General features: G+C 41.1%; 8 protein-coding genes and 1 pseudogene across 18 annotated transcripts in view; 2 read left to right on the forward strand and 7 right to left on the reverse strand.

Moving 5' to 3' along the window:
- Positions 1-5,146: 5,146 nt before the first annotated feature.
- On the forward strand, positions 5,147-7,366 carry LOC122190189 (annotated as a pseudogene).
- Positions 7,367-11,112: 3,746 nt separating this feature from the next.
- On the reverse strand, positions 11,113-26,361 carry A4GALT (alpha 1,4-galactosyltransferase (P blood group)). Of its 4 annotated transcripts, XM_042890264.1 has the most exons (3): positions 26,284-26,316; positions 25,712-26,111; positions 11,113-15,547 (listed from the first exon to the last, which is right to left on the reverse strand). In XM_042890264.1, the coding sequence occupies exon 3, from the start codon at positions 15,512-15,514 to the stop codon at positions 14,423-14,425; it is 1,092 nt and encodes a 363-aa protein (XP_042746198.1). In that variant the 5' UTR covers positions 15,515-15,547; positions 25,712-26,111; positions 26,284-26,316; the 3' UTR covers positions 11,113-14,422. The 4 variants fall into 4 exon arrangements, with proteins under 4 accessions (XP_042746198.1, XP_042746196.1, XP_042746195.1 ...); XM_042890262.1 differs by lacking the exon at positions 25,712-26,111 and having other exon boundaries at positions 26,284-26,361; XM_042890261.1 differs by lacking the exons at positions 25,712-26,111; positions 26,284-26,316 and adding an exon at positions 25,539-25,693.
- A 20,289-nt stretch (positions 26,362-46,650) lies between these two features.
- On the reverse strand, positions 46,651-80,171 carry ARFGAP3 (ADP ribosylation factor GTPase activating protein 3). 2 transcript variants are annotated; one of them, XM_042890366.1, is made up of 16 exons: positions 80,043-80,171; positions 75,201-75,319; positions 74,050-74,122; positions 71,422-71,553; positions 69,409-69,492; positions 67,644-67,725; positions 67,191-67,250; positions 65,454-65,500; positions 63,313-63,458; positions 60,122-60,247; positions 59,431-59,556; positions 54,072-54,209; positions 52,787-52,910; positions 51,338-51,428; positions 48,359-48,480; positions 46,651-47,763 (listed from the first exon to the last, which is right to left on the reverse strand). In XM_042890366.1, exons 1-16 carry the CDS (start codon positions 80,109-80,111, stop codon positions 47,746-47,748), a joined length of 1,557 nt encoding a protein of 518 aa, XP_042746300.1. In that variant the 5' UTR covers positions 80,112-80,171; the 3' UTR covers positions 46,651-47,745. The 2 variants fall into 2 exon arrangements, with proteins under 2 accessions (XP_042746300.1, XP_042746301.1); XM_042890367.1 differs by lacking the exon at positions 80,043-80,171 and adding an exon at positions 79,768-79,902.
- A 7,028-nt stretch (positions 80,172-87,199) lies between these two features.
- On the reverse strand, positions 87,200-140,581 carry PACSIN2 (protein kinase C and casein kinase substrate in neurons 2). 6 transcript variants are annotated; one of them, XM_042889648.1, is made up of 12 exons: positions 140,471-140,581; positions 119,169-119,262; positions 109,346-109,456; positions 101,729-101,885; positions 100,696-100,931; positions 99,888-100,043; positions 98,717-98,892; positions 96,808-96,928; positions 94,684-94,808; positions 94,000-94,113; positions 92,848-93,044; positions 87,200-88,222 (listed from the first exon to the last, which is right to left on the reverse strand). In XM_042889648.1, exons 3-12 carry the CDS (start codon positions 109,403-109,405, stop codon positions 88,110-88,112), a joined length of 1,455 nt encoding a protein of 484 aa, XP_042745582.1. In that variant the 5' UTR covers positions 109,406-109,456; positions 119,169-119,262; positions 140,471-140,581; the 3' UTR covers positions 87,200-88,109. The 6 variants fall into 6 exon arrangements, with proteins under 6 accessions (XP_042745582.1, XP_042745578.1, XP_042745581.1 ...); XM_042889644.1 differs by having other exon boundaries at positions 94,000-94,116; positions 140,471-140,580; XM_042889647.1 differs by lacking the exon at positions 140,471-140,581 and adding an exon at positions 140,218-140,242 and having other exon boundaries at positions 94,000-94,116.
- Positions 140,582-148,099: 7,518 nt separating this feature from the next.
- TTLL1 (tubulin tyrosine ligase like 1) lies at positions 148,100-169,199 on the reverse strand. Its single transcript, XM_042890110.1, has 10 exons — positions 169,150-169,199; positions 165,429-165,553; positions 161,086-161,294; positions 158,963-159,143; positions 157,800-157,934; positions 157,524-157,632; positions 154,677-154,820; positions 152,841-152,927; positions 151,641-151,804; positions 148,100-150,212 (listed from the first exon to the last, which is right to left on the reverse strand). Exons 2-10 carry the CDS (start codon positions 165,539-165,541, stop codon positions 150,083-150,085), a joined length of 1,272 nt encoding a protein of 423 aa, XP_042746044.1. The 5' UTR covers positions 165,542-165,553; positions 169,150-169,199; the 3' UTR covers positions 148,100-150,082.
- Positions 169,200-186,864: 17,665 nt separating this feature from the next.
- On the reverse strand, positions 186,865-189,944 carry MCAT (malonyl-CoA-acyl carrier protein transacylase). The gene is made up of 4 exons (XM_042890011.1): positions 189,489-189,944; positions 189,274-189,361; positions 188,279-188,496; positions 186,865-187,542 (listed from the first exon to the last, which is right to left on the reverse strand). Exons 1-4 carry the CDS (start codon positions 189,942-189,944, stop codon positions 187,120-187,122), a joined length of 1,185 nt encoding a protein of 394 aa, XP_042745945.1. The 3' UTR covers positions 186,865-187,119.
- A 120-nt stretch (positions 189,945-190,064) lies between these two features.
- On the forward strand, positions 190,065-200,259 carry TSPO (translocator protein). 2 transcript variants are annotated; one of them, XM_042889643.1, is made up of 4 exons: positions 190,065-190,099; positions 195,940-196,138; positions 198,545-198,683; positions 199,549-200,259. In XM_042889643.1, exons 2-4 carry the CDS (start codon positions 195,951-195,953, stop codon positions 199,720-199,722), a joined length of 501 nt encoding a protein of 166 aa, XP_042745577.1. In that variant the 5' UTR covers positions 190,065-190,099; positions 195,940-195,950; the 3' UTR covers positions 199,723-200,259. The 2 variants fall into 2 exon arrangements, with proteins under 2 accessions (XP_042745577.1, XP_042745576.1); XM_042889642.1 differs by lacking the exon at positions 190,065-190,099 and adding an exon at positions 192,602-192,668.
- A 1,182-nt stretch (positions 200,260-201,441) lies between these two features.
- On the reverse strand, positions 201,442-220,876 carry TTLL12 (tubulin tyrosine ligase like 12). Its single transcript, XM_042889641.1, has 14 exons — positions 220,707-220,876; positions 216,342-216,517; positions 214,334-214,532; positions 213,070-213,229; positions 212,285-212,418; positions 209,392-209,468; positions 208,085-208,201; positions 207,779-207,973; positions 206,755-206,866; positions 205,796-205,947; positions 205,626-205,707; positions 205,104-205,172; positions 202,841-202,979; positions 201,442-201,952 (listed from the first exon to the last, which is right to left on the reverse strand). Exons 1-14 carry the CDS (start codon positions 220,824-220,826, stop codon positions 201,801-201,803), a joined length of 1,884 nt encoding a protein of 627 aa, XP_042745575.1. The 5' UTR covers positions 220,827-220,876; the 3' UTR covers positions 201,442-201,800.
- Positions 220,877-231,179: 10,303 nt separating this feature from the next.
- SCUBE1 (signal peptide, CUB domain and EGF like domain containing 1) overlaps positions 231,180-288,358 on the reverse strand; it is a 201,347-nt gene continuing 144,168 nt past the window's right edge. The window contains exons 9-23 of the mRNA XM_042890068.1: positions 278,130-278,252; positions 256,361-256,477; positions 254,369-254,491; positions 251,047-251,166; positions 249,338-249,430; positions 247,836-247,952; positions 246,227-246,385; positions 244,882-245,085; positions 243,496-243,657; positions 240,219-240,386; positions 239,193-239,354; positions 237,590-237,787; positions 233,491-233,643; positions 232,499-232,578; positions 231,180-231,332 (exon numbers count right to left, since the gene is read on the reverse strand). Coding sequence (XP_042746002.1) covers positions 231,180-231,332; positions 232,499-232,578; positions 233,491-233,643; positions 237,590-237,787; positions 239,193-239,354; positions 240,219-240,386; positions 243,496-243,657; positions 244,882-245,085; positions 246,227-246,385; positions 247,836-247,952; positions 249,338-249,430; positions 251,047-251,166; positions 254,369-254,491; positions 256,361-256,477; positions 278,130-278,252 — 2,132 coding nt within the window. The remainder of the gene's footprint in view (positions 231,333-232,498; positions 232,579-233,490; positions 233,644-237,589; positions 237,788-239,192; positions 239,355-240,218; positions 240,387-243,495; positions 243,658-244,881; positions 245,086-246,226; positions 246,386-247,835; positions 247,953-249,337; positions 249,431-251,046; positions 251,167-254,368; positions 254,492-256,360; positions 256,478-278,129; positions 278,253-288,358) is intronic.

Genomic DNA, 288,358 nt, shown 5'->3' on the forward strand with positions numbered 1-288,358 from the left:
GTGCTCTTTGTATCAGTTGTAGTTTCCATGGAAATAAATAGGAGGCATTACTTTTTGGAGCAACCTTTGCAGCCCAAGACAATTCGTATTCATTCAACTTGGCCCAGGCAAGCCAAAAACTCAAACACCCATGTATTCAAAAGTATCCAAAAGCTAGATTGATGATACATCGAATAAAAACACAGCAAAATAGAATCATAGCACTATAGAATCATTAAAGATAGAAAAGATCTTTAAGATTACACATCTACACTTTTCTTGAACACCTCCAGGGATGGCGACCCCACCACCTCACCACCTCCCTGGGCAGCCTGTTCCAACATCTGATCACTCTGAGAAGAATTTTTTCCTAATATCCAACGACAACCTCCCCTGGCACAACTTGAGGCCATTTCCTCTTGTCTTATCACTACTTAGACTGAAAAAGAGGCTGACCCCAACCTCACCCCAACCTCCTTTCAGAGAGTTTCAGCAATGGGTGTGCACTTTAGGTTGGGCCAGGCTTGTCAGTGGGGCAAGCACAGTGTGAGCTGCGTCAGGATGCATGTAGCCTGTGGGCTGCAGGTTGGGCTTGCCTGCCATACAGGGAGTGTTTGCTGGTGTGTTTGTTCAGTCGGCACTGCCCTGCTCTTCTACTGCCAACAGACTGCTTAGTTACTCCCTGGATTTGTCATTACCAAATCTTACCTCTTACAGCTTTGTTGGTAATATAAAACCAGAGAAAACATTTGTCGCTTCCCCTACTTTGTATTCCAACCCGTGCTGCTGAGATAGCATGGGATCATAGGGTGACAAGGCCCGATCAGCCCCTTCTAGATGTAAGCCCAGGGCACAGGCAGGGATACCCCTTAGCAACTCCAAGTGCTTAAGCTGGAGGGCACCAGCAGCAAAATCACACCAGCTGCCTTTCCTTGGCTGCCTGAGGGCACTGACCAGGACACACCGCCTCCCGCTGTGACCAACACACCCCTGGTTCCTCAAATTGTTCTGTGAAAAAAGCACAAGGCCTCAGGATGCACGCAACAACGCCCAAAGCCAAGTTAAATCTAGAGCAGCTTTTGCTGTTTCTGCCTTGCCTTCACCTTAGCCTGCTCCAAAAGCAGTTATTTCAGGCCTGCAAGCTGTTTGTGCAAGAGAACTCAAGAATCTTTGTAGCTTTGTTACTCTCTGCTGGTTAGGCCTCTTGAATAGTTAAACAAATGCAGAGAGCATTGTTATGAGGAACTGACCTGAGGGGAGTGTATTCACAGAGATGTTTCTTTTTCTTGCCTGGAAGTCGATGTGCTGTCAGTGTGCAGCCAGCACAAGTGGGGCTGGTAGGGTTAAGAGGCAGTCTACCACCAGTGTACTGCCACCAGGCCCTCAGGATATAGGGAGGGCTATGTCACGTTTTGCACTGAGCTGCTGAAAATACAGTATAGGTTTAAATCCCCCATTAAGCAAAGGCCTTGCAAAAGTGTTCTCATGAACCTACCCCAGCATGTGCTGTGTGTTTCTAGCAGGTTCTCCAAAGGAAGTCCAGCACTTGTAAGCAAATCTTTCAGGAGCCTGTATATGCCTTGAGCTACAGCTGCTGCCTTGTTTCTGAAAACGCAGGACAACAGCAATGCAAACGAGATGCAGAAATGAAGCACCTGGGCCATCTCATTATATTTTGATAGAGGCACTTTCACTTTGTCAGCATATGGGGTTCTGAAAGCAAGAGGGGATAATGTGATGCTTTAACAATCTTTGAAATTAAGCAAGTTCCCTGGTGAATTTCTTAAGAAGATAATTAGAAAGGATAACTTTACTGTAAATGAGAAAAACACAAGGAAACAAAATATGAAAACATACTTGACAGCATTTTGTAAGAGTAGAAAATAATAAAGGAGGAAATGCCAAAATCAGATGGCACTTGTTCTAAGCTTTCTCATAGGGTGCCCAGTGAGCACCTAAGCTATAGGCCATTTCTCTCCTAACCCAGGCCTGAAGCCAGAAACCTAAGAATGCCTTACTGCCTACAGAAGCTGTAGCCAGATGATCTCCCACTCTACAAAGGACAGTGAATGTATAGAGAGCAAGAAAAAAGTTTTCCTAAAATGCCTTCCATATAGGGTAGTGAGACATCAATCTCCAGTAACAGCTTTGTAACTCGGTTTATGTTCATTGCATGACTTAATGGTACGAGAAACAGAGCATATAGTTAGTGTAAATCAGTTGATGAGCCTTAGTTGGAACTTGATTTGACCTCTGCTGCCTTTTGTCTTTACACATCTCAGCCAAACACAAGCATGCAAGGCGCACAGCACAGCTACGCTCCTTTGGCTTCTGTCACATTTGTTGCTCTTTCTTGAACCTGAAACCAAAATGACTTAGTACAGGCAATATCCATTCAAGAAACAATAACAAAATAGTGATGGTCCCACCAAAATTTGTCACAGAGGAATTATCAGCTTGGTATACTTATTGATATAATTTCAAAGAATCCATTTCAACTACAACATTACACTAGGACTGCCTCTCCCTTCTTGCAGGCATTTGCATTTCTACTAGGCCTAATAATGAAAGCATTAGATTTTAAAACTTAAGAGCTATTGTGCCTTTATCTTGATGAGGTGTGGCAAGAAAAAATTCAGAGAAGAAAGGCACAGGCTTGCTCTGTTTACATTCACCATGCGAACATTCATGTGCTATTGTTAGTCCTACAGAACTGCCAGCTCCATTGCGGAGCTGAGTTAGGACAAGTGCAGTGGGATTTCTACATAGTGAAGAAACAGCAAGTACAGAGTAATGTCAGAGAAACTCAGACATACATCAGAGGATCATCCCATTAGTAGTTGATCCTTTTTCAGAACCATACTGAGTTACTGTATATAGATGTTGATATTCAGTATACAGCCTTAAATAAGAATTACAAGACATGGGTGCTAAGTTGTACTTTTGAGCATCCTTTTTTTTTTTTTTTTTTTTTAAAGCCTGGTCTTTCACAGACAGCTTAACATTTGATGGAGATACTTCTATGGAAGAATTCTTCTAAGTAAAGCAAATACATACGGCTAAGAAAAGCTAGACAGACACACTCCTGACACAAAGGACATGACCATTTATCTGAATTTAAATACAGGTACCTGAGAGATTTAGTCATATGATGCATGTTTCTAGACATGTGGAAAAGTGTGTGTGTAAATTTGAGTTTGCTGGTAGAAGTAGTGCTCTGAGCAACTTGTGGTTTTTTTTGTTTTTTTTGTTTGTTTTTTTTTCTGAAGGAGACTAGAAAAGCCACCTTATTGCTGTGGAATGTAAAAGCAATAGAAAAGATGAAAAGATTGTTTGAAATAAAGTGCCTATGGCAAGCAAGAGCTGAGTAGAGATTAAAATACCTGCAGTTTCTTAAATATTTTTATTTTCCCTTTTATTTTATTTATATCCCAAAACTTCATCAGCCATAATTACTTTTACTGCCTGGAAATCTGGCCCTAAGCTTCTCTAAAATACGCCCTACAGCACCGGCTGAAATGATTTATTTACATACTTTACAATGTTACACAGAGCAAGTCAAGAGTTTCTACAGCTGTTGAAACCAACTCTGTTGATTTCAATATTCAGTTAAAAGCATTCAGTTTATTTCAGGTTTGGGAGCTTCCCAGAAACCCAGAGCAGTCAGATCTCATTACAGGATTTCATTGCTCCTCAGAATATTTCTTCATATTTTCATGCATGGCAGCGCAGAAGTGAAAGTACAGCTGAGCCAGCAAAGCCTGTGGTGTAATCTCTAGTCTTGTCCCTTCACTCTTCTTTTTCCATTATGCGCACCACACAAGTGTTCCTAAGGATTTCTTGAAGCTCCAAAGAGATGAACACTTGAAATTCCACTGCTGCTCTCCTTTTCTGATAGATTTCTCCACTGCCCCTACCTACCAGAAGGCATGTTCATGTGTTCATAAAATGCCCCCTTTGCTCATAAAGGCAGTAAGTTTTAGGTTTACTGTAGTTTCTACTCAATTGCCTGCAACACATACTAATGATCCTCCATAGCTCCCCAGACCAACTCTCCCCTCCCCAGATCTTCCAAATCCTTCAAAGCACTGCAGAACCACAGACTGATTCTTAAGATGTCAATGCTGGGAAAGCTATTTGGAAACCATCTTGAGGCAGGGTCCATCTAGTCACGGAATAACAGAAAGGCTGGAGATTATCTAATCCGAATACCCTGCAGAAAGCGGAGTTATCTAGAGCAGATTGCTTGGGGCAGCATTGCCTTGACCAAATCTTGAGACTCCACAACCTATCTGGACAACCTATTCCAGTGTTTCAGTGCTCAACCACTGTTTGGTTTCAGTCATACATCCTGTGTTTCAGTTTGTGCCCATTGTCCCTCATTCTATCAGTGGATTCTACAGAGAAGAATCTAGTTCTCCTTAAATAAATAAATAAATAAATCAGAATGATACTTTTCCTTAGCACTTAATCCTGTACAGAGGAGTGTGATTTTAAATACTCAGAGAACATTCCTGATTTTGTTGGCTTGCCTTCTCTATCTGTAAAATACCAAAATAAAAGGAAATAAACCATGGAGGTGTTGCACACTTCCAGTTTACACCATCAGCAAAGTGCATTTAGTATCTTTGTTCAAGTTGGGCCTACAAAGCAGCCTCTGCGCCACTGCTGACATTGCAGAGCATCACCTGGGCACACAGCTACTCCCTTGGACAAGCTCTGCTATGGAAATCACTCAGCATTGGCAAGAGATGGCCACAAACTGGGAAGAGGCTGCCATTGTCTTCTGTTACTAGTGCTTGGGAAACTGATTTCCAGCCCATCTCCAGAAGCAGAGGGACCCAGGAGGCCAGCAGGGAGCTACTCACAGGAGCACACAGGAAAGGGGAAGCAAGGCCTCGGTGAGGGATGATCTCCTTACAACACAGCTTTATTTCCCTCTCAAGTTCAAACAGCCATAGCTCAGGGCAGAACCAGCAACAAGTGCTACTCAGTGACATCAGCTCAGGCAGCTCCAACCAGTCCAGCCTTGGGCAGCACACGCTGGTGTCACTGTGATGACACAAGGCACCAAAGCGATATCTGAGCATCTCCCACCGGAACACCCAGGCAGTGCTGGTGGATTTCCCTTGCCAGCAGGCAGGGAGAATACTGGCTCATTGCACAAATGGCTGCAGGTGCAAGCTTTGGACAAAGTGAGACAGGAGATACTGAAACGGAGTTGTCTGCAGCAGAAACAGCTTCTGCTGCTGATCCTGAGGAGCTGATCAAGACTCCTGTAGGCTCCATTTTTACTGACCCTACAGGACACAACTAAGCAGCAGCTGGCCATGCTGCTGGAACATCAATACAGGAAGAACAGGACTCACCAGTGCTTCCAGAAGAGGAAACCAAAGGTTTACCTCGCAGTCCATCTGAAGAAAGCATTGGCCTAGCCAGGGTTTTCTCATCCCTCAGCTTCCCACAGAAACTCTGGGTACTGGTGGGAAGTGACCAAGTGAAGAGCATTCAGTGGGGTCACGGAGGAAACTGCACTGTAATCCAGAAAGAAATGTTCAAGTTGGAAGTTCTGGCAAGGGAAGCACCTGCGAGAGCCTTTGAGAGTACCTGCATGAAGAGCTTTGTTTGCCAGCTTAACCTGTATGGCTTCACCAAAGTGCCACAGCACTTGGAAAGATCTTTCCTTCCTTAATTTCTGGCCGAGGAAGAAGCATTTGCTGCCCATAGGACGGTAAGTACCTAAATTGTTCCCCATACTAACCAGCTCTTGCAGAACTCAGAGAGAAGGAGGTTCCATTAAAATCAGCTTAGGTCATAGAGGAGGTGAGGATGACAACAGTCTCATCTTAATTTCTTTCTCTACATGTTTCAGGTATTTTAGAAGTAGCACTGCTGAGTAGTACTAGTAGAAATAAAACATATTTGGGCTATACCCAAATTTGAACCAATGGAATGGAAAAGTAAATAAATCAGAATGTGACAAACTCACTTATTTCTGTGCATTTGCAAAATTTCTTCTCTTAGTCAGCCTAAGCCGTAGGATTAAATTGATTTATTGGTGTGGTTATGCCCTGCAGATGGCTCAGCACCACACAGTCCTTCACTCAGTTTCCCCCTTCCTGGTGGTTTACTCGTGGGTTGAGATAAAACTATTAAGATAAAGGAAAATAATAAAAGATGTGTCTATATGTATGTATATATATATACATACGAATAATATACGTAACAAGAGGTGAATGAGAAATTGCTCACTAGCCCACAACTGAGGCTTAGCACCTTCTTCAGAAGTTCTTCTGTATGATGTCATATGGCATGGAATATCCCTTTGGTTAATTTACATCAACTGTCCTAATCTGTTCCCTCCCAGTTCCTTGGGCCCTTTGCTCAGAATGGCCTTGGCTCTGTCCAGCACTGCTTAGCAGCAACTGCAGACATTGGTGTGCTGTCAACATTGTTTTATTCCCTGAACCAAACCATAGCATCATACCAGCGCTCTGAAGAATACAGTTCCATCCCAGCTGAAACTGAGACACCCATCAGCCTTGTTAATACCTATATTTGTCCTGTGCCATTAGAAGTCCTATTTTCTGTATCATGCTATCCTTCAGCTGCACGCTGACAGCACCTAACTCTTCTCCCTTATATTTTTCAGTTACTCCTGTACTCCAGCCCACACTTCAGAAGAGATTACCCGCAGCTGCTGGGACACTGCAAACGAAGAGTAGCCCACAAGAGAAGAGACATGGCTGCCCCTACCCCTGCCCTACAGGAGGCTCTGAATGAGAGCCCCCAGAGGAGCAGGCCAGATGCCTAACCCATGCAGGGAGTGGCTGCTGGGCCAGAGAGGAGCCTGCAGGCAGCAGAGCCAGAATGCACGCAGGCAGCAGCACCCATGGGGCCCTTGCCAGCCAAGCGCTCTAAGAATGACACCCGTCAAGCCTGAGGAAGTGCTGCTCACATCCTGCCAGGCTCTGCTGCAGCACCAGCACTGGAACAGTGCCAAGCTCTGTCCTGCTCCATGCTGCCCCTGAGCAGCATCCAGATGCTGGGTGCCACTTGTGTTCCTCCACTACAGGGCACTCAGCCATTCCTGCTCCCCTCTTTCACACCTGGCTGTTCTCAGCAGGAGCTCCTGCAGCCCCCAGAAAAACCACAGTGGCAGGTTCCCTGGGCTGCCTTAAATTTCCTTGGCTCCTGCTTTGCAATAGCCATTGTGCCAGCAGCCATGATGATGCCACCGGACTGGCAGCCCTGTGCAGCCCCGCACTACCCAATGTGCACCTGCAGCCAGCACCGGGCAGATGCACTATGGGGCCATCCCATGGCCTGCGAGACCCACTGCAGACAGTGGGACAGAAGCCCCTACTTACATGTCCCTAAGCTGTAGCTCATAGGTGATTAGTTGCAGGAATAGCACCTATCAGAGATTAACCTTTTTAGTTCTCATACCTCTTTGTTTGCATATTTAACTACTTATTCACTCCATTCTTCTGGAAATAAAATGATTCAATAATAAACCTTTTCAGTTGTCATGTCATGTAAAGTCATTGGCTCATTTCATGCTGAAATCTCAGATCGAGTTTGTTTCATCTCTCAACAGGCATTGAATGCTTTTCTCTAAACACTACACTCTAGATTCTTTGCTGTACAGTAAAGGATTGGGTAACATTTGTACAACATTTATATCCCAGCACAAGAAAGATGTGGAACTCTTGGAGCTGGTCCAGAGGAGGGCAACTAAGACGATCAGAGGGCTGGAGCACCTCTCCTATGAAGAAAGGTTCTGGGAACTGGGATTGTTTAGCCTGGGGAAGAAAAGACTCCAGAGAGACCTCAATGTGGCCTTCCAGTACATGAAGGGAGTGTATAATCAGGAGAGGGTACAACTGTTTACGAGGGTGGATAGTGATAGGTCAAGGGGAATGGTTTTAAACTAAGAAAGGGGAGGTTTAGGTCAGATATTAGGAGGAAGTTTTTCACACAGAGGGTGGTAATGTACTGGAACAGGTTACCCAAGGAGGTTATGGATGCCCTATCCCTGGAGGTGTTCAAGGCCAGGCTGGATGTGGCTCTGGTCTAGTTGTTGGTGACCCTGCACGTAGAAGGGGTTGAAACTAGATGATCATTATGGTCCTTTTCAACCCAAGCCATTCTGTGATTCTATACATCTCAGACACTGGAAATATCCTCCTAATCACAGAACCATGGAACAGCTTGGGTTGGGAGAGACCTCTAGGATCATCAAGTTTCAAACCCCCTACCACTGGCAGGGTTGCCAACCATTAGAGCAAGTACATTATTGAACATTAGATCAAATTGCCCAGGGCCCCATCCAACCTGGCCCTAAATACCTTCAGGGCTGGAGCATCCACGGCTTCTCTGGGCAACCTGATCCTGCACCTCACCACTCTCGCAGTAGCAAAGATCCCCCTGACATCTAATCTTAATCTCCTCCCTAATTAAAAACCATCCTCCCTTGTATTACCACTGTCTACTCTCATAAAAAGTTGATTTCTCTCCTGCTTATAATCGCCCTTTAGAAGTTGGAAGGCTGCAATGAGATCACCCTACAGTCTTCTTCAGACTGAACAAGCTGTATAATCAAAGAATATTAGGATGTTATAATCACAAAACAAACAAGAGAGTTAGGCAAAGCAGACTATGATAACAAAAGAGAATAAATAGAAGGTTTACCCCTATCCTGAGCTCACAAACCACCAGCAGAGGGAACCTCCAGAAAAGATCCTTCCCCACTGGTAGCCAGCTCTTAAATAGGTCTAGGAGGGATGGAGCCAGGCTCCACCCCTTCCGGCAGCACAGGTGAATTGCCTTCACCTGTGCTCCTCTGGCTGACTCATGGCTCGCCTCAGGTGATCAATCAGAGGTTCAGGCCGTGACTCAGCAGTTCCCATACAACAAGCCCTCTCCCTTCAGCCTTTTTCACAGGAGATGTGCTCCAGCCCTTGGATAATCTTTGTAGCCCATCTCCGGATTCTCTCCAGAAGATCCACATCTTTTCCATGCTGGGGGCCCCAGGCTTAGATGCAGTACTCCAGCAGGGGCCATCTGAGGGCAGAAAAGTGTAGGCAACTCCCTCCCTTGCCCTGCTGGCCACCCCTCTTCTGATGGAACCCAGGATACCACTGGCCTTTTGGGCTGCAAGCACACACTACTGACTTATGTTGAAATTTTCATCAACCAGGACCCCAAAGTTCTCAGCAGTTCTTCTCTCAGTTTCCATATTTATCTGGAATTACTTTGACCCAAAGGCTTGCTTGGTTGAATCATAGAATGGTTTGGGTTGGAAGGGAGCTTTAAGACCATCTAATTTCAACCCTCTGCTATAGGCAGAGGCACCTCTCTCTAGACCACGTTGCTTAAAGCCCCATTCAGCCTGGCTTTCAATGCTTCCAGGGAGGAAGCGTTCACAACCTTGCTGGACAACCTGTTCCAGTGTCTCCCCACCATCACTGTAAATAATTTCTTCCTAATATATAGTCTAAAACTTTCTGGATAGGCTTCTTTTGTAGAAATGTTTCCAAAGAGAAATAGAGGTGCTCAAGAAAGAAGCCTGGACTAAATGGATTTTCTTTTTGTCATGAGTTGGCCAGAAGAGCATAATTACTGGCTCACTGATCTCTACAAAACTGTTGTATTCCTTTAAGTAAGCAGGTCTGAAAGCATAAAAGATTAAAAAATAGGAATTCTGTAAATTAATACAACTGTTTTGTGAACTCAAGGCTTTAAAATTATAGGATTACAGATCATCAGGAATAGCAATTAGTCTAAGCTAGAACCTCTACCATGCTAGCTTTAATGTATTTGCCTTTAATTCATCCATAAAATAGACATTTTTCGTGTTTCATAGAACCATAGAATGGTTTAGGTTGGAAAGAACCTTTGAGATCATCTAGTTCCAACTTCCCTGTTGGGGGCAACCTGTTCCAGTGTCTCACCAGCTCCACAGTAAAGAATTTCTTCCTGATATCTAGTCTAAGTTTACCCTTCCAGTTTTAAAGCCATTCTCTCTTGTCCTGTTGCTACGTGCCTTTACAAAAAGCCCCTCCCCAGCTTTCCTGTAGGCCCTTCAGGTACCAGAAGGCCGCTATCAGGTCTCCTCAGGGTCTTCTCTTTTCCAGGCTGAAGAGCCCCTGCTCCCAGCCTGTCCTCACTGGGGAGGTGCTCCAGCCCTCTGATTATCTTTGTGGCCCTCCTCTGGACCAGCTCCAACAAGCCCATGTCTTTCTTACCTTGAGGGCTCCAGAACTGGACACAGTACTCCAGGTGGGGTCTCACAAGAGCAGAGTGAAGGGGCAGAATCCCCTCCCTCGACCTGCTAGTCGCACTTCTCTTAATGCAACTCAGGATACAGTTGGGCTTCTGGGTTGCAAGCGCACATTGCCAGCTCATGTTGAGTCTTTCATCAACTGACATTCCCAAATCCACAGGGCTGCTCTCAAGCTATTCTCCAGCCAAGCTGTATCTGTGCTTCTTAACCTCCATCTTCAAACAGGTATTTATAAACAGTGAAAAGGTCTGACCACCAAGCCTGATCTTCTCCAGGAAAAATGATCTGTGTTCTCTCATATGCCTTTCCTCATATGCCAGTGTTTCAGTCACTTGTTCATCTGTACTGGGTCTGGCTGGGATAGAGCTGATTTTTCTCACAGCATCTCCTATGGAGCCATGCTTTAGATTTGCGACCAAAACAATGCCATTAACATGCTAATGTTTTAGCTGTTGCTGATCAGCACTTGCATAACATCAAGGCCTTCTCTATTTCCCTCTTTGCTCCCCCAGTAAACACACTAGGGGTGTTTATCTAAGAGGTTAGGAGGGGACAAAACCAGGCAGATGACACAAACACAAACTGGTCAAAGAGATTCCAACTTGGTTCAATCAGGAACAGTACCACACTTTTCTCTGCACCCTCCCTTCAAGTCCCAAAGACAATACTGTAGTTGTGGTCCCCAGAGCCTCCATTCCCCATGTAATTATAATCAACTTACCTCACTCTCATTCCACTCTCTTAATTTTATTGAGCCATTTCTGGACATGACTTTAAAATACTTTTCTGCATAGTAACGAACAGATTGTTCAGACCTGCCACCAACGCATCACAGAACAAAATGGTAGAGAGAAGAAATAATAAAACTGTATTTATTTTGCTTTCACAAGATGGAGGGCCAAAGACTCTGCTTATAACCTTGGAACATTGACTCTACAGGGAAAAAAACCACACACACACATACACACACACACAAAAACAAAACACAAGAACAACAAAAACATTTCACTTATGCAGAAAGGCACTTCCTTAGAGTAAGCAGTAGTACACCAAGTCAAATATTTAGTAGGTCCCAAATATGTCCGTAATCAGTCCCTGATATTGCCACAGTAGAGATTCTGTTAAGGCTTTACAATCATGAAACACCATTTTACCTTCCCTGGTTCCTGGCTCACTGCGGTTTTTGTTGCTTAGCATAAAGAGCCCAAATCAGAAACAATCATTAGAAGGAGAAACCATGTTCCTCTGGCCATAGACTAGGCCAGAGTTGATGATTCTGTGGCTGCTTCTAAAGAAAGCAGTGTGTGGGAGGGGAAATGAATAGGTATAGATAGAGCATGATGTGAAAATATCATCCACTTATATCTCTTTTTGTGGTTAAGACCACTTAAGCAGTCATGAAGGTCTGCTGCTCTCCACAAAGCTGTTGTTCTTAAAGATGTTCAGTGTTTGGAGATTCAGAATCCTGAATGTCTTCCAGCACATGCCCTAAAGCTAAGCAGAACAAAGGGGCAGCACGCGGTGGTTTTGCACTGATGGCTGGTTGAATTCCACCACACTGCTCTCTCACTCCCCTGTCTCAAAGGAACAGGAGGAGAAAATAGAATCAGAAAAAAAAAAAAAAAAGCTCACAAGTTAAGATAAAGACAATTAAATTGAAGGGGAAAATAGAGAAAAACAAACAAAGGCAGTGCAGAAGCAAAGAGAGAGAGAACAATTTTTCTCTACTCTCCATTAACAAGCGATGTTTGGACATATCTTGGGAAGCAGGGCCTCAATATATGACACAGTTGTTCAGAAGGATAGACATCATAACAAGAGCCCCTCTATCTCTGTCTTCCTTCCACATCTTATTGCTGAGTGTGACGTCATGCAGCATGGAATGCCCCTTCAGTCAGTTTAGATCAGCTGTCCTGGCAATGTCCCATCCCAATCTCTTGCTTGCCCCCCAGCCTGCTACCCTTGGGGGAGTGGAGAGAGTTTTCTTAGCATAAGAGCACAGACAAAACATTGGTGCAATATCAGTGCTGTTCCAGCTAGATATGGAGAGCATAGCACTATATGGGCTGCTAAAGGGAAGAACTCCACCCCAGCCAAAACCATGACACAGCATTACATATATATGTACACATTAGGAGACACCCAGTGGAAGGGTGTTTCCAACACCTTCTTCATCCCAGAGCATCTGCTTGTGCACAGAGCTCCTGCCTTACCCAACTGGTAGCAGGTAGCTTTCGTTGCAGAGCAGCAGCAGCAGCTTCCAGTCAGACAGCTCAGCATGCAAATAAACAAAAGGTGCACAACCTGCTGAGCTCCCAAAGCCATGTTCCCCAGGGGACAGGGAACTGTTGTGGAAAAGTGATAGGCAATTTGGCTTTCTTGTTTTTATCCTCCAAAAAAGAGAAATAAACCCAAGACAACCTGAGAAATGTTGTCATTGCGTGCACAGTCTTTTACTTTTGACTAAGTTGAACCAACCTCACCTTGCTTCTGTTTGACATGGGAAACAGAAGAGGCTTCAGAAAACTGCAAACCTAGCAATTATCTACATCACCCTCAAAGGACTTGCAGGTAGCACTCCTTTTAAGAGCTCTTGCTATGAGGCTTCATGACACTGGAAATCTCACTGACTCATGGCCACCAGAAGGGAGTACCCCACTGCTGTTCCTGGGGGTAAGAAAATCCCCACACTAAAGGCAGAAAAGATTTTACAATGAGATCAGTGTAGGAGAGGGGATGGCCAATAATTTGTTCACCTCTGTCAACTCCACTGTAGTGTCAGCTCACGTGTCTCAGAAAAACTCTTTAGGTTGTGGCGAGGAACAGATACAAGGAAGCTTATGGTTTCTACCTTACTTTTGCTTCCTGCTGCTCTTTCTCTGATGTTTTTATATAATGAACTGTAAGAGCACATCCTTTTGGCTATCAAAGCAAAGGACAATTTTTTTTTGCCATCGCGTGTCCAACAAATTTGCCTCTGTGGTGGAACCATCAAAGACACAACTGCACCGTAAGAGTGATACATTAGCGTTCTCCATCATAATTCAGTCACATGCTCAGAGGAGAAGAGTAAATCTTTTCACTGCACTTCTCCAGACCTCCCAGGAGAGATTTACACTCCTGCACAATGAATAGTGAACTGCAGGAGGGCTGGAGCTACCTGGAGGCTACCTGAAGAAGTCCATCATAAATGACTCAGTTCCTGAACTTGAATTTAGACAGTAAAGGTTTCCACCACACTCTCTGTAACTTTGGGAATACTTGGAAGTATCACTTCTTTCCCTTTTGGATCAGTTTAAGCGCTGAAAGATCATAGATGCAGTTAGGAAAATTTGGTCACACTTACAAGCCCAGTGTAAAAGACATATCGGCTCTTCCTGTGTTACATGCAATTTAAGATGTGATTTGGGAGAGCTCTCCTGCTCATTACAGGAGAGTTAATTTGCTATTGCTATACCACAAATCACTGCTGTGCAAGAACTCTTTTTAAATGATGAACTAGACTCAGATCCTCTCATCCTGATTCACACCAAATTTCAAAGCAAATCTTTAGACCCACAACACTAAAGAGACTCCAATGTCCTATTCTCTCCTTGGACAAGTACCATGAGAAAGTCTCTTCCATCAAAGTCTTCAGAAGAAAAAGGAATGAAAAGAAAAACATCACTTTAGCCGTTTCACCTTTCATCTCTGTTTTCCTTCACATTTTTTCTTAAGACACCTCTTCAAGCACACCCTTAAGCTCTTCAGTTCCTGTTCTTTGCTCTCCCATCCTTTTGTTGCTTTGAGGCAGTAACAGAGGATGAGATACATGTTTCTACAAGGCCCCTTCCAGATCTGCAGCTACAGAAAGGAGTCTTAATCTTCAAGAGGTTTATGGAGGCTGCCACAAGTGGCCCAGCACTCACTCCTCATCCTGAGATTCCTCCACCTAACTGAGGAGAGCAGAAGGTGGGTCCTGCAGAGAATCAAAATATTGTTAAAGTCAAGACAAAGAGCTGCACAGATGGGCTGAAAATACAGGCTCCATCTAAACCCCACAGATGGCTTTTATCCTCAACTCCCACCACCTTCACTTCAAAAAAAGTTTATGTGAAATGAAACAGTTGAATGGTCGGGAGGTCCCAGGCAATATCTGTTAGCTGATCCTTGGTGTCAGTGCCATTTAAAGTCCATCTTCAAGACATCATATGTGGCAGGGCAAAAATGAGAATGCAGCTGAGCCAGCAAAGCCTGCGATGTGATCTCTAGCCTTGTCCCTTGGCTCTTCTTGTTCCATACATGCACAGCATAGGTGTTCTTCAGCAGTTCATTCAGCTCAGTGGAGCTGACTGCTTCAAAGTATTTCTTCCAGTCCTGCCACCGAATGGGATAAAAAGCCTCTCGGGGCAGAGCACTCACCCCTTTGCAGCTCTTACTGCTCCGAAGACTCCTGATGGAACACCACTTCTTAAAGACACGCGTTAGGAGCTGTGGGCCTTGATGCCCCCAGATCCAGCTGTTGTAGTTCTCCACAAAGTCCTGCATACAAAGCTCTATGAACTTGTGTTTGGGTGTAAAGGACAGAAAGGCTCCATTTAGTACATACTTGGACTGGGTGCCAAGCACATTGGTGAGGTTCTTTAAGTTCTTAAGCACAATGAAGTCTGTGTCCAGGTAGATGCCCCCAAACTTCCACATGATGGCAATTCTGCAGGCGTCAGACAGGATGGGTAGGAAATAAGGTTCCCAGCGCTGCTGAGCCTGCAAGTACCACTTTGCTAGAGGTGTCCCAGAGAATAGCTCCGACAAATCCAAGGGACGGATTTCCACATTGGGGAAGCAGCTTAGCAATGAGAAGCCCCAGTGGTTGGGTAATGAGGCATTTCTGTTTGCCAGGCCTTTCATGAGCACCACGACCCTCGTCCCTGGATGCGTCCGGGCAGCTGACTCCACAGAGCACATGAATAGGTAATTTGGGTTGGTTCGTTCAGAGGTCTCCACAAAAAACACATCTCCTGGGGGAGGAGGAGGTTCACCAGCAACAGCACAGGGAGGAGAGGGAACAGAGTGAGCACAGCGGATCTGAACAGGCAAGTAGACTTGGTCCCTGTCCTTAGAGTCCTCCGTGATCCTCCAGTACAACACGATGGAGACAAAGGACATGAACTTAAAGGCAAGGATGAAGAGAGTTCTGAGCTTGTGGCCAAGCACCACCCGGGTCAGCTTTAGCAGGCAGTTGGGCATCCTGAGCATTCTTGTTCCCATCAGAGCTTGCTCTTCCAGAAGAAATGTTGTGATCTGGAGGGGAAGAAAGCAGAAAAAGAGACAAGCAGTCAGCAGACCACAAGCCACAATATATCACCATGGCAGAGCTGCATATGAACTCTCCTGTATGCCAGCATGCTAAATTATGTCTTAAGGATGTTTCTAAAGAAGCGTCCTGGCTTCTCCATTCTGCAGCAGTGCCCACAGGTCTGCATCAGAAACCACAGTCCCTATATAGATTGTTAGAATGCATGGTAAAACACACTTGCACACCTACAAAGAAGCTCAAGGGGTTGGTGGCAGAAGGGGAGCTCAAGAAACAACCCTCTGGGCTCTTCCCAGAACCATCACAGGGACCACAGCCCATCAGAGGCCCATCTGCACAAGTTCTGTGGAGTGTAGGAGCACAGAAGTGCAGAATCATCATATCACAGAATCACAGAATGGCTGAGGTGGGAAAGTGACCTCTGTACATCTTCTAGTCCAAACCCCTGCTCCAGCAGGGCCACTCAGAGCAAGGTGCCCAGGCCCACATCCAGGTGGCTTTTGGAGATCTTCAGCATAGAAGACTCTCTTCTATTTATCACAAACCAAGATTTACCCTCAATTCCCTAGATACATGCCGTGCTTGCCTACATGCTTGCCACTTGTCAAGAAATACAGTCTTTATTCCATTTTATCTTCATGAGTCAGTCATTTTCAAATCAAATGTGTTTCAAATCAGAATTGCCTTCACCCATGCTCCCTGTGCTTCACTCGTTGCTCGCCTCAGGTGATCAATCAGAGGTTCAGGCCGTGATTCAGCAGTTCCCATAGAAAGGGAGATATGCATAATTTAGAATAAATAAAGTCAATACAGTCCATCAGCAAAAGCAGGAGCTTTATATCACAAACTAAAAAGTGCAAAATGTAACAAAGAACTCAATCAGCCTGCTACAGATAGCTACAGGTCAGCTTAATAACAGAACAGAACCTTCCACTTTAGATCATTTATACTTCAGTTGAAAAAAAAGAAAAGAAAAATCTCAGCTGAGATTCATCTCAGTTCAGTTTTTCCTCCATTTGAAGGAGAGTTCAACACCCTGTGATTTTGCAGCATGTCTCAAGTCCCTCAGTTTGCACACATCATCTGGCTGGCAGCACTGCGCTCTGTCGGGCTTGGGAGCTGCCATGTCACAGCAAGCAGCCCTTTCTTCCGTCCTCTTTCCTTGAGACTTGAAGAGGACAATGAACACTTTCTTCCCATACAGCTACAAGAAATGGCAAGGCCATGTCATCTGCCCCAACTCTCTTCTCTCCCTCTTCTCTCTATGACCCACTTCAGTTCAGAAGGAAAAAGAGCACACGAGCATGGGAGACCTTTCTACTGTATGGCTTTTGCCTCCACCACTTGTTCCAAGATGACTGCTCATAAACACTTGCAGCTGGCCAGTGCTGGCTCTTCTCTAAAGCGCTGTAAACAGGAAAACACCAAAGTGCCAACACAGCAATGCAAGTATATGCCAGTCTCGTGTATGGAAGAGGAAATGCTACCCAAGTGACATGTACATGGGCTTTGTATGGTTTGCCATGTGATCTGTAAGCAGTTTGCATCCCAGCACAGTGAGCATACTGTTGCAGTCTTGACTTCAGAAATTCAATATCATGTGATTTATTACCAACTACCTTTTTCTAAATTTATTAGCAATCAACCTCTCCTCCTCGCCCTCCCTTCACTCTGGAGACATTTCTTTGTGCATGTCCTCACACCTCCTTTTGCATGCCCTCCAGTGTTTCCTCTCAGGTCTCCTCTGCCTCCTCACATCTTTGCTCATGTCTCCTTTTGCTTGTCCTCATGCAGGTCTTTACCTTCCTCCTGCCCCTTGTCACCTTTTCAAGTCCCATTCTGTGATTCCTCACATCACCTCACGCCTACCCCCTGTGACTTTTGTTCATAGCAGCTGTCTCTGTTTCTTAAACACACTTGGGCAGAGGTGCCACGAGGAGCTGACTAGTTGCAGTTTTGGTGTGCAATGAGTTGTTATGCTCATGGCCTCCTCCCACTCAGCCCACCCCCTGCAGCTCCAGTTCCCCAGAGCCTGCCAGTTAAGTTCCTCATTGTTTGGGTTTTTTTTTCCTCTGCAAGGGAAATACGCATTTGGATTTTGGCTTACCACCTGTCGAGCAGTTCTGCACCACTGGTGCAAACAAAAGAAGTCATACTATTGGCGGTGAAGGTCACTGCCCCTCGAGAGGCTCATGTATTTGTGTCCCTTTGTGGCAACATCTGCTTCCCAATGTTCCCTTTACAATGGAAAGTCTTTAAACAAATAAAGTACATGAGAGACCTGTAAGTTCACATTTACATTTACCTACTTGTAGTACAAAGGGCTTGCCAGTTAAACCAATCTAAGATCAAATTTCCACAAAAAAGGGGGATTCGTTCAAGCGTTTAAGGCAGAAAATTCAGCCTACGAAGTCCTCCGATAGTTTAGCTTCCAGAAAACAGCTTGACTGAAGAATAAATCTTGGGAAAAGGTAATCAAGAGAGCACTACTGCTCCCCCAACACCTCTCCTATAAGCAGTGGGGAAATAGCAATGTCCCAAAAATAGCAATGCTTTCTCTTTAAGCTACTCAGCAGCCCAAGGGAAGAGAAGGATCTCTGGCAGTAAATAATAGCAGCAAATGACAACAGCTGTTCCAGCAACAGCAGTGAAGCACCAGGGAAAGCACAAGCACTCATCCTATAACTCCCTTTGCTTCAAGTGACAGCCAGCCAAGCATGGCTGGAGCAGCGTGCTGTGCACTGAGCAAGGCACAGAGAACGGCAGTCAGAACCTGCCACGAGGCAGATGGGGCTGCACTTCACTGTAGGTGGCAGAAGAGAACCCCAGAGCACATCTCTGTGGGTCAGGCAAGGTGCTGCTTTTAAATGATGTGTTTCATATGCTGCCTAACGCTGAGCCCAGGATGTTTTCCCAAGTGAATATTGCAAGAGACCTGGAGTGTTTTGCTGCTGCTTAATGGAGGATGTCTTATCCATAATCAATTCCTCTGTTTACATGTTTCAGCTGTTGCCTTGGTTTTCCCCGGAAAGCGGTGACAAGTGTTCTAGGGGTAGCACCTGTACCTTTTCTCTAAAAGCCATTAGAAACACTTCACAACGAAATACAAAAAAAATTCCCAAAACCTCAATCAAAGGAAAAATGACCAAGTAAACTTTTGAATAACCTTTGTTACACCAAAATTAAGTAAATTAAACACGAACCTAGAGCTCAGAGAATTTAGAATAACTAGTGGGTGTAATTTGCATCAAAATCATCCACCACCACATGTGGTGGTAAGGCCAGAGAAGAAGCTGCTGAAAGTTTGCATAAATCAGCTTTCGGTTGATGTGTTTCAGAGCTACAGAAATGCATTTCCTTTCTTTCAAGAACAATGGAAAATCAAAGCTGGAAAAGCTTTCATCACAAACAAGTTAGGAAAAAGGCAGACCTACAGATTATGCACATCGTCAAAGCAAAGCTTGTGACATTTTTCAGCTCAAAGACCATGCACAACACTGCTCTGCTCTGTTCCTTCAGCTTTTACCCCTTTGATAGTTCAAGTTCAGCACTTTTACAAACCCAGTACACAGGAAGTGATGCAGTGATTTGCTACAATGTGCTGGGTAGAGTTATGGTCAAGATTGGTCTTTAGGAATACTTGGTATGAGGCATTCTGCAGCAGAGCGGTGGAGGTGGGACTGGTGTTTGAAGCTATGCTTTTTGGTCCTGCCCCCAGGCCACAACAGCAAACACAAATCAGAGGCATGAAGCCACTCGTGATCTCAGCCTCAGAGAGAAGTGGTCTTTCAAAAGTCTACTCAGGTGCTGTAGTTAACATGTTTAAAATGCCTTGACTTTGTCCACAAACTGTATCTAAGTCAAAGCATTTTGCTTATTAATGCTTTCCCCAGTACTATCACTGTCCATTGGGTTAACTCATGATGTAACCACGTCAACTCTTGCAACATGCAAATGCACCACATTCGTGATCTAGGTGAGGCCCTGTCTTTCCCCATTTGCACCGTGAAAGTAATTCATGACAGAAGTGGGGTTCTGTGAAATCCACGAGTCATGGATGCTTGGAAGGAGGGTGTACAGAAACAGTGAAAATGGCTAAAAGAGATGGAAAACGGCTAGGTGGGATTGGAGTAGGGTAGCTAACAGTTGTTTTAATTGGGAAATCCTGCAAGAAGAATTTCAGAGGTGGCAGTCACAAACGTGAAAGAACAGAGGAAAAGGAACTTTTCACTGGTCTCCACACAGAGGTACCAGATGCTGGAAGCATTTTGCTTAGAACTGCAAAACAAAGAGTAGAAACCTGAGTACAGGCATTAAAAACCAGCTCACAAGCCACTTTACATCAAGCTAAGGATGCCTAAGCACGAGCAGCTGCCCTTGAGTCTCACAGTCACAACAAAAGCCAATTATTTCAAGAATTAAGAACTAACATCATTTCTCTGGTTTTACAACTGCTCAAGCAGAAATGCACATGCCCGACCTCAGTGAAATCCCTGGAAGAAAATACACACTGACATTTGGCATTGTGAAGGATGACTCTGAGGCTGAACTTTCTGCCACCACACAGTTGTCCAAACCTAAGCAGGAAAACACAGCCTCTCTGCACCCTATTACTAAAAATTTCATGGTGCAACTTCTACTGCCAATGGAGGTGCTCCTCCACTGCCTTGGGTCACCACAACCTCTATCAATTGTATTGCAGATCAGTTTGGGCAAATATCCATAAAATATTCCAAATATTCAGAGGAGAACTGGTTTGGATGAGTGTGATGATGCTGCACACCTTGAGATCAGGATGAAGTCAGACAGATATTCCTGGAAAACAGAATAGTTCTTCAAAGTTCCAGCAGAGGTGCAGTTGAAAACACCTTCTCTTTATTAAATTCAGTGTGACATGGTATAATGCAAATGTGTAGAAGATGAGCATATAATCTTCCTCCCTCCCTGGGATACTTTTGAATGCTTCTCTGAGTGGACTGGCTGCCCAGAATATCCTTAATGCACAAGATGCAATACCCTGGGACATCAGTGATAGCAACAGATACAGGGAAAGCAAGTTTAGCCTTAATGTTGCATAGGGAGACTCAGACTTGGAGTAGAAGGACTTCAAAACTGGATATCCTTCAGAAATAGTACCCCTATCTTGACCAACCACTGGGAAGGAAATGTTATGGTTGCACAATGGTCAATAAGCCATGACACAAAAGCTATATGGAAAACTGAGAATGAGCAAGCTGAAGGTTTAGAATAAGAAAATAGAAAGTTGAAAGGTGAATTAAAAGGGAAGAATTAGAATTAAGTATGACAAAAGGCTTGTCATAGTGACTGTGACAGAAATATTTGGGACAACCCAGGTGAATCTGATGGCAAGGTAACTGATTCTATAACCTCTTTATGAAACAAGAAATCATTGCTGTTGACTCACAGGGGAATAATCCACAGAGGTGGGATTCTACTATAGTTTGAGATTTTAATGTGGATGCCGTGTACCAAAAACAGCCTAGGTAGTCAATCATTAAATGGTGATGCCTCCTCTGGCATGGCAAAGCAGCAAGAGTATCTCTGCACTAGTGGCAGATTTGGCTTTAGGTCCCGGAATTCCCACCCTCAGAGGGAATGTACTCAAACCCTATGAACCTTCGCTATTGGGTGGATCCACTACCAAGACTGTGGCTGGGAATGTCTTATCACTTGACAAGCTCCAGATTAATTTCAGGAAGCATTATTACTAGCAACTCCTATAACCTTATTACACTGAGCTGAAGCCCCAGGTGAAACAGCTAGTGCATGGCTCATTCCTGCTATGTCCCCTGACTTGAGGTCTGTTGAAAAAGGACAGGGAAATGAGCATGACATGCTTCAATGGCAAGGCCCTACCCCATTCACCATATGGGATGAATCATACTGATGAACTGCTGGTTTGGCATGAAATGAAACACTGTGAGAAACCTTCCTCTTAAAATTGTTGTTTTATGTACACCATGATTGGATCACACTCAGTGGTTACAGTAGTGCCTGTTCCAGCATCCCTGGGGATGTATCAGCAATCATGATGTTGAGTTTGCGAACAACATATCTCAGGTGAGTGATGAATCAGATTGCTGATCTGGCACCCTCCAACACTGGATACTGAATTCTGATTGTTAGCAGAACCAATCCACAGTGCATTTTGGAACCAACCTAATTTGGCAAACTTACTTCCCAGCACTGAATAATCCGAATCATCAAAAACTCAAGAACTGCTACTTCCATGGCAAGCCCACTTAGAGCTTTACAGTATGCCACTGTGTACAAATGAAGAGCAGGTGGGAAAAACATGCAGTTATACCTTTTTTACAATCATGCCCAAGCACAGTTTCTGTTTAAATGTAACAGCACACAAGCTTGTCCTGATGCTGATCAGGGCCTGTGATAATGGCTCAGCAATTACAAACAAATGTGCATTTAATGGCTTGAAATTCCAGAATCTCACATGCAATGCTAATAACAAATTCTCAAAAATGCTGCAATTTCACTGGCCCTAATTCTACATGACATAGTCTGCCGAGTAATGGTCAGCTGAGTAATAACAATAGCTGGAATACAGTTTGCCCAGACAACATGTCTGGCTGTACAAATGGAAACCTATTTTGCAAAATCTGGTTGAGCCAAACATGCAACTTAATTGTTCTCCTGACCCACAGTGCTCATTCTGCAAACATCAAAACAACTCCAGATACTGTTTAAACAGTTGGATGGCTGTGGTTTTTTGGCATTGGTATGTATAAAAGTATACCACCACAGTGGGTTGCTACTTAATCACATAACTACAGATTCATAATCACAGAATGACTTGGGTTAGAAGGGGCCCTAGAGCCCACCCAGTTCCAACCCTCTGCCATGGACAGGGTTACTGCTCACTGAAGCTGCCCAGGGCCCCATCCAACCGGGCTCTGAACACCTCAAGGGATGGGCCAGCACAACTTCTCTCAGCAGCCTATGCTACTGCTTCACTATCCTCGGAATAAAGAATTTCTTTCTAATATAGAATCTAAATCTGCCCTTTTTTTAGTTTAAAACCACTCTCCCTAGATATATCACTAGCAGACTATGTAAAAAGTCCTGTTCATAAGCTCCCTTTAGGTACTGGAAGGCCATAATGATGTCTCACTGAAGCTTTCTCTTTTCCAGGATTAACAAGCTCAGCTCCCTCAGTCTTCCATTGTATAAGAGGTGCTCCAGTTCTCTGAGCATCTTTGTGGCCCTCCTCTGGACCTGCTCCAGCAGCTCCACATCTTTCTTGTGCTGAGGACCCCAGACTTGGACATAATACTCCAGGTGAAGAGAGGGACAATCACCTCCCTAGCTCTGTTGACCTCTTTTGATGCAGCCCAGAATACAGCCTTCTGGACTGCAACTGTTGGCTCATGTCCAGCTTTTCATCCACCAGAACCTCCAAGTCCTTTTCCACCAGGTTGCTCTCAATGAATACTTCCAGTGTGCACACATATCTGGGGATGCCCCGACCCAAGTGCAAAACACTGTACTTGGCCTTGTTGAATCTCATTAGGTTCACACAAGCCCACTTTTCAAGCTTGTCCAGGTCCCTTTCGATGGCACAATACCATAACACACCTCAAGCCTTATGCACTTCAATCTAAATAACTGTCACTTATTTTTCCAAATACCTGATACCCAGTTTATCATAAGCACAGAATATTCAAACCCTTAGCAACAAGATCAACTGCATTTCATAAGGCTGTATGCTTACTGCTTCTAAACTTGGGTGCTTCTGAACCGAAATGAGCTATTGATAACACCTCTGCTGTACTCAAAATTACCCAAAATACAACGATAGATGCTTTAACAAACCCACAGATGGAGCTCACTTTCACAATTTGCAATTTGAAATCATGAGGCCTTAGGCCATCTTTTAGCTTCACAATGAGGAGTTTCTGCATTCATGTGATTTGTTGCTTTTTAAGAGGTTGGATATGGTGTGAATGCTATTCAGCAGCACATCCTTATTTGTCACCAAACTGTGCAAGGACAACCCTTGCTCAAAGGTCTGTCCATCAATTGGGCCAGACCTCAGTGTGTAGGGATGGCATGCCTTACCAATAGTAGCTTTTATTTTAATTGCAGGCTCTATTCTTTTCTGTATTCTTTAATGTATCTTGTACCACTTTACTGTGTGTTTCCCTCCTTTCTAAATCAATATGATTCATGTGTGCTTTACCTTCCAAACCACCCCAGAAGCTCCAGCATTGCTCTCACATGGCCATAAGACTCCTCCACCTCAGGCACTAGGTGGCAAGAAAGACAAAGCAAGTATAGCGTAGTCTCACTCCTAACAAGTCAGAACTGGCTGCAGGCCAGGGGCATGGGTGGTTCGTGTCCTTACGCTGGTAGGTTGAACTCCGTAAAGACAGCCCCTACCAGTGGCCTGAATGGTGGTTCTCTCCACCCAGCTTCAGTAATACAAAACAGGCCTGGCTTTTGCCCAAGATGGATGCGCTAAATGTTCTCCTCTATTTCTCCTGTTCCTTTTACTCCCTTAGCAGATGAAGCTTTGTTGGGACAGTGGTGGACTTGTGACATGATGACATTAACTCCAGAACCCTGCAAAACACCACAGCCCTGATACAGATCTGCTTTGAGGTGACACTCTGTCCCATCACTTTTGCTTTGTGACAGTCGCTGACATTACACCTGTTTCCAGGTGAAGTCACCACCCAAAATAAGATCTGTGGATCTGTTCTGGAAACTGAGTTACCAACAAAGTAAGGGATTTAATATGTTTGTTTGGGCAGGAGTGGCTGAGAAAGACAACCCCAGATAAGTGCAGAGAAAAGGATCTGAAAGAAGACGCAGCAAGCAGAAGACTTTCACATGCATGGGAAGTACATGCCGTGAGGAGCTAAATGATAGTGTATGAGGACAGGAAGAGCTTGAACAGTGTTCCCAACCTCTCCTGACATCACATGCTAGACCATGATGCAAACCCCAACAGTATAAATGGCAAGATTACTCCATGCTGTACTCTACTGATGCGGTCTCATTCCCACATGGAAAAAGTACATTTGCGTGGTTTTATGTGCTAGCTGCAACTGGCAGGCAGCACCTTACCTCTGTGGTTATGACCAAATAAAAAAATTAGATGGATAAAGAATTACACATAAGAACTTGCCAAAGTATGGGTTGATATCAAAAGAAAAGCAAACCAGCAGCTAATTGAGCTAATTGCAGCTGAATCCACTCCCTTCCTCCTCGGGCTTTTCTTTCACACTCCTTTGCCCCTGCCATGCCCAGCCCTGAAAAGCTTGAGCACCATAAAGTGAATTCTTACTTGTTTGGCTTCCAGAACTGGTTTTGCTCCACTGCAGAGTGAGACACAAACAATGGCATAAAGAGATGCTGCAAGAAGCAGCATTCAGGTGGCTGCACTATTACAGCTGCACAACACTTAGCTCAGTGGCATCATCAAATTGCATCCCGAGGCTTCACAGTCCCCAGCTGCTAAATCTGGCCCTGTGAGACTGCTGGCTTCTTTGGAGACACTGTCTGCTGGAAGCTGTTAATGCCTTGAGAGCCAGTGGGAAACCAGTGAGAAGGGAAATGTGGGTAACAGCCATGAGCTGCACACCTGCAATCAACTCAGGGCAGGCAGGTTGCTATTCACCTGATATCTGACCCTCAAGGAAGAGTACTGCTTTTACGCTGACAGATGATGAGCATGAGAAAAGAAGGGCGTTCATGTTGACTTCCCAGTCATCGGTTCTCCCCACAAAACCAGTGCCTGGAGACACAGCTGGATTTGTGCTTCTGGCTTTCATGATAACAAAAATAGTCATAGTGCAAAGCTGGCAGCGCTTGGCAGAAGCTGGGGTGGGATGCAGGCAGGATGCAGAAACATCCGGCCTGTGCAGAGCAGCCCCTCATGCATTGGGAAACAACGCACTGGTTTAGATCACTCTTAGCCAATACTGTGGGACTCACCATCTTTCAACTTCCCAGCTTTTAGGTCACTAAGTACAGGAGTTACTCATTTCTTCACAACTGCTTTGCCAGGGCTCTCTCCCCCTATTACCACAGCAAGCATTCCCACAGCCCTCTCGTGAGGCTCAGTCCTTCTTCTCCAGCCCTCCCTCCAGCCTTAGCCCTGCTCAAACCCCAGCGCTTTCCAGGTCAGCTCCGTCAGTTCACGAAGGCCGTCCGAGCTCCGCCGTCACCAGCTCTGTTGCTTCTCCCCCTGGGTCCGGGTCAGCCGCACCCCGCCCGAGCCTTCCTTTGCACCTCATCTTCTCACCGCACCGCTGCCCGGCGGCGGACCCGGCTGTCGATTCGTCCTTCTCGGGTTGCACGGCGCCTTTCAGCCCGCACGACATGCGGGCACCGTGCGTGCAGCCCCTTCGGAAAGCGATGCCCGCTTGTAGCACGGACGGATGGCAGAGGACTCAGCGCAGCGGTAGGAGGCAGACCTCTTCGCCCGGGCTCTCCGCAGCACTACGAGCGGGCAGACTGCGAGCTCCAAGCAGAGCGGCTCCAGCTCCCGGGAAGCTGAGGGCAAAGCTGCGACGAAGACGGACGCGCTGCGCCCATGGAAAAAATCCGCCGCGGAAAAAAAATAAAAAAATAAAAAAAATTCTCCAATTCCCCCCGTCGCGCCGGGCGGGTCGGGGCCGCCGACCCCGGTGGCAGCCCCACGCCCCGTCCCCCTGCGATCGCCCCGCGCTCCGCTCACCTCCGCGCCCTCCGGCAGCGCCTAGGAGCCGGACTGGGATCGGGCCCGCACTCGGACCCGGGCCGGGTACCCCAGCCACCGGCCCGGCAGCGCCGCCCCCGCCCCGCCCGCAGGCCGGGGCCGCCTCCTGAAGGCACCGTCATGGAAGGATCGCGGCCGATTTGTTCCTCTCCGTGTTGGGATGTCGGCCTGCGGGGCCGGCCGGCTGCGGTGAAAAGGACCGGGATGCAGAGGCGCGGCCCCGCGTTGCGGGGAGAGAGCAACAGGAGTCATAGAAGCATTAAGGTTGGAAAAGACCTCTAAGATTGTCTAGTCCAACCGTCTGCCTACCACCAATACTGCCCACTATGTCCCTGAGTACTACATTTACCTTTTCCTTAAACACCTCCTCGGGCAGCCCGTTCCAGTGCCTGACCACTCTTTCAGAGAAGAAATTTTTCCTAATATCCAATCTGAACCTTTCCTGGTGCAACTTGAGGCCGTTTCCTCTCGCCGTTACCCAGGAGAAGAAGCTGATGCCCACATCACCATTACCTCACTCCAGGAAGTTGGAGAGAGCAATGTGGTCTCCCCTGAGTCTCATCCAGACTGAACAAGCCCTCTTCCCTCAGCCACTCCCCATAAGATTTGTGCTCCGAACCCCTCACCAGCTTTACTGCTCTTCTCTGGACACACTTCAGGGCCTCAATGTCTTTCTTAAAATGAGGGCCCAAAACTGAACACAGTACTCAAGGAAGGACAGGATCACACCAGCCCCTCTGCTGCGAAGGGCAGGGGTCACAAAGCAGCACAGCCAACCACATGTGAGGCTATAAAATCAATTAAAAAAAAAAAGGGGGGAAAGGAGAAAAGGAAAAAAAGAGAGAATGGCAGCTTACCTGATGAGTGTTTTGCATATTGCAAAACAAGAGATACCTGCCCTGAGGTGGGAGGAAATTCTGCCTGAATCATTCTTGGCAAATGACTGCTCCACAGGTTCTCAATGAGCACGGATAAAGGGAAGAGTGGCCTTTGTTTGGAACAGCACCACCGGTACAGCCATGGGGGGACATCACTGGTGATTTTTGGATGCAGGTTGGCCAATAAAAGGAGCGATGCAGGCAGAGCTGACCTACCTAGAACTCAGCCCCAAGCCTGTTAGCCATGCCCCAGCACCGCTGTTGGTGGCTAGCCTGTCATAGCGTGTTGCTGTGTGTTACAGAACACCTGTAAGAAACATTTTCATGAAAGCAATTTTGACATTCCTTAAACAAAACAAAACCAAAAATATTTTCCCGGGAGTGAAGCAATCTAAAACCACTTTTTTTTTTTTTTTTTTATTTCTTTTTCCAGGAATAACATTAAATTGCTTCTTTCCTAACACCAGGCCTGAATCCAGTTCGAAGTTAAAGTGGATTTCAAGTTATTTTTCACTGCCAGAGCCACCACCAACTCTCTGCCTCCCTTGGCTGCCCCAAGGCCAACACTCAGAGGACAGGGACACGGTACACTCATGGGGACCCCTACGGTGCTGGCCCTGTGCATGTAGCAGAATGAGAGTGGGGCCACTTGTGGGAAGCTCACAGGCAGAACTCACCTGCGTGAGCGCATGGGACTGTAGGTTGCCACCCTCAGTAGGTCCCTTTGACCCTACAAAGGGCCTGTGGCTCGCTTAGCCAGATCTCCAGGCAAAGGAAGGAATGGGCTGTCTCTGCTAGCAGGCGCTCACCCCTCAAAGTGGAGCTGCTGGAACAAACAGTGCTGGCAGATACGGAAAATCCCTTTTAGAAGCATTAGCGCGGTGCTCTCAGGGCGGTATCGCTTTTATCGATGGGAACTTGCCAAATCGATGTTGCCAATTGAGTCAGCTGCGGTTACAAGCAGTGTGTCCAGCAGATGGGTTAGAAATGAAAACATGATAAGAGAAGAGCGGGAACAGCACGGTGCCTCCAGGAGAAGACAGAACCTCTGCTGCCCTAATCTTAAGCCAAGGGGAGCTCTGCTGCTGTGAGAATATAGCCTCCAGCTGGAGTAAGGGCCAGAACCCTCTGGCTGGCTGAAAAATGGTCCAAACACATCTCTGCTTCATGCTTCCCTCCTGAGGCTCGCACAGGCCAGCAATAAACATGAACAACTGCACCATGGCTGTGCCTGGCTGCAGGGAGCTGCAGGAGGAGCGCTGGGCTGTGTGCAATGCGTGGATGCTTTCCTTTCCAGAATTTCCAGGGAAATTCTGCAGCTGGTAGCAATGGTCCAGAGCCCCACAACCACTGTGCATCCACCAGGACCAGCAGGAACTGTGCATCCCACTGCTGATGCCAGCACCCAGCACTCCCCTACGCCTGCTCATGTCCATCACCCACTGGGCATCTCTGTCTCCATATCAGGAGAGCAGCTGCACGCAGTAAAACATCCATGTGTCTCACAGCTCAAACTATAGTGGGATTGAGATGGAATTAATGTGTCATATAAGGGGGGCAGCACCTCACAGTAGGTCATGCTCCTACTCTTACAGGAACAAAGGCCAACGATAAGCCTTTTGTTTGATATGGTCTTTAAGGATATTTGTGGATTTAAATATTACACTCAAAATATAAATTGCTCTTTAGTCTGAGGCTATTAAGGAATAAAACACATTTGGGACACTGTATGTACGTGGTTGCAAAAGGTCCATTTTCAACAGTCAGGCCAGCTTATCACTGATCTGCTGCTGCTGCAGGTCCCAATGCACCTTCCAGAAAGAGGATGGTCAGTTGCACATGCTGGGGCTTTAGTGCACCATTGCCACCATCATTAACATCAAGTTTCTCGTTGATGTTGATGCAACATGAAAAGAATATTTGCCATGCTGAACACCACAGGATATCTGTCACTTGTCAGGATTAATTCCTAATGAGCTGCCTCCTTTTCCCACTGGCAGCATCACTGCTCTGGCTATGCTGATCACAGAATCACAGAATTGTAGGGGCTAGAAGAGGCTTCTGGAGAACATTGAGCCCAACCCCTGCTAAAGCAAGTTTCCTGCAGTAGATTACATAGGAAAGCATCCAGGAGGGTTTTGAATATCTTCAGAGAAGGAGACTCTACAGCCTTACTGGGCAGCCTGTTTCAGTGCTCCATCACCCTCACACTAAAGAAGCTCTTCCTTGATGCCCAGCCTTTCCAAGCACAGGTTTGGGGCCTCAGTCCTAAAGACCATTGGGCACTGAAGGAGTGACCCTGCCATGTGCTAGCAGTGCCACGTGAGCCAGAGCACCACACTGTCTGCACCAGGCAGAACTGACCTGCTCCAGTGTCAGCATGACTGAAAGACCCACCGAAATGCCAGGGAGAGCACTGTTAAGGAAGACTGTCACGGTTAGGCCTGGTTTCCTCCCGCTGAGGCAACCAATGCCAACAAAGAGCGCTTATCAAGTTTAAGGTAAGCATTTAACTAGGCAAACAGAGTCCTTTTGTTCCTACACAGAACTGGTCACCTTGATGGAGGTTTCCCTGGTATCCAGCAGGCTATGGAGAGGTGCTTGGGATTAGGGACCATTTGCTGCTGCTCATCCTCCCCTAGAGGTTTAGTGTGCTGGAGGAAGCCGAATGGTCCCTCCAGCCCACTCCTGCCTCTGGCTTGCTTGTCTCCCCGAGCCTTGCCTGGGGCCTGGCCACCAGCAAGCACTGCTGGTTGGGTTTTCCATGCCTTCAGAGCAGGTGAAGTTCAAAGCAGATTTCCCACGTCACAATTTCCATTTCCCAGCTCCCTCATTTTGGGCACAGAGCATTGCTGCTTCTGAGTGCTGGATGCCAGCAGAACATCCATATCCTGGCCAGAAGCCATGGGGGGGCTTCAGCCACCTGCGGAGACCTGCCCCAGAAATGGCCCCAAACCATTGCAGGCAGCAGCTCACCACTGCCAGGAGCTTCATGGCCCTGGGGTGATCGCATGTGCCATCAGAGTGGGCAGGTGGCCAAGATCAGTGGCTGTCACACTGGATTGGGCAGGACATTTTTCCTTCCAAGGGCCACAAAAAAACATGGGATGCTTTGAGGCGTGACGGGAGCTCTAAATGCCTTCCTTCTGTAGACCTGTTTTCTTGCAGCAAGTTTAAAAGCTGAAAAATACCGTCATCAGGAACAGTAGCAGTTTTCAGCTTTTCATCCTTCTCCCCCGCACCCTCACAAATCCTCTCCACACCCGTAAGGAAGAGCAGTTTTCTGAATTAAAATGAGGACTTCAGGTCCTTACTATTTATTTCTTTGCTTATTTATTTTTTCCTTTATTAATGCAGCACGGTTCTGTGGTATGTGGGCTTCAGGGGCTGTTGAGCTTCAGCTGGGGGATTGTGACATTCACGGGAAGTGGAGACCCATCTCTTTCTGAAGCAGGGATCAGCGCAAAGTGGCTCTGAAACCACTTGTAAAATGCTGTGTAGGTCCGCAGGCCACATTTTCTTTCCTTTCCCTGTAATGCCAGGGGAGTATCTTGCCAATGAGCCTGAGGCTGTCTGGAAAATGTCATCCAGCACATTATTTCCCTTGCCAGAGGGATATTTATAGACAGCATAAATCATGTTGTCACGATCAAAACCTGTCAGGGAGGGCCTGCGGGAGCAAAGCATCTCCCCCAGCTCAGCAGGATTAGCAGAAACGGGAACACCAATGACAGCAATTTCCCACCCACCAACTGGGTTTTCCTGCTTCTCCAGGACCCCATCTCACTGCACTGCCCAAATTCACTATGCTTTACTTTTTTTTCACGAGCTGGGATGACCAACACTTTGTATTTGGACAATAACTTATAATTATATGAATAATTTCAACTGGGTTTCTCGCAGAAAGTGAGCCCCTTCCCCTCATCTGAGCAATTCAACACTTTAAACATTTGAACATAACAGACATAATGAAACAACGCCTTCATCTTCTGGGAAGCACAATTCTTTGAGTTCTGGCCAGCTTTCGTCACAGGCTGCCTGAATTTATTCATAGAAAAATAAACATGCATTTTTGATAAGCAGACATCTAAATCACCAAAATGGCATCAGTCCCCTGTGACACTCATCAATAGCACTCACTGCAGCCCAGAATGCGATGCTATGGCCATGGCAACAATCTGAAGAACACACCTCTAACCCATGACAGCCAGCATCTCCCCAAATGCCCATGGCTTGGTTATGTGAAGGTCACTGGGTGGCTGTTTTACCACGTGTGTCCATTCCATTGAGGTCTTATCATTTCAATGAGTGTAGGACATTAAGCCTTGGTGTGAATCCTCATGGGAGATGAAGAAGATTAGAAGGGACATTCAACTCTTCTGGAAGATGGACAGACCAGCTGACCAGCTGAGCTGGGTACCACCAGCACCTACTGTTCCACAAGGCCGCATTTTTTAGAGCCATCTTTAGAGCCACCTTTGCTTGGTGAGGCCACAGTGAGCCAAAGTTGGCAGCTGTAGGGCTGGCGATTACCAAGATGTGGTCAACATAGACCTCGATGGGGAACCCAGGGAAGTGGGAGGAGAGCAGGCAGGAAGTAGCATCCCCTGAGGACGAGGTACAGCGGAGGATCACACCAGTGGGCAGTCATCTGGAGCTTGTTGCAGGAAGTGTGACTGCTAAACCCAATGGTCAAGATGTGCCACTATCACCAGCCCAGAGGACAGGGAGAGAGGCCAAGTAGACTCAGGCTAGCAGAGCCGAGGAAAATGAGAGTGAGCAACCGGAACCATTGATCTCTTCTCCCTGCTCAGCAGTGGGTAAAATCAGAAGCAAGATCAAAGCCTGGAGAACCCAGCCCTCCTTTCGGCCCAGGTGAATGCTGGTGGTGCACAGTGAGGCTTTGTACTTGGTGCAGAGAGGGAGTGAGGTTGACAGTGAACGTGGTGCTAGGAAAGTGAGCTATAAAACTTCAGCAAGAGTAGAAGTTCCAGAGCTGCAGAGCTGAGGCAGAACAATACTGCAGTGCAGCCACCTCCCACCTTCCAAACAACTCAGCTGCTTCTGAAGGCAGTTAATGGAGAGGGTCACCCCAGGCCAGGTCACCTTCAGCTCCCAGTCTGTACAAGAAACTATTGCAAATTGCGTCTGGTGCCAATGTCAGCTGTCCCACACATGGGACAGGGATGGAAAGTAGGAGTAGGAGATGGAGGGAGGGGGGAAAATCAACTCACTGAGATAAGGAGGGCAAAGAAACTAAGGAGTGGCCCAATGAAACAGGGCTTACGCTGGAAAGGTCAACTGGCCAAGATGAAACGCAGGCACACTTGTACAAACTGAAAGTCTTCTTTCTAAGACACAGAAAGCAGGAATGCCTGATTTTACCTCAAAATGTTGACATGACATTTTGAATTTTTGGTGAAGAAAAGATGGTTGGTGGGACACGATCACAGTCAGTGGGACTTCTAGCACAGAGGAACAGCAATGAAGACCCTGTGTAGCTGAGTCTACAATAGATTAAGGAAAGTCTTGGGTCAACACAAGTGAAGGCAGGCTGCCAGCAGCTAATGTTTTCAGAAGCTACAAATAAAGTAGCAATTATCAGCAGAAAGCACACTTTCTTCACTTCTAACAAACTGATCCTGCTGAGTTTTGGTCATCTCTGTGGCCATATTTCACACATGCTTTCTGTGCAAAGTTACAGCGGTTTCAGTTATCAAGAGACAGAAATAGAAAGCTGCAGGAACAGGCACTGAAGAAGTGTCTTAAAATCTCAACAAAGCAAATAAAACAGAAAACCATTTTAGCCAAGGCACCACAGTGCTGCTGTACATGTTCCATGCAGACTTGCCATCAACCCACTGTGCACACGCGCCTTCTCAAAAACTCTCCAGAAATAAAAAAGAGTGAAACCCACTTAGGCAGGGCCTGACTATCATTAACCCCCTGCTTTTTGGGGCTCCAGCACAACCTCTTCATCCCACACAGCTTTTGTCTGGAGCTGCTCACAACCCATGTCCCACCACCGATGTTTCCATTCTGTAGCTTCATTGCCTTCCCTTACTTTGGGAGCATGCATTTTCTACCAGAAGATGATGCCTTGGAAGCCATTGGATGGAGCTGCCTGTTTGGGCCAGGGCTAGGCTGGTATTACTAAGGAGTATTAATGCCATTAGACAACAGGAGAAATCAAAGCACCATAAATACTCACAGGGTCCTAAAGATTTGACTTCATAATGTTGAAAATAATTCTGAGAAAGAAGAAGCCAGAGAGATTTAAGTGATAGAAGTGCTAAGGAACATGGGCTAGGACATAGAAAACAACAATATTTCATAACTGGAAAAAACAATTGCTTTGAGAATACTGCAGATAGAATATAGGGATACAGAATATAGGATATCCCTAGCTAGAAGAGATCCACAAGGATCATTGAGTCCAACTTCTGGCTCTATGCAGGACCCCCCAAAAGATTGAGGCAGGAAAAGAATGGAGTTGGGGAGAGGAAGAGAGCCTGATGAGAATGGACGTGACAGAAGGCAAAGATTTCGGAAGGATACAGCCCACGGTTGTCATAGCCCTGCTGAGAAGAAAAAAGAGATTTTAAAGACAAGGGAGTGAACGGGGACGTTTCTATAAGCCAACTTTGCCCATGACGTGGTTTCTGAGTCTGCGGCCCCAGAGCTGAGTGCTTCACACCACAGACCTGCATCTGCTACTTTCGTTCTCTCTTGGCTACCCCTGTCCTCCCCCCTCACCTGGTGCAGTCCTGTTCCCTCCCCCTGCCAGCAGCTGCACAAATGCTTCCAATTCTGTTTCCTAGGCCAGGACCGGTGAGCACTTACCTTGCCTTAGCTCTGCACTGTTCCCAGGCACAGTCTGGGGGCACCTCCAGCCCTGGATGGAAAGCAAACAGAAACTGAAAAGCTGTCGACCAGCGCAAACAAAGGCAGGATTGGGTGCACCGGAACATGCAGGCAGGTGTGCACAGGGTGTGGGCTCCCATACAAGAGTTTTGGAGCAGAATGGAGGTTTCTGGTGGCAGTATTTTCCAGCCATCATCAGCGTTTGTATGTGGGGATGCAGGGGGGTCATGGCCTCGCTTCTAGCCCACGCGTGGCAAACTTGTGTAGGGCCATGGCTGCCAATGCAGAGGACTGGGGCTGCTTTCTCCGAGCAAGCAGTGCTTTGCTATGGTTAAACCTCACTTGCCCCTGACTGGGGAGGGAATCTGCAAGGACACAAGGAGAAGGGCTGTAATGTGTCCTGTGCATGCAGTGAGGGATGGGCAGGGGGAAACATAACCCAAAAAAGAAATTAAAAAAAAAAAAAAAAAAATCAGAGTATGAATTTTCCATCGCAAAGTACAGATCCACAAAACATTTTGTTTGTGCCAATATACAAATGAGAAAATAAAAGGAAAGAATCTGAGAAAATGCAACTTATTCTGATCAGCCTTTCTGGTTTTCATCTAACTGTATTTAAAATGTTCCTCAGCTGAAAAGTCCTGGACAAGGAAGGGAAGAAAAGAAAGAAAAAGGAAAGCAAACATTGCCTCTTAGACTGAGCAAAGTATTTAGCTAGATTCAAAATGTGTTTTCTCCTTGTTTTTCCACCTGGTATTTTTTAATTGCTTTGAGTCATAGCAAAACTTTTCTCCTTTATTTTTTCTAAGCTAATTAAAAAGGGAAATTGTTCATACTGGCTCCATGTAGGCTGCACTACACCCAGCTTGATGGACCCAAGAGTCTCCATAAGAGCCTGCATTCACTCACAGTCATCAGCATCTGCATCACAACTTTGATGCTTCCCCAAAATTATGCTCTGGTTTACTGGAAATCCTGTAAGATTTCAGAAACATCCTTCTGTTACTCAGTATTTCTGGTATTAGATCTCCATCAGAAAGGCTGCAGCTGGAGGTAGATAAGCACAGGCATCCTCTCGCAACACTGGGACCTGTTACTGTGCATTGCCTCCACCAACATCACTGTCAGCTGCAGCTCCTCTTGTCCTCATGGCATCCCCCTGACTCTGAAATCAGCAGGGTCATTTGCTCTCCTGTCAGCGAGAATGATGTGCCTAGGGGATGAGTCAGAGCAGCCATCATTTTCCCCACTTCCCAACATACCTTTGGGAAGGAGGAGGGCAATGACTGAGATGAAGGAAAAAATACTGTAAAAAACACACTATTAATTTCTGTCAGTTGCCTTTATCAGAACAACAGTTTAATACTGGCTAAAAGGTTTGCACATGCATTACTTAATATTTCTTCCAAAACTATGTTTTTCTCAAACCTCTTCCATGCCTTGGGGGTACATGCTTGCTCCTTTGGACCACATGTCTTGCACATCTCATGTGCTCTTCAACTCTGTAGAGTGACTTAGCAACTGCCTACAGAAAGTCCTGCTGTTGCCCACCAAAGCAGTGGGAAGTTGATGCTCTGGCAATGCAGCTCCTTCCCCAGCTGCTTGGCCAAGAAGGCTCTCACATTGGACTCTATGGCCTAATTCCCACGTAGTGCAGCAGTGGTACAGGAAAGCTCAGAAGGCCTCAGGAAGAAGCATGCTCCAGGGTGTGTGCTGTATAAGCAAGAGCCAGTAGGGTATGAAAACACAGGCAAGAGATAGTGGGAGATAATGACAGAAGGAGTGCAGTGAGCAGCAGGTTAGGAGGCTGTGGGACGCTCCAGGGACCCGTGCTCAGTCTCACCACAGCTAAAAACAAGTTAGTGCCAGGCACCCTGTACAATTGTATTCCTGATTGCTCACGGAAACATCCGCTGTTCAAAGCCACAAAAGATAACGGCTGTGGGAAAAATGCTACGCGAGCTTCTAGAAGTGTCATGGCAAAACATCTCTGAAGAGGCAGCTAATTGAGGATAAGGAAGAGCTGAAATGGCACCTCAGTGGGATAACCACTGGGTTCAGCCCGGAAAGCAGTTAAAAACCCCCAAGTCTTCACAGTAAAACCCCTCCCCACACGAGGAGGCCATGAAGGCCCTGCCTCAGGCACACGTGTGGGCTCCGCACTGGGACTGTGGGAAGTTTCCAGAAGCCAAATTTTGCGTGCAATTCTTCACTTGACAGACCCACATCTGCTACTCCCATCCTCTCTGGGCCATCCCTGCTCTTCCCCTCTCCTGGTGCAGTCCTACTCCTTTCCCCTGCCAGCAGCTGCTGCCACAAATGCTTCCAAGTCAGTGCCCACCCCAGCAGTATTGCCAGTTTCCTAGGCCAGGACCAGTAAGCATCTCCATGTTCTGTCCTCTGTGTTCTCAGGCACATTCTGAGGGCACCTTCAAGCCTGGCTGGGCAAGCAAAGGCACGTTTGGGTGGCACCAGTACATGCAGGCAGGTGTGCACATGATGTGCTGTGACAGAAGGCCCTAGGCATGGAGTTTGGAGGATGTAAGGCCAGGCTGTGCCCACGAGGCTGCCAGAAGACTGCAAACAACCACTGTCTCCAAGAACGAGCCATCCACAAAGATAGAAGGACTCCAGAATCCAGTCATGCCATCGCACACACCTTCACTCAAGCATTTCTTACGCTCCATCTTGGCCAGCCAAACTGCCTGCCAGTCAGATGGGGAAATGCCAGCTGTGTGAAAGGCACAGGAATGTGCAGATCATGGGAAAAAATGCTTTTGTTTACTTTAAATTTCCTCCAGTTTCACTAATAGCCTTGCAAGTAATCAAACAAAAGAAATATTTTAGTAATTTGCATCCTGTTGATATATTTTGTCTCATTTTTCAGTTGGCTCACTCATCATAACAGTACTTTCAATTTTCGGTTTCTGTGAATTAGCACAGTTAGTATCTTTAACAAATCCGAACTCTGTTAAGATAAAATGAGTGTCAGCCCGTTGCTCAGACACAGCCACACAGGTCTGTAAGGCTTTAACGTCATTATGCCACAAACTGAACTTCGGGGGGAAAGAGGAACCACCAAAGAGTTTCTGCTAGAAAACTTCCTATTTTATTTTTTCTTTGTTTCTTTTTTTTGCCGGGTCTGAAGAATTTAATATTCGATAAAAGGAAAAAATCATTTCAAATGTTATTCTACACAAAAGTAGCCAAACCCTTTTTCTTTCCCCTATATTTCCCTATTTCCCCTTCAGATATGACTTTCTTTATTTCAGAAGAGCAACGTTTTCAGTATAAACTCACAGATACATTTTTCTTCCCAACAGCAGGATGTTTGATTTCATTTAGCATCGTGCTACATCCCTCATTTATGCCCAATCAGATGAAAAAAAAACAGGGTGCTTTCGCATTTCAAAGAGATTTAAGGTCATTTTGGGTTTTGGCAACAGTGTAATGGTCTGGATAGGTTCTTCATAAGTCCTTCATAAACCAAGTAATGATGGCAGTGCTTACCTTCAGCACCAGTCTTCAGAGATAAACTGGAGCTCCCAGTGAACCTCAGGAGAGACTGCTCTCTGTGCAGAGAAATCCTACCTTCAGCTGCATTTATAGAAGCAGGACAGCAATGTCCAGGTTTCCTTACATCTCTGGACAACTGAGTGCTGCTGCTGAGTACCAGTGATGCAGTCAGCCCTAATGAAGAGTAGATCTGGCAGGTTGAGACTCTGAAAGCTGTCTTCAAATGTGACTGCAGCATTTTCCTGGAGGGAGGGCCCCTATAGACCTGATTATTGCATTCATTACTGATGAATGCAGATGCTGGTGGTCTTTTCTCCTCACTGAACCTAGCAAAGGGTTTCAGAGAGCAAAAAAGTCCGAAGGAAAAAACATCAGCTTGTTTTTAAAATTAAGAGTACTTTGAGTGAGACATAAGCAGAGAAAAGTAAATTGTTCATTTCTCAGTGCAGCCCGACAGGGAAAGGGCTTTTCCCTCAGCACACCCAGCAGCGATGACATCTCCCTGTGGCTGAAGACAGGTTGCTGTGACCACCTGCTTTCTCTTCACAAAGGATCAAGCCCCAGAACAAACCAAACCCCACAACTGGTTTGCCTGTTTGGTGTTCCTTACCCATCTTGTTGTAAATCTGAGGGCCAAGAAGGCAAGAAAAGAAGGTGACACTTTCCCCAGGGCAGGAAAGTGTCACATACCTGGTTTGAAGCCAACAAAGACCACTTCCAAATCCATCATCAGAGAGCTATTACACAAGCAGCAGCACCTGTCTTATCTTAGTAGAGCTTTTGGTTTGATGCCAGTTAGTCACTGTGGCACTCCTTGATGGATGTTTGGTCCAATTAAGATACTAGCTAGAAAAAATCACCTGTAGCCTTATGTTTCCTTCATTTTCTGATGTCAGAATACACCAGAGACGGAGTGGCATTTATTACTATATAGCAGTCAACGGGCTATTATACATCAGAAATGCAGTTCTAAGTCAGCATTTCAGTGTGATTACTATGCAGAGTAGTAAGTGTTATCTCAAACCCAAGTCTTGTAAGCGTAATGGGCTGCTTATTGACAGAGCTCCCTGATCAGTTAGACACTGTAGAATTAGGGGATAAAAATGTCTGGATAACAAACTAAAGGCATGAAAACACTGGCAATCTCTGTTTCCTTCTCTTTTTTTTGTTTTCACTAATAGATCCTGGTCTTTCCCTGCTATGGTCATGTTTTGTCAGGCAGCTGGTCTTTACAGATGGTGAAAAAGGAGCTTCTCCTAGCAACATCACTGTGTCAACACCTTCTCCTTTTGTGCACAAAATCTTTGATGCACAGAGAGGATATTTTCAGTGCAATGGGATAGCAACACATTCATCAATATTCATCGTTCTAGTATACACAGTGTTTCTGACCAAGCTGTTCTGTGAGTAACCCTCCAAGCACTGTACCACGTTCATCTCCCTAAGGATTTTGTCCCCATAAAAATGACAGATACAGAAACCAAAATAAAGCAACATGAGTGTTATAATATAAACATATAAATATATATATAAATACATAAATAAATAAATGCTGTGTTGTATCAACTCACTTGTAAGTTGATGAACCAGTGAAGAATGTGGTATACAAACTTCAGACTGCAGCGTCCTCTATTCTCATGCGATAGGATCCTGCAGTGTAGGATCTCCATGTTCCCATCACCAAATTTGCCTCCTGCTTACCCACCCTCCTGTGTCAGCACCTTACAGACGCTCTTGCTGTATGTCTTCTCAAACCAGCCTGGCAACAACATAATTATTTTCCCCATTCTTCATCATGGAAAACCACTCTTCCACACCAATCTCCCTGTTAAAATATCCTTTTGTAAACATATGGGGTGTCAGTCCATAAGTGGTGGGGAGTAGATATCTGTATCATTTGAGGTGAAGTTGCTCCATGGGGCCCAGTCCAGATGCCCACTTGTAGATACTTCCAGTGCCCTTGTGCTTGTGATTGCTGACACAGCACTGCAGGACACCTCCCCCTTTTAGTGCTCATCACAGTAAACAGGCAGAGGAATGCGTCTCAAAGAGCAAGGTGCTTGTGAGTAGGTAACTGATGGGAAAGTGGTAGCTAAGGTACAGACATAGCTACTTTTAAGATCAGAACATGCTCTTAGACTAATGACGTGCAAAAAAAGCTGCAAATGAAGAAGTGCTGCAGAGCTTCAGTACTGAGCTGAAAGCCAACCTAAGGTGAAGGGAATTTCCAAATACTGCTCCTTTCCTTCCTTCCTCTTTAAAAGCAGAGAGGCTCCTAAAGAAGTCTTGCAAAGCAGGGGCATAACTGCTCTTGTCTGGTTTGCAGACAGGATACAAAGCACTCTAGTAGCCACTGAGCATCACACGGCCTCCCCAGGGCAACGCTTCTCTATTTTCACATCTTCTAGGTAAGAAAGCAACAACACTTACCAACACTTAAAGCAATGAGCGTCCAACCTTTTGGCTTGCCTGGCCCTCACTGAGTGAAAACAAATTCTCTTGGGCCGCATATTAAATATACAATATAGTTAATGTATATAACTAACAAAACTTTTATATATTTTTTTGTTTAAACACTAAAAAAAAAAAGAGGGCAACAAAACCTCAGAACTAGTGGGATATTTGACCTTGTTTTTGGGAAACTAATGCACTAATATCTGATTTGATGGCAGTGGTTGCAATTCTTAGTGAGTTCTCAAGGTGCTCACCAGATATTTTTGATAAAATTTTACTCCTCTTGTGCTTAATCCTTGATAGCAGTTGATCACAAGTGTACATGCTGCCAAAAAGCGATGGCATGAATAAGGCATGATTGTGAAGCAAGGGATATTTTTCTCTGGCAAGATAGGTTTTGCCAAAGGACGGGGTCAGCACAAAGTACTCAGACACCAAGTTAAAGAAGTGAGTTTATCTTTACTTACATTTTAAGAAATAAAATAGTAAGTGAAATAGTACAGCCAGAATAAAACAGGACAAGATAATGCATCTAATCAGTACTGCACAAGATTAACAACAGTGATTATGAAAGATTCATCACCAATTGCCCTAATACCTTACTATCATCCAGATCTGCAACCTCTGGTGAGCCCTGGTTGCAGCAGGGATTTGGAGAACCTTTCTCAGCAACTGGGAGGTCCTATGCAGTGTGTCCACTCATAGGTGAAGTCTCTGAATTTGCTGCAAGAGGGTTCTGTTTTTATATTGTTGAATAAACAAGCTCATGTAACTTGAAGTGCAGAAACATCTGGTGTCATTCTCCTGTTGGGTTCCACTCAAAGCCTGGCCTGGGCTTGAGGAGGAACCAGTGGAGTTTCTTATCTGTTTGGGCTTTAACCACATATTTCTCAAAAAGGTCAGATGTCTGGTCTCACTGTTCTCAAGATGTCCTAAATAAAGAAAAATCCCCTATTAGGTAGTGCCACACAATAAGGGCACTGATCTTTACAAATTGGCCTCAAAATATATATTCATATTAAAGCAGCAAAACAGATAAATATTGCACTGCACATGTGGCATAGCGTTTGGTTGTGAGGTTCATCTAGAGGCCAACTTTGATTCAGGGCCTATTGTTCAGGCCTAAATACTTCGATGACTTACAAAAGTCTGGTAGAGACAGGATCGATTTTTTCCTTGAGTTAAATGTCTGATAGCAACTCTATACATTCCATTTGAAAATTCACAGGTAGCGTATTTATGTAGACTGAAATTGGAGTTGCAAGTATACTGAAAAAAAAGATCATTTTTTCCAACATCTTGAAATCTATTCTTAAATTGCACCCATAGTGGGCAGAGTAGCAGAAACACTAATCAAATACGTATCACAAAACTAATTTAAAAAATATTCTCAGAAGTCGAAGTCAAAAAGGAACCAGGAGATCCCCTTTCTTTCTATGAGAGACCTCCTTGCCACACTTCCTTTGAAGGTTTTAAAAAAGAGATGCAATGTGCAAATTTAAATTGAATTTAATGAGCAAATTTAAACAAGTTTAAACTTCAAAATTGGAAGCAACATCCCCTGACAGTTGTAGCTAACCATGCAAGAAGATGAGGGCAGTGCTGTTTTTTGTCTTGGAAGCTGTGAAAAGTACGACAGAGGAAAACAGAGTTTTTTTCCACTTTGCACCACCTCAGCCACTTCCTGGTATGTGGGACGCTGGTTTGGCTATTACTCATTCAAGAGAATCCAGCCTCATACACATAACCTATATATGCAAATCGAGTTAATTTGTGTAGAAGCCCTCAAAAATCAACATCAGGCACATTCACTCTTTTGTATGGCCCACAGCTTCACCCTATATCCACAAGAATAGCTTAAGCATGACTCAAGACAGGATGTTAAACTGTTTGCAGCTAAAGTAATGTTTACATACTCCTATGCTATGGAGTCACTTGGCCCGTTCTTACACCACAAAATCTTTCTAAAACAAAAAGCTGAAATTGGCATCAAAATAGTTCTAGTATTGCTGCTCTCAGCAGTGGAACAAACTGATGCCAGGCAGACCAAAATGACAGCATTAAGGTGACACAGAAAAACAAACGTGGCTTTACTTAGAGCAAGTTCTGCCTGACTAACCTGTGGCCTTCTACAGGAGAAGAGAAGGCTCAGCAGAGACCTGAAAGCAGCTTTTCAGTATCAAAAGGGGAGCTATAAGAAGGGGACAGACTCTTTAGCAGGGTCTGTCGTGACAGGACAAGGGGAAATGGTTTCAAACTAAAAGAGGGGAGATTTAGATTAGATATAATGAAGAAGTTTTCAGTGTGGGTGGTGAGGCACTGGAGCACTTTGCCCAAAGAGGTGGTGGATGCCCCATCCCTGAAGATGTTCAAGGTCAGGCTGGATGGGGCTCTCAGCAATTGACGTTGACTTGTAGATGTCCCTGTTCATTGCAGGGGAGTTGGACTAGATGATCTTTAAATGTACTTCCAACTCAAACCATTCTATGGTTCTATGACTTCCCATTTTGCAAAGAGAAGCAAGAGAAAGAGATAGTACCAAGATTCCCCCCCTCTTTACTGTTTACTCAGGGAAGGACAGCACACTCTGTATCAAACAGTACCAAGCATCGAGTTTATGCTTGTGCTGGCGTTTTTGCAATTATATTTAAACATTTTTCCAACCTTTGCAATTTAATATATAAACTCAGCAATGTAAGGTATTAAATAATCCCTTCTCCCTTCTCATTATATGCAGAGTTCCTACAGAACTTTTGAGAGAAGAGAAACTTTAAGGAGGAACTTTCAAGAAGAAACCTTCAGGAGAAGAGAAACTTCAATGGTTCAGAATTGCTGTTGTTCAGCTCCAGCTTTGCAAAAGCAAGAAGTGCACTGGGATTAAGAAAGGCTTAAAGGAAGGGAATGCAAAATTTCGCTTGCAGGAAAACCAGGCCCATTAGATAGTTTTCCTATTATAAAATCTGTGAAGCTTGTAGCAGCAGCATCCCCTATGATCAGAGGCTGACAGATGTGTTTGAAAGTGAACAAAAAGAAAAAAAGAAAGCAAGAATACAAACTTAGTTCTGTTTAGATACTTGATCCAGTCCAATCAAATTCTGTAGGATCAGATGTTCCATGGTATTCCAAAGTCCCACAAAGCTCCTCAAACAAGGTGACATAGCCAATAATCTAGACGAAGTTCCTCCACTCTAATGCATGCAGCACAGGAAATATGCAAGAGGAGTCGGAAGCCATGGTGCAATTAGGAAATTCTATAATTGAAATTGCTATAATGGAAATGCGGTGGGACGAATTGCACAAGTGGAACACTGCATGGGCTACAAGCTTGTCAGAAGAGACAGGCAGGGAAGCAGGGGCAGAGGAGTTGCCTGTTATGTTAGGAAGTGTATAGAATGAGAAGTGCTGCCTCTGAGAAAAATGTGGTAGTTGGGGTCTGCTGCAGACTGCCTTCCCAAGAGGAGACTGTTGATGAGGCTTTCTCGCTTCATCTACAAGAAGCATCGTGCCTGCAGGCTCTCATCCTGATGGTGGATTTCAACCACCTGATATCTACTGGGGAACAACACTGGAAGTCTGCAAGCAAACCAGGAGACTCCTGGAATGCACTGAGGACAACTTCCTGGTCCAGCATAAGATACCGGGCAGAGACTGGCATGGCTGAACAAGGACCTGCTTGTCAAACTGAAGGAAAAGAGGGACAGGTACAGGCAGTGAAGTAAGGTTGTGAGCCCTGGGAAGAATATAGTAGTGCTGTCTGGATGTGTAGAGATGAGATCAAGAAAGCCAAAGTGCAGATGGAAGAGAATCTGGTGAGGGATGTGAAAGATATCAAGGGATTCTATGGGTACATTGGTCAGAACAGACAGGCCAAGGAGAACGTACTCCTCTGATAAATGAGAAGGGAGAACTGGCAATAACAGACAAGCAGAAGGCTGAGGTACTCAGTGAGTTCTCTGCCTCATTCTTCACTGGCAGTCACATTTCCCACATCTCTCACATCCCTGAACCACTAGGCAGATGTTGAGAGAGTGAAACTCCTCCTGCTGTAAGAGAAGTTTGAGACCACCTGATGAGACTGAAAGAGAACTTCTATGGCTCAATAATATGAATCCCAGTGTCCTGAAGGAACTGCATGATGTAGTTGCCAAGCCAATCTCCATGATATTAGAAGAATCATGGCTGACAGGTGAAGTCCCTACTGACAGGAAAAAGGGAAGCATCACTCCCATTTTTAAGAAGGGCAGAAAGGAAGACTTCAGGAACTACACATTCAGCCTCACCTCTGTGCCTGGGAAGATCATGGAACAGATCCTCCTGGAAGCTATACTATAGCATATACAAGATGAGGTGATCTGAAACAGCCAGCATGCCTTCACCTAGAGCAATCACACCTGACCTATCTGGCGACCTTCTGTGACAGTATCAGCTTTAGTGGACAAAAAGGAAGAGAAACTGATGTTATCTACCCAGACTTGTGCAAGGCCTTTGGCATGGTTCCACACCACATCCTTATCTGTAAATTGGAGAGATACAGATTTGAAGGCTGGACTATTGGATGGATAAAGAACTGGTTGGATGGTCACAGCCAGAGCATTGTGGTTAATGACTCTATGTCCAAGTGGAGGCTAGTAATGAGTGATGTCCCCCAGGGGTCCATTCTGGGACCAGTGCTCTTTAGCATCTTTATCAATGATACAGTGAGACTGAAGGCATCCTCAGCAAGTTTGCTGATGACACCAAGGTGAATGGAGTACTTAATCCAGTAGAAGAGAGGGATGCCATAAAAGGCACCTTGACAGGATTGAAAAGTGGGCCAACATGAACCTAATGAGATTCAACAAGGCAGAGTGCAAGGTTTCGCACTTGGGTCATGGCGATCCCAGGTATATGTACAGACTGGGAGAAGAACTCATTGAGAACAGCCCTGCACAGAAGGACTGAGGGTCTTGGTACACAAAAAGATTAACATGAGTCAGCAGCTTGTGCTAGCAGTCCACAAGGCCAAACGTAGCGTGGGCTCTATCAAAACAGGGGTGCCCAGCAGAGGGAGGGAGGTGATCATTCCTTTCTGTTCTGCCCTCAAGAGTGCTCATCTGGAGTACTGGAGGTCTAAGGTCTCCAGCACAGGAAAGATATGGAGTTGTTGGAGCAGGTCCAGAGGAGAGCCACAAAGATGATCAGAGGGCTGGAGCACCTCTCCTCTGAAGACACACTGAGGGATTTGGGCTGACTTTTTACACAGTCTAACAGCGATGGAATAAGGAAGAATGCTTTTAAAATATAAAAAAGAGATGTTAGATATTTGAAGGAAATTCTTTACTGAGAGGGCAGTGTGGCACAGGCACAGCTGCCCAGAGAAGCTGCGGATGCTCCATCCCTGAAGGCATTCAAGGCCAGGTTGGATGGAACCCTGAGCAGCCAGAACTAGTGGGGGGCAGCCCTGCCCATGGAAGGGAGTTGGAACTGGATAGTCTTCACTGCCCCTTTCAAGCCAAGCCATTCTATGATGCTATTCAACTTGAGGAGTTAAAGTTGGCTCTTCCAGTGTACATGGCAATCCTCCCCACCTCCACTTGATGAAACAGTGACACCTCAGCGGTTTATTAATGACAAAAAGAGGTGCGTTAGAGGTTAAGAGCTACACATCCAGTCACTACGTCAAGAGAAGGAATTAGTGGTAATGGGTTGCCATAGAGAACCTGCAACAATAAATGAAGGCATAAATCCAAATGACGTTAAACTAGACAGTATTTCTGAAAATACTGAATTGTTCAACACTTTGCATTCCCCAGATTGCAGCACAAGGGAAGAAGTTTATACAATTACACAGAAGTTTATACAAAGTTACGCTTGCTTTGTGGCACATAAGGTAACTCCGCAATTGTTTCCTCCAGTAATTTGTTATTTTGTACTGAAAGCACCATTTTTTTTCCACATTTTTCCATCTGTAAGTGGTTTGCTGTATTACAATGATTACAAAAACCCAAACATGTAGGTGATCTCATTTACATGTTTAAAATACGAGAAACCAAAAGAGAGGATGGGACAGGATGGAGGTGGGGGCAAGGATAGAACTACATTTTATTATACTTCACTGCCTGAAGTAAGGCAACTCTATCCACACACAAATGTCTAAACCTGCAGATTAGTTTTCAGAAGAGCAGCTCTTCTTCAAGTCACTGGGTGCAGCTGACTGCTAATCTGAAAATAAGACCATTTTTTATGTGTAATAAAGCATTTTCTCTTTACATTAGGCAAAATCATCTTACAGAGTGGGAAAGGAAAAAAAGTGTAAAAGCTCTACAACTGAGCAGGACAAATACTTCTATTCTCAGAAAAGAATCATCATTTTTAGCTTAAATCTGAACAGCTGTGAGAGAAGAAGTCAGAGGAAGTGAGAGTTAAATACAAGAGGCACTGAGAAACAGAAAAACAAGTACATCCACATAATGTGAACTATACTTCACCACGTTTGAATACAGAAACTTTCTTTTCCATCCCACTTGTTGCTTTGGTTTCTATTGCTATAGCAATTTAATAAGAAAGTTAGTTTCACTAACTGAAATGGAAGGTTAATTTTACCAGATCATTATATGGAATACAGATGGGAGTATTCAAAAGCTGGAGACTGGCGTCTGCATATATGAATTTAATTAAAAAAAAAAATCAGTTTATACCAATTTTCTTTTTTTATTAGATATCAGCAGTTTACAAATTTGAATTAAGAATCAAAGGTACAGAACAGAATTAGCTTGAGCTCATTGTTGGTTGTGAGGTTTTTCCGTTAAGTTCTGATCATTTTTATACAAGATGTCATCAACAAAAAAATCCAAACTGTCTAAAACACAGTTCTACTATATTTCCTCATCCAAAATGTCATTATTTATCAAAAAAATTGTGATTGTTCTGAAAATTTTAACAAGTATTTTACTAACTACTCTATTAAGCCCCTTATATACTTAAAGTTTTTTCAGTTTGTACACAATACAGATTGTTTTTAAAGCACTTAAGGATTCCATATTGCAATTTTTTTATGACTTTCAAAACCAGGAATAAATAGATTGTTCTCGTAAATGGATGAAATCTATTATTCAAAATACCAGGTGCCTCATGTCCCTTATACCTCACATTAAGTATAACATTTTCTTGCACAAATGTCATTTAAAAACATTAATCCCCCATCACTTCAATGCACATCAATTTACTGCAAGAGCTTTTACTTCCTGTTAAACGCAGGTTTAACTTCATTCTATGTTTTGCTACAGACCACTAAATACAATCTCAGCATAAGCTTACTTTCTTCTCCACAGCTTGTAAGACAGCCAGAAGATACGTTATGTCTGGCAACTGAGGATACAGCTGCACAGAGGTTTCTGTTGGGAAAGCTCATTTCCAATGTACGTGCTCATCCTTTCTTGCCTCACAGACAAAAGCAGTAATAATACAAAGCTCCCAACATCTAACATCAAGGTCACTAAGAGAAACACAAGACTGTCAAGGAAAAGGAAAATAAAAGCATATGCAATGTAACAAGTTGCTACATAATTTCTGCTCTGTGAAGACAAAATAGCAATAAAAAGACGCTGCGCCAGAAAGCTGCACAAAAATAGGCTGGAACAATTAGAGACATTAACAGTCTTAAGGCAACCTTTATTCAAATCAGCAGTGTGATTACTTGTGCACCTGAAGAGAAACTCTTCTTTAGTGTACTTAATTGATATGCAAGTTGTTAAGAACCATATCGATCCTAGAAAGCAAACAAACAAAAAAACCAGGCATGAGCATGTTTTCCACTGAAAGAAATCAGTTTCACTTACGTTAGTGAAATAAATTGTAGTTGAATTCTTAAAATCTTTCTTTAAGAAAATTGGGCACTGTTTTGAAGAACTGGAGCTTGCAGCTAAACTGAGAAATAATTAGCCTGATTTTCAAATACAAAATAGCTCCCATCGCCCTCATATAGGAAGCACAAACTGCAGGAAAGCTTTACATGATGGAGGATAAGATGCCTTAATTTTGTGCATAGATCTAAGGTACTACTGTCAAACCAGGAGCAATACCAGAGTTAGGAACTATAACAGCAAGACAACAGCAAACAAATGGAATTTTTGTTTAGGTTTTAAGAAAAAACACTCTCTGCAAGGAAAGAAACAAAAAGAAGATGTGCAGTAAGCTACAGATTTCCCTCTAAGATTATAAAGAACTACTGTCAATCCTGGCAGGTCTATGAAGTTCAAAACTGAGTCCATTCTTTCCTTCCCAAAAATAATTCACAGCAGGATCTATGACATTAGATGCCTACAAGACAACTTTAACTGAAGTGTAAGATATTTTTTGCTAACCTGTATAGATGTCATGACTCCATTAGCGAGTACAGAAAGCTTTCCAGCCACTGATTTCACTCCTTGTTTAAACTGGGTAATATCAGGAGCAGAAGGCAAGACGTTTGTAATGTTGTAGCTTCCTGAAGGGGCAAACACACAGACAAAAATAGAACAATTCTGTATAAAAAGCAGACTTTTTTCCCATAAGAAGTACAAAATGCTACTAAGTGGACTAAAGGTGAACATCTGATAACCACTACAGAAAACAGTAGGTCGAAATCTTAAATTTCTTAAATCCATCTTGCTTTTTATTTTTTCATTAGCTCCTATTTCCACCCAGTCTGTCATCTTCTACACTTTGCATTCCCAGTTAAGCAGTATATGTTTGGATGAAACATGATTTATCCTGTGCTTCCAACCTGCTGCAGTGGTATGTCTTGCATCCTGAACAGCTGTGCTTACGTTGCAATTTGGAGATGAATGAGAAGTAAGGAACCTTATTTGTGTGCATGCATGGGCATGCTTTGCTTGCTGTTCTGCATTACTGTATCCACAGACTGAACATTCTCTGGAATTACAGCAATGGTCATTTGCATAGCAGGTTTTCACAGTCCCCAACAAAGCTGGCAATCCAACCTTTCTTAGAAACGGTGTTACCTCTACTGCTGTTATGAGAAATACAGGTCTAAAGACAGCAGAAAGCAAAGGTGTTTCAAAACTAATGGCATGGTAAGTATTAACATACAATTACAGTCAAATGCTCATCAGGGAGAAGAACTACTGTCATGCTAAATTCTGCAAAGTATTTTGAAGTCTTCCAAGCCTCTGGTGCTGTAAAGGACAAACACATCAGTGAAAGAGCTCTTGCAGAACTAAGATCTCGTGAATAAATGAGGTTCCTGAGAGGAAGCACATTTTCAAAATAAAGACTGGTCCGTAGCCCTAACTCAGGCATGCAGCCAATCAGTACCTCTGGTCAGTCAGAGCACGGCTGGTAAGTTGTGTGCAGTTACCAACCTGCACAGAAGTTCATCCAGCTGCAGACACCACGTCCTTCAGAACTGTAACTCCTTTCAACAACATTTCCACACACTGGCTTTCAACAGTATTTCTATATACTGGCTGCTTTTTTTTTTTTTTCCCCCTGGAGAGAACCTGCAGCTCCTCTTTTCACATTCATCAAGCCTCCCTTCCCCCAAGACCTTCCTATGGCACATGGGCACATCGCCTATTGCTCCTTTTCAAAAAAATCACTATTCAAAAATTCACTATCACTGAGATATCTCTACTTCTGAACTGTAACTTTACCCATTCCATTTAACACGTGCTTCAGCTTTTTTTTCTCCTATTAAAGCCAAAACAATGGGAATAAAAATCACATACATGAATAAAGGGAATGAAGCTCTACTCTCTTCTCAATCGAATGATTTTTCTCCTGCTTTTCTAGTTTACAAGACTCCCAGACAATTGCACAAAATGACAGAGGTAGATAACTCCTCGTTTTCTAACTTCTTTCAAAATCATCATTTGCAAGTCAATGACCTGACATGCCATCTTTCAAAAGTAACAGGTATTAAAAAAAATACAAACTAAAAACTCCATTTTGCAGCCTTATCTTTTTGGTAACAGTGTTCTGAAAAAAGACAGGTATCCTGAAACTTGGTGACGTAAAACCTCAGCGGTGTTCATGAAAACAACTTTAGTTTCAAGACTCTATATTGGCAAGGACCCCAGAATTACAGAAGTGCATTTGTTGCCAACCTCCGGTCTTCTGATTGCATTTATTTTACGGAACGGATCAGGACCTTGGCATTAATCCAACAACAGACAATCTATGAGTGCAGTAAAATATCTCAAATGGTCACCATCTAAAATAACCTTTGAGAAGGGGATTGTAAAAATCAAGAAAAGATCAAAAATCAAGAAAAACAAGCAGGAAAGACAGATCCTAGAGCCTGAACATAATGTGAATTTAAAATACACAAACTAACAATTCTTGGTGTATTATTTCTTCACTTTTATTGCTCAGAAGTGTAGTAACTACACAGGAAATTGAGCCACTTTGTAATGAAACTTCAAAGTCACGGTTGAATTACATAGCAAGGATGCCAGTTGCAGTGAGTAACTAACCATGAAATGCAGGAAAGTATTTTGCATTCTTTTATTAGAAATCTCTATACTCCACACGCCCTAAGAGACTTTCCCAGTACTGAGTAATGAATAAACATGTGCACAGTTCCTATACACGTAACAAACTTTGTATTTATGCTTATGAGTATCCTTATGTAGAGTACGATGAGAATTTTATCATGTATACACCTAGTGTATAAGTGAGCAGAATCCTCAAACATCATATTCTGAGAAAGGACAGAGCCCATTTTGAAACAACACTATGTTGTTGAATTATTAGCAGCATGCTAAAAAACAATGACATTTTCAACAGCCTAAACACTACTTTTCCGTCTATCTAATACTTAATTTCTAATCTGATGATATGTACTCTCCAGCCTAAAGTACTCCAACAAACCTTCTCAACAGACAAATAACTTGCAACATTTCCTTAACAATTTGGCAAGACCAGTGTTCAAAGTAGATTCAATACTATTATTACAATGTGTGGCATGCATGTGGCATGTGGTAACTCATCAAAAGATTACCTGAATTTAGGTGTCATCTCCTTTGTTTTTAAGATATTACTATACGGTTTCAGGTCTTCTTTGTTTTCATACACAAAAAAAGCAATATGTCACAAAAATTATACTAAAATACTGAAGTCACTGGACTGAAAACACGGAACTTTTTATCTAATAAATGAACATTCTGAAAAAATGACTACAGCTGTCTTGCTTGCTTGATCTATTAGCAATATTAATGCATACTGCACTTTGCATACTTTATGCAGAATACAGCAACAGCTTTCTAACACCATGACTAGAAGCAGAGTACTGGAATGCATCCCACAGCACTCTACAGTTTCTCACCCAGTTAAGTATGTACCTGCCGGCTGCTTTTTCTGATCTTCAAACAAGTCTGCTGAACTTATAGAGGAGCTTCCAGAAAGTCTTTCCAGTCGAGCCCTAGCTTCATACTACAAAAGAATTGAGAAGAAAAAGTATTTTAACAGCGTGCTGGCATTTTGAGAGCTGATGTAAAATAATGAGATTATAAAAAGTAAAAACCCATCTGAAGTTGACCATTCTGAAAGCTACTGTCATATTACATGTAGCTTATATAGCATGAGCTTGTCCTCCCCTCAACTCTTTTCTTAATAGATCAAAGACTGACATCTTCCTCTGCAACACTGAAAGGCCAGTTCACTATTAGCTCCCCTAAAAAAAGTTTATATTGCTGACCAGGCAGAGGGCAGTGCGCTATTCAATCATTAAAAATCACAACAAAAAATATGAAATAGTGGGTAGGTATGAAAAACACTCCAGTTAGCATCATTTTGGCATCACAGCATGTTTGTATCATAGAATCATACAATGGTTTGGGTGGAAGTGATCTTAAAGCCCACCCAATACCAACTCCACCCTGCTGCTAGTAGGGCTGCCACCCAGCAGCTCAGGCTGCCCAGGGCCCCATCCAACCTGGCCTTGAGTGGCTCCAGGGATGGGTCATCCACAGCTTATCTGGGCAGCCTGTTCCATGCTTCACCATTTTCTGAGTGAAGAATTTTCCTCCTATCACCTCATACCTCCCTTCATTTAGTTTAAAACACTACCTCCTTTTCCTATTACTATGAGATCATGAGTCACCCTCCTGTGTACAGAAGGGTCACAATGAGGTCTTCCTGAAGCCTTATCCCTGCTCAATGATGATTTTAATTAAACTTTTCCCAGTTCTAAGTCCTTGGGAATGGTGATAAAATGACTACATCATTTTACATCACTGTTTACACTGTTATTTTTTCTTTAAAAGAACTTTTTTTTAAAGTGATTGCTTGTCTACAAAACTAACTAATATTAATGCTTTTGTTTTATTACTATTTGTAGGCTGATCCAATTATATGCTATTTGCTGAATAATTTATAAGCTTACCTAGCCTTACAATTATAAGGAGACTGCCCTTTTCATCAACAATTCGTTAGCATCAGATTTTTTGTTTGCAATGAAAGAAGCTGGACTTCATCCAGCATCAGGCTGATTCTTTCTAAATCAAAGACTGCTGAATGACTATCTATCACCCCTACCAGAAAAGAATGATAGTGGGGGCAAAGCTCCTCCTAGCATTTTCAGCTCCTTGAGAAGAAATACTAAACCATCAGTTAATGGAGACTTGTCTATTTCTATCAAACAAATTTTCAAACAAATACAACTCTACAAAAGTAACAATTTTACAGATTGTTAAGTATTTATTGCCTGCTCTTTATATGCAACAACACCTTGTTCTACAGCCAAACAATATTTTCACATTCAGCAAGGTTTATCACTGTTTCCAGCTTACATCTGCATGATCTTGCCTTCCGAAATACATGTCTGATGAAATTGCTTTTACATTGCCAAATTTTTTTTGTGCCTCATCAGTGCTTGAAGACGGCTCATATTCAGGCTTACGACGAGATGCAGGCCTAGAAAAAAAACCAGAACGCATTAGCAGTGTTACATTTATATCATGGCAGAATGCTAAATCAAATAAGAAGCACTACCATCTTCATTTTTTTGAAGTCCAGCAGCATAATAGTGATTTATAAAATAGCAGCACGTAGAAATTAAATCAGCATAAATCCAGGACTGTATAACTAGTCTGATATAGCAGCAAATAAAATTTCAGTGACAGTTTTACAAGACAATGAACTTATAGTATCTGAAATTCATGAATCCTGCCATCTTTATTTTAAGAGCTCACTGAAAAAGTAAGCCAAAATTACATCAACAAAAACAGGATATTTCTACAAAACCCCAAAAGAAAAACAAACCCACTTAAAAGCACAACATCAGTGAAATTCACATTTAAGCCAAACAGTATGAAAAGATCCGGCCTTTTATCTCAGCAAACATGCATATACTTATAACTTTTTTTAAAGAAAAAAAGAAGCTTAAATAACAAACTAACAGCGTTATGAACAATATCAGTGCCTATTTTGTGCAGAATGCGTGGTCCAGTCTTTAAGAAAGAAGAGACTATGTTTGTCTTAAAAAAAAAAAAGTTACATTAAGCATACAGATAAATGAAAAATTGTTTTAAATAAGAACAGAAGCAAATACAGCTGGCAATCACACAAAAGCCCACATTCTTGCATTTTCCATTTTATTGAAAAGATGAAAACACAGCTGTCACAAGAAGAAATATATTCATCTCTTATCAAAGAGACAAGAGACCTAATTGTGATGATATCTTGATCCCAAGAGCTTAGTTTCACTCCTTTGGTAACTGGGTTCTACTTGGTTCATAAGACAATACACAAAGGAAGTAAAACAAGCACGTACTCAAAACACTCAAATATGAGTCATTCTCTATTTTGCCTACCACTCTTTTGCTGCAAATACTTTGGAAACTACCTCCAGTAGATACACTGCAAATCAAAACAGACAATAAGTTTTAAAAATACTGATCACGAAATTCAGCTTACTAAGAAAACTCAGCCAGGAGGTTCCCTGCCTGATAATCAAAGCTGTGACCAAATTCTCCCTCTAGTCAGAAAAAAATTGCACTACTATAATCAGGATTCAAATTGTATTAACATGCTTGGACTTTCTGTTCAAAAATCAGTTAGTATTTCTTGGCATACCTCTCTGAAAAGCCTGTATTTTTCGGAGTTAATATTACATCAACATCTCTGCTATTACTTTCCTTCTTCCAAAAAGGATCTGAATTGTCATCCCATTTAGAGAAAGTGCTGCTTCTCAAATCTGAAGAATCATAGTACCTAAATAAAAGAAAAAAAAAAAAAAGAAATAGTGAAAAAGCAGAATCTTACACTTAACTGAGTGGAAAGTTCATCTTCCCTTTAGGCTGGATGTGGCCACAAATATACGGTGTGGACTTCCAGAGAGATCTGTTCCCATCAAAGACAGCAGAACAAAGATTTTGTTAATTTAAGTATTCCATCTGTTTTAGGGTCTGGCAAAGCACTTGAAAAAAAACACTGTCGAGACACCTACTTGACATAAGAGAAATCCTTCAGAACAAGCCCTCTGTGCAATGGTTTTGCATCATGACAACCCTACAAGCCAGCCTGTTCATAAACACTTGGTGCTCTTCACACTCCATAGTAATATACCAAAACAAAGCCACCACCACTTTCAAGGCACTTTTAGAGATCCAAATGTACCTAACCCCTGCCTCATGATGGTGCTGTGGGTCCACATGCGGGAAATTTTTTCTAATCAGAGCTGACAGTGGCTGATCTCACAGTTACATACAAATCTATGGCTGATCTCACAGTTACGTACAAATCTATCTCCAGCAAGAGAGTCTGCTCCCATTTTCTGCAGCATTAACAAACAAAATTCAAAGCTGTATGGAAAGCCCTTACCTCAGGTTCTGTACATTTTTGTATGCAAATATTACCATGAAACTTCTGAGCTTTGTAACATGTTTTATTAAACAATGATAAAGAACATACTTCTTGAAAATCAGTCTCATTTGAACAACTGAGAATCTTTTAGCATATCAAAACTGCAGAGAACACAAAAACAGAAAGAAAAGGAAAAAAAACTGAAGCACGTTTGACAGGGTATCTTATCTTGAGCATTTCCCCTTATATATGATTATCTACGTATGTTTAAAGACACCTGGCTAACAGGTGGGGGGAAAAAACGTATCTAAATGCTAAACACTGAGTGTTTCTCTTTGTGGCTAAATTTAAATCCTAACTTTGGATATGACTAGGATAGGGGTAAGACGACCAAAACAAAAGGAGGCATTAAAGCCAGAACCCACATTTCATGAAAAGAGCCATTTGAAAAACATGCTCTGTTTGTGTTATAAATACTCAGGACACTGTTTTTGCTGTTGATGGGAAATGTGACACCTTCAGTGAAGTCTCCCACCACTGTACATGTAAAAGAGCAAGGACAGATCTGTGATTAACTTCTGCAGAAATCTCTCCCTTTCTCTCCCAATAGACACCAAGAAATGAGACTCACTGAGATGCAATCTTCATTTTCACAACTTTATCTCACAGAGTGAATGTTACACGCAATGTATTTTTGAGGGCATTTTTTCCTGCTAAAAGCACTATTTTAATCTCTCCACTATATGGATACAGCTGGAAAATCCACAGGAAGTCATCAATATAAACTGAAATGAAAGGAGAAATATCACTCTTTGGGGTACATCACTATATTAATTCAATCTTTTCCTGTTACTGTGATTCTAGCTTGTTTTCAGTGGAACACCTCATAGAATAAAAGGAAGGCAGAAACTCCCAGACAGAAGTGGCAGAGCATCAGAGGGAAGATTGTCTTCCAAACTGCCTCACTCAGCTGCTGATCTCGCTCTCAACAGCTCAGAAATATGGCAAGGTGCTATATGCTTTCCTACAACCATTTTCCTTTGGCCTTTCAGCTCACTTTGTGTCAAATGTTCCTGTGGCAGCGGGATGTAGAAGAGGAGTATGAAAAACACATGTGGAATCTACGAGATGCTCACCTAGAGAGTGATGCTCATCTTCCAAAGTTCTATAGGAATGCATAATAACAAGTGGGGGTATGAGGACAGAGAGGTGAAGCAATCTAATCCCTCAAAGAACATCAAAACAACAGGATTGGAAAGGGATTACTCATGAGCTACTTTAAATAAAATGACTTATTTCTTCACCTTTCCCTTTCAGATTTTCCTAACTTTACAAAATATTTCTTCAGTAATCAGAGAGGGAAAAAACCCACACATATAAAAAAAAAACCTACGTTATTATGTTAATAAACATTTTTTAAATGTAGGAAAAAACAAAACAAAACTAATCCAAGAATTTTGAGAGGCTTTAATTACATAATAAAATCTTAAGGTATTTATCTTGCTTGATTTACAGATATGCACCAGCACGGCACTAACATCCAGCATGATTATTCTGCTTTTTGCTACATACTGAGATGACAGTAAAGTTACTCTGCCTCTATTTCAAAGTCACAACTTGCAATAAATAAAAACCCTACCAAGTCCAACAATCTGACACTTTCTCTAAAAAGAATGAATTTGTTTATCAACTCCAATTAGGATTCTACTACTGCTACAGCATGCACAAGAGTCAAAAGCAGCTAAGTCACAATTTACCTTCTAATTATTGAACCAAAACACATTAAAAAGCCTCTTCCATAATTCATAATTTCTCTGCTAGTAGACTTATAAATAATTTGAGAGCAGTAACAGCTCCTTTTCAAGGTACAAATAAACAGAGGAGCACTGAGATGATACATGTCTCATTTTAGAAGACTGCTGCCAGTTTGCTTGGTATCATATTTGCAATTCTGTTGCTAGTGATTACACAACAAAGTAATGACATAAAAGCCTCTGCACTTCTATTTACCTACCTACAAGTAATTAGGTACCATTTTCCATGTTACTTTGGCAGCAATTCAATAAAGTTTACAGAAGGACCGCTTGTTTCTATCAGTCCAGCTGTTTGAATGCAATTAATGCCTGTCAAGCACTTTGCTGTCTCCTTCCCAGCAAAATTTGCAGTGCATTTGTGCTCTGACCCAAACTTTTTTGTCTCGGATTTTTCTTAATTTTATGTTTAAAGACAAAGACTTGTATTATAAGACTGCAGACATCTGCCTAATTCATCTAGCACACAATATATCAAGGTTTACTTTTTGTAAGCATTTGGCATGCTTTTAGGTAAAAGATTCCAACAGCAGTCAACCTTGTACCAGAATTTGATATTTATTTAATTCTCAACTGAGCACTGAAGATACACTAAAGTTCCACAAAACAAACAAATATGAACTAAGATTCTGCATATGGTCAATGAAAGGTTGTACAGCAACTCTTCACAAATAAAGACTGGACAGGACTGGACAACCAGTGAGACAAAACTTATAAGTACCACAGAATTCAGACTACTTCTCAGAAAAAAAGTAGCTTCTTTTCATTACGTTGAAGGGCAGGAATGCTCTGCAGAGGGATCTTAAAAGGCTTGAAATAGGGGCCTATGCACGCTTCATGAAATTCAACAAGGCCAAGAATAAGGTCATGCAGCGGGGCAATTCCAAACATGAATAAAGGCTGGGCAATGAGTGGATAGAGAGCAGTCCTACACAGAATAACTTGAGGGTATTGGTGAACAAACAACTGAGTAAGAGCAGATCCTCCTGAGATCTACATTACGGCACATGCCAAGACAGAGATGATAAGAGACAGCCAGCTCAGCTTCACCAAGGACAGATCACATCTGAACAGTCAGGTGGCCATCTATGACAGTAACAGCATCAGTGGACAAAGGAAGGGCAACTGATGTCATCTACCTGGTCTTGTGCAAAGCCTTTGATATGGTCCCCATCACATCCTTGTCTCTAAGTTAGAGAAATATGGATTTGAAGGCTGGCCTACAGGATGGATAAAGAAATGGCGGGATGGCCACAGTCAGAGGGCTGCTGTCAGTGGTCTTATAACCTGGTAGAGGCCAGTGGTTAGTAGTGTCCTCCACGGGTCTGTCTTGGGAGCTGTGCTTTTCAGCATTGTTATCAGTGACAAAGACAGTGAGATTGAGTGCATCCCCAGAAGTTTGCTGATGACACCAAGCTGCATGGTGCAGCTGACAGAAGAGAAGGAAGGGATGCCACAAAAGGTATCTAGACAGGTTTGAAAAATGGGCCCATGTTAACCAAATGAGGTTCCAGAAGGCAAAGCGCAAGCTTTTTTTGTTTGTACTTGAGCTGGAGCCATCCCATATTTGCACTGACAAGGAGAACTCATTGAGGAGAGCCCTGCCCAGAAAGACTTGGCGCAATGAATGAACAACTTGACATGAGCCACCACTGAGCACTTGCAGCCCAGAAGGCCAACTGTATCCTGGGCTGCATGAAAAGAGAGGTAGCCAGCAGGGCAAAGGGAGGCCTTTGTTCTGCCCTCACGAGGGTATGCAGACCTGGGGCCCCCAGCACAAGAAAGACATGGAGCTGCTGGAGCAGGTCCAAAGGAGGGCCACAGAGATGATCAGAAGGCTGGAGTACCTCTCTCATGAAGACAGGTTGAGGAAACTGGGCTTGTTCAGCCTTGAAGAACAGAATGTTCCGGGGAGGCCTCATTGTGGCCTTCAAGTACCTAAAAGGAACTTAAGAATAGGTGGGAGACTGACTTTTTATGCAATTTGATAGCAATGAAACAAGGGGAATACTTCTAAAGTAAAAGAAAGAGGTAAAATACTTCTAAAGTAAAAGAAGTATGCCCAACCCATGGTCTGTATGTGGACCAACAAAGCTAACAATGCAGCCACCCTCTGCCCTGTACCATTGTGGTGGTGGCTCTGACCCACTCTGGCCCAAGTGCACAACTGTCACTCAGCACCAACCGAACATCAGTGAGCGATTATCCCTATCTGGTCTGAAACGAGGGCATGAGGTGGGCACAGTGCAGTGCTGACTCAAGTTATGGCAAATAAGTTTACGGATTTTTGATACGTTAACTGTCAACATAAATACATTAGCTGTGACTTTGGAAATGGAACATAGTTTCCCTACAGTAAGGAAAAAATCCCACTAATTCCACACTTTTGTTGCTCTTCTTTATATGCTTTAATATAAAAATATCAAAAATTAAAATAAGTTTTGTTATTTATATATATTAACTATATTCTATATTTACAAAGGCTACTAAGAAAGTAATGCCTCGTATTTTATGACTTTGGCTCATGATGTCAGAGGTGGCTGTTGGTGGAATGGCAGTAGAGGCTGGACCTTCCCACAGATATTCCATTGCATTTTGTTGCTGTGTGACAGATGGCAGCAGAGGGGCAGTCTGACAACATGGTGCCTGACATGGAAGTGGGTATGAAGCAAAGCTGTGTTATTAAATTCCTCCATATGGAAAAAGGGCACCTACTGACATTCATGAACACTTTGTGAACATTTACCTTGTTTCAAATATACTGCATACACTGAAATACATAACTTGCATACACTCAAAACATAAAGCCAATACATTACCTTGAACTAGAAGAAGAGAAATAGGAGTCTTCTGCATCATCTATGTACTTTTTCTTTGGTTTTGCAACTGTTGGTGTTTCTTGTTCTATTGTCTGCATATCTGAGATGACAGAGTGAGAAATGCCACTGTGGAAAGTGAAAAAAATAATAATAATAATAATGTGAAGAGATGACAAAGCCTACACCCTAAAATAAATAAATAAATAATGAAAGCCCTTGTGCAGTCTCTGAAGCCTGCTGTCATTGCAAAATCTCTATAAGCATTTAAGAAGAAATGGGGAATTTAAAAAGTAAAGAAGCCTTTGAAAGCTCAGCTATAGATCTCTGAAGTAGTGACAAGACTTTTGAATATACAAAGCATTCCAACAGCTGTAAAAGAGCCATATGATTTTTCAGAATTTTGGCATGTATTGGGTAGACTATGCTTAGGTTTGTAGTGTTCAAGAAGACATTCCCGCTACCCTCATCACAGACAGCTAAATAACTCAAAAATCCTACAGACCATCTACAATTTAAGTTAGCATCTGTCTGGAAAATTAGAACTCCTACCCCTTTCTCTGACAAATACTCCATTCTTTGACAATTGCATTTCCTTAACACTTCAGTATATTTTTTCATTTCAAAAGTAAAATCAAGACTATTTGCATAAAATCACAGTCTATTTAAACACAGGGTACAGAACCTTACATACCTTCTGTTGCTGCCAAATCCCATGCCAAGCCTCTCTAGTTCATTTTTCTTCTTACCAGATAGATTTAACTTTTCTTCTTTTGTTTTAATATCAAGATCTCTGTAGGCCAATCGTAAAGATGATACACTAGAACAAAACATACAGTTAAATGTTAATGTAAAATCATTTTAAAACAGCAATATTGATAGAAAACAGGTAACGCGTATTATACAATTGTATCTTGTTTTCTGTGTTTACTGAAAATATTCATTATTAACAAGATCACATTCCAACTATAAGAATGGGAAAAATGTGGTAGAGAATACTGTTTAAACAGTACTCTGAGTATGGTTGGGTTTTTTGTTGTTGGGTTTTTTTTTTCCTCCTTCAAAAGATATGTAAAAATTTCTACTGATAAAGTTCAGGGTACTGTTTTGCTCTACCATCAAGTCAACCACTGTCATAGTGGTACCTGCTTCCCAATAATTACCAAAATCACCCAACTCTGATACATTACAGTATCCTCAATACAACACTAGTAATGTGCTCCCCAAGAGCACTCCTTGGCCCTGCTATATCTTCCTACATGCTCCTAATGGTTTTAACACCTGCTATATATACTTGAGGAACTTTTAGTAGAGGTAAACCACACTTCCCCTCTGTTGATGCTGCTCTTCTCTGTCCCAGAAAAAGAATCTCAGAAGAGAGAAGAGAATCTTTGTAGCTGCAACATCAAATATATTCTCTAGTATGGGATCTCTGGAGCATCCAAAACGTATTTACTCCATGACAAGCAACATATTTTGTCACCTGAAACATCCTTGTAATTCAAATACAGTAAGAGCTGAGATGCCATCGGCCTTTCTAAACTTCAAAACAGTATTAATTATTTCCCAGCAGTATCAATGTAGGAGGTAGAGTTTTTAAATCATGATTACAGAACTGTAGGAACACTGCTTAAATCTAATTTGTTAGTTTAAAAGGGATGCAAAGAGTAATTTTAATGAGGAACACAACAATATCTAATTCATAGGTTGTGTCTGTCATAAAGTACAAATGAACACTATCAGAAGAAAAGCAAATGGGAATTAGATGTTACTTGTAGATACCTGTAGACTTCCTGTTGCAAGTAGAAGGGAAATATCTAAGTTGAAAACAATACATTTTCCTTCTAACTTTCCATCCATTTTATACGGAAGCAGGAATGAAAAGAAAAGCCACTTGATTACTGAAACGGGCTCTTCTGGTCTTGCTCTTCATCAGGCCCCATGTGCCCTTACTTAGTTTTAAACAGGAGTACAAGATGCCTCTAACAAAGGTCATATCTTGCTGGACAGTGCAGACTACTGCAAGACAGAGGTTGTGCACCTGAACTTAGGATGACTGGATATCCTTTGATTGGCCCTTCAGAAGGCCTTAATTCAGAACTAAAATGCATTATGTGTTACGTTCAGATGCTGGCAACAATAAATGTCAGTCATCTGTTGAATGATTTTTGAAATCAGTAAAATCTGAAAAACTTATTATCAAACTACAGAATGTATCCAGGAAAGTTTTTAATCAATTCTTACTATTTAGAACCAACCGTTATAGAGAAAATGGGAAATGTTTTCTAAAGTTCAGCTTAATACTGATACTGAAAGAAGTCTACTCAGCACTTCACTTAAATAAAAAGATAGCAGTCTGTTTCATGAAATCTATTTAATGAACATAAAAAACCTCTTGTTTTCTGCAGATTAAAAATCACCATTATACCTATTAGTTTTATAGTAACTCTAGCAGTCTATTATTTTGTTACTGTACAGCAGAAAATGAAGAAACTGTGTACCAATTATAAAATTACTTTTTAAGTTTCAAATCTTAGGTCTCTTTCTAAAAAGAAAGCATCAAAAGTATAATTTCCAAACATGTAACAAAGTCACAATTAAATAATTTACTAAAGCTCATTACTCACTCATTAGGTACTAGATTTTAAAACAAAAACCACACAAATTAGCTGGAGGCATGCACAACTTTAGAAGCATTCATTCTTCTTTAATTTTGATATACACTGCCATCTACAGTTAAAAACCCAAAAAGTTAATCTGTAGTGAACGTTACCTTGCCCCTACTGAGATTGGATACATAAACTGAGGTCTATGTGCATCCCTTGCATTTACAGACACTCCTAGAGGGTTCTAGCTAGCCCAGAAATATTGCAGTGCACCTATACACATCAGGCACCGACAAATGTTTCTGACACAAAAACAGAATCACTAACGTGAGTTTCTTCCAAACTGCATAATATCATTTAAAAGATTATCATTAAAGAATACTAATAATTAATAATGAACAATCATTTTTCGTTTTTATTTAGCAATACATTCCTGCAATTCAGTTTACTGGCAATTTCTGGCAATCGATGAAGGATGTGATTTTTGTCAGAATACTCAGAATACTCAGAAAAAAAACAAACGATCCCCTTGTGATTAATACTTTTGATGCACACAAAACATCCATTTTTGCAGAGGCCATGTAACATGTATGCAAAAATACCATGAAGCAGATTGTAGGCCCAAAAGCTTGGTATCGTGAATTCCAAGTGATCTTCTCATTTTGCAATTGCAATTATACACAGAAAATTCCTCAACAGTTTATTAAAGTGAGGCAACCTAGTTCTTATCAGATGTAATGCTAAGAATAAAAGCTGCAGCCTATTTACTGAGGATGGACCAACAGAGTTGGGGCCTCTGACAAAAAACAAGTTCTTATGAAAATGAAGGCAGCTTCTGTATAAAACAGCTTAAACTTAAGCAGGCAATTCTAGCCATACTTAACCAACCTGCTGCTTTTGACAGTGAAACTTTTACCCAACACATACACAAATAAGACAGAGCACCTGTATGATTCCTAAGCAATCAGTGAGTCTGTTACAATGTTTATACACTTCATTACACCAAGCCAAAATGAATTACATAACTACCAAAACGAACTACCGTAACAAGTACTGAATAAAGAAAGTTCAAGAGGTGAGAGTCTCATCTGGTAACACGGCCAATGGAACAATTACTTTTTGACACGTCTCACTCACATTTGGGGATCTTCATTGAATTAAGAACTAAAGCTTTATTTGCAAAAGTAGTGCTTTGGCAGCATTTAAAATGCTGACAGTTAATTCATTAACAACAAATCAGGCGCTGCATTTTACCATTGTATATACAACTCATACTTACAGTGGCTCTTCCATCTCTATTTTCTTACTGCTATGAAGATCCTCTTGTTCCTTCATTTTATCTACAGCTTGTGCTTGTTTTTCAATCTCATTAAAGTTTTGGCTGCTGACTTTTTGTGCTCCCAAACTGCCTTTTTTGGCACCAAGCTTGATGCATTAAAAAAAATTAAAAATAAAAAAGACCCATGATTACAACTGAGAAAATATTGAAGAATCAATTTTGAAAGCAACAACAAATACTACACTCTGTTAGGGAATATACAGTGCAACATCAATAATGATTATGCTGCATAACAATAATATGATAAACTTTGTTGCACCTGAACCATTTGATGCTCATTCACTTAATTCATAATTACAGAAGTTATAGAAGTGACTAAGATTTTTGAAATAGTTCTTACTGGCCAGTCTTAGTAGTAAGGACTGATTTATTCATATTTTTAATAAATGTGTACATAAGAAATTAACCATAAGATAGGAATACACAAGTTTTGCATATAAGTGTATGCAACATTATATGCAAATTATATGCAAAAGTCATATGCACAATTAGTATTTGCATATAACAAAGCACAGCAAGTTTTTGTTTTTATTAAGATAGACACGTCAGTTAAAGAGGTCACAGTTTTGTGATTTTTTTTTTTTTTAAATAAATCTATTTCTAGCTCATTACTTTAAAACATGAATACAAATCCTTTCATTCTGCTCATCAGTTATTTAAAAAACACTGACTACTACCAATTTGAATAGACAAAATCATGTAGATTCAGAAACAACAAAACACTCAAACTGCTGCTCTCAGTCTCCCATGTGTTCAACTCTTCATCTGCAACACTACAGCAGTATTAATTTTCCCAATATACCTATCTTAACATCATGAAGTCCTCATCTAAGAGCTCTGGTCTATGTACACACAGAATTGTACAGTTTTAGGCTCTGACAATGCACGTGCACCTGTGAACCCAATTACATTCTTTTATCTCTAAGAGAACATAGCTGCATCAGCCACTTGGAATAAACAGGAAATTCCTCTTGTATACTGAAGCCCTCTAGTGGGAGCAATGAATAGTATGTTTCAATCTTTTCAATCGTTTGACCCAATGGATGTAATGTACGGAGAAGTACATTAGCCAAACCTAAATGTAGTGACTCCCTGTAACATGACGTCCTTGTAGCCTATTATTAGGGATATTTTACTGGGAATTGTGAGCTATACTCCCAAAACTTAGCTTTCCCTGAATACACTGAGTCAACTCTGAAATATCTGGCTCAGTTTTCAGTTCCTTGAACAATCACTCAGCTCCTCACGTCTTCTGTACAAAGGCCAGATGCCTAAGAAAGAGTTGGGATCCAATCCATAAACAACTCTCTAAAGTATCCTGAAACTACTTTCAACTGAATGCAGCTGCAAGTTATCTATAAATACAACAAAGCGCCATACTGCGGTGTGATGCTAGATGAGAGCTGCTACACAAATAAAAACCTGAATGTCTCAAGTTTACCCTATACTGACACATTAAGCCATGCATGCATATTTAGCCACTTAAAAGAGCTATTGGAAATGCCTCTGTTTTCAGGATTTGCTACAGAAAGAACTCAAATGTCAACTAATATAGCTGAAAGACTAAAGAAGTGAATCCAAAGTCAACATATCTGACAAGAAAGAAGAAAGGTTACAGGGCACATTAAAGGATGAAGTTGCAGGCACAATGGTTGTGAATGAAGCCTATGTATCAATACAGGCTTTGACACTTTTATTTTACTTATTTTTTAAAAGACAGCAGGTGTAAAAGTCTAGGCAGTGCCATAAGCTGCAAGTACGCAAATGCACTCAGAATTTATCTGAAATCAGAAACCTCCTCACGCATCTGAAGTACTCTGCTACAGAACAACAGCAATCAGTCAGACAAATTCATCTTAACAATCAGAAAATCATTTGAGTTGGAAGGGACCTATTCATTTTGCAATGGATCATTAGTTGTTTTGATGTAGGTCTTCTATTGCATTTTAGTTTCATAAATTGCTACTGATATATGTACTGTTTAGTATTAACTCACATAATACATTTCCAAATTGTAATTTACTACTTCCACAGGTCTATAATGCAGAGGAGAAATAAAAATGTTAATTATATAGACTTACCCCTTTCTTAACCTGATTCGGCTTCTTTTTTATGAACGAGGTGCTCTCTGCAATGATGAAATGTACATTACTCAACATACACTTTTACTAATTTCAGAACTGCAAAAGATAATTTCTACAATTTCAGTCTCAAGATGTGTTTTCAAATTTACTATCATAAAGTATTACAGTTTCTTCAAGAAGAGATTCAGAAACTAAATTGAGTAACAGTGAACTGAGTGGTAACTATTACCAAGAAAATGTGAGAAAGAGCCTCTGATTGAGGATATGGTACCTCTCGCCTATTCTTAAGAAGAATAAAATTACAGTTCAGTTTTTGGTTGTGGATACCTACTAGTACACAGACTTGCCATTCTGAATCATGTTAGAGGTTTACCTGATCCCAAACCACTTCCAGGACAAATTTTCACTAGATAGAAAGGCACTATCTATGTTTAAAACAACCAGTGATAAAATAAATCAGTATCATCATAACTGCACCAACAAAATCACAAACATCACCAGAGGTGACAACATACTTTACCACTGAACTGAAGAGTTTTGCTCAATTGCCTACATATACTACTAGGAGACTAAATTTACATATAAAGTTTGCAGGTTCCAGACTTAATGCTTTGTATTAGACTTTGAAACATACAAAATAAACGTATTTACATCCTGCTCTTCATGAAGTCTGAAGCAACTTCTGATCCTGGTACTTTCATGAGGCCATTAGCAGTTGAATTAACTTCAGTTTCCAAACAACTCCTACTAAATGCTTACACATATAGGAGAAACTCGAGTTGAAATTTAGTCAGAAATAGACTAAACAAGAATACACAGAACAGAGATTCTTCGTGTAAGATAGAACTTGCCTTGTCCAAAACAAGTAAGAAAAGCACTTGTTCTGTGAAAACCTGTGTTATAGATAAAAATCAGAAAAAACAGGTAGCACATGTAGATTACTCTTTCTCCTACTCTCTAGTCTCCATCTCATTAAAAAAAAGCGAACTCAAAAACAGCAATGAAGATCATGCCATCTTGAAGCACTAAGCTAGACCAAGCAATACTTCTCTACTAACACTGTGCTGCTGAAAAAAAAAAAAAAAAAAAAAAAAAATCAATACTCCTGGCTCCTGCAGGGTGATCCTAAAAAAGATACGCCACCTATGTATTTAATTCTATTCTGATTTCCTCAACTTCTTAAGTTATACAAAGACATATTCCTTACTGTTATGCAAATTAAGATTCTAGACACTGAAGATCTTAAATTACAAATACAAGATTTTTCCTGCCTAATTATGTTTTGTTTTCTGAAAAGGAAGCAAACCTACATCTAGGTAGAAAAAGGGACCTACAACTTGTAGTCTTGCTTTACATAAAGTTCTTGCTTAAACAAATAAACAAAAAAAGCAGGCCATTATTCACAGCAAAGTGCTCTACCTGTGTACAGATGCAGAACTAGAAGGCAGCTAACACACTCAAAGCATTATTGGTCAACATTACTCGGTGCATTTAAACTCACCAAGTCAGCAAGGATAACATAGATAAAACCAGAACACTGTTGACTAAACCTGATTTCTTTAGTGGAATACAGCATTTAAGAGAAGTCGTAAAACAAATTCTGATTTTTCAAAGTAACTCATGTACAGAATATTGAAGTAAGACTTCCACATCCTTCCCCAGTCACACATTCTGAGTAAAAACACATAGAGAGGTACACTGTACTGGTTGCTGTCTTCTGCTTATGCTCATTACCTAATGTGGCTTTTGGTGATGTACTAAGGCAATCAACACTTGGTCCATGTTCTGGTCCACCTGAAAATATAATGTACAGCAAGGGTAAGAATACCAGAAGGTTCATCATAATGTTTAAATACCAAAACACAACTCACCATCCTCAGAGTTAGATATAGACAGCATAATGTGTTATTTCTGTTACAGCTTTACCAGCTACTAACAGTCACCCAAAGATTCATCTGAAATCTTCTGAATCAGACTTTAAGTTGGATTTCTACTAAACATTATTAAAGGAACATGCAACACCACACATTCTAGCACAACCCTTCTAGAAACACAATCCTTCCCAAAATTCTGAAGTTATTAGCAAGGTTAGATGATTTAACTATTGAAGCAAGGTAAAGAGAGCCTAAACAAAGAAACTGTCAGAAAATGCACAAAATTTTTTTGTTAACAAAGAACCAATCATACCTTCATAGCTTTCCAGGATGTTTTCTGAAGCTTTCTGTTGTAGAGGAACTGGCTCTGGCTCTGATAATACCCATTCTGTATTCTTCATATTGAATTAAAAAAAATAAAAATAAAAATCAGAATTGCACACAAAATGGAATCCATCAAATAAATACGAGCACTGTACTCAAGAACCACTGATGAGTTAGTATTGAATTCTTATGACTATAGCTTCTAGTTTTAAAACCTATTAAAAGAAATGTCTACCTTTATTAAAAAGTGACCTGCTTTCAAAGCACTGCTGAGCATCTGAGTCCACCTTTCAGGAAATTTCAGTGTTTACCATCCAAAACAACAACATGCATTTTAATTACATTCTAGATTTCATCGCTGCATGCTGGCCATTCTCTTTTATTTATTTTTTTACTCTTAACATTTATACAGTACATGAGATCTGATTTCTAATTTATTTACATATAGTAACCAACTCTTCTCCCCACGCTAGGCTCTCATACTTCTTATTTTCTAACATTTACTTTTTGACTACAAGCAGTACTCCAAAGTCTTTGAGTCCTTTCATTTAGCTCAGACAAATCCTTCTCACCAGGCAAGCCTGAGGCCTGGACACAATAATACCTGCTTAATATTACCTTTTTTCCTCTACAAGCCCTTTGCCAGTTCATGCTTGCTTTTCTTTAAAACCTCAACCTCAAAGCTTCCTGTAATTTCCCTCTCAAAATACCACACTCAAGGAATCTCTTGCCCTGAGGCACACAAACTAATTGTCTCTGAACTCCTATCTTCTCAGCTATTCAAAAACTTTGCTCTGAAAATCTATTGTACCTGACCCATAAATTCTCCCAAAAGGGTTTGCATCAAGTTCCTACTTCTTGTCCTCAGCCTAAAAATATTTACAGCAGTTCTCTGCTTAACCCTCCTTCTCCCTAGCTTGCTTCAGCTTATGCTTTTCCTTGCAAGTGTTATTCCATGTTCCTTTTGGAAATAAAAATACACTAATTATTTTTCTACTGTCAGAACAGATCATCTTCTGGTGAAACCCTAGATTATAACAAAAAGCTTTAGGTGTTCACAGACAGCATATGTACTAGAAAACACTACTGCCAGAACATTCAATATTGTTGCAATATTTAGGAGTATTAGTGTAGCAGTAACTTAATTATTGGAGGTTTAAGGTCTAAATTGCTTTCATGGGTATTTTTCAAATATCAGAGTCAAGAGAGTCTCTGAAACACTGCTCTCCAAAATATACACAGCACCTATCACCAAAAGGCACTGGGAAAGCAGAGCAGAGCTAAGATCAAACACATAAAAACCAACAGCAGCAACAGCCTGCAGAAAATTATTTTAATTTTTTTCCAAAGAGGATGTAATTCTGCAGGGAGGAAAGAAAAAGCACCTGCTTCACCAATGTTTTAGGAACTATTACATTTTATTGATTATAAACTGAAGTTTTCACTTAGTGAATTTAGATCAGGGCACTCTCAAGCCAAATGGCTCAGTCATGAGTCCAAGTGAAATTATGTGCCTAAGAAAAACAGTTTCATTCCAGATTTAGCTACTATTTGGGTAATTCTGAATTATCATCTTAGAAAATCATTCACATTCAGGAAGAATTTTGAGACTCACAGAAGGATGAGAAGATGAATGAGTTTAATTCAACAACCTACTGCCTAAGATTTTCTTTCAGGGTTTAACCTTCATAACAGAACACACAGTTATCCTAATATGTTCAGAAAGCAAAGAATTAAGTAGAGCCAACCTATACCTTGGAAGAAGCATGGGACGCAAAAAAGTCCTCTTCTTTGTGCTGAGGTGATGCAGGTGGCATTCCACATCCATCTATCCACAGCTACAAGTGTTCACAGAGAGGATCAAGGTAAAGAAGGAGGAGGAGATTATTAATTTTACAAGACAATTGCATTAAAGTATTCTGAAAAATGCACTTATCTTAAAACTACATTTTTATCAGGTTAAAAATTTAGCGATTTTCTTTTCCTAAGTACTTCACCCTTGCCAATTTATTTGAGTATATGACATTCCTTGTTTAGATTCCATGGCTGTGATATCTTCCTTCGCAGTAACCATTTCCTTCCTAACCAAATACTCAGTATAAGCTCTGCTGCAGTAATATTATCAATATTCAGTATCACTAGAGTTTTAGAATCAAGTTTTTTCATATACTCATGTAAGAATAAAAAAAACACTAAGAAAATACCATGGTCTGGTACTTTGATGAATTGTCCCACTCGGTCTAGAGCTCCAAAACCTCTACTACACCTGCAGAAAGCTGTAGCAAGATGCTAACAGTTCTCAGGGTAAGCTGCAGAGCCCTAAGTGCCTCAGGTCATTCCCAGAACCCTGCAAGACAATACCTGAACTTGTGATCTACATTCTAAGTTTAGAAGGTTCTTACTAATACACGCAAAAGACATCATGCTGAAAATAGTGACCATATTCAAAAAGGTTATGAAATATGCAACATGCTTACCTCATCATTAAATAATCAAACGAACCAGTAAATTAGAGGGTTTTTTTTAAATGAGACCAGTATGAAGACTAATTACTGAACGAAACTTCAATATAGATAGCACATCACCACTCAGGCTTGCAGTGTATTCAGAAATATATTTACTATTTTTTTAAATGTAAGAAATAAATTATTAATACCAAATTTTTGGATGAAATCTATAACTGAAGATAACCACAGCTCTTTAAAGTGTCATTTGGGGAACTTCATGCCAACTTATACGCAAATAGTATATTAAGTTTACTTAAATTTGTTTCATATCTAAAGCTATTAAGTAAAAAAATTATCTGAAATTAGTGATGTAAACCATGCTAAATACAATATCCATAACATAGAATTATTGTAACTCACTAAATTTCATGCTGTATCATATATAGACTAGAAGAAAAAAAAAGCAAGAAAACTGTATTGTGTTTTGTTCCATTTCTTTTTTTCTTTTTTTTTTTTTGTTTGTTTAATTCCCACTCATCTGATCAACTTCAAATGAATTAGACACGGACTTGAACACACTGAATTAAACAATCAAAGCATTCATTCTGCATACGCAAAACAGAAGTGTTGTGTCAAACTTACTTAACGCCTCAGCAAACTCATATGCTGCATAGTTCAGTAACAACTTCTTCCTGTCAGCAATCTCACTTCTAGGCTTTGACAGCATGCCTGAACTGCATCAGCACTTTTAACAGAACAGTATGCTCAAGACACAGAATTTGTGAATTTTTCAAGTATATTTTCTGTAGAAAAATGTACCTACTCAAATCAAAACACTGTAAAAATCACAACTATCTTATAGACAGCTATTGGAACTTCTATGTTTTTACTATGCTGTACTTCTAAGTAATAATTCAGTTGCAGAAAAGCAAATCTAATCACAATACATAATTCATGGAGAAGAGCTGGCATATTCATTGTGCAACAGCACAAATACAATTTTGCAATACATCTGTGAAACAAAGTAGTTCCCATTTTGAAGAATACCTGAAGTTTCCACCTACAATTCCTGTAAGTTACTCCAAATGATACAATTAATGTTTTGAGTAACCCAGAAGTGATTCTGAAACATCAGGTTCATCTCTACCCTCGGTATCTGCTGCAAATTATTTACTCCACTTCTTGCCTCCTCAAAGCAATATGTAGCAGTACCTCCAAAATAATTATCTTTCACATTGTAGATTAGAAACTTTCAATGACTCCAGTGGTAAATGGGAAATGTTTCAGAAATCTGAATGACAAAAGACATACATGACTTACATCAGTACCATGTTTTCTTGTTGCTTGTGTCGCAAGAGATTTAATCTTCTCCTTGTAAAGCTGAGCAGCTCGACTGTTATACTTTGCATTGGTGTCATTTGTTGTGCATCCATGTTGATGGAAAAAAGCAGACTATGAAGCAAAATATATAAAATGCTATAAGAAACAAATTTCAAAACAAATGGCACTTAACATTAGTATACTCTGCAACGCAGCAAAAGACTCTGCTCCTGTCTTTAATTGTAAACTATGAAGTCTATGTAGATCTCCAAAATAAGAAGAAAACTCCATTATGGCAACATATGAACACATAAAACAACAAAACCCAAAAACATCAGTGGAATGTTCTAGAATTATACACAATTCCCATCATATAGAATGATTCCTACCTCCAAATCTAACAGCTGAAGAAAGGAAGAGGTAACTGACTGCTAACAGCTGTGCTTCAAAAGATGTTTCTAATATTCTAAAAGGCATTGCTTGGCTTCATGTCAAACATGCCAGGGAGAATAATGTATGTTCAACAGACTTTTTACATGGGCAGACAAGGGGGACTGGCTTTAAACTAAAAGGGGAGATTTAGGTGAGATGTTAGGAGGAAATTCTTTACTCAGAGGGCAGTGAGGCCCTGGCACAGCTGCCTGGAGAAGCTGTGCTGCCCCATCCCTGGAGGCATTCAGGGCCAGGTGGGGTGGGGGCCTGGGCAGCCTGAGCTGGTGGGGGGCAGCCCTGCCTGCAACAGGGGGCTGGAACTGGATGAGCATTTCTTCCAACCCAAGTCATTCCATGATGCTGTAATTCAACAGCATCAAAATGAATATAAAGAAATGGTCTTCCTTAAAAAAAAAACAAAACAAAACAACAACAAAAAAACCCAAACCCCCCAAATTTCTGTGTATGTACGTATAGATACACACACTCTTTTTACGTGCTTATTTACATACAAATTTTGTTTGCAAGATCAAAACATGGAAAAACTAGGTATGTTTTTTAATACCTAGAACTAAGTAGCAAATTACATCATACGTTCTTGCACAAAAGAACGTATCAGACCATTACAGCAAAACACACTAAACAAGTTTCTGATAGAGTCAACAAATCCAGGTAACTGAAGGTTGTAATGTCAAATGTAAAACCAGTACACAAATACCACACTCTGTAAAAAATTAAGCCAGTCAACTGCTGTAACTACAATAAAACAGTTGTAAATGTCACCCTGCCACAAAGATTGTGTATATCTGCTTATAAAAACATTTACATTTATGAAGTTGACTTTCAGAGCTTTTCTTTGTAGGCCCCAATTGCCATCACTGCAGATATTTATTCTGAAGACAAAAGGAACTTGCAACACCACATTTCCTAGCAACCTTCAAGAGAGCTAGGAAATAGTTAGGAAGTTCACAACTGCTGTTATCCAAGATTCAATGTCATCAGGCAATTATAAAATACAAATAGCAAATGTTAATCTGGCAGTACATCTAAGCAACAGTTAGTAAAAATAGAATTTAACTGAACTGGAACAAAAAACCAAACTGTTTTTAAATTAAATTAAAGGCAAAATGTCAACTTTACTTTTTAAATGTTCAGGTACTTTACTAAACTGGTCTTTAAATTTTCAGCCATTTATCTTCATTTCTCAGGAACTCCAAAACAGATCATTATGAATTTGAGGTATACAAGGAGTGAGTGTGCTTATATTTGACCTCTTGGCAATGCGTTATAGGAAACAGTGACATCCAAGCAGAATGTAAAAGAAACCACACAAACTTAAAAGATGTTTACTGTTAATCCTCTGGGAATATGCTTTCTGAAAGTAACTGTGGTTCTTTTTCAAACTCTGCAGCCTCTTCTTTCCAATTGTCTTAAAACCTTTGGCTAAAAAAAAAAAAAAACCCTCTTCTGATTAGTTAGAACTATGGTGTTTATGTACCAGGTGGTAAGAAACTTGACAATTAAATTCATATAACTGCAGCTTAAAAAAAGAATATAACTTAAGAAAGGAGAGAAAGAGTAAAGGAGGGTGAAAACATCACTTTATTTCAGAGGAAGCTGCACAGCTGTTCAGATCTGCACACCAGAAACAGTCCCTTGCCAAGTACCAAATCTAAAGAATTCAAAGACTGCAAAATGCAGAAGTGTAAGATAAATTATAATGATCCTCAATTCACCGTTCTCTGCATGGAAATAGATAAATAACTAGAACTTTCTTTTTGAGAAAGGTGCAGCACTGGCATAACTTTAACTTACAAAAATACTGTGAAATAAACTTATTTCTAAGTACATATGAAAAACGAAACCAAAAGTAACAGCAAATACGAATTGGCCAAAACAAAAACACTGCTACTTCCTCTCTGACAGCATCATGTGCCTTATCCGGATTTCAATGGGTACCAAAGTCATACCTTGACTTATGAGAGACTTCCAACACTGACATGCTCTTTGGCATGGCATCATTGTAAGCCCCATAAGGAAACACAGCCTCAGGAAAACACATGTTAACTAGGTTTACAAGCAGAAGGAAAGCCATCTTTCAGCAGTTACCAATGTTTCACTGTTAAATTAGATGTATTGACAATGTATCAACAGTAGTTTCCAAGCCTAACAAGCTTCAAGGCGCAGGATACATACAGCGTTTGCATTTCCTCCAACTTGCATGCACCTCAGTTGAAACCAAGACCAATTGGAATCCAGTTCTGTAGATCTAAAGAGAGGGAAACATGCTTAGTGTTATCTCCATAGCCATTCAAAATCTACCTTTTTCTGTGCAAAGAGTCTCTCACACAAATTATTTTGGGGAAGTGTGAGGCAGTGACATGATTTAGCAGAGGGTTGTTAGAGTTAGGATAGTGTGGTTAGGTTGTGGTTGGACTTGATCTTTAAGGTCTTTTCCAACCTAAGCAATTCTGTGATTCTGTAATTTTATTAGAAGAATTCTAATCATTATAATACTATGATCATCAGGAATGGATTCTTGAAAGACCTTTTGTAACATTCTTATACACAGTGACAAAGCAACAGAGGAAGAATATTGATTTTAGCTGATGGAAAACATTTGCTTTTAAGTGCAATCTATTCTTAAATGCATTGCTCTCATATACTTCAAACAGTATCTTCCATTTCAAATATTTCAAATGCCTACCAGATGTAACTCAGGTGAGGGTAACTCACCTGAAATCAGAGAACCTCAGTAAAACAGCAACAACTGGCTGAGCCACCAAAGAGGGTAGCACTTTATATAAAAACTCTCTCCTCCTACCCCTAGTACAAGCACTACAGCAACGTAATGAACTACTTCAGGAAGCAAAGCAGGCAAAAAAAGGCTACGTGGGTCTCTTAACTGGCTTGCAAGCGCATCAGATTATCATTATGATCAACACACTGTCACACTGTTAGATAACAAAGATAACAAAGTGCTATCTGCCTCGGTCTTGATTCAGAGAAAATGATGAAGCGCTTCAAAGTGCTTACTCCCTTCTTTGTTTTCATCATCTTCAGTGCAGAAACAAATCTGTCAACAAAGGCGTGCTACTGACACAATAAGCAGGTAATGGAAAAGGGTGCACGGCATAAGTGCTATTGAACCCTACCTATTTACCTAGTTCCCAAGTAGCCATCAGATAAAACAAAGCCAATACAAACATTAAAAACGTTTGAAGGAGAAGAAAAGAATGGGCTTCTCTCTCTGATCAGGCATCCAAAGAAAATAAAACAACAACAAACATTAGAAGCCAGAATATAAATCTTTCTACTGCTGTTGTAGGAAGATACCAACCACTTACCGAATGAAACTCAAGTGCACGCCAAGCGATCGGTGCGTCCCTGAACAGTCAATACAAAGAAAGACTCCATATGTTATGCTTGCCCAGCTAGGGTTTTTCGATCCACAGTCAAAACATACCTTAAAGAAAACAAAGATCATTAACTTGACTTATGCACAATCTCTTCTCGTAGCTGTATTATGGGTCATTCTAACACCCTTGCAGTGATAGGAATTTAATTCAACCTTAACGCATGTGTCAACACAATTTCATACAACCCTGATTTTATAAAGAGAAGCTGCACAACCTGCCTGAGCTTGAAGAAAGCATCCACTCTGCGTAACACTAGGCCTAAGACTCTGCCAGATGTTCCCATTTGTACTATGCATTACCTGCGTGCTGCTGAACCAACCATTTGGCTGTCCACAACAAGACTGGTTAAATAGCTGACGTGTCCAAAATCACATCATAGCCAAAGCTAAGACTTTCCCACCACATAAGATTCCTAACACTCAGCCGAAGCTACAAGAGATATCTGCCTCTACACCTCATATACCTTGTGCTTTCTGTACAGTCCACAGCCCTCAAGTCCTACTTTGGTTATTCTGACATCTGTGCCTCTTTGGTCAAGGAAAGAGAGAACAAAACAAATTATCTGGTATTTTCAAATGCAAGGAAGAATGCAAATTTAAACAGAAACAGTTATACAGTTATTCCTATTTAATGTTACATGCATAACATATAGAAATGTTCCCATACAGAAATACTTCTCTAGTTGATCAATGCTTTTTCAGTGGAGTTATAAAGGCTGCAAAGGACTAATTCCACAGTAAAAGCACCCACTTACTGGGCATCCTGAGCAGCATCTATTAAAAAATGAACTCCACAGGGGCAAGTTTTTTCACCTAAACTGATGGATTTTCATTCTGCAACCTTATTCTTCAAAACCAAGGTGAGGGGAAAAAAACAAACCAAACCAACAACTCTTCCTGCTAGGGTCTCCACTAATGTGACTAAATAGAGCATTTTTCTTACATACCCTGCCAAACTACAGGAGAGGAAGGAGCGCAGGAAGCATATTTGTATCCCACAATTGCATGTGGAAATGGGGTCATTCAGTGACATAAGCAGAAAGAAGACATGAGAGAAAAGCTGTAGAAAATGAGTGTTAAAAGGAGGAGCAGGAGAGAGTCCCTGAAGTGAGCAGCACATGGGGAAGAATGATATACAGGAAGTTGGGGGAAAAAAAAAAAAAGAAGAATGAGTCCTTTAAAAAAAAAGCTAGCTTCACCTTCATTTTAAATAGGCTGTTTTCAAGCTGTTCCTTCCCAGGGCAAAAGGAAGGAGATGACTGAATTAGAAGTGGTTTCTGATGGAGACCAAAGCTAGCACAACAGCCCCAGTCCTGCTTCTATCACAGGAGAGCAAGGCAGACCCTGAGCAGTGGTCTGGGCAGAAATTCCCCAGAGCAGAAATGGGAAAAGAGAATCCTGAGCATTGGCAAGTGATTGAAAAATAATCCCATGGTTAGAAAAGTTCTGTTGGTGACGTCCCTAAAGATTCCTCAGTACAATGATAAGCTCTTCTTAATTTTAGCGTCTGAAAACAGTTATTGCATCACTGTGGAAGGCAGCTGTCACAGAACAGGACAGCTCACTGTCTTCACTGGCCCAGGTCTCTGTCAGCTCTGTTCCAGACAGCCGTGAAAATGACTCACAGAGATAAAGCCATATCTTTAAGGATTGCGATGCAAGTAGGAATAACACCTAGTTCCTTTAAGAACTGTCAGTTCCATCACGTTGTGCAACAGACAGTTACATTTCAGTAAGCTACCTGATGAAGGAGTGTACTTAACTCACACTCATGTTGCTGAGCTACCTCAATTTCTGAAGTGCTTCCCAACACATAAATTCTAAGAACTGAGAATAAAGTAAGAGATTTCAGAACCAGCCTTTGAAATTGTCTCTGTTTTAAAACCAGAGACAGTGTGTTTCTTGTACTGACTGAGGTACAACTAAGGTCTCAAAGTCATTATAAAAATCAGGTTGAAGATTACACTTCAGTAATCTGTTGCTTTTTAAGTACACTTTCAATATTTTTGTCTATTTTGTTTTCGGCCATTTTGGGACAGTCCAGATTCAGTAACAATCACTTAAAGCAAAAGCCATAACCAGGCTGTTTGTACCAAAACAAACACAGATTTAGGGATAACCCATAGCAAGAAGTCATTATATTGTACAGCATCCACCTTGCACAGAGGTGGAAGTTAGCAAACCCCTTACCTATGGTGGTGAACAAATTCACAGTGCCCACTACCATTGGAAACTTACAGACAGACACAAGGCCTGCAGAAATGCTAGGTTTGTCATCCAGGAGGGCTGGCTCAGCACCCAGCCTAAGGCCAGGGCTATGAAGGCATGTGTCAGCTGTGCAAGGCCCCAGCACTGAGCCATGCAGGAGGAGTTTGTCATTGGGCAAAGGTGAGCTGCGTGCCACAGCTGCTCTTACTCACCCACTGCAGCATTCAGATATGCTCCCTTTTCTTGCATCAGCAATAATAACTGCGCTTGTTGATGGGACTGGAGAGCAACGCTACAAACTGGCTCAGAGCAAAGGTAGGTCCAACTCGCATTGCAGCCACATCAGCAGCAATGCTGAGGTAAGGTAGGGAGCAGGAACATTTGCCAACAGAACAGCACCAGGCTGCCGTATGGGGAGAGTGGGAGCCTTAATAATGACATAAGGGACAGCCACATACACAAAATGTAATAACAGAACTGAAAAACTGAGAAACCACCACCACAATGCACCTTCTTGGTTTGCAGCCAGTTCACATTCTTGAGTTGGGCCTCTAAGTGGTGCCATGGATGTTATTCTCACTAGGGGAAGGGACAGAGCCAGAAAAGGGAACAGAAATGCATCTACTGCAGGGAGACAGACTTGTGGCAGAACAAGAGTCTATATACAACAGCACCAGGACAAGTCCTCCAACCAGGCAAGCTCTGCAAACATCTAAACCAACCATACCAATCAACCAGAAGGTTGGTTGTTAGAGCTAGAGTAGTACGGTTAAGTCGTGGTTAGACTCAATGATTTTGAAGGTCTTTTCCAATCTGAATGATTCTATGATTCTATGAGTCATACTGTGCAGCTTCTGTGTCTGAAAATAATTTAGTATGTTCAAAATACATCCTATGTGACAACTGTAACATGTTTGTTAAATGCTGCCAGCCAACTCTGTATTATGCAGTGCATAAAAAACAAAACAACTCCAATAAGCTATTTCTCATGCCATACAAAGTAAAAGAAACCAGAGACCGAGCTACAAGTTCACAAGATCACTAGATACAAGATCACTATTCAAATTCCAATCAAAACATGCTATAATATTTAAACTAAAACTGCACATGTTCTTAAATGAGAATTATTTTGCCCAGGCCAGCATGTGCTTGGAAGCCTCGCAGAGCACCCAGCAGTGTGCACACACACACACACACACCTTCCCACAGGAGGCAGTCAGGGCCCCACAGCTGCATGGAAAGCACCTGTGCTTCCCAAACTCACCCAAACATACACAAAACAGCTAAAGCATACTACTAAAATTTTAAGAGGAAATGTTTCCAATATTCCAAAGCACTTATTTTTCAGGTGCTGCAGGAAAGCCCTACAAAGGGGCAGACTAAGAACAGAACAAGAAAAGATCAAAGCAGCATGCAGTCAAACACGAGGAGCTGTGGCTCTGGGCAGCCTGGTCTGGTGGTTGGCGACCCTGCACATAGCAGGGGTGTTGAAACTAGATGATCATTGTAGTCCTCTTCAACTCAGGCCATTCTGATTCTATGAGGTGAGCTGGTGGCAACAGCACCTTTTGCTCAAGAAAGCTCTTCTTACCTGGGCATGGGAAAGCTGCGAGATGTGAGCTACTGAAGCTCCTCATAAGCCTTTCCTTCCTACCTGAGTTACTGTCCAGAGTAGGTAACTGAGTTACCTACCGCAGCTACTGTCATCCGACTGCACACAAATGACAGCTTTCAAGCAAACCTGGTCGGAACGAGAGCAAACGTTGCCCCAGTCCAACTCTGCCAGCACTGTACTGAATCCCTTCGAGGTATCACAGCAGCACAGCCAGGTGAGGCCGACACGCCTGAGCGGCCCCGGGCACCACCGCCCAGGCTCGGCAGGAGGCAGAGGGCTCTGCACGGAGCTGTGCGCCCTGCCGGCAACAGGCAGCAGCGGGCCTGCGTGGCTCCAGCAACGGCGTGATGGGAGCGTTGCAACACTGCTCCATCTCTTGGGCACGGAGCTCAGGAACTGGAACTAGGAAAGCGGCTCAGGAGCTGGAACTAAGAAAGCAGAAGGGGGGACCTGAAGGACGGGGATCTTTCCTCGCTTTAGAAACTAGCTCAACTGCCGACTGTCTCTTTTCTTTAGTCTCCGTGCTCTGCGGAAGCAAGCAAAGCCCCACTGCCTGTACCCTGCACAAGAGCCGGCCGGCCCCGACACTCTCACGGCCGCACGTCCCACGCAATACCACGGCCGCTACACCGCAGGTCAAGTCCTCACTGGCTGACCTAAAGGCAACACCTACGTTTGTCACCAAGGAAGGGATCGTGTGTGTTCGATGGAGAAACACCCGCCATGCCTTGGCTATCTCGGGGCGCGCTGCTGCCCCCCGGTCGTTCCAATCACCGAAAGCGCCGGGTCCCCGCCGTGCAGCCCGGCCGCAGCCGTGCCATGTATCCGGACAGCCGCCCCGCGCGGCCCAGTCCCGCCGAGACACGCGCCCCGCCCCGCCCCCCGCCAGTGCGACGTGTCACAGCGGCGGAGCGCGGCCCCTACCGCGCCGAGTCCCGGCGCCCTCACCTTGTTGGTGGGCACGGAGCGGAGCCGCTTGAAGATGGCGCCGATGTCCTGCTTGCTGGGCTCGCACATGGCGGCAGGCGGGGGAGAGGCGCGAGGGTCGCCAAGCGAAGCCGCCGCCGCCGCCCGCTTCGCTGTCCGGGCCGCGCCGCCGCCGAACGCTCCGCCCCTCCCGCCGAGCGGCCACGCAGCGGGCGCGCGCACAGGGCCGCCCGGCGGGGCGCGGCTTGTAGCCGCCGGCGTGGCGCAAGGGGGCGCCGGTTGCCATGGGGACGCGCGACCGCGCCGCGTCAGCGCCTGGCTGCGGGAGGCGCCCGGGCCGAACGGCGGGCAGGGCCGGTCGTCGGCTGCGTGAGGAGATAAAACGTGGGAGAGCAACAGCAGCTCCGATTGCTGGTCTGGAAAAAAGAGAAGTGGGACATGTTGTTACACTGCGAACAGAATGGTTTCCACTCCTGGACACGGCGTGTTAGTTTCAAGCATTGTGAATAAACGTGAGGAGATGGGCATTTCCTCTGGGCACTCACACTGAAGTGTGCAACTTCAGGGACAAATCTTGGCATCTCAGTACTGTTGTTCATCCTCCCCTCACTCTCATCGCATGCAGAGGAAGGACTACACACTACCCGCACATGAAACAGGGTTAGGGCAAATTTTCCTAACGTGTTTTTGTATAATAGTCTAGGTTCAGGGGACCTCTGCAGAGTGGCTGCTCTAACCTGTTGAAAATAGGGCCATCAATAAGTTATCTAGGGCCCAAAAGGTCCACCTCCACCTTGCATGGAAATCTGTCTTCAGGCCCTGGCCTTCACCCTCCATAGGCATCCATACATTCTGCACATGTTCTCCAGATTTGCTTGCCAAACCCCATTGGGCTGCATGAGGATTGCCAGCCTACAGCTGCTGGCCTCTCAGGGAGAAAAAGTTGCCAACAGATTTCCACGAAAGAAAGTTTATTATGTCAGCTTCATAAGTACTGAAAGGGAAAGAAAAACAAAACAAAACAAAAAAGGCAGGAGAGGTACTATCTTGCTAGCTAAGTGGAAAAATCAACGTTGGAAAAACAAAGTTAATTTGAAGACTAAACCATGTGGCACAGCCCCCGGAAAGGACAGTCCTTGTTACTGTCCTGCACTCTCCTCAGCCACGCTGCCACTTCCCCAAGCAATGCTGCTCAAAGGCAGCTAGTTCCTGCCATTACAGCAGCCCTGCTAAACTGGAGTGCACAAGCAATAACACCGTGGGCTGTTGGTTATTTCAGAACTGACTCTTATTTCAGGAAGTGGTTCATCCTCTGCCCTAGTGTCAACATGTCAAAAACCTGCTAGTTATTCAGAGCCACTTTGCACACACTGCACAAGACTCCATCCTTGACTGTGTTCATTAACACACTCTGTACTGTCTCTGTCTCACACAGCGCCTCTATCCCAAGGCCATACTCTGCCATTCAGATAAGTGGGTGTGCAAACTAGACACACCTGTTGCAGCCTGCAAGCTCAGCTGATTGCCAGCAGGTGAGCTCTACACAAGATGCAAGAAAAGCATTTAGCACATACATGGGAACTTGAGGGATGTAAACATGACCTGAGGCAATATTAAAAGCAAACTCTAGACTTGGGGAAACAGGTGATCAACAAATGGACATAGAAGCAAGGGCTGAGCTATCTACATCTACTGGGGAACAGGCAGTGCTTGTAATTCACTGCCTGCTCTTGCAAGTTGAATATTTTTAAAAACTACCCTTCAAGGGTGCCTGCAGGTGCCTGTAGACTGAGTGCTGGAATGTCCTCTACTTTGGAGTTAGGTGCAGTACAGGTCCTTAAGCAGAGCCAGTAGTAGAGCAACACTATGAGCAAAGCTGATACCACTCGTGTCCTCAGCCCTCAGCAGATTTTCGTCTGGACTGTTGTGGCTTAACCCTGTTGGCTGCTAGCATAACACAGCTGCTCACTCACTCTGCATTCCCACCAGGAGGAGGAAAGAATTGGAAGAGCGAAAGTCAGAAAAGTAATGGGTTAAGATAGACAGTATAACAAGAGAAAAAAAAAAGGGGGGGAAGGGGGGGGGGGGAGGGGGGGAGAAGCAAAAGAAAAAGAAGAAAAGTGGTGATATAAAACTATATCACTACAAGCTGATGCAGCAACCCTGATGAACTTCCCCTCAGCTTTAATTGTTGTGCTGTGTGGTGGGGGATATCCCTCTTGGTCACTCTGGGTCAGCAGTTCTGGCTATGCCCCCTCTCAGCTCCTTGCACACTCCAGCCTACTCACTGGCAGAGCAGCGTGAGAAACAGAAGAGCACTGCTCAGTATCGATTACAATATTAGTGTGTTATCAACACTATTTTCATCACAAATCCAAAACAGAGCACCGTATGAGCTATTACAAAGAATATTAACACTACGCCAGTCAAAAGGGAGCACAGCAACAAAAAACTGTCAAGTCTGAAAGTGCATTCATTCTCTGGATCCATTATCCACAAAAAGCTGTATTGCCATTTGCTTTCTACTTGAGAAAGAATGCCAATTTGTTCAAGGTATTTTGGAGACAGCCTCATTGTCTTTACTTACGCTTGGTTTTCTTTGGGAAACTTGGTCACACTGAGCAAAGTTTGTTACTGCTCACAGCTGTGTTGTGCATAACAATAATACATCGCTTCGTGGCAGCTGCAGCTCTAGAAATTCAAGGCCAGCCTCCCTCTTGCAAATGATATCCTCAGTGACACAGCATGGTCCCAGACACATATCATTCCAGACTACATAATCCATCCAGACAATCTTCTCCTTGGAGCAGAAAGATCAAGCATCTAAGTGTCTAGTCCCACAGTATGGAAATGAAGTTTAGCAGCGTTAAACTACATTAAAAACCAGTTGAAACCAGTTCTACATAATATACTTTTATTTAGTAATAATGTATTGTTTGTACTGATAACATCAAGAAGCATAACCACTTCGTCACATAGGTGAGGTTTCTTGGAGCTTTCTAATCTTGAAAGTAGTCCATCTCAACAGCATTGTCCAGTACAAAGCCAAAAAGTTACAATAATATAATTTTCAGACAAGTCCACTGCATAGACAATATTCAGTTGTGCTTCTGTAAACCTGTTTGCATTAGGAATGCAAGAGACTTGCAAAGTCACATTTAGAAGCAGCATCCCACTGCAAAACCCACCTATGTTGGCCACATAATAGCATTTAATCTTTGGCAGGGCAATCAAATTTCTGCATCTTCTGCTTCAGGTTCCTAGAAATATCTATATCATAATACACAATCACTTCACAATTAATACAGTTGCTACTTCATTGAGTTAAAGCTTCATGGGTCATGCAGAGAGGTGACCTAGCTGAAGTAAAGGTAACCTGGATTTTCAAAACGTTCTTGTTAATCTCCCTCATAAAAACCTAGATTCATTGCCATGAAATAAGGAAATGATCATTTAACAAATTAGTCACTGACCACCATAACAAACAGTGGGAGGTTGCCAGTGTGTTGCTCAGAGGACTCATGCTTGAACATGTAATTTGTATATTTATCTGTGAGAACAGTAAATAGGAAGGTAGTGGTTTATGGAACTACCTACATTTACAGAAGTTAAAAAAAAAAAACAAACAAAAAAAAAAAACCAGTAGAAATATCTTGTATAACACTAACTAGGTAATAAAGCAGCAAGTAAATTTCAGAGTCAAATGCAAAACAAAAATACAATTTTTATTAAAAATAAAATAAAAAGTCTGCACTTCTCTAGTGGGGTCACAATTAGCTACAAGAAAGAATGGTTGTCTGTCTGGAACTAATTACAGGATCACTTTTCTGACCTACTTCATCTACTTCTGTATGAACAACAGTTGTTGACAAAGCAATGAACGGAATGTTCAAAATAACTTTTTCTTATTTCACAGAACAAAAGAAACAGATCACTGACAGCTTGAAGTACTGTGGCTGAAGCGTCATTGCATGCTGTCCTATTTCTATGCTCTTCCCAAGGCACCCACAATGTGCTACTGGCACAGATCTCATCCAACCTACTACCAGACGTTGTTACACCCTCTGAAATGTGAACAGCGCTCAACAGAGCTTCTGGTCTACAAAGGTATTCTCTGAATGGAGGGTTCAAGAACCCTCTGTGGTATTTTCAAAACTTTGTGCTAGAGGATTGATGTCAGATCCCCTAGGAATCTGTATTTCTAACAGGAGAAAGGAAGTAAGGCAGGCTGAAAGCAACATATGCTTACCATCAGCAGGTAAACTGTTAGTGTCAAACACACTGAAGTGATTGTCTACTGCAGTAATTACTGCATGACCTTTCTTATGCTCTGAAATTGCTTTTTACATTATAATTCAAACAAAACCAGTAGGTGAAAGTATCCTATGTTATCAGGAATAACTCATTCTCACAGATCAGGAGCAGGCTCTGTAGATTCCTTCAAAGTGACTGCAGTTAACAAGCTCTATGATATTCTGAGGTAAATGACTAACTTTGCCAAACCAGAAAGGTGGGAGAAAAATTACAGGATGATTATGTAACCTCAGAGTTAATTTTTAAAAATAATAGATGCGACTCTAGGAGAACAGGAGGTATTGCTGCTTGACATCCAACCTTCATTACATCATCTTCCATTTTCTTCCTTTTCTCCTTTGTTTTACAATATTTATATATATATATATATATTTTTTTTTTTTAATCGCCAAGATCATGTCAGATCTGTGGTTTCCCCTTACAAGACTCAGTGTTTCTCCTTATCGCCAATTCTTAAGCCTGCTTTAATTTTCTTCTTTGCAAGTGTTATGAATAAAGGCTTCATTGGAAGAAAGACAACAGAACAAAAATATTCAGGTCAGCTATGGCAAAAAGAGTTTTAGCATGTCAGGCCAACTCCACAAATATCTCAACAAGAGATAATAGCAATGGATTGGATTGTTATACCAAGATATTACGAGCTACAATGTGGTTATATTGAGAGTGTATCTTTGCTTTTACACTCTATATACGTACACCAAATTTGTAGGCAACAATATAAAATTATAGATGCAAGTAAATTAGCAGTCTGAGGAAAAAACGTGCTAAAGCTTTGGTGACAAGTTCTCAAAGTCTCAACAAAGGCAACAAATGAAGAAGAATGCCAATATAGCTTTGGACTACACATAAGGAATTGCTGGTCTTTACACATTGTCTAAGAAAATAGCCTACTATTTTTTCCCCAAAAAGACTTGCCATACTGAGGGGGGGATACAACACTTGCTCTGTGAGGAGAGGCTGAGGAAACAAAATTTGTTCAGCCTGGAGAAGAAATGATTCTGGGGTCCCAGAAGCAGCCTCCCAGCAGCAATTTGGAGGCTACCAAGACACCGGCAGGCTCAAGCATAGAATCACAGAATCACAGAATCACCCGGGTTGGAAGGGACCCCAAGAATCATGTAGTTCCAACCCTCCTGAGCACAAGCTCAAGCACAGCAGAACAAGACACAGGTTCCAACTGCAGGTAAAGCCAGGGGAGAAAGAACACCATTATAAAATCATAGAATCACTAAGGTTGGAAAAGACCTAAAAGATCATCCAGTCCAACCGTTCACTTATTCCCAGTAGCTCCCACTAAACCATGTCCCTCAACACAACATCCAGCCTTTCCTTGAACACCCCCAGGCTCGGCGACTCCACCACCTCCCTGGGCAGTCCATTCCAGTGGAATAAAATATCATTATAATGATAATTAAGCATTGTAACTGCTTGAACAGAGAGGTGAGAAAACAGCCTTTGGAAGTTTTCCAGACCAGCTCTCAAGACTTGAGCAACCTAGTTTGAATGTGGAGTTGACTGTTAGATCAGCCACTGGACTAGAGATCTCCTGTGGTTGCTTCCACTTAGATTCTATGATTACTAAATTTGATGCCCAGCATAAAGAACTGGATTATTTAGATTAAAAAATATAGATGTGAGAGACATGATCAAACTTCTGGCTAGCAATCACAAACACGACTATCTTAACTGCTAGCAGTTAGCAATAAAGAACACCAAAAAAGAAAAAGACATCTCTCACAGAAGGTAGAAGAGACTCAGATATTACCAAACAAACAAACACCTTAGTTTATCCAATCTGTATCAAACTTGACAATACCATGGAAAGCGCTCTCGTAAGTACATTTAGCGTACCCACAGAAGACATCAATCTCTTCTTCCACAAACATTTTGCTGCAGCATCTAAGAGCTGTTGTGCACTATGCCTAAGCAGCACAGTGCAACTGCTGGCATGCCCATCTTTATGACTTTCAGATAATACAGACTTTGTCATCTTGAATTGCAATCAGGTGTACTATTTGCTTTATAAGAGTATTTTTTACATACATCGCAAGATGAAGTGCATTCTGTGTATTTAAGAGATTAACAGATTTTATTGTTTTCTAAAATATATTACAATATAGAGACCCAAGGCAGTAATTCCTGACAGATTTAGTAACCATTTTGTGAATGAATAATTATGTTTTTCTTGACATACATACATCCACTTTCAGAGCTTGCACATTTTAATGCATTGAACATTATGACTAAGTATATCTATACATTTGAAAAGCAAATGATAAAATCCAAAACTACCAACAGTGTTTAATAATTACCTCAAAATAGATTTGTTAGCTTCATTACAGTGTAGATTCCTAAAGTAGCATATCTACTCACCTGATACTTGATTTTTATTTTTATTTTTTAAACACAAATCTGTTGTAATTTACAACCCAGTTTTAAATGTCACAAATGCGAACTATTTGGCACTGTTACAGACAACCGAGTTGTAATTGCAAACAAATGTAGTTTTTACAGTGTTCTGCTACAATAATCCATGTAAGGACTAAGGCTAGTTTATATGTTGACCCACAAATTTATCCACATTACAGATTTTGAGTATGTTAGTGTGTTTCCTGTACTTCTGAAAACCTAATCACAGAATATTTTGTCTACAGTACAGTAATGAATATGGCAAGAAAGCAGATTTAAATATACCTATAATTTAAACTCTTATTAGTCTAAATCTTATCCACATCAAAAGGTTTGATAACTAATAGCCATGCTCTTTCTATTTTGGAATATCAAATTGTATGTACATATACACAACAGATAGCCTCTTAATAAAAAGCATTTTCAGTCTATTTTACAATCTCTGTTCAAAAAAAAAAAATCAGTCTTCACAGATTTAACATTTCAAATCACAAAAAAAAATCATTAGCAGTTAGGATTTTTTTTTCTGCACACTTGTGCTGGAAACAGATAGTATTCTGGGGCTTATGTATGATTTATCTCTTTGTTTATACAGAGCTACTTAAGATCTACAATGAAAACTCATTTAAGTGCCAAACCATATAAACAACATTCATAACAGAATCCCAACCCATGACACCTGCAGATATCTCTGTTACAAATAACCTTCTGTAACAGATAGCTATTACATATAATATCTGTTTTACAACTTCGAGTCATGCTGACAACATTGAAAGATTACTACAACATGGAAAGAGTTTTCATTCAGTCAACTGCTGACTAAATCTATGTCATAATTTAAGTATTATATGATCAAGCATACAAAAAGATGCTTACCTACATAGCATTTAAATAAAAAAATACTGCATCTTTCAGACATTGCTAAGAACAAATAGAAAATTAACTAGAATAATCTTAAAAATTCAAGTTGCAAGTTACTGAAGGTCACTTAAAATAACCGATTAAACATAACTCAGCATAAGCCACATACCTCGGGTAGGATGAGGCACAAGCATAGAAAATGCAAAAGTGTTTAAGAGTCACAATAACAGACCATGTGGAAAGAAAAAAGCTTAGAAAGTATTTTTCCTATCACTATTTTTTCCGCCTAACTCCTTTCATTTGCATTGTGCACAAGCTGTGAAAACCACATGAAATCAGTTCTATGTTCTGTCTTTAAATCACCACAATTTCAGTATTGAGCTTTCTCTCCTTTTCATGAAAATATATACACTCTATACATCATTCAACTTCCTCTTGGTTTAAATATATACTGTACAGGCCTGCAGAGCTTTTGTAATGCTTCTGTATTAACTTTGTCCTTTGTCACTGGATTGGTTCTACATAGTTTGCTGGGTATAAACCAACTTGCCCGTTGTCCAGACGTCCTTTGCACCAACCCTGCTCATCTTCATTCTCCATTTTAGTTAACTCATCCCCTGCAAAAAAAAGCAGCACTGTTAAAAAAAATCTATGAACTTTTAAGTGACAGTAATAGAAAGCTAACGTGACAGTTACCTATTTACATGGCCACTCTTGTTCCCTTGCCCACAGCTCCCAGCAGAAAGCCTCTAATCTCTGCTCTTCACACTTTTCATACTAATGCCATTTACTGATTTGCACATGGGATGAAAGACCTCACAATTTCAGAAGAGCAGTGAGAAAGGAGCTACTTTGAAACAAAAACATTACGCTAACAGCATTTCAAAAAGGCAAATACCATTTTAAACAAAATTAAAGAATGCCATTTTTTAAGTTATATATGGTGTTGTTTTACTAGAAGATCAAAAGCTCACATATAGCTAAAGATAGATGTGAGGGATCTGGAGCACAAGGCTTACCAGGAACAGCTGAGGGAGCTGGGACTGTTCAGTCTGGAGAAGAGGAGGGTCAAGGGTAACCTTATCGCTGCCTGTAACTACTCGAAGGGAGGTTGTAGTGAGGTGGGAGACAGTCTTTTCTCCCATGTAACTAGCAATAGGACTAGAGGGAATGGCCTCAAGTTGTGCCAGGGGAGATTCAGGTTGGACATTAGGAAATACTTCTCTGATAAGGAACTGGAACAGGCTGCCCAGGGAGGTGGTGGAGTCACTGTCACTGGAGGTGTTCAAGAAATGTTTAGACACTGTACTGAGGGACATGGTTTAGTAGTCAATACTGGTGACAAATGGACAGTTAAAAAATGAATCTTAAAGGTCTTTTCCAACTTTCGTAATTCTATGATTCTATGAGATGAACACACAAAGACAGTAGTTGTGGACAGTAATACTACCTCTGAGCAAACAGAATAATCCTACACTGGGTTATTAATCCTACCACAACAAAAGGTCAGCACAAATGAAATAAATATTTCATTAGGCTTACTGTCAATATATACTTATCTTAAGAGCTGGTGAAAGATAAGAACATGTTACAAAATGACATACTTAAGAATTCTCGTAAGTAATTCTTGCTGCTTTCCAGTATTTCCACAACCACTACTTAGGTTGTGATGCAGGAGAATTTAAAAGAACCTTATACCTTACTCTGTAGCATCTCTTCTTTCCTCATCTTTCTTTTAACGCCTACCTTTACACTGTTGGAAGTCGGTGCAGAATTGTAGGTGTAAAAAAGTTAACCAAGAACTTGTTTCCTAACTTGAATAGCAAGAGCTAACACTGAATATCCATTCAGGTATTTACGAACTATAAAATAGCCTCATTGTGCACCTCTAATCTTCTGCATTCTCAGGAAATACTTAAGCATTAGTCTGCAGACTTCAAGATGCTATACACGAGCAAATGAACGTCCACCTCAGCAAAAAGTCCACCAGGGAAATAAAAGGCCATATCATCTGAATTATTTTCACACAGACAACTTCTTTGAATCAAACTATTTCCATAGATGCATGGGATTATATTAACCCATCCCTAATGGTTATAAATACACAAAGTATTACAGAAGTCTCAGTACATTTAGGAGAGCAAAAACTACCCACACAGTATATATTGAGAAATGGAACAAGCATCATAATATATCTTCTATAATCGCACTCTTATCTATAAAAGCATTCAGAGGTCCTTGTGGACAACAAGTTGGCTGTGAGCCAGCAGCGTGCTCTTGTGACCAAGGCCAATGGCACTCTGGAGTGTATTTAAAAGAACATGGCCAGCAGGTTGAGGGGGGTGATTCTCCTACTCCACTCTGCCCTGGTGAGGCTACATCTACTGTATTGTGTCCAGTTCTGGGCTCCTCAGTTCAAAAAAGACTGAGTATCCCCTAGAGAGAGTCTGGTGCAAGGGCACAAAGATGACTTAGGGGCCTGCATCATCTCCTGTACGAAGAATGGCTGAGAGACCTGGGACTCTTAGCCATCCCAGGAGCCCTCAGGAAAAGACTGCAAGGTGATCTCATCACTGTTTATAAATATCTGAAGTACAGGAGTCAACTGGGTGGGCCAGCCTCTTCTCTGTGGTGCAGTGACAGAACAAAGGGCAACAGGCAAAAACTTGAACATCAGAAATTCCAAACAAACATGAGGAAGAATTTCTCTACTGGAAGGATGACAGAGTACTGGAACAGGCTGCCCAGAGAGGCTGTAGAGTCTCCCTCTCTGGAGACATTCAGAATCTGCCTGGACCTTCCCTGTGCAACTTACTGTAGAGAACCTGCTTTAGCAGAAGGGTTGGACCTGATCTCCAGAGGTCCCTTCGAAGCCCTACAATTCTGTGATTCTGGGATCTCTAGTTTGTGAGTCTACCAGATAATAAAAGAAAGGTATGAACAAATACTTGACTTATGGAGATGTTTTGCAAAATTTTAAACCAGTGATGTTGGAGGTTTATTGAAGTATTATCACTGGCAATCATACGCACAACAAGATTATAACAGAAAGAGTCTTTACAAATGCATGGAGGATAGCATGTATACTAGCTCATTTTGACAACGCTGCCTGGTCTATATTTCCTGTAGCTATTTATCCTCAGCCATGGCAGAACACTAGACACATGCTAGGTTATGTCCCCTGCAGTTATACGACTATAAAACCTCTCATAAAATATGGATAAAGTTATTCCTCCTCTTTGGAAGCCTACCACATTTGTTTGCCAACAGAAAAAAAAAAAAAAAAAAAAAACAGGAAAGAAAATAACAACAACAACAAAAAAGCAACTGACGTATAATGTATTCCACTAATGAAAAGGAGAGCTTCAAGTCTGCAGAAAAATAGTACATTTGATGGACACTGCACAAAGCCTATATATTACAGCATGTGGCTAGAAGTGATCACAAAAGCTTTGTAGGCAAATTCTTTGAATAGCTAAGGACATTCCTCTGGAGAATATCCTCATACATTAGAACAGATCCCTAACATGCATTAATCGCCTGCTGACAGCTGCTTATGACTCCAGGCATAGTCTGCATAGGAACACAGGAATAGAACACATTCTAAACTGGCTACTGCCTGATCCAGTCTATTGTACATTCAGTGTAAACCTAGTCACTTCAATATTTGTGTCTAAAAAACTGAATGTTTTACTGCAGGCATTCTGTAATTCTTCTCCTGTAAGGGAGGTTTGTAGCCTAGCATGATCCCTTTCTTCTGATTCATAAAATCATGATCTGCTGTTATAATGTTTTCTTAATGCTCTTCCTTCAAAGGTATTAAGCAGTTTTTAAGTTAGGCCTACATACACCTCTTACTGTTCATACTCGTACTTTTATTCTACAGGCTTCACACTGAGAGCCACTTCATTCAAGTAGTTAATACTAGTCTAACAGCTGGTGCTAAACGTACAGAATGTTTAACTTTATATATAACCATTACATGTGTAAAAGCATTACATTCTGTCATGGAAAATCTTTGTTATTGTAAACCTTTGGAATGCCAGAATGACTTGACAGGTACAATATATAAATCTCAATGTTAACTTATTTCCATCCCCCATCAAGAAAAAAAAAATGAACGGTTAAAGTCTACAGGATGAAGAGTAGTTTCAGCTTCTGTGCACTTCAGAGAAAGCTCCAGATGTTTAGTTACTACTATTCTTCTGTCAGAGCACAATTTAACAAAGTTAAAAGCCAACCCATTTCTCTTCTTTCAAAGTCCAAATTGTTTGTCTACAAAGATAAGCCAAAGGTGTAGAGTTTTACTATTAAAAAAAGGAGAGAAGTGAGTGAATAGACAGTCTCACCAGGGTTATGGGACTTGTTTATTCATAAAAAACATTTCCATCTATATGCAGCTCTGAGCACCATCTTTCTCCACTTGCAGAATGGAATACTAACAGTTCACTGATAAGCTACATCACTGTCTTATTTAAAATAAGAACTTTCAGCTCTAACATCCAACACCCACTGCAGATGAAATAGCGTAATTCTTATGAATGCTGAAAGGGAAGGGGAATGAAGAGTTTTCTCAGACTTTTTTTTAATCACTTGAATCCTCAAATCCTCTTTGTCTTCTACAACTGAGCTAGCCAGTCATTTAGAGAAGGAAGCAAGCGACAAGCAAAGGTGGAAGGAGTAGACTGACAATCTAATCAATCTCACTTTTACAAACTGAAGTTCTGATAATCTACCATGAAAACAACATCTTATTCTGGAGCTCCTGCTTAGCAAGCTTTTCATGTGCAGTTTGAGGCAAGACAAGATAGATACTGGAGCTCAAAAGGTGCACATTTTGCCTTGCACCAATAGAGGGTGCTGCCTCTGGATTGGTCAGATTATGAAAAACACTTGGAGTCTCCTGTTAAAGGCTGAGGAAGACGCCCAGGCTCTCACCCAGCACACAACTGCTGGTAGCCCAAATTTCTCAACTCCTTTTATTTAGCACAAAATGGTAAAAAGAATATCCCAAACAGATACATTCCAATACACTCCAAACAGATTACAAGTCAGTACTTTCAAACATGGGATAGCAAGAAGCACTATCAGGAGTGTGGGTTAGACAAGATCCTGTAAGTGGAGTTGTACATTCAGAGAGACAGGTGACTACAGAAAATAAAGGAAATGCTCTGAGTAAAAGTCCTTACTTGCCCCATTTCTCCTTTTGATGAAGTGCTTTAAGAGCACACTGTAAACTTACCTGCTTTAAAGCTGAGTTCATCTTGTTCTTGGCCCTCGTAGTCATAGAGTGCACGCACTCTCACCTCCATTGCAGGAGAAGCATCTTCATCAAATGGATTGGTGTCTCCATTTGCATCAGTGGAAGAAAAGGGATTGTTGGACTCTTCATCAGACCAATCTGTAGGGTAGCTTTGGTTTTTTTCATAGCTGCTAACGCTAAAAACAGATTTTAAATTACTTTTTTCTGCTCTTACACGAAGAGGCTAGAAGTATCCCTGAGATATCAGTTTCCTTAGTTAAGCTTAAACTTCTCTGTAAAGGTTGGCTTTGAAAATTTCTCTCTGCTTATCTTATCTACCTTTAGCTGGCAATACCTTATTCAGAAAAAAAAAAATCACATTCTTACAGTATATTCAAAGTTAAAAAAATAAAAAAGGAAAAGGAAAAAAAAACAGAAATCAAAGACAACTTTCCTATCAACTCCAAGAAATTTCTCTAACAAGAAATCTGTAGAATCTATGAGATTATTTTATCTTTCTCTAGAAAGATAAAAGCTGTGAAGGTAGCACATAAGAGGAACTGGATATTTAAACTACATTCAGAATCTTTCTCTCATTCCTCTGCGCACCCCACACAATATATTTTAACTTTTTGTACGTGGCAATCCACCAATATAAAGGGTTCATTACAACAGAGTGACAACTTGATAATTTAAAGAAGAATTCACTGCTGAGTACATGCATGTCATTTAAGACAGTGATATCCTTAGGTAGGCATAATGAAGCAACAGACAGTGTTTTGAAAAGGTCCTAAACAAAAAGAAAGCTACCAAAAAAGCAGACTTATTCAGCACGAACACACATAGGAGTAAAGCTCCAGGAGCATTCTTGTTAGAAAAAAAAAAAAAAGTCCACATTTTAAAAGACTGGTTTAGGAAGGAAAAAAACAACAGCAGTTCAGCTAGCAACTGCCAGTAGGCCCAGTAGTTTCAAACCAAAGATCAAGGCAACAGATGCGGCATCTGTTAGGAGAGACAAGTTAGTTTACAGTGAAGCTTACAAAACCTCTCAAACAGACTTCATGCACCCACTAACATAGCGTTATAGAAGCTGAAAATTGAAAACCCTGGATAGAAAAAGTGTAAAAACAATTAAAACAACATTTCACCAACTTTTTGATCTTATTGTCCTCCTTTTCACTGACAGTACTCCCAGTATCTTCTTCATCTTCAAAGGGATTGTAACTTGATTGTACTGACTGCACTGTGTTACTCTGGACACTAAGACTGCTAATTTGGAAAAGAAAGAGCATTATGGTGATCCTATCTGTTTAAGAGTAAAAACACTCATTCGTGTCCCACTAAGTAATTTTTTAGAAGACCCTTTCTCCAGCCATTAAAAAAAAACCACACAAAACAACAAAAAGAACCAACAACAACAAAAACAATTAAGAGTAGCATAAGACCCAAGAAAGTTCTGACAGTCTCATAATACGATACATTCCTCCAGAACTAGAGACATTACTTTCTAAGGAAGCTGTTGTTAACAGCCACGTATAAATGGCATCCAGATTAGTCACTAAGCATTTTGCAAGCTAAGATTTCAAAGAAAAACTGTCATTTCCACAGATAGAAAAATAGCAACAGACCAACCTCCCGATCAGCTACACAGTTCAGTTTCTTATAATCCACAGTGGGGAGACAAATGTAAAATGGAGAATTAATCACCAAAATATTTTGTGAGCTGCAGGAAGCTATTTTAAGAATGCTCAGACAAGTGACATTTAATTGGCCACTGATCCTATGTCTCTGTTATGTTAAATAACTAAAATAACTAAAAATAATTAAAAAAAATACCTGCTATGTTTGTTAGGCTGTGAAGCTTGATCTCCTGTCTGATTAATACCGGTCAGAGTCACTCCATCAGAAGCTTTCTTCTTTTCTCTTCTGCTGAGCGTGCGATTCAGATCTGCAGACCACTCCTATCAATGAATGTAAAAAGCGATTGAGAAATGTAATGGAGCACTAATTATCACATTTAATTTTTCAGACTGTGTTATGAAGCATATATTTATACAGCCTTACAAATAGTTATTGTAAAGACAAGTTACTCTACGTGTTTTGGTTATAGTCCTCTTCTAGTTCCTATCTTAGCAACGCAAACAAATCTTTGCTACTCACAAATCCCCAAGTGACCTGTACTTCCCTGCTTAGCATTCTGCACACCTTGAAAAGACTTAAAATACCAGACATCTGGAGAAATCAAAGGAATTGCTCAGTGCAACTCGTTAAAAGTTGTACTGAGAACATTCACTGTTTCAAGTAATGCCAAGACATCTGGCTTTTTAAAATTAAATTTTAGGTTTACCTTTTGAAGTATTACAGTCTACTTTAAGATACAAGCTTACTTCTCAAGAAGTGCTGCAGGATTGACCAACAATGGAGCTCATTTTTCATGTCATTGTATATAACTTCTCCTGTCCCTAAAATGTGAATGAGCCCTTTGGGTATTGCACTCAAATATTTTGTCCTTAAAAGCCAACCAAAAGAGCTCAAATCAACACAGCTGTTGACAGCACTCATGATGTCATTTGTTAAGTATCCCCTCCTTGACGTTCTGAATCACTGAGAAGTTTCAGAAGGCAGATAAACAGGCATGGTGAGACCTAAACACAAGTTATACCTTTCAAGTCAAACTAGGTCATGTACAGATATAAAACAGAGAACAGAGAGTAAACTGGACACAAGCAAATATCCTATGCTTAGGCAAGTTTCATCTCAGAAAACAAGTTAAAAATTCAGGAGATGGTTTACTATCCAAAAGATAAACTTTGAGATATTAAGAAGAAAATGAAGAGTTTGTGAGCTGTTATTACTACTTGTTTATACAAGTAGCATGGTCAGTCATGAGTGATTTCTGGCCAACTTTTCAGAGGTACCTCTTTATTTTAACCTCTCACAAATACATATGGATTTTAGAGTTACCAAAATATAAAGACCACTGACCTAAGTACATTTGTACTTTATAATGACATTTCATATTCATTTGATCATGATTTTTGTTTTTTACTTACATCATCCTTGTAGCATGCAAATGAAAAAACACTTGATTAGAAAAACAGTAACAACGGAATTTCATGTATTAATTATGATGTTTATGAAAATGGATGGTATTTCCCCACACAGAAGTAACTGTAGTTCAGTATTTCAGGCAAAGAAATTCTGCAGTACTAATATGAGCTTTGTTCCCCAAATCTTACAATTAGAAGTTATTCAACGTTTACTTTACACTCAATAACTGAAGTTTCCACTCCATTAATTGAAAGCCCAGAAATTATTTCAATTGAACTTATGATTCTGTACAGAAATTCATTCCAATTCCAGCCTTTTGATAATCTGCTAGTATGATTCTGCACCGACAGAATTTGGAACTTGTTTCTTGTAAGCTAAGTTAGCAGAACACTCCTCAAAAGCTTCCCTTTCGTTTCAGAACTGAATCCAGCAATAAAATAACTTCTGCAAGGTAGGACTTTTTAGTTTTTTGTTTTTGTTTTTGTTTTTTGTTTTAATATAATGGTACCAGAAAAACTAGTTAAAGACTTCTACATTTTCAGAATCAATGTGAAATATTTTAACTATTTCAACAGCCTTTGCTGTCTACTCAATAACACGGAAATTCCAATTTAAGTCTGACACCAAAAGGGAGAATCAGATACTAACAACTTCAGTAATGACTTCATTTTAAAAGAAAAAGTCTGCTTTCACCTCTCTACTCTTTAAGTAGGTGTTTGATATAATCACCTCCAAAAGTAGAGGCTGAGGGAACCCAATAGAAATAAAGAAAAACTATTAAGATAACAAAATTAACTGCAAGAAGTTGTTCGAGTCTAAGAGTCTCACCAGAAAGGAACACGTCGAAAAGGAAACTGGAAAAGAAAAAAAAACAAAAACAAGTGTGGGCTTTCCATACTCTGATCCTACCTCAAACTGAGGCCAATTCATTGACATCCCTGGACCTTGATTAGCTCTGAACCACCGCAAGTCTTCAACAGCATCTGCAGTTTTTATGTTCTGTTCCAGTTCCCGGTAGATATTTTTGTAACTGCAAAACAAATTTATCTTCAAATTCAGCACAAATGTAGAAACATGGCAAATTCCCTAGACTCATTTTATTTATATTATATAAATATATTTACATATATATATAAACAGTATTGAAAAAACACTGCAAGACAGACTTTAAAACTGTGGGACAGACCCATTAACTGCCTGTAAAAAACAGTGAAATAACATCCTTATTTGAAAGATGGATTATTACTCTCTTGTAAAGTATCTTAAATAGTTGTCAGCAAATGTAGTACTTAATTCTTAATGTATTTAAATCACCAAATGTCAACCTTGAACTTTCTTGAATTTAAAAGTCTGCCTACAAGGTAGTAGGAACTATTTTCAGTGTTAATTTCACAGCATTCTGTGTGGAGCCAGGAGTTGCACTTGATGATCTTTATGGGTTCTTTCCAACTCCAGATATTCTGCAATTCTGTGAAATTCCTGTCTTAATCCAATTAGACTTATAATTCCTTATGAAAATAAAAGTCTCCAACCCGAAGCAGAGTTAAATGAGTTAAAAAGACATAAGAAAATGTGTATTTCTTATACCTGCTAACAGCTTTAACTGTTTTAGATATTGTGATCTTAATAACTACACTATTTACACAGAACATCAAGTGCTATATAAAAGAACCTTGCTGCATCTACTCATCTTTTGGCCTAATTCTTCTTCATTTAAGTTGAACTCTTAACGATGAAGGATTACACAGAAGTCACGCTGCAGATACGATTCTGATCCCCTGTCCTACACCACGCACATGATATGCCTGCTCTACAGACTGACTACAAATATAACAGCCTTCTTTTTTAACAAAAGGATCAATATGGTGTAATATGAACCCAGATGAAGAATTGTTAATACAACAGATACACGGTCTTAAAAGTGACACAGAACTATGAGTCCATTGACAAGCTAGAGGGATTTTAATGAAACCCTACCAGACCACAGCACACAAACTCTAGAATTCTAAGAACTTCTCTGGAAGTAATGCCTCGTGTTCTGTGTTGATTTGGGGCATCAGAGGTGGATGTTAATGGTATAACAATAGAGGCTGAACCTTCCCATCAATAGTCCCTTACATTTCGTTGCTTTGTGACAAATGGCAACAGAGGGACAGTGTGACAAAACGGTGTTTGACATGCGTGCATGAAGCAAAGAGGAGCCATTGAATTACTCCATGCAGAAAAAATGCCACTGACTTTCACTGATGCTTGCTGAACATTTATGGAGACCAAACAGCAGATGTGAGCACAGTGTGGTGGTGAGTGGTGGCTTTCAGCAGTGGTGACAGCAACAGTGGTACACCTTTGCTGGTACAGATTTTCATGAGCACAGCACACAAACTCTTGTTCACCACTGGCAAAAACACATAGCTAGGTGATGACTGTGTTGAAAAAGTGTTTTGTAGCTGAGCATTTGCTCTACCAAACAGTGTTTTATTGTGCTCTTTCTAGCAGTTTGCGTGGAAATAAATAGGAGGCATTACTTTTGGAGTGATCTACATATATCAACAATGAAGGTTTACCAGTTCGTTCAGTACCTCTGAAGATAACTAGCAAATGCTAGGGATAGATGCTAACCAGATCCCAGACAAGACAAACAAAAAAAAAACGTATTCCATTTTTAGTAAATTGAGCAATTAAAATTAAGTCATTATTTTAAATATTAAGTCAGATTTTAAACTGACCTACTTGAAGCATGGTTTATTTTTTTGCTCAGAAGCAAAAAAGCACTAATAAAAGTATTAGGCACTAATTTTGAGGTCTTGCACAGTTTTACCTTGCAACATTAGACAAGTCAAGGTGTTTCTGAACTTCCAGCAACACTTCTCGAAAGAAACGTAAGCGTTTTTCCTCAAACTGCTGACACTGTTCAAATACCTGCTCCATGTTTTCCATGTACTGAGGAGTGGCATTATCTAATTCTTTCAGTGATTTTTCATACTTTTCTTTTGTCTGAGATAGAAGGAATAAAAAAGAAATCAATTAGCAATACTTTTATTACAGTCCTACAAGACCCACAAGTATAGTAATAGGCAAGACCTGGACTAAAATACACCAAATCACATTCTCTTTGCATTACCACCAAGTATCTGTTTGATCATGATTAGAGTTTGCTAACAAAATAACCAAACAATTCCAATAAAGGCCTAAGCCTCCTCTCCAGCTTCTTAAAAGAAATTATGAAAAACGTTAATGTAATCTTAAAGGTAAAAAACAAAGAAAGCATTTAGTATAAGAGTAAGCGGTCTTTCAATTTACAGGGTCTCTTAGTTAAAGATGGCCAAATAATTTCCAAGTGTTAGCATTCCCCCTTCAGCAGTTTACGTAGTTCACTGTGAGTTCCAAACAGAAAAAGGTATAATTGCATACATTCCTGTGAACATAAGCCATAAATCTAGCGAGCTCAGTTAACACAACTGTGGACTCTAGATCAACTTATAGCAGTAGTTCAGAGATATTAAGAGATCCCAGCAAAGATAATGTTGGCCATCCAGATCACACAGCAACATCACAAAGGGAAAATTATTTTTTTTGGGAAAAAAAAAAAAAAGTCACACATTTACTTCATTTAAATAGACTGCATCAGCTCCATTTCCTTAAATAATAATTTTTTAAAAGTGCACATTATGCAATCAGGAATGATGACGATTTTAGATGCCAGCACGCTTTAAGCATCTATCTCACGTTCTCTCAAATGAAATAACTCAGTCCTCACTACCAAATATGAATAACTCTTGTATTATTCTATTTCTTTCCCTACTCAGAGCACTCAGATAAAATAGAGGCTATACGATCTGTTCTTCACAAAAGAACATAGCAATGACATACTCTGTCAAAAATCCCAAATTCTGACACAGGACCATAACAGACTAAGCTGTGCTGCAGTCTACAGCACATTCAGGAGGACAAAAAATCTTTAGATATCGACAAGTATATATTAGTCATACCTTTAGTACATCTTGTTTGCTTCTCTCTACTTTGTCTTGTAATTTCTTGAGTTGTTCAGGATTTAATGCTGGATCAGCTTTGCTATTTGTCTCTCTAGATATAGCCAGTTTCTCCTCTTTACAGGCTGCATGATATGCTTTCTTTGCAGCTTCCACCTAGAAAGATAATTTGAATCTCTGCATCTGTGACACTTTATACAACAATTGTGATGGTTTTGTTTCAGGATTTTTTTTTTTTTTGTTTGGTTTGGGTTTTTTTTGGTACACTTCTTATTTAGGCCAAGGATTGAACAGTACGCAATAATCAATGTAAGGAAATTATTACAGTACTTTGAAATCAACGTATTTCACCATACAACAAATACCACTTATAAAAGCTTGGAGAAGTGAAGTAAGACTCAAGAAAGGTTTACAGGAAGTCTGAAGTACAACAAGTTTTCCTCGTGCCCATGTTCCCCTGCTCCCCTTCTTCTACACACCTGTTATTTAAGGACGTTGCGGGACAAGGAGAAAATTTGCAAATGCTTTTCCCCTGATCATTTCTTTGAACAATACGTAACTTTCCAGTGCATAGGACCAGGTGTTATTGAAATAACTTAAATTCCACTTTTTCCAGAATTTCAGCGAAGACACGAAGATTAAGAGAGACCAAAAGAAAATACTGATTTTCAGAAGAGGACAGAAAGCAAGAGATCTTTTTGAGAAAGGAGGGTCCAGCAGAGAAAATAGGGAGTTTACTCCCTTACAGAGATGTGAGACATTAATATATTGTAACACAAGATATCTAATACATAATCTACTGCTGTACCTCTTTCAGCTTTTTTGCCCAGGGTTTCTGAGCTTTCCTAAATCCATCTTCTGCTTCTTTGGTTTCCTTAAATCCTCCCATCATTTGCTTATGAAAGGCTTCCTTCTGCCAGTTCTTGATTTTTTCAAAGTCTTCATTCATCAGTGAACCTTTTACTTCTAGATGTAGTTCACTCACTTTTTCAGCTTCTGACATAAAAGCACACCAAGCCCTTTCTACTGTTCCATACTGTGGGCCTAAACACAACAGAAAGTGTCATTCTCAATAACCATCACCCACATGGAACTTATATTCCCAAGAGACTACCTGAAGCTATTGACTTACATTCATTTCTAAATAGGAATTCCTAGATAACTATGCAAACCTAGAAAAGGGATTTTTTTTTTAATAAAGATATTTTTAGAATATAACATGTTAAAATCATACTTAAATAATATTCATTTAGTCTGGCCTGCATCTCCCTAAACTGCAATTCCCAGTTACACTTATTAGCTCCTGTTTGAACTGCCTTCCATTTCTCAACATACTTTTTGAAGTATGTTTTTTTGTCTTTTCCTGGACAACCAGGAAAAGAAAAGCTAACTCAGAATATACTAAAATGCTATCAGATCAGCCTTTCATTAAAACACTATTTTTCTATTATTGGTTCCCCAACAATCACTGACACCTTTTTAGACAGACATACTTTTCAAACAGTGCGTTCTCTACCATTATTTAGCTAGAAACAGCTAATGTGTAGAACTGAATTTATTTGGATACATCAACACTGGAGGCAATATTCACCTGCTTCCATAAGAAAAAAGCAAATTAGAAAAGGAGCTATGTTTTTGTCTTTTGTGTTTGTTTTTTGGTTTGCTTTGCTTTGTCTTAATCAAGGAAAGCTTGATCCTTGAAAGACTCATTTGTTACACTACTGAGCCATCTGCAAAGGTTCCATTTAAGCTAAACATTTCTACTTTCAACTTACCAAGAACATTCAAATTTTTTTTTCTATTTGAGAAATGTTTCAGAGTTCAAAACGAGGATGTATTACCTTTTTCCACAAGCTGTTTCCATCTCTTTGCCCATTCTGTAAGTTGCTGAGCATAGACCTTCTCTATCCGTGCACGTTCATGAATACAGTTCATGAGATCATTGCAAAGTCTGTGACCATCATCGATTCTCTTCACTGTCCGCTTGTAATTTCCAACCTATAAAGAAACAAACACTTAGCAATTCCTGCTTGAAACATCTGAAAGCAAAGTAAGTCTCTAATACACATACAGCAACAGTACAAGGATAATCTGCTACCAGGAATTCATCAATTATACCACCCAGTATTTGCAATTAATCTTAAAACCTAACTTATATGAGATATTAGAAATAAATTGTAGTATGGTCTGCACGAAAGATGCTGGAAGTTTCCTGAAAGAACACCACAAAGCTGACAAGTCGTCCTATAGAAAAAAAAGGCTATTAAAAAAGCAAGCTCACCATTCAGCAGACACAGTTCAGTCAGCAATGCAAATACAGCATTACAAAAGAACCCCTGCATTATTAGTCTTGCAGTGTAAGTATAGGTAATTGCCACAATAGTTATTAAGAAATTGTTCTGCATTATTACTGCTTGGCAATGCTTCAGATGGTCAAAATACTTGACGCAAGCACTGAAGGAGGAAAGAATGTATGTATTACTGAGTATCCTAACTTCACATTCCGTTTAATTAGAAGATTGATAAAACTGCAACAACATACTGTAAAATCTACACTGAACATTAAAGAATTTTTGTCTTCTAAGAACGCAGTATAGAAAAACACATCCACTGTGTAACCAGCAGAGATCAGAGGCACACTATATTATAGCTGTGCTTCAGTGTTGACAAGGTAGGTTGCAATTAGTTCAAAAGTATACTCTACAATTTAATGTGGGCTCAGTTCTGACAGTGACTTGGAAGCTCCTACCCCTAGCATAAACACAAACATTGTAGAGAGGAAAAACTAGGACCCCATGTACAAGATGCAAAGGGATGAGATACGGAGAAAAATGTACAAACTTTATATAAATGAACACCTATTCATTTTTGTGTATTATCAACATTAAACAAAACAATCTAAGCAATGCGAGGGGTGGACAGGGAAAAAGTGATACAGCTGACAAACCAGTATTTCAACTAGTTTCAAGGTCAGTCAGGTTGATTTCTGTAAGCATTAAACAAAACATGAAAACTCAGGTAACAGAATTTGCACGGCCTATTAAATATTACAGTCAACTTCTTATCAGCCCAAACCACCTGACTGAAAAAAAAAAAAGATAAGCAGTGAAGTAGTAGGTCAACCATTCAAATACTTAAAGCACATTTGCCATTTTTACATGAATCACATCTTAAGTGTGGGAAGCCATCCAACTTTCCAGTTCGTATTTATTCAGAATTTTGTCAGCAGATGCACACGCAAACCATCTGCTTCAGAAAAGCTGCTCAGAGTACAAAGGGAAATATTTTAATATTCTTAAAAGAAGGAAAACTATATTAAGTGCTGGAAAAAATAAATGGGACTTTATCAGTGACTAATCTGAAGTCTGATGAAGACAAACATTGGTCAAAAATAAGTTGACAAAATTCAGGGTCAAAGCTGGAAAAAAGTAACCAAAACAAACAATGACAGGGCAATTTATTAAGACATTGTCCTCAAAGCATTAATTTGAGTATTTTTTGGACTATAGCACTTCAATAGATCTAAGAAACTCAGTTATTATCAGACTTGGACATAAAACATAATGCAAGCGAAGATAAGAAACTATCAGCAGTGCAAAGAAGCAGGCATCAAAAATCAGACAGAGCACGCATCCATGTCCAGACAGACTTCATCTAGTAATACGAAACGTATGAAAAGGAACCTCTTATTTTCAGGGCAAATATTGAAAATGAGAAATTAGTAGTTTCAGACTAACACCACACAGTAACAAAGATCAGTTTGTAGGTCACTCCAAAAGTAATGCCTCCCATTTATTTCCACAGAAACTACATCAGATGCAAAGAGCACAATCTCACTATTTGATAGAGCACATTCTCAGCTACACAACACTCCTTTTCAACAGTCACCACCATTAGCTATGCATTGTCCCCAGCAATAAACAAGAGCAGCATATCACATTCTTAAAATCTGTCTCAGCAGAGGTGACCCTCTGCCTGCAACAAAACACCCAGCTCCTCACTGCTCACAGTCATTGATGCCATTTTGTCAGACTGTCCCTCTGCTGCCATCTGTCACAGAGTAACAAAATGTAATGGAATACCGGTGGAAATGTTCAGCCTCTACTGCCATACCACCAACATCAGCCTCTGATTCTGTGAGCTAACATCATAAAATAGGTGGCATTACTTTTGGAGCAGCCCTCATATAATCCAAACATTAAGAAAATTAAGTACCTGAAAGAATACTTGCTGAAGTTTGTGACAGGAGGACAAAATTATTCATATGCTCAAAATTACTCTGGCTGTAGGTACACAGCCAAGCAGGCTTAAAACAGGTTACATTTGGCACAACTACCCAAAGCCTCACATTAGCATCAATTTGAGTCTCTACTTACAGCCTAGGGATTTACGTCTCTAGCAAGAACATTTCCTTTCATAAATTTTCGCTACTAAATTAGCATTTTATATGCTAATACTGAATTGGAGCTGGCTGCCTCATGGTATTTTTAATGTTTTCATTTTGAGTCGTCTGAGCAAATGCTGCCCACACGGTAATATCCAGCAGTTGTCAACTCTCAGGCAGCATTCAAAGAACGGAATTCAGCTCGCCTATTACAGCCTACTCACTCCTCAGCCTTCTGCTGCAGAAGGCCATTTGTAAAAACGCCTCATGTAGACCAGAGAAGATTCACCCACACCACCTCCTTCAGCTGAAGAAGACTGAAAGAACTGGCATGATAGTAAAGAACAAGAACAAGGCCTACAATGCTACGGAATAACAACTTTGTATTCCAAAGAATGTCTTCTATAATATTTTCAAACCAAACACCAAAAATGTTCATTCAAAACACACAAACGTTTCATAAATCACATTAGACATCACATTCAATTTTCACGACCTATGAAGAAAGTCAAAAGTTTTGGAAACAAAGCATTTTTCTGTCATTTTTTTCATGACACTGAATGCAAATTACACTGAATGCATTCAGAATTTTTAAAACATCACAATTAACAAATCATTGATACTTCATATCTTTTAAATCATTAGTTTATTCTTCTCCTCTTTGGGGGCGTATTTAAAACGCAGAACATACTTCTCAGACCCTGATTCTTAGTCACTAAGTGAATTCATTCTGCTTCTGTAAGATCACCAGTCCTTAGTATTTTCAGATAAAAGCTCCTTGCTTTTCTAACAACCTGAGCCTCCCAGGGCATACTGTGCAGAGGAAAAAAAAATTAAAAAAAAAAAAAATAATGGGGTTGTGGACTTCCTCCAGTATCTTACTAACACTCACTCCAAGTGCATCATATCAAAGGTGCCCATACAGCTGACACAAACAGAGAATAAGGGAGAACAAGGACTCATATCTAGGGTATAGGTGGCACTGTCAATGAATAACCTGTGGGTCATTAAAAATAAGCATTTCTACAGGCTGTAGCTGTTCCTTTCAATGCCTTACCTTGCAAAATACGCATATACTTTTACTTTGATCTCTACCAACGCCTAATCATCATCTTTCTTACCTTCACGGATATCTAAGTGAACAATAGCATTTGTCTCAGCTTGCTCAAGGCATTTTTAATATGACCACAGCAGTGATTAGCAAGCATAACGCTGGGACTTATTAACAAACGCATCATAATAATTAACAGAAGGCCAGTTTTGTATACCAAATTATGTGGAATTCAATACTATCACTGTATTGAAGGCCAATAGGGTTGTCTGTTTCTTGTATTTTAAAGTAATTTCACAAAATATTGGAACAAGACAGGGTTTTTTTTGTTGTTCAATATAGCAGATGGAAAAAATCCAGAAGGTTTCTAGGTGAATCCTGGGCACCAAATTTCCCACATTCCCTTGGAAATGTTGCTGCCATCCTGCTCCAGGCCATAATCAGTAGCTTCCAGAACACGTTACTCTGTCAGCTAAGTAACACCAATGAAGGAATTTCTTCTTGGAACATATCAACAAGATTCCTCTGTGCACCCAGTGCACACCCTAAGTTCTGCACCCAATAAACAGCCTGAGTTCAGCCAAATCTATCAAGGTACACTGAAACTTGTCAGAATGAAAAAGAGGTTTCAATTTCTTAAGTAATGCAGGGCATTACTACAGTTGAAATTTGATGAAACCCTCCTGTAGCAGTTATCTCTTATCTCTCAGAATGTCCTTCCTTAATATTTTGCAATTCCTTGCTCTCTAACCAAGCGTAGATGAAAACATGCATCAATTTTTCCATCTCCTAAAATATTTTTATTTGCTGAACATCTGGAAGAATCTTGGGAGGGGCAGGAGGTGAAGGGACAGATGTGGTCTACTGGAATGGATTTCTGCTTCCACTAGGAGACAAAAATGCAAGCCAGTACTAGAAGTTTAACTAAACAATGAAAAACTTTTTTCAATTTACCTGTGAAAGCTTCTATTTCCAACTTATGGTATGGAAAGGTATTTCTGAAAGCCTAATCATCTGTTCTTGCAATCCAAAAGAAAAAGCTGACCAGTTAAAGTCAGATGACATTTCATGGAGGTCTGAACTGCAACGGCAAAAACTTAACTAGCTTATAAACACTTCAATAAACACAATTTTATCAGCTCAATAGAATGACAACATTTGAAAAATAAAAGTGGTTCAGTTTCAAAGATACGCAGTGAGAAAAACCACAGTCCTCACAGGAAGTTCTTAGGGTACATTCCACAGCCAGCCACCTCACTCTTTCCTAAGTGTCTTTCAAGGAAAAGATGTGCTTCGCAGCAAGCTCCAAAGGTAAATAAATTTGAGCTATTTTGGAGTATGAGGCAACAAATTCAAAAGCTTACCATGTCTGCCTCTTCTGTGGCACAGCCAGGTTTAAATACATTCACTGCATTCAGTTGTGGCAGTGAAACACAACAACGTGGCTTTCAACAAACTGTAGGCTGTCTTTAAAAACAAACAGCAAAAATGAACATGTCACACCTTAAAAACTTCTGATGAAACAGAAAGGATGCAAATGACAAGTCTGCAGTAACACTGCAACTTATAAATTGATTAAGAATGCTGTAATTCTTATTGTGAAGCATAAAGTACAGAGGCTGTGATTCTTGAGATGCTGCATCTTTTCTAATTAAGATGAAAAACATGGATCACAGCAGTTTATTTATCCAGTTTGAGAAAGACAAGGTTGGAGCTCAAAGTTGCAATTTTCAGAAACAAAATAATTGACTCAGAAGATAATGAAAAATGACAAATTTTAATCTAAAATTCAGACAAACTTTGGTTGCAAAGATGGCTCCAAACCCAGCAAGCCAAGAGCATGGTAATTAAGTTTGACAGGCCTGCTATTAGTGTCTACATGTCATTGTTAATACTGAAGAGTTACTCTTAAGTTGACGTCTTGGTACAAGATGTCCTTCGCTTCAAGTTAATGTTCTACTGATAGTGGAAGTCTGGCATACCTCCCCCTTATTAACTCTTGAGTTTAGGAGTAATTCTTGCCTTGTTGTTTTTTCAGGCTGTCCTGCAGAAAGGCAAGGCTTAGAGACAAAAGGTACCTTATGTCATGACAAAATTTGGCTTAAGTATCTGCAGGATGTCTTAATTATTCATTTAATGAAAATATTCAGAACTACATATAAATCAAACTACAGTCCAGGCTAGTAAGAGGCATATATGTTCAATTGCAATGACTCACACTGAAATGCACAAAAGTACAGCGTGGAGGTCACAAGAAAACTATTCCCAGATGAAAGAAATTGCTCAAAATATTCTATATCAAAGCTGCACTGCAGCAGGCAGCACATTCAGCACTTTCCCATTTGCCCTTAAGTTGTGCTTTAGTCCAAGCATCTTGTTCAGGACCAGGATTAAAAATCGTCACTGTTACATGATGCTACATAGAATTATAATGACTTGCTGGATAAGGAATTGGCTGGATGGTCACATTCAATAAAATTGTGGTCAATGGCTCAACATCCAAATGGAGATTGGTGATCAATGGCACTCCTCAGAGACTGATGCTGGAATCGGTGCAATTTATTATCTTTGCAGGTGACACAAACAGTGGAATCGGGTGCACCCTCAGCATGTTTGCAGACAACGCTAAGCTGAGTGGTGCAGTTGACATGCTAAAGGGAAGGGATGCTATCGAAAGGGGCCTGGATAGTTTTGAGAAGTGGGTCATGTAAACCTCATGAAGTTCAGCCAGGCCAAAAACAAAGTCCTGCACCTGGGTTAAGGCAATCCCAAGCACAGATACAAGTTGGGTGCAGAATGGCTTCAGAGTGCCACAACGATAATCAGAGGGCTCGAGCACCTCCCCTATGGGGACAGGCTGAGAGAGCTGGGGCTCTTCAGCCTGGAGAGGAGGAAGCTCCAAAGAGACCTCTAGAGTGTGAAGATCCCACATTCTTTCTGCAATCATACTACAGAGCGCCCCTACAAAAAAAAGTATTCATAAAACTGACAATCCAATATGTTTAAAATAATTCTTGATAAACAGAATAGTCATTGTTCACATAATAGTAAATAAATCTCCCAATAAGCATTAGCTGCCTATTAAAAAGAGCCCCAACAGTAACTTCAGCATTAGATAGGCCTTTTAGATACAGGAAATCTGCATCAAAACACAATTACCACCAGAATTCATTGGAAGCCTAGAAATGCTTTCATCTAAAAGGAAACACAATGGTAGACAACCAAAACCAAGATGTCTGACATAGAATGGTCCAGATATTTTCCCCATATTTACTACAGCTAAATTCAGTTGCCAGTCACACGGTAGAAATTTACCCCACTGAATACAGTTCATCTAGACTGCATACTGACCACAGGCAGCACTGCGGTACTGGCTGTGTCAAACACTTGTTTCCTGTAATTAACTTCTTTAGTAACATGCTTTCTGCTTTATGAAGTTTGCTCTCTTTAAACTTTTATGAAGTTATTGTGACATGTGAAAGCCTTCTCCAGACTTTGGCAGAAGTTAGTGTGATCTTGCACTGTGCTTTATATTACCTTTCTGCATGAACGCTCTTACACTGAGAGAGCATAAGTTCTCTCAAAAAAAATAATCTTACACCTAGGCACCAGCAGCAAATGCAGTAAATTCATATATTAGCTTAAACATTAAGCTATGTATACTTACAATAGTGTTTAACCAGTTACTTTCAATTTAATATTGTTCATTCAATTCCATTGATAATTTTAAAAGCTCTTCCCCCTGCCCCCAGCAATTAGAATCTGCAAAGGTTAGATTCTGGATTGCACACTGCATCAGAAAGGACGTTTCTCAAGTCTCTGCCATTTAAAAAACCTTGACAGAACTGGGCCAAAATCTAAAAAGTCATTTTTACCCTGAAGGCTATTTCTGCAGATCACAGTAACCGGAGACATCTTATATTGCAGCTCTCTCCACAGTTTATCGTGCACAAAAAAACAAATTTTCTATAGTAAGAGAAAAAATACAAAATCAAAATACTGTGAATAAAAGGCTTAGGTTACCTCCCAGAAGCTATCACTAGAAACTTCTACTCCAACAGAATCATCGTATAAGCCAGACATTTCTACGTATGGAGAGCTTGCAAGAATTCAGAGCTTCAACACCTTCAAAACCTGCACAGAGATTAAAAAAAAAAAAGAGCGTTATTAATGAAGAACAGTTATTAGAAGAAAAATGAAGTACCATCCTTAAATTCTTGGATATCATGAAGAACAAAATAAAAACAAATGCCAAGCACACACAGCATGTAAGTGCATTCTGAAACAGAATCATTTCCTGTCAGTTCTCAGCTCTACCATCGTATTTACGGTGTTCAGAAGCTGTTCAATTCATCTGTCAAATATCACTGAACTTACAGTTTACATTTACTTTAAGAAAAAAAGGAAATCTCTTAAAGACAGTTGAACAGTGTGATTTCTACTTGCTGAGCATGCAAAGCACTCTAAGAGACGATCGGTTGAACTTTGCTAACAATACAATAACCATTTCTTTTTCATTGGAAAACTACATTATGTAATAAAAACCATTGGAAACATTTAAGGCCAAGAACAACTATGGATTTAAAAATAAACCTCCTCCATTCCTGCCATTTCTACAGGAATCTTAGATTCAAATAATCTACTAAAAGCTAAAGGCACCCACAAAAGCAAACAGCTTCCTCCCTCAACAACAGAAAGCAAAAAGCTACAGGAAAGACGATTAGAGTTACTGAATTCAATTTGCAGGAGGCAAAGCCAGCCTCCTCCCTGAAAACCTTAGTACATAAGTTATTCAGACAGTTATTTCACCTACAGTCACCTGTGACCAGACCTCATACCAGGCCAGCTAACTAACAGCTGTGTCATTTGCTTCTTTTTTTTGCCAACGCTCCTCTGGATTCTAAAGGAGAGAATAGATTTGAAATGACAGTACAATACATATCTACTATTCCCAGTGTACTAAGTAAAAAGCTGCATATCTCATGGCAAAAGGTCTACTTGAAGGTGACAATTACTTCCACATTCAAATTCATAGAAAACTTAAATAGCTCTAATACTGAATAGAGAACTGAAAACTGCCAAAGAGACATCACAGTCTCATAGGACGGCCTGGGTTGAAAAGGACCACAATGATCATCTAGTTTCAAGCCCCCTGCTACGTGCAGGGTCGCCAACCACCAGACCAGGCTGCCCAGAGCCACATCCAGCCTGGCCTTGAATGCCTCCAGGGATGGGGCATCCACAGCCTCCTTGGGCAACCTGTTCCAGTGTGTCACCACCCTCTGTGTGAAAAACTTCCTCCTAGTATCTGACCAGAACCTTCCCCGTCTCAGTTTAAAACCATTCCCCCATCCTATCACTTATCCACCCTAGGATATCAATTACATTTAATTTCAAAAAGATGTTCAAAAATACAGGAAGGGTTCTGCGAGTCAAGGAAACAAGGGGTAGCAGTTGTTCTATTAAAAAAAAAAAAAAAAATTCTCCATAAAGAGTCATTTGGTCACAAACCAGAAATCCTTATTTATAATTCCTTACAATTAGTCACTGTTACACTTAAAATACAGAAGTAATAAGGTCTTTCTGCACCTTTGAAAGGATGATGAGAAATATGGAGACAAAGTAGTTTTATATGTTAGTGTAGTAATCTTCAATTTGCTAATAATAATTACCAGGAGAAAAGTTTTACCACCTGTGCTAGTATGGAATCAAGGGGGAAAACAGAATCATAGAATCTTTAAGGTTAGAAAAGACCTTCAAGATCACCAAGTCCAGTCATCAACCCATCACCACAATGACCACTAAACCACTACCCTAAGCACCACATCTACTTGTTTCTTGCACTAAAACACTGTTTAAACAGTTCTTAGCAGCCTACGTGTAATTAGAATACATTCTTTTCAAGTAAACATCGGCCCTGACTATTCTTACAGTAAGGAAAACAAAGAACATATTTGTAAGTGTTGTTTTCTGACAGCCCTTCCCAGATAGGTAGAAGCAGCACAGAGAGGATGCAAGAGTGCCATAAGCTTTCAAGTAGTTGGACAAACTTGAAACAATAGTTTGATATTAAAAAGTTGTTGTTTTTTTTTTTCCCCCCCAAGAGTTTGATTATTTTAAAGTTTTCCTGAAAATACAAGGCTATGCGGTGGTACCTTTAACAATAATTCCAGACACTTTTTCTGATCAAAAGGACACCTAGCAGACAACTTGCTTGACCAAACACTGCTAGCTATTTTCTCAGATGTTTATTTGCCTCTCTGATATTCCACATTAAGGAGCACAAACACAGTACTCTCAAAACCAACAGTGAATGAAGCAAATGCAACCCAGGAATGCTATGCAGACTGAGTGAGGTTCTCAGGAAGGGTTGCATCGATCTCCTACAGCAGTTACAACACAGTCTTTAAAACCAAAGTGTTTGTTGCTGTTTGGGAAAGATCAAGCTGAGGATTGTTGAGCTCAGTGTTTCAGAAGAACAAATAATTTTATCAAAAGTATAAACCCAAATCAAGCCAGCCACCCCCTACACATCCCCTATGCCCCCCCAAAAAAGCACAGAAGACCTATTTTTTCCTTCTAAAGAAAACAGTGAAAGTGTTCTGAAGTAACGACAGTGTCACCTTACCTTCTTACCTTTCCTCTTATTAAGACGGCCTAGGCTATATGAGCGCTGGAAAGCTTTATCTGAAAAGCTACACTGAAAAATAGGAAAGGTTGAAACAAAGGAACATTTTCTTAAATGAGGGAGCAGGTTGTGGCAATTTCCTCCCCCTCAAAGTTTTATTCCTCCTAAACCAAAAGTACGTAACACACTAACCTTTTTTTTTTCCATAAAAGCATGAAAATGATCAGCACTCAGGAAATTCTGATGGATTTAAGGTTTTCCTATGCCAAGTACTATGCTGTGAGAAAGTATGAGCAAGCGTATTTAGGGAAATATTATGAAGTCATAGCAACAACAGGCACAAAAAAACACTATTTGTACAGCACAACTTAAAAATAAACGGAATACTGAAATACCAACATCAAACTGAATGAGTCATGCTGCTCTCATGCAATAGATTTATTACAGCAGCCAGTTCTTTAGCACATTTTTTGTTAGGGTTTGGTTCTCCCATCCTTCAAATGAATTTGCAGGGCTTCACAATGAAAGTCAGTTACATGTTGATAGTGAGGGTCATATGCTTAACTGTGAAAAGTAAGCCTGAGAACAACGAAGGCTGCCAGAATAAAATATGGGCCATTTAGATCAGTAAGCCAAAAGAGATGGCTCCTGCATATGATCAGTAAAAAGTTGGGAGTTCTTTGGTCAGCAAGGCTGTAAGTAGCAGAACTAGCAACTCTGTAAGAAAGCAAGGTGCACACACCCAGTTCCTGCATTTCCACAACTTGCTTCAGGCACTCCAGCTTCGGTCTTCTTCCACAGCTTCAGGCCCTCTCTAGGAGCCCTACATTACCCTTTTCTTGCTGAGCAGGCAGTACCATGGTGTTCTGGCAGTTTCTGCCCACCTCCAAGCTGACTTGTCAGCCAGCTCACCACGCACGGTGCATCATTACTGAGCCCACACCAGCTTTCTTGAGCAGGTACATCATCGTGTTAAATCTTCGATATTTTCTTCCTCTGTACCAAAGATCTCTGGGATTTTCATTACAGAATAAAATCCCAGTTTTTTATCTATCAAAGGTTGACCCATGTTGCTGCAGACACAAACCACCAAATGTGAGGCAGCACAGAGAAGATCTTAATAGCACACAGCCCTGGTGTTGTTCACCACAGTGTCAGCACACGGGAGCTAAGAGAACTCATGTAGCTCAAAGCAAACCACAAATTCCAACCGAAAAGAGTAACTAAACTAAATAGTTATAGGATGACAGTTACAGGATACTAAATAGCAAATACTGTAGTAACTACAGAAATGGCACTGGTAAGAAAAGCTCAAATTTCTTAGTGATTTTTAAGACACTAACTGAGCAATAAACAAATGAGATTTATTAATAAAAAAGCTTCCTCCTTAGGGAACATTCTAGAAATGCTACATGCTAAAAACCTTGATGCTTTTCCTCTACTGCTAGTGCCCTCTAATGTGAAAAGACTTGCTATAAATATCCTGAGGGTTCAACAAATGAGATTTTTAGAAAATATTAACTAATAGTAGCCAAGCAGGCCTTCAGAAATTGCACAGAAAGATCTGAATGAAATATGCTGCTTCTGCTCTCAAGACGTCAGTTTTGATACTGTTACCTTGAAAGCAATTCACAAAATTCAAAAAGCATTTACTTTGCTCACGTGGAAAACACTTGATTTTCTTTTTTATTCCCTTTTTGTTGTGTCAGGTGGTAGAGCTTAGCACATCACACGACTTGCAAAAGTCTGGGCAACAAATGCAGACTTAAGATGGCAAAATAATCCAGGCTATGCCAAAATTTCTCTTCGTTTTCTAACAGAAAAAAAAAAGGAAAAACAGTATTTAAAGGCATTCTTCAACCCAGCTCTTCCTTCAGAACAGACAAGTTTTTAACGAACTCTTATTGTGAAACATGTAGAACTGTTTGTCAAATTGTCAGATTTTAATGTTCTGAACCCCCTTGGAAGATGTCTATATTTTAAGAGGATAGCATTAAAAAGGAAAAAAAAAAATTAGGGTCTTCATGTTGCTTACTGCATGCAACAAAGAGGAAAACTAGGTGCTGGAAGTCTGATATTCCAACATGAAGGACATCTGCAGATAAAACACTATTTCACATACTCAAAACCTGAAGGCAATACCATAGCCTTGCCCTACAGACCTGCTCAACATTTCCCAAAATGCACAATCCAGATAACAAGCAGAAGGCATGATCTTTCGTGCCCCACTTCTAGAACTTCACTGTTTGCAGAACAGAATGAGCCAACAGGAGTTCCCAGTGCCCACACAACATAGCAATCATCCTTCCAACTAATCTCTCATGTACGACAGGTGCTTTAAAGCAAGACAATCTCTAATCCTGAGGCTCTGCATGACAAATTAGTCCACAACCAAGAAAACTTCAGTTACATGAACGACTGAATCATTTATAGCAGGGTGAGCTATGAGATCAGACCAGATTCCTCAGAACTTTATACAGTTGGGTCCTGAAAGCCTGCAAATATGGAGACTGCACGATTTCTCTGTGCGCTTCAGCCCAGTGTTTAGCATTCCTCATGCTGAGGAAAAAATAAATCAATTCGTTTTTAGGAAACCGAACAGTCTCTTCAGCCATTACTACTACCCTTGTGTTTTCTTTAAGGACTCTTCAGAAGCAAACTCAAAGGCAGTTTAACAGCATCTAGAAGAAATGCACCTGTTCACATCCCCCTTTAAATTCCTGTTTGGAGGAGCAGAAGTTGTCACTCTGGATCTGACTCAGCAGGATTCCACATTCTGTGACTAGGGAGTGAAATACAAATAAGGGTACGAATACAACTCAGCTTAGACCGGCTACTAACAAACACTTTCAGCTATGGTATTTTTCTGTATTACTCACTGAAGTCTTTGCTGTACAGAAACAAACATCCTGTGCTTCAAGTACAAACCACTGTGCTTTGCTGCTAAGCCCAGCTACCACAAACATGCATTACAAAAAAGTGTATCTTGTATTCTTGGGTTAAATAAAGCCATTTAGACATTCCTTCTTTTTCTGTCCTGTCCAAACAATCTGCTGTAGGAGAGCTCCTGATTTCTTTGGGGTTGCAATTTCTGGATGGCTCTACATGGTCAGAAAAACACAGTCTTTGAGAAATAATGTGAAATTATAAACCAAAACCTGGTTTATACTTGAAGTCCACACACGGATTGGACCAGAGGAAAAAATGTTTTCTTCAGTTTATGCATTCAAGCGACATCTAGGAATTTTAGCTCCAGGATGCAGGGGCATCAAACCAAGTTTATTCACTACTATTCAGTGCTGTAAACACCCCTAATTGTGATTAGAAGATATGACTGCCTACTAATAATACAAGTTAGGCCTCAGCCTTTTGAGGCCATAGTCTCAAATCAACAGCTTTGCCTTAGTTCTTATTTTCCAATCTACAAGGGAGAATAGCATGCTCTTACACAGAGATCAAAGAAAATCTATTAGTTTCCTCCAAAAACTCAACTACACCAACAAATGCAAGAAAAGAGTCTGTAAAGGGAAACCAAATCACTGCCTCCTATGGAATTCAGTCAGAGCAGCACAACAAATGGGTTTTTGAAAGGTGACAGCAATCCATTTGGTGGTAACCTCAGTATTGTGAGCACCGAGGCAAGGAAACTAAGAAATGCACACTAACATGATCTGCATTATGCCTTCTCTTCTGTGACAGAGACAGCATACAAGCTACTAGTCTGTCCCAGCCATTCATAACTTTAAAAAAGAGGAAGGACAGATTCCTTACATATCTGCTTTGGCCCTAACAAGCAGGATGTCGATGGGGCTGCCAGTGTGCCCGCACACTGGAGAAAGGTAATTTGGGGGCAGCTGCAAGGCAAGCCCATACTGGTGTCAGCCACCCACCATGAGAGCACAGGGAAGAGGAGGAAGAGGAGAAGAAACACTCAGCTGCACCTGAAGTGGAGGAAGGCAGAGGAAAGGTGCTTTCACAGGTGTGCAGCTGCTACTGGCTGCCTTGCTCCCCACGCACTGGCCCAGGATCAGAAGTGTTAAATGGTATTAAATGCCAATTAAGCAAAACACAGAACTAAAAACAAAACAGCAAAAATCAAAACAAAACTATGAGTTAAGAATTCGATTTGAGACAGCTTCCTACAACTGTATTCAGTGATACTCACATTCGCTAAAATGTCACATCTGTAACAGGCAGCAGAGAAAACCACTAAAAACAGCATTAGTTCACTGCCTTTACATGCAGGCAATGAGCAAACAACCAATTTCCAGCACACAACAGAAGATCAATAAAGCAGCCAGAAGTACCTTGACACTTACCACACAATAAAAAAATCCAACTACACTGATAAGACTATCTCAGTTTAGTCACCTGACACATCAACACTGCATAACTGAAATTTTACAGTGTATAAATTTCACACCATATAATATAAAGAGTGAGAACAACTACTTCAGTTGTTATATTCCCATTTAAAACAGCTTGAATATCCGATTAAATAAGTAACATTTTAAATTACTGATTAAATGCGACAATCTTTGAATATTAGAACACAGAAGTCCACCTTTGTAGTGCATGACAAGTACCCAAACTTTGCCAAATAGATTCTCAGCATCAGGCTTCAGATACTTACGTTATGATGTCATTCGAGTACTCGTAGAAGATAGGCCAAAGTTATGAGCTGTTGTTTCTGTCTGGTTTTATATTTGAAGACAAAGCAATTGAACCCTTAAAACCTCTTGGGGAATTCTCTCTTGTAACCGTGTGTCCTTACTGCAGGCACAAGCAATACCAGGGCGATGCACTTGTCTGTGAACCAGCTGTCAGCCCCTATCTTCCTCTCCTTTCATTTGCTGTCATCTGTACTGGGTTGTTTTTTTCAGACATTCAAGACTTACCCATCACTATGAGCTCCCACACGCTGTCTGTATAACCTCTGTCTGCATATTTAGAACCAAGCCAAGAGATGACTTGCACAGCAAAATGAGCAACCGAGAAAAATTATATTTTTTTGTCATCTCCGTGCAGGTGGATATTTTAATGGTGTGGTTTTTGCTTTAGCCATATGGTTGCTAACCATGTTGAGAGGCTTCACAGAGGTTTCTAATTTTTAAAAGAAACAGACACCGACCACAGGAAAGAAATACAAGCTTTAAATGGCATGCCTGTGTTGGTGAAGGCCATGAGGTCGATATGCAGCTACCCAGGGAGTTCTAGAAGACTTAGTTGTACTTAGAAGTTTAATATATTCAGACTACGCACTTTTGCTTAACTGTAAGTGTAAGAGGTGATGCAGTAACAAGAATAAAAAGACAGTAAAAGTCTCCAAGTTCTTCAAATACCAAATGAGCTTGCACTTGCAGTGCTCTGCTCAAAGCTGGACAACACTTAAAACGCTCCTGCTGTACACCAGCCCTTGTGATCTCCTGCTCACCAACACAGAAAGTTCTTACTTCAAATTCCAAGCATAGATCTGAACAGAAATTACTTCATTGCTACATTTTAGTGTTAAAATATCCAATGCCAATGAAAGGCTTCACTGCATAACATGCTTCTATTGCATTTGATCCAAAAAGGTTTGTTGTTGTTGGTTTTTTTTTTAATGATCACTACTAAACAACATTAAGTGCTTAAATTTGGAGTTGATGCTCATGAAAGCATCAACTGATAGAAATTTTATTCTTTAAAGGCAGGAAAAAGAGATCAATTACAGAGAAGTGAGAGTAATGACAATCCATAGCAAGAAGAGTGCAAATGGCTATCTTCAGTTTCAATCTTCATGAATCTATCTGAATACATTTAGATCTTTTAGGACGATTTTTTAGTGACAAAAAGGTGCACACAGTTTCCTATGTTCCCATTAAAAAGATGTTTTTCAACCTCAGCCACCTAAGCAAAGCCTCCAGCTTTGCAAATAGAGTTCCATGAGCAGCTAGCTATTGCAGGAGAGATTTCAAACCATGGACTGAGCAGTACGAGAATTTAACAGTAATGAATAAATTTCCCCAAGCCAGAACTCTAACACAGAAGCATTGTTAAATTTAATTACAAATCTACAAATTTAAAACGATGAAAAGGTTGAATGCAGCAAGTTTCACCCATGCTGTTTTATATTCTTCAGATAAGGAACGCGTAACGTTTTTGAATGCCATCCTGATATTACGGAAGGAAATGTAAACAAGTCTCTAATCCCAGCTACTTCATGAAGGAAAAGGAGCATGATAACACAAGAGTATTGTACTCTGATTTCCTCAAATGTGTTTCTGAATAAAGAAAGCTAAGATCTCTCAGAGCAAGAAACATAATTAGAAAAGAAACAGACTGCCTACAAGATCTGGAAGTCTTTCCGAAAACATTTCCTGTCCTTCAGAATGTACTGCAAAATCTAAATCTCTTACATTTTTAGACATCCTTTAAAACAAGCACTGCTGGAGAACGTGTGAGCGTTTACAGACTTGAAAATACGGTGCAAATGGGAACACATACACAGTGTCAGAAAAGCCTGACAAATGCAACAAAACACTTATGATTTTGTACAGACACAAATTCAATCAAAAGCATAAGCATCAAAGAAAATGTTACGAAGATAACATGAAATGTATTACCAATGACTTCAAAAACTTCAGGCATTGATTTAAGATGAACTTTGTCTTGTTAATATATGAGTCTGGAACTATTACCTGAAGTAAAGCATCTCTAGTTTCTTTAATTTGATAACCTCCAAAAAACACTAAGAGCACCATTTACTGCAGTTAAGAACTCAAAAACAAGCCTGCTAACAAAACACTGAAGCATCCCTTTTAAAAAAAAAACATATTCTCAAGTTCTCAAAGGATGTAGATATTTTTTAAATTATTTTTTCAGTTATTTTACCTCATCCCACTGGAGGATGAAAACACATCATCTTTCTCTATCTGCTCTAAACATTACTATCTTCAATGTAGGCTAGCTTTGATACACTACACGAAGTTGTATCTTGCTTCCTGAATCAACAATGCTTCTTGGCAGATTAAGACTCCCTCCTGAAAGCATTATTAGCAACATTTCCTATTAGGATTCCTCTGCAGAAGAAAAGCAAAATTAGTACTACATCTGGAGATGAAATAAAGGTGACCAAAAAGAAAGTAGTCATTGAATAACATGAAAACCCCAAAACTATAAGCATTTTGTTTTTACTTCTTTAAGATGGGTATACTACATACTTTATCATACACTTACTGTATATTAGTCAAGTCAGTAACCGTTGGAAGGAGACAACCATTCCCCAGATTCTCTCTCCAGATTTTCGGACTGATTTCTATATCGACTGTTCCTAAAAACAGAAAAGAAAGTACTGTTAAATAATGAAGCCTTCCAGACAAGCACAGTAAAGGAGATCATTTCTGTTCTATAAAAACACCTCTCATGACTGCTTTAAAACAAGAGAAACGAAGATCTCAGCATAACATTTTCCACACGAAGTAAAGATTAAAGCCAATACAGGCTTTAATCTGGATTTAATTCTTATGCAAACTTTGGAGGTATGCCACAATGACATATACTGAACACTACCTGCACGTTCATCAGGTAACAAGAAAAGATACAGCAAGAAGTACCCTTGAATAGTATCCTTCACTGACATTAAATACAGAATCTAGCCATAACACACTAAAAAGTATGTCACTTTCCATTTCTGTTGAGATGTACAAAAGAGAAGCAACATATGGAAGCAATTTGACAGCAGATATTTGGTCACAAAACACTTGTTTGAGATTTTAAATCCTGCAACACGGACTTACTACAGGAAAAAAAAAAATCAATTTAAATATCCAGTTCTTGGATTTTAGATCCAGGGCTGTAAGGGACTGAGGCCATAAGACACTTGTGTTATGCTATTCAGTGTAATACTAAATGGTAGCCTTCTCAACAAGGAAACTGTAAGAATTGTTCCTTTAGGAGACTAAGGGCTGGGTTTTTGTTGTTGTTGTTGATTTTTAATCAAGAATCCACTTCTTTCTTTGTGGGAAAAAAAAGAACAATAAAATTGCTTTCAGTAAATTTTGCCAGGAAACCACCTGAAAAATCTTTTGACTGTGGAGTCAAGATTTTTTCATTGAAGTTATTATTTGTTGGATTTGTTATTATTTAAATTATTTGAAAATTAAATATTATACATTTAAAAGACATAAAACTTTAAAACAAAGTTTTTCATTATTTAAAACTGAGTGATTAAAGTGCAGGAAAAATCCAATCTGAATAGAAGTCTTCTAATTGTCACCTTTTTAGATCCCGTGACATCATCCATTAATTAACATGTCCTGTCAAGGTCTTCCAACATGAAAGAAACCTTTCTGTTTAACTCAGTGTAAATAAAATCAAGATAAATGTGCCTTTAGGTTTGCTTCTAAGAAGCAAGAAAGGTATACAAGACCATGTCCCTTTAATTTCCAGATTACACTTGGGAAGCATTTAATTCCTAAGAAACCTTTAAAGTGGCCAGACACTTAACAAATAACAACTCTTTATTCGCTGGAAATAGATAGCAAGCTCAGAATATTCTTCATAATGAAAACTGATTTCAGCAAAGCCATAATGAGAGTATTTAACATCTATGTGCCTAATACTTAGCTCGTTCTGCAACTCAGAAAACAAATTCAAGCAGAATTTGACAGCAGAGCAGCAAGAATAGTGCAGAGAAATTGAACAAGAGGATTGCAGTGATGCATCCTCCAGCAGAGAAAACGCAGAAAAGCATTTACAGCTGCACTGAGAAAGTAGCTACAGAGAAAAGTGACGTGGCTACAACTGTTCTAAAATGGCATATGATTTAGAAGCAAAGAGTATTACAAGAAACGCTGCCTCAGATATCAGAGCTTTCCATCTTCCATCCATGTTTCAGACGCAGTCTGTTTGAAAGCAATTTTTCCAACCATGATTAAACAAACGCCCTTACACTGACAAATGTTAAATGCTTTACAAAAATATCACCTCCATTTGGCCAAAAATACTTTCAAACCAGCCATGAAGCAGAATAGTACATTTCTGGTTGGAAAAAGCAAAGAACTATTTGGTTGGTAAGCAAGAAACTTACCTTAAAAGACATGCCTCAGTTCAGTTGCTTTTCCCCAAACATGGAGCTGAGCAGCACAACAGCACAGGGAGCTGCAGTACCTGCACAGCTCTGCCTGACCTCCACTTCCACAAACAAAATTCTCTCTGAGCACATTTCATCATTTCCTGCCGGCTGCTGAAAACCTTGCCGCTCAAGCTAAGGTCATTTTTTTCACACTGCAGCACTCAAACCAGCACAGGGTTTTCACTCGCCCATTTCCATACTGCAATGAAGTTGAACACTCAGGTAACGTTCAGAAAAGCCCACCGCTAAGAGACATTAACGAAAGGTGTTTTTCAAGTGTACAACTGCCTTAGGTGGAGAGCAGCCTTTTCAAACACATCAGTGAAATATGCAGGCATATTTTGCAGACGTGTTGCTTAGGAAGCAGCTGTGTTGCTTCTGTGTTTCATACTCAAAAGCTGTATTTTTCCATCTCCGGAAATATGGGGCTGTAATACTAATTAACGAAATACTGACATGTATTGAATAGAGGCATGTCTAAATCCTTAGATTAAGGTGAAACACGCAGGTCTTCTTGAATCTGAAGGTTACATTAAGTAAAGGAGTTATCGTTCTTCGCATCAAGAGAGAACTGACTTAGAGACCTCAATTGAACTGAATTTAGCCCTAAGATTCCGACATATTTCTCTCTAAAGACAGACTACTGTTTGAAACTGAATAAGTGTGTTAATGACACGTCAGCATACTTTGCCTTTTGATATTCTTACAGACAGGCAGGTGACGATGCTTGGCAGAATCTAGTAATACTGACCGGGGAGGAGGGAAGCCAATTGCACTGCTGAACCTAGACCAACCTGTGTACCCTACAAGTAACTCCTATGCCTTTTTTTTTTTTTTTTTTTTTTTAAAGAAGAAGTAAAAAGGAATAGAGAAAGGAAAACCAAAAATAGGACTTCGTATATAGTCTCAGAAGGGCACCAATGAAGATGATAAAGGAGAAAAGATCTAGTGAAGTAACTCCATTTCCCAAAGAGCAATGCATTCACAGTTGACTTAAAACACTGTAGGGGCACCACATGTCCACACAGAACTCTTTGGGGTTCTTTAGGATTACTCTCTACTAGACAAAAAATAGCTTTTTAGGATAATTACTTGATGCATGTACAGTAGTAGAAACATCCTACATCACCAGTAATGTTTTGGTAGTATAGCTTATGCTGGATTTTTGAACAGAAGGTACAGAACTGCACCCTAGGAGCCCTGCTAATGCAGAAATTAAGTAAGCACCCCCATAACAGCTGACTTAGTTGAGAGTCCTAACAGCTCTACACAGGAGCTTCAATTATTACCTATGCTTTCTGCAGCCATTACCCTCTCAGCCCTCCGACGAAACGCAGAGCGAGTGAGCATGTCATGTACTTCAGTTCTCAAAATATATGCAAAGGTGGTTTAGAATTTCCTCCCATTCTAGCAACATAGAAACTGTTAATTACTGCAGGCAGACCCACAACCTGAAAGCAACATTCTCAACTGGGGACAGAGTCACAAACATTATACATCACTTCAGCAGTGTCATTCAATGTCTGGGACCAATATGGAAATTATAGGCCTCTGCAGAAGGTAATTCATAAATGTACAAGCAGAAAAAGCACAGGCATAGGTAGCTTTGACTATCCATCTTTCCAGTAAACTAAGAATAATCTGCTGATTATTCTTTCAGGAACAACACAAAAGATCCATTCATGTATTTCAGGATCAATGATTGACCGTAACCACACAAATAAACATGTGAGAGTGTTTCATATTTCTGATTCTAAACGATTAATTCAGATTTTAAACTGAACCTGTTTCTGAATACCAGTCAGGGTCATTTATGTTGTTAGTGTTAAGGTGGGGGAAAAGCTTACTTGCTACTTAGTTCCATTAAGGTGGCCGTTAAAAAGAAAGACTCAAATTCAGTTTAAACAGATTTTCAGCCCTGTGAATCCAAGGCAAACTTTAGCCAGGACTCCCATGTTTCTAGGCAATTCCATTTTCTGATCCTCCAACGGTAATTACTGCAACAAGGACAAAAGATCTTTATTCGCCTGTTAGTGATTTACGCAAAACAGGATTGCTGACCTAGTAGAATTAAATAACCCTCAAAAACACTTCATTTTTTAAAATAAATCTAATATATAAACCTGCTCTTTTATGTAAGCAACACTGAAGTCTTATCATGTACTAAACTCATAGGTCTAAGCTACCTGGAAGTACCACTTGTAAGTACTGAGGTCACAGTTCTCATTTTACCACCATACACATAATTCAACAAGATAAGCTAGAAGCAAGCTCAGCTGCTTTGTGTGTTTTCATTTCACTCTTTAAAATCACGTGCAGTATATAAACCCACGTTAACTCCAAGGTAATTTAAAATCTAAATGTTTCAGTGAACAAAACAAGGTGTTGCTTTAAGGCAATCACATGTAATTGAGATCAGGCAAACAAGAAGATGGAAGTTTTTCTTTGGTTGCAAACATCTCACTAGTCTCATTAGTAGTTTAGAAAATGCAAAACAGCAGCCAGCCTTCCTTACAATTTCCAGAGATGTGGATTCACTTTAGTTGTCCTTCAACGGCTGCCAAGCATACAAGTCACTCAAATGTACAAACTCAAAACACAAGAATGTGAACAAAACAAAAGCTTAGTTTACTCAATCACAGCCCGGTCTTTTCTGTGCTTCTCCCCCTTTTGAGGAAAAGGAAAGCTTTTAATGACATATTCAATTAAATACATGTAGATGTATACGTAGATCAGCCACCCACCCTACAATCCAAACTGGACTGAGGTTCAAGGAAACTGGGACAAAGGCCCCATGAACTACTGTTCTTGCACTTGCCATTACCACTGTGCTTTTTAACTTCTAACGATTGGGCCATCACTACGAGCACAGAAGCATGGAAACTGCAGCCTTCAACCTGCATCTTAGCAACAATCAAAAGACAGAAATCAGAGGTAAACAATGCAAAGCTGAATCAATTGCTCTCTCAATATTAGCATCTGATAAACTCCAGTGTAGAAAATTCAAATACCTACAACTACTTCTAAACTACACACAGTCCAGATCCAATCTCCAGAGTGCTGAACAAAGTATTAATAAAGACTTGATAATACTCGACTTCCTTTGTTCTTCATGTATACTGCTGAAAACTTCAGCATTTTAGTGATCCTACAGTAATTCCCAAATACAAAAACAACAGTTACCAAAGATAGAACTACATTTCTGTATGAACCAGGGTAACCTGAACTAATCAGAACAGAAAAGTCTGCTATAACAGAATTAAATTATTTGGGAATTAAAATATCAAACTTGCACACACTGAAAAGAAATGGCATAAGACAGTTTTTTTAAATTATGGCTTATACACAAATAGAAAAGAGTCAGATGTTGAAAATTCATTGTGGCCTTCCAATACTTGAAGGGACCATATAAACAGGAGGGGGAATAGCTGTTTATGAGAGTGGATAGTGATAGGACAAGGGGAAATGGTCTTAAACTGAGACAGGGGGGGGTTCAGGTTAGATATTAGGAGGAAGTTTCTCACACAGAGGGTGGTGACACACTGGAACAGGTTGCCCAAGGAGGCTGTGGATGCCCCATCCCTGGAGGCATTCAAGGCCAGGCTGGATGTGGCTCTGGGCAGCCTGGGCTGCTGGTTGGCGACCCTGCACATAGCAGGGGGTTGAAACTAGATGATCTTTGTGGTCCTTTTCAACCCAGGCCATTCTATGATTCTACGAAAATAATTCTACTCAATGCCGCAGTTTTTATGCCATCAGCCTAAAGCTGTGTTCAGCACCATGGGAATTTTCAGCAGTCTTATAAAGGTGCTATGAGGGTCTACCTTCAACTTCAGATTTTACCAACTGGGTAATCTTGTGCTTATGAACTCAGCCTACCTGAGCAGATCATACATCATATTTCCATATTTCCAAAGCTCCGAGTTGTCTCCCAAGATCTGAATGCGCTGTGTGGGAGCTAGGATTGCAGCACTGTGCTCATTTCCAATGGGGCACAGATGTGGGGCAGTGGCCTAGACAGAGCTGCTCTGTGATGTGACATCACCAAGGGAGAGCTCTATGTCACCAGTCAGACCGACACTGCAGTCCATGTTCCAGAATAGCTCGTGGTTACCGAAATGATTCACCTGTCTAAATACGATTACCGCTACAAAGCCTACCCACGTATGGATCGCTGGTTAAGAGTTTGGGTAGCAAAGGAATAAAAAAAGACAGAACAGATCAACAGCTGAAATAGCTGCAAGCTGAAAGTTTAAGTTATGCTGCAGTGTTTTAAAGTTAACAATGAAAATAATACTTCGATTAGATCAAATGTTCCTTGAAAACAACGTGCTTTGTCAATGCATATTACTTTGTATTTAGCTCTCTTTACCATATAGTAGATGGAAGAGTAAGAGAGCTATTTATGAATTAAAAGCACTGCAGGATAAAGCTTCAACAATCAAAGACAAGAGAAGAAATGGTGACAAAATACATGAGTAACACACATAACGATAACATAATGATCTTTTTCATAATCACACTTTTCACTGTCACGGGTCAAATGAACATGCATGTCAGCAGAAGATTTGTGAAACTTTTCCAGTTCTGGTTCTGAAGACTTAGAACGTTAATGCTACTGTCTGATACACACAGCATTAAAATAAGAAAGCCTGCATCTAGAAAACCGCATAAAATCTCTTCATTTAATATTTCTGCACACTATTTTTCAACTTTTCATGACTTTTAAATGGTTTTAGAGGAGGGCAAGTATTCTTAGTACTTCACTATGGTTCCCACTTTAAACCAGTGGCAAACTGTGGTCTGCCCAAATAGCAAAGCATCCTGGAGGTTTTAAACTGACAAAAGTCCAGTTAGACCCACAAAGCTCAATGTCAGCACTGAAAATAAATAGCAGAGATTATATCTGTTGATCATTCCTCATCAGCTTTCATGGGAAGGTCACAAGTTGCTTGAACCCTTTAAGAGAATCCCTCCAGCTATGATTTTGCTAACACTTGCTGGAAGCCTACCATCACAAATAACCTTCACACATTCAAGCAAGCTCCCAGCCCACTATTTAAGAGCCATCACCTGTGCTTACTCCTCAATCTTAATGGTGTAAAGCCCTAAAAAAAAAAAAAAAAAAAAAAAAAAAGCCAAAAATCACCACCAAACCCTATGCAATTTCACAGTACATTTTAAAACACAGTGGGGAATATATACTTTACATTCTGATTTACTTATTTCAGAGCACAGAAAGATGTCTTTTAGACATATGTCTCATAAAAAAAACCAAACCACTGAAAACATAAAAGACATTGTGATCCTAAATGTAAGACTTCTTGTGCATTCAAGTAGGATGAACCCCTGGTACAACTATCCCAAGGGTCCACCACACACTCTTCTAACAAAGTTTCATGATTTGTGTTTAACTTGAAGTTCAGGTTTCTTTAACTGAAAGAGAAAATAACAGGTACCTCATTGAGGCAAAATATCTGTACACTCAAAGGAAAGACACCCAAAAAAGAAAAAAACCACAGTATTGCACTTACAGTTTTACATGTAAAAATCATTATTAAAAAACAGGCTATACTGAAAATTCAAGAGATTAAAGACAAGGACCATCAAGTTCCAACCTCCCCACAATTACTATCAACTTGTAATAACACTTATGATTAAGTTGATCTGAGATTTCCCTTTGTCGACCCTTCTGTTGTGACTGTTCCTTCTCCCCACTGGAAATGAGCCTTCAGCTCTGACAACTCCGAGTTACAGTAGGATCACTGAACTACATTTGTTTTAGAATGGGGCTCAAGTCCAACTCACACGCCATCAGTCAGAACCCTCTGATCCTTTTCCTGGGGCTGCTCTCTCACCTCCTGATTCCCCCCCCCCCCGGGGCACAGAGCCAGGGCTGCCCCATGGGCACAAACCAGCTTTTAGTGAACCTCATATGGCTGCTGATTGCCCAGCTCTCCTGTTGGCCAAGATTAAATCATAGAATTCCAGAATGGTTTGAATTGGAATAAGACCATAGGCTTCCAACCCCCCTGCTGGAGGCTGGAACACCAGGTAGAGAAACCTGGGAAACCAGGTTACTCAAAGACCTCTGCAAAGTCTCTCTCCTTTTGAGGGGCTCAACAGGTTCTCCAGCTTAGTGCTGTCCTCAAAATTAGCATGCACTCCAGCCCTGCATCCAGACATTGCCTCTACATCAAACCTTGCCATTACAAAGACAAGAGGTGAGGATGACAACAGTCTGATCTTAATTTCTTTCTTAGCATTTTTCAGGTATTTTAGTGGTAGCACTGCTGAGTAGCAGTAGTAGAAATACAGACAATATATTTGGGCTGTACCCAAGTTTGAACCCATGGAGTGGAAAAATAAATAAATCAGGCTATGACAAACTCATTTCAATGTATTTGCAAAATATCTTGTCTTAGTCAGCCTAAGTTGTAGGATTAAATTGACTTATTGATGTGGCCATACCCCGCAGATGGCTCAGCACCACGCAGACCTTCATTCAATTTCCCTCTTCTTGGTGGGATGGGGGAGAGAATCAGAGGAAAAAGGATAACTTGTGGGTTGAGATAAAACTATTAAGATAAAGAAAAGGAAAACATTAAAAGTTGTGTCTGTGTGTATATATATACACAGATAGATACAAATAATGTATGTAGCAAGAGGTGAATAAGAAATTCCCTCCCATAGAACAGCTTAGGTTGGAAGGAACCTCAAGGATCATTAAGTTTCAATCCCCTTACCACAGACAGGGCTGCCAAGCACTAGAGCAAGTACTAGATCACATTCCCAAAGCCCCACCCAACCAGCTTTAAACACCTCTAGGACAGGGCATCCACAGTTTTTCTGGGCAACTACTCTCATAGTAAAAAAAATTCCTCCGACATCTTACCTAAATGCCCAATCTTTTAGTTTAAAATCATCCTCCCTCGTCCTACCACTGTCTACCCTCGTAAAAAGAGATTTCCTTTAATCTCTGTTCAAAACGTTGCAAGGCCGCAACAAGGTATCCCTGCAGCCTTGTTTTCCAGACTCAGCAACCCCAGTTCTTTCAGCCTATCTTCACAGGAGATACACTCCAGCCCTTGGATCATCTTCATAGCCCTCTTCTGGACCTTCTCCAGAAGCTCTACATCTTTCCTGTGCTGAGGGCCCCAGACTTGGGTGCAGTACTCCAGCCAGGGCCTCATGAGAGCAGGATAGTGCAGGCAATCCCCTCCCTCAACTTGCTGGCCACCCCACTCCTGTTAGAACCCAGGATACCATTGGCCTTTTGGGCTGCAAAAGCACACTGCTGGCTCATGTTGAGATTTTCATCAAGCAAATCCCGAGGTTCTTCTCAGCAGGGTTTGTCTCAAGGAGTCCTTCTCCCAGTTTGCAAACGTATCAGGGATTACCTCAACCCAAGGGCAAAAGCTTGCACTTTGCTTGGTTTAACCTCATTAGGTACACATGGGCCTGCCTTTTGACTTTAACCAAGGTCCCTCTGGACAATACCCCTCCCTTCAGTTGTATCAACCACACCGCTTAGCTTGGTGTCATCAAACTTGCTAAGGGTGCATTCAATCACATCATCCATATCTCCGATAAAGGCACTGAAGAGTACCAGTCCCAAGACAGACCCTGGGAGACAGCTCTCATTACCAGCCTCCATCTGGACACAGAGCCATTCATTACAGTCCAGCTTTGAGAACTGTTTGTAAAAGAAGCTCCAACTACTGACACAAGAAGTTCTCTGAAAGGACTTTAAGCCCCTAAGATTGGATTTTATTCTTTTCTGTAGCCAGCTGTTATCACAAAACAACATCACTGCAAAACAGAATCAAACCAAGCGGCAACTCTCAGTCCAGTAACACAGATTTCAAAAATATTGCCAAAAAAGTTTTTCCTAAAGGATCTTTGAATTTCTGCATCAAGTTCTCTCTTCTGAGGTGCTGAATAACAATGCCTAGTACTGACTGGAGCAACACAAGAAGGGCTGTGTGACACCCGAACAGTTCCCAGGGCTTTTTCCTTAGATCTCTTCAATTGCTTGTATTAGAATACACGAACCATATTCCTACAACATTCATTAAAAAAAAGTTTCTACAGATAGTCTTTTCAACCTAATAGCCCAGCGAAGATGACCTTCTGAAAGCATTTATTGCCAACTCGCAGCTCTGACTACACAATTGCTATTGTGAAACCATCCCAAATAAGCAAAAGTAACACCACATGGATTCATCACACCATCACTGTCCTTCTCCTAGTCCTGGGAAAAGGCACAACTCAACAGACACTAGCACCAAGTAATGCAAGTAGGCTAGATTGAAAGAACAAGTCATACTAACAACCCTGACACAAAATAACCAGCATGCAATGCTACAGAAAGGATCTTTCAGCTACATGAAAAATTTAGAGTCTATAGAATTTATTTCCCTCATTTATAGTCCTCTTATCAGGGTATTTTTCAGTGACACAACACTGCAAGAAATTATTCAATTTCAAAATCTGTTTATTCAGCTTAACACAAACAGTAATTTACATATGAGGTTGTAGATTCTAGGTAAAATTGGAGAAATCCAACATCCCACACTTAAGTGGATTTTCAAGTACGTAAGTTTTCACTTGCTTCAACACTTAGGTTTCAGGAGGCTAGCTTTAGATAAAATGTTAAGTTGTACATTGATACATGCATGCCAAATCACTACTTGCATTCATTTTTTACCCAATTTGATGACTTTTTACCTCCTAGAAACAGAAAACACTCAAAGAAAGTTGGCCATCTAGGAAGCAAAATTCAAAAATGTCTTTTTAAGTTTATGCAGTTAAATTTTCAGCAACCCTTTTAGTATACAGAGCTACATGAAGCTGCTTAGTATGTGGAACTGGGTGATGTTGAAACGCACAGAAGTTGCAACTTTCATTCCCTCCTCTTCTAGGACAGAGACTACAGCCAGATTGAGATTTTTCACAGTACTCCCAATTTAAACACATATGCTGACTCTGATGTAAGTGCTTAGGTGCAATATGCTACTCTTCGCACATTCCTATAATTCTCTTGAGCCAGCACTGCTGCATAACTCAAGAAAGCACGTAAAATTTAATTCATTCTGGACAGTGAATCTAGGTTCTAAACAACAACACAGATTTGTGGAAGACCAATTATTTTAAAACAAGATTAGAGACACAATCTTCTCTCTAATACACAAAAGAACAGGACAGGCAGCAGCTCACCCTCAACAGCCATGAGACAGCACTCCCTCTTCAGATTCAGTGACAGATGCAGCTTTAATGTCACTTGTACTTGAAGAAAAGAAAAAGTCCACCCTCCATTCTTATTTTTGCTGATGTTCTCAAAAGGACCACACGAAGCCCACATACATTGCCTCATACATAAATCATTTCAAGAAAGAGCAAACACACAAACCTGTGAGAGCCACCACAACAAAGCAATTCGGCATTGGCTGAAAGTTTTACGTTGCTTATTTCTCCCAGTTTGCAGGTCTAAGTATTGTCCAAACCTGCTTCCCATTGCATTTTAAGCACTGTTTCAGAAGATTTTTATAACAGTATGACGTAACTTTATTCTCTAACTGCTTACTGCAATAAAAGTTCAAAGATCCACCTGATCCATTATTTTCTGGATAAATTCAAAATACATTTTTAGAAAAGCATATTTGTAAGATCTTCACCATTAAAGAGCTAACCCGTACATAAGCACTTCTTGGTATTTTTCCTACTGAATACATTGATTTCCAGTGAGTATTCCAGCCAAAGTAGATATTTCACACACCTTGAAAGTTAATTTCATAGAAACTTCATAAACTTCCCAGCTGAACTAGAAGCATCACTCACAACTCACACAATCTCAAATTTAACTTAAAGGATACAATGCTGGTACAGCATTATTCATTTAAAAACGTAGCACATTAACCACACGTACAAAATGTTAAATAAACCTCCTGGAAAAAGTCCAGTGGAAGGCCACAAAGATGATAAAGGGCCTGGAGCACCTCTCTTAAGAGGAAAGGCTGAGCGACCTGAGTCGGTTCAGCCTTGAGAAAGACAGACTGAGGGGGGATCTTATTAATGTTTATAAATATCTTAGGCATGGGAGTCAAACAGACATGGCCAACCTCTTTTCAGGGGACAAGACAAGGGGAAATGGACATGAACTGGAGCATAGGAAGTTCTGCACCAATGTACAAAGGAACTTTATAGTAAGGATGACGGAGCACTGGAACAGGCTGCCCAGGGAGGCTGTGGAGTCCCCGTCTCTGGAGATGTTCAAGACCCACCTTGATGCCTACCTGTGCAGCCTGCTGTATGGGGCCTGCTTAGCAGGGGGGCTGGACTCGATGATCTCTGAAGGCCCCTTCCAGTCCCTACAATTCTGTGAGATGCTGAGAAGGGGAAAAAAAGTACGTGCAATGAAAATACCTTTAGGCATACTTGAAAGCATAAAAGCCTGCTTGACTTCTTCCACCCTTCTCTGCTATGCAGTAAGATCTCTTGGAAATGACATAATTACTAGTAATCTTGATAAAAAAAAACAACAGTAACTGTTTTGAACAATAAATTGGTAGAGATAGCATGCTAAATTTAGCACAGTTTGTGATTACACAGTGTTTCTACAATACCTATTAACACGTAGAAGCATATTATCTCCCATACAGCTTCATTTAGAGAAAGAAGGCAGAAAAGGATCAAAGTCCTCCCAGCTGCAATTTTCATTTTTCTACAGGGCTAGTTAAAAGTAAGCCACTAAACTCTACTTTTACAGAAAGTGAGACTGCTCCCTGTTTTAATAGGCTGATCAAACTTTATAACAAAGAAGCTATGGGTCGCCTTACGCTGAAAAAAAAGTAAAAATCAATCCATAATGAAAGATCTGTTTTACAATCCACGTGTATCAGCTACTGTACCAGAGCTGTTCCTGACTCAACAACCATTGAAACTGCACTCCACAGATATTACTCGTGATACTCTATAACTCATATGACTTAAATACGACTAGAAACTACGCAACAGCCTGATCTAAACCAACTGCTAAAAATACAGTAATTAGATACAGACTAGATACACATTGTTCTCCAATACTGGAATATCACAAGCTTAAGCAGAAGCAGCTGCTCATATGCTACTTTATCCAAAGGATTTATTAGCTAAATTCTAAACGATTTTCAGATTCTCACACAGATCCTTTAAAACTACACTAACTGTCCTTTGCCTTCTCAAATGTGTGTTTAGGAAATAAATAACAACGAACGGGCAAGACTTTCATGATATCTGCTGAACAAACTTTCATCTTTCACAGCACAGAGCACAATTAAACAAAGAAAGGAACAAGGTGTTTTGCAACACTGCTCACTTTGCTTTCTCAGAAAGATACTCTCCAATAGCCAATCTGTGCACTTGTTTAAGAAAAACAACAACACTAAACAAAACTCATTATGCGGAACAGAACATTACTGGGAATAGCTAAGAAAACAGATGGGGCAGTATCACAGAACAAAGGTAACAGAAGGATCCAATGAATTCTACTCAATTATTTTTTGTGTGAGGGGAAAAAAACAATTGTGGAGACCACAATAATGCGGGGAAACAATTTTTCCAGTCTAGGAAATAAAAGATCTGATGAGGTTTTGTGTGTACCTACATTTTCCCTAACATTTCTACAAAATTGTTTCAAAAACACTTGATTCAATTTTGAAAAATATTGAGACAGAATTCAAACTAGAAAGCTAGCTCTTCAAAACTTGATTTAATAATAAATTGTTAACATATCAGCTTAAACCTCATACTAGGAATTAACAAAAATTATTCAGCGCTCACTTTTTTCATAGCATTATTTAATAAAGCAATAAAGAATTAAATTACATAAAACTCTGTATCAATGTTACAAACTTACATTCCTTTAAAGTTACTACAGCTGAATATTTTAGAACTCTAAAAGGGAACACTTTTTGCTCCTTTATACTTCAAAAGTGTTTCAGTTCAAAAAGGATTTCAATTTCATCTTCTTGCCCTTTCACTTGAAAAAAAAAAAATATCACAGAATCACTGAACAGCTGAGGTAGGAAGGGACTGCTGGAGGTCATCTGGTTCACCCCCCTATTCAAGGCAGGAGGAGGTAGGAGGTATGCCTTAGGTAGGAGGATGCCTACAGCAGATATGCTAAAACAAAACATTTGAAGACAAATTTCCAGAACAAGCAAGCTCACCTTCAAATTTACTTTTCAAATGATCCTGAATTCATATTACCTACTTGGCTATGCATTTAAAATTGGTTAAAACATCAACGTGGAGCTCCTGGAGCAGGTCCAGAGGAGGGCCATTAAGATGATCAGAGAGCTGGAGCACCTCTTCTATGAAGAAAGGTCAAGGGAACCGGGTTTGTTTAGCTTGGATAAGAGAAGGCTCTGGGGAAAGCTCATTGTAGCCCTCCAGTACTTGAGGGAGCATAAAGGGGAAGGTGAATGGCTGTTTATGAGGGTGGATAGCGATAGGACAAGGGGAAATGGTCTTAAACTGAGACAGGGGAGGCTCTGGTTAGATATTAGGAGGAAGTTTCTCACACACAGCGTGGTGACACACTGGAACAGGTTGCCCAAGGAGGTTGTGAATGCCCCATCCCTGGAGGCATTCAAGGCCAGGCTGGATGTGGCTCTGGGCAGCCTGGTCTGCTGGTTGGCGACCCTGCACACAGCAGGGGGGTTGAAACTAGATGATCGTTGTGGTTCTTTCTAACCCAGGCCATTCTATGATGATCAAGAAGCATAAGTTATCTTCAATTTTCTCACCTATAAATAGTTCAAGGTTACAGCCTCTAGGTAAGTGTTCAATCTTAGCTGCGTAACTGCAGCTCACACAGCATAGCTTCAGCTCCCTACAATGGGCTATACTGTTGTACTTATGAAGACTCTTTTCCTTTTTTTTATTATATCCTGACCACCTTTGGTATACAAGAGAATATAAAAACACACACACACAAAATTAGTTATGCATAACATTCAGTTTAAGCTTAACTTTATTCAAGTTATTCACCATGCTTAGAAGAACAAGTCTACTACCTTCTTAAGGGACATGCTGCACAACCATGGGGTCATTTGGTCTTTTGGCGTCCCACTTTTCCAACTCTACAACTTGCTTGGAACTTACATACGTTCCAGGTGACAATGCCTCATCTGAAACAGCACATGCATCCAACATGAAGCAACTCTACATGTGCTGCCTTGCAGAAGAAAAACAGAGCTGAAAGACTGACTGCTTACACAACAAACCTAAGCTGAATCAGACTGTTTCCAGCATCAACTGAGAAGAGTCAAAATTGGCAGTCTGATAAAATAAAACTACCAGAGAATCACCACAGTTTTTTAATAGCTGTACCTAAAGCCAGAGCGAGAAGAAAAAGGAGCTACAGACAGCAGCTGCAGTGCTTATATGAAACATCATCTCATTAGATTTCTACAGAATGTCAATGTTGTGACCCAGAGGCTCTGAAGCGCTTGCTCAATAAAGCCATCCTCAAAATATTTTCCTGAGGATATTTCCAAATGAGGAGGAAACACTGAAGGAAAGGAAATTCGTTCTAAAGTTGCAGATAGGTATCTATTCTGTAGACAATGCGAGATGTACAAGAGCTGCTCCAAAAGTAAAACCTTCTATTTTATGACGTTGGCCCACCAACATTCCATTACATTTTGTTGCTGTGTAACAGATGGCAGCAAAGGGGGAGTCTGACAAAATGGCATCTGACATGGAAGTGAAAATGAAGCAAAAGGGTGTCACTGAATTCCTCCATGAAGAAAAAAAGGCACCCACTTACTCTCATTGATGCCTGGTGAACATTTATGGAAACCAAACAGTGGCTGTGAGCACAGTGAGGCAGTGGGTTGTGCATTTCAGCAGCGGTGACAGCAATGGGAAAGACAAGTCACGCTCCAGATGGCGGCATACAGCTGTCACACCACAAAATGAAGAGTGATCTCAATCAGCTCAATCGCATGAATCAACTAATAATGGTGATTATGTTGAAAAAGCAGTGTTTTGTAGCTGAAAATCTGCTCTACCAAATAGTGTTATTGTGCTCTCTGTATCTGATGTAGTTTCCATGGAAATAAATAGGAGGCATTACTTCCCAAGTGACCGTTATTACATGTGTTCACGTAAAGAGGGATGCGCATGTGTGCACAGGCCCATACCTCCAAACACAATGATTAACTTCTACTGTATAAAGAGGAATAATTTCTGATGTAGCACAGCTGGCATCACAGCCATTGTTAGGTCACCAGCGCTGCAGTAACAGAACAGAACTGAATCTTTCCATTTAGGACTAAGAGCACAAAAGTTGCTTTGGAAAGTGGCACCCCTGAACCACAGGTTACTGGTTGATCACACTTAATCCACACAGGCCAGCTGTTCCTACGCTCAGCTGAAATAGTCTTTACAAAAGACAAAGCAAGAATGACTCACAGCCCTAAAAGTTCCCTGGGGGTGCAGAAAACCTGCTTGTGGAAAGCACAATGAGAGAAAAATATACTGAACTTCAGGTAAGCCAGTGGAAATGCTAGTGGCCTACCATGACAGTGGGCCAATACAAATAAATAATCAAAGAGATGGCAACACTCCCAGTTGCAGGCATGAGAGTTCCTAAGAAATTTAATTGCCCAGAAGAGAAACAGCTAATCACTTGATTTGTTTCTCACTGTAGCTGAATGACACATGTCCAACAGCATTCTTTATACTGAAGATCTCTCCTAACAAGCAAAAATTAAAGAAAGCTTCTTCAAAGCAAGTGGTTTTCCAGCTTCAGTTCTCACAGGTAAACCAGGGTGCTCATATTTTGGAATCCAACAGCCACCTCAACCCAGCGAGGGTTCAGAAAAAATTCCACTCAGTCAAGTTCAGCCAGGAGCTTCTCCAAGCTGTGCAGGGGTTCCTTCAAATTAAGCATAACTGTATGCTGATCATACATGAAATAGCTTAGATTGTCTACATTATCGCTGGAAAACAACTACAAGTTTTGAAGCTTTTATCTGTAACTGTTATAGGAGAGAGAAAACATTACAAGTTTTGGGAAAATGCTTTTTAAAACATCGGTTAGCAAATGTGAAAGTAAGAGTGTCTGCAAGCTGATGCTGTATAATCATACGTCCTCACTAAATATTTAGATATAGTAAGAGAATCCTTAACTTGTTATAGATTTATTATTTCTGTTAAGAAGAAAACTGCTTTTCCATTCAGCAGGTCCATCTGGCAGCATCTGTGAAGGTGCCAAGAGGATAAGAGGCGTAAGTAAAACTAAAGATGTGTCCATTTGTCCTCTGACTCATAGCAGAACCTTTACTGAAATCTGTACTTCACATTACCAATTAAGGCTGACGCATTTGGGATTTCCCTCTCATCCCCTTTTGTTTCTACTCATAAAGTCAGAAATACAATAACAAGCTCGGAAGTGTAATGAAGTTCTATTCAGTACAAACAAAATTCTTAACTCAATTCTTATTTCAGTGCTCACCTACTATTAGTAGGCTAACAAAGAGTTTATGTATAAACTGGATGCTGTTTCTAGAAACCAGACACGCTATGTTCCAAAAGCAGAGGTTAAGATGCTACCTCTGAGAACTCTGCTAGCTCATATCTGTCCTACTTACATTACTCCTGACAACCACTGTAATGAGACAGAGCACCACACTTCTGCAGAAAGATACTTCACAGTGAAGATTAAAGCAACAACACATTCACTCAGTTTTAGTATTATTAAACAACTCATAACTTCCTAATCAGAACCTACCAGTTTGCAAGGAAATCACAACTGTGCGATACTGAAATCACAATGACAAGATATTTAGGATATACAGGGATACACTTAACAGATGCCCTAAGAAGAGCAACAGTTTATGTTGCATGTTTAAGACGGCTGAGATAACAAAAAAATCCCCTTTTCAGTTTCAACAAAACTGTTTGAAACATACTTATTAATATGACTTGACAGACTGCTCTTACATTCTCCATTTGTGTCATTTTATTGTAGTCAAGTTTATCAGTCACTAGTCCAGAGCACATGATAAAAGGCAAAGAAGTTTGTTTGTAGATGCCTTGGAATTCTTAACTTAAAGCAGAGTGAAGAAATAAGTTAACAATATGCACTGGCCCAAAACCAAACACTCCAAGACACAGGTTTCCAACTCTGTCAAAATATTTACAATATGCTCTGTAAGCCAGGACTGCTTTTAAATATTTGCATATTCTAAGAAGTTGAAGCAAACCCCATCCACTGGAAGGCTTTTAGTTCGAAGGGTTTTTTGCTTTGGGTTGTTGTTTCTTTTTTGCATATGTGTGATTTTATTTCTTCTTCAGAGCTCATTACTGTGCAGTGCCGCTCACAACTCACGTTAGTTATTTGCTAATTGGGGTTGGGTACCTTCTCAAATATTGACACATCCTGTGCAGTAAGACTCATAGGACTCCAGCAATACACACCGCTTCACAGCAGCTCAAGCAGAACCACTCACGCTCCATAGAGCGCACACCGAGGCCGATCCTAGACCAACACCACCAGTGAAACGTTGACTGTTCTCCAGCCCCAAGCAACATACTTTGACAGAATGGCACACAAAGGGATGACGTTCATTCACGATTATGACTGCAGACCGGGAACCAACCCTGGGATAGGTTTTGGGGAACGGCTGTTTATGAGGATGGATAGTGATAGGACAAGGGGAAATGGTCTTAAACTGAGACAGGGGAGGTTCTGGTTAGATATTAGGAGGAAGTTTTTCACCCAGAGGGTGGTGACACAGTGGAACAGGTTGCCCAAGGAGGCTGTGGATGCCCCATCCCTGGAGGCTTTCAAGGCCAGGCTGGATGTGACTCTGGGCAGCCTGGTCTGGTGGTTGGCGACCCTGCACATAGCAGGGGGTTGAAACTAGATGATCATTGTGGTCCTTTTCAACCCAGGCCATTCTATGATTCTCAGGACCTGCTGCTCCTATGTTGAGAAAGGCATGCACTGCCACAGAAGCTAATTTGTATCAGTCCTACAGATTCATAGAAGCATGGAATTCTTGCCTAGCAGCATGGCTGAGCATTTTATCCTCCGCTATTTCTGCGACAAGCACAGAAGTCTCACGTTCTGACTTTACAGGCTACCAATTTAAGCCATAATAACCTTTAGACCCATTTTAATCACAACCAGGGAAGCACAGAATTAACATAAGGATATCTTTATGGCAGCAGCTCGGTCAGCTCCAGAGTAAGAAATGGAACCCATATGCTGGACAACAACATGAGAACACTTCTCATGTCTAACCACATCAGGCCCGACAAACTGAAATGAAGTTTTTGCTGCACAGCTGACTTGTGCAATATGGAAACTATCTCATAAGCCAGTAAGAGATTTTTTTTTTAAAGAACACTTCAGATCATCCACAAAGATGCATACAGCCAACATCAAGATCATCAATCACAAATGCCATCTGTCAGCTCAATATTAACTACCTCATCCACTTGCTGTACACTCTTACTAAAGCGGGGGGAAAAAAAAAAAAAAAAGATCATTTTCTAAACTAAAACTAAACAGTTTTGTTTGTCAATCATTAATAAACGATTTCATCACTATGTACAACTGCGCCATGTATATTCCTTTTATGGAAGACGTTGCTTGATGTGTGGTATGCAGTTTAACCCCTGAGGGCAGATTTAATGTTTATTCTAGCATGGCACTGCACAGCATGCAGACCCCAAGCCAAAGAAAGTAACTCTAGAACTGTAAACTACGCAACAAGGGGAATTTGGAGCAGCCATGTTAAGCTTAACACCACAGAGAACAAGGCAGCACCTGCACTCCTCTCCTGTTTACCATAACTGAGCCACAGCATAGAACGTGCAGAGATCTCCAAAATGATGTTGTACTGTGCCAATTAGACATGCCCCGTGTGTTAATACATGCTGCTGTTAAAGCTGATTCAGTCATAATTGGCAGAACGTAACTACTATCATTGAAGGCAAATTGCAAGTCTGACAATACATAATTTCAGACGAGTGCAGGTATGAAACAGCAAGCTAATGACCTTCATTGCTGAAAACACAATTAGGAAGCTCTGCCTGCCTGAAATAGAATTAGCAAACAGTTTTAGCTACCTTTCACCATAAAGCAAAGAGGTGTCTTCCCACCCCCTACAGAAAGCAACCAGTCTCATCATGGACATAAAGAGAATGATCTTTTTGTTGTGGTAAAATGAGAATGAAAATCCAGCTGCTTACATAACACAGCCTTCACTAGGACTACTGTAACAACACTGCTAAGGGTTTTATGCTCTCAAAGCAGTGGAAAAGCCTTGCCCTTATAGAAGATCTGAAAAAAATCTCGTATTAAGCCCAAATGAGCAAAACGAAAAAGCTCCCCCTTGTAGCAAGAAGCATAAACACACTCATTACATACAGCAAACTTTCAGACAGACTGCCGCGAGGACGTAGACACCAGCAGATCCTAAGGCTCGTTTTTACCCCTTCCACAAAGGTCAGCAAATGTCCCTCGCACCTTCCCGGCTTCCCCTGCCGCCGGGGCAGAGCAGCAGCCCCAAAGGGCTGTGGCCGGGAGCCTCTGAGTCACGCCGACCCGAGGCAGCCCGGCCAGGCACGGCGGACGCAGCACGCAGACAGAGGCTGCGGATAGCCGGCGCTGCTCTGCCAGGTAGCTCGGTGCCCATAAAGCGGCTTCTGTCTCTCCACGAATGTCTCATTCGGGGGGAAGACGCGACTCTTCCCACGTGACAGAAAAAGGGAAAGCCAACAGAGAAAGCGGAGACGGCAAGCCCGAGAAGCCCGACCTATACGGGCCGTTACTACGCTCGGAAGGCTGCGAGCAGTTTAAAACCTCGCTTTCCCCCGCGGAAAAGCTTCTTCCCACCGGGTCGCTATCCTTACCCGCCACCAGCCCAGAGCACGGCAGGGCACGGGGACAAACGCCAGCCTCCCTCCCGGCTCTCCTCCCCCCGCTCCCGTCCCGCAGCCACCAGCCCCGCGCCCGGCGAGCCACCGAACTTCCCCGCGCAGACAGCCCTTCCCTCCGCCACGAGCGGAGCCTCCCCAGCCGCTGTCGTCATTCCCCGCGAGCCCCGGCCCTGCCCTTCCCCGCCAGGCGCCGTGCAAGGAGAGCTTCACCTTCCCCGCCGCGGCCAGCGCCGGTATCACGGCGCACCCCGCTCAGCCCAACTGTCACCCCGCCCGCCCCGCCTCTTTCGCCCGGGAGCGCCGAGCCCCGGCCCGCCATCCGCCCTCGGCCACCGCGGAGCACGGAGCGCCTGGCTGCCCCAACCACCCCCCGCCCGCCCCTCCCCCGCGAGGCTCTGAACCCCAGCCTCCTCCTCGCGCCGCTCCCCTCGGCTGCAGCCACTAACGGCGGCCCCGCCCTCACCTACAGCCCCCAGAGCGCCGCGAGCCGCCGGCAGCGAAAGAGAGCGCGCGGAGTGCAGAGCAGAGCGAGCAACCGCCCTGCGCTCCGGCCGTGCCGCTCCGGCCGCACCAACTGCCGCCCGCCCTCCGATTGGCCCACGCCCAGCCGCCTTCCGATTGGGCGAGGTCGGAGCGCAGGTTCCCGCCCCGCCACCGCTCATTGGCTCTCCGCAGCTGCCAATTAATGCCTCTTCCTTGTCGCTGGCTGAAAAAGGCGGCGGAGGGAGAGGGGGGGGGAAGCGTTGGGGCGCGTAGCCCTGTGGACGCCCGCGGCCGTTAGCGCACCGTGTTGCAGGGATGTCAAGGCAGCGGTCGGAGAGCTGCTGAGAGGTTTTAACGCCCGGGAGCGGTGAAGGCTTTGCTTTCCCTCCCGCTCGCAGGGCGGGCTCCCTGAGGAACAGGGTGCCCCCTGGCACCGCCGTGTGGCACAGGCGGCGGCTTTGCTGCCCAGCTCCCGACCTGCTCGGGGGGCCCGCGGAGCGCCAGCCCGAGTTGGCCAAGGGCAGGGCAGCCTCTGCCGTAGCGCTGATGTGTCCGAGGCACGCCTGAGCAGTATCGCGGGGAGATCTGTTACTCGGCCCTCGCCTATCTGCTAGGCGTATTTGTTTTAGACAGGATTATTTCAGGTTCCAGGCGTACGCCGTCACGGTAACCTTGTTCCGTCCCTTCGTTCCCTGGCAGGGTCAGGGTTTCCCTCCCGTCGGCCCTTCTCGATGCCGTTCTGGTTCCTCGCCGTCCCGGGGCAGCCCGCTCTAAGGACGGTTGCGCTGCAGCCCTGACGGTGCTATCGTCCTCCTGACCACGGGTCTCACGCTAGGCTGCGTGCAGCGGCCCGGACGCCAAGGCTTCATCTATTCTTTCACTAAGCGGATGACTGATTAACTTAAGGACTTGTAGGAATTTAGGGAATTTAGATTAGCCCGTGTGAGCACAGCGCTGGGGTAAGGTTTACCTGTCCTCAATAGCTTGGTTTGAGTGGCAGCTAGCGATACTGTGAGCTTTGGTCAGGCTGTTTTCAAACGTGTAATGTTTTTCTCCCCTCCTAAATCTCCCTTAATTCTCTGTCCTATGTTGAAAGTTAACATTTCAGGTTTGTGGGAAGGTATCTTGAAATTCAGTGTTGTTTCCTCTCTAATTTCTGCCAACAGGTCCATCCGTGTTTTTTTGAACAATCTTTCTTATTAAACATGAGAGGGAATTTTGCATAAACCAGCTCTCCTTGCAGATTACAACCGATACATACAATCATAAATACCCCTCTTTCTGCACAGATACGAACCAAGCTTCCGTTTTGCCTAAAGCATTGTCAAAGCTGGAAGCCCTCCCCTCCCAGAACACTTAGACTTTATTCAGCATCAACATCAAAACAGTCATTCATCTATTTGTATGGTGAAATAACGCTCAAGCTTGTCCAACAATTTAAGAGAACAGGAATTCAGGGTAAGTCATAGCTCCTTCCTTGGCACAACCAAGTTCATGGTGTGATGAAAAGGCATTCCACTTCATCAAAGGACAGAAATTCAGTCTGGAACTGGTGGAAAGTAAGAAAAACCCTGTTCCCCATAGAAGTGATTGGATACTGACTTGTACCCTAAGCTCACTTTGCTGTGCAGGAAGCCACTGCCAATCACATGCATGCTACCAGCTGTGAACAATCAGCATATTTTAGACCAGTGTGGGTCGGCGACTAAATTCTACAAGAGGTGTGTATATTCAGGCCCCGAGTCTGACTGCAAGAAATTAGAAATAAGGAATACAGATTATTTATCTTCAAGTTATGTGCACATGTGTGAGTTTCCTCAGTCTTGTTTATAGAATCACACAGAATCACAGAATGGCCAGGGTTGGAAGGGACCTCAAGGATCATGAATCTCCAACCCCCTGCCACATGCAGGGCCACCAACCTCCACACTTAATCCTAGACCAGGCTGCCCAGGGCCCCATCCAACCTGGCCTTGAACACCTCCAGGGACGGGGCATCCACAACCTCTCTGGGCAGCCTGTTCCAGCACCTCACCACTCTCTCTGTGAAGAATTTCCCCCTGACATCCAACCTAAATCTTCCCTCCTTCAACTTAAAACCATTTCCCCTTGTCCTGCTGTTTCTACCCATTTCAAAGAGTGTCTCCCCTCCTGTTTGTAGGCTCCCTTTAAGTACTGAAAGGCTGCAGTGAGGTCACCCCACAGCCTTATACATTTCACTTATGTATAGATATGCATATAAATATATGCACATATATGTACATATTTGTATACATATCTATATACATACATACACATATATAGTTATATCAAATATAGCCCTCAGTCACACTGTAAAGGCAACAGCTATTTTGGGATTCATCTTCACATGGTGTTTGCACTGATTCTGCCTTCCTAAGGAACGGAGGGTGATCAGAAATGAATAATGCACACAGCGTTTATTAGCAGGATTCAGACTTTAATACAGCTTGAGAAATAACAATCGTATTTTCCAACTTTTCACTTAAGCATCTTTATAAATTCTATAAAATTGTTTTAAAGAGAAAAAGTAAAAGCAGATTAATTAGAAAAAGAATATTCGCCAAAAGATAATTTGCTTGAACATTTAAGATTTGAGGGATCCTTGAGGCACCACTTTAGGGAATACCATTTTCAAGCAGCTGAATACTGTCCTCTGGATACAAAACATTTCCCACGCTTTTTACACTCAGTTGAAAAAAATGGCTTGGACACTTTTGGAACCAAATAAGACAATAACAACAATGACAACTTTAAGAATACATTTTTTAACTGTAAAATTATTACCCGTTTTCCAAGTGTATCATTTGAAACAGTTAACAAAACATTATCAAAGTTGTCACAGTGTACGTTTTGGATCAATGCTATTGATCTTCTTGTAAATTACCTCCATATCTGAAAGCATTAATTGTCTGCACTACAGTCAATACGTTGCTGTCAACATGTTGCTGCTCCATTTGATCCATTTCTGATGGTAGTACAGTTTAATGCATGTATACATACATATATATAGGCTCGAGGCCACATGCACTGCATACATTCACTTAAAAAACTGCTTGGAGGAAAATACCTCAGTGGTTGATGAACTACTATTTCTTCAATTTATAATTTACATGTTGTCTTTATGGATAGTCAAACATTATTTACTTTTTTGAAGTGAATTAAAACAGATTAACGGTCTAATTACATCTACCACCAGTCATGCAACCTCCCAGCACGATGACACTATGATGATGCCATAAATTACACAATGATACCGTGAATCATACTTTTAACATGATATTATTCATCTTGATTTTAGCATTTTCAGATTAGGTTTTTTTTTTCTCCCCCATAAATATTAAAATTAAGTTGTTCTTTGGATGCTTTCAGTTTGTAACTTCCTGAGAAAGACTGTCTCCACCCTTTATCTTAGAAGAAAGGCTGACAGTTTACATAGCCCTACTGGTGGGCATGCAGTTTTGACTGCAAGAGACAGGACAGGAAGTTTTCTGAAAATAAATAAGTACATAAATAAATAAATAGACAGATAAATAAATAACCCTGCCTCCTTTTAGATGAGTATCCCATGGTTATTTTTATTTTTAACACAATCTATTTTTAAATACGCTTTTTGTGTCCTCCACTGTCCTCAGAAATTTCACGTATCCTTTTAAGCACTAGCATTTTCTCTGAGATTCCCTCAGAGCAAATTCGATTGCTCTTTCTTGGCTCTTGCTGTAACATTTTGGCATTCGCTTCGGCATTTTTATCTCTAGCTAAAAAAATCCCAAGTGTTACATGTTTACAGCTTAAGACCTAAATTAAGCCCTGAACCATATTTTGATTCCAAATGTACTCCCATTAGTGGTTATATATGCCAATCAATGTCACGGAATTTCAGAATATTACAATTAATTCCACTCAATTAATTAATTTTACTGCTTAACTGCACAACTTTCATCAAATACAATTCATCTCACAGAAGAGATGCTCATTTGAAACATCCTTTATTATCTCCTTGTCTTCCACATTCATGTCTTCAAGCAGCTTCATACTGTCCTAACTTTTCTATTTCACAACAGTTGCCAATGATTATCTCAAGTGTGAGTGATGTGCTTTTCAGGAGGTACAAAATTTGTGGTTAATTAAAAGCATAGAGGACAACATCAATGATAGGGATGCCACTATGTCATCAAAACAATTGGAAATGATCTGGCTGTGGACTACTCCAAGTATGGTGAGTTTCTTGAAGCTCACCTACACTCTGACAGCAAATTTTAAAGAGTATTTTTAGAAAATATTAAATAATAATAATAATAATAATAATAAATACAACAGCCAAAAGTGTAGCACAAGCAACTTCCTACTACTCAGTAAAAACAAACAGTCTTTCCAAGACAGCCATATATCTTCCTACTTCCTCTTAATAATCAAAAATTTTACCAAAATTATGACTAAAATCAGCTTTTCTCAGCTCTACACATTTATTTTCTGCAAGAAATCCAGGAATAAAGTTATTTCTTTGTGAAGGAACCCTAGAGGTTAGCATAGCTAGCTATGGACGGTAGTGTTTCATTGTGATACCCACATACCAGATGGCACAGCGTGCTTCCCACTGAACTGCGGGATTGAGTGAGCTGTTTTAATAAGGCAGGCACAAGACGAAAGTTACCTTCTGGTTATAGTTCCACATACATAAACTGAACAGTAACTACTTTGGACACAGCATCGGTTTATCCTGACAGAATAAAGCTCCTTCCTTGATGACAGATAGATGAGCTCTGCCTGACACATTCTCCTGCTGAAGTGCAGTGCTATATATCTTCTGTGAAACGTCTATTGTTTTGCTGCATTTACAGCAGGAAGTGAATCCGGACAGGGACATTTTAGGCTGAAGCTCTATTGTAAAGCCAACAGCAACAAAATAGCTTTAGGGATAATACTGTTTCTTCTATTCTAGTTAAGTTCCTAAAGCTGCATAAAGAAGCTATTCTGTGGGAATCTTATTAATGCCATCCATGTCAAAGAATTAATAGGGAGAAAGGTTAGTGCCCGGGAAGCAAGCCCCAGTATTCAATTCCAGCAATAAGCTCCTTCTACACTGATGTCATTATAACAACTCCCATAGCTGTTTAGAGCTGGTCTATTTAATTCTTCATACAATACTGCCGTTATACCACAGATCACTTAAGCATATGAACTGCAAGACTTAGAAGCACATTTATTGTAGCTTTGCCCAGCCAGTTAGTACATTAAGCAAAGTGAGAACTTTGGAGGATTTCTATTTCTCATTTATTTTGCCCCAATGAGACTCAAAACAGTTTCTTTATGCTAAAGTCAAATGTATGAGTATGATTGGCCTAGGGCCAAAGTCAGTTGCTCAGAACCCATTAAACCCATTTAACCCCTAGCAAATAGAGGTAAAACAGCCTTTTCTCCTTTGGAAATTTAGGCTCCTTATATTCACATGAAGGTATCCACACAGTATTTAATATCTCGTAACACACACGTTAACATCACACCTTTACTTAACTCCCTTCAAATCCTGTAGCAGACATCCTACATACTGCTTACACATCTGACTAATGACCTCAGTTCCAACTGATAGATGCTACACATAGGCTGTTATCAGTTTACACATCACTTGGTAGCACTATTTCCACCCTGCTACAGCAGTGGATTTAGTCAAAGGAGCACTGGAGAGAAAAATGCAGTGATAAAATCTTGAACATGAGATAAAATTTTCCTTCCTGGTTTCTCCTCCTCACCAAAAGGAAAGTTTCACCTTTACCTTTTTAGGCCACGCACAAACATCTCATGGCACGGCGTTCACATACTACCCTTCTCTCCCAGAAAGCTATGACTGCTTTTGTTTCCTTCTCATCCCCCTGTCTTGCAGCCTGCAGACAAGTTGTTTCATGTACAGAGCAAACTCTCAGCTACCACAGAACACAGTTCTTTCCTTGCCCAAATTCCAGTGAAGAAGCAACGTATTTTTCAACCAAAAGTTCGGAGGAAAATAGATATTACATAACAATGTAGCTTCCTACTTTTTATTTTCACAAGAACATTCTACTTATCTATAGGAGGAGGCTTCAAGTTCTTTATAGAAAAGGAAGACTTGCAGCTTGCTTCCAGTTGTTTTTTTGCTCGCTTGTAACTGATAATGAGAAAGGCACTATTAATCATCTATTTAACGTCATTTCAGTCTTGTTCCCTAAGACTTCTTTTGCATACCCAGTTTTTTCAATGTATTCAAAGTGATAACATAGTTAAGCCTTTGAACTTCAACCTCTGCAAAAAGCCTGTTGGAAAAGAGCCTGCTATTTCTAATCACTAGTGCATTGTGTTTAAAAAGAGAATGGGGTGAGATCAGGAAGAGAGGGTCACTACGGCTGCAGCCTCTTTGACTTCTTGCTCTTTAAAGAACGCTGCATTACCAAAACCATGTTTGTGTCTGCAATATAAATTACCAATACTGGTTAAAGATACAACTGTGTAAAATACTATATCAACATTTGACATCTAAATTCTAGTTTTTTATTACTACACAGTGAAAGTTTTGTATCAGAAGTGTTGTTTTTTCCCGCTCCGATTAGTAGTACTACTGTTTTAATATCGAGGTAGTGATGATAATCCTTGAAATATCCAACAGACATTTCATCCTCACATAAGGTGTTTGAAATTTGCTTTCCCACTGGTACACGTGGTCAGAGAGAAGCATTTGCCTGTTCCAAATTGATAGCTCTGCTACAAAAATATTGTCCGTATAAAATACTGCTCTTGAAATGTGTGAATGAAATAGAAATGAGATAGAAATCCATATTTTCTGAAAGCAATAGTAAGACTTTGATTTAATATGATAATGATTGTTCTGAAGTCAGGACTGGAAGGGATGCATTATTATACTGATTAATGAAAATGCAAGCTCAAATGAGTGGGTCCTTTCCAAGCCATTAGAAACCTCCTATCAATTAAATGAGAATATTCTATATCAGTAAAATATTCAGTATTGCCGTTCCTATTCGGTATGTCTTGCCAATGTCTGTTCTCGAGGCCATGATTCAACTCATCAGCTAGCTGCAAAGACACTACTGCCAACAGAGTACCACGTACACATGAGTTTGGAAGAACAACATTATTCTGAAATTATAACCAGTTTTGGTTCATTGTGAAATCATAAGTAAGTACACAGTTCTCTATAGCCGCCTACACCAATAGCTGCTAATAACCTGGACTTGTTCTTACCTTCATGCTAAGCTTTCCCAAAAGGCAGACTGCAAGTCCTGCAGCTGGCCTAGTATGTAATGCTTCTGCACACTTAAAAAGCTATAGTACAGTTGACTTTTTCAGCAGAATCAGCATTTCTCAATATACCTCTTCTGTATAGAGCCCCACTAGTGTAGGCTGCACAAACAGGAAAAAGATAAAGGGGAAGAGTAATCATTCTATTGTAGCCTCAATTGCAAGCACTACTGTTATAACAAGACCACAGTAACATCCTTTGCACAGGCTACTAGAGAAAGGAGTTAAAAGCAGTGGAAATTGAAGTGAGAGAAAGCTGTTTTCCTTCTATTTGAGCACCCCTGTTGCATTACCTGTAAGAAATACAACCATACTACAGAATATTACAGCCTATTATTTCCTAAGGTTGTCAACTTGTTACATACTTTGTAGTAACAGCCAATTTGGGCAAAAGCAGGAAATGTCTGTCTAAGTATCCCGTCATTAACACAACACATAATATCTGACTGTACATCTACTTATGAGTGGCCTACCTGTTGAGGTTCAAGTACTGAAGCAAAACTCAGGCTCAAGAATTAAAAAAGAATTAAAACACACCAAACCTAACAGCTATGAGACCTGGGATTTAGAAGAGCTTCACTGCCATGCAATAATATTAACTTACTTCACGAGCCAAATTGAATATGCTTTTGTAAAGGCCAGTGAGAAGATTCATTAAGTCTAATGACCAGACAATCAGCTATATTTTGGTCTTTATTTCAAAGAAACAGCCAAGATTAATGAAGATGAAAATTACACTTGGAGTAACCAACTCAGTCCATGTATTTCATTCTTTTTTGCAAGGATGAATCCCAGATCATGTCTAAGGGCATCAGGAGAGGCTAAGTTTAAAATGTACGCACTTATACAGCCCTGCCACACAGAAAGGTGAAAAGTACTTAGCCTGCTGTGACAGACAGAAATTGAGTATTGCTGCATTAGTGATATCCAGATTAGAGTTTATTACAGGTGCATGGATATTTGTAACTTTAAGCCTCCTTTTGTATTTCTCTCCATAACACTTCATAATCAAAGAAAAAAAAATAAAGGGGAAGGGGAGTGAGGACAGAGAAATAATGATGAAGAAAGATTATCAGAGCTGCACATCGAGACATCATTATAAGTAACAGCTCAACAACTGGTGGAAATGTAAGTGAAGGTAGCCACTGATGGACCCAGCTGGTTAGTTTATACACTATGCTGTTAGAAGACCAAAATACCTATTTTTGCTCTATACATTTCAGTATCCAATCATCACAACTTTTGAAATCAGAGCTAGAAATAGTTTATCGCATGCAACAATATTGTTGTGGTAGTACATACAAAATACACAAAAAGACACAGAAGTACTTACATGAAGAAATTCTAGTGCAAGTAAAGATTTACAGCCAGTCAATTTACAGCCATTCTCAAGCAATCAGATTTATTACAGTTATAGATGTTCTGCCTGATTTTCCAAAGACAAATTACCTTGCAGTAAAAACTAATGGCTAGCCCAATAATACATCAACATACTACCTGAAACATTCCTTGTTTACATGAAACTTTCTACTTTTAAAGAATTATCAGCTCCAAAATATCTAAAGGCAAAACAAAAAACAAACAAAAAAAAACCCAAGCAAAAAAAAAAAACAAAAACAAAGCAAACAAACAAACAAAAAGCCCTGCATGTAAAGATTTACTTTTCAAGTACCTAAGACTGGTCATAAATCTTTAGCCACTTTAATTGACAATAGTCTCAACTCCATACACTGCTGTTTTTTCCCTTGTTACATTTTTTTTCCTAGCAAGCAGCTGAACCACCATTGTGACAATACTGACGCTCACCATTACTACTCTTTCCCATTATCTGTATCTCTTTTATCACAGGAATGTAGAGATAAGCTACTTGAGAAAATAAATTACAGAACACTTGTTGCTCTGTATATCAGAACATGTATTCTTAAACGTCATCTTTATAAAGAAACCTCATAGTAATTACTGGCTTCTCCAACGTCCGAACAGAGATGCTTCTAAAAATGTAGAATTTGTTGCTTTCAGAGAACTACAAGCTTAAATATTCTTGTATTAAATTAATTACATATATTATACTTTTTAAATATATATACATGCATGTGTATAATTGGCAAGTCAGTGCATGTATTATAAAGATCCAGGTTTAGGAGTGCTCATTTCACTTATTTTCAAAGGCTGTATTGTTTTCTTTGATTGTTTCCCTCACACAACATGGTGAAATAGAGAAATCTGTTCATGAACTCATTTTTTCATGATGCTGTCCTACCAACTCAGCAGCTGTTCTGCTTAGTCATTATTTCCAGGTGGTCAGTACAGGCTTTCCTGAATCTCTCCCACGATTTCCTTTTGTTCCAGTGGATTGCCCGGAACGACTTCGCAAGTCACGATCAGAACCATCGCTTTGCGCCATCTCTTCATCATATCTGAAGAAGACAGAATTTTTTCAGCACCTTAGCCTACTAGTCACTATTCTTTAGCACTGACATTTAATACAAGCTGTTCTACGAACACGTTTATGAGTGCACAGTTTGAAATACAGCTATTATTCGAGGTAATATACTACCACTTGGTTTACAATACAGACCAACTGAAACATCCTCAGCTAGTTTTGGTAAGAAACAGACTGCTTGGTAGCTTTGGTTCAATTACAGAGTTCGTGAAATTTCATGCTTGTGAAATTTCATGTGCACTTCTGCCCTTCTCAATATTGCTCTTACACAGCAGAGCAGGAACATCAGACTGCTGGCACTTCAATCCAATCTTAAGCTATTGCTTCAAGCAGAGGATTGCTAACTGCAGTGTTAGAAAACTCCACTGTTGCAACACTGAGTGAGTAGGAAAAAAATGAGCTGAACAAACAACAGCGTGCTTAACCAAATGCATTTAATGACGTGCATTTTGTAACACTTAACCACAGTGGCAAGCAGTTCTTTAAATATCTAAGCCCATTAGAGCCTCAGATAACCTCAGTATATACACTTACTGCTCAGTTGCTGTGCAAATGACAGACATTGACTACAGATGCTTATGTACAATTATCAAAAGATAATACTATCATATTTTGTAGAGCATTCATAATATATGCTTAGTTATACTCTTGTACAAAAACATTACATGGTAGGTGCAAACACATTAAAAATTAATTTATAATCCACGCAACACATTTAATTGTCTTTACCAATATCTAGAAGGAGTGTAAGATTGGCATGAACTACTGGGCTGACTATGCACATAACCACATTCTTGATATACTAAACAGCTGCACCATTAGGATTTGAGAACCTAACTGGGCCATTCTCAGTAAGTATTTGAAACTGCAATCAATACAGTCATTACAACAGTGCTCCTCTGCATAAGATCAATCCTAGGCTGATACTTCAGGCACTCCAATGTAAAAACGTCTGTTGATTTTTCCCTTTAATAATACTAAATTTGGTAATTAAAAAAAATTTCCTGGTACTACATTATTATTATTACATCTAAGATCTACAAGATTCAAATAGCATCAATTTCGTGAACATAAGGGTAACAACTATTTGATACAAGTTTTATATGTTTAACTACAGTGTATATATCTTATATATATATAATACAATATTATATGTACTTCATACAATTAAGACTCTACACATGCAGAAGCTGCTGGAAGCTCAGTACACACAAAGGTTTATCAGACAAGTAAGATTCCCTCAGAGAATGAAGGACACACTCCCACCTCCAAAGCTGCTAATACAGCCTCAAAAAATGGGAGAATAAAGTTTGCCTTATCTCTTTGGTCTACATTACACATTAAAAAGAAGTGAGATGACTGAAAAACATTTGCAGTTATACAAAACAATGCTAAAACTTACAAGACTTCATAATTGCCAAGAACCTCTTTAGGTGGAGATTTATTCCATTTACAGTCTGGAATTTCCCCATTAGGCACAGCAATGTTCAGTGTGTCATTAATGAGATTATACTTCAAGATGCGATCATTAGCAGTACTGGAAGTAAGAGAAGGGGAAGCATTAACCTACAAAAAAAAAGAATCATTTTTTATGAGTAGAATAGTTCCCTAAGCAGCATGTGTATGACTTTATGTACTATTTGAGCAATCAAGAATCAGCATCTCAAAGCACATCTTTCACTTCCTCAGATGTTGAAAGGAATCCCCCATTGGAATTTTTTTTAATTTTTTTTTTGAACTTAAAACTGAAGTGTGTCTGCAGCGTCAGCCTGAAGATTTTTCTTTAAACTAAGTTACCCAGGGTCAAACAGACAAGCCAGAAATTTTTGTTTAGTTTTCTAAGCTTCTATGGATACCAAAACCATAAATTTCAGTGCCTGATTCAGTCCAATGTTTGTTACACACAGGAATCCGTAGGTTTCTTCTAGTTAAACAGCTTTTATTCGTGTTCTTAATTCAAGGTTTCCCCTTTTGAATTGTGAGCTGAAGAAACACATATGCTCCATGTCTCTATTCAAAACACTCAATTGCGTATTATTTTTTTAGTGAAGGCTGAAACTGGGGTTAGTTTAACATATCTCTTGCATTCCACATTTGTTATGGGGAAACAGTACCACAACAATAAACAGCTTTGATCTTTCACTTCAAAAAGATTGAGAAGATGTTTAGATAGAATTTACACTGAATGTACAGATCCAAATGTGATATATTAAATTCTTTTCATAAAAGAAGCCCTCCAAACATCCCAATTACTTTAAGTGTCACTCCCCATCAAGTCATTTTTCCAGCTACTCATAGAGTATCTAACAGGGCTGCTACCATTCAGATAGCCTCTGAAGTCTAATTACAAGGATGCACTGGATTTAGAAGACAAAAGGGAAAGCCACAAACAAAAAGACAAAAGAAATAGAAATTTAAAAAAGCACATGCTAGCTTGGTCATCACAAGGTCTATTTTACATTCTAATGTTTTGCCTAATCCACTTACTAGAGGAACAAAAGACAAAGCTTCAAAACAGAAATGACTACATGTAAATCTACTTGGTTTTATACTGTGAAAAAAAATCAGTGGGAAGTTATTCCTGTATTTTGTGTGACTTTACCTCAATTAGCCACGGCTTAAGCTTGTCATCAATGATAATGTCATATCCATAGCACTCAAAGCAATGTTTATCGTTATTCATTACAGGCTAGAAAAAACAAGAGTATACATTAAAACCTTCAACTTCCTAAGTAACCTGATTACACACTTTCTTGGCTAGAAGTCATGTGATTACAAATCATTTACAACATAAGCTAACATAACTCTAACATACATACGCTAACATTACTCTCAAGTAAGCTTAAAAATAATTTCAGGACTCTCTCCTCAAGCTCTTGGTAAATATTTCAATATTAATGACTGCATTAATGCCAAGTACCCAATTGCATCAGTACTCCGTTGTGTTTCCAGTTTTAAAATAAAAGCATTCTCATATTTTGCAAAAGTAGTAAGAATATTTACAGCCTGCATGTACCCAGAGAAATCAGGACATTTAAAAATGTACATAACACAGCTTCACATAATCATGAATTATTTATGCTTCAGAGATAGAAGACTTATTCGTGGACATTTCCTTTGCTGCAGAAATTTTAGGTCAAACAATTCCCAGATACTTTTCAAATCTACAGTTAGTTCAAGTCATCTGTGATCTTGAAAGCCAACAGAGACCAAGGATCAAGTTGTACTTAGAAGCACACTCTCTGGAGAGTCAGTTTTCCAGCCTCTGCAAAGGATTTACAGCATGCATGCCAAGACTTTCATATAAATCTCATCAGATCTTTTAAAGAAACCTTTGTAACAGGTTAGTGACATGGTTTCCCCTAGACTAATAATGAAAGCTTTTCAGTTCCTTAGGGAGTGAAAGCGGGAAAGGAGGAATGAGCATCTCTTGTTACATCTGCCATTCTCTGACAGACAGAGAAGCACTGCAGCTGATCAAAACATTTTGTCCTCTATATTCTCAAAACCTTTTCTCCTAAGGTTCTGCTTTGGATTAAATTCCTTTTCCTCTCACATCTGGTTTTAAAAGTGATTGCATAGTAGCAGAGGCTGGGCTGAGCCTCACCCCACTGATCCTAACTTCACGACCTTGTCCCTCTTTCTTGTGCTGGTTCTGGCATCCACCCAATCCTTCATTGAGGTGATTCAGCTTATTACACTAGCAGAATACTAACGCATCAATAAAATCAGTAATTTTCATTTGGAAGAATGAGCTGATTCAACTCAAAATGGTGCCAGGACCAGCCCAAGAAAGATGACAAGACCATGCACTTGAGAACAGGCTCTTCTTGGCAGCAGAAAGCTCTTCAGCTACCCCTGCTGACCCATGGCACAGTACCTGCTCTTTAACATATCATGGGATATGACCCAAGCTAGAAAGTCACTCAAGCAGAAAACTATTATAAAGAAAAAATTTCAAAAAAGGATAACATTTCACGGATAACTCCATGACCCGTATATAGCAGAGCTGAAAATAAGCTATGCAAGTCTGCTAAGCTAATACCCTTCAACATTTTGTGTGATAAATTGTCCCCCGCAGCTATTTTTTCTTTGACACATTATTGCTGAAGTGACATCATGGGCCCTGGTAGAGCTCAGTACTATTCACAAGGGCAGTACCCAGTCATATTAATTAGCTCAAAGGACCCTCAAGGAGATAGATTCGTTCAGCTCTTCAGCATGCTCACCCACAAAAGATTCAAATTCACTCAGCTCAGACAAATCAGCACATCACAGAATTGCAGAAATTGGCATCGGTGTTGCCACTCAAAAAGCAGGAAATACATTTCAGGTTTTTCTAGGGGCAAACTCACTTTCACTCTGATGAAAATCCTGCAGCCATGATGTTGTCACATTCTAGGCAGCAATGTGACAGCATTCTAGGCACAGTACTCACCGCAACAGCCTTCAGCGACTGCACGATTATCCAGTGAATTTCATCAAATAACTTGTTTGTAACTTCCTTTCCACGGGTGCTTTCCAGATACAGGCGCAAGTTACTCACTGTCCACTTGCCTCCATGGATATGATTGTAATCATCCTGGAGAGTTAAGGAATTAAGTCAGTCTTTAAGATTCTGAAGTTGCTCAGCAGTTTTGTTCCATTCACATAAAGAGCCCACTTCTACCTGCATGCAAATATCGCCTTAAAAATGAACTCAGCAAATCGTTTTTACTCTGTTTTACATATTTAGGTCCTCCATACAAAATGACCATTTGTATTACAGCTGCAAGTATTATAGGACACAGCACATCAAGCAATAAATCTCAACTTAAAAGGACTTGTCCTTTCAGGAAACAGACAGCTATTATATACTTTTAATGGTGCAACTGACAACAGCTGCAATCATGAAGACACTGAAATAACACCTGAATTACCTTTAAATACTGCTTTCTTAAGTAATTCAGTATTCCAGGTAGAAAACACATTAAGTACTACTGAAACAGAACAGCGGAAAAAAAGAAGGTTACTTTATATTTGTCTTTTCAGAGGCAATCAATGCCCTGCAATATATTCTCTTTAAAAGGAAAGACAAAAGCAAAGTGAAGGTATTTTTACTGATGGAAAGACACATTCAGTTCTCAAATAGCTCACAGGACAAACATTTTGTCCCTTTTTGAAGATTCTCCTCAGGGCACTTCTAAGAGTTAATGACTCTATACCTGCTGAGTTCTAAAACACAGAATGCCTACAGTAGGATAAGTTGTCAGAAGAATCAAACTTTTCGTCCTCTAAAACAAGGTCAGAGAAACCTCTCATCAATTTTTAGGGGTTTTTGTTTGTTTCCTACAACTTCCCCCCACAGTAAATTTGATAGACAAATAAAGATCTGAAACGTGGCTCTCAGCACTCTCTCCATGGACAAAATGTCTTAAGATCACAGATTCCAGAAAGAGGACAGAGATCAACTTTTCAACCCTCCCCGCATTTCAAAATAAGTACTCAAAATCAAAATAGATTGCAAGTGGACAGAGCTCTGCACAATCACAGCTGTGTTGTTAAAAATACCAAAGCAAAGAAGAATACTGCAGGCAACATGGAATATCGCTAAGTGAAAACAATGAAGTAGAAGAATCACTTTCACTTTGCTTGCATTACACACACAGTGAACAACTAAGTACAATTATATTTTCTAGCAGAAACATTCCAATGGGCATACTTAACCCTCCTTTCTTTTCTTTAACCTTTCTCTCTCCCTGAATCTGAATTATAAGCTTTTCAATTTGTTGATGCTTTCCCATGAGCTTGTGTGGTACAGACACAGTAACTCCAGAGTTCACGCAGGGTTTAGGGTACAGTTGAAGGGCAAAACCTAAAAGATTTTCCAGACCTTATCATAACTTTGATAAATCACTTGACAGTTCAAATTAGGTTATTCTGAACTGTATGGCTCAGCTGCCTCCAAAGTTGCAGACAGGTTTTAAATGGAAGACGAAAGGCTGAATGATAACAGGAGAGGCAGCACACCATATGCCTCATCTCTTCTCTGCTGCTGGCAACAAAACCATGACTTACACTCTACGTTGTATGGGAATTACTTTCACCCCAACTAATTCTCAGTGCCTTTTCAAATCATAACATCTCAAATTCACAAATCAGCACCCAGGCAAGAAAATATTTTCAGTACCAAAAAACCCCCAATATTTTCACACTTACTCTGATTTATGATTACCATAAGTCACATTCACAGTTGAAACTTTTATTACGGGAGTATCCAGATAAAAAACAGCTCTGCTGTGCTGCACATCTTACAAAGCAATAACAGACAAAGCATGTTTGTTTTGTGAGTGTCCATGTGTGTGTGTACACAAACACTCATGTATACGTACATATTTTCAGTGCTCTTAAAAAAATGAAACCCACAAGATTAGGAAGTGAAACAACAGCTTAAATTCCTGTAACAGAGGCACGTTTTACAAAACGCAGTCATCTGCTAAAGGCAAACAGGTCAATAATCATCATCAAGTGGATTCCCTGAAGAAACAAGGCTCAGGCAGTTATACCACATGTCCAACTGTTAATGTTACCTCTAACCCACTTGCCTTTCCTCCTACTGGGGAATATCAGCTTATTTGGGCAGAGGGGATGCTGTCAAAGCTATCAGGTTTCCACACATTCGTTTTAAGAATATCAACAGCAAATTAGAGGACGGAACAATTGCACAGGCTGAATTCTATCTCTATGCTTTCCAGAGGAAGCCACTAGCTGGCCAGGAAGCAAACATTTATCACAAGTCCACAAATGCACACTCCCTTTGTTACACAGAGGAGAAAGAGGGTGGAAACATAGGAAAATGCTGGAAGCCACTGTCATAAATAAGTGCTGGAAAAGAGGAAAGCTGAATTAACCGCATGGCCAAGAAAAAGGGAAGAGGAGATCTTCAAGTGCCATTATAAAATGCAGATCCACCATAACCGGGCTTCATTAATTCCACTGCTCACGGAACCAATTGCTAAGTGAGTACATTAGCATTTAAATGACAGGAGACTCGGAAAGAAATTGCTTTCAACTACTGCAAGTCAAGACTGAAGGCATCACAGTCAATTACAGAACTTGCAGTTCCTTATCTTGCATACATTTTATCTGCAGTCTTCTAAAACTTTTTTTTATGGTCAAGCTGAGACATTTTAATTGCAAGATGATGAAGAATATGACAAATAGAGCCTTCTTATTCAATTATTTCGGACATCTTAAGAAAATCAGTCTTGTTGGAGAATAGCACCTAAGAACTTGATACACTTACCCCATGTTTCTGAATGGCAACATTTGTAAGATGTACAAACATGTTATCCAGTTCACTCGTACTTGGTGTATATTTTACTGTGCAAAATCGGCAAAATCCAAGTTTATACCTTAAATGCAAAAAGTCATTGAGGTATGTTAAATCCCAGTAAAAAGGAAGGAAAAGATCATCCTAGGATATGCGTACACATTAAACTTCTTTATGCAACACTGGCAACATTATTTTGACTACGTTAAACGTTCTCTTGCAATAAAACACATCTCTACACAATCTTACATGTAACATCTCAGTGGGCGATACGTAGATACCAAAACATACAGACGAAGGTCAAATTTCTTTCCCCCAATCAGTAATGGATTGTTGATGTAGAGAGAAATCACATAGGCTTCCTTGGAAGACTGAGATACAAACCTGTAACACACAAGTAAACAGTTTGTAAGTTTTGAATTAACAGAAATCTTGCACCTCACTGACAAAATAGCGTACAAAGTTATACTGGTTAACAATAACACACTTGGCAGCAGGCATTATGTTCAAAAAAACGGCAAGACTAAAATACAAACCTAAAGACCAGTATCAATTAACCATTAAAACTCAGTTTTGATTTTGGCAGGGCAGCTAACTGAGCCACTCAGAAAGCAGTTCTACACACCAGTCTTTTCTTTTCTCTTGAGAACATCTAGAGCTTGTCTACAGACAAGCAAGAAGCATGTATTACATTACCTTCATTATTCAGGGCCTTATATTCCTAGAATGTTTGTATTTATGCTTGGTTTGCCAAGGCAAACCACTGTGAAAAGCTAGCTTTCAGACTGTGACATTCTTCAGATTCCAAGATAAACAGAAAAAAATGTCTCAAGGGGTATTCAGCCAGTCAACTTGTAACAGGGAAAAAAAATCAGCATTAGCTTTGAGATCAAAACACTTTTTAGTCAGAGAAAAGCATAGGTTGCTACACCGTTAAGTCTATTTGAAAGCATGACACCCACATGAGGTGTACTCCTTTGTGCTCCAAACAGATAACGAATTTATTTCACGCATACACATTCCTCCTCTGCACTAATTTAAGAAGTGAATCAATATGTATTCAATAAAATCATGATACAAATTGCTCAGGGAAAGATTTTTGTCTTCACTTCCTGTTAGAGCAGAACAATTTGTTTTTGCACATTATCCCAAAGACACTGAAAGCATTTTTTTTTTTTTAAATAGAGAATAGTTATTCTAACTGTTCTTTATATCTTCTCACACCAACATAAACCATATTAAGACCTGTTTAAATGACAAAGTCAGATAACTGAGATTAAATGCAAAACTATCTATATAATGACAAAGCTATAACAGCAGAATAACTTTCCCATGCATCAGACTACCAGCACGCTGATGTGGTTCATCTGATTATAGAAGAACAAGAACGGGTTTAGTTTTTAAGCACTTACGAGGATGTTTTGCTATCTCGAGACCATTTTTTAATTTGAGACAGTTTATTGATTAGAAATATTCCTTTTCCCTGAGCTTTACCACAAGGTTTCATAATCCAAGTGCTGGAAGGATTCTTTCTGAATTCTTCAACGAAGAGATTATAATCAGCAGGAAGCATAAAAGTTACTGGAACAAAATCTGAGTCGAAAAAGAAAAAAAGAGTGCACCATTAAGGACAGTACATCTAAAGAGGAATCTTCATTATTACAGAGCAAGTTTTTCTAATCTGGCATGATCAACTTCCAATACAACACATGCTGCTTTTTATTTCATTTAGTTTATGATTTTTACTTAAAGAATGGCTTTAGTATGCTGCTAATTTCAGACTAGTGAACTTTTATTTATTTGAATAATTTTTCTTCTGTTTAAATGATGCCCAATTATAGTATTATACACCACTGCAACTAAACTCTTGTTAGCAGATTCCCTCATCTTCATATGTCAGCTTTTACCACTCTGCAAGCCACCCCATCCTGTCATCCTCTCTGTACACACAAATACCCAAATGTTGATGTTGTTTCCTCTTCAGATGTGGCAATTTTTAATTTCTGTGCTAGTCTCATGAGTCATTTTTTCTTTATTCTCAGGCTCAGTGTTACCATACTTGCTAATCTAAAGAGAGGTATTTCGTGCTTTCTGCTATCTGATTATTCTCAGTCCCGCCCATATAGCACTACTTCTTTCTTACATGGATAAACAGTGATTTCATTTCACTTTCCCTGGATGTAAATCAACTCGGCATGTCCCCATCTCTATTCCACTGCAATGTTTGCACACCTCCAAGACAACTTTGCTCTTCTCTCTCCCAGTCTATTGTTTTGATGCTTGCTTGCCTTTTAAATTTTATTTCCTAGTAGTCGTTATCAGTTCTCCAACTTCCCCTAAATTTTGCTTCTAAAAAGCTTACCCATTCTGGCAGAAGCCTTTCTACCAAAAATTACTTTTTATTTAAGTTTTTGCTCCAGTATAGGATTTCCAGATTTTTTTTTTTTTTTTTTCCTTCCCAGATTTGATTTAAAGAAACTCCAACCTTTTTTTGACATGATGTTCCAGGGTCAATCTGTACCACCAATGATCTTAGAGCAAAATATATTACTCCCATAATATTCCCACTTAAAAACTATATATATATATATATACACACACACTTACAAATCTATTCTTGTATATCCTGACATAATCATTTCATGATCACTTCACCCATGTTTCTTCAATTAATGTTGCACTGATAAGTTCAGTTTTCATTAAGCACTTACTTACCTAACCACATCTAAATACAAATTTAACACACACAAAGAGGATGTGTTCTTCTCTTTGAATATTCCTGAATGCTCGCAAGTAGACAGTGGCAGAACCACATTACTGCTGTAGTAGTATGACAGAAACAATCTTTTAGCCTTCCTTTGTCTCTATTTTCAGCAGTTCTTGAACAAACCCCACACTCTGTTTCTCTCAAATCTATAAAATGTTAGCTATTCTGCTTCAAAACAAGGTTTATGAAATGCTATATTTTCCAAGCTTTTCACAAGAAATGTTTGCTACTACTGTTAAATCATGTTAAATCATTTTCCCTATTCCTATCTGTTTCCTTATGCTCTAATGACAGCTTTGTAGGAAGTGAGAAGGAGAAAAAGACAATGAAAGAAGACAGTAACATTTGCAGAACACAGAACAGTTTTAGGATAGAGTACACTTTATTCTGTTTAACTGACTGTTATTGACAGAGCACCTGCTGACAGATAGCCACTTGAGTGTTGGAACACTTTAGAAGTTCAGAAAACCCAGCAAAATTCCTTCCCTACTGGAAGACAAGCTACGCTGCAGCTAAATTACCTGCATGTGATAATTAAAATACATCAGTTTTATGTCTCTGAACACAAACTGGTAAAAATGGGTAATCTCGGTTGCTTGTACTACTTGCAAGCAACAGTTTTTCTTACAAAATTCATTGCAGATACGTTGCAACACGTACATTAGAATATGTTCATTAATGTGCTGTTCTGTTTCTCTAAGTTACAATGCTGTCAGTTTATCAACAACACAGAAGGCAAAGTTAACACAGATAATGAGAACCACATACCCAAATAAATATATTTTCCATTTTCATCCTTTTCTGCAAGAGGACTTCCTTCCTTCTCAAGTTCTTTCCTATACCGTTTGATGTTCTTTACCATCAAATCTTTTCTGGTCAGTTCGTAGTGATTGGGGAAATGGTTGACAATTTGGTCATCAGAAAGGCGGTAACCAGTTTCCACACTGAAAACATTTCTGATTGTTTGTACACTCATCCTGAAAACAAAGACAGACAGCAGATGATTTCTCTAAGGAGATCAGAGTTGAAACTGTGTATGTCACAGCATACCCAGCAGGTATCTATGCACCACACAGTCACGTCACTTCATCTCCTCCCTCTCACACTTCTTCCTTGCTCTGTATAGCAAAATATTTAGCTTCAGTGACAATCTAACATATTCTGAATCTCTGTTAGCAAATGAAATCTTTCCAGATGCTTTATCATTTCCTATACTAATAAAATTGAGGCAGCTGGTGAGGCAAGAAAGAGGAAAACTTGTCTCTACTAGACTCTGGATTGTTGATAGACAGGTCAGCCCTCAGCAGGGTCTACAAATTACTCCTACACACCCAAATGCTACAGAAATATCTTTCTAATTTATTGCTTTTCTCTCTGGAACTCAGTTTTTCTCTCATTAAAAAAAAAAAAGCCACAAAACCATCACTACTGGTTACTTTGCTATTATATTTCTGGAGGGCGTCAAGCATATGAACGGAAATTAGTGCATCGCAGATCTTAATAAAACACCTGTAGATAACAGAGCAGAATACTACAGCAACCACACCAAATCAGCTGTTTACTTCGTTTCTCACAGAATACAAGAGTAGGGTCAAAAACACAGTTTTCTATATTAAAGGTGTCACAATGATGGCATTCAGGAAATATTCTTAAATTCACAATCTGCAGGGCTATCGTTCCAGGAAGAAGGCAAAACAAAACCAAATCAGTCACACAGCAATTTCCACGAGTGTCCTGCTCCCCCACTCCTCCCCTCAGCTGCATTCTAAAAACAAGCAGATTACTACACTCCTACTCATTTAATAAGTGGTTAACAAAAAGCACAGTCAGCAGTATGAACTGCCATTCTGTCATATTTGAAAAGGACTACGTTGAAAAAATAGTGTTTTGTTGCAGAGAATTTACACTATCAGATGGTGTTCTTGTGCTCTTTGTATCTGTTGTAGTTTCCATGGAAACAAATAAGAGGCATTACTTTTGGAGCAACCTACATATTAAATGGCAGAAAAAGCACCTCTAAGTATACCAAACCATTTATACCCTCCCTTTCAAACAGCCACTCCATAAGCATTCAGCAAGCATCAATGAATGTCAATGGGTGCCATTTTTTCCACAAAAAGGAATTCAATGTCACACTTCCAAGTCAGATGCCATTTGGTCAGACTGTCCCTCTGCTGCTGTCACATAGCAACAAACTATAAAGGAATACTGGTGGAAAGGTCCAGCCCCCACCACCACACCACTAACATCCGCCTATACTATCATGGGCTGGCTTAACAAAACAGGAGGCATTACTTTTGGAGTAGCCCCCGTAGATTATTGCATTCTGTGATGGCATTTCAGTTTTAGAATCAGAGAATCCTTGGAGTTGGAAGGGGCTTTTAAAGGCCATGTAGTCCAACTCTCCTGCAATGAACAGGGACATTGTGCACAGCCAGATTACACTGCCCAGAGCCTGATCCAGTCTCATTTTGAATGTCTGCAGGGACAGGGCATTCACCACAGCACTGGGCAACCTGTTTCATTGCTTCACCGCCCCCACTCTAAAACATTTTTTCCCCTTTATCCAAACTAAATCTACCCTCTTTGAGCTTGAAACCATTTCCCCTTGTTCCATCATCACAGACTCAGTCCCCCTCTTTCCTGTAACTCCCCTTTAGATATTGAAAGGCTGCTACCAGGTAAGCTTGCAGCCTTCTCTCCTCCAGGCTGAACAGCCCCAGCTCTCACATTCTGTCCTCACAGGAGAGGTGTTCCATCCCTGGGATCATTTTTGTGGTCCTTCTCTGGACACAATCCAACTTCCATTCTCTCCTGTACTGAGCATTCCACATCTGGATGCAGTACTCCAGGTGAGGCCTCACCAGCACAGAGTCAAGGGGTAGGGTCATCACCTTCACCCTGCTGGCCACGCTTCTTTTGATGCAGCCCAGGATACAGTTGGATTTCTCGGCTGTGAGGGCACATTGTTGGCTCATGTCCAGCTTCCCATCCACCAGTAGCCCCAGGTCTTTTTCAGCAGGGCTACACTCGTCATTCCCTGGCTTGTATTGCTAGTGGATGTTGCTTTGACCCAGGTGCAAAGTCTTGCATTTGGATTTGTTGAACCTCATTCGGTTCATCTAGGCCCACTGCTCAAGCCTGTCTAGGTCTATTTGGATGGCATCCTGTCCCTCTGGTGCACCTGCACCCCACAGCTTGGTATCACCAGCAAACTCAACCCCATCGTCAATGTCAATGTCACTGATGAAGATATTAAAGAGTATCTGTCCTGGCACTGACCCCTGGGGGACACCAATCATCACCGATTTCCATCCAGACGTTAAGTCATTGATCACCACTCTCTGGACTCGATCCTGCAACCATGGAACTCGGATCCTTCACCCATGAAACAGTCCACCCATCAAATTCATATCTTTCCAATTTGAAGAGAAGGATGTTGAAGGGTACACATCATCTTCAGCGAATTCCAGGAGCCTCCTGGATTGCCTACAGCTTGCTGGGCTATTTTTTCAGCAGACTTCTGGGTAGTTGAAGTCCCCCTACAGGATGAGTGCTTATGATCACAATGCCTCCTGTAGCTGGAGGTAGAAGGCCTTATCTACAGGCTCTACTTGATCAGGTAGCCCGTAGTAGACACTGATCACAAGGCTCCATGTGCTGCCTTGCTCTCTGTCACCTACAGCCTTTTGACTTGCTCATGACTGTTCTTTAGGGACAGTTCTTTACATTCTATTTCCTTCCTGATAAAGATAGCAACATCCCCTTCCCTCCTGTCCCTTTTGAACAGCCTGCAGCAGTCAACAGCCACACTCCAGTCATGAGAATCATCCCACCAGGTTTCAGTGACAACAACTGTACCATAATTTTCTGGTAGCACAGTAGCTTCCAGCTCCCCCTGTTTATTAGCCAAGCTGTGCTCTTTGGTGTAGAAGCTCTTCAGCTGGGCAGCTGGTCCTGCCACCTCCTTAAAAGGAATAAAGGAGTTATCCTTTAAGTATCTCCCTTGATTTTCCCCATTGCCTTCTGCTACTACCCCAGCAGTCACTACACCATCATAGGATTTTGTACGTGCTGCAGTGTTGCCAGCACCTCTCAAGGCAGTGGGTCCTTCAAGGCCCCTGCTAGCACCCTGTCCCTCTAATCCAGCTATGCCATTCCACATCTCATCGTGGGAAGGCTCACTACCCCCTCTGTTCCCCTTCAGACCTAGTTTAAAGCCCTCCCAATGAGCTCCGCTAGTTTTTCCCCAAAGGCCCAACTCCCTCTTCGTCTTGTATTAAACAAATCCATTATCTTGATTTAATTTTACATTCGTACTGAATGTACTGAAATATTGAATAAGTCTGCATGTAAATCTTTTCTGAGGACAAGAAGGGGAATGCAGTTCTCGATGCCTTTATTACAGGAGTCTGCATTCTGATAACAGGACAAGCCCCTGCAACACTGATAAAATAATACTGTATCATATACCAGAACCATGGATCATTTTCTTTATGTTGTCAACACACACAAACATGTGTATGCTAAAAATTTGAGGGAAAGATATGTTTCAAAGATTCTGTTTAGGTCAAAGAACCCCTTCAATCATAAAGGAACAATTCTGCTTACTGCGTGCAGGAAATTGGAGTAAAATTGGGTATCACATTTCAGAACAAAACAGAAACCACGTCAGCAACTACAGCCTTTGGCTTGAGGTTTTTACAGTAGGCATCCACAGAAGTGATGGTCTTCTTTGCTAAGTTAATCATTTTCCACTGCATGACAAAATCTTTGGGAAACTGGAAAGGCATCTGAGGTCATTAGAAAGGATGGGGGAAAGGATCCCTGCTGACAGGACCTTCTGGCCCCATGAATCCTAACGACGATAGCAGGCCTACACAGATACCAGGATTTACTAATACAAATCCAAGGAAAAGATCAGCAACAGTGTTAGATTTTTTTTTTCTTCTTTAAATTACAGAAGCAATGAAACAATGTTACACTTGTAGGAGCACTTCAGCAAATTAAAGCTAACACATGCATCTTTTATTTCTAAATATGCATTTTGTACTATTGCTAAAGCTATTAATATATTTAAATACTTCAACAACTTAGACACCAGTACTTACCAATAAAAATTCCAGTCCTCATTTTCTGCCACCTGAATCCAGCCTCTTTTTTCAAAGTTGTTTATTAGAACTGATTTTTCTATGTCAGTTACCCACTTCACTTTTCCTGCCATTATCTCATCAACCTGTTAGTAAAGAACAGAGTTAAGCTGTGAAGTAAAAAACATGAGGTGAAAAAAAACAATCTGGACAAGTCAAAGGGGAAGAAAAGTGGACAACACTTAAGTATGAAGGAAGAAGTAAACCAATTTTAAAAACCACAGAAAAGAACATCCCAGTTTCAGACTGAGAGCCTGCATTTGTCATCTGGGCAGCTTCAAAAAAAAGAAATCTAGTTACAAGGAACTTTCCCCACCCAATTCAAGTTTCATGAATGAGCACATAGCTCAAGTCTCTCCTTAAACAAACCAATGATGGAAATCATTAGCATAAACTCACTAGGTAATATTTACTGAAAAACAAACAAACAAATGCAATCATAGAGCACAGAAAGTTTCGTACTTCTAATCAAGACTGATATAACAAAATCATAGGGGTTGGAAGAGACCTCTGGAGATCATCGAGTCCAAATCCTGCTAAAGCAGGTTCCCTGAAGCATCCAAGTGGGTTCTGAATATCTTCAGAGAATGAAAGTCTCTCAAGGTAGCCTGTTCCAGTGCTCTATCACCTTCACAGTAAAGAAGCTTTTCCTCATTCAGATGGAACTTCTGATGTTCCACTTTGTGCCCTTTGCCCCTTATCCTGTCGCTGGGCACCACTGAAAAGAGCCTGGCCTGATCCATTTGACTCCCACACTTCAGAGATTTATAAGCAATGATAAGAACCCCGCTCAGTCTTCTCTGGGCTAAACATTCCCAGGGCTTTCAGTCTTTCCTAATTTGGAAGATGCTCCAAGCCCCTCATCATCTTTGTGACCCTCTTCTGGACTCTCTAAGTTTCATGCCTTTTCTGAATAGAGGAGCTCAGAACTGGACAGAATACTCCAGATGTGGCCTCATCAAAAGCAGAGTAGAGAGGAAGGACCACCTCTTGACCTCCAGGCTGTGCTCTTTTTAATGTATCCCAAGATGCCATTGGCCTTTTTGACCACAAGGGCACACTGCTGCTCATGACCAAGCTATTGTCCACCAGGACACCCAGGTCCTCCACAGAACTCCTCTCCAGCAGGTAAACATATATACATATAAATGTTTTCTCTATTTGTTTTGGGTGGGAGCATTCACATTGCTTTACTTTACTCACCAACCACAATATGAAGGCTGCTTTGAAAGTAATGCCTCCTACTTTATGGTGTCGGCCCACAACTTCAGAGAAAAATCCACTGCACGCTCCATGAAGAATCACAATTTGCTATTCTATAAGGAAAGAAGCAAAGTAACGTCACCAACTTTTTTGTTGTCCCACTGTATCTCACACAGCTATGATTTCTCCTCTCCCTCACTGATGTGAGAGGACATGGTAGTATCATTAAACGTTTTGAAGCAGTTTTCCAGACCTAAGGTTGAAGTCTTCACAAACTGCATTTCAATTCCTGACACTAGGTGTCGCTTTCTACTTTAGATTTTTCACTTGTCCTCAGCAGCCTTTCATCACTGTTAGATCAGAAAGGAGCTCAGGACTTTCCTAGCCCAGTGCTTGCTCCAAGGAGAGTGAGCTATATGGTCATAGCTTTATTTAGCCACATTTGGAAAATGCCCACACAGCTGGCCTGGGTGCCCTTTTTCACTGCTCAACAGTTCTCACAGGGAAAATAGTTTTCCATACATTCAGCCTGAACCTCTCATTTTAGCTTATTCCCATTGTTTCCCATCGTTTATCATCACAAACAGTCTGGCTGTGTCTCCTCAAAAACCTCCTCACAGTAAGTAAAGGAAGAAAGGTGAGAGCAGCCTCTTCTCCAGGCCAAAGAAGCACAGCTCTCATAGCTGCTCATTACAGGCCAAGTGCATTGGCCTCCTCGGCAGCCCTCCTCTGAACTCATTTCAGTGTCACAGAATCATAGAATCAATTAGGTTGGAAAAGGCCTCTAAGATCATCTAACAGTCAACACATCACCACCACGCCCACTAAATCATGTCCCTCAGTGCCACCATATCTATACATTTCTTGAACATCTCCAGCGATGGGGTGCCCACCACAGCCACCGGCAGCTTGTTCCAGTACCTCACCACTTTTTCAGAGAAGTAGTTTTTCCTAATAGCCAAGCTGAAAATGCCCTGCTGCAACTTAAATCCATTACTTCTCATCCTATCACAGTTACCTGGGAGAAGAGGCTGAACCCCACTTTGCTACAGAGAGGTCTAGAGAGATATAAAGAGATAAGGTCTCCCCTGAGCTTCCTCTTCTCCAGTCTGAACAACTGCAGTTCCCTCAGCCACTCCTCATCTGTTCCAGACCCTTCACTGACTTTACTGTACTTCTTTGGCCTCAATGTCTTTCTTGCAGTAAGAAACCCAAAACTGAACACAACACTTGAGATGCCACCTCACCTTCTAACTTGGTGTCACCTGCAAACTTAGTGAGGATGCACTCAATCCCCTTGTCCAGATCATCAATAAAGATATTTATTAGTTTATCCACATCTGTCTTGTTCAGTTACTTATGTCTACCCTCATGTACTGTGTTACATCATTGCCCTTTTTGTTTGAGAAAAACAGTGAAGTCTAGAAGATGGAAATGCTCAACAAAAAAACAAGCCAAGTATCTGCAACTGCTACTTCTCAAGGGAGAAGATGAAACTTTTCTGACAGCAGTAACGTGAGCAAATGACAATACTGGTGAAGTCAGCTCACAGAATCAGTTTCAACATAGCTATTCAGTCCTTCTTTAGTTCATTCCACAAATTACTTACAGAGTTGCAGCCTACTGACTTTTCATAGTTATCCTTCACCGAAATACACTACAGAAAAGCGCTGATTCATAATTAAATGCCTAAGCCAAAAGCACACTCTTCAGCACATGCATCTCCTCAGTACAAAACCTGCCATGCAAGGAAGTGGGAGAGAGTGAAGTTTCACCCACATACAACACCATCTACTTCTCCCTCCATTTAGATTTTTCATCAAAAAGTCAAACTTCAAAATGCATTATTTACTCATCTTTGCTAATAACATAATTAATACCATTTCTGCAGCTAAGACAGTGGAATGGCATTCAAGGGGCCTTCAAGCTTCCAGGCCTGGATGTCAAGATGTACAGTTGCTACAAAAGCAATACCTCTACAGTTTCTCTCCTCCTGAGAGCCACAGTCCATTACACAGTGCTCCCACTTCTTCTTGCCTAACCTTAGTCAACAAACCCAACAAGGCAGAGACACTACTGCTTATTAGGCCTTGATTTTGGAGAGATCCAGGCACACCTATTTTCCTTCACATTTGTAAACATAAGTTAAAATCAAGCATAAATAGACGGAGAGAAAAGAGCATATGCAGACTCGGGGTCTTTTTTCTGTACTTATACAATACCGAGTTCCACAAGCTGATGATTTTTCATTGGGCCTTTTAGATACTACCAAAACAAAAAGCAATGACACACAAGGATTCAGTTGCTTAACCCAAAGCATTCATGAATCAAAGTTTAATGATTTTATGCTATTTAATTACTAAAACCCACATACAAGAATTCATAAAAAATAACAACATATTAAGCCATACAAAAAATAAAAATCTTATTTTCTGCAGCATTTTAAATACAATTCAATTTTCTACAGGAATCTTCTAACCTGTAAGAAGGTACTCTTGATAACCTGCTGAGACCACCGCAGCACGGAGGACTGGAACCAGACAGGCTTTAAGGTCCTTTCCAATCCAGTTCATTCTGTGATTCTATGACAACAGACCTCACAGGAGCTCATAGCCACACAGCTTCGCTCTGTAAGCACAGCGTTAGCGACCACGAGCGACTACAGCACGACAGAGAGCAAGCCTGCAAGGGGAGCATCAGGAGACGCCCATCTGCAGTCCATCCCACAGCAATGGTCACAAGCCACAACCTATCGCGATAACGCCAAGGAGAAAGAAGCTCAGCTCTCACCTGCGCCGGCCGCGCCCAGCTCCATCACCCCCTTCCCGCCCTTTCCGGCTCCGCTCCCTAGCAACCGGGACGCGCAGGGGGCGGGACTTCCGGAGCGCTGGCGGCAAAGGCGCAACTCTGTTGCTAGGGAGACGCGAGGCTCCTTGGGGGTCGGCGGCCATCTTGTGTGTCTTCATCGGGAGGGCCGAGCCGAGCCGAGCCGAGCCGAGCGGAAAGGGGAGGGGCTTGGGGACCTGTCCGAGTTGGGGCCGTTTGAACATTAAAGGCGCTCTCGCTCAAGATTGCAGAATGCCTAAAAAACAGATCACTTTGATTCCAAAGGTCTAGTCTCTGCCTGAATATCAGATGTTGATCGTCATATAATACAGGATTATCTTTTTATCGGGTTGATGCTGTTGTGAAGGAGTGTCTGAATGTTTCCCTGAAACAAACAGCAACTAAACAGTTAAAAATATGAGAGAGAATTACTGCCTAAAAAGTTACAGCATTAGTGCTTGTTTAGAGAATGTGTACAAAAATTCTTTCCAAGATGATTATGATTATGATTATGATTATGATTATGATTATGTTAAAACACTTGACTTTCATAAAGTTTACCAATATAATGAGATAAGAGCAGTACAGAACAGTGAGGTATTGCACAACAGGCTGCAGAGGTCTGAAGGAAAAATAACGGTAAAATAAATTATTCATCCCACAAGACAATTTGCTATTAAAAAGTAGACCTACCACTCAATAGCTGAAATAAGCAGTTTACAACATGCTGGTACGCAGCAAACAACTGATAGTAATCTATATTCCCCAAACAATCTGAGTATAATAAACCTGCTTTATGATTGACTGCATCATCCTAAGATGATAGGCTCAGTCACAAAGCTGCAACTACAAAGAAACAGTTAAATGCAGTAACACAGCAGGAACAAATTTAAGCACCCCCTAGTTTAACTACAGAAATGGCTACAGAACGCCGTGCATCTTCCTCAGTCACGTGTAGCGGGGATTTCCTGACACCACACAACCTCTGGCTACAGACCAGAGCGTGGAGCAGCCTTCACAGCCACTCTTTAACCAAAAAGGTGTGTCTGCAGGGATATGAACCACTGTGAAAAACCTGAAGAGAGACCGAACCTTTTGCCTTACTACCAGTGCATGTTTTCTTTTTTCACATCCATCGTACCTCAGGGGAAGGCTGAAAAAGGATCGCTTCTTAAATCTATTAAATAATTAATTAAGGACACAAACAGTTGTGTTTTGTTTTTATGGAAGAGTGTTTTAGCTTAACTCAGCAGTTCTTAATCAAAGTTATGGTTCCACGGACCCATAAAAAAACCCATACAGTTCCAAGATGTGTTGTTTAATTGTCTCTCTGAAAATTACATCAGTGTTATTACATCAGAGCTAATAATAGATGCTCTAGTTTTTAATATTAATGCATCTCCATTTTGTAGCATTCTTTTTCCAGCAAGGGAAGTTGGTGAGAATTTGAGAACAGCTCACTAACGCTTACTATTACAGTATCAGGAAATGCCGTGGCAGCATCAGCATGCTATCTTTGTGGCAGTTCACTCCTACAATGACATTTGCATAATTTATTTTAAGCATGAGACAACTCAATGACTTAAACAGCATTACCTATGTATTCAAAATCAAGCCTGGTTTCGGGGGGGGCTGGGGAGAGGAACAATTATCGATTTGAAAATGAATACCAAACTGAAAATAAAAAAAATGAAAGTAATTAAATAACAAAATACCAGAAATGCTGAACAGGACAAAGTCTCGACAAGAAGTGATATTACCGAGGTTAATTTCCCTTTTATTGTATTGTACTTTCAAGGCAATTCTCATCTGGTGTATTGCAATATTGCATGCGTGCGTGTCCACACAGCCCTCAGCATGAGCCGGGAGATAAGCACTGCTGTGTGCAACTTGCAGACGAGTAGCCCAGATGTGCAGAGCTTGGAAAGCGATGGAAAAACATCCAGCTTACAACGAGGGCAGTAGTGCAGGCAGCATGAAGAAGCGGTTTGCATAAATAATATATCTGCACCTATAGACGTACATGCACAGAGTTCTCTGCACTTGAAATGTAGCCACAAAGCCTGTGGACACCCACGCTTCAGGCAGAGCGGTATCTGTGCCTCCGCTCTGCGTTGTTTACCTTCCCCGACACAGAGATGAAATCATGGTATAAACAGAGGGCAAAGTCCGCTCTCAGGCATTATACCCGACAGTCTCCTGTTTGACATGACAATAAAGCGTGGGGCAATGGGGGTTTTCTGGTTCTTTAAAGCTCTCCCGGTGTACTCTCTAATGATAGCTGATACCGACCGAATCATTCACCGCGCTGTTATCAGCAACGCCAAAGGAAAACATCGCAGTCCCGTGACCTTACGAAACCTTTAGGGCTGGCTGCCGGCTGCCCGGCAGGGCTCCAGCAGCCGTCCCTCTCTAAGCCCGGCTGGTGCTGCGCTTCCCGACCCTCGTGCGCCTCGCCGCCCCCTGCTCCTCGCTCCCGAGGGACGGTGGGCTGCAGGTGCACCTCTGGCCAAGCAGGACAGGCCTGTGGGGCTCAGGCGAAGCTCTCCCTGTTCACCACAACTTCTCTCAAATCTCTGCGCTCAGATGACCAAGGGGTCTTTGGTAAAGGGGACCTGGAGGTGCCATCCAGCACCCCCTCCGTTTCCTCGCCGTATTGCCACCGTCCCTTCAAGCCCCACCCCGGCAGGGCCCCCTCACGGCGTCCCCGACCCGAGCCCGTCCGCCGCTCCTCCTCCTCCCGGCGGCGGCCACCCGCGCGACGGGGCGGGCCGGGGCGGGGCGGCGGGCGGACAATAGGGGCAGGCTGCGGGCGGCGAGCGGCCGGGGCCGGGCTGGGCCGGGTCCCCCTCTCCTGACGCCTGTGTGTGCCCGCGGGGCGGGCGGGCGGCAGCGGCGGAGGTCGGTTTCAGCGCGAGGCGCCGAGCGAAGCCGAGCCGAGGTGAGCGGCGGGAACGGGGCGGCGGGCGGAGGGGCAGCCTGGGAGCACCCCGCCGAGTGATGCGGCGGGTGGCACGCCTGACTCCTGTCCCCAAGTAGCCGAGGACCGGTGCGTGCGCTCTCGCTCCTGGCGAAGCAGGAAATAAGCGCTCGGAATGAGCCCCGAGCGCGCAGCCCGGAGCAAGCGATCCTGCGTGGAACTCGGAGCGAGTTTCTGCGCGTCCCGCGCTGGCGGGAACCGGGAGGGCGGGGGCACCGCGGGGAGCTTCTGCCCGGGCTTTTTCTGATACAAGTACAAAGGTTTTGTGATGTGTGTGTGTGTACGTGTTTATTTGATCATTTGATGCGTGTCAGTTGACTGGGGGAGCTCAGCGGGTATAAGGAAGAGACCCAACAGCGTTTGTTCACCTGATGCCAAACCGCTGTACGGACCTGCTCTGTCTCTCGAAGTAGAAGCGTAAGCGAGTTCCCTGCCCCACCCGGCGGGTCGGTGCCTGTGGCGGCTCCCTAAGGGCAGTATGTCCGTAGGTCGCTGTGAGAGCGGGTCCATCGGCTCGTGGCCTGGCGCTGCCCGGGCTTTTGGTTGCACAGACAGCTCCCGCAGGCAACCCAGCTGCCCCGCCTGCCCGCGGTCAGCCCCTAGCCATGCCCAAGCCGCTGCAGTGGCACAGAAGTCAGTGTGCCGCATGTGAGCGAGGGCTGCACGCCTACAGAAAGCAAATGTACGAGGAACGCTGCTTTTGAAGAATTGCAGTGCTGCTTCAGGGCAAGAGGGCTTGCAGACGGAGTGCCTTCTTTTGCCTGTCACACTCAAGTTTGATCTGTTTAATAAAACACTGCGTGTTTGCTGATGGTTTCAGCTGTTTTGCAGTGTGCGAACATAGCTTACCTGTGGTAACTTGGTAACTCTAACATGTGGACACACCACCAAAATACTGCAGGTGAACCAGGACTTTAAGTCAAAATCACTTTATTGCCATGTTTGCAGTACTACCAGCATTTCACCAATACAGGAAACCCGAGTAACACTGAGAGCAGTGGGTCGTTATAATTCTTTAGATTGCTGTGCGGAACCAAAAAGGCTTTATAATGACTTAAATTTGAGTTCCTTCACTTGTACATCACCCGTTTCCTCTCATCCTTCAAATCCAAATGCAGGATCTCAGAAGGCACCTGTAGATCACCAGGGTTGACAGGAGGTGCTGAGCTCTCTGACCCCAGGCCCAGTGCTGTGTCCTTGTTGCACAGGACAGGACACAGGAACGAGATGCAGCACCCGATGCAGAGCGTGCCATGCTGCATGCCATGCTGTGTGGTGCGAAGGGGAGCTGGTGAGGGAACACAGCCACCCACAGCTACACCAAGAGTGCCAGTTTTAATGAATTAAATTAGTAATTAAATTAACAATATTACAAATTGCAGAGATGTTAGATTTGAAGTATTCAAATTCTACTGTGTAATTGTTTGTAAGCATGAGCGACATGAAATTTTCTGACGACCAGTAGCAACTTTTATTTTGCATCACTTGTTTCAAACATACAGAACTAGACAGTTTTTAAGTTTTTAAAATGTGAGCAAAGCAGTATTTTCCATATATTCAGTATATTCCATATTTCCATTTATGACTCATTCATATATTAGAACTACACACGTTTTCATTTACCTTCTACAACTTTGCTATGTAATTCAAGTAGCAGTTCTAAACAAAATCTTGTATTATCACAAAAGAATCCTGACCTTTTAGTGATACCGAGGAGTGCAAAGGGCAGAAGATGTTTTGAAGAGGATATGTAAATACTAGGTTAAGTCACAAAGCTTCTGCTTAAAAACTTAACTCTTTGTGAACAAATGACAGAAAGATGACATCCCTGAGATATGTGGTGCTGCCACAAAACAAAAATCTGAGTCTGACAGTAAAAAAATATTATTTGAAGCAATGGTTAATTTCAGTTTAGTACTAATTCATGTTTCTCTTCAGTGTTCCCTCCAGTGTTCTCTGTTTTTCCCATAAAACTTCTTTACAAATAAAAGCAGGACCCTCTCATTTCCCTGAGCATTTAGAAGCTATTGAAACTAATCTGAGAGCACCGAAAGAATCAGTAGACACCTCAAGGAAAATGATACCTTGCACGTTTCATCAAGTCATGGCTTTTTACTGTGGATATAGCTCTTATCTAATTTTTAGGGCAGAAACCTTTTCTTGTTTTCCATGATTGTATAATGAACATCCCATCAGGCAGTGGTACTCTCCAAGTGCCCTCATGGACAAATTCTGATGCAAATGCAAAATCTGATGATACATAAAAATTGGGTCGAACCAAATGCAATGAAAGTCTCCAGACAGATACCGCTGAAGTCTTGACTCAGAATTTCAGTCATGGTACCTTCAACAGTCTCAGTGTAGGCTGAAATAGAAAATACACGGGCAAGCTTTCTACTTCAGGAGGTTTCTTCAGTTTAAAGTCTGCTGTATGTTTGTTTTCCTCTAACTACTGAGGTTACAAGACTTGCTTTAGGAATACACCTTTTTGTTTCTAAATAGAATCAAACACTTTCTTCAAATGCTTGAGGTAGGAGAGCCCATGTTAAATTCCCAGGGAAGGCACGTTTTGATACTGTGTTTGAGAATGTAAATGAAATAAAACCTAAAGTACAGTTTGTGTTTCTTAGATTTACAGAAGTATACCTTTAAAGGCTGTTTGAGGCAATATTAAGGTATGTTTATATATAAACAGTATCCAAGGTCATTGGTGTTAAGCTGATTGAGAATGCAGTATGAGACAAAGAATGAATTTATCTTTGGTCCTTGGCCTGTCACCGATTTCAGAGTTAATCCAGCAACCTAACCCAGAAAAATGAAGAACGATTACTGAACCTCTCCTCTCTGTTTTTAAAGAGAAGCTGAAGGTGCTGATGGCTACCTTGCAGTGTTCGGGAGGAAAGCCTGCTGAAGCTGTCGTGTCTACATGCAGTTGGTGGCCGATGGCTTCCAACTCTCAAGGGAGGAGAAGTCAACAGCTGAGGCCAACAGCTCCCCCAGCTGCGGCTTCTGGCAGAGGTCATAGGAAACTTAGAGTTTGGAGAACAAACCAAAACCCACTGTGAGCTCTAAAGCATATATTTCTCCTCACTGTTTTCCCCCTGCATGCCCAGTATTCTGCTTTCTCTCTAAGGTTAACTTCATCTTTGGTTATCTTTTCAAATACTCATCCTTGTAAAGCAGAACAGAGATTTGTATTTGCAACAGTGCAGGTGATGTCATGTTTTCAAATAATTGGTTATAGATTGAAGACAAACAATATGCAAACAACCAAGTCTATTTTTTTGTTTGTTTGTTTGTTTCCATTTAAATTTAGTTTGCAGAGGCAGCTGATACAGTCTGAAACAGTTTGAGGTACACTTTGACATCTCAGAGATAAATGGCAAGAGTGTTATCTGGTAGTATTCATTTATATGGGAAGGACTGGGAATTTTGTGCCTGTGCACTGAAATTGCGAGGGCTGCTACAAAGTAATGCCCCCTGTTTTATTATGCCTCCCACAAGATTAGAAGTGGCTGTTGGTGGAATGGCAGTAGAGGCTGAACCTTCCCACCAGTATTCCATTGCATTTAGTTGCTGTGTGACAGCAGTCTGAGAAAATGGTGTCTGACATGGAAGTGTGCATAAAGCAAAGGGGTGTCACTGAATCCCTCCGTGTGGAAAAAATGGCACCCACTGACATTCACCAACACTTTGTGAACGTTGATGGAGACCAAACAGTGGCTGTGAGCACAGTAAGGCAGTGAGTGGTGTGTTGAAGCAGTGGCAACAGTGACAGTGGGTCACCTCTGCTGGTGCAGATTTTTGTGAGCGCAACATGCAGCTCTTGTTCATTGCTGGTGAAAATGCATAGCTATTGCTGGTGCCTGTGCTGCAAAGTAGTGTTGTGTGGCTGAGAATGTGCTCTATCAATTAGTGTGATTGTGCTCTCCGCCTCTATTGTAGTTAACATGGAAATAAACAGGTTGATCCAAAAGTGATTCCTCCTATGTAGATCATCAACACTAGTTTTCTACTTCCAGAACCATCTTTAAAAACATACTCAGTGTACTTCTAAATAGCTTTGCCAGTAATTTCTGCATAAGGCGTACAAAACTGTGTGCATAACAAACACAATAGTTACGACTATGTAATAAAATACATATATACAATATAGAAATTACCATTAATGCATTCAGTGCATTATACTGGGGAGTTATTTGCCTGCCTTCTTAAAAAGTATTACCACAGCAAATCTGACCATTAGTTTTCCCCAGCTCACCTGCCACTATACCTGGGTTAGCAGTATTTTTCAAGCAGGAGATTTTCTGTTCCCTTTTGCTAGATTAAAAAGAAAAAAAGATACAAATGGAAAAAAAACCTGACTACACAAAGTAAGGATAGAGTCAAAATCCTTTTTTGTATCAAAGATGCTTCATTATTTAATCATAATTGTGTTCAGAAAAAGTCATAGTTACCATCATATAATTATGTGTTTAAGGAGCTTTTAAAACTCATATCTATTCAGAAAAACATTAAGTGTGTATTTAACTTAAAGTACATTATTTGTTCTGCTGAAGACACTGAGCTCAGCTTTTGCTTTGCTAAAGCCTTACAGAAAAGAATGAGCTCTTTGATCTGTTCACTGGGCTGGAGATGTTCTCTGGTACTGGTAAGGGTCCTGCTGTGCCTCTCAGATGTGCTGTGAGGATTAGATTAAGGTCACTTGCTGTTTAATGATGGATTATAACTCACGCACACTTAAAACATCCTGGTTTCTCTAAACCAAACTCAGCTTGCTTACTCTGTAAGTATAAATGAAAGAAAAGAGGAAAGAATGAGAAGGGTGGTAGAAGAGTGATACCTGCTGCTTTATCAGATCAGACAGGGCTGTTGCTCCTCTTGCCCACCTCTGTGTGGATCCAGACTGGAGAAACAAAACATGTCTGTGATAATGCAGCTGTCACGTGTGCGTCTATGTATACTCATATACTTAAATCTTAAAGGGATGACAAAAATCAGCAAATGGTTTCAGTTTGGTCCTTAGCTGCCAAGAAGACCAACACCAAACTTTGCTTTGGAACTAAGGGAGCCATATCTCACGCACCTTCAGGAGAGCAGTCCTGTCAGAGCGTCTGCCCAAGTGCTTCCATGTCTGCCCAACATGCAATGAACACCCTCTTAGTTAGTGATCCCATACATGACTGTGGAGATGAATTGGTGGGCAAAGGCAGCAGCAGAGGCTGCAGCTGAATGCTTGGCAGCAGAACCCAGCCACTGCAGCGGTTTCTTTTTTAGCCTGTGGGAGGAAGGTATTATCACAACAGGTGTGAGGTGGCATATGTTGTGCTTGGGCTTTTGTCATGGTATTGTATGGTTTGTTTACATGTCTGATTTCTGTAGTGCATCGACTTATTATAGGTCTCTTTCACAACTCAGTTTTCATCTCCTACAGATATAGACATTTCCATTGTGTGGCCTTGTGAATGTGAAACTAGCATCTATTCTAGAAATGAAAAAAAAAAAAAGAGAGAGAGAAAGAAAATACCTTTTTTTAGAGAATTTTTCACAGTGCATGGTTGTGAAGTCTAAGAATAGTTGGTGTAAACACGCAGTAGACACTTGAGGTTTTATTTCAGTTTTTAAATACATTCCATCCATAGTGTTTGTTTTAGTAAAGGCTACTAATGGCTCTAAGTTTCAAAGACACATGAGTAACACTTTTCCATTTGTTTGAATCTTCCTCTGGTACCTTCAGCCTACAGGAATAGCAGCACTGCATAGCTAGATGTTTGCTCCGTGCCTTGGAGTGAGTGTATGGGTGGGTGGTTTACCTTCTGCAAGGCCAACGATGCATGCTTGGGCTGTTTCTCTATGCCATCTGCTGAGGCTAGCCACTTCCACAGAGTTGGCACTCGGGATATCGAAGAGAGTACTTTGGCATTCCTGGCATCCTTCAAACATTATGCAGCCATTCCCAGGTTCTCTTTGGCCTTTCAGGATCCTGTGGAGCTCATGCCCAAGCTTGCTCTGAGAGAGCTGCTAGAGCATGACTTGCCCTGGATAATGCAACTCCATAGTGTACATGTTGTGTCAGCCTTGCCCAGAAGTGAAGGGAGATGTAGCTGTTGAATGGGATCACCTGTTGAGCACCACTATAGTCAGCAGCTTGCTGGACTAGGTGCTTCTGTGGGAAGTGAAGGGCTGATACTAGCGGAGGGGAATACAGATTTGGACTGAGATGGCTTCACTATATGGTGTGTATGGAGCCTCAGCACTTGGCTCAGAGCTAGCACGTTCTCTGGGGAACTGGGTTACTGGAAATGAGGTACAGTGCTGGAAATGCTGAAAGTTCCTCTATAACCCTTTTCTTGACTTTTGCTTGGACTGAGGTGGGAGACATAGAGCAACACGTAGTGGAAGCACTATTTAAAACAAAATAGGGAAAGGATACAGCATCTGAAACTACTCATTTTTGTTATTTTTGTAGATGATCATAAGCCTTTTAACTATCCTGTAACGTATGTTCAGATTCTGACACTGACATGTAAATAAACAGCTATATGACTAAGGGTGGCATTGTATAAATAAAAGGAAAAAATGTATGATTATAGTCCATACAGCATGTTAATGTCTACTGAACACAAGGTAATCCTTAGACTTTTTTCTCTAGTCACATTAAATGTCAGTAAGTGAAGTCTTTGCTTTTGCAGTGATACAGGCTGAACTGAATATACCTTTGTTTAGTTATACCAAGTTTCTGCTAGGTTATAGAAGTGCGTTTACTTATGCAATAATACATACACTGTAATATTTGGTAACTTTGCTTATGGAAAATGTAGAGTTCTTCTAAATACTGAAAGAAGATCAAGGATTTCTTGGTGCATAACGGCCTCAAACTTGACCTGAATGTAAGACATAAAGAACAGAGTTTACAGGATTGCATAGAGCTGGCAAACAAGTCCACTACAAGCAGCGTTAGGACAGATAGTCTTCGCTTGGTTGAGCTCCATCTCTGAGAATATTTTACACAGATGTTATTCTGCAGAGTGTGCTTAAAAGGACAAAGGAGCGCAGCCTGGGGGGAAATCCCATTCATTGTTTTCCAGGATTACTCCATCAGCAAAAGGAGCTAGCTCAGTGATGATGTAGCTGGGAAGCAGAGAGGATAAAGCAGCAGGCCAGGGTCACACCAGATAAAAATGCACATCCAGAGGGCTGTCACTGAAGTCACTCATCGGGCGCCCTGAAGGCAGCAGGTGGAGCAGAGCTCACCAGCAAAGTGCAGAAACAAACATCCCCAGGCTGGAGAAGAGCTGGCTGCCCCAGTCTGTGCGTGCGGATGTAAATAGCCCCAGTGCACAGCTCTGATGTCACCGGGCTCGATAAGCCCAATAAAAACATTTCCAAAGGCTACAGACACGCCAGCTCTGCCCTGAGCTTTGCTGGTGAACTCAGCCTCTGTGGTGCTTTCAGGAAGGCCTTATCAGAGGATGGGAAATGCTGGAGATGGCCCACTTGGGCTGAAACCCAGTGAGTTCTGTTGCTTATTTTGCTACAACAGGAGCAGCCAAGCAGCCGCTCGTAGTCTGTGTGCTGGATGCCGGCTGCTGCTAATGAATTGCCTTCTGATGAGCTGAAGTGGGATAACGCTAGGCAGCTCACTGCCAGGCATGGGATCGTGTCTTGCACTATCTGAAACCACTGGGAGCTATACTTAGCTACGCCAGCTATGTTTATCTATATTTTCCAATTTCTGGGCTGTTTTGACCCATTACGAGGAGGCTGCCTGCTCGAATCTTTGTTGGTACATCTGTAGGCTCACTGAAAGTTTCCTTTGGGGGCTCTCAGAATAGCTCTTACCTCAGCGCACTGCAGGCCCAGCAGGGGCGGCCACGCACACCGAACCACGTCCGCCTAACCCAACCTTGCGTTCCCAGACAGCATGGGAGTGACGCTGGCCCTTCTTTGCAGAGCACCATGTCCCAGGCGCGGCGGAGCCCCAGGCGTGTCCTTCTCTCCAGATACCCCGACGGAGCGCCAGAGGAGCAGACGTACGGCAGCCTCCTGGCAGCGCCAGACACTGCAGAGCAAATGGAACTCAATATCAGGTATCACGTCGCAAGAATGCTGCTTCTGTCCTCCCCACCCGCGTCCGAGCCCCCTGACCTTCACAAGGCTCCTGGCTAAGCCCAGGAATCACAGTGGATGATATTAAGAAAAGTTGATGCAAATGGAGATAACCTGTAGTGCTCAGCACCAACGGCACAAGATTATGCTGCATTAAATGTCTGTAACTCTCTGTGCTGCCCAGGGACGCAGATGTGGCTCTTCATTAGAGGCCCACCTGTTAGAACAAGCAGCTGAGGAGGCTGCTTTTACATAATTCTCCAGGCGCCTCTCACAACCAACTGATAGTGCTATACTCTTTTGTTCTTTCTTTTTCCTTTTCAAATCTTGCACATTTTTCCAGTTCAGGGATCGGGGGCTGTCTTTTGCAAGATCTGTGAAAATTCCTTTCTGTGTTTATTTATTTTTTTGTTTAACCAATCAAACCAACCTTGAGTTTATCTAAGTGGTCTAATCTCTAGAATTAGACTTGCAAGCCCACTTATTGTGCAGCAGAAACGGACCTCAGCAGAAATACGAGTTCAAATAAAAGCACATAGTCATAACTAATTTTACTTAAAACAAAAAGCACGCACGCTTAGGAGAATCTATACTTATTTCATTGGAAATTTTCATCAGTAGAGTGCAAACAGTTTGGGGATGCACACAAATTCTTGACCTTTCATGCTGGACAGCAGCTGCAGCATAGGGACCCGCCTGCCCTGAAGCTCCCCACAGATGCTGTTTCAGTTGGTTCATATTCCGGCATCACTCGCTAGCTTGGGAACTGCTCTGTGCCATGGCGAGCGCTGAAGCGAATCTGTTGGACAAAAGAATTGGTTATGTAATGTGAGGTGTTTTGAGACATCTGAAGTGAAAGCTTTGTGAAATATTTTGACTTTGTGGAAAAAAAAAAATCCTAGAAACAATTCTGTTGTGTTGTATGAAGAAATTAGATACCATGGCTTTTCAAAAGTATCAGATGAAAAACCAGATGAAAACATCCTAGCACTTGTGTGTATAAATACGGACTTAAGGTCTCTGATCAATCAACAGATAAATAATAAAAAAGCTGAAACATTTAGCATTTACATCCCTACCTTAGCCCATCCATTGGGGAAATAACTGTGCCCAGCACTTGCAGAGTAAATTTTGAAGAAGTGACTTTGCTGTGTGTTCCTTTAACTGCTATTTCAATGCCTTCCAGCTCAGCTATCCAGGTTGGCCATCAGCTGGCACTGATTGGGGACGAATTTAACAGAGCCTACAGCAGGAAGATTGAAGACACACTGCTTCACTTGGCACGCAGGTGAGTTACCTTGCTGACACCATCTGTCCCTGGATGCTTCCAAAAAATCATGTCATATAGATAAGTAATAATGTTTCTGCATCCAGAGTTTAAACAAACAAACATAAACATTGCCATCATTGCTGTTTCATACAGAATCTAAGAAAGAAACCATATACTGAATCTTATTTTACAAACAAGAATCTTATAACGTAAATTGTTTCCACAGACTGTAACCATTTACAGAGAGTTAACTGTTTCTTGGTGCTTAACATTTCACAATAGCACCGTAGTTTTCCTTGGCTAGACAGCATCTTTAAGCACAGCAAAGTGAGGAGAGGCCCAGCAAGTGCAGTGCTTCAGGGATTAACGTGTTACTGCATGTCAAACAACCCATCATCGCACATACAATAAAACATGGCTCAACTCATTTGCTCTGCCTTTTATCTGCTGAGGGCTGGCAGGGTTGTCATGCATAGTTATCAACTGCAGATTAACTGCAGAAGCACAGTAATTAACATAGTAATGTCCCAGTTTGAAACAAGAGTTGGTTATTGCAGACTTGAAGAGAATGAAGCCCAGTCATAGCTGTGATCCTTAACTCAGCCTCGGTCACCTTGACCTGAGCTGCTGTGCATCTTTTCCAGCCTTAATGATTCTATGAAATACACATTGTATAGGATACTCTTTAGACTTCCAAGAAGGAACATTTATGTTTTGGGCTTCTTTTTGTAGTTTTCTACACTTTGGCATTTTGTTTGCTAATTTTTAGAATAAAGCTACTATCGTCTCCGTGTTTTGTTTTTTTTTTTTTTTCTCTTTCTGTTTGTGGTGTTTTCTAAATCATCAGGGTTGCTATCAGTGTTTTCCAGACATGGAATATTATTAGAAGTGTTACAAGAAGCTTTGGAAACTTTTTGAACAATAACTGGACAAAGAGGATTGCTGACTATGGAAGCTGGGTATGCACTCTCCCTTTTCTCCCACTTTCTGCTCAGAAACTCCTAAATGCCAAGGAGTAAAGCCTATTGGGTTACTCTGGGCTTGGGTTTATTCCTTAATTTGCTGATACACCCCCTACCAAATGTCTTGTTCACAAATCGAGTGAGCTAAATGCCTGCAAACACTCAAAACAGGTGCCAAAGTGTCACTGACATCACTGGGGCTCCGTGCAGACAGGAGCCTCCCTGCTATAAAAAGCTGTGAGGATACATTCTGGATTAGATAGGTAGGGCTGTTATAATCTGTGTTGTATTATGTTTTGGAGAAGATATGAGGACCTTTTAGACTTTGGGTAAGGCAGGTGAGGCTTGACCCCACTGCTCGTTCCTGCAGAGGAAGAGGCGACGCTTTCAGTTCAGCACTCCCCTTGCCCTTGCTTTCCTGCACCAGCACTTTGCTCCCTGTTGTTCCTAATGGCCTCCCTTTTCCTCCTGCAGGTTTGCCGGCTTCCTTTCAGGTGTGTCTGCCAGAAGCTGGTGCCTGCAGCTCTGCTCGCTGTCGCGTTTTGGTGGGCCATAAGCTATGGACTGCAGAATTAACACAGAATTACCATAGGAGGTCATTGCTGGACTCTGACCAATATAATTAACACCCAGGTGGTGGCAGCTGGTTTGTTTTTCAAATTTACACTGATAAAAATCTCTTTTATATTTAAAACCTAGGCTAGTGCTGGGTCACTGCTGTTTGGTAACTTTTTTAAGAAGAAAAATGTTTAAAATTATGAGGTTGTTGCTGGATAACTGCCTGACTTGCTAGTTTTGAAGTGTGAGGCCAGGTTACAAAGTCCATTTCTGTCCTTTTTTCGTTTGTTTTAATGCAATGTAAAGCATCTATTTCATATCATGGAGTTTCTTGAAAAGATTCCAGCTGTGGGGGGAGACAGAAGGCATGCTGGTCATCCTTAAAACTTAAACACTGTAAAAGCAATAACAGAGATAAAAACCATGATACTTTTCTAAAATTAAATTGTTGCTTCACATGTTCTGCAGTGTCATCTACATTATTTTCCAAGACTGTGCTGTTACATGTTAGTAACAGAATTCCTTATCTAGTTAATTTATCTAACACTACAGGACAGGCTTTAGTCGACTGTGTAATAAGAAAAGCACATGGAATTACGTTTGGTTGGAAGAGGAGCTGTTCAGATGGTGTGCTAACAGTCACGCTGGTTGGACTAGCACTCAAGTGCCTCCCAGCTCTACCCATTACTTTTCCAGTATGTTTCAAAAACGTAATGACAGATCTTACATTCTTCTGCTTTACGAAGTCAAATTCTGAGTTGTCCAGGAAAACAAGAATCTCTTTGAATTTGAGAAGGGCCTTGGTTTTGCGTTTGGCTGACTCGTCTTAGAAGCCATGTGGTTAGCGGGAAACTGCCGAACAGAGAGGACTTGCAAAATGGCGGCGGGGGCAGATGTCAGCCCCAGCAACCCCGTGTGGCAGCCGGACACGGCCGCCTTCATCTCAAGGGCAAACCGCAGCCACCCCATATCACCCTGCCTACCTGTGTGCTGCTTTTCACTGCGCGCAGATGCAGACAGAGAGAAAATGAAAGCGCGTCCCTGTGGTTTGGGCATTCCCCTCGCAAGAGGGGTTACCTGCTTCCTGTCTTGTCAGGTGACCGCCGCTGCTGCTAGGGTGCTTCCGCAGCAGGGAAGTGCGGTTCTTAGTGGCCTTGTCTGAGAGGTTGGAGCTTCCAGTCTGAGCCCCACCTTTAAGTCAGACAAGGGATTGGAAGCATTCTCTTCCTCCTAAAAGTAAATCCCAACCCAGGACAGTTTCAGAGGACTGAGGAGTGCGTTTCTGCTCCCGTGTGAGCAGTACCAAATCCCACTCTGCTCATGGGCTTCCACCTCACACAACTTTTCAGCAGGGAAAAAGAGGAAAAAAAGGTCAAACTATAATCTTTTGTCTGATATTTTGTTGTAAGACTTCAAAATATCTTTACCTGACTTGAAATGCAGAGCAAAAAAAAAAAAACAAAACAAAAACCAACCAAGGTACTTCAAGGGCGATGGGCCCAGTATAGCTCTAAGCATTCAAACAGTAGCACACACACTGGAGCCTCTCCAAAAATATGTCCCCTTTCTGTCACAGTGCCCCAGACTGATCTGCCTTTCAGCAGTAAGCACGCTGGGTACCTTCCAGCAAAGCACACAGGACGTGATTGGAACCATGGTCTGATCCAGAAGGTGGCAAACAGAATTGTTCACGTAGCCAAAAGCCAAGCCAAAATGTCATCAGTGAATTGGCTGTTCTGTTTAACTCCATATTAGAGGTATAACAGAAAATATTTTACGGTCATTATCTAGTGAAGGGTAAAAATTCCTGTCAGGAGAGTATAATAAACCACCTCAGCAAGGTAACAAATGTACCAACTGCCATTATGCAATCCTTCCTGGCAGAGTCACTTCAACAGCACAAAACAATGCTGTGTGTTTCTGGATAAATAATCTCTATGCACTGGGAAGCAGTTATGTACAGGAGGCTGCTGCTCTGTCACTGCCATCTGACTGCTGCCAGGGATGACTGCAGTTTTTCACTCTTGGGGTCCGCAGTATTGTAACACTGAATCCCAGGGGAAGTACAGCATCTTGTATGGATGGAACAAAACACAGCACTGGAGAACAAGAAAAGTAACCACACTGACACGAGGGAAACAGTGCAAACAGACTCTGCACCAAGCATCAGCAGGGATGCTCAATAAGCAGGAATAGCTAGGCTGCCTCACACGTGGCATCCTGCTTATATAAATAAGCATATATAACGCGGGTCTCCTGCAGGACTCAGGAGACCCGCATTTCATTATTTTCTTTTTTAAACAGCACACTTCCTCATGTGACAGAGTTTACGGCATTTGACTTTTTTTCCACATCCTGTTTCTGCTTGCTCCTAGGTGCAGGAGCTGCACTGGCTTTTTACATCATTAAACTTTCAGCCTCCAGAAGAAGGGGTAGATCACAAGCACATCAAAAGAATGCCAATAACAGCAATAAGAGCTAAGCACCCTTTGCCAGCTCACGCACCATCCTCCACCTTCTGCAGATGGGTTTTAGGACATGAGATGCCCTCCTGCTCCTTTATAGTTATGCGTAGTTTGACTTTTCCTATGCATCTACTAAATGCTGTACTAACAAAATTCCACAACTAAGAAGACAGGAAGGTCAACCCACAGATACTGCTCAGCTGAATATCCATAACACAGCCTTTGCCTGCACTTTTGTACACAATCCAATAACAAATGGCTGCTCTCTGATTTTCTTTAGAGCTTTAAGCATCCCTTGCAGGCAAACAGCAAAGACTTTCTGAGCATTCTGTGTGCAATTGTCACAGGTCCCAGAACTGCATAAGGAGCTTGCACCCTGCTGGTGAACCAGTGGTTAGCCAGCACTGCACTACTCACAGCCACAATGTACAGCACCTCTCGACTGTGAGCCTTGCCAAGGCATTCCTTTCCTTACTTTCCTCCTTCCAAGATAACCTAGCACTGGTGTGACACTGAGCAGCTACATGGAAAAGTTTCCTTCCATGTGGGGACTACCTGTCAGTAATCACATGCTGTGAAGCATCCAAAATAACCAGAAAAGTTCTACAGTTTACCGATAGCTTAAACTTTAGGAAAAACATATCCTTTCTGCAAAACAAACAAACAAACAAAAACAAACAAACAAACAACCCAAATCCACATATTTTGTCTTATTTGACTGCTAGGAGGCAACAGTGAAACAAAAGGATTTGATGGAGGTGAACTTCATAGCAGGCAGCTTAGGCAAGGCATGGGGGGGAACACCCCTGCACCAGAGTGGCTGCATGGGGATGGAGTCACCTAAAGGAGCCCATGCCTCAGCAGCGCATCATCAGGCCTGTATGGGACAGAACAGTGTAACCCAGGCAGCACACCCTGCACAGACAGTGCTACTTCTGGCCGTAATTTGAACGCACACATGCTCACCACTCACACAAATTCAAAATAAACAAAACAAAAAGAATAAAAACAACAAGGACGTTGCTTGCAGGATGCAGGCCAAGGAGGAAGCTGTTTGGTGCATTTATTGACAACTCTACAGTCCAGGTGCAGGTGAGAGAGCTGAGCTCCCGCTCCACACCCAAGGCACACGGTGGAGAAGAACATTTCCTGTGGTGACGCATGATGCTCCTCTCACTGCAAAGAGCCATCAGTGTTTCACACTTCCCCTTTCAGGAGCCTGACATTATTTGTACACTGTGGAAAGCACAAGTCGCGTCGATTCTTCTCAAAAAGCTGTTTATGTCTCTGCTGCTTCCTCCTCCTCTGTGACGTCCACATGGCTGTACTGCCTCCAGGCTTTCAGATTGCACTTTCGGAGAACCGCTCCCAGCTGTTTCCCAGGACCCACCTCGTAAGTGTATGGAAATTCCATTCCCTGCTTCCTCTGGTACACAGAATGCATAGTCTGCTCCCACAGCACGGGTGAGACGAGCTGCTTCAACAGCAGTTTCTGGATGTGCTTTGAGTGCATGTACTTTTTGCCATCCACGTTGGAATAGACACAAATCAGTGGTTTTTGTATTTCGATGGACTTCAGGACTTCAGCCAGCGGCTCTACTGCTGGTTCCATGAGTTGTGTGTGGAAGGCACCACTGACCGGAAGTATTTTGGTACGTGTGAAGTTGAATTTTGGGGCGTTCTTCTGCAAAAACTCCAAAGCCTATAAGAAAGGGAGAGCAATCACAGCCTGACACAACAGAATTCCATGTGCTCACTCCACCAGATTGGCCTCTCCAGGCTCAAGGCAATAAAGCCACTCCTCTCCTACCCAACCACCAAGCACACAGTGGGGAAAAAAAAAACCCCATGAAGCAAATACATAGGCTGTTCTGAAAGTAATGCCTCCTATTATTTCTACAACAAAGAGCACAATAACACAATTTGATAGAGCAAATTCTCAGCTACAGAACACCATTTTACAACATAGTCCCCACTATTAGCTATGCATTTTTGCCAGAGATGAACAAGAGCCTGCATGCTGTGCTCATAAAAATCTGTAGAAGCAGAGATGACCTATGGTTGCTGTCACTACTGTTGAAAAGTACCACCAGCTGCCTCCATGTGTTCACATCCACTGTCTGGTCTCTACAGATATTCAGTAAGTGTTGATAACAGTCACTGGCTGCCATTTTTTCCACATGGAGGAATTCAAGGACAGAACTTTGCTTTATATGCACTTCCACGTCATGCCATTTTGTCAGACCGCCCCTCTGCTGCCATCTGTCACACAGCAACAAAACGTAACAATATCGGCGGGAAGGTTTAGCCTTTACTGCCATACCACCAACATCTGCCTCTGGCATTGTGGGCCAACAAAACAAAATAGGTGGCATTACTTTTGGAGCAGTTTTAAGACATTAAGTTGAAGTAAGCAGGTGCATCTCCTGCAGCAGTACCTGTATGTGGCCTGCGATGACTCTGCTATCTGGGAACAGGTAGTTGGAGACCTCGCACACGGGGTTTTCAATGCCCAGCGACTCACAGTGCCTACGGGCTTCCAGGCAAGCGTATTTGTAGTTGACCTCTCGTCTGCCGATGACTGACAGCATTCCACTGGGGACGGCCTCCGCCGCCGCCTGCATGGCCTCAGCACGTACCTTCACAGCATAGAGTGCTGAGGGGAGAAGGGGACAGGTGAGTGCAGACAGGCAGCTCGCTCACATCGGGAGTGAGAATCACAGAATCACTACGGTTGGAAATATCACCAAGATCATCCAGTCCAACCATCAGCCCATCCCCACCATGCCCACCGACCGTGTCGCTCAGTGACACATCTACACATTTACTGAACAACTTCAAGGACAGTGACTCTACCACCCAATGCACCACTGCTCTTGCAGAGATGTATTTTTTTGTAATATCCAATCTGAACCTCCCCTGGTACAACTTGAGGTCGTTACTTACTATCCTATAACTAGTTTATTGGGAGAAGCGGCCAACCCCTATGTCACTGTAACTGAGTTATAGAGAGCAATGAGGTCTCCCCTCAGCCTTCCTTTCTCCAGACTGAACAATCCCAGCTCCCTCAGCCACTCCTCACAAGACCTGTGCTCCAGACCCCTCACCAGTTTCACTGCCCTTCTCTGGACACACTCCAGGGCCTCAATGTCTTTCTTGCAGAGAGGGGCCAAAACTGAACACAGTACTCAAGGTGCAGCCTCACTAGCGGTGAGTACAGAGGCCGATCACCTCCCTGCTCCTGCTGGCAGCGCTATTTCTGGTACAGGCCAGGATGCCGTTGGCCCTCTTGGCCACCCGAGCACATTGCTGGCTCACGTTCAGACGCCTATTGACTCCAAACCCTTTCCAAGGTTGGTGTTTTTAATGCGACGTAACGCATATCAAAGAAAACCGCAGGAACAGAAAGCAACATTCACCCTCCGAGCCGCACCTTCCGCAAAGTCCATGGCTCCGGCGAACACCAGCGCCGCGAACTCGCCCACGCTGTACCCGGCGGCGGCCACGCAGCTCTCCACAACCTGCACGGACACACGCGCGGCCGTCAGCGGGGCCGGGCCGGGCCGGGCCGGGCCGAGCCGAGCCGGGCGGCGGGAGCCACGTCGCGGCCCCCGCGGCTCGATGCGGGGCCCGTCGGCCGCCGCCTACCTTAGGCTGCAGGTGGTTGAGCTTCTCTACGGCGGCCAGGGAGGCGACGAACACGGCGGGCTGGCAGTGCCGGGTGCGGTCCAGCTCGGCCTGCGGCCCCTCCAGGCAGAGCGAAAGCAGGTCGTAGCCCAGCACCTTCTCGGCCAGGCGGTACATATCCCGCACGCCGGGGTAGCGCAGCAGCCCGCGGCCCATCCCCACGAACTGGCTGCCCTGCCCGGGGAACAGCAGCACCGTGCCCTCCCGCGGAGACCGCCCCTCCCGCCTCGCCTCCGCCGCCTCCCCCTCCTCGCCCGGCTCCCCGTCCCCCACCGAGCTCTGCAGCAACTCGCTCAGGCTCGCCGCCCGTTCCCCACCGCCTCGGAGCGAGCTGCCCCGCCGCCGCGCTGCGCCGTGCAGGACGCCGCGCCCGCTGCAGCCAGCGAGCCGCCATGTTGCCGCGGCCCAGCTGCCCATGGCCGCCGTCTGCCCGCCCGCGTTGCCCCGGGAACCGAGCGGCCCCGCCGTCCACGGCTCGCGCCGCGCTGCTCCGCGACGCCTCCTTGGGGCGGGCCCCGCCGGCGGGTGGGCACTCGCGGCAGAGGAGGCGGCGGCGCGGGAGCGGAGCGGAGGTAAGGGGTGGCCCTGGCCCCGGCCGGGGATGGGGGGGACCCTTGTGCCGCGGTGCTGGAAGCCGGAACGGCGCGACAGCTCCTAATGGGACATCTCCTCATGGGCGCCAGGAGGGGCCGGGTTTATTTTCTTAGATTTCCAGGCTCCCTCGGTTTCTCGGTTTCTCTCTGCTCTCTTGGTTTCCTCAGTTGTTGCTGGGGCTGCGGGCCCCTCGGGAAGCGGCTGAGATCTAGAGGGGTCCGTTCTGTTCCCGGGGAGCCGCCGGCTGCTGAGCCCGAACAGAAGCAGCACCGCTCTCCCTTTGGTTCCACACGAAGGGCGCTGGCCGTGTTGCAGCGCTCAGGGCTTGGCCGTGTGGGTGGGCCGCCAACTGCCCTCCGCTATGGAGGCAGTCCTGGAAGAGGTTTTCTTTCATCCCGCTCTGTCTAAAGAATTCCCAGGTCTGCACGGCGCCCATACGGGGAATATCCAAGGGGAATATCTGTGTTAATTATGTACACGGATGGCGCTTGAGAAGTGGTGGCAAAGGAAGACTGTCTAAAGGGTGCTTTGTCTTTAAAATACAGCCTGTTGTGAGGATCTTACACAAATGTACATGGTGAAAGTTACAAGAGACTGAGCAGTAAATGGCAAATTGTCACGCAGGCAGATCCATCCCAGCAGACAGGGCTGCCTCTCAGTGTGTGGCTTTGCCTTTGGAAAGCAGTGGCCTGGGCAGCGAGACCTGCTGTGTCTCCAAACCAGATAAGCATGCTTGTGTCGCTCACCTATATCCTTAAGGACATACCATCAGCTGTTTAATTTATAAGTGCACACTATAAACATATCGTTAGAAGTTTATGTTGTATTTCTATTACGCAATATATATTATTTTAAATTATAAATGAGCCATAAAAGTCCCTTACTTCAGGCAAACACACCTGATGTTGCTTCAGCTATTACTAAAGATTTACAGACAAGACTCCTTTGAGGCAGCTAAGTTCTGTACCACAAGCTGTGAGAAAACTTTGTCTTCATTGCCACGGTTTCCCAGCAGCCAGAGCCGAGGCAGACCTAAGAGGTTTATCGCTATCCAACAGGCATGCACCCCTTAATCCTTTGGGCAGCTATGTGATGTGGAGCCTTTCCCCAATGAGGATTTGCATGCTGCCTCTCAGATCTGGGTAGAAACTTACTGCCCCCAAAACAGCATATTAGGATAAGTGTCTCCTCTGGGGGACCTCACTCCCAACTTCTGCGGCTTTGTCTCTACCTCAGCGTGCCCAGGACCACAACTCCAAAGCCTTGTCGGTAACTTCGCCCCACTGAGAGATTTTCCTTAGCACTGTTAATGCAATAGCTGTAACTTAAGCCCTGTGTGATTGGAAAGCCAGCACCAAGTTACTTAAGGGGATTAGTCAGAGGTTTATTGGAGCAGGGATGTAATACTGCAATGGAAGCGGCTGTCCTCTTCTGCTCCTGCTCTCTGGCAGTGCTCAGGATGGATGGGGGAGGGCACACACCTGGCTCTCACAGAGCTGCTCCTTCACTCTGGGTACTTCTTCACTACCCTGAGGCATGTTGGCTCCTCTGTCACAGTACACGTTGTTCTCCACGCCCTGTTCTTTCTTGTACACAACCTCTTCCAGACAAAGGAGAGGACACGGAAAGCTTCCGCTTCACTTTCTGTACATTGTGCCACCCTAGGAAAACAACCTGCAAAAAGACAGAAGGCTGCAAGCCATAATGTTGCCGATTTTCCCCTTTATTTCTCTTGGTGCGTTACAAAGCTGGAACTATTGTTGGACAGGTCGGCTGCTTTGAATAGCCAGAAGCAGTATTTTAACATGGGTGAAACAAACTGGCCTGCTACAGCCAGACTGGGCTAAGCAGAAAATGGGCAGGATGATGAGGAAAACATTGCAGGGCAGAGACGAGAGGAACAGAAATAAGCTTCTATTAAGTATGTTGAGGGAGTAAAGATCTCCAGCAGCAGAGATCAAATTGTCTGCATGCTGCAGATACCATCTACAGACATCCTGGTTTCTTCAGTATGAAAATCAGGGTGCAGAAGTATTGCACAACCAGCTCTCCCTGCAGTGGAGCTGGGACCCGACTGGGAAAGCAGTGTAGGTTGTGTAATGGATGCAGCTGGAGGGGCTGTGCTAGCATACCTGTGCCAGGTAAGTTATCGCTAAGTAACTTCAGGTGTCTGTACATGCTTAGAAGACAGGATGTGCCCCAAACAAAACAAATTAGAGAAGGAAAGCTGTCTGTTTCACAGCCTGGATGTTTCCAAATGCAGAACCTGCATATATGTGAGAACAGGGCACGAGTGGCTGAAGGATCCTTATCACCTCAGCTGGTGTGGAGTGGCTGGGAACCCGCCTTTGGCCCTGATGCATTCTTGCAAACATCAGGTGGTTACAGTATGTAATTCCAAATGAGTAATTCCAGTTATGAACAATAACAGCATTATTAATGTTAAAAAAAATAAAAAAATCCTTTTTGTCTCATTATAGTTGATCATAAAAACTTAGATGGTTTTCAGGCCTAAATCTGTGAGCATCATGCTTAATTCAGACAAAGGTGGGTAGGATGCTACATTGAAAAAAAGGCAGGGCTGGCAATGCTTTATGAACCCTTCAACTCCATTACTCTCAGAAATTTCCTGGGCATGCCACAGGCAGCACAGATCTGTTGCTGCACTGCACATTTGGGACTGGGCTGCAAGCTGCATGTGCATGAAAGGTTGGAAGTGAAACCTGAGATCAGATTGCATCACTCAGACCCCTTCACCATGTTTTCTCCTGTCTTTGTCACCATCACAGAATCACAGAATTGTAGGGGTTGGAAGGGACCCCCAGGGATCATCGAGTCCAACCCCCCTGCCAAAGCAGGTTCCCTACAGTAGGTCGCACAGGTAGGCATCCAGGCAGGTCTTGAACATCTCCAGAGAAGGAGACTCCACCACCTCCCTGGGCAGCCTGTTCCAGTGCTTACCTTACACTGGGGTTTTACACACTGCACCTTCTGTCACAGTCTGCCCATCACTGTTGCCTGATCTTTTGCCATTCTAGTCCCAGCTTCTTTGTTTGGATGCAGCACATCTCCATTGTGTGGTCACTTCCTCACTGAAAACCTGTACCGAGTAACCAAAGATGGACAAAGCTTCTTCCAGAGTTAATCAGTGTGGCTCCATGAGTCAGCTGTTGCTTTTTATGGGTATTTGATGCTGGAATTTAGCTTCTGGGGAGTTAAATACAGAGCTCCATTGCTGATAGACAGCTGTGTGTTACTGGACTGACTCTCTGGCACACTGCAACTTTGTTACACAGCTCTATGTGATGCAGGAGAGCATTTTGCAATGCTGGCAAGTCCTGAGAAATGCTGTTGGGAAACAGAGTATGTAATTAGTAGTAACAACAGTCAAAAGAATAGGACACCAACAGTCAACTCAAACCAGTACATTTCACCTTCTTATACTTCTGTATCTTCCCATCTCCTGTTCACACACAGCAGTACTTGCGCTGTTTCTGTGCTTTGTGCTTTCCCCATTTCCGTGTGCCCTCCTGATTTCTTGTCACTCAGCGTTTCCTCTGATGTGTGGAGGGACAGGTTTGGAGCTGTGCATTTAGTCACTGGCTAGGGCAGAGCAGTTTATTTCCAATTTGATAGCATTCAGCACTTCCAGCCTGCAAACCATGTCGGGCCTTTCCTCCATGGGGAGAAGCTGACAAAAGGAACAATGCCTGATGCAGCCCAGCTGCTTGATACCTACAGGAAACTGCCCTGATGCTTCTGTGGCCCAACGGAGTATAACGCCCCTGAGGTCCTCACTTATCACTTTGGGAACCTACTGGCATTGGATCAGTGTGCTGCAGCAGCAGAGCTGACTGGCACCTTGAGGTGTGTGTCCAGAAGTGCACACTAAGCCCCAGTGTGCACTTATTCATGATGTGAGCAGTGGTGTAACAACTGGTGAGATCTGAGCTTTCAGCTTCTAACACAACCTTTGGGAATTATCATCTGAGGACAACCACAGAGGACCAAGGTGTGGGAGAATGCCTTCACTTCTCTACTCTAGGTAAGACACTACGTGGTGAAGCAGCAGGAAGGACACAGGGCAGGAAGTGCAGCAGTGACCACAGCACAGAGCTATGCAGTTCTTTTCCTCCCCTCCTTGCAGTCTGTTCTCCACCCAAGACCCAGTGCTACTCCAGCAGGCTAGCACATTGTTCTCCTTTCCCAGTTCTCCCCAGCTCAGTTCTGCATTTGGCACTGCTGGGCTTGTCTTTTGCCTTGCACCACTTCACCCTTCTGTTCTGGTTTTGACAGCTTTACTGCTTTGTTTGCTGTCCTTTTTGTGTGCTCCCACTCCTTCCCTCCTACAGCTCTCCCCTGAGGCAGCCCCACCGCCTACACGGCCTTTCTTGTTAACTCCTTACATACTTTCCTACCCTGTGTGCTTCTCCCATCCCTCTGTGCTGCTTTTCTTGCAAATCTCTGCTTTGCATCTACCACCAGAAATGTTTGTGATCCTACTCAGCCTTGTGGCTGAGGATTAATTAAATTAATCCTCATTACATCTACATGGGCAGAGTGAGAAGACCATTGTGCAGGAGATGTCCCTTGCTGGCCTGGCTCCTTCCTGTTCCCTGCATAAAAACACAGGGTGCCAGCAGAGCTCTGACAGATGATGCCATCAGTGCAGCATCCTATTCTTAAGCACATCTGCTACCGGTAGGATTTTCTCTGTCCCACTGTCTCCTTATCGCATCAGACACAGCTGTACCAACAAAACCTTCATACAGTTTCATATAGGACATCCTCCTTTGGCACATCTCTGAGTATGACTGCCCTACAGCTCTCTCTCCTGGGGGTGTCCAAGGCCCAGGGCTTCCACTGCCTCCTGCAGTCTCTTTTGTGATTCCTTCCTGCCACCTGCCCTCCCACCAAACAGATTAACAGGAATGGGGTGTATTTGACAACTGTGTATTTGAAAAACAACACGTTTTGGTTCTGCCCTTTTTACTGCACCTCTTATCTATTTGCATTTTAGCAACCTAAACACAGATCTTTTATAGCATTTGACTTTCGGCCAGAAAAATGGTGACCAAGTTTTTCCCTGCTTACTTTCTGACTCGTTTTATTGGTGCCCATACACTAACTCGAGCAGCTCGGCTACCAGAGTGAGGCAGCACTTTGTGTTACTTCTGCAGGCAAATTTAATCCTGTGGACCGTATGTGTTTGGCAGCTAAGATGGCTACAAATGATTGCCTGCTTCAGGAAGAAGCCGGTGCTACATTCTCCTCCTATCCATCTTCATCCTCCCTGGCGTTTTATCTTGTGTCATTTTCTCAAGCATCTGCTGCTTATCACATCCATCTCGCTGCTCACCCTCCAAGGCTAGAAACACAACACAATGTATAGAACTACTTTGCTTGGGCACAGGCAAGACACACTGCTTTATTCCCAAGTGCACCACTCCAGTGAATGAATGGAGCTCTCACTGAATACAGAAATGCAAGTTTCTTTCAAACTGCATTGTTCCCCTGGTATACCCAAGTGAGAAGACTGACATAGGTAAAATTCAGTACCCTTACTGCACAAAGCTTAGAAGGAAATGAAAGCTCAAAAAAGCCAGAAAGTAAATGGTAGGTTCCTATATGGAGGTGAGTATTGTCCAGTGAAGCCAATACAAGATCCATTAATTTCAGCTGCACTGAGAGACAAGAGTAGGCTGTGAATCAGACCCTTCCTCTGTATACTTTTAAAATCTGCCTAAAAAATATGAAATAGTTTAGTTGTTTCCTTTTAAACTTACTCTGCCAATCCACTTTCTTGGGTTTGTTTCAGATTCAGTCTCAATGGAAGTGGTACCAGCCTGGGCCTCAGCCGTGGGTTTCACGCTCCTGCCTCATGCAGGAGGAGTTTTAGGAAGCAAGATAACCAGAAAGGAAATCCCAGTGTGGTATGAATCTCTGCAGAAGCCATCCTGGTGTCCCCCTAACTGGGTGTTTGCTCCAGTTTGGGGAACTCTCTATACATCTATGGGGTATGTTTTTCACATCGTATCAATACACTTGTGTGATCTCCAGGTTGTTCATTATACAGTGCTAGACTAGAAAACTATTATTAAATTTCTGTGGCTTGTATGTCTGCAAGAAACTGTACCGAGCTGCCTGTCTAGCAGGTATAGATACGTCTGGGGAAGCTGTGTGCGGGCACGCTTTGTATGTAGAACTGTCCACTACAAAAGCAGGAGTCGGAAAAGCTGCCATTCATCTGCTTTCCTCATTCATTCTGAGGGGAAGATCTGCCAAGCTGGCAGCAGTGAAGCGAGGCAGCTTTGGGATTTCTTCTCTGCATGTCCTTCAGTGGTTTTAGGAAATTAAAAACAAAAGGGAGGGGTGAGAGGATTGGGACAGAATTGTTTTAACATAGCTCAATTAAAATAAATCCAAAATCAAAACTAATACACCCTTTCAGCTTAACTGCCAGCCTGTTAAGTTCTAGAGATCTGAAACCCTCTGCTGTCTCCTTTGGTACCTGTGGGAATGGGATTTGGCCTCATGATTCCCTGTTCTTCTGACAGTAATTGCTGTGCTGCCAAATATTTTAAAGCAGTTAAATAAGAGAGACCTGTTCCTTTCCAACATTATGTTATTATCCTGCAAGTTAATTTAAATACTACAACACCTGTTGCAAAATACAGCAATGATCCAGTATCTGAACTCATACCTGAACGTGTAAGAGAGCTGATTTAACATTCTCTCATTTTGGTTTACTTTTCTGGAAATAAAGGCTTTGTAATTTTTACAGATCCACATGCTCTTTTCTGTCTGTATTCTTTCTTCTTTCCTCTTCTTACAGGGTATGTGTGCATATTTATTTAATTGCTCTTTGCTTTTGTGTGCTCAGAGTTAGAATTTGGGTTGCTGTCCCTTGGATAAAAAAAATGCCTTATCTCAGGGAGACAAGAGCTGAGGGGCTTTCTCTTCAAGCTGACTGTGCAATCTGTAAACTTGTTTCTTGAATTCTCATCATAAAACTGGACGTCACATTAAATCTTTTAAAAATCACTTGCTTTGGTAATACCAAAAGCAAGCAATATGTTCTGAAGTAAGTGGTTTCAGCTACATACTATATACATCTAGCTGACTGAAAATGTATTTATCATCAGGCTTTTGCTTCCATAACCTGCCATGTATAAACCTTGGAGTGGTTAAGACTTCTCGTTTGTACAGAATCTGAGAATATTAAAAGCAATAAATAATTAAAAGCAAGGTTTAAAAAGCTTCCAAAGTTGCATTGTTTAGTCTTTATGAAAGACATGGCCACAAAGCAAGCCTGGGTCACTATCTGAGTCAAAGAGAAAAAGAAATCCTCCTTACGTGACTGAGATATGTAGACTGCAACAGCTTGAAAGTTCATTACCACAGAAACACATTTGAGCCCCCTGCTGTTCAGCAGGTGCACAGTGCAGTTCACACACCTAGCAGACTCATAAGAGAAGGTGGAATCTGTATTCAGTTACTAACTCTAAACCAGGCGTATAATTCAGGGTGTTGGCACTTTGTCTGTGGGACTCTTGGAATGACTGTGTAGTCAACTGCATTGGTACCTCTAATGGAAAAGTTAAATGAACAAGAGTCTCCCTGTTCTAATCAGTCTCTTAAAGTTTAAAAGAAAATCTTACAGTAGTCATTTCCCAAATCCAAAGAATTTTTGTCTTTATCAGCTTGTATTCTGGGATCGTTCTGGTGAACAGTTCTTCTTTGGCATTAAGATGATCTGTTAAAAAACTTCAGAACATTTTTGGAAGATCTTTTTATAAGCTGGTGCCCCACAAGGGGGGGAGGGTGCTGGACACGCCTTCAGTTCTTTCTCTAGAAGTCCTAAAAATCTCTGTACCTTCTGTACCCTTCCCTCCTCCCTTCTGAAATGTGACTATAGATTCCTTTTCTGCTCAGTCACCATCCACATTCATGCATGCACTTTGGGATGGTACTCATTTTGTCCATTCCAGTCTCAATTCCTACTTCTACACTCATTTCCATGTATTTAAAAAGGTTTCTTCCAAACAAAAGTATTTTTAAACCATCCTCTCTCAGTACTGACAGCAACTGTTTCTTCCTCTCTTTAGAGACTTAACTTTTACTTTCAAGTCTTTGACTTGCTTCCATTTCAACACAGCATTCTCTATTAAGACTGAAATGCAGTAAGTTATCTGCTTTTCTGCACCTAGAAATGAGAACTCTGACAGAGCAGGGAATATTTCTCTCCATCTTGCTGTCTTGCAGCAGATAATCAACCCCCCACAGTCAGCCATTCTGTCAAGTAGTGCCAGGACATTTCCAAGTGAATTTAGACTGACACTGAAGCGATTTCATTTGTTTAAGAAAACACGGCCGCTTTCTAACCAACGTACTGGATTATCCCTTGCATTGGCTTTCTTCAGATACGGCTCCTACCTGGTCTGGAAAGAACTGGGGGGCTTCAGTGAAAAGGCGGTGGTTCCTCTGGGCCTGTATGCAGGGCAGCTGGCATTAAACTGGGCATGGACTCCCATATTTTTTGGAGCTCACAAAATGGGATGGGTAAGTGAATAAGTTTGTTTCTTCAGCCTATGCTTTTGCAGTCATCTGCGAGGTGGTGAGGCTAAAACTTGCATCGTGATTTTTTCCGCTCTGAAACCGAACCCGGTTTGTATCATCAGTACAGAAGATGGCTTGCAGAAGTTTGCTGCTGTTCTTCTTACTGCATTCCAGCAGCCACCTGTGAGAATTTACAACACCCTTAAATGTTCAGATTACAAGTAGCTCCTTCTGACACCCGTTGATAAGAGCCTTCTGCGACTACAAAATGCAAACAGTTATGCCTTAGCAAAGTTCCTAGGTATCTCTTTGGCAAACAGTGGCGATAAGAAGCTTATCATTTACTCACGTAATCAGCATCTGGTTTAGACAAGAGCAGCTTTCTGCATGCTGAAGAAAAACAGCTCACCTTAAAAATAAAAATTAGTATTAAAAATGATTTGCCTGGCTCTCTAAATATAAGAGCAATGTTTTAAAAGCAGAATGCTTTGCAAACCATAATTAATTCAACCACACCACATCTCTTTAGGCAGTATCTAGAGCAGAAAAACACTGGGTGAGATTACGTGGCTAAGGGACTGTTTCTGTTACCAATGGAAAAAGAAAAAAAAAAAAAAAAGAAGAGTATGGATAAGAAGAATTTTGTCTGCTCCCAGCTGCAGTGTCCTTTATTCTCACTGTTTTATCTGTGTATCAGTCAGTTCAACTCTTAGCTCAGCAAAAATCTTTTTGCTAGCTATGTGCTGAGAAGTCAGCTCACAGAGGGAGCTGCAAAGTGTCAGTGCTAAGTAGAAAGAGCCACATAAATACCATCTAATTAAGAAAATGCAATGAGGAAAAGGACACTAACCACCTTCCTGTGTTTTAGGGGCTGGCGACTCTCCTGCTCACAACTGGTACAGCGACAGCTACCACTGCTTCCTGGTATCACATCAACAGAACAGCTGCTTACTTGATGGTCCCGTATTTAGCTTGGCTGACCATGGCTTCTGCGCTCAATTACCGGATCTGGAAAGACAATCGCAACAAGAAATCTGAATAAACAGCTTTCGGTCAAAAACATTTTTTTGCTCCAAGAATTTTCTAAAGAAAGTTATGCCTTACTACTTTTTCAGCTGAACTATTTACACTGCATTATGATTTGACGCTGCAATCCTTGTTTTAAACAAATGTGCCTCAAGTAGGCAAGTCTCAAAGCCTGCATGAAGTTTCGTAGCAAATTAAACAACAGAGCACATCAGAAGGTACTGGTTTTCTGTATTGCAGCATCATGTTTTATATCACAAACAGCATTGTAACTATTACCAGAAATAAGCACTAACTGCAACTTCATTTAGAGGAAGAAATCCAGCTTCCAGAATGCTGCTCCTCACAGCCACAAGTGCCACTGTGGCCTGAATCAATCACGTTTAGCACTAAGCATGGTGCCTTACGGTCTCACTGCAGCTTCGGTGTCTTCTGATCACTGTACTCTGCAAGTGTTTAAGACCAGATCTTCTTCACAATTTGTGCCACCCTGCTTGGAAGCACTGTACAATCTTAAGTGTCAGATAAATATATTAAACTACAAGTAAACTTACTTTTCTTCCACTGTTTTTGTTACAAAAAGGTTTTGAATGAGAAGAAAAAAAAACGCGAGGTAACAGGATGCTGTAGCCTAAAGGGGGCCCCTTCCTCTCTTTTCAGCATTACAGCAGGCAAGACAAAACAGCAAATTCAGAGTATTTATAAGCCAAGAGCACCCAAATACTCAGCAGCTGTCTGTACATACCTCTGCAGTCCCAGCAGCATTGGCCAGAGCACCCACAAGTCCTGTGTTCACCATTCAGCCCTGTCAGTGGAGCAAGAAGCCGGGCTGTTGGCAGACTGCATACACAGGCACTGAAGTTGTCTCCTACCTGCACCTTCTCACTTTAGCTGCTTAGAAATGGAAACGGATTTTTCCTCTCTGGGATTACGGTAGCTGACACAGTAAGATCTGAGATGCTTAATTCACCCACCTGCTTCCTAAAAGAAGGAAGATAAAAGAAACAAAAAACCTTTGTCTAAAAGCATAACAGAGTATTTTAGCCCTGTGGGCTTGTGGTCCTACCACACAAATCTCACTACTTTTGTTGTGTCATTCTTCTGGTTTGCTAAACATGATGCTGCTGTCCCCTCTGTAATGAAGGAAACTTCCCCCTCTGCTCTAGATCCAGTCTCTGTTACTTGTTTTCAAGTACTTCCAAAGCAGAAAGTGCCTTTTGCTTTCCTGCAAGTCACAGGGCATCTGCTGAGCATCCTCTCAGAGCCAGTCTCAAGCACCTGTTGCAACATTCAATGCCACTCAAACTTTCAGAGACAGTTTACTGTTCTACTCAGTGTTTCAGCTGACTAAACAAAGCAGGCTTCTGAAGAAGAGCACCCCGAAATAGAATACTTCATCTTTCTTCAGTGGGTCAGAAATGAGATGCTAACAGTTCAAATTTCTTTTTCTCCCACTTTATAGCATTTGTATGCACCAAGAACTCAAAATTAACACAGACCAATAACTTCGTGCACAGATTTCAGCAGATGCTGAACAGCTTTTGAAAAACTACCAGGAGCTTTTACTGATCTTTCCCCCCACCTTCCTCATTCAAGCTTCATATACTTCATTTTCAATAAACTTGCCAAATGCAACTTTAATAACCTGTTTTAACTCTGCCTAATGACATAAAAATTTTAGAACTTTGTACAACAGAAGAGTGGCTAACAAAATGATATACAAACTCCAAGATGATTCAGTAAACTGTTATTTTAATGTTCACACAGGGAACTACGCCACGTTTCCCAGCAAGAAAGCAAGAGCTTAGTCTACCTGAGAAACAACTCAGGTGTTCCAGTTCTGTCCTATTTTGAGGTTTACCATATTCAATAAACAAGACATTTGGTCAATACAAATTGGTGATGTACAGCACGAAGCAACACAAGGAAAATGCAGACAAAACAATTATCAGTACAGTATAAGGTATATGTGCATTCTGATTTTTTTTCCTGGGTTACTAATACAGGAAAATAATTGCATCAGCAGCTCATAGAACTGAAATGTAAATATTGCTATTAAGCAGATTGTGAAGGAAAGAATCAAGCCTCCTGTGGCTAGACGATGCACGTCACGTGGCAGTTGTCTGCCTCATCCAGAAATAAGGTGCTGAAGACATCATTAAAAAAGGTAGGGTGGTATTTGCAGGCTCTGTCACAGTCAGGATTGAAGTTCACCTCCAGAATCTGAGGCTGCATGATTCTTTTTCCTGTCCAAGAGAACACAAACACTGCCTTTTAATGCAAGCTATACAGAGACCCTGAACCATAGCCTGTCATTAAGCTAGAAGTCATTGAAAATGGCTAGAAGTCATTTTATGACCCAACCTGGCAGGGTTTTTTTTGTTTCACTCCTAAAAACTCCTTTAGCAAAGCCAGGCACAAGCATGGAATTTTGCTTGTGTCTTGGGAACCGAGAATTCTTTTCTACCCCTGTAAGAGGTAGGTGTGCACAGGGCACACTTGCAGACATATCTGAGCTTTCTGCTAAGAAAAAATTTGCTTTATTCGGCATTTTTTTTTTCCTACCAGTCATCCACAAATAGCTGGAAAAAAGGCTCCAAGTGGTTGTCAGCCATACTGTGACATTAACATGAAGCATCTCCATATACACATTCTCACAGGGACAACTGAGTGACAGTCCCATGGACATCAACAGCACTGAAATAGTAAACATGGTGCCTTGTCTGCTTAACTAAATAACACTGCAACCTGAAGACGCTGGGCCAAGCCACAGAATGATGTCTCTTTAAGGCTTTAGTACACAAGCAAGGATTCTCCCACTGTAAACTGGAAAGAAAACTTGCCCCTGTACAGCTGCGCTTTAGCAAACTAAAACAAAGCCACAGCAGGAGTCCAAGGGAGGCATGGACTCAGCCAAGCACAGTTAGCAGCTCCCTCTGCCATCACAGTTCACCAGCACAGCAGCATCTAGCCCCACAGACCTGCAACTTCAGATGCCCTTTGATGTCAGTGGGAGGTGCAGAGTGCAGAGTTTACGCTGCTTGAAAATCCGTAAGAATCTGAGCAAAGGAAATAAATTCCTGAAAATGTTCACAAAGAAGAATTCAACATGCAAAGAAACAAACTTCTCTCACCATCTCTGCTGGTGTCCCATTTTAGCATCAAGTCAATGGCATACAGTGCTCTTGATGACGGATAATCACAGATGCCAAGAGGTGCAGGTTTAGCTGAAGCAACTTGGAACAATTCAGCAAATGCCTTAAAAATGTTCGCCTAGTAATAGAAGAAAAAGGTCTCAGAACAAGAAGCAAAGTTCCTAATACAGAAGCAAGCTAAAAAACCCACCTTTTAATCACTTAATGCATTCATATTTTGAAGAGTTTATAGAAATTACACTAGCCAACAGAAAAACTGCACAGCATTGACTTCAAAATATACATTGAGACAAAGACCAACACAGTGAAAGGGCCAAGTGCTTAGCAGGTATCTGTGGACTTCTTCTGGGAGCAAATAAGTACAAGAAAAATCCTAATGATGGCACACTTATTTATTAGAATCGACTTTCCTCTCAAGCATCAGGTATAATACTACACTTCTACACAAAGGAGGAGGAGAAAACCCAGGGAAGCTCTGTGCACGCCAGCAGTGCAAAGGTGAAGTTTTTTCCTTCCCTGCCTGTCAAACCTAACTTAGCTTTGTTCTGCCAAGAAAAGTTTTCTACCTGCTTACACTGACATCTGTAAACAGTGCTGGAAGTTTATATATGTTTGTGTCTACCACACTGGTGTTTCCATAAGCAATTAGCCAATAGGACATACAGGTGTAATTCTTAGCATGGAAACTATACTGCAGTAAATCTGCAGTATCTGCAAATGCAAGAGAGTAATACTCTGCACGTGGCACATGTCACTACTTTGAGTAGCCTGTGCATGGTTTCTTTTGATCTGTTTCTCAGTCTCTGCAGTCTCTTTCAGACTATTTCAATCCTAACGCTGCAAACCTGTCATGCTCTGAATGTCCTTCCTTGCATGTGAGGTTCTAGTTAAAATGGATATGAATTAGTTTATGCAAATCAATCCACAGCTGGGTAATTTATTCACTGTTGAAAGAATACACATTAATCAGTACTCAGTCACCATTTCTTCTGCATCTTTTGACGAGTTATGAATATGGAAGAATGCAACAATTCATTACGTGTGTACTTCTGAATCATCTTTTCACATTCAGCTTTTTCTTTCAAGCACTACTTATGAATAAGAATGACAATGTCCTCATCTGCCTTCTTGCATATTTTTCAGAAATACACTACTGGAAGCCTTTTCTTTGCATATAAAATATGCCTAAGTATGCCTTAGTGTTAGGGAATCATCAGTTTTCTTGTGCAAAGGTAGCCACAGGGCTAAGATCAGCTCGCTAATGCAGGGAAGCCAGAGCTGCAGCTGAAAATCCTACATCACAGCACCCAAGTCAAAATTTAATTCAACAAATGGGGTAACGTGCTCACTTAAAAATCCCTCCTCCACCAACTCAGTATTTCTAAGAGAAGAGATCAGCTTAACTTTTTAAAAATTTGCCACAGTATGTAAATACAGCCTCTGCACTATCCAGCCTGGTAATGCAGCCCCTTGAGCACAGCACCCTTGAGGTAAGGCTTATTTCCATCAGTCACTTTGGCACAGCTGGGCACATCCTCATCTTGCAAACGAGCTCCAGTGTCCTGCAAAGTGAGCTAACATGAAAGCTTACAGGGAGATCTTTAGACCTACAGCTCTGCTTAACATAGGTAGATCAAAACCTGATTTGGGAAGATTAGTTTTCTACTTGTTTCAGCAGCCTCTTGTGTTGTGAAGTCCTTCAGAACAAAGGAAGCAAGAGCCTGAATATTTCAGTGGTTCAATCCCCAGATTCAGTGTTAATACCCTATTGAAACAGAATAGCAGTGAAAGCTTTGAAAACACCTTTTTCAGAGTCATAACAGCAGCACCTGTTACGATTAACACTTGATACTGTGGACTTCCCTGCTGTTTTGCATGGAATACTGAATGTTCATAACCATGGACTTTTGTAAATGGCATCCTTTCTAAGGTAGAACTCTCAGGAAAACTGATCCTACTCCCAGGAGCCTGACATTATTTAAGACTGGCTTTATTACCAAGTCCAGTGCAGGGAATTCTCAATGTAGCCATGAAATAAAATTCTCAAATGCTAAAAACGGTGTTTGAGGTTGAATTAGTCCAAGTAAATAAATTATAATGTAAAGGTTAACATTTGCTGTCCTTTATGAAGCTGATGACACAAAGTATGTTTTCCGAGGAAAAAAAGTAACTTTTCTTAAAGGCAGTTTATTGAGTTGGATTCACAGATGCTCATGAAATTAAAGACAAATTGTTGACTTACCTGTACTGTTGTCCACAGATGTTCAGGATATTGTTTTTCAAATTGAGGAACAAATTCTTCACAGTGTACCTAGAACAGTTTAGAAGCAAGATATATTGCCTTGGGAATGACTGAGCAATCAGATGACACTGGAATACCAAACTTTTTTTTTTTTGTCATCCATAGAAATGCAGGTAGAGAAGGAGGGAGTTGGACACTTCCTGAATCCCTTCCTTGTTTTAGCGTTTACATATAAAGGATTATACTGCAGTCTTTAAAAATGATTAGCTGCCATTTTAATAATTCTTCTTATTGATCTCAATTAACGTGGATCTTATTCAGGATGTAGGTTTGTATTTCCTATCACAAATCATTAGGGGTCCAGACAGCAAAACGTCTAGGAAAAAAACTTGGTTAGGATATTTCCAACAGAGACTGCCTGCTAGGTACAACACAGGGTGTTGGGGAATAGTCACCAAAGAAGGCACTGGAAGATTCTTTAACAACACAAAGATAAGGGAATATTTTGGACTGTTTGCTTACCTGCTTTAATGTTACACCAGGAGCATAATTCATGACAGTGAAATGCTTCTCGTAGTCATCCAAGTCATCAAGGGAAAACGCCCTAAGGAATAAAACAGTTCCTTACAACCAAACGTGATCCCTTGGAAGCTAAGTCCCATCAGCCAAACAAGGAAGACGAAGGTAATTACCGATTTGAAAAGCGTAGCCAAAAGACATCATAGACAAACAGCTTGAGTGGTTTCACGGAGCGCAGCAACACAGCGTAACGGATGTCAAATTTAACCATCCCCACGTCTTCTCGGTGAAATAAGACTGGATTCTCAATGTATTTGCACACTACCTAATAGAAACAAACAAACAAAAAAACCCACGGAAAATATTATTTGACTGAAATGAAAAGTGGCAGTAGATATTGAGGATTTAAGACATCCTTGTATATGTTTTGGTTTTACTTAAGAAACATGCATAAATAACTGATGATGTGCCAGCGGGTGTTTTATAAAAGTCCTTGGAGCCTGCCTGGGAAAGCTGGGCAGCCAGAATGTGTAAAAGCCTTTTTATTTACAATTTTAGTGGCATTAACCTCTTGAAATCTAAGTCTGAAGCAATTTGGGCACTCCTGTATTCCAGAAAAATACATGCAGTGCACACATCAGCAGAAATAAAGTTCAGGTGACAGTCTGACATTATGACTGCATACTACAGGAAAAAAAAAAAAAAGAGCTCCATCATTTCTCTGTTGTTGGCAGTGTTTTGTGCTGCTGAGCTATGGATCAACAATAACAACCAACAGGGGACAAAAGCAACAGTGCACAAAAATTCATGACCAATGCTAATTACACCTAAGGTGTGATCATCTTATCTGAGAATTAGCCTTGAAGCAGAAATGCACTGAAACCATTAATTACTGTCACGGCAAAACTTCTTTTTTAACTAAGAAAATATCAGCCTCTTTGGGTCTTCCATCACTGCAACAAATGGTGCTGATTTGAATAATTAACTCAGAATTCATTGAAACTGACTGCTGATGGGTCAATGTACAAATTTTGAAGAAAATAAGTTTCCTTCCTTCTAGTCTTAGACCACCTCCTGTAACAGTTTTTTCAGAAATCCATTTAAAATCTCACTCAAAGCCACGGTCTCTAACCTTTGGGCTGCTTTCCCTATGCCTGATGATATTGTTAAGGCTGTTGGTGATGTGGGTGTCCAGGCTTCTGGCCAGGTTCCACGGTTTGCATATCCAGTGATTGTCTTCTCCTCTGTGAGAGATAGAAAGCCAAAGCCTATAAGCTTCATTCATCTGTCTGAACATTCACTTGAACTGATCTACATACTCCTATGTCTTAATCACTTTATAAAGCTGGGCACTACAGTGCAAGAACTAAGGACTTCTGACTGATAGCTTCAAGCAATTGTGTAAAAGGCAGAAAAGGCAATGGTAGCTTTCACTTTTTTCCGTTAGGGATTAGCATATTGTCACTGCTGATTTCCTTCTGTGTATCTTACTACTTTAAAAGAGAAGAACAACACATGAACATTAACACCACAAACACACAGAGGCCATGGTACAGACATCATTCTGTCAAGAGTCTGAGGTTGTGCTGGCAGGCAATCACCTCAGTTTCTAAGGTGATTCTCTTAACACCTGCAAATAATTCATAATACATTACACCACGACTGCCTCCCTGGGGAAGAAATTAGACCATATCTCAGCAATTCACACTGCAAGAAAACAAGAGTATACCATTCTCATCTCACTTCCCAGTGCTCAGTCACCTAAAGGGGGCAATATCCCTTGAAACATCCTCAAGGAAAACAAGTAACATCCTGGTCTTCATTCAGTACATTTTTTTGAGCAAGGACAGGGTGACACTATGTCCTTCTTTCCTCAGTTAATAAAGCAATCTCAGAAACTGCTCTGGCTGCACGATAAACAGCTCAAACTGAGCTGAAGTTAGCAGTGTTAACTTAAGATGGTTTTATTTCTGTGAAACTTACTCCCCTGCTTCCCTTTGCCTTATATGCACATTGCATTTGTGCTCAATCCTTGATAATTAAGAGGAATTTAAACATCAGACAAACCCGTTGCGAATCCCCAAATGCAAGACACTCGTCTTTGAATAAAGTGGGATCAGAAGCACAAGATGTAAGGTAGGAGAAATAACAACCACCTTCTCTCACGCTGCTGAAAGTAACAGATGAACTGGGGCAGCTCTGTTTGGAGGTTAAAAGTACGCGGCAACCATCTTGGCCCATCCGGCCCTCCAGCTCGTCTAGATATGGATGCCAGGCAGTCTTTGACAGTCAGGAGGTTCTCACACGGGAACTGATTCAGCATTACTTCAGGTCTTTCCTCACTCAGCTTCCTGCAAAACAAAGGAGCTGTTAAACTGAGGAGGGGAAAGGCCTTTTGGATCGCTTATAGAGGAAGAAAGAAAAAAGAAAAGAATTTCCCTTATCAGGAAAAGATTTACAACCTATAATCTTTGAAGTGTGAGAAGTTGTAGAGGATGTCTGCTTCTGCCTCGTTGTCTGTGAATACAAAACGGGGATGTGTCAGGCTGTTGAGGACTTGCTGGATGTCTGTGAACACCCTAGAAGAAAAAGAGATATGAAGAAAAATGACAGTTTGATTTCTGAAAATGATCAGCTGCTGCTCGAATAGAAAATAGTGTTTTGTTTTTTTTAAATGTTGGCTCCCTACAAGTGTTACACTTTTAACCTACAGAAAAAAAAGAAATATTGTGGAACAGATTAAAAATCAAGAATTTTGAAACAAAACATCTCAAAGACAGTTTTGCTCCAGCAACTTTAACAAAACTTGCAATTGAGAACAGTGACAGTCCCTGACGGGAGAGCACTAACATGAATTCACCATTATACACGAAAGAGCCCTTGAGGGAGAAATACCTTCTAAGTACCTTCATTGGTGGAAGAGCCCTAACCATCAACCTGTCAGCAACAAGGAGCAAATCCATACGAAACCTGCACAGTTTGAGAGCTTCAGCATGAAGACTCAAAGTCAGACTGATGTAGAAAAGCAGTTAGAACAGTAAATGAGCATTTCAACAGATTAAGCAACTGTTATCTTTTCTTTTTTTTTGAGGTGTCACAATAGTCTTCCTGCTCTCCAGACCTGCTCTCATCAATTAACTCTTCTTTCCTCCTCTGCAACCAACCAATCAGAAGATACAATCCCAGGAGAGGATCAACTTTTGGAACAGCCCATTCACAGGGAGAAACACTCTTTTCAAAAAACCCCAACATCTGAAGCATGTCTGTTATGCTTTGTTTATTGCTACAGACATCCTGCATAGCTCTGTGTGTGACGTATTACCTTCACTGTGCTATTTACCCTGGAGAGTAAGACTAGAAGAAACTAATTCACAGCACTGGCATTTATCAAAAGTAGTCCTAATTCTTTCCCCACTACTAAAACTTGGTGAAGTTAATATCCTTATACAGCCCTTCCAGTATTTCTTTCTGCAAAATGTGGCTTCTTGAACTCCTGTACAGCTGAAGGAAATACAGCATCAAATCTGACAAAAGGCCCGGAACAAGTTGCACTAAATTCATCTCAAGGACAGGACAAATATCCACTGTTTTGGAGCAACTTTTAGTCCTTGCTGAGGGAAATAGGATGCAAAGTGGTGACCTGGAGGTAAAACAGCCTTATAATGCTGTAACAAAGTCTTGAAGCATTCGATATTCTCACGTAACTCCAGCACACTGCAAGCATCATACTTAATCTTGGTAAGAAAGCATTTTGTTTGCAGATACATACTTGAAAACTTTGTCTTTATCATAAACTGATGGGTTGATTGCTATGGGGAGTTTCTCCTTGTTTTCTGCTAAAATAGCCTAAAAACCAAACAAAAATAAAGAAATTAATAATAGTCACAGTAAACAGGCAGCCTTGAGTCAGACTTCGCAATGATCAGCAAATAAGAACAGCAGCACAGACCAAACTGCCTTTTAACGTGCACACAGTCATGTTTATAGGATAGGTGACTGGAAAACAATTTTAAAAGAAAAAATGATAACTAAAATACTCAATGATAACATGTTCATCCAAGTTTTTTATTATCGTTATCAATGTCTATTGAAGTTTTATCAAGTTATCAAACCTTACAGACAGTTTAATGCAATTCCTTTTCTTCACATAAGTCTTTAAATACAGGTGTACAGGTGTGTTTGTAGCCACAGCAAAAATGACAGTCTGTGTGACCACTGCACTGCCTGGCTCAAGTGAACTGCAGTCACGTTCTGAGAAACTTATGTTGTGTCATACGCTGCCCAGCAAGAAATAAAAGTAAAACAATTAAAAAAAATAAATCAGTACAAGAGCAGAGGCAGAAGGGGGTCAGAATTAAGAGGCCACTGATAAAGAAGGAACAAAGGGCAGAACATCTGCCCAGCCAGACGTACCCTTCATCTTCAAGGGTGTTACAGGAAGTACAATCACCTCTAACTGGAAAGTGTAAGCAAAATCAAACCAGAGACACTGCCTTCTACAGCAAGCTGGACAGTACAAAATAATTCCTGATTAGATGACTACAATTCTCAGAATGGTGCCAGAAGATTTGTTTGCATCTATTCTCAAATAGCTCAAATTCAGGGACCTGCTGCAGAACTGCAACTACTTGAGTCTCCCAAGAGATCGCTTCTTTAAAGTCAGACATTTCATTAGAAGTGCCTTTATTAGGAATGTCTCCTCCGAGTCTGCTTTCTGCAATCAGTGCCCAAATCACTACCCGCAGTACCATTCAAGTCACAGACTTTGGTGGTCTGTGCTGAAGAATACAGTGAGGTAGCAGAACAAAAACCAGGTGAGATTTCATCTGCAGCATTACTGTATTAACTCTGCTTTTCTAAGCAGGGCTGAAATCTTGTAAGATTTATGGGAACTAGATGATATTCAGAAGGGCCCTTCCAACCCAAAATATTCCATGAGTCTTTGCTTCTATTTAAAGGAAAATTAGAGCCTCAAAAGTAACACCCTTAGCTACAGCAAAACCAACAACTCAGCCAAGCAAACAACAAATTATTTGTGCGTAGCAGTAAAGCATTCCCTGCTGCAAAAGCTGTAGAGATAGCAAACATTTACACTACCTTGCAAAACTGCTGGCTCAAAGACTGAACAAATCTGACACAGTCAGATTTTTTTGCGCACACAGCTCTGTATATGCTAAGCTATGGCAACCAGAAGCATCAGCAACATGCATCTCTTCATAGGTATTTCCCTTCTTGAGTCATACTACATACAAAGTTTTTTCTTTGATCTGTCAGCAGTCTAAATCTTCAATCACCTACAGCTAAATATTCCAGAGGAAAAAAAAACGTTTTCAAGACAAGGTAGGAAAGGAGTATAATATTTGCCCGTTTGCCACACACTTGAACTAAGCAACAGATTGCCTTATCTGAGATCCAGGCACATTTGCCAAGAGAACTGTAAGATCAGAACTATATGAGCATCGTTTCTCATCTGTAAATAGGAAGTATGCCTACCCCTCTTCAAAAATGCAAAATCCCAACCAGTATGACATTGGTTCCAGAACAGCCTATTTTGGTCATATGCATTTATTCAACAAAATCAGCTTAATTTTTGCCTAGTTAATAATGAGCTGAATTTGGAGTTTTCTGACCATCCTCCATCAAAAGCAGCAGACTGTTGGTATAGAACATGGGGATCCAGTTTTTTAGCTTGCCTGGGCCACACTGAATGAATAGAAATTGTTCTGGGCCACACAGAAGATAAATACTAGAGCTAGTGTATAGAACTAAAAAAATTTCTCATAATTTTTATTAAAGCAAAAATGTGAGAAAAGTGAATAAACGTAGGTAAAACATGTGTCCTTCGTGATGCTCAGAGGACTGGAACACCTCTCCTACAAAGAAAACCTAAGAAGGCTCTGGGGAGACATCACTGCAGCCTTCCAGTACTTGAAGAGAGTTTATAAACAGGAGATAGATTGACTTTTTACACGGTCTGATATTGATAGAATAAAGGGGAACAGTTTAAAACTGAAAGAGGGGAGATTTAAGTTGGATGTTAGGAGGAAGGGGTAGGTGAGGCACTGGCACAGGGCAGTTTGGATGGGGCCCTGCATCTGGTGGGTGGTAACACTGCCCAAGGCAGGGGGTTGAAACTAAATGGGCTTTAAGGTCCCTTCCAACCCAAAAACCATTCTGTGACTCTAGGATTTATAACAGTGGTATCAAATTAAGGACATTGTCTCCACTACAATATTTAGCAATTCTAAACCACATGATAAATGAGTAATCAGACTGAAAAGTATAATTATCCCAGTGTACTAAGATGAATCCTTCTGTAATTCAAGACAGACCAGAAGTACTACAGTAATAGATCCAGTGGGTAAGCACGTTAGACAATGTTTCAAACACTGAACTGGAAGATAGGTACCTTATATGAATGACCTGGCACTGTATTTACATGAAGAAATACTGCAATAACATAGTATAGACAATTTCTGTTGCCTCAGTTCTGTAAGTTATATCACATGCCAGATATTTCTCATTTCATTATGCTTTTTTTAGTTAGTACCTATGCTCTGAGTCAATCTTTAAGCCTGACAAAAAGCAGAACCAGAACTCTTTGATTAGCTCTTTAGACGCCATCTCTGAAAGGATAAAATATGACATCTGTTACACCCTACCTGGTAATGCTCATCGGATGGCTCTGGGGTAAAGCAGTTGACATCCAATACCTCACTGGGCAGCCATGGTAGCAAAACACACTTCCTGATCAAGCGATCAGTTTCCCCGTAAGCATAATCACGGGTCACTTCATCTGCAGCAAAACAAGGAGAGCCTTTCAGGAAGTCTTTAATTCTACGCTTGGAAATCCCCCTCATGCCTCATCATACAAATGAATGAAGGGAACCTACACCCAGGAGGGGAGTAAACTCTTCAAAAGGGCTGATAACAGCAGGACTAGGGGAAATGGTTTTAAGTTGAAGGAGGGAAGATTTAGGTTGGATGTTAGGGGGAAGTTCTTTACTAGGAGAGTGGTTAGGCCCTGGAACGGGCTGCCCAGGGAGGTTGTGGATGCCCCGTCCTTGGACGTGTTTAAGGCCAGGTTGGACGGGGTCCTGGGCAACCTGATCTGAATGTGTATGTTTGGTGGCCCTGCTAGGCAGGGGGGTTGGAACTACATGATCCTTGGGGTCCCTTCCAACCCGGGTGATTCTGTGATTCTGTGAATGTTGGACAGTTAGTAATGCTACAACTGTCAGGATCAAAATGCAAAATTAGATATAATTAAAGAACTACATTAAAAAGGGTATTACTTGCAATGCAAAAATTAGGTCAAAACCAGCTGACTTACGACAGTTTAATTGTGCAGCTGAACACTATTACCCCTCTACGTGGTGGGAGCAGAATGAGGCATCCAACCACGGGTACAGGTGCAAAGTCAATAACAAACACAGACTCAACTTACCACCAGTTTCCAGGTCTCTCAGGGGCCAGAGAACAGTGTAAGCGATTTGTTGAGGCATGTAAAACAGGGGTGCTGTTGCAAAGCTAGGCTGATCTGAATGCTGAATGCGTGATCCAAACTCATCCATAATATACCAGACAGGAACTTTCTCCTCCGCAGTCTGCACAATTAGAGAGAGAGAAATACTGCACCTATCACTTTCTAGAAAAGAACTACAAGACAGAAGGTTCTGGCAGTACCCGCTACAATGCTGTCCATGCATCCAAGACACTGTGAAAACTGGCAAGCCTGTTCTTGTAACTACAGAGTCCCATCCTTCCTCTTATTACAAAGCTATTGCTTACCAAATCCACTTCCCCTGAAGCCAGCTCAGGGAATAAACACAACAGAAGGCTGTTTCCTCACACTTCTATAGATGCAGGGGAGACACACAAGTTGAACTTACACTGTTCAAAGCAGTTCAGTGTCAGAAAGGGAAACTGAAGCCAAGTTCAACTATAGGTTGAATTAATTGTCTTCCAGGAAAGCATTTTTCAAGTGGGAGCATATAATTTCACGATTCATGAGTCACTCATGAGAAAAAGACAGGAAACCAAAACATAACATAGAAAGATGGAGATGTACTGCATCTGAAGGACCAAAGTTGGTGTAGTCTTATCTATATTACCTAAAACTAGGATCTGGAATAAGCTACATCTGGAAGCACACCATCTTGAAACTAGCTGGTTCTCACTTGAGGTTGAGCTAACATTTATACTGTATTGGCAATCAAATGCCAAACTGAAACCAGGAAGCTAACTTATCTGACAGCATAAGTATATCCTCAGCAGGTGAAACACCCCTACAGATGAGGAAAGCTGTGAGCATAGCTGCTGAGAGACCTGTTTGTGAGGCACTTGATTCATGAAGGAGTCTTTCCTTCACTGTGAGTAAATATGAATAGAAAAAAACAAATTTGACACACAAGCAGATCCGCCCTTTCTACTGCCCTTCCTTTGCAGAAGGCTCTTCTCCTCTGTGTGGAAAAACAAGAAAAAAAAAAAAACCAACCCTAAAAATTCTTATCTGAAATGAGGGAGCAAGCCACCACGCATTCTAACTTTAGATGGCATCTGCTCTCCTTCCAGATAGAAGTTTATTGTTCAATGCCCATAAAAGAACATCTTTGTGTCAAAAAAGTATATTTGTTCTACCTTATACTGGAATGCTTCACTCAGGGCTGCCCAGAAGTTTTTAGCAGCCCAGTCAAGCTTCAGAGACTCACCCCTTGAGAAAGCTGGTAGGTCTGATTGTACTTCCACATTTCCTGCAACACTTGCTCAACACTGCCCTCATCTGGGATTTCTCCGTGAAAATCGATGCCCATGAGATTTGCCATTCTGTGAAGTAAGCCAGGCACGTGAAGCAGCTGCTGGCGGGCGTGTTCAATGCGGTATGTCCAGGCATGGTCGATGAGGAAAATGCTTCAAGAGAATTTTGATAGCATTACAACGGAATGTATAGAGATATTTCCATGCAAGGGCCAAATACCTCTCTCAGTAAGAGCTACATGTTCTTGCAGAAAGTTCAGTAACTAAATACTCTTAATGGCAAAGTAACTCCCTGAGCGCACACGTACCATTACAGGTAAGGAACAACTTCCCAGCAGTAAGACAGCACTCTTTTTGTTCTAGAAAGTTTATTGTGTAATAGTCAGACATTCTACGATAATGAGGCACAAACAGAACAGTGCACTCAGTTTGCCAGCCCAGCTCTCCTTAGGATCCTGGAACATAGGACTTTCTTCCTTCTTCCACAACATCAACCTGATATTCACAGAACAGCTAGAGTTGGAAGAGACCTTCAAGCCTGCCCAGTTCCAGCCCCCAGTGTGGGCAGGACTACCACACACCAGATAAGGCCGCCTGGGGCCCCATCCAACCCGGCCTTGAAGAAGAAAAACTATGTACTGTTTTGGAAAAGCATTCCCAGATCCTTCTAGCCAGGAGATCTTGCAATATCTACAATCATCTGTAGAACTAGTTGGAAAGGCATGATCACCAGAAGTCTTATACAGGCTAAAAGTTCAAAAACTTTAAAGTTTTTGACTGTTTTTTCTTTATTTGGCTCCGTTTTTCTTTTCTTCCCCAGAAATAGAATGCACTGTTTAAAATAAGTACTGATCTGAAACAAAATCACAGCCAACTGGCATATCTCTCCTTGAGAAGTTTAACCCTTGTGCTGGCTGCATGATTTTCACAGCAAAAGCCAACTTACTTAAACAGAAGGATTCTTCACACTTTGGCCATATCCTTTCACTGAATCACGTCAAAGAACTGTAAACTCTACTTATTAATTTCCCCTTCTCAGTTTTCAGTAAGTTAAAAACATTTCAGCTGTCATGTATGCCAAGTATCCCTGAACAATTATTGTGTATCATATTCTACACACAGCATAAGCTTACTTTAATTTTAAACCTAGAGATTCTAGAGAATGCTAAGGTGGAAATCTACTTCAAAAGACAGTTAGCAAACAAGCATGTTGGTATTCTGCTTCTACAACCACACATCTGAATGCTACAAGTAAGTCCAAGACTTTCTAAGAGTTGCTTTGAATTTTACAATTTGTGTTCTCAGATTCAGAAAGGCAATGACTTAGCTTAAAGCAAGCACATAAAGGTAGATACCCACGCTCTATGTTGCTTTTACTCATCAAGACAAAGTTTATGTAAATAGACAGTCTAAGATCTAAAGAAAAAACCATGAAAGGTCTGGCAAAATAAGATCTATACAACATGTGCCTAGCAGGCAATTGTATGGCAACACTCTTGAATTACATCATAGCCAACCAAAGGAAATTCAGCAGTCTGTGTATCATCTCTTACAGCAGCTCAGTATCCCCTGGGCCTGAGGTTCAACAGCAAACACACTGAACCTGCAAATCTGTGTATTTTATTTCTACAGACATCTCAAAGTTACCTCTTCTCTATTCTCTCAGTTTCATAAAACTGATTAATAAGCATCTTCCTCCATGATTTAAGGAGAAGCAACATAAAATGCCTGCACTCCTAGGACTCTTTACAAGTTATGCTTCATAGCAGGAGATTATTTATCTTTTCTGAAACAAGCTGCTGTGTCCTACGGTAAGAACAACAGACAAAAAACAACAACATATAAAACAAAACAAAGGAGCATTTTTGAGTAAGACCAAGCAAGTTTTATTACAAACTGCCCTCATCACTGTAGGGTTTAAGACCACTCTGACACAGGACCAGTTCGCAAATCACTACTCACCTATCAGGATTGGAGGCTTGAATCCCATTCTCATTTGTTACTATAACTTTGAAACAAGGTTCATTTCCAGGATTTGGCTTCTTTTTCAATTCATCTTCCATTGCTTCATCACCTTCCTCTTCCTCATCTACCTCTTCTACTTGCATTATCCCAAAGTAGTCACCAGCATCAAACACCTGAAGTTGAAAGAAAGAATACAAGCAGTTAGTTGAGGCAGCACTCATGTACGCAGAACACAACACTGCCAAGGCACAGACAGTTTTGGCCTGCATTCTGACAACAGTGGTGTCTAGCATTCATTCTTTCACCTTTTAACAGAGCTGTCTGGGAAGTTTCTCTGCTTAACATCAGCAGGAAGCTGTGTTGGTTTCTTTAGCATCAACAGATCTGTTGATGATCATCCATTAATTCCACTAATCACAATTATTTTTGTTCAACTCCAAAATCAACAATCAAGTGAATCACTGCAAAATACAATCTGATATTATGGCGTGCAGTGCTCAACAAACCCAGGTGTTACCCAGGTTCCAGAACCACGATGAAGTACATTAAGACCCCCAGTCAAGTTCTGAGTCAGTTAAGAGATGCAAGAGTATTTTCCTCCTCCTTCCTTACACAAGGAACAGTTTGCTCACCTGCAGATGAGATCGGAGCCTTCTCACACTGCTGCAAGCTGAAGTCTATACTTAACTGGTCCACTGAAAAGGGTTCTAAACACATTAAGAAGGCCACCACACGTTTCCCTTCTGCCACAAATCTTGCCTAATGGTGGCTTGTATGCCTGCTGCAGAAAACCAATGCTACTTCTCTGATTTCAAATTAAACATGTAATTTCAAGAAGAAAAAAGTACAGAGTCTCAGAAGACATTTCAAACCCTTTTGCAGGAAGTTGTTCTGCTAAGTCAGTCACGCTATGTAGTCAACCAGACAGGAGCTGACAAATGATTAGTCCTCTCACACATCATTTTTAAAGAGGAGTAAGCCATCCTAACAATACACTTCTCCATCTAACCTTGTTAGTAAGCAGCAGGGAGGGTAACATTTGGAAGCGCAACCTCCAGAGGCACTGCTTAATGTGTCAAGCACCTAGCCCATTGCATCACTATCACAAGTCATTACCTCTAGACACTGACAACTTATTGGCTGGAAAATCCCAGAGGCAGAGACAAGCTTTTATTTGTTCCTTCAGGACAATAATCTCCACTAAGCCCCAGCTGGAGGGCAAGAAAATCAACTTCACATTCGCAAAGCAAGGCCACCTAGACAAAGCAGAGTTGCCCATGGGGAGCTAGCAGCAAGAAGGGAGGGCAGCAGGGAAAGAGCACCTGCTGCAGATTTTAACCTAGAGCACTGCATCATAGAGCAGAGCAGACAATACCTGCAACTGCCTCCTGAGGATTGGTGATGGTGTTTTGTTTTGGGCTAGGGGGTGCAGAGCGATGCTGAGAATGCACAGGCTAACTTCACATATATGTTTTTCTCAGGGTAAATAAAATCAGTTTGTAAACAACCTCACTGGAGATTAAAAATACAGAAATAAGTAACTGATTTATCATCACCCATAGTTCAGTAGGCATCTGAATAGCTAGCGATTCCAATTTATCTCTAGTTTTCCAGTTTTGCTAGAAGAGGATAATGCTACTCAACAGCAAGCAGTATTGCCATCTCTTGCTGTTGGGGCCACCAACATTTCCTTTAAGATCCTGCTTGCCTGCATGTACAGTTCACAGCCATTTTAGCCGATTTCACTGAGGCAAGTTCCAGCCACAGGAAAAGCCCTTTCTTGGGTGGCTGCCAGCAGCACTCTGCTCATTTCTGTCAGGTGGCCCCCAGCTGGAGCAGCATCCTGAGCTGGCTGCCGCACAAGCACTAAGCCCAGTCCTGAAAGGCAGCAAGAAGCGTGAGCTTTCCCCAACATCATCATTAAAGGCAGCAGTGAAATGACCAGAAGCCACTAGGAAGTTAAAACTGCAAGCGTGATGTACCACAGCCCACCTGACACGTGCTGCCTGTGCCTAACATATGGTGAGGGCCTGGCAGTGCGAGGATGGCCAGCTGCAGAGAAGCAGCTGTAAGCAAGCCAGGTTTGGGCAAGCCCCCTGTCCCTTCACATTCAGGTACAACTCCAACCTTACAAACCCAGTAAACTAGACAGTGCGAAACAAGGACTACCATGCACAGGCACCTTCAGCAAATTACTTGCAGGCATGCTGCAAACTGTTGTGAAAGCCACAGGCAGCCTGTGAGCAGCAGCATGCCCTCCCCTGCTCTGCAAAATAAAGTCTGATAACACTAATCATGCTGCACACCTACTGATAGTTAAGTAGAAGACACCACTTAAGGGTCTGCTTTTGTCCAAGTTTGAACAATGATTTCTCAGGGCCACAAAAATACTCACTGCAATACATAGGGGCCTGCCAGTTTTGCTAAATGCAAAATAAGGAAATAAGTAAATGTAGGTTTCTTGCCCTAGCAGATACATCACATTTGGGATGAGCAACTCAGTGTAATTTGTGGTTACACAAGGCTCTCAGGAGCAAAACGGCTCTAGCAGCTCTCAAGGTAAGTGAAACCCCTCCACTTCTCTTGCAGGCTCTAGCATACAGCAGGTAAGGTGCTGTATGTTGAAGCAAATTCATGCTGGAAAACAGCTGCCTGGGCTGGGTTCTGGATGTACTGATGTAAGAGGAGATTTTATCTACATAATGCATACAAGTTTTCCAAGTTCTACGCTAGAAAATTTTAATCTTTGTAACAGGTTAAGACAGATGAAAAATTCCTTCCACCTTTACACAGGAAACAAGAGAACTCATGCTGTAGTCTGCGTTTCACAGATTTATTTTCCCCAATTACTCTTCACTTAAAAGTCCCTGAGCATTTTCATCCTTTTCCTTCACCTCCTCTGCTGCCTTCATGCTGAAGCTTTGAGCAAGATACTGTGGGCCTGCTTGCTTCAAGAGTTCATCCCAGGCCACCGCACTCCTCATTGTAATTTTTCCTACACAGTCTTCTCCATATCCTTTTGTCCTTCTGGATAAAATCTAGAAGCTGCAATGGCAGAGACACACACCATTAGCAGCCTGGTTTATCTTAAGCACACTGAAATCATTACATTTCTCTCTCCACGCACCCTGGACAAACAAGTACACTCAGCCACTGTAGCAAGCATATTGAAACAACGTGCACTGCGCCACACTAGGATATGTGCCTTCTCCATGCCAGCCCCTGTGGAAGTATCATGGCTATGGTTTTCCTCATTCAATTCTCTTCCCTCTCAACTTCAACGAAGAGGTTTGTGGCTTATCAATACTCATAAATGTCAAATAGTAGGAGACAACTGGATGGGGCTAGGCTCATTTCAAAGGTGCCCAGTCAACAGGACAAGGGGCAACGGGCAGAAACTGAGATCTAAGTAGTTCCATCTGAACACGAGGAAAAACTTCTTTACAGTGAGGGTGATGGAGCACTGGCACTGGCAAAGGCTGACCAGAGAGGTATCTCCTTCTCTGGAGATACTCAGAACCCACACGGACACTTTCCTGTGTAACCTGCTGTAGGAAACCTCTGTTAGCAGGGGTTGGACTAGATGCACTCCAAAGGTCCCTTCCAACCCCTACGATTCTATGAGAGAGCATTTGCTTGAGTTAACGTAGACGTATTCTCTCTGCAGTACACAGCTATTCCTCTCACTTGCAGTACCAGACATGCAGCTGTTGGAAACAACCAGAAATGCATTTAAACCCTCCTGAGTGTGCTGCAAGCACTCTGATGGTATCACATCTTCTTAAACTTCCATCCAACTTTGAAGTTGGGATGAGGAAAAAAAAAGAAGGCACTCAAACAATCAGAGCTGAGTTTATTTGTACAGCTGTTTAACCACAGCCCTTGCTCCTCACCCACCACCCTGCAGCTTCTCACCCTACCTCCTAACCCACAACCCCTGCTCGCTCCCTCCCTCTCCCCACACCCTCAGGCTTCATGGAGCTCACTCCGCCCCAGGACAGCGAGCTCACCTCGCTCTTATTGCCTCCCGTAGGCTGACTCCTCCAGACTCCCCGGAGCGCTCTCACTTTTCCACACAGCTGGTTTCGGGTCCTGCCTTTCCCGCCTCAGCTCCCGGTTTCTCTGCTCCAGCAAATCCACGCTACCTTTCCTCACCGCTGAGGCTGGAGGCACACGCACCACATCCTAAACAATTCTGAACCGTGCCTACCGACAAAAGCGGTCCCGCTCACGACCCATTTCCTCTTTCTTTTCTTATCGAACGGCGGTCAGCCGCTGAAAACACGAGGCAAAGGGGATTCCTCGCTCCGCCGCTGCTTAACCCCGGCCAGAGCGCTTTTCCCAGCCCCGTCCCGCACTCACCTCTCCACGCAGCTTACGGCACAGGCTCTCCCAGTAGCGCGCCGGAACGCAGGAAGCGCGGAGAGCAGCCCCGTGCAGGGCCACGAAACCCGCCAGCTCTTCATCGCCGTCCCCCGACATGGCCGAGCCTGGCGCAAACTGCTGCCGTACCCCCTGCCCGCCCCGCCGCGAAGCGGAGCATGCCGGGTGGGGCCTGACCGGGGAGGGAGACAGAGCGGGAACTGCGCGCGCGTGGCGGGCGGGGCCTCACCGCGCTGATAGGCGCGGCTGTGGCTGCTGCCATGGTGTGTGGTGCCGCTGGACGCGTTCGCTTTTCGATGGAGCTTGCTGGTCAAGAAAGCGTCCAATTCGTGGAGCTCCTTAAGTGGAGAATGAACATTAGTGTCACACTGAAGAAATTGTTCGCTGCTCGTCTTGTGTTGCTGGACTGATGTGTGATATAGAGTAGCTAGCCCAGCAGTCCTTTCTCCACGTAATCAGTTATCATGAGGCAGATCTCTGTCAAAGAGCTGTGGTACCGTGGTCAGACACTGACGGTATAAAGAGATGAGATGCATGCTGTAACCATATGCTGCCGTTCCAGCACGATCCCCAGGCTATCTGAATAGAAGACACAAGCTGATCTTCCCCTGTCCACCCCACCATGTTCACAGCATGTCACTAAGCAGACCTGCCTAAACGAGCAACAGTGTCAAAAACCAGCTGCCTTAACTGGGTCCCTGCTACGCATCTCTATGATTGTAGATATTTCTGCTAATATTGTAGCTTGGAGAAAGGATGTCTGTGGTGGAGATCTCACCCCTGCAGGGACTAGACTGCTCACAGCTCTCACGGGGATCTTGATTGCTACAAAAGCTCCCACAGCCACCCTTCTCTCAGCTATTGCTGTGCCACAGGCTCACTACAGGATGTGTATTATGGATACACACACCCTCATGCACAGCCTGTATCGTGTATACCAAGTCACAAGACTTGTTTCTTCCTTAAGCAAATCCAGTAAGAAAAGTAGGATATCTTTTCATTTCCTTGTTCAATAGAGCTGCACTGAGCATGCCCTGTCCCCGGGGGGAATGTGATCCTGCAGATTTACGTAACCTTGTTTTTGCCAAGTGCAGGCAGGTGCTTTCTCACTGCCTGTGTGCACCTTCACCTCAGTTTGGGCAGGACTCTGGCTACCGGCCAGCTGTCTGTGGTTCCAGGCTGTTTGGGTGACTGTGCAGGTCAGGCAGGTCAAAACTGTTGCTGGTGAACTCAAGGTAATAATAAAATGCAGTCAGAATCACTGGGATTAAGAGCAGTGAGACTCTGAGATGTGGAAGCAACAGTAAATTGTATTTATCTCCTTACTTTATCTAATGAGGTTTTATTTGCCTGCAGCTCAGCCTGTTCTGCTATTTTTCCACTAGGAGTATATCTATATCCTGCAGCAGAGATCAGAGTCCAGCACTTGCTCATTTCACATCACCATCTCAGCTGGAGAGCTACACAACAAGGCTTTCAGGAGCAAGTATTCCTACCCCACATCACTGACCGCTTGTGATGCAAAAGCAGTAGCCCCGCTGTCACCTCTCATTACAAAAACAGGTACTTGTTGATAATATCTGTAAAGTAAAGTGGAAATATCTGTAAAGTTACCTCAGAATATTATTCTGATTGTTTTCTTAGGAATAGTGACTAATTTGCGGCACCCAAACAATGCAGCCCTTACTGAGGCAAAGTGCTTGTTGAGTTTGACAGTGCACAAGTTTTGCACAAGTGTTTACAATCAGGGAAGTTAAAAAAAAAAAAACAACAAACGAAATTGACCTTTCTAATTTTACTCCTGTCTGAAGTAACAGGATCCAACCTTCCAGCATTATCTGCAGGGGTCCAACCCAAGCAGCTAGGGTGCCACTTTGTCACAGCAGTCCATTTGCCCACTACAGCCTCATTTATATTCTGCCCTGCAGCAGCCAAAATGGCTACTAAATAAATGTCCATCTGCATATTTTGTCTAGTGTGGTATGTATTTGTTATTTTTTTTTAATACAGCAACATTTATAGCAAAACTGGTCTGTAGCTACTTAGAGGGAGAGCATCCCTCTAAGCTCACCTAGCAGTATGATAGAAATAAATTTGTTGGGGTGTTAGGCAGCAATGGCAGCAGGAGAAAGCAGACTGCAACCCATACTGGCTTCATGTGCTGTAGGAGCTCAGATATGGCTCCATGAAACAGAGGAAGAAAGAAAACTTGCTCTGACAGGGAAATATCTCTGGAAAGTCCTCCAGGATTGTACAGGACAGACCCCTTCTGAGTCAGCCATGATTGGTGGCTGAACAAAGATGAAAGCAAGTCTAAGTAACGCTAAGTGTGCCTTCATTTACCTGCTGGGTCTCTCCAGAGTGCCATTCATCAGGCCAGGTGTCAAAATTATGCTTTGTGAGCTTGTTGGGAAGATCTGAGATCTGCAATTCTTACCAGGAGATGCTTACTTCAGAATCTTGTACTCAAATGTACATTGTCACAACTGCGGAACTGGCGTTTGCCTTTGTACACAGGTACTTTGTTACCAATAATTAATTTGACTTGTGATGACCTTGAGGAACTTCTGGGTTCAAGTCTTCTGTCTTTGATAGGAGCTGACTTTTCATATTAGTCCATCAAAGATCTGGAGCAGATAAAGACATCTGAGCACCATCTCACGTGTTCCGTCATGAGGCATCGTCTTTAGTCTGATAGAAGTGATGCTCTGTCTTGGAATGTAATTAGAATGATTGCTATTATTACCTAAATTGACTGCTATTAGCTGAAAAAAGCAGTAAATGATTTGTGCAGCCAGTCAGAATGTAACTGTCTCTTTATGCCCTTTAAAGCTGTCACACTGACACCAATAGTCATTAGTCATACTATTTATGTCACAAACAATGTATGTATTATCATATGATAAATGCTTTCTGTTAACAAGATAAGCTACTTAGATGAGAGTATCTGTAGAATACCACGCACCATGGTGGTGTGTCAAGTCTCCTGACTGCCCCACATAGGTGGCTGCTGCAACACTAACAATGTTCTGATGGCAGATGGCATTGATCTGTCAAGAGGTGCTGCTGAGTGACAAACCTCGCCTTTTGTCAACTGATTTATTAACATTTGTGATTTTTGTCTGGTCCAGCATGCTTCAGTGACAATTTGCATTTGTTGGACTGCAAAAGATGATCTAAATCATATTTAACAGAGCTAGTGATGTCACTGCGGATGCTCTACATTCTATTTGGTCCATTAACATCCAGTTTTGGATCAAACAAATCATGGATTGCTTAACTGTAAGTATGATATCTAAAAGTCAGCAGAAGGAGGACCTGGGCAAATGCAGTATTTCTACAGCAGGGCTAGAATGGAGAAAAGACACTCTTGATCTCTCCTTAAATCAATGTTTTGGGTGCCAGCATGGTTTCCTCTCTACACAGACCTCAGAGAGAAAGGCAGCTTACGTTTGGAAGTCACTGCTCTCATTAGCAGCTTGTGATAGTAAGAGCCCATCAGGCCACCATCTGGAGAGACCCTTCTTCCACCTGAATGAGATAAACAGAGTTACATAACAATTATTTGAAGAAATTGTTAAAAATCCTGGGGGAAAGCTGACATGTCACTTTGGTCTGTCCATGCCTCAGTGTCCCAGCACTGAGCTCGTGGTTTGACAAGAAAGAAAATGCTCTGTGTTGCATGAAGATGCAAACTAGATTCAAAAATATAGATGTTATCAAGAAGATGATTTGTCTTCTGATTCTTATCTACTTTACACTGGCGTGTTGAACCTTATGTGAATATATATGAGTGTACGTGAATAAATGGCAGCAGAGACATCCATTCCATTTTATGTTTATTATGAAAGTGATTTTAACAAAAGTTTTATTACATGCTTCGTTTTGAGCTTTGACATAGAAAACAAAGCTATTAATATACAGAGGTAAAAGGAAGTGTATTTTCTTATAAGGTACATTTACAACAACATTTTCTACTACGAATCTGACAGTATTTTTAAAATATTGGTAAAGCCTTAGATCACGGTATTTTATTTTCTAAGTATCAAATTTTGTACAGTTATTCACTATCTTTGTTCTAAACTACCATGATACATTTCATATGGAAATAGCTGTTTGTACATAATTTACATTGATAATAAAGCTTAGAAGTCCCAGCAGCATCTACAAGGGTTTCATTCAAAATGTCACTCATGCCCGCTATTCAGATTTAGCCAATTGGTACAGTAACCAATATTACGTATCTGGGTATTTTTTTCCAAGATCTAGTCTACCAGAAATTCCTATTTAATAGGCAGTGGATAAGATCACGGTGAACCTAATGCAGGTAAAACTCCACAGACCTCAGGGGCAGTTTTGCCTAAAAAAGGCTCTACGATCTGATCCAGTATGTTAATTTATCACTTCCACTGCTACCTAGAGCACAGAGATACCATGCCTTTCCTTATCTTTGTGCTCTACTGGGGCATAATTTCTGAATTCCCTTTTTTTCCTGAATTTGGTGTAGTTTCTTATTCTAGTAAGAACTACCACTAACTTTAAAATACATATTCTTTATATGTTTTGAAAACGGTAAGCACTTCCGAATGACACTTCATAGTCAATTCAGTGAAAACTAGCAGGTTAAGTTGTCCCAGAAAACTCTTCCCATGACACCAATGTGGCTGCAGAAACAACAGGAGCAGTCATCCAGCAGAATGAATCTGACTACTGACCACACGCACACCAGTGCCCTGTAAGTACCTTTTTAATTATCTGTTGGCTATTTGCTGCTGTCAGTGTGAATTAGTGGCCTTTCTAAGATATAAAACATAGAAAACAATATTTACAAAATAAATTTAATTAAAAAAGTAACAAGAGCAAACTAAAAAAAGATATTTTCACAATCATTAAAATTTACTTAAGCAAAGCCACTTCTTTTCCTAGATACTGAGAAATTCAGCTAAAGTTGAATTGCAATTGTCTGTATATCTTTAAACTTGTTATTTCTGCTTTCTGAATATAGGTGGTTTAAATTATTACATCTACAGGTACTTCTGTACATTTTACTCTTGTATATTACATATTAAACTTTATAGATTAAAAGTTTAGTGATGAAACAATAAATAAATGAAATAACAAACTGGAATTGTACATAAGCAGGTACTCAGATAACATTTTTTTCCTTAAGAGTTTATTTCCCAGTTTGTTTCTATTCAGATGAAAAGTGTTATGACAAAACATGAGACTTTTCTCCAAACTTAAGTTGGATACTGAGGAATAAGTTTCTATTACCTTACAGAATTCCATAAATTCTTAACAGAGACAAAAGTCTTTCTTCTTTCCGCAAGTGCTTACGACAGTCTCTCATCCTAGAAAACTGTTTCATTAACTTCTCAAAGTATTGAGAGTCTATAGAACTTCTCCAATCACTACCATTCCTGTCAAACAGTGGTTTTAAACTATAGAAAAAAAAATGCAACTACTCAAAATAATGACACAGGTACACATACCAGCATGTTGCTCACTCCCACTCACTCCCACCACGCAAAAAAATGGAAAATTCAGGCTTCTGAGTTGGCTGAGAAATTTGCCACTGAATTTAGTTATTGGATATTTCACTCCAGTTCATTTTTTAAGAGCACTTAAAGGTATTTAGAGTCCAGACACAAGTACTCTCACAGGCCAGTTAGGTTTTGCTGTCCAATAGCAGGCAGTAGTTCCTTAGAAGAATCCTACCACTGCTTTAGCTCCTGAAGATTAGAACTGGGTTGTTTAGAGATAGGACTAATCTGACAAATTTGAATCTGTTGGGCACACTAACAAGGGGGCCTGGAGTGTGGGGGGGTCAACTTTCTTATTTCAGTGTTTAGTGCATGGAAGCATGTTTCTTGTTCATGTGGCATCTGTTCTTTCCATGTATAGATGGAGGACTACAGCTGAGCTCTGCTCTTTCAAAACCATCTGGCAAATCAAAATGCAGCCTTTGAAAACTCTGCAGCCAAACATGACTTTATTTAAGCTAGTCTAAAACTAATCTAAAGTAAATTAAAAAAAGCTTACTAAGATAAGCCTACTTAAAACAAATGCAAAACTGATGTGTAGGAAGGATCAGTCTAAATTTTCAGTACACCCAACACTGTGGTTTAATTTTACTGTGCGGAGGAAGCATGAGAAAATAAATTTCTTATGAAAAGTTGGTCATTAGGTAAAATTCTACTAAATAACGAGGAAGGAAAGTTGGCAGAAAAATGGGCTGAAAGTTACTGAAGTCTTTTTTCGGTCTAGTTTCGGTGACCTAAATCTTGAGGCAGAATAAATCTTGCTATCGCAGGCAAGATACAAGTGGCAATCTTCTACTGAGCAGAAAATCTTGGTGCTTCCTGTACTCAAATGACACGTGGGAACACCCTGCCCACAGCAATCACTAACAAGCACTTTCAAGGCATGACTTAGGGCTTGATTAGCAATTTCTGATTGTTGCAATCTCCTGGATTACAGCAGGTGTGCAGGCTGTTATTTGATGAGAATACCTAGGTAAGATTCATCATCACCTCACTAAAAATAAGTGCAGTATTTAAAGCAGGAAGAGAGGCTTGAAATGTTAAGTGCTACAGGTGCAGCTTTTAAGTATATAGGCGTTTGCAAATTGAAAATGAGAAGCTTGGTTTGTTTGTGATGTGGAATTGTGTAATTGCAAATGGGTACTTCTTCAGCCTTCCTGCAGTGACACAAACATGTTGTTGCACATGGCCTGTACACAGCATGGCATTTGTGATACAGGTCTGTATTTATTGAATGTGTTTAAATGCAATATTTCACATTTAGGCTAAAAGCCAAAATTTGCTATTCTGCCATGTACCAATTCATTTCATGAAGCTCTTTGTCTTAAAGCAGGCAATATTCCTCCCGGTATGTTTTTTGATTCCCAACTTTGTCTAAGTCATTCCTTGTTATTGCATAGTAACAATAGGCTCTCTGGCTTTCACTCTGTAGAGTGAAAACATTCTACATGATACAAACAAAAGAAGAGCTCAGCTCACCTTCTGTTTGGTGAATACCAGTTTCTTTAACTGTCAAGTATGAAAAACCCTTGTGCCCTTTTGAAAGTAGTAAGGTATTTTTAAATGAGATCTGTCAAAACATTTGTTTCTTTTAGAGCTCATGCAAAAAATATATGCTGTCATAAACATCAGCTGAAATGGGTTCAGACACTCCTATATACCACTTGTCGCTACTTTTTTTCATGAGAAATTTGCACATCCGATGGTTTTTCTATGCAGAGCTGCAAGCTTTCAAACTTGGCTCATTTTCTAAATATATCACATATGAAACTGTATATTTTTGAAGGCCAAATTGTTCTTTCTTTCACAGCAACGCAAAGTCTGTATTTGCTCCAGAAGTCACTGAGAGCCCTGTCCTGACTGTGGAATCCCTGCCCAGCCGTGGCTCTAGGGAGCATGAGCTCATGTGCACCTCTGAGGCTGCCTGAACCAGATGAAACACAACATTTGTCTAATGTGGTTGAAAGTCAGCCAGAGCTGTACCAGAGCAAACTGAAGACAGTCCTTTACTGCTTCACTGCCCACAGCTGCACCAAGGTCCCACTAACAGTGGCCATGACCAAGACAAGTTGGTGCCATAGTCTCTGTGTGGCACTGGATTCCTCATGGAAGACGTTATTATGGTGCTACCAGTAGTCTATGGACCTTTAAGGCAATTACCTTCAGCTCTTTTCTAAAGAGGAAGCTTGGCCTGCATGACAACTGTGGCGTTATGCCCACAATCATGAGTTGCTAAGCAGAAGTTTAGCAGGGATTTTACAAAACTCACTGCACAGCATCAGGTTTCCAAAGCTCACTTACTGAAGCCAACAATACTACAGATCATTCTTCACTGTTCAACAAATGAACAAGTTACCTTTCTTCATAAATTTAGTCATCTTTGTTTAGAATTCTGAACAATTCCCAACTATCTTTCAGCAGCACATCTTAAATTCTGACTAGTTCTAATCATTCTGGATAGACCTATCAGACTATGAGGTATTGTTTGGTTGAAATAGTTTCTTCGCTATGGCCTTATACATGATTACCTGAAAAGATTTTTGTTATTTTTAGGATTTACATTTTTTTCTACAAATTCCTTCTGTTAAGGGAAAAACATACACATAACTTCTTTGATTTTGGGCATGTACTGAATCTGGTACTGACATGGTCGCCTTCAAATATCCACCTTTAATAATCCATCACGAATATTTAAGAAAAGTAATTGCAACATCCTCACAAAAAAAAACAAAAAACAAAAAAACCCACCACCACCACCACCAAAAAAAACCAACCCAAAAACCAACCTTTAAAAGAGGACATTTCTGACTTTCATGGAGCTATTACATTTGAAAACAAAGGTTAATATATAAATATATAGAGATTAAAGAGAATGTTATTCAAAGACCTACAATCCATGCGTGACAAAAAAGGAATTAGACTAAGCTGATACTGTCCAGGCACAGAAAGAAAAAAATTATGGTCTTCAACAGAGAAGGAAAGAAGGCAAGTAAAAATACAAGATGGCCAAGCAGAAAAACACAACTGAATATTTAATGTGTCTCTTAGAAATGAAATAGCCAACCACTCAAAGCCAACAGAAAACTTTGTAAATTTAAACAGCACTTGCTCAAAGACAAAAAAAAGTGTAAGAAGTACAAGAAGTTAGCCTTATCTACCCTTAATGCTTTCTTTGAGAGCATCCAAGGGTATTTTAAACTACAAGGTAGATGTGCAAAAAAAAAAAAAAAAAAGCAGTTACACGTGTCTTTCTGAAAGAATGCTGTCATGATAGTTAATTTATGCACATCATAATCTTGTGGGATCAGAAGGGAGATGATACAAAAGAGGAAGGGACTTAAAAATAAAAGAAGCTGAAATGCCAATAAAAATAGCTTCTCTGTCACTGAATTCTGCGATCGTGTGAAATTAGCCCTTGTGCCAGAAAACAGGAGGAAACATGGGATTTATCATCATCTTAGAACCCAGGTACTCATCACACTGTGAGGAGGACCTGACTACAAGGTTAATGGTGTCTTACAGACTGCATAGTCCCAGAAGTTGATGGGCACAGTGACTCCAAGCCTCTGATTGCAATTGCAGGACCCGTCCTCCAACCCATCAAACTGGGCTGCAAAACTGTGTTCCTGCACCTTTCTTTTGTAGTTTGGGCCTGTGGCAGAGGTTTGTCCCCAGCATTTTAGAGATGGCAGATCTAAAAAAAAAGATCCTTCTTGGTGACCTCCTCACAAGTGTGCTGTCCTCAGGTGTAATTGTTTGTCTGCTGTGTGGGTCGCCCAAGGAAGAGACAGTAACTGCCCCCTTCCTGGACAGCAGTCACATCTAAACTGATGCTGTTTTTCTTGGAATAATGTATTAAAAGAGGATGCCCAAAAGTAAACCATTATCCTGTGTTATAAAACTCCAGAAGGGCTTGTGTTAATAGAAGTGACAAGCACTTGGAGAAGTCATTGGATCATCTAAGCAAAGTTACAAATAGATACAAGTAAATAGTGTGTGGGGGAGTAAAGATTTAAGCATGAATAATATTTACAGTAACTAAAGATAACATTACTAATGTACCCACAAATAGAAGTATATATTTATATATTTATATATTGTACTCATTTAGATGCTCTATTAATGGAAAGAAAAACAGACTACCAGTTTTGTTGGTGTTGTTCCTTTCTCATCTGTTCTATTGTAACTGCCTCCAAAGGGACCAACTGATGGATAGAATTCCATAGCTCGATCCATTTCAATGCAGTAATGTATAGTGGCAAACCTCTGAAGAAGTTTAGAAGAGGAGAGATGAAAACATAAGCACAGGGGACTCAATTGTACAGAATTCATAAAACAAAATTATACATCTGATTCTTGTTGGTTTTTTTTTCCTCCTTTTTCTTCCCTTTTGATTTCTACTTGGTCAGAGGTTCCACTAAGCCACAAATGAGAAATAACAAAATTTAAATTGTTTTGTTTTCTTCTAAACTTCAAGTGCAATTCAAAATCCAAATCTTATTCATACTACATACCTCTTACTACAACAGAACCTACTGGTAGGTAGTTTCATCAGATTTGAATAGATGCCTTCTTTGCTTTGCAGAAAATTATTTTTGATGGAAAATAAAAAAAAGCGGAAAGAATATTTTTACATAATGTAGTTTCAAATGGAAAGTGAAGATACGCAAGTGCAGACACAAGTTTGGATCTTCAAATAGACACGCTCAAGGATCCACAATACTTTTTCTGTAGTAAAAATCTCACTCAGAACATTGGTGGTTAATGATTATAAAACATTATAGGTATTCTTCAATATACAACTGAAAATAAAGACTGCAGAAAAGAGCCTTTAAATTACCAGATGTTTCTACTACGGAGGAAAGACAGTATTCAACAGGAATGCAAAATAACCTCAAACTGAATACCACTATTTATACGGTCGTAGAAATCTGGAAACTTTTGATCGCAATAGTTTTATAAATGATCTTGGAAACATCTCTTTTGACTCTTGTGCTGTGTACTTGAAATAGTTTTGTGGATGTGCCAGTACGTCAAAGAGAGCTTTAATCAGTTTCTTGTCCTGTGGGAGACAACATACATATTATATAAAAATACTGTTGGGATTTAGTTTATGCTCATCTATCATAATTAATGAACAACAGTCAGCTTTTTTCTTTTGGTAGAACTTGATTCTGGCTAAAGCAGTGTAAGTAAACTGCTCCATGTTGGAGTAGGGTTTTATACTGATGAATTTGTCTACTGTGTTTTCAGGTTTTTTTTCCTTTCTCTTTTTTTCCTTTTTTTTTTTTTTTTCCCTTTCCCCTGCAATTTCTGTTCCTGGAAGATACTGAATTGAGAGAGCAGCAGTTGGGTTAACCACAAACTGGCTGTACAAGTCAGGCATTAGTACGGAAAGCTGCCTCTGTTGGCCCTTCCAGCCTCTTTAATGTTGTTGCTCAGGACCTTCCTTCCACAAGAAAGAAAGAAGACTGGTCTTCAGCAAGCCTGAGCTCTTTAAGGAGCCTCTCCTGTATTTTGGTAAAGCCTTGTTTCAGGGAATCAGCCGAGCCTGTGCCTGAAACCTCAGTGACCTGGAAGATCCAGTGAGCGAATGCTCAGAGGGTTGAGACAAGGACAACCAGGAGAGCTGGCTCTAAGCCTTACATTTAGCAGGTTAAAATTTGCTTTCTGAGCAGCTTTACATACACATATATTTAAGTTTAAATTAATTAGATGTTATACGTGGCAACACAGCAGCCTTTTTCCACAGTTCTCTCCTTCTGAAAACCATTTATCTTGCCTTTCGAAAATCCTTTCACAAACAGCCTACAATGCTACATTAGGGTTATATCTTGTTAAGGCAAGATAGTAGTTTAGATAATTTTTAATGCACAAGAAATTGTAATTTATTGTTGAAAAAGCTAATTTAAACATATGCCATACTGAGGCTGAAGAAGACTCTTTGAACAATAGCTTATTCATTTTTATAACATACAATCACGTTAGCATATGTTTCATTTACGTCTTACGTCAGCAAAGGATGTAGATGTGTGCTTAGCCCAACTGAGCTACTGATTTTGTTTTACTTCAAATACCAGCATAAAGCTCTGAAAAGAGGGAATCTCATTCGGCATCACAGAGGAGGTTTAAATATCACAACCCTATGAGGGTAATGAGAGCTACCTTGGAAAAATATTTAGTAAAAGGAATCCTTGGTTAGCCTCAGATAAAGAAGAATTTTCATACCTTTAGAATTTCTTGATGATTTTCTGATGCATATAATCGTCCATCCCGAACAATATCTTCTATTAGTTGTTGGTAATCCTCTGAAAAATAAAGATCAGTGAGCGACTGTGATATCCTTTGGCAGGATAACAGACAGATAGGCACTCATTATCTAGACTTCCTCTTAGAGACAGGTGAGAAATTGAGTATCCAGTTCATTATTCAGTGATCACCTTCCTGCTGTGGTCTAATCTAATCACAGTAAAATGTAGAATTCTGTACTGAACAGTAACTTTCAATTCTCTATGTAAATATTGACTTACCCCCAGAAAGCTACTCCCTCCACATAACAGTGCTTTATTATCTACATTTTATAAATGAAGAAACAAGACCACAGATATGAAATAACTGTCAAAGGCTACAAAAACACAGGCAGCTGCCAAAGGTATCATAAAAAAGTCTTGATTTTGTTAAAACAGAAATCATCCCAAAGTCCAAAATACACAGTTTAATGCATATTTCTGTATGATGAGCTAGAATGGTCTAAAACGTTAAGGATTTATTGTTGGATTGGCTAGCTAAAGGGCATTTCCTTTGGCATCCTTGCTTTTCTCTGTTGAACTTGTGATGTTATTAATTTATACTTTTAATGACTGTGTTGATTATCAGTAGGGCTTGATGAAGGGGCTTCCTGAAATGTACAGCAATTAATAGTTTTCTCATTACACATATGATAAATGACCATTAAAGAGAGTCTCACTGAATTTCGTGTAAGTTTAAAGAATTCTCTGTAACTTGCCATCTGTCTTTCAAACATTAAGAAAAGAAATAAATATAAAATCAGGTATCATTTAAAACCAGTTGTAAAGAATTTGAAAGTAATGGACAGAAAAAGTTACATGAAGTTTTGTCTTCATTCTTCTCTCCCTGTCATCACATGATGGACAGATTCTGAAGGCCAGTGTTCTGCATTTCACATATAACACAGAGATGGAAAACAATCCCCCTCTCACCATCATACGTCACATAAGGGACTTGAAATCCTTTCCCACTGTTGCCTTCATTTGACTTGAACTGAATCCATAGCTTCCTTGATCTTGAAGTAAATGCAATAGGTCTCTCATAAGTCTGACACGTTTCGTATGTAGTAATTGAAGTAGGAGAAGCTAGGAAATATTAAATACATACGTTTTATAATTTCAAAGTCAGAAATGTGAAATTGACAAAACACTTCTCAGTTTACATATACCTGTCAGCTTAAGGTTTTTTTTTGTTTGTTTGTTTGTTTGGTGACAGAAGGCTCTTTTATCTGCCAAAGAGAAGAAGGGAATTTTTCAACATAGGTAATAAGAACCCTTCTCCTCTGTCTCAAGACAAGTTCATTTCTAACATTTACAAGATTAGTATCAATATTACTCACTCTGTGTACTACTGACCCCAGATAGACCAGAACAAGTCAGCTGCACCCCAGGCACATGTGATAAGCAGCTCCAAGAACTCTCTGCTTGGGGAATTAACCTGACAGCAATAAGCAATTACCCTCTGAAGAAGAGTTAATGTGAGTGTGCCCAGGCCAGTGCTGTGCTACACTGTGCAAATCCCATGGCTGCAGGAACACCTCAGCCAGAGCACAGGAAGAAGAGGAGCCTACAGGCAGTTCTCACTTGGCACGGCTGATCACACCACCTGCCTGGCCTTGCCTTTATCTAACAGTGCAGCAATAAGTTCTCATAAGAATGTTGTTTTTGTTTGGCAGTAGAAATGATAGAGTTGTTTCAGGAATCACAAAACATGGAATACCTCAGGTTGGAAGGGACCTTTAAAGATCTTGTTCCAGTCCCCTTGCCATGGACAGGATTGTCACCCACCAGATCATGCTGCCCAGAGCCCCATCCAACCTGGTCCTGAATGAATGCCTCCAGGCATGGGGCATCTACAGCTTCTCTGGGCAACCTGTTCCAGTGCCTCACTACACTCTTGAGTAAAGAATTTCTTCCTAACATCCAGCCTAAATCTCCCTTCTCTTATTTTCAAGCCATTCCACCTCATCCTATCACTATCAGTCTGTAAAAAGTCAGTCCCTCTCCTGCTTGTAAGTTCCCTTTATGTACTGGACGGCTGCAATGAGTTTTCCATTGAGTCTTCTCCTCTCCAAACTAAACAAACCCAGCTCTCACAACCTTTCTTCAGAGAAGAGGTGTTCTAGCCCTTGGAGCATCTTTGTGGTTCTATTTTGAACCCACTCCAACAGCTCTACATCTTTTTTGTGCTGGAGGCCCCAGACGTGGACACAGTACTCCAGATCAGGCCTTACAAGGTGCAGAGTAGAGGGGGACAGTCACCTCTTGTGCCCCTCCTGGCCACCTGTCTTTCGATGCAGCCCAGGATACAGTAGGCCTTCTGTGCCACAAGGCACACTGCTGGATCATGTCCAGTTCTTGTCCACCAAGACCCTCAAGTCCTTCTTTGCAGGGCTGCTCTCAATGAGTTCTTCTCCCAGTCGGTACACACTTCTGGTATTGCTCTCACCTAAGTGCAACACCTTGCACTTGGCCTTGTTGAACCTCATTAGGTTCATGTGGGCCAACTTTTCAAGCCTCTACAGGTCCATCTGGATGGAATCCCTTCCTTCTGTTGTGTCAACTGCATTACTCAGCTTGGTGTCATCAACGAACTTGCTGAGAGTGAACTCAGTCCCACTGTTGATGCTATTGATAAAGTTGTTGAAGAGCACTGGTCTGAAGACAGATCCCTGGGGGACAACACTTGTGACCAACCTCCACCAGGACATAGAGCCATTTACCACAACTATCTGGCTGTGACCATCCAACCAATTCTTTATCCACTGAATAGACCAGCCTTCAATCTGTATCTCTCCAATCTAAAGATAAGGAGGTGGTGTGGGACCACATCAAAGGCCTTGTGCAACTCCAGGTAGATGACATCAGTTGCTCTTTCTTTGAAGGAGTGACTGATCCTGTAACTCCATCATGGAACGCCACCAGATTTGCCCTTGGTGAAGCCATGCTGGTTGTGTCAGATCCTCTTGTCATCTTGCATGTGCCTTAGCATCTCTTCCAGGAGGATCTGCTCCATGATCTTCCCAGGTAAGACTCACTGTAGTTGAGTCTCTGCACTTCACATACAACACAGGCCTGTAGTTCCCCATGTCTTCCCTTCTTACAAAATATGTTAACCTTAAAAGTGATGTTTCTCTTTTCCCAGTTAGCAGAGACTTTGCCTGACAGCCATGACTTTTAAAATATGATAGAGAGTGGCTTGGCAATCACATCAACAAGTTTCTTCAGGAGCCTGAGATGCACTTCATTTGGCCTCATAAAAAAATCCCCTAACAGCTGAATGAAGAAAAGTGGAAAATCTTTTCTGTGCACAAGGTTTACCCAGTATGCTGTGTGAATCACAGGCCCATTTGATGCTACAGCACTTAGGGTTCCTACCACGTAAAGACCTATACTTTTCTCTCCTTACAGAATTAGCTTCAATAAATAGCATTTAAAATGGTATCTTACAGAGACTAAGTGCTTTTTTACTGGGATCATAATGGACCAGGACCAACCACTGTGAAACACCTAGCTGTAGGTTTGCAAGGAAAATACCATTTATCTATACTGAAATAGAGCTGATAATTTGAGAACCACACACAATTGTGCAGAGTTAAGGTGACAAGCAAAGCTATCAGATTACTGAACAAATTTCACAAGCTTGCTCACTTTCTGTTTATACTGCCTGTGTGACTTGGGCTGAACACATTCAAAGCACGCTCAGCAAATGGAAACTCACGACAACCACTGGAGCATGTGAGCATGACTTTTACTTGCTCTGTGCAAATACTTCCACAGAGCTGGAGCTTGTCTCAGCCCACATCTGCCTGTGTGTGCATAAGTGAAGGACTGGGTGGCAAGTGTGGATCTGGGAGAAGCCCAGCTTAACATAACCACGCTGGCAAGAACATGCTGTATTATTTATACATACTATTGTGGTTGAGTCCATCCTTAAACTACAAGTAAGGGGATCCAACAGTACCTCTGGATCTGCGATCAGTTTTTTCACTGCTTTCACTGTATGCCGACTTTCCATAAAATGTAATAAATATTTGTAAAGACTATTTATGTGATGCCAAATATATAGTAATTGCAAATCACGTATCTGAAAAACTCCCCTCATTTTTCAGTGCTGATATTGTGGTACTACTGTTGGCTCTAAAGTGAAAGCCAAATATTTCCCTGATCTGCCTGGCTTTAGTTATTGCTGGAACCACAGCTTGGGATTAGGACAACTAATTTGTTCTGCTACACTGTTTTGCTTTTCAAAAACAAATCTATACAGAAATATTTTTATTTTATCTACAGTGAGCAGGTTTCTTTTAGTACTCATCCGATATATAGAGCTGCCAACACAAGCCCTCAAGGATAAAAAAAAAGGTCACGAAAATTGTTTTAGCAAATGAAATATGCCATTTTACCAAGTAAAATACACTGTTCAAACAAAGTTCCATATCAACAATTGCTTTTCAGGTTTGGTGCTTCTTGGAAATTTAACAACAGATTAATAGAAGCTGGATGCCTATAAAAGACGGCAGGAGAAATGTATCATAATGCTGTCTTAGCTTCAGGAGTAATCAAAGAAAGAGTACGATACCACTCCACATAAAGTTGGGAAAAGTTGGATTTCTTGAAGGTGTCAGGAGACAATCTGTGCCATGGCAAAGATTTAGCAATACTTGCAGCATTTGTATATTGTGCAGCATTTACTCACAAAGGATAAGCAAGAGAATAATTTGTATAGATGTCAGGAGATATCTTTCCTAATCTAACTTAGCATTACTGCATTGACTTCTAGAATGGCAGTGATTTATCCCACATGATAATTGGGCTAGACAAAAGCCCATTAACTGCTTTGTGATTCAGCCAGGACTCCTGAATAATTAATATGTTAATTGTTATTGGTACAGTGTTCTGTTTTAACTTGCTCTGCCATTTCAACAGTCCTTTTAAAAACACTGAAAGTTGAGGACAATCATCCGTTCAGTACGAACTTCCCACTCAGACTGTTTGCAATAAATATTTATATAACCCATGTCTGACAACTTACCACTTTTTCTCATTACTAAAACATCACCACATTCATCTTCTATTGGGAGAAATATCTCAGGCACAACAATGAGTATTCTCCTCTTTGGGGGTGGATTTATATTCCAAATGCATTCAACGTTAGCTGGGTAGTCTCCAGGATAGTTGGGTGATTCAATATAGCCAGTATAATCACCAAGTTCTCCTCCACAGTGCTGGTCTGTGCAGGAACAGAAATTAGCATTTGTGTTAGCTGATGAGCTAATTTGAGCTGTTTTTCTAGATCTGTCAAGAGCAAGCCTAAACTTCTCCTCCTGGGTTTAGAAATGGATACATTCTTCAGCTGCTTCTTTGTTTATCACTGAAAGCCCTTAAAGCAATAGTCAACCTACAGAGATCATTGCAACTGATTTGTAAGCCCTTAATCTCCAGTGCATAAGGTAACCCTCCATTCAGCTTTGACATTTGATTAAGAAACCAGCAGGTAAGTAAACAGGATCTCATTGTGGAGGCACTCATGCAGTGGTTACCACTGAGGCCATGCTGACATCTATGTTTTCTGACTGAACTTCATGTGTTTTTTAACCTGGTTTAGGTGAAAGCGTGTGATGATCCTAATAGGTAACCTTATCTTGATTATAGATCTACTTTGCTTTGTTTAAAGTGAAACAACTTATTAAAGAATCTTAACCGATGCATTTAAGTTTTACTTTCTGAGCTTTTAAAATTCCTACTGAATTTACCATGTGATTCACTAAGTTATTTAACTTGATCTTTCCAAGCCTACACAACTGTGTAAAACTAGATGTACATTTAAATATTTTGCTTAATCAAAAAATTCTGCAAGGTCAGAAGCTGGACTGAAAACAGAAAATATCTAAGCCAGCAAAGTGACATAAGTGGTTTTACTTTATTGGAAAATTATCAAACTCCTTCAAATTCTTTAAGAATAACTGATTTACTTAAATTACATTAGAAATTATGACTTAGTAAGAATAAAAATTTATGGCAGCTGTACATACAAATATTTGATATGACATTACCTAACTATTATAGAGAACTTCTCTTAAATTTGCATGGTTGGGATGAAAAAAAATCTTTCGTCTAAAAGAAACAGTAACTCACAGAAGATCAAATACAACTACACAGCAATCCTCAGAGATGTTTCAAATGGTAATTTAAGACAGAGGGCTGAGTACTGCAAAAAAGCCTGAGACTTCACTGTCATAAGTAATTATCTGGCATTTGCAGTATGCATGACCGTATCTGCTAGCATTTTATAACGACTAGCAGCAGTTACTCTGATAGAAGATACTGTGCTCTACAGAGATAGAAATATGCATCACTGTGAAACTTCCAGGATCTGGGAATTTGAAAGCTCAATAGTTTTAACTTGTAGCTGGCACTCTATGAAATTACATTAATGCTAAAACAATTAAATGCATCAAGTGATAGTTTTCCAGGTTTTGTTCTCCTTGCTTTCAGTTTTTACTGTCCCATGTGGCAGCAGATATAAGCTAACTGGGAAATACATGATGAGAGTGCAACCTGACAAATGAACCTTCAAGCTGCGGTTCAGAAACAAAGACATGCTTCACCTCACAGCTACTATAAATGTAACTTACTTTTACAGTGTGTAACATTAGTGGAGCCATCAAAATCTGTACTTGTGTTCCCAGGGCAGGTGATGCAGTAGTTTTGACCAAACTCAGGTTGGTAAGTTCCTACAGGGCATCGGATACATCTGTGCGTTGTGGAGTTGTAGTAGTGTCCAGGAGAGCAATGAACTGCAAAGTATGAGCCATATTATTTTCAGAGAGTAACAATCTTCATTGCAGAGATATCTTCCCTCTACTTTGGACATAGCCCATGATTCCCAAACTGCAGTATACTTACTAGGCAGTAAAAGGCAAAAAGAACATAAGCTCACACTATTTCCAATTACAAATGACCTTCTAACTAGAATACTCCTCTGAAGACTGATGAACTAGCAATTCATGCTACATATGCCTCTCACTACATTTGATGCAGGGGTTTCCTATGAGCTAATAAAAAATGGAAGATGATACATATCTGCCTCAACAACAAAAACGTCTTTCACAATAGCAAGAGGGGAGTTCCTATGTTTGCCAGAATCAGCATGTAATTCAAATAAGTAAGCCAAAATAAGTTTGGGCAGATTCCTTCTTCAGTGTTTGCACTGGAAGTTGTCATTACAGGACACGCAACATGTTCCATACTAACAGTTGCTGCCCAGCCCATTTGTAAAGAATCCTTAACTTCATATAATTTCTGTAATATTTAGTTTTTCTAGTTTGGAAAATAAAAACAGGCAGCAATGAAAGGCTAAATCATTCTCTGATGCAGGCTGGTTTGATTTTTTGCCATGCAATGAAGCTGATTTATACTTCCCAGTTGCAGAGCTAATACTATATGTGCCTGTGGTAAATTCCAAATACAATAAATCCTGTTCAGACTCCATCTCCACAACCTTGGGAGATCATGACTATTTTACAGATTGCCCGAACATTTAATTTAATCACATACACTGTTCCTATATGCGGTGACTATGTTTGTTTTGGAGACTATCAAAGCTCACAAACAAAAGGGCAAGCAGCAGGAAACAAATCATGGAAAGATATGAAATTCACCTTTGGTTTCACAGTCTTGAAAAGAAACAGCACCTTCGTACTTGGTCACAAGCCCTCCACCACATGGAAAGCAGAGGGTCCTTCCTGGTTCAGGCTGATATGTACCAAGAGGACAGACTCGACAAGGTTTAAAACCATCTGATGAATAGTGTCCAGGAGAACACTGCCCTAGAAATGAAAATGATCATCTGTGTTAGTGAGCTTACTTTTCTGGCCAAAATATAAAAACAGCTCATAGTTGGCAATGTTTTTTTTACCTTAAAAAAGTAACTACAAGACAGCTGCAGATCAAATTCTAGTCTTACTTGCTGCATCTGGATTGTTCCTGTAACTACTTCCTAAAAACAGGGCCAGCAATTAGAACTAGTTTCTTAATAAGCTCTTGGTTACCCATGTTTCTTTTTGAATTTTCTTTTCTAGAATGGGTCTAATAAGATGTTTTTATAATATTTTCACTGAGCCTTTCACCTGAGAATTACAAAGTTCTCTGTAGGGAAAAAATGAATCTTTGTATCATATCTGTGAAGCATTGTTTTCTTTTTAATATCTTCATTTTATTATATGGAAATGGTAACTATCTGGATGGGACAGTGTGGCATCCTGTCTGGAAGAATAGCTGACACCAGCAGCTTTCTGGGCAGCTGCAAAAACTACTGCTTGTCAGAAGTTCTTCTGCCAGAAAGCGGCCATTTGTGAAAAGCAAAGCACTTCGTTGAGGAGCCCACTGACAGATACAAGGTAGTTTTAAAACTTGCTCTCCAGCTAATTTCTGATAGGCATTTGTTTGGCTTGCTTCTTTCTAGCTAGTGTACTTTACTCTTCAACAACATATTTGAGAATCAAGATGTCAAGTTTTTCAACATTATGGCATTACTACATATCTTCACACTAGTCCAGCCAGGAGATCAGCACTTTGAGATGTGTTAGGTGTTCCCTGAGGTTGCCTAATAGCAATACTTTGCAATTCATTTTCCCTAAGAACTGAACAGCAGACAGAAAAAAACTGGCTTGAAATCCTGAGAGTTTTGAGAGCTCTAGGTGGAGTTGGGGTTTTTTATAAACCCTGATATTGGGAAATATTGGGGACGTCCAGCATCCTGGGTAATTGGCACTCAGGATGGACAAGAAATCCTGAGCAAAAGCAAAGTTCAAGCAAAAGTTCAAGCAAAAGTTCCTACAAAAAATCTAACTCTTATAGACAACGTTGGGATCAGGATCTCTGGGATTTAGTCTTGCTCCCATCCCACCTGGCTGGAATATGAGTGTACAAGTAGGTTGATGTGACACAGACTCAGAGACATGACACTGCTAATTTGAAGACAGTTCTGCACTTATTTTTATAGCAAAACTGATCCTCCTGGTCTGGTCCAACTGGTTGCTGGACTTTAATGTGAACGTAGTTAATGAATGGCTGTGGGTCTGGATTTCAATGTGAAAATTAAGAATGTGTGAAATGTGGCTCAGAGATATCTTTTAAGGAATAGGTACCGTTGTGTTTTCATACTGCTAAATGTTTGCTGTTTTCAGCATTAATATATCTTACCTGAGGATGTATATAGAAGTGAGCTGTTTCCTTCTTGCCTTTTTAATTGAATTTGAAATTGAAATTTACCAACAAAACATATCTGACATGATTTCCCTGAGAAAAGCCCCAAATGAATAGGCTCCCTAACTGTGTTTTGGGCTTGTGTCTGCAAGAATCACATGGAATTTAAATATCATAGCATCTTATTCACTTGGAGCTACAAAAGAGTTCTATGCAACAGCCACTTGCAATCTCTTTCAGGTATCAGCATGTGCTTCACCTGTAGGGATGAGGATTTGGATTATAGTGTACTTGTTACCACACAGACATACACTGCTCCAGAAGATAGGATGCAAAAATAGTATTAATTACACATGGTGAGTACATTTCTAACAAAGTCTGTTATTTACAAAGTCATAAAAATACAGTTTTATCATATGTGCTGCAACATTTTATCCCATTCTTGATAAAAATTTAGGGAGGCTTATGAAGTCTCAAGTACATTCTTTTGCCACTTTCAGAAAAAAAGAAAAGGGGAGAGTTGATTAGGAAAAAAAAGACTCTTGTGATCTGACAGCAAACATTTCCAGAGCAATACTCTCCACAAAAATAACCAGAAGGATTTCTTTGTGTTGTGCAGAACAAAAATTCAAATGTAAGCTTTGCCAAAGGTGAGATAAAGCAACTAGTAACTCTTGTTCTACTTTGGTCAGTACACTATATCAACATTTTTTAAACTCTGATAATCTATTCTTATTGGATTTTGTTCAAACAAAAAAAAACCAAAACCCAAGATGTACAGGCATTTCGAGTTTTTTTCAATGATAGCTCCTGCATACAGGATATCAGCAAAATCTACCATATGTTTGACTAAACTAAACTTTTTTTAAATTCAGTGAATGAAGAAAAATGGCAGCTTCTCAAGTGTCATTCATTTTATGCTCACTCTAGTTATTCTTGAAGTAAGCATTAATGTAAATTATATGGATAGGTTTTAAAGTCAGAACTGGCAAAGCAGATAGGACAGATTTCTTTCCAAGAAAAAAAGCTACTAGATTTTGCTCATCTGCAGGAAATAATGTAGATAAAATAATTAACAGTGATATATCTTGAATAACTTACAATAGAAGCATTTACAAAATGAAATTTGCAACTCTTTTCTGAAACTGGGATTACCATCATAATCCAATTTATATATAACGAAGTCAAGTCAGAGGTGCTGTGTCATTTGCCAAAAGCTACAGCAAATTCATACAGCATGGCACTTGCAGTCATTACCTCTGAGCCCATGTACAGACCCTTGCAGCACAACTATCTCAAAGTTACAACTGCTGCCAGTGAAGCCAGGTAAACAGCATCCCATGCAAAAGGTTAAATCAGCAGGTTCATTACACTCACCAATACCAGCCCAAAGTAAACTATCCCTTTGGCTTGCAATATACCTGATGAGTCCTTACAAGTCGAGGTATGTCTGTTCAGATTCCATACCTGACATGAAGTAAAGAGCTTTGCTTGACTTGCTCATTTTCATACCATAACCTTGCTGCAGCAGATCCCACCTTCAGTTGGCAATGTCAGCATGTCAGTGAATGGAACGAGCCAAAACATTTTGCTTATTGCTTGTAAGAGCACAGAGATTTCTTCTGTTACCTTTACAAGACAGAAGTGTGGATGGCTCTGCCCTCTTTTAGCCTCCACACTTCACAGGCTGTGTGGCAGCACCTAATCCTTTTACAATCACATCAAACTTGCCTCCACATTCTGAAACATTCCGGGCGCCTGCTACTCCCTGTCCATCATTACTTGGGCAAGGTTCACAGGTAAGTTGACCTTCTGTGTCTTGGTATGTTCCTGGTGAGCAAGGAACGCACTGATTATGTTCTCCGCTATAAAAGGTGCCCGTGCTGCAGGTAACTGAGAAAAGAAAAGAGGAATCTGCATAAGGACTTTCATTTTGATCACATCATTTTCCTATATATTGAACGTTTAGAGAAGATGGGTCTTTTTAGTCCCAGTATTATTAGTGGCACTTTTGCATGCATTAGGCAAAGACTGTCACCTGATGTAAAGAGGACTGTCTGGGGTCTGCGGCCAATTGACATCAGTGCAGTCAAGGTCCTTCTTCTACTGTTTAACCCATTAAATGGCATTCTACTGTGCTGAAGCACTACCAGATACAGTTGTTAATAAAGTTAATGCAGTCTGCAAACAGTACATGGCAGTTCAATTAAGGCAGTGTTGTATAATGTATAGGAAATGATGTGAATAGTTTGATGATGTGAACAAATTTAAATTATGTGCATTTATGTGTAAGTTTTATGGAAGAAGGCACAAAATCTGTCTCCTGTAATCAGTTCTGGCGATTTCTCTGAGGGCAGTGTATCCCATGTAATGTTTTCTTTTTCTTGACACTCAAATAGCCCAAATGGAAGGCATTTTAAGTATATAAATGAATCCGTATACTCTTCTTATAGTAACAGGTCACAATTACATTAAAGGTTTTTCTCTACTGGATATTAGTAATAAAAATGTATGGGCTTCTAGACACTAACAGCAGCAGCTTTTCAATAACTGCTTGTAAATCACTGTTCCTATGTGATGAAAACAGCCTTAGAAACAACTCATCAGAGGCATCTATCAGACCTGTCTTAAACTCCTTTTTGCTTGTAAATGACTTGGTGTCTAAAAGCAGCTGGAAAAACAGATATGCTAATATTGAAAATGTGACTCCAAGTGATTAGAAACCTTGCAGTGCTTGGAACTGCCACTAGTAGTTTTGCATTATCACCTTAGCACTACAGCCTAGTAACTGTGGAAGAAGCTTAAAGAAATTTGAGATCTGACATAAAGTTAAAATAGATTTCTATAGATCGTTCCTTCTTTTTTTTTTTTTTTAATTGGACTTTTTGAGTGTTAATTATAAATATACGTACAGGTCACAGATTATCTGGTGATGAAGAAAGTAAGAGAGACAAATTCAAACTAAATACACAGCATCTAGGAAAATGCTATTTCGTTGTTTTACAGAACTGTAAATGTATTTTCATTAGATACTGGGAGTAACTGTGAAATAGTTGCCAACATATTGTGGCAATGTGTTTTTTGGGGTATGGCTGAACGGAATCAGTTGGGACTTACCGCATTTTCCATCCTGCAGCACTTGCCCCGTACTGCAAGCTTCATGCCCTTCAGTAGCTTTAGCTGGCTTCTGAGCCACTTCATATTCTGTCCCAGAAAACTGAATGTAAAATTGCTGTTTATTAATAGATTTCCTCAATGTTTTGATTGCAGTTTGCAGCTTCTGCTCCATCCTTTTCCGAACACAGTCAATGTTACAGGTGTCTAGATGGGAAACGATAAGAAAACTAGAAGCAATTGAGATTGATGCTTAAAAGAGGTGCTTAACAAAAAGCTCAGCTTGCATTACACTGTGACTCCTCTGTTTGTTTCACTGTCTTCTCCATATAAACTGTAGAAGCAGCTCACTGTATTTAAAATCAGGCCTTTTATGGGGCCAGCCAGTAGTACCCTGACATCCATCAAACTGAGCTGCATGGCTTGTGAGTGGGCATGGAGCGCTGGTACCTCAGTCATTAAGAAATCTGGTTATACTGAGTGCACAGGGCTACAGAAATCACCAGTCTAGACAGAAGGATCAAGACGGCACTGTGCAACAATGCTATACTCTGCTTTACAGAGTAGCAGTGACTAGTGCTTTGTGTACAATTAGAAGAAGGGTGGATGTCCCACTGCATCCTATTTCCACATAGGTGTCCTGTCAGACACCACCACCATTTCTGAATTTTCTCAGTCCACTCATTTGATTAGGAATTCTCCCCACATTCCTGATCAAAATACATAACTGACACAAAGAAAGGTGCTTTTTAGCACAATTGGCTGTTTGAACTCCTGGCTACTGAGATAACCTTCACAGGTTAAGAAATCTGCCTTTGAAGACTGACAAGTTTATAGAATTCAACCTACATTTTCTTTGGCTGAATGTTATAGCATGATATCCTACATCTTGAATAACTTGAAGCAATTCTTTTGCTTCCTGAAGTTTGTTATGAATACATGAATTTATCAAATGTGTGATAAAAATACTCAATTCTCAGACTGAAGTTTCAGCAACTTACATTTTGAAGGATATTTTTAGGGTTAGTGTAACATAATTTCTAGTTAATCCTTACATTCTCTGTGCATCAATTAGCACTTCAGTTGTCTAAGAAAATCAGACTAAATTAAAATACAAGACTTAGCTCTAGGAATTTTGCTGCAGATTCAATCTTTGTTCTTTGGCTTAATTTCATACCTAATTCCTTTCAATAAAACTCGGAAACTGAGTTTGGAAAGGCTGTTGAATGAAGCTTGTGCTACAAGCTTCACATAGCAGCTTGATAAAATAGCATCAAAGAGATTCTAACAACACACTGAGGAATTGAATTATGGTTTCTCTCTGCAGACTTAGAGACCGTTGACAAACCTGAGACTTCTTCTGACTTCATCTCCACTTCAAACTCTGCGGTGATATGGGACACTTCTTTTGACGGTGACTTGCGGCCCCGGCGCTTTTTCTTGGAGGAATCACACTTGAGATTCACAAAAGTCACGTGGCAGTTGTCTGTACAAGGGAATTGACCTCCTTTCATGAGAGAAACCACACAAAGAAAGAAATCAAGTAGCAAGGTAGCAAGTGACAGGCTAATGAGCAATATCTCAGCTGGGTTATTATTAATGCAGTGACAGGTTTCGTAACATTTCACATGCACTTAGACACTTTGATCCTTTTGTTGGTGAAAGCAGGAGGCAAAAGCACTGGTGTGGTGATGCTCAGCTGCTTAGTGTTACCTATAATGCCTATAATTTCCTGTATCTTTTCTGTGTTAGGATTAGGAAACTATTTAGAGAAATTAGGCAAGAGCTGCAATACTACATACAGTCATTTCATGGTTATACCAAGCAAGAGAGTCAGTTTTCACAAATTCATTAGAGCAGCAGGCTTGGGACTAAACCAGAACAAGCATGGGCCTCAAGAAAACTACTAACTGATGTTCTATCTCTTTGAGCAATCTCTTACTCAAAATCTCTTTTCTATTCAGCTATCATTCAACTTCTCACTAGCAAGAGTGGTAAGACAGACTCACAACAGAGAATGTAACACCAGTAGACATTTTCTGTAAGCTGCTACGTTCCTCTAAGCAAGAACTTGAGCTGTTGCAGTCTCACCAGTATTGTGCACTGAAGCCCAGAAAATTCTGAGTTAATGTTAAAAGTAAATGAACTTCAGATATTTCAGCTGTAGGAGTGCACAGCAAAAATACCAACATATTCTTTAATTGTTCAATCTACTCCAGTGTATCAAGGGGATGGAGGACAAGAAATGAATGTCATGAAAATCTGTTAAAAATGTTTTGTTTAACCTTAAAAATGAAGTTAAAAATTAGCAATAATAGAGTCCCAAATCTTACTGCCATGAGTTTTTTGAAACATTTGAGTGCTTTGGTATAGCCTGATAAATCCTTTTTTATTTACATTTCAGATTTGTTGTAATTTTGTCTAAATCCTCTTCTAAATTTTTCTTCTCACAGCATAACTACTAATTCCAGTGTAACATATGATTGAAGACTACGTAACATCAGATTTTGGTTGTAACTTTTCTATGTAGGGGTTGTCTGCTGCTGCAGTGCGTACTAATCCAATATAATGCAAATGAATAATAGCGTTTGCAAACGTAGATTGGAAACAACAAACTGAACCGACATTATTTCTTGCAACTGCACTGGTCACAGCTTTTTGTCTCAAGATATTTCTGCCATTACCAATGTCAGAAAAAGGATCAGCTTAATTCCAAATTCATGTAGTTTTGGACAAAGATTTTTCAAAACAACTGGTGACATCTCAACACTGCCCTATCCAAACTTATGGCACTGTTCAGTGAGAGTGTGGAACTTGACTTGATCTTAAATTCAAATCCGAATATGAAAAGCATTGCTTTTTTTCAGACTGAGATGTTAAAACAAATTACGTGAACAATCAAACAAACAAGCAAAAAAAATTCTGAAGCTGTTTATGTGTTGTAACAAATCACATACCTAAGACAGCTTGCTTCCCAGCATCTTTTGTTTTTTCTTTGCTGCGAGGTCGTAAGTGGCACTTTGCATCTTTAATTTTAAAGCGAGCTTTCTGCTTGATTGGAGGGGCTAAGGAATCTGTTGATGTAGAACAAAAAAAAAAAGCCATTGTTTGTGATGCAGATGAAAGGAAGCCTGGAATTTATTTTTAAAAATAGACTTAAAAGACTTTTTGCAACATAGAAAACACACAGACCAAGAGCTATACACCTTTTGGAAAGGGATCCATTTGCATAAGTTTATTATTTCCCATAATTACACTTACACTTGAGCCCAGACAGATCAATGGATTTGCTAGTATTGCACATGCTCTGCATGCACTCCTTCCATCCAGTACACCTGCACATCTTTGTGGGATTGGGTGAATTTGCCATTTATAAAGAGTAAGATTCACTGATAGCGTTTTTTTTCTGACTGTGGCTTCCTACACTACTTGGCGGTAGCTCTGACTCTTGCTAATGCCAAGCAGTAGTAAGACTGACTTAATGGAGTTAAATTATTGACAATGGAAAACTATCCAAAGGAAATACCTTTATTTGATGGTTGTCTAGAGCTTGCAAGATTTTTTCTTCAGCTTTAGATCCATGCCAGTCATAACTTTAAAGGCTCCAAATATGCAGTGCTTCAAAAATGCAACTGCTGACTGACTTCCTCACAAATTCCATGGTGTGAAAGGTATGGCATGGCCTGTCACCTTCCTGCTCCTGCAGGCTGCCCCTTGGAACTGGAGCAGGTAAAAGGGTGTTGCAAGTAAGTGATGCAGTGGGGAGCAACCCTGAGAGCATTATAGAGGTTATCTGCCCCTGTGGCACAGGCAGACAGATGGGCTGCTGTGTTAACTCCACAGCAACATACTTCGTATTGCATTCCAAATGTATAACAAGTACATGGCTAGAGAACAGGGAAACTGGAGAGAAGCATGGCAGGTATTGATATGTGAAATGGGCTGATGCTTCCCTCCAATGGATGCTGTTTCAACTGCTTTTAATTCTGCCAGACTTCATCTTCTAGAGCTGAGTTCATTTTACACTAAGTATCAGCTTTTGAAATTTTGAAATGTCCCTGCAAAATAATCCAGCCACTTCTGTGAACAAGTAGAATGAAACACTAAATGTGCTTGTAAAAATACTGTAACCTTTCTGGTTATAGAAATGCAATGCCCAGATCCTCCACACTCCTCAGCAATGTCTTTGTAGCTGATCACCAAGCAGCATCGTTGCCTTTGGCTGCTGTGCTCCTGCTGGGCTTCTCGTCTCCTAGTCTGTGCCATTTTTACATGCTCACTGTCAGATGTTGGACTATGGAAAGTAATTTACTCCAGAGCTTGCCCTTGTTGAATGTAACTCTTAAATCTGGCTTTGTGTAACTTCAGAGTTGTCTACCTTGCATCTCCTCAGTGGTTTAGGAGACCTCCACATTTAATTCCCAGAGGCCATGGCCCAGGTGAGCAGGACAGCACCTACCTGCGCAGCTGGGAAGGGTGGCATTGCGCTTCTGCTGAGCCTTGCCTTGCTGGACAGGAACACCACAGCTCAGTGTGTAGCTGTTCTCTGAATCTGTGAAGCAGAACACACAGTCAGCACGCAGGGCATCAGCCTCACAAAACACCTGCTCTGCTTAGCACTCTCAGCACTAATGTGTCATGTCTGAGCACTCTAATACTGCCAAATAATGAGACATTTAAAGTGTTGAACCTGGATTTTAAATGGCTGAAGTAGCTTACCAAGGGCTACTGCTTCAGAGCATTGACTACGGTTTGTTTCTTTCAGCACTGAAATGCTACATTTCATAAAGAGTTTGGCATGAGGTTAGCTGACAATTAAGTAATTCCATGGCACACAGATCAGAAATATTTTACTGTGTTTGTTCATGGCAGAATCCTTGTGCTTTGATCATCTCTGTTACTTATAAATAGATCATGTACACTAGTAATAAAGCTAACCAGATTGACACATTTTTTGGCAGAAACAAAAATTAACATGCTAAGAACTATGAAAGAGTTTGCATACTGCACAGATTGAACTCTATTGGTGCATGCAAATTAGATAAATGCACGGGTAATCTCTGCTAAAATGAAAATAACGTGTGAACAGCTCTGCCACATATAATGCCAGGACTAACATGAAAAGTAGAGACATCTTTGTGGAAAATAATCCTGTGTCAGAAAGAGAACACCCATTAAAAAGTAATATCAACCTCCATCCTACTCCACTGTCCTGCAAAACTGTGTAGATGAAAATTACATGTAGCAAATGATAAGAAAAGGGAGGGGAAAAAAAAACACAGTGAGATGCCTGATTTTCTGTAACATTCAGATGAACTACTGCCAACAAAATTTATTGAAACCCAGCTACTGCCAGGAACAGAAGCAACAAATAGTGAGTAGGGGTTTACCTGCGCAGCCTCCTGAGACAGATTAAGTCATACCCACTCTGTGTGAGACAGTAAGGCGGGTTTTAAGCTGTTGCTGCTTCATTCACTGATCCATGGTGTCCCTCGCTGAACTGATGGAAGTTTTATGCTACTGTGGCATAAGAGTTTGATTGCATGCTGGGGCTGCCACAACATTAAGTTGCTCAGGGTGTCCCAGCACTCTTCTCCTGCCCCTGCCTCATGCTTTGTTCTCTAAACCAGATTATCTAGGAGGGACCATCCATTTTCCAATCTGTTTCCACTCCTGTTTGATCACACAATTTCAGGATATGCTGGGACATGATGCAGAGTCCATCATTTTAAGCAGATGCCTGGAGGGGCTCAGAGCATTCTATTCATAATGAAAAACAGTGCTTAACAATTAGCAGGGAAATCAACTGCTCAGTTTTCCCTCCCCTTTTGACTAAGTAACTTAACGTATCAAAATTTTTCTTTTGCACATTTTAGTTAAGGCAACTGTAGGATTTTTTTTTTCAGTTTGACTTTTTTTTTTTCTTTCTCAAATGACAACTCAGATTAAACAACCAAGGGCCAAACCCTTAATGCAACGGGCAGTCAGTTCTTGTATTTAATCATGTGCATGTTTGGACAAAATTTAATTTATAGTGAACCTTTGCTCACTTACAGTTGTCCATCATAAAAACTGAATGCAAGAGTCATGTATACATTAACAGAGAAGAATCATCAAGTCACATTCAAATAACTATATCACTTCAGAGAACAGATATTTTGTACAAACCTGGAACAAAAAGGGTATTGGAGGGGCATGATAGGAAGCAGCTCTCTATTCCTCCTGTCTTACTACATACTAGTTGAGCCTTGGGAGCTGGTTTGGCGTTTGGGAGACATTTCACCATCTCTGAGGACAAAAAAAGAAAAATCAGAAGCAGCCCAAACCAGAACTCTGTGCATTCACTTCTTCAGAGCAGTGAGAAAGGAAAGGTAGAAGTGGCAACCAAGAAAAATTACAGGTGCAGGCATTTCTGAAATAAGCGTTTAACAGGAGAGAGAACATTTGGACCTTGAGTTTGGACTTGGAAATAGAACTCCTTCAGATTTTTAGGTCTAGCATCTGAGTCTTTTATTCCTATCTTCTTCTTTTTTTGGGACTGTTCAGGTCCAGAGCTGCACTTTGAAATGCAGGTATCTCTAATTATGAGCATTATGCTGCACACACAATATCATTACAGAAGCAATAGGTAATATTAATGACTTGAGAAGTCCTGTCCCCCTTTTTTGGAGGCCCAGCTCTCTGGTTCAATGGGGAACTACAACAATATACACAAGAATCCCTCTCACAAAGTTCTGTTTATTTAGATTGCCAGTGAAAGCATTTTCTTTTTCTCACTCCAGTTCTCACAGGCTTGTATTTCAGTGCCAGGCTTAAGCTTCTGGAAGTAGAAAACTTCCCATCTGGGCAACGATGAGGCAGCAGGTGCTGAGATTGGGAGTAGATAGTCCCATCAATCCTTTCAGCCAACGTCGAACTGCCCCAAGCTATGGTACATAAATATCAGCTGCTCCTCATCAGCACCCACCACACAAGGCAACAATGAATATGTCCCTGCTTCTCTTCGTGGCTTCACAGCAAGATGAAGACAGAATATTCTGTATTTCTTACCCACAAACTGCTCTTTGTACTTGGGTGAGGGACAATTTGTGGTTTAGCTGAACCTACATGACATTGCTGAGTTGCTGGATCAGTTCTGTGCTTCATCTAAAGATGATGGTATGCAACTGATAATTAAGATACTGCATTTATTTTAATCTAATATCTTTTGGTACTCAAGTATTACTTAAATATACCTTTCCTTATAAATGACCAGATGCATTCTCAGCTACAGCTCGAGTAGTAGATGCCATCACTATCTGGCACTAAGGCAGTCTCACTGCTTACTTTCCTCCAGTCGCCTCCTCCAGAGTTTTACTGTTTGCACTGACTATTGGCTGTAGTGCTGGGCACCTGTTATACCAGATAGTTCATGCTGTATCAGATGAATCTCAGGCAGGTGTCTGTAGAGCAGTTCTTGGTTCAGCCCTGTATAAACACATGTTCAAGTGCATATGCTTTTCCTCTGACTGGTCTTTTCTGCTTCATGCTCACCCTGCAAGGTGGACCTGGCTGACTCCTGTTTAGCTCCTAACTGGCCTCGTTGGAAGAGCCGTTTTTCCTACCCTTCACCTCACCACTGGACCACAGAAAGTTAGAGATCAGAGCTGTAGCATCTGAATTCTGTAGGACAGTTTTGGGTTGGCCAGACTTCGGGAAGAGCTGACTAAAGTTGGGATGAAATAGACCAGTTGAAATGTGGCAGCTGGAATGAGCCTTCCTGGCTTGGCCTGAGTACAGAGGAAGGATCCCAGGAGCCACCATTTGGATTGATTTCCTAGCCTCACTGCTGGTTAAGTATAAATTACATGCAAGTCCTTTAAACACATCTAATGTTCACATCTGAAATACAGCAATAACCATCCTCTACTTATCTCCCTCCAAAGGCCTTTAATGTTGCTTTGGTGATGTTTGGAAAGATACTATTTCTTTGGACTGAGGAGACAAACACAAGTGCAAAGCGTCGTTTCTGAGCAAAAGAGGATTTTGTTACAGCAAATGTAGAACACAGCAGGGAGATGACACTTATTTTAAGCCTCATTAAATTCATCAAAGAAAACAGTGTGCATTAATGGAAAAGAGTGTTCTATTTTCCACCTTCCAACTGAGTATTCCAAATAATGAACAGAAATACACAACTAGGAAAATATTTCAATACAAGCTCTTACTATGGCAAAAGCATTCCTAGTAGGTTGAGAGAGTTCTGTGGCCTAACAGACCTTAGAAAACTTAGTCTTTACTAAAGTTTTACAAGTTAGTTTTAGGTTAGTTCACAAAGCCTTTTCCAGAGGGCTAACTAGTACACTGCAAGGTAGATATGGTGGACCGTTAATTAAAAACAAACCCAAGAAGTAACCATTTCTTATTTCTACAGTCCTTAGTTCTCATGTAGAGAAGCAGTGAAGGTAATGCACCTGAATGCAAGTGGGGAAAATGAGGTTCTTACTGGTAGGTAGAAAGAAAGTCAGTGGCAAAGGCTGAATGTCAGCTGAAACCCTTCCAGTTATAAAGTGCTTTCCATACTGCTTTATCCATGTAAGTGGAAAAATGCCACAATCTTATATCACATGATATAAGAGGTTAGTGCAGTGCTCTCTACTCCAGAGTATAGTGCTTTCCCTCAGTATGTCAGGAGATTCCCTTTTAAACAAGGTCTCTCCTTTATTTTTGTGTCTTGCTCCCAGTTAGGTAATAGCCATCAGTTCCTACTGTATCCATAAAATATTCATGGTTTAAGGAAGCAAACAAAAAAAGCAACAACTTATATTTGACTATGAAAGACCTAACGTATGCCATTCTCAATAAAAATATGAAAATTGAATTAAAATCTCACAGAAATGCAGCCATGACCAATATTTGTTGTGTTTCAAATTGTGCTTCTAAAAGAAAAAATAATCTACCTAAAGGGTTGCACAACAACGATTGGAACAGGTATTCAGATTTGACACAAAGTTAGTGGCACTTGTAGTACTTGCTATCATTTGAGTCATCTTGGGATTGTACTAACTGCAGTGAATACTTCTCACACATCTACTATTGGTACTTTATAATGAGCAGGATACTTCTGGGGAGAACTTGAACAGGGGTATGATGTTGTGAATGTATATATTGACTTGAATAACATCCTACTTGTAAACAGTCATATATTTTAAATATTCTAAATTACTCTTAAAGGGAAGTAGAGTTATATCTGAAATTACACAGTTCAATATCAAAAGACCATAAAAAAGCAGAGGATCAAACGAAAACATACCTAATAACGTAGGAAGACCTACATTTGTGAGCACAAGACTCATAAAACAGAATTTAAAAAAAATCAACACATTCAACATATTTCCTATTCTTCAGTCCACCTGCAGCATTCCTCAGACAAAGTTACAGGCTTCTTCACTCTTCTGGAGAATGGGAGCAGCACCACAGCCACCTCTGAGTCAGTGACTTACACACTTACCAACGCAGTCCTTTTTATTCCAGTGCAGTTTCTTTCCAGGCGGACAGACACACTCATAGCTTCCCATTGTATTCAGACACCCATAGTCACAGCTGCCATTGCTGATGCTGCATTCATCAATATCTGAAAAATATAGTTAAAGTTGAGAGGATATTAACAATGTCTATACAGTATCTCTGTGCATACTGTACACACGTGTACATTGAAAAGTTGTGTGCATAAGAATATCTGTACCTACTACATCTTCTATGTTTACATCTATTATAAATATGTAATGCAGATACCAGTCTTGTCAAACAGCTTATCGTGCTTTGCATGCATTTGTCCCCAGACACATGCACAGCTCCTATTCCTGTAATGATTTACACATAACATGGAATCAAAGAATCATAGAATTGCTCAGGTTGGAGAAGACCTTAAAGATCAAGTCCAACCACAACCTAACCCTACTATCCTAACTCTAGCAACCCTCCACTAAATCATGTCCCTGAGCACCACATCCAAATGGTTTTTAAACACATTCAGGGATGGTGACTCAACTACATCCCTGAGGAGCCCATTCCAGTGCTTAACAACCCTTTCTGTAAAGAAGTTTTTCCTGATATCCAACCTAAACTTACCCTGGTGCAACTTAAGACCATTTCCCATAAGGCCAAATGACACAATTAAGTTACTTGTCAGGATTAGTTACACTGAAATTCTTGGAAGTTCTCACAAGATGCAAAACATTCTTGAAAGTCTGTGCAGCATCTGGACAATAATGTATATTACATTATATAGAAAAATGTCAAAGGTTTAATTGCTCAGACTCTAGTCTAATGATAGGCCTCAATATGTGATAGTTATAGAAAAACTGTCACTGCATGTGTTTCTAAGGCAGGTCAGGCTGTAGCGGTAGCGGCTCACAGGCTGAGTGCCTGCCTATTTTTCCAAACCATGCCTGAATCATGTCTTGAACTCCGACTGCCAAATGCCTGGCTCTGAGTGAATCTACATGGCCTGCAGGGATGGCTTTAAGAGTTCTAGTCACTTCTCCAGAGTCCCCAGCTCTGGAGCCTTGTGACCCAGTCTGAAGTCAGATGGGAGCTACAGGTAGGAACCAAACGAGGGACTAGGTTACAGGGCATACTAGGTGCTGCACCAATTAACAAACACAAGCCTAGTCCAATTAGCCACATTTTTCTCTGGCACCTGTGGAAGAACAGCAGCACACATGGAACAAGGCTTAGAGCTGCAGGCTTCTGATCTGTTGGAGCTGTTGGAGAGGTTCCAGAGGAGAGCCACAAAGATGATCAGAGGGCTGGAGCACCTCCCCTACAAAGACAGGCTGAGAGAGCTGGGCTCTCCATCAGCCTGGAGAAGAGAAGGCTGTGGGGTGACCTCATTGCAGCCTTTCAGTACCTAAAGGGAGCCTACAAACAGGAGGGGAATCAATTCTTTGAAAGGGTAGATAACAGCTGGACAAGGGGAAATGGTTTTAAGTGGAGGGAAGGAAGATTTAGGTTGGATATCCAAAGGAAGTTCTTTACAGAGAGAGTGGTGAGGTGCTGGAACAGGCTGCCCAGAGAGGCTGTGGATGCCCCGTCCCTGGAGGTGTTCAAGGCCAGGTTGGATGGGGCCCTGGGCAGCCTGGTCTAGTATTAAATGGGGAGGTTGGTGGCTCTGCATGTGGCAGGGGGGTTGGAGCTTGGTGATCCTTGAGGTCCCTTCCAACGCTGGCCATTCTGTGATTCTGTAATTCTGTTCTGAGGCTGCTGTGTATATCACTGTAACAAAAATGCTAGGCCATTGTTTTTTACATTCTTCAGGGAATAGTTCAGCCGATTTGAGACACTGAAATTTCAGTGACACCCAGCTCAAACTACTCTAGCTTTAACTGTTTTGGTTCATCTTATCAACTCCTGATCTAACATATTCAGCTTAAGAACGTGTGGCTCAGTAAACAGTTCACAAAGCAAACAAGCAAACAGATGCAGAAAAGTATTTCCAAACCTCCACAGTGTGTCAGCCCATACAAAGTGTAGCCTTTATGGCAGAGACATTCGAAGCTTCCAGGGTAGTTGATGCAGGTATGATCACAGGTCCTTTCAAATGAACACTCGTCTATATCTGAATTCATAGAGAAAGCATTAATTAGTTAGAACTCATTTAAAATGAATGGCTGGGATTTCACAGCCAGCTGCAGTATCTTCTTCTTCCTGGTAGATCCCATTTCATATAAAATCTGAATACAATCTGTTTCATTCCTTTAGTCCCTTATAAAGAAAGTACTCTGTATGCAGAGAAAGGTAACAGAAGACTAAACATGAAGACTGTGTTATAAATATTCACCATTAGGTGGCAACATTTAACTTCTGAACCTTAATACCCAGCAGCGTTGTGAGGGTATTAAGATTTTTGGGGAGCTCAGACTCCCTGCACCAAAGATACAAGAAATCTGAGTCCAAAGTCCACATTCTACCTAATTCAAGAGAATCTGACCTCTTCCCTTCAAAAAGCCAGGCATCTCTAATTATTGCTGCTCACTAATGTGAAACTCCTATTTACACAGAATCTTCGATCCAGCAGCTTATGAAGAAAGCAATTAACAGCACATTACTTCAAAGACAGTACAAAGGTTTTGCTGAGCAGGGCAACACAAAGGTTTATTTGACAGCAGTCCTCACAGAAAATGGACTTGCCAAAAGCTGTTACATTAAAGGTACTTCAAATAGCAACGTGAGCAAAATAGCAGCACCTTCGAGTGAATTTTGTCTCCAAACAATTGATATTCCTAAAATCCTCTTTATTAGGTAATTTTTGTTGAAAGGCCAGAGAAATTAATACAGTGGCATCAGAAGTACCTCTCAAAAACAAGCAAACAAACAAGCAAACAAAAAAATCACACTCTTACAATACTCCTGAGGGATAAAGGAAAGGAATAGGATTTCTTTAATAGCTCGCACACTTTCTAGGGTTGCTCATTAAGAACATTAGCTGAGCAGCACCATTACTTCACATAACTGAGACTTTCACACTGTACATGTTCAGAAAAGCATGTGCATGGAAAATGTGGAAAATCACATACACTTAATGGTATGCTACCCCATTCCTATATCCAAGAATTACTTATAAAATTTTGATGTTTAATGAAACATTCTAGATCTCCTCATGCTATTATAAATGCAAATACTTAACTTCAAGAACTATAAAATCAAGCTTTTATGTATGTGTACATAAAACCAAAGGCTTTGTGAGAGTTTATACATGAATTTACAATGTTGTAAACAGATATATTTTATATGATATCCAGTTCTGAGTGTTTAAAAACATGCACAGAAAAAGAATTCACAACATGGAAAGCTACTGCTCAGGCAAATGTGTAACATGAAATGAAGTATACATAACGAACAGAACAATCTACTGTACAATTTTAGGTGTGCATCTCGACCACTTGCTATGATCACATGATATAAAAAGACAATCAAAATTTCCTTTTTTTTTTGCATCTGTTCATTCTTAATCCATTTTCCTGTATCGCTATTCAAGTTGAGGAAGTAATTTCTTTTTAAGGTTTCCTTTATAGTGTTGGAAATATGAGGCTTTTGAATACACATTGATGGCAAATTGTTTCAGTTTTCTCCAAATGAATATGTAAAGTAAAATTATTTGGGAAGGAATACTGGAGTTACAGTTTTAAAGGATTTTTACTGCCTAACAAGCTGAATCATACATCATGGCTTCATTCCATGCAGCCTTGTTCACTACAGCAAGAAATTTGCAGAGGTAGTTCAATTTGCTGGCCTCTGACTTACCATGGAGGGACCTTGGAAAAAGGATAATTTCACATTTCTCAACAGTGACCTTATCCTGTATTATTTTATTCAGTGTGGTTTATGTGCTGCTGCCACACATACCGCTTTGTGCTGCTATGCATCACGGCACAGAACTTTACAGGTTTTTCTTCAAATTAACAAGGAGCTGTAGCCTCCCTGCCTGCGTAAAGAGCAGTCTGTCTAATAATAAGACCAGTCATCTGCTTGCCAAACAACAGACACTTGAGATAGACAAATGCATTTCCATTGCATGAATTATTGCACGAAATATCAGCTGCTCATAAACCTACATTGCTTACACTGGCTAGCAGAAACAAACGCTTTTATTGCAATCAAAGCCCACTCTAAAAAGATTTTTTTAGCCATTTAAGCCTCTCATCCCACCAGTGCCACCATTCTCATAAATCCAGCCTCTGCTAAACTCAGCCTCTTGCTTTGGCTGATCCGATGTGGAAAACCTCCACACAGCTTTTCCCTTGCTTAACAACAAGCCCTTGTCACCCTCTGCTCCTGCCTGCTGAGGGCAGGGCTGATGCTGCCCAGGGATGGAGCTTTGCGCAGGGCAGTGCCTGCAGAATCACCAGTCCCCTGAGGAATTCAGCACTGGCCATAGAAAAGGGAAAAGTATGCACCACATGCACTCTGCTAAAAGAAACCCATAGTGTGATATAGGATACTCAAATCCTCTTGCACTTTTTTTCATCCCTTTTTAAGCTCTGAAATCTTTGTTCTAGGTGCTATTATTTCTTCAACTCCCAGAAACTCTGAAGTTGGACATCACCTCTTTGTAGTTGCCTGCAATAGTTCTCTTCATGAAAAGATGTGTTTATTTCCCACTACCCCCACGATACACTGATATCCTGTATAAATAAGGCTGAAGATCAGGGAATTACTCTATTCTTCCATATCCACACATCTGGGCTTCAAATTGTGCATACCACACAACTGGGAAAGAACATAGGTATCCAATCTTCAGCTCTTTAGTACAAACACATCTATGCAATCTGTCAGTGTTATCTGCTGAAGAGAAGCCCAAAAATACGAAGGTAGGTATGTTGCAGGTTACAGCTGAAGCAGTGGGGGAATGAATGAGTTTTCTTTTGGCTTTGTGGTCAGATTCACCATGAACACATGCACATGCTCACACACACAAACTTTTTTTTTTTTAATTGGGTCAAAGTGAATTCCTCACACTGTGAAATGAACTTGCTTGGTTTGAGGTGCTTTTAAAAGTGACTCAGAATTAATTCAATTAAGTTTTTGAACCATTTTATCATGAAAAGTCAAAGCGTTTTTTTTTTTTTCAAGGAACTGCACTGGAAACTTGAAGTTCTTAGACTATTCTAGTTGAATTTGGCATGCATTCACAAATGGGCTGATCTGTCACAGAACCTTTCAGAATTGCTAATGCTAATCTTAGTTTGCTAGTCCGACATCCAATTCAGCACATTCTTTTTATTTTTTCTTTACCCAGAAATTCCAATCACATCGATCACTATTTTCAACATATGTGAGACATCCATACAGTTTAACTGTTTGAAGCTTGTGAAAACTATAGAGCTAAATTCATCCCTGATAGTACAGGATGAGTTTCCTGCTGGAGATAACTTTTCCGGTGGTAGCACATCATTCTAAGGTGAGGAACTCCCTACTACTGGAGCTGACAACACAGTAGAGGTGCCAGTTTCAGGGACTGGGCCAAGTGACCTGAAAGATCCCTTCCAACCTCCACAGCTCTGTGATTTATGTGCACCCCGGATGCCCCAGACCAACCTGAAATACTCTGTTTATGGTACCCTGTGCTGCTGAACGCTCTCCTTCCAGTCAATGCTTCCATGACATCAAAGAATCAACTCTGAATAAAATCCAACATCTCTTCTATCAATCCACATTTTCATCTCCAAAGAGAATATCTGAACAGTGCAAGCACTCCTTCCTTTTTGCCTGGGAGGGGTTCAAATTGAACAGATTGTTCAATGGTTTAATAAAAGAGTAGGATTTTCCTTTGTTTTTGAGGGAAGTGGTTGTTGCCAGCGGTGGTCATGCTTTATAATATTTGTTTGGCCCTGTTTCTACTATTTTAAGCCAGAACTTTGGATTTTTTAATTAGTTTTTCAGCTATATATATATATATAGTATATATATATAAAAATAAAATATATATATATTATAAATTTTATAAAATTTCAGGCTTTCACACATTCAACATTAATGATACTTATTTTTCTTGAATATGTTTGTAAGTGTGTGTCAGATTGTCAGTACTGACAAATAAGGTCTTCCATTTACCTCCAGAAGGAGAGACACCTCTGAGCTATTTTCTTCTAGGCTTCCTCACACAGTTATGTCTCAGAGGTGACCTGAAGGAGCAGGGAGAAAGCTGCTCAGTTTCCGTGCTCAGTCCCTGCCTTTTCCACTGATGCTGCCAGCAGGACCCCAATTACAGTAGCACTAATTGTTCTGGTGGTTTGTGTGATGTGGACTCTGACTCATTTGTGACTGTACAGAGCAGGGCACCAAGAAGCCATCACACAGTAATGATTTTTGCTAAGTCTGAAACTGAGCTGGATTCCTACCAGCAGTTCTGAAGTGAAAGGCTTCTTTCTGTACTCTGTTTCCAGTTCTCAAATTCAGTACCTTATATTCTCAATTGCCATCGCTTTTTTCTCTACAGTAAATTTGAGAGTAATTAAAAGAAATCAAAGACCAGAAAATTTTGGTGTAACACAGAACATTTCAAAAAGGATTAGCATTGCTAGCAAAGTGCTCAACACTAAATATTTAAAGATGAGGCTGGTAAAGAACATGGCAAGGGGAAATCATTATTTGACGAGATGCTATTTGTGCCATAGAGAATAAGACAAGAAGAGCTTTGAGACAATCAAAAGCTATGATACAGTTTTAGTATTGGAACAGTTCTGGGCACTATGGGCAAAGAACCAATCTAATATTTGATTTGCTTTTATTCACTGAGGCAAGAAGAGACATACCTGCTGGATTACAGCATATATGTAAAATATGTTTATTATTTAATAATAATAATTTAATAAATTTAATGTAAATAGATTTTTTTTTTTTGGGGGGGGGGGGGCAGAAAAAAAAAAAAAAAAAAAAAAAAATAGGAAATAAGTACTTCTACTATTGATTCCTTCATCAGTGAAAGTGACTCATAACCCCCTGAATGCTGACAAAAATGGTCACAGTATCACATTAATACCTAGAGTTGGTATCACAGTCGTTGTTCCATACGCTCCCAATCCTTCCCTAAGTTAAAGTAACCTTCATTACAGCAGCAAAGACATCTATATTTCACAAGTGCTGCCCAGGATGCTGTGAAGCACATGCAAACCAAGGAATACCTGGTTTTCAGATAATCCCTAGGCTGGAAGCGATGGTCCTGGTTGGTCCTGTGTCCCATTTGGACACAAAGCCATAGATCAGGGCAGTGGGAAAGCAGTGAGTGACAATAATACACAGCCTTATTTCAGCCTTCTCACACCCCCTTGTTTATTTTTAAGCCCCAACCAAGTGCAGACTCAGCGTGGAGTACCCCACTCAACCGATCACGCACACAAAGCAAGCCCAAGGTGAGGCAGAACATTTGTGCACACATTTCTCAGCTTCCAAGTCGCTGGTTTCTCTGAGAAACAGAGCTTTTCCTTTTTCTCATTCATTAAGCACACATACATAGAAATTCTAAAGAACTGTTAGATGACGTTTTTAAAATAAACACTAATGCTTTTTTATATGTATATTTGGCTGAAAGTTATTTTCTGTCTCCCCTTTCCTCCCCTCCATCCTCTGATTTCTGGAGGGAATTCATACCACCCATGTAATGTTGTTCACCTTACAGCCCAGCCAGAGTGGTTTCCAACAGCACTTGACAGACATTAGGGAAACCACATATCTTAATCTGAGTGGTTGCTGGACCACAGGGAGTCATGATTCAAGCTACATTCTCCAACAAATGCTGGCTTAAATTCACTGTTGGGAAAGGTATTATTTTGCTATAGCCACCACATGAGGGGTTTCCACCATAGCTCAAGTTTTCTGATCCACAGTGACTTAGTCCTGTTCACAGTTAGTAAAAAAACATCCTCCATCTGAGAATATAACTCTAGTATACATCCAGCACCAAGTAGAAGGAACGGCGTATAGCTAAGTTCTTGCGTTTCACTGTCTACAAAAACAAAACCAATGAAGGGGAAACATGGAAAGATTTAGTAATATACACACCTCCTGCTTCACTGCTTTCCCACTGAGTGCTTCTGAAGTCGGCTAACAAAAAGGGAAAGGAAAAAAAGAAGGAAACCGGAAAGCCATAACCCCAAACCTTTAAAAATAATTGAGAAACCACACCCATTTAGGCTTCCCACTGCATTACTCACTTGCAATCAAACTTGCTGCTGAGACTTAATTGTTAATAACGTACTAATGACCGACAGAAAAACAGATCTGGCCTAAATTGTTATACTTCAACGTGAACGTAAGCGTCTAAATAGCACGGTAACATCTTGTGTTTCAGAAATTTAAGTGCAAACCATCCATTATGAGTAACATTGACTTATGTGATTAGTGATGACCAAATGTAACATGCTAATCAGGGAGTGAGAGATTCCTGAAGGAAATTGATTTTGCTTGCAAGGAAATGCACTTTTTATTATAGAAGACGTCTTCTCAGAATGCAAAGTGGTAATAAAGCAAATAAATCTATATAAACTGCAAAAAAATTGTGCAAAATATACTAGAAAGAGATTAAATAAATAATTAGAAATCTGTGACTTATCATGTAAATATGCCACAAAGGAGATAGTGCAGTAGAAAATGAAGTTATTATTACATCAGCGATAGGCACCAAATTTTGCAAGATTTTGGTTCCTTCCCACTCTAGTACAGGTCAGACAATTGCTGCATGCATTATTTAAGCATGTTGCTAGGGTTCAGATCAGAAACAAAGACTTGTTCATATCAAATTAATCCGTTTCCCCAGTCTAGATAAAGCATTTAATTGAACCCTTGATTCTACTCTATAGCAAACAACATGTCTCCAATTTCTGGCAACAGATTTAGGCATCAGTGCTATACGCAGGTCCATATTTTTGCCACATGGGAACCATGGAAATCAGTAAGGACCTGCAGATGTGCCTCCAGACACATTCCCACTGGAGGGCTTTGGGTACAAGTTAGCTTCAGCTCTGTGACATACAGAAGATACTTGCTGTCTCAGAGGACAAGGCTTTCCAGTACAGCAGCAGCTTAACTTCAGTAAACACACACATTCCTCTGGGTTCACCACACTGAGGTGGTTGCTCTTTTGCAAGCTACTTGCAGGCCCAAGCTTCTGCCACAGCAGTAGGTCTGCACAGACCTTGAGCCTGCCAGCTCTTGCAGGCTGCATGAGCAAGAAGGCAGCACTCTGCTGAGCAGCCATATGCCTTGGAAAATGCAACCAGACCACAGTTTCCATTTGTTTAGGCCAGAGTGGCATACAATGCCTGGAGTGCGAAGCCCACCCCTTCCAGTCCATAGCTGCAATAAGGACTGCAAATGTAATCATCTACACAGCTCTGCTTCACTGTCTCAGTAACCCTCAATGTCTGTTTTTATTCACTACATTGAGATCCCGGAAACACCTTGTCTTCACCTCACTTACTGGCTATCTGTAACCCATAATAACCTCAATAACCCATTATCTCTGTTCTTGAGGCTGTCAAACTGCCTCTTATATCACTCTTAAGAAAGGCTAAGTCTCTCTCTCTTTGTACAGTCCTAAATGTAATATTAATACCATAGCTTTAGTGCAAGAGCAGTCTAAGGAGCCACAGTTGTCTCAGTTGTTTGTTTTTTATTCTGGTCTGATGATTTCAGATACTCATATTTTGCTCTAAGGAATGCCTAGACATCACTGATTTCTCCTTTTTTGTGTTCTCATACTTCCACTCTGTTTCTGAAGCTGACTAATGCCCTCTAAGTTATGTGTGATAGAAACCAGGCATTTATTTTGATAGAATGAGTTTCTTTAATACCAGCAAGATGACCATGCTCATTTAGCCTGACCTGCATTTAAGCAGCGTCTAGCATTTTTGATTGATAACCTATGAAAGTATTTCTATCCCAGAAAGGAAGGGCTAGGTGTTTTATTGAGATAACCTCTTAGACACTTACATCAGCTTAATTTTTTAAGTTAAAATTAGTTTGATCCTTTCTAGTTGCTAAATCTGGCAAAGAATAAGTAACTTATCTTAAAAAAGTGCAATGCATACCTGATTCTTTCAGAAACCAGCAAGTACCTCTCAATATATTTCTTGTAGTATTTTGCTGGGTCTGAGGTTACACACAAGAAAGTAGAACTCAACTAAGTAGTTCCCTTGGGCTGGCTGGCTGCCTCTCTTAATTCATATAATCAGAGCAACTAAGTTCAGAAGACAGTAATCATTCATCAGCTCCTTCAGTGGTTAGAGGATCTGCAGCAGTCAGATCTGTCTTTGATGCAGTGCACCAAGGGGACAACTCTTAAGCCAACAAACTCATCACCGTCACTAACATCAGAGCAGCTGGTTTCCCACTGTTTAGGCAGAAGTTACAGCAAAAGGAACTGCACTTGGAAAGAACACAACCGTACCATCGGGAGAGTTTTTAAAGGCAAGTGGCAACTTGTTTCCTTTATCTTTGCTATCACACCTTATCATAAGAGCCCAGTTGCTCTTTCAGGAAACGGCTGTGCTGTCTCTGGGGTTTAAAAGCAGAAGGAAAGCAGGTTAAACACTGAGAATTGGCAATAAAATTGTAGGTCTAAACTGTTTGCCCCTTCTCCAGAGTAAATACAATCCTTTCTTTAGGAACTTTTCCAAGGGAGTTTTATGTGATCTCACATACCAGCAAATTAATTTTCCCTTCTCCTCTCCATTACTTTCAAAAATTCCCTATTTAATTTTCTTCTACACAGTCCACAAGCTCATTCTCTTCCACAAGCTTCCCTCAAGACTCTTTGTGTTTGCAGAAATGGGGCTGCAAGATAACCTCTTAAGGCAGTGAATATCTATTCCCTATGTGTTCCCCTTAATGCATGCGCCAAGTCAACTGACCACCATACATTGCTCTTCCTGTCAGCACTGCAGAGACAATTCTGCTCCCAGTAAGTACTGTTTTGTTCCGCCTCATGTATCAGCCACAGAACTATTTGCTTGCTTTTGGATCACCAAAAGATTTGCCTTAGGGGGCTGGGAAGATTTATTGTTTTGGATAAAAACTGCAGAATTTGGCAATTTCAGGCAGGCAAAAATTGGCAGCTAACTTTGGGGTCTTTGGGAGTATCTTTGACTACAGTTGGTGGGATTTGGACCTTTTTTTTTTTTTACGTTTCTATAATTAAATACATAATCATCTCCGCCATCATCATTACATTATTATTTCTCCGCTGTTTGGCAAAGTCAAAGTTTTTTTGCTTTTTTTTTTTTTAATTCTGCAGCATTATGAAGGACCTCACCATGTTCTCTTTTGTAAGAAGCAGCAAACAAAGAATAATGGTAGAAGACTACCTGATAATTTCTCTTTCTGGCAGATAGCAATTTTCTGTAGTATTTCAAACATGGTAGCATGAAACTACTTGCTAAATCTTGGTACTGCAAGGAAAGCTGGAGAACAGCAGTGGAACCTTCTGCTCATGGGACTAGAAAAGGAGTCTGGCATCAGAAGAGCCAGGTCGAGCTTCCCTCTTCCTCCACTTCTCTTCAGCTGAGCTGAACCAGTCAGCAGCTCCAAACAAATGACAGAGGAATGAGAAAACTGATACTGGTTACTAAGGCTCCGAGAGTAGAAGGCAACAGTGCTTTTCACCTAATCAGAAACATTTGCTTCCTCCATGCAGGCCCTTCACCTTGTCACTCACACCAGGGAACATATCTGCATTTCTCCTTAGCCTGATGTTTCCGTGTTTCTGACCATATTTCAAACAACACTGCCATGGCTTCTATCCCAATTTGTGAAATCACTTGACAGATAACCTCAGTCAACTTAGCATGTGATTTACTGACCAGCTGTGCTGGTTATCTGAGTTTCTGGAGCTGGGAAGAGACCACAGATCCGTGTTGCAGTTGAGGATAGAGCTGGGAGCATGCACATCAAGTTGCCTATACATCTGTGGCACTCTTCTCATATCCTGTCTGTACAGACAGTCTCTAGACTCCTTTAGATTGAGTACTCCCGTATCACAAGTGAAGAAATTTCATAGATTCACAAAATATCCTGAGCTGGAAGGCACCCATGAAGATCACTGAGTCCAGCTCCTAGCTCCACAAAGGACCACCCAAAATTCAAACCCTGTGTCTGAGAGTGTTGTCCAAATGGTCCTTAAACTCCTGCATCTTGGGGCCGTGCTCACTGCCCTGGGCAGCCTCCCTGTGGTGCAGCCCCTGTCCCTGACCCCCAGCTGCCCTCCCCTGACAGCTCCATGCCGTTCCCTCGGGCCCTGTCGCTGTCACACAGCAGAGCTCAGCGCTGCCCCTCCGCTCCCTGTGAGGAGCTGCAGCCGCCATCAGGCCTCCCTCAGCTCCTCTGCCCTGCGCTGAGCACACCAAGGAGGCTCAGGGGCTACTCCCGTGTCTTGCCCTCCAGACCCTTCTACACCTTTGCAGCCCTCCTTTGGATGCTCTGTAATATTTTTATGTCCTTCAGATTTTGTGGTGCCCAAACCTCCGCACTAGCATACAGTTGGCCCTTTTGACAGCCTGGGCACACTACTGACTCATATTGAACTTGCTGTAAATCACAACTGCAGATACCTGCAGTCCTGTGGGGCTGCTCTGCAGCATCTCATTCCCCAGACTGTATAAGACCCAGGACTGTCCTATCCCAGATGCAGAATCTGGCTCTCGCTCTTATTAAACTTCATGACACTGGTGACTGCTCTACTCAAAGGCCACTCTACCCTTGAGCGATTCAACAATTCCTCCCAGTTTTGTGTCATTCACAAATTTACCCAGTATGCCTTCAAGTCTTGTATCCAAGCCACTGACGAAAACATTATAGAGAGCTGGCACTAAAATGGAACCCTGCAAGACCAAACTTGAGGGATGGGGAAAGGGGACAGAGAAGGCAGAAGAGCCTTCAGCTAGTGGAGTGGAGTTTGCAGAGAGACTCATCAATCACCAGAGACAGCTCTGGAGGTACTTAAAGAAGTTAAAAAAAGAAAAGAATTACTTCTGCAGGTGAGAAAGATCGCTGGGTCTCTTATAGACAAGGAAAAAATCCTACTAGCAAGTAGACAGAATGGTATAAAATTAGTAAGACTGCTCAAGGTCACAGACATGAAGGGAGCCAAGGGATGTGTTCTAAAAAGGCATTTGGAAAGGAAGATTTAAAATATAATTACTGTTTTTCACTATCAAGCTCACTACACTTAGCTTCACCACAAGCTCATGGCACTTACTTTCATCCTACTTTGTCTGTTTATTGTTATGCTTGTGAATAACAATTCTTAAATGTACTTCTAAAGGATTGTTAAAAGATTTTAAAATGCCTTATAGTGATCTAAGCTTGAGTAGTGCACAGCAACCTTCTAAATACAGAAAAAGCCAATAGTATCAGAAATATATAAGCATCTTTAACAGTACTGTGCCTTTTTAGAATCCATTACTTTTAAAATCAATAGAAAATGAGCTAAGCTAAGCACCTTTCCATATTTTTCCTATGATCTACAAAATCTACCCACTATTAGATGAAGGAGGGCTGGGACTGCTTGATGAAGGGCCATGAGTCAGAGCAAGACAGAGTAAATACATTTGCATCCTTTCAGTGATGACAAACCAAAGGCAGGCCAAAATAGCTATAATAAATGAGCTTGAGTTAAAACTCTATCTCTGAATGCCTAGTTTGGAGAATGCAAGTGCAACTACAGTCAATGGCATTTTCAGGTAATTTTAATCTGTTACGTATGCTAGCACCAATGTAGTAGCACTGTGGGCATCAGAATGTATAGCTTTCTGATGACAGCTCTTCTTGGTGCTCTGTGTGAGCATTTTGGCAATCACATCATCATTGCTACATGGAAGGAGTGTGCATGTACAGGCTGCCACCCCCAACATCTTTATGACATTCGTGTTATTACCTTAATGGTCTCACCAGATTATGAAGAGACTGTGTTTGAGACAGGCTTTTCAAACACAAAATTATTTCCAGTAAGAAAATAAAAATCCTCTTGAGCCAACTCACTTGTATAGGCCAACTCACTTCAACATGTGACAGTTGGATACAACCACTCAGTGGGGCAACACAAGGGCTTCCCAGCCTCAAGGCTGTTGGAGGGTAGAATTTGCTGGGATACAAGTAGAAACAGATGTAGAAAGATGAAGGCAAAAGACTCATGTGTGATGAAGTTCCTAAAACTGGAGACTGAAGTAGTGTAAATGCTCAGACAGTCTGTAGACTTCCTAAACATAATCCTTGTTCTTGGGTCTATGTTTACCTGTCCTACCTCTTTCTCACCCCTCCCACTCCTCCCCATTACATGAGGGCTTTGTTGTATTCAGGCTTCTCAATCTGAGGAACCCAGTAGGAGGCAATTGGCTTTGGCTTATATTACGTTTATCGTCTTACCATTGTTTTGCAAGGACAATATAAAATGAAATTAAAGTCAGTATTTTCCCAACACTTTTTTTTTTTAAGGAAACAAAGTACTTTAATCAAAACATTGCCAAGATTGCATAAGCAAACATATCCTTTTCCAAAATCAATCATTTTCCAAGGCAAAGGCAAGTTGAGTTATCTACTGCTATTACGGCAATAAACTATGCTGCAACGTCAAGTGTGTGGGGTAGGAGAAGTCACATATAAAGAGGAGAAATACATTAAAAGAAACTTCAGGCAGGTTCATTTGTTTTCCTACAAACATAAACATGTTTAGTAGGACTCTGCTCAAAACTGTACTTACACAACAGCTTTGTAAGAGCAAGTTAAAAACCCGATGAGACAAACAAAAGAGGCTTTAGCTCAAGTGAAGGATATCCCCTCTCTCCTGCAATACATTTGCTTTTTAGACGTATATCTGGAAAGAAAAAACTTCTCCTTGCCAAGCTGTCTCCATCACAGCTGAGTAGTGTCTGCCTTGAAGGAACAAGGGACTACTCTGGGTCAAAATATGCTCTAGCGTTATTTGATGGTGCTGAAAGAGCAAGTATAACAACAGTTTCAGTTTTCAACCAAAAACTCAGATGCAGCACTTCACCTCCTGTTGTCCTGATCATGCATCCCCAGCTAACTTCAAGCTCCTGATGGCCACTTAATATACAAGAATTGCTGTTCAAAAGCTTGTTTAGAAAGTATTTAGAAAACTTGTCTTGAGATCGAGAATCTCCTGTCTCTGCCACATGCTTGTTGATTGCCTGCCTGTAATTCATGGTCTGCCACTGACTCCTGTGCAACACTGCACAGCATTTAGTATAAAGGATTCCTGATCTTAATTAAGGCAATGTAATGAGAGAGAGCTGTAACATGGCATTATCTCAAAGTGCACCACTGAAATATTGGAGAATACATATACATACAGTCCTTCTGTGGTTCTTTCTAAAAGCAACTCCTATTGAATTACAGCTTTCAGCACGATTTATCTACATATTATTGTTTGTGGAAGAATACTACCTTCCTGCTCAAACCATTCCAAGGCTGACTCATATCCTGGTAATTCATTAATACATACGATTTTAGTCCAGTAACATAATTTCTGCACTATGCATACAATAAATCCTACAGCATCAAATGAAAAATATACCTCAAATTCTCTTTCTAAGCATTAATGGAACATTTTACTTGGCTTCCCACGCACAACACCACAGGGAGGGGAACAGACAAAGCTGTAGAAAGCAATTTGATAGCAATATACGTTAGAGAGTTTAACACGGGAACATAAGAGCTGCAATACTGAATGAGACCTGAGGTCAAACTAATCTAGTATCTTCCAACAGTAGCCTGTGTCAGAAGCTTCATGGGAAAAGAAAGGTAGAATAATTTGCCCCAGCTGCCCTCCCCACAGTAAGTGTCATCCCATTAGGAATTGATTTAAAGCCCAGATTGTGAGGTTTAATATTTCTTTCAAGCAGCAGCAATCAAAAAAATTAACTTATGATAACTCTGTATGTGCTGCAGAGAGGAAAACTGGAGGTGGGGGGAATGTATTTGTTTTCATGTTTCAGCAGACATAATTGCTACAACCAGCATGGGAGATACTATCACTTGGCAAACAAACCTGTACTGGCTAGAACTGCATATGATTTATGCCTGAGGCATTTATTGTTTCTGGGTATGATCTTGCAACTCTTTTTTTCTCACAGAGGCAGACTCTACCACTATTCACAATCTCGCTGACACCAAGAGCAAGCACCATGTGTAACAGGAAGGGTTTGAGATGTATTCCTCCTTTCATCAACAGTGCAACGTGTTGCCTCTCAGCAGAGTATTTTCTTAACCTGACACTAGCAACAATATGGTGCCTGTCATAAGTAAGATATTTTCATAAGGCTCAGTGACATTCAGTGCCTAGGAGAAAATCTGCATAGGGAATGAACATGATCAGTGACAGGGAAATTATCTCAAATTTCCTTCCTGGTTTCCAGAAGCAGCTCCCAGCATTGCCTCTGGTGTGCCACTGGTTCTCATTGGTTCTTGGCCCACATCTGCAGCTGAACTGGCACAGCTGTCTGTATGCCAAGTGTGAACAGAACCAGACCTACTGGGCCAGACTCAGGTGGAGTGGCTGCAAATCAGCCTAAGGAAGGAAATGTATTTTATATCTTACAGTATGGCTATTTGATGTGGATGAATGTGAGAGTGCATAAATGCAAAATCACTCTCCTTCATGTGCATCACACAAATGTGTATTGATACAGGACAGCTTGAGTCCCTTCATCCTGTTTTCTCACTACTCACTCCTGCAACGGCACTGACTTACTCTGTTCAAGTGGTTTAATGGGACAAGGACTAACAGATTCCCTTAGTGTGACTGCAGTGTGAGCACAGTAGCCTGCTGAGTACCACAGCTTTCTTAATAATAGAAGTGAAAACTAAATGAAGCCCTGTATATTTTTCTGAATACTGAAGACATGAAACTTACAAGCAAATGCATACGCCAACTCAGGTAGAAGTCAGTGAGGGGATTTATAAGCCTGCTTGCTACTCAGCCCATGATGCAGATGATCTCTGTGATCCCTGTTATCACCTTCCTTTGCAGCAACACAGAGAGCAGCTCCCTTAAGGCTTGCTGACACTCTGCACCAGTTGCAGCCTAGTCCTGACAATGAGTCTAACATCCTGAGTGAGAGGTATGGGTGGGTTCAGGTAAAACTGTATTTTAAATATTAAGAAGAAAACAAACTGTGCAAAGCAGTGACATTTCTGTTGGTATCTTCTTTAGGTCCTCCTACCTGGCTGTGAAGCTGTGACAGAATAATACTGTTGATGCCACTCCAGAAAGAAAGGAAAGGCTAAATTGGCTTATTCTATTTATTTAGTGAGTGAGAAAGAGAGAGAAAGGGATGGAACAACAGGAAAACTTTTTAACGTTTTTCACTATTGTGTTGGCTAAACAATGACGTTGGCCCATTGAACCTGAAGGGTCTGGGCTTCACCCATTGTCTTTCAAAGTAATGTACATAAAACATCAGATCTAGCATCGATACAGATCAGCTGAAAGATTTCATCAGTCCCTTTACTGCTGCTTGGTGCAGCTGTAACCACATTTCCCACAGCTCTCTGCCACTGAGACTGCACTAGAATATACTCAGCTACTGCTCAGAGCATGAAGAGTCACAGGAGTAGCACTATGGTAAAAAGGTATCTTGGCTTGACTGGGAGAGTTACAGCATTCCTTCACTTCAAGGAATTTCCTCAGGTTTTTGAAATGAGATACGGGATACAGGATTCTCCCTGTCCTCCGTTTTCACGATGTAGTGTGAGAGAGAAAGGGACAGATATTCCAGCCCATGCATTCAGTTAAGTACCTTAACACTGGTAGCTTTGTCCTGTATAAATCAATGCAAGTGGTGTACCCTCATCCTGTGACCTTCATCAGGTCATTTGACTGGGGCCAGGTCAATTGCTTTTCTTGGTTACATGATCAAATACGGGTCACTGTTATGTAAGCCAGGGGACAAAATCATCTCTGCCTCCTTTTTATTTTTTAATTTGGTCCCTCTACATCCAAGAAATGCGATGATTCAGTGCTGCTGGTGTGGATACATCAATTTACTTGGGATTAAACTGGTTCTGTCCAGCCATATTTATCATCAATGCTTCCATACAGAAGAGTATAGAGAGATCTTTGTAATTAATCTCTGTGGGCTTCTTTAGGCCAAAAATAATTCCCACAAACACTTTCTATCTGTCGTTCCTTGTACGATTAATCCCTCATTTCATGCCCATTTTCAAAATGAAGATACCATGATATAATTGACCTTGGAAGGCTAATACTACATATTTTATACAAGTAAGTGAAAAGACAGCTGCTATGAGATATGATTAGATATCTAGTTAACACAACAGTGTTTCAAGATCAGACCGGTGTGATCTTTGGATAATAGATATTTGCTGTATTTTTCAAGGAGCTCTTTTCTTTCTCTTGTTCTAGAATGAAGCTTCTCCCAACAGGTATCCATCAGTAGCCCTATGTGAAGCATACTTCTAACATACTGATCATAGGCTCAGATAGGGATAACAAAGCAGCCCTGAGGTTGGGTTCAAATCTTATTTCACTTCTGCTCAATGACAACCTGAGAAACAAAGACAACCTGCTGGGCAATACTTGAGGTGTTTTACAGGTCCGCATCGCAATATGCTGGCAGAGTTACTAAGGAAACTGCCTCAATATCTGCTCACAAGATACCTGGCTCTGGCCACTACTTGCAGTGTTCTACTCCACGCGTGTCAAGTTTCTGAGGAACAGTTGTCTGGAAGCGAAGCTGGAAAGGCAGAATGGAAGGATACAGTGGAGCACATAAGAAGTACATTTGTTTTTAAAGAGAGAAAGAAGAGCCCAAATACACTAATGTGACAATGGATGTGCTCGTGTCTTTCTCTCGTATTGAGAAGGAAAAAAAAAAATCAGCCATACTCAAGCTTTATTGGTTATTCTGTAGTGCTATAAAACCACAAACATCTAGCAACATGTGCCCATAGAAATTTACTAGAGCAAGAAGTTGGTATATAATGAAGCTAGAGAGCCTAATTCTGGTTTGGACTTTGTGTTGTACAAATTTACATTGTAAATTTACTGAGTTCCCCTTTGACAGACACCAATACTACCAAAAGCAGACTAGGAGGCATTGCACTCTAGTGCTTGGTTACAAAATAGTAATTACACTTGTTTAAAATCTGGTAGGAGAGTACTACAGAATAATCAACAGTCAAACAGGAATACATTGAAACAAAAAATGCTGTAACCTAGTGTGTAGTTCCTAATGTGCTAGAGGGGTGCTATTGCCTGGCAAACAATCATCTCCTTTACAGTGGCTGTATCAACTGAAATGGTTGGTGAAATGGCTACTTAGAGATCCTTCTTTAAGGCTAAGCACCATGACTGTGAGATCTAGCAATCGAGCCCTACTTAAACTCACTTTTGAGGCACTGAATTGCTTCCTGCATAAGGTTAAATTCCACAGTACGCAAGGATTTGGCTTTATTTCGGCAGAGGTGGAAAGGGGCAGAGGATGGCAGTAGATTTAGCAGCCCAGAGTCTTACATTCTGTTCACTGCACATCCCCACTAAAAGCACTTTTTTTTTTTTTTTTTTTTTTTCTGAATGCAACTCATCTTTTCAACTCTACCACTCCCTGGAGAGTTATGACAAATGAGTTTTGCTGTCTTTCCTTGTCTTCCCTTGCATAAGGCAATTCCTACAGCAGGAAGAGAAAATTATTTATGATAGAATTTCACACATTTTTCTGGGTGTTTAATGAAGCTTGAACTTGAGTAGAGCAGAGAGTGCTTATTGTAGAATTTTTTTCAACATCACTGCACAACAAACAGAAACTTAATAAGCAATTAAGTTAACTGGCTTTAAAACTCATATGGCTGAGGATTAAGGTAATTATGTCTGCACTTATATACATTCATTGTAGCTTTAAGTAGTCTTGCTTGCTGTTTTGTTGCTGTTGTGCTTCTAAAACTAATCTGAGTTGTTGTCCTGCTGTTAATTACCACAAAGGTTATAAATACAAGACATGCTTGCTATGAATATAGCCAAGTTATTGTGTTATGTACTCGAAGAAGTTGCAGGCCTCTTGCAAGTCTTATATTAACAGATCCAATGGTTTCTTCCAGTACTAATGAATTTACAATACTTTAGGCTTAAGGGATCTGTTAAACCAATATACAGTAGATGTATTTGATATTGCCAAACAGTGATTTTGCCATCAAAGGTGAAAAAAACCCTATTTTTAATTTTCCATGAAAAGAGAGACTCTGGGAAAGCTGTATTAGCCTCCACAATATCACTGTCAAGGCAGTGTGGATTCTTTACCTTCTGGGTTACAAATAAGTTTCCTTTTAAATGGTTGGAATGCAGGGGAGGAGAAAGGAAGAAACCCCCTACATTCTCCTTGTCTAACAAGGAGTGTAAGCGTGAGAACCACTCCCTAGCAGAAGTAATCTGTGATTGACAATAGTTTTCTTTGCAACCAGGGCTAAAAATGGTTTAGCTGTAAACAGACAAATGCAGAACATTTTAATTCCCTTTACAAATGCAAGGACTGCTTACACAAGCACTCTCCATGTGGAATGGCTAGCCAGTGGCACCAAGCAATCAGCAAGCTTCAGAGCTCCTGAAAAATGATGACTTTTCATTGCAGAGTATGAGCACAGATACAGGAGAGTTCTTTTTTTTTTTTTTTTGTCTTGTAATGAAGAAGCAGGGTAGATTCACAAAAACTTGAAGTTTATTCTCCGTACTGTCAAGATGTTCACAGATATGATCTGAGGCAAGCTACTATACTGGACTTCACCCTTCTGGCTTGAAAAACTGAGAGAGAAATATTTTCCCTTTCACAGAGACAATGAATGTGTGTAAGGCACTTTGCACAATGGGGTGGGAGTTAAGCAAACAGCCAGAACAAAGTCTGAGGCTTTGATACAATTTCCCTACAACCTTAAAGTTGGCCCTTCAGCTCTGCAATGAGTCTACGAGGGTCTGCAATGAAAAGACATCAATGAAATGAGGTGACATGGGACAACCTTAGCATTTCACAATGATTCTACTGGTACCTTTTTATGGAAACACTGAAAATTGTCTTATGCTGAAGTTAACAATCACATGAAGAAAATTATGTAGCAGCAGCTTATTTGTATTTTCAACAGTGTGAAAAATATTGCTAACACAAACAGTGTATCTATGGCTGTTTTTCTTTACAGACTCTTTGCTCTGAATCAGACGCAAACACAGACTTACCCAGGGATTCTGCAGGTCTTAAAAGGGTAAGCTTACCAATTGTTTGAAAGGACATTCTGTCTAAAATTAGCAGAATCTGTTCCTGGATGTGAATGATGGACTCATTTGAAGATTAACTCCCTATATACTAGGAAGGCCATCTGAATAAAATAGGTCTTTGACCAAAACAACATACACTTCCAAGGTCCTAAATTAATATTTGTAAACACTGATTTGTAACTGACAATAAGCTTTAGTTTCAAAATGGAAACCAGAGGAGAAAGGCAATACTGACAGCAAAATCGTAAGTCATAAAAAATCTATTATTATGAATCAAAACAACAGACATAACACAAGTTTTATGGAGTCAAATTAAATGTTTTTGATTCATACATTGAAAAGGATGATATAGCCAAAATATATATTTTTTAATCTCTCAGTAATGTTCTATGGTTGATATTGAATGGCTGTTACCCCCCAAAAAAGCTATGGATGATTTATATGCTAGCAGAATCACTAACCCCAAACCACATTTTTCTGTCAGACCTGACATTAATATCTATAAACACTTCCACTAACTACATTCTCTTTGCAGAGGAGCAATGAAGTACAGGTGGTTCATACATCAATGATTTGTTGATCTATAAATTCACTTACCTTCCTTCTTTATTAGCAGGATTTCTGACTGCCTGAATCACCTACTACCACCTTAAGCACCAGACAGGAACTAAATTATTGAGGAGTGCTCCCTCAACAAAGCTGGCATCATACCACAGCTGCTGTATCAGTCTCCGGAATCCAAATACCTCAGGCTTCAAACAGGAAATAACTCTGTCCTCCCCACTGCACACTTTGAAGGACCTACATTGTTGGGAGCAAAGCAAATTCTCCACCTTAAGAATTCTCCAAGCCTGCATTAATCAGGCTGTTGGGCCAACAGATAAGCTACAGTTGACAGGTCAATCAACATACCCTGTAGAGGCAGAGTGCCCACCCTTGCCCACTGACAATGGAAAAAGTAGGATGGCAAGGTGATGTTTGTGTTTCTGAGCTAACAACTCTTGTCTGACCATGAAGGTGAGCAGAAGATGAGCTACTGCTTCATTCATTGCATGGTATGTACTGTTACCAACAAGTCACTCATTAAGCGTCCCAGGCACACAAAGAAGCAAAACTTTCACAAACAAGGTTTACAGAACTGCTTCCAGTTTCTCATTGTCACAAGTACCTGATTATTTATAGGTAGGTTTCAAAGTCTGTTACTAGGACTTTGCATCATGAACAAATACATTTTGTACTAGCTACTGCCTAACAAGAATGCAGGTCTTGAGTTCTTCCTTGTTGTACTCACAATGACTTCAGTGGCAAAACCTCTTACTGATATGACAGTGAAAGCACGTTACAACATAAGAAACTCAAGAAACAGAAAGCATTCCTAACTATCTCTAAAGGCATCATGAAAGGAATATTTCTTTTTAACATTTTGTCTCTATTTTTAGCAGGTGTATCAAAACTTGGCAACTTACAACTTTCTGACATGACTCAACATTATTTCTATCTAAACATGTGGAACTCACTGTTGCCAATCTGAGCTTTTCCCATCGTGTCCTAGCATGAAAGTAACCTTGCACTGACTTCTCACGGACAAACTCATGGTGCAGTAAGCTTCCTAGGAAACAGAAGTACCAACGAGATGCAGTGCAAAATCTCTGGAAAGACGTATGGATCTTCAGACTTTTTTTTCTCCTTTGTTGATGAACAAAGAAGCTTTAAAGTACTGCTGTTTTGGACTTTGTAACTTTTATGTGTTCAAAACCCATGCACATAATCATGTATGAATAAAAAGGCAATCCCAGTAGAAAAATTTCCGTGAGTATTTCCTTCTTCCCTTTCTGTTTCAAATAATGCATCTTCATCTTTGTAGTCTTTTTGAGGAGGCTTCTACAGCATAAAGCTATAGAATTCACACGTTTAAAATAGTTACACACTTAACTAGTCATAGAATTTATAGTACTGTATGACTTCGGTAACAAATCATGAAGCACACAACAAACATGACATAAATCATACTTCATTTGGATTCTCTCAAAATTCCTTTTATAAACTAATTTTATCAAGAAAAAGTAAGCTCACAAATTAGACCATTTTTTCACTTTAACTATTTCAAATGCTCTATTCCAGTAAGTTATTCCAAATGAATTCACTGCAAATAAGGTATACTTCTGTCCCACAGAGATCACAGCAAATTAGAGGACATGAACACTAGAATCTTTGCCTCTGCTAATTCCACTACACCACAGGGATTTTCCTGCTTCAGCAGGACACTGAAAACAATGAAGCAAGAAATTTCCAAAAATATTCTAAAACAACTTCAGAAAATCAAAATCTGGTAGGTATTTTCTAACTTTACTTCCTATGACAGTGTGATCAAGATCTCTAATATAAAATTACATTCCCCCTGACAATGAAAAAAAAAAAAAAGTCATCAATTGAAATTAACAACTTCATTATATAAAGAGTAAAATAAATGATGTATTACCTTGACAGGTCCGTTCATCTGTGAGTAGTTTATAGCCCTTCTGGCAGCTGCATTCAAAGCTGCCAACTGTGTTTCGGCAGAAATGGTCACAGCCACCATTGTTTACCAAGCACTCATCAATATCTGCAAGGAATGAAGGGGAAAAATTTAGTTCATGACTGCAAAAAGAGTATTTTAAGTCAGGAGTATAGGAGTTTACACAGATTCCCAAGGAGGCTGCTGTCCCTTTAGGAAATAAGATCATCGGATGCATCCATTCCCAAACCTTTCTGGCAAGGCTTACTAAAGAGCTATGGCTGAATTGTTCTGGAGAAAGAAGTATTTCTGTCAGCAGTGGAAAAAGTAAATGACCAAACTGAGGTATTTTGATGTTAAAAACTATTGAGGGAAGATTCTTTGTAGATGTAGTGATCTACCTAACAGAAGACTTCGGCTTAAAACATTAATATCTCCCCTAACACAGAAACTCTCAAAACATGAGAACACTTGAAAAAATGAAATAACAACAAACACAAAGTAAAACACATTTGACTTATCACAAAATACTTCCATTATTACTATATAAAGAAATGGAAAGGTATGTTAGAGAGGGTCCAGAGGAGGGCCACAAAGATGATCAGAGGGCTGGAGCACCTCCACTACAAAGACAGTCTGAGGGAGCTGGGCTCTCCATCAGCCTGGAGAAAAGAAGGCTGCGGGGTGACCTCATTGCAGCCTTTCAGTACCTAAAGGGAGCCTACAAACAGGAGGGGAATCAACTCTTTGAAAGGGCAGATAACAGCTGGACAAGGGGAAATGGTTTTAAGTTGAGGGAAGGAAGATTTAGGTTGGATATCCAAAGGAAGTTCTTTACCAAGAGTGGTGAGGTGCTGGAACGGGCTGCCAAGAGAGGCTGAGGCTGTGGATGCCCTGTCCCTGGAGGTGTTCAATGCCAGGTTGGATGGGGCCCAGGGCAGCCTGGTCTGGTATTAAACGGGGAGGTTGGTGGCCCTGCATGTGGCAGGGGGGTTGGAGCTTGGTGATCCTTGAGGTCCACCTTGAATCTACCTCCTACACCTTATAACTTCTAAAAGTTTTGAAAATCTGGAATGCCCAGTCCATAAAAGCTTGTGTAACATGGATATGATCACAGATGCTCACAGAACCTCATTTGAAATGCAGGGCACTTTTCCACCCTTCCCTGCTTACCAAAATGTGGATGCAGATTTTCTGAAAAAAAAAACCCAAACTTATTACTTTTTCAGGAGAATAATACTGCAAAAATATAGGCCTTTTTAGAGATACAAACAAAAGAAGCAATATGTCAGAGCCTTGGTGCATACTTCTGGAAGAGAAAATGAGATTCTTCAGAAAAATAAGTGGAATGTGATCTTTGCTACTGAAAAGTTTCTTACTATAAGCTCTGAAACTTTGAAGAAACAGCTGATCATTTAAAAAGCAACTCCTGCAGAACACAAAGCTAGGAACTAAAACGTGGAGATGGAAATTTATCAAGTATAGCATGATACTGGTGAGTGAAGGGGGCATTTAGAATGATTTAAATTTAAGATGACTTTGAGGGTCTGTTATTCACTCATTTTTGAAAACATGATTACACGCATGAGAAAGTAATAAGGCTCTTACCACATTTCTACGCATGGAATACAAAAAGCAGCCAAATATGTCTGCAAGAGGAGTGAGGAGGTTAATCTAGAAATTTTAATAGCTCAGAAGCAAATTCAGCCCACTTTCCTAAATGGTGCTTTGCTGCATGGACACTAAACAAAATACATTTAGGAGGGTGTACGTCTCCAATGAATAAGAATGGCATGTATAATGAAAAAAATTTGCTCATGAGCTAGACATATGGAAAACAGAAATGAAACCTTAGAACTAATACTACACTTTATTGGTTTTGTATCTGCTTCTGCACAGGAGTGGACTTTGCATTCAATACTACTAAAAGCAGGAGGGTAAAATGATAGACTGCAGCTGTGGTGGTATCAAGCCTTGAGTGCACTGCCCAAATGCAATCTCTGTCTCAGGTAACAGAGCCTCAAAGTGAGCTGATAGCAGGAGTCATTTCTTGTCTGTGATTCTCAAGTTCTGGTGACTGAAACAGAGTAGCCAAGGACAGATAACCTTAGCTCCCAGCCTGACCTAGTGAAGATTACACTGCAGGCTGCTCTGCACAACAGCATGAGACTGTAGGCAGCAACCCATCTGGTTTCAGCTATGATTACAAGGACAGGGACAGATCAGTGGTGAAAACACATGACTAGTTGGCCTAGTTCCCCAGCCATTTCCATTCTGGTGAGTTCTCTCTCTTAGCTCCAGCAAGTGTTAACTGGGTCTCTGGTACACTTCTCGTGATGGATTACCACAACTGCTCCATCCTTTTTCACAGCACAGATGTACCTTGCCATGACAAAACTTTTGGACAAATTAAACTGTAAATTAAAACTGCTAATATATTGTGCATCATGAACACACAGAACAGTCATCCGTCATGAGGAAGGTCTCCTTTACCCTTGGTAAGAACAACATGACCTCTAGGCTATGAAGCAGAAATTACTTGCAGCCGTCAAACACCATTCTGAAGGATTGATGTTTTAAATGATAGCCCTTGGATTTCACATGTTACATTCCAGACTACAGTCTCGCTAACTTTTTCAGGGTCTCTGCAGTCCACAAGGGACAGAAATGAAACCTTCCTGGCCTCAGAGGGTAGGTTTGAAGCTGTTAATCCATTTCAATTCAATTCATGACAATGCAGCATATCAGCTTTACACCAGCAATTCTTTGGAGTAATCCTGAACCAGGATCTATGCAAAACCTGGGAGAGTCCACAGGAAAAGAAAGTTTTAATTCATTTCTTCTCGCTGGATGACATGACGTGGCCTTTTGAAACCAGGACCATCAAAACAGAATAGAGGTCAAAACTGTTAGCTGCAAAAACATTCTAAATAACACAAACAGCGCCAGTGTCTCTGCTTTCACTGTATTTCTTTCCATGGCCATAGCGAGACTGACAAGGCATGTAAAAATTATTTCACTCTATGGAGAGCAGTACATTGCTGCATTTCACTTGAAAGAGAGCAGTATCCAACCACATCATGTCTAGCTGGTTCACAGAAATTGCACCAAGCCTATATCCCCACTATTTTTCTTTCCACAGCTATAAATAATTTGTGTTATGAGCCATGTGAAAATAAATGATTCCGCTGTGTGAGAAAGGGGGGCCCATTTATCTCTAAACTGACTGGTACCCACCTTTGTCAGGTGGCTCCTGTGAACTTCACAGAGAGTATGCTTCCATGGCATGTCTGCCTACCATGCAGGGGAAGAAAAACACACTGGAAACCCATCACGATATCTCTACCAGATTTGAAATTTCTTTGTCAAATCTCCATATTATCTTCTATGATTGGGACTGTCTGTAGAAATTATAAAACTGTTATTTTCACACATAGCTCTGAAGTGGCTTGTTTCCAATTGATAATGCAAGTTGCATAAAAATGGTTCAAACTTTCCACAGTGCTCTGTTCCCCCATATCCCTAGAAATGCAAGAGTATATAAAGAGCTATATTTCTCCACAAGGGCTGTATGTGAAATGCTCTGATAATCAGTGTTTACACAACACTCTGGTCATTTTAGACCAGCGGGTCTGATGGGCTGCCAATGCACTAGCAATGAAATCCAAAAGGACTTCTCTTAATGTAGCAAGAGCGTTGATATAGTTAAACGATACCTTGCTCATACAAGCTATGGATCTGCTACAAACACCAAATGACAGCTTCTGCACAAATGGACATAGACCAATAACAGACTAAGGACAAACCACAGAAGTCTGGTGGAGATTGATGGAATGACTGTTCCTGTTTCACTTTGTAGCCTTTCAAGCTCTGCTTAGCATAAGTCATGTTAAAAAGACACTAGTTCTGATCTGGATGCGAGTCATGAGAGTGAATGCATGAATGTATATGTGCTACGAACTCAGAAAGCTTTACCTTGCCACACACAAGTCAGAGAACAAATTAAAAAGTAGTGATTTTAAGTAACTTAGAATTTAGCTTTCCACATAAGCTGCTTAAATAGAACTTGAAAGGGTAATCAACATGCGATCTTCGCTTAGTTCTTAAACAATGATGGATATGGAGATTTCCAAAGCCTCATCTCGGGCGGAAGTTAGGCTGCTTTTTTCAATGGCTGGACAAATATTTGAACTGATTCTGTCTGTCTAATCCTTTGCAGTATTAAAATGCTACCTAGCTCCAGGAAAATAATATACTCCAAGATCAATCAAAAATAATTACAGGAATGTCATGCCCTTCTTGTTTTTGCTAAAGAAAGCATGTTAACATTAATTACACTATTACCAACTTTCAGGGGATATTGGTAGGCATATTCCTTCAGAGTGGGCTAATCTGCCAATTCTTAGCTTTTTATTCCCACTCATGGCATTTTCCTCTGCTGTCCTTTCTTTCTTTCTCTTTTCTCATGCCTCTAAAAATCACCACTCTTCCCTAACCGTTATAACTATTGTTGCCTTGTTGACACAGGTATTAGTTCCGTGATGCATGCAGACCACAAAGTACTTTATAAAACAGGCCACAAAACTCTTTAACCTTGTCAGTGCTGGGGAAATAGATGCACAGAAAAACAAATTTACTCTGCCAAACATGAATACCACCTCAACGCAACAATCCAATAAGGCTGCCTTACTTAGTATGACAAACAGGACAGGCTTGCACAAAGCACACGTTGCTCTACATTATAAACGTTATCAACGCTACCTAATGCTCAGATTACAATTGTTTTTATTTGCCTCTTAATTTTTTCAGAGTAACTTGCAATACAGTAAGTAACTTGGGATTAACAAAAACATAACCTACACTCTAAATGTGTTAAATTACTTTCCAAACTACAGGGGCTGCTCCGAAAGTGATGCATCCTATTTTATTATGTTGTCCCATTGAAACAGAAGCAGATGTTGGTGGTATGGCAGTAGAGGTTGTACCTTCCTGCCAATGTTCCATTACATTTTGTTGCTGTGAAGCAAACAGCAGCTGTCTGGCAAAAAGGCATCTGACAAGTGGAAGTGTGTATGAAGCAATGGTGTGTCACTGAATTTCTCCAAGCAGAAAAAAATGACACCCACTGACAATCACCAACACTTGCTGAACGTTTATGGAGACCAAACGGTGAATGTGAGCACACAGAAGTGGTGGCACTGCAAGAAAATCTAGATGTAAATGCTGTCTGGTAGATTACAGGGAGTTAGAAGTCCTAGTCCAGTTTTCTAAAAGGTTTATCTAGCAGTCTGGGCAAGTTTTAACACCTCCCTATTTTATTTTATCCCTGTAATGAGGCATTGGTAATTATTACTTGATATTTTCAGGACAAATACTTTAAAATGATTTATTTTAATTGAACAAAGCATTTTGAAAAAAAGTCATTTACTGTAAAAAGTACTGTCAAATTACAGACATTTTTCCTTTTTAGTCTGGGCTTTTGAGTGGTTTGACACAACAGCCTGTATTGGTAGCATTTTATCCTGAAAGACATTGTGAATATGTGTAGAACCATACAGGCACAGTCCACTTTAAGAAGTACATGCGCTTTTCCACCACTCTATCTGTGACCGCTCTCTGAACGAAGCTCACTGCCTCTAACATGTTTTGCATATTTCAGAGAGGAATAATTCTATTTACGCAGCATCTTCTATTTGAGGATTTCAAAGGCCAGGATCTTATCAACTTTATTGCATTAAACCTACAAACACTTCTGCAGGAGAGATAAGTTTAATTATTTCTCCTTTAACAAATGTGAAACTGAGGTGGGTAGGGTAGTGCGTGACTTTCTTGCATCAGATAGCTATAAAATGAAATAAGGCATATTTTATAGCACCTCTAATTTGAGTTTTGCACTTCAGTGACATCCTCATTTTCCCTCCCATGGTGCTAATTAACTGTAATGTATGATAATCATTACTGAACCAAAGTTCCACTAAATAGCAAATGAAGGTTATCTATTTAATTAGCTATATGGTTAGGTTGTGGGGCAAGGCATTTTCCTAATTAACAGAACTAAAACTAGACTGGGCAGACAGGAATGAGTGTAATTAAAATTTAATCTCCCTCATCCCGAAAACATGCTGCCCACAAAATGGAGAGCTTTGTGTAAATGCTCTTATAGCATGGGAGGGTTGAGGCAGGTTTCAACACATTTCCCTCATGTCACTTTCTCCATTTTCACCTGTTATCTTTGCAATTTCACAAAGAAACCTGTCTTCCAACACAGATGGTAATCTGTCACATATGGATTTAGGTGTCAGCTATTCTGCTTCAGGACATATCCACTCTGACATTATCCACCAACCAATCAATAAAAGAGTCTGCCAGGCTGCCAAGAGATCAATCACCTCGTAAAACAAACATTATGTCCCATTATTTTCTTATTACAGTTAATTAGATTTATAAAACACAAAAAGCTTTGAAAGTGAAAAACTTAGAAATGCTGTCAGAACAGTTTAGGCCATGATTTCTCATTTGTGAAAGGGAAGGGATTTACTAAATCTATCGAGAAAAGAAAGGATTTTCATTTAAAAATTTTGCTGAACAGTGAATTCTTTTTTTAACTTAAAAACATGTTAGTGCAATGCTACCAACCCAAACAGTGCAAGTTGTCTTAAGACTGTGATACCAGAATGTGAAGTGGACTGGAGATTTAAAGAGAGAGGGTGATATAGTTAATACTGTCTAGAGCTAATTGCAGAAAAAAAAAAAAAATTACAGAAAAAAGGGAAAAGAAAAAAAAGCTATAGAGATCCCAGAAAATAAAGTTAGTTTTCCTCCGACTGTAAGATTTTAGTAATGCAAGTGTTTTTTTTAATAAAACACTGGAGAGGGAGAAATAAGTGTGCAGTTATGTCTTGGGGACAACATAATGTGTCTCTTTTACAAAGCATCTGGGAAGTGAAGTACACTAGGTTCTGTGAAACTCAAGTGGAAATAATGACAGTTTAAGCTCATGTACACTTAGAGGTTGTGTTTAAAGAGGTGGTACTGAACTGTGCAAATATATAGGCTGAATACTTACCTACCTTCATTATTCACATAGCCACTATTATCATAATAATTTTACATTTAATGCTTATGCGGTTTATGAAGGGGGAGATGAGGCAGAGAACTATATGAATTGGTGAAAGTTATGTTCAATGGCTACACTAAAGGGGTTAATCTAGTGGCTCTCAAGGCAAAAATCAGACAAAACTGCTGAGCTAATACCCCTGGGCACATTATCTGTTGTAACTCACTAAAAAACAGTGCCTTGCCCTGACAGTATTCAACCTCTCCATGTAATCTCAAAGAAAAGCACAAGGGCAAGTGAGAAAGCTGGATGCTACTGGAAGAAGATACAAGAATCCTTGGACTTAGCACATGAACTCAATTCACCTTTTAGTTATTTTTATTTTTCCCTTTGGAATTACTCTTTCCTCAGGAAGGCTGTGTGCTTGTTTTCAAGAATCTCATCCTGCTTCTAAAAGCCTATACTTGTGCTTGATTTAGTTAAATAGAATTTAAAAATAAAATTGCTGTTGGATAAGGACATTTGAAGACACTGATATGCTTTCTAAAATCCCATTATAAAACTGTTTTTTTTTTTTTTTAAATGATAAAGCTACTCTTGCTGAAAAGGATAGTTGAATACTATTAATTCATGATAATTCAAATCCCTCATAACTGATGAATTAAAGAAAATTGGCTGGTGACCAACATTAACCCTCCAAAACTTTTTGAAGATATTTCTTCAACCATCCAGGGATCAATTCTGTATCTGGAAAGACAAATACATTACTGAGAGCAGGATACAGCCATATAAAAAACAAGGGGAAATATTTGATGAAAAATAATGAAAGAAAAAAAAATCTACTGTAAGTTTTGAATGTTGGTAGCTATGATTATGCAAGTAGTTGACCCCCAAATTACAGAAAACACACCACACTTCTGTGGTTGCTGATCCTCGGGGAATTTTATTTTGTCAAATAAATGCAAGGTCTTTTCAACAACTCAAATGCAAAATATGACCCTCCCAAGCATTAATTTAAAGGATTTGACATTTTCAAAGGGGAGGTTCACAAAGACTAATAACAAATGCAAGTTTCCAGGGAGCAGGGATATTGCCTTCTCATGAAAAAACCCTAAGTTAGTACACACAAATTCATTTTCTGGGGATAGATGGAACCCTTGGGAAGGAATGAAACTCAGTTACATGGCAGCTGATCCAAGTCTGCAATTTTTAAATGGAAGATAATCTGTTATCTTATATTCGCCTTGTCAAAAATGAGTCTACAGCTGACAAATGAATTGAATGTCTTCAACCTAAGAATAAGGCAATTCCCCCAAAAAGGGAAGGGGTAGTGGAAGGTTTCACACAGTCTGGATGAGATAAATCTGCAGCAACATTTAGAAGGCAAAAATATATATTTTTTTCCCTTCTATTCTCTTTTCTTCTTTCTGACAAATTTCACCTGTTACTATTTAAAATTTGAATTTCCTCTCACTTTTTAAATCCCATGAGTTTATCATTTCATTATTCCTCACTGTGACCTGGAACTTCACATCTCTCTCAGAAAGTCTAGATCAGATTATGTCTACATACCCAAAATTAATTGCGTTAGTGCCCACTTGAAATATATGCTCATCAGTCAATATCTGATGTCCACTTTTCCAGGCGTCTGAGTAGTTGTAACCAGCTATTACCAACCATTTTCTGTGTTCTTGTCCTCTCAAAATATCATACATTTCCTCTCGGTCAATCTTTCTCCATCTTCTTCTCTACACATATGGATTTACTATCACCTCTGCCAATCCTTCTCTTCCCTCCATGCCTCTCCCTCTGTCGGATGCACCATCATCTTGACACATGCCAGGTTTTTCTTAGCAATGACAACAGTCCAATCCCTCTTTTCTTTAGTAAAGAAAAGAGAAAAGCATTCTGATTCTGAGTCACCCTTCGGTCTTTTCAAAGCCTTGAAACTGCTGTTTCCAGGACAGCCATACAGGGACAGATGAATATAGCTCCTCTTTGGGCATGACACAGAGCTCTTCATTGAGAAACTGCATCTGCCTGCCAGATGCTGTGACTATTTTCCTCACATTGGGTTATTCTTATTTGCTCTTTGTCTTGAGACTGGATAACATTGGTATAAACGCATTAAATGGCTGTGGCCTCAGCAGTGAGACTACTGCAGGCAGGATGTCATGTTTGCTTCTTTAATCCACATTTACAGAGACATTTTGAAAGTTTTTTTTTGTAGCTATCTGGCAGCTCATGTCCTAATCTGATTTCCGTGTCTTCCTTGTCTTCTCTACCCCTTCTAAGATAAGCAGCTTGTTCAAATTCAGGCATTGATCTTCTATCAGTTTTCCCTTTCTGAATTCTGAGCTTGATGAGTTTTCTCAGACATCTTGCTCAGGTCCTTCAAAACTGGCTCTGTTGTTTAAAATTCCTTTTCAGTTTTAACCTTTCTTTTGTCTCCCTATATAACAAACTTATAAAATTTCCCTTTGCATTGTCTTCCTTCAACAGCCACAAGTCTACTTATTATCTACACGGTGTTGCCAATGCACATGCTTAATGGATAGATCAAGGAATTCCCTGTGGAAGCATGTACTGGGTTGCACTCTAACATGGTCTTTATTTTCCCAAAGATGTCACAGTGTGTGCTCTCAGAAATTCTTGTCAGTACTCAAACACCTAACAGGATCGTTGTCTTCATGATGAAAGTGTTAACTTTCCTCTAGTTTAATATTGCCTTTCTTTACTTCTTTTTTTTCAGTTCAGCAGTTGCATCCATTGTTTTACAGTCCTAAATCACCAACTGCCTGCCTTTGGGTTGCCTCTTTGACACAAGTGTCTCTAGTTTCTTCACCAAAAGTTTTTTTTCAGAAGCAGTGGACTAGGAAAGGGAAAGGGAAGGGAAATTCTTTGCTGTGCAACATATACCCAGGAAATACGTTCATTTCCATAAATCACTTAAGCATTTTGAGATTCTGTAGAGCTTCTGTTGTTTTTACTAAGATGAAATGACATGTGATCTTATGGTTCATTACACAGAAACACTCTAAAATGCTAGGAAATTGGTTGTCAGTAGGCATTTTACAGAAAGCCCAGTCATTTTCAATTGAACATTGAATTGCGCATTTAAACCTATGCAACTATATAGAAAATGACTATTTTGCTT

This window comes from Lagopus leucura, unplaced genomic scaffold (assembly GCF_019238085.1).
Source record: "Lagopus leucura isolate 7727_CA_CO unplaced genomic scaffold, USGS_WTPT01 Super-Scaffold_100159, whole genome shotgun sequence".
Taxonomy (NCBI): domain Eukaryota; kingdom Metazoa; phylum Chordata; class Aves; order Galliformes; family Phasianidae; genus Lagopus; species Lagopus leucura.

Coding starts and splice junctions, on each gene's coding strand:
- ARFGAP3 (XM_042890366.1), bottom strand. CDS start 80,111: ATGTGCGAGCCCAGCAAGCAGGACATCGGCGCCATCTTCAAGCGGCTC. Junction 71,554..74,049: donor TTGGAGGAAATGCAAACGCT/GTATGTATCCTG, acceptor TTTGCTTCATAG/TCTGCTTTTTTCCATCAACA. Junction 54,210..59,430: donor TTCTCTTCTTCTAGTTCAAG/GTAATGTATTGG, acceptor TCTTTTATTTAG/GTACTATGATTCTTCAGATT.
- PACSIN2 (XM_042889644.1), bottom strand. CDS start 109,405: ATGTCTGGCTTATACGATGATTCTGTTGGAGTAGAAGTTTCTAGTGAT. Junction 94,809..96,807: donor TGAATTGGCCTCAGTTTGAG/GTAGGATCAGAG, acceptor ATTCATTGATAG/GAGTGGTCTGCAGATCTGAA. Junction 93,045..93,999: donor GAGGACAATAAGATCAAAAA/GTTGGTGAAATG, acceptor ATCTGTTTTTAG/CGTTAGCAGCTATGAAAAAA.
- TTLL1 (XM_042890110.1), bottom strand. CDS start 165,541: ATGGCAGGAAAAGTGAAGTGGGTAACTGACATAGAAAAATCAGTTCTA. Junction 161,295..165,428: donor GAGGACTGGAATTTTTATTG/GTAAGTACTGGT, acceptor CTTTGTTTTCAG/GATGAGTGTACAAACAATCA. Junction 151,805..152,840: donor TTAAGCCGTGGCTAATTGAG/GTAAAGTCACAC, acceptor TTTTTTTTGTAG/GTTAATGCTTCCCCTTCTCT.
- MCAT (XM_042890011.1), bottom strand. CDS start 189,944: ATGGGCAGCTGGGCCGCGGCAACATGGCGGCTCGCTGGCTGCAGCGGG. Junction 189,362..189,488: donor TCAACCACCTGCAGCCTAAG/GTAGGCGGCGGC, acceptor GTGTCCGTGCAG/GTTGTGGAGAGCTGCGTGGC. Junction 187,543..188,278: donor TCATCGCAGGCCACATACAG/GTACTGCTGCAG, acceptor CCTTTCTTATAG/GCTTTGGAGTTTTTGCAGAA.
- TSPO (XM_042889642.1), top strand. CDS start 192,620: ATGGTTTTCAGGCCTAAATCTGTGAGCATCATGCTTAATTCAGACAAA. Junction 192,669..195,939: donor CATGCTTAATTCAGACAAAG/GTGGGTAGGATG, acceptor GGTTTGTTTCAG/ATTCAGTCTCAATGGAAGTG. Junction 196,139..198,544: donor ACTCTCTATACATCTATGGG/GTATGTTTTTCA, acceptor GGCTTTCTTCAG/ATACGGCTCCTACCTGGTCT.
- TTLL12 (XM_042889641.1), bottom strand. CDS start 220,826: ATGTCGGGGGACGGCGATGAAGAGCTGGCGGGTTTCGTGGCCCTGCAC. Junction 216,518..220,706: donor GCCGTAAGCTGCGTGGAGAG/GTGAGTGCGGGA, acceptor TTTCAACTTCAG/GTGTTTGATGCTGGTGACTA. Junction 205,948..206,754: donor ATAGGGAAAGCAGCCCAAAG/GTTAGAGACCGT, acceptor TGTTTCTATTAG/GTAGTGTGCAAATACATTGA.